The sequence below is a fragment of the Carassius auratus genome, linkage group LG30F (genome assembly GCF_003368295.1).
Source record: "Carassius auratus strain Wakin linkage group LG30F, ASM336829v1, whole genome shotgun sequence".
In the NCBI taxonomy this organism is placed as follows: domain Eukaryota; kingdom Metazoa; phylum Chordata; class Actinopteri; order Cypriniformes; family Cyprinidae; genus Carassius; species Carassius auratus.
The window spans coordinates 3,571,319-3,859,676 of NC_039294.1; the positions used below are offsets into that span (position 1 = coordinate 3,571,319).

The 288,358-nt window shown below is 36.6% G+C and overlaps 2 protein-coding genes and 1 long non-coding RNA gene across 4 annotated transcripts; 1 reads left to right on the forward strand and 2 right to left on the reverse strand.

The window, feature by feature from the left end:
• Positions 1-24,344: 24,344 nt before the first annotated feature.
• On the reverse strand, positions 24,345-27,461 carry LOC113068061 (uncharacterized). Its single transcript, XR_003279476.1, has 5 exons — positions 26,968-27,461; positions 26,492-26,625; positions 26,035-26,190; positions 25,638-25,917; positions 24,345-24,955 (listed from the first exon to the last, which is right to left on the reverse strand). It is a non-coding gene; the product is annotated as an uncharacterized LOC113068061 (long non-coding RNA).
• A 7,015-nt stretch (positions 27,462-34,476) lies between these two features.
• Positions 34,477-207,884, reverse strand: brinp1 (bone morphogenetic protein/retinoic acid inducible neural-specific 1). The gene is made up of 8 exons (XM_026240636.1): positions 207,545-207,884; positions 166,074-166,341; positions 120,578-120,768; positions 104,748-104,917; positions 89,112-89,217; positions 62,077-62,313; positions 54,792-55,014; positions 34,477-35,668 (listed from the first exon to the last, which is right to left on the reverse strand). The coding sequence occupies exons 2-8, from the start codon at positions 166,289-166,291 to the stop codon at positions 34,528-34,530; spliced, it is 2,286 nt and encodes a 761-aa protein (XP_026096421.1). The 5' UTR covers positions 166,292-166,341; positions 207,545-207,884; the 3' UTR covers positions 34,477-34,527.
• A 68,093-nt stretch (positions 207,885-275,977) lies between these two features.
• LOC113067935 (uncharacterized) lies at positions 275,978-277,013 on the forward strand. Of its 2 annotated transcripts, none has more exons than XM_026240420.1 (2): positions 275,978-276,831; positions 276,867-277,013. In XM_026240420.1, exons 1-2 carry the CDS (start codon positions 276,141-276,143, stop codon positions 276,905-276,907), a joined length of 732 nt encoding a protein of 243 aa, XP_026096205.1. In that variant the 5' UTR covers positions 275,978-276,140; the 3' UTR covers positions 276,908-277,013. The 2 variants fall into 2 exon arrangements, with proteins under 2 accessions (XP_026096205.1, XP_026096204.1); XM_026240419.1 differs by having other exon boundaries at positions 275,978-276,826; positions 276,862-277,013.
• Positions 277,014-288,358: the final 11,345 nt, after the last annotated feature.

The window sequence follows — 288,358 nt, forward strand, 5'->3', positions numbered from 1 at the left end:
GCATGTTACCATATTCTAATTTGTTGAGAATTGGTGGGTTTTTGTTAAATGTGACCAGAAATCATCACAATTAAAAGAACCAAAGACTACTAAAATGTATTTAATACACTAGTTTTACAATTTGAGTTGAATTACTGAAATAAATTAACTTTTACACGACATTCTAATTTATTGAAATGCACCTGTAGTTTAATTTGTCCCCAACAATGCATGAGTCGATCATCTTTTTCTGCTCCCTCTGAAGTAAAACACCAAAAATAGATTCCTGAAAGCAATCAACCAAAGCCAGAGACATGGTTTAATTCCCAATAAGAAGCACGGACTGACAAAATGTGTTTGAATGCAATGTAAGTTGCTTTGAATAAAAGCTGTTGTCAAATGTGTAAATCATTCTCTTAACCAATCTAATAGTCTACTGAATGGTTCACTCCTCCTCACTGGATAGGCCTTTTTGGTAAATCAGCATCTAGCAATTCCCAGAAGGAGGAGGGGTACTAACAACCCGATATTCATGGCTGTTGAGAGATTGACTGACCTTGTGTCCCTGTTGGCACATTTCTAAAGGTTGGTTAAATAGGTGTTTGTCAGCCACTGACGCAAACCTATTCAATCACTCTTCTTGACTCTCCTGCATGTGGTAGTCCTTTACGAGGTCAAGGAGGGTCCTCTCTCCTAGTTCTCTGGCATAAGCATCAGTGGGAACAAGAAACTGTAGTATTCTGCAACTTTAAGTGACTGTTGTCCATAAAGGAGCCAATTTTAGGCAACCACATCTACTGTGTTGCTTGAATCTTTAGGGCAATGGGGGAAGTCATGGCCTAATGGTTAGAGAGTTGGACTTGCAATCGAAGGGTTGTGAGTTCGAGTCTCAGGCTGGCAGGAATTGTGGGTGGGGGGTGTGCTCTCTCAACCCTCAATACCACGGCTTAGGTGCCCTTGAGCAAGGCACTGAACCCCCAACTGCTCCCCGGGTGCCGCAGCATAAATGGCTGCCCACTGCTCCGGGTGTGTGTTCACAGCGTGTGTTCACTGTTCTGTGTGTGTGCACTTTGGATGGGTTAAATGTGGAGCACAAATTCTGAGTATGGGTCACCATACTTGGCTGAATGCCACGTCACTTTCACTTATCTGCAGAGGTGATCAACAGAAAATTTCAGCGGCACTTACCTGACCTTGTGGTTTGAGTGATTTTGCCCCTTAGCCAGTTGCTCAGTTGCTTAAGGTGTTGAGTCATTTAGCGAATAAGTCAGGATTTTCCATGAGGAATATGTCTCAAAAGAAATGAAAACTGAAATAGGACACATACATTGAACCACCTATTTCTGTGAGGAATGTTAAAGTACTGTATTGGTTACAATTATATTTTTGGGCATTGGGTGTATGTCTGATGAATCAATGTCTTCATGCCTCTATAATGATCTAATGTTAAGTGTGGACCTGTCTGACACATAAGATACAAATAGAAAAAAAAGGTGAAGTTCAGAGACTGATGCTGGGAGACTGACCATAAATGTCTCAAAACCAAAAACTGCATTTAAAAAAAAAAAAAAAAAACTTGTTGTTAAATAGTCCTTTAGGTAGAATATAAAGCCCAGTTTTACTAAAGAGGGCAAATTAGCACAAGAGTGCAATTTCAAAACAGCACTGATGGGCATGGACATTTCTGCAGGTGATTTACTAATAATGTGCAAATTTAAAGAACACAGATGCAACATCTAATTTCAAATCGACCAATACAACATAAAAAGCCCAGCACAAATTAGCATAGTCGCAAATAAAGAATAAAGAATAAAGAAACAAAGAAGCCACAGTATGTTGAAAAGAACTGAAGGGTTGCAAGAAGATTTGATAGACCTGGTTATTGCGTGATTCCTAGTTGAGGGTTACAAGTTGTCTTTTATTTCCTGAAGCAAATACAAAATAACATGGATTGGCAAACCATATATTCAGATAATGTGTTCTTCTGGCATTCCAAATAAATTAATATGTGGGAAAAATCCTCTCCCTTCTGCCACTTTTCTTTATGGTGCCTCCTCTTAGCAACAACAAATGCAGCCGTTTCAAACAAGCAAATAGTTTAAGACATGCTTTCTTTAAGCATTAAATAAATGCCACAAATACCAGCAATTTGACGAGTGCAAACGTTATTAAAACACGTTTTGTGATTCATTTGAACATCCTACTCTCCTCCAAAAAATTTCAGTCGTTATTCCTTTTGCTGTGTACTAGTACATTTTGTAATTTTAGTGAAGATTGCTGAACAAAAGTCCACCCATGAACGTTTGACCTTCTTTATATTTGTGTGATATAAAGTGCCTTACATTACACATTAAAAGGCAGCTCACACTGAGCACACATCAAAGTTGTTTGTTAGTGTCCTTGGCTTCAGCCTAAACCTTGATTTCATCCTGAAAACCAATTTGCTAAGAGTAACTGGCAAGGTTGGCTATCTATCTATTTATCTATCTATCTATCTATCTATCTATCTATCTATCTATCTATCTATCTATCTATCTATCTATCTATCTATAGGGTTACGGTCTGACTTATATGAACTTTCTTTTACTAATTAATCAACTACAGTATTTTAGCATAATTTTTGTATAATTTTATGAATGAAAATTATATTTTTATATGTTTTTGGTGCATGAAGCCAAAATAAGGTTAATCCAACTCACAATAAGAGAATAAGAAAACATTAAAGGAATAGGTCACCCCAAAATAAAACTTATCACCCTCATGCCATGCCGGGAAAACTGTGAACTGTGATCAAAACTTTGATGCTCCAAGAAGCACGCACGTATACACACACACACACACACACACACACATACACACACACACACACACACATATAAGCACAAAATACATTTTGGGTGAGAAGAGACCAAAGCAACTGCTTTTTCACTGAACATCTTACAGCTGCAGTCTCTAGGTATGGTTATGATTTTGTGCGTGATTTTGCACACTTCATATGACTTGATGCATGCACACAGTGCTAGAAGGTTGAAAGCACTGCCAAAGGGACTGCTGATGTCATGATACATAGTGGCAGCCATGTTATAATGTACTCAAACAATAAATAAATAAAAATAAACCTTGCACATAAAATCCAGATTATTTAATTTGGTTCATCATCAGCAATCCAAAATTAAATAGAAAAGATATGAGTCTTGCATAATCACTCATGAGGCAGAACTGTTTTTTTTTTAAATAAATTACATTGACATAAAAATATACAACTTTAATATTTGCTCTAATTTAGTGCTGTTTAGTTAAATCAGTTCATTGTGTGTGTAAATGTATGCAGTTCATAAATCAATAAGAATCATCTGACAACAAAATATTGACAACAAATACAATAATAATAAAATAAAAAAATCATCATAAAAAAACAAAAAAAAAAAAAAAAAAAAAAAAAAAACAGAATATCTATGGATCAGTAAAGACCTGTTCAAACCAAACCTGAAAACTAGTGATATAGCATTTATTTATTTTTATTTTATTTTATTTTTAGGAACTTTTTTTTTTTTTTTTTTTTTTTTTTTTTTTTAGTTTAGTTTAGTTTAGTTTAGATTAGTTAAAAGTTTAAAAGTTGTGGCATAGATTAGATTTTGTTATTTCCCACACTAATTGCAGTGATATGTGTTATGTTAGTTTCTCAAAATGTAGGTTAAATATTTAGGCACTGCAAGAGGAGGTAATATTCTGATTAAAACCTATAAAGATCTGTCAAATAAAAAAATTATAAATAAACACTGACATTTAATGAACAACCATGATCATACTATTTTGACTTGTTATTTTACAAATTCTGATTAGAGTTAACATCATAAGTAAGGTGCAGTAGTATGTCACTTGTTCATGAATCTGGGATTAAGTTACGTGTTATAATTGTGAAAGATATTCCAGGCAATCAGGGTTAATTAGGTTCTCCCCTCAAGAGACTCACTGAAGAACCTTTAGTATGAAAACACGTACACTTTCCTGTCTCTAACTAGTTCACCGGCCCCATCGTTCAAAGCACATCTGATTTGTCATTGTGCAATGCCTGACCTCAGAAATGATCAGCTGACAGAAAAGGACGATGGTGGAACATCACACCAATCCACCAGCACCGCTGCACACAAGAAGTCTGCTGGTGTCGGTGGGTTAAAAACGCTGGAGGAGAGGCAGTTACTATGTGGTGGATTTGGTGAGGAGGTTGTAATGAGAGAAACAAAAGACGTGTGGGATGGAAAGCCTCGTTACCTTGGCAGAGATGGATGGAGTGAGAGATAGCACTTTACCGAAGCAAACACCTGCAGAGGGGAACAGCGAGATGGCCTGAGATCGAGGACTTCAGTCAGAGCCATCAATCACAGACTCCATCACACAACATCAGCAGACAGTTAAAGGGGTCATATTACGTTATATTATTATTTATCCCCTATGCCCGGCTTTCTGAAACAAGTACATTTTTACAAAGCTAATCGTTCTGAAAAGCAAAGTGTATGCTGATTGACCATCTATCCAGTGCATTTTGATTGGCCGAATCCCTGAAGCGTGTGATGGAAATGCTACGCCCATTACCATGCTGTGTCCCAACATGACGAGACAAAATGTTTTTTGTCTCCAGTTTACATACGTAACCGTGGTTCCCCGAAGGGAACAAGATGCTGCATCCGAAGACACTAAGGGAACACCCTCAGTGTGACCACGCTCTGCATGTGTAATCAGTCCAATGGAAGGACAAGACTTCATAGGCGGGTGACGTAGCAACCAGGAAGCTTTAAAAGCATGTAAGGTGGAACCGGCATTAGCTTCTAGGAATTAAGCAAGTGCTTGCAGGGATGGCAGAAGTATGGCTCTGAGATGCAGCGTCTTGTTCCCTTCGTAACCTGGACTTATTCCTCTTCAGGAACTCCAGCTGCGTCCGAAGATACTAAGGGAACGATGATTCCCACGCCGCCAGACTTGCAAATCCATGTCTAGTGTGAAAAAAGTACAGCTAAAACAAGAGAACAGAAGATCCAGGATTGGCTTGCATATTAAGGCCATAGAAACTGATGAAAGTGAGTAGTGGATCATCCTGCTGCATTGCAGATGTCCTGCATAGACACACCTGCTAAGATGCCTTGGAGGCTACCATACCTGGGTTGAATGAGTTTTGACCCCCATAAGCGAGAGGAGATCAGAGGACTCATAGGCAATAGTAATGGCATCAACTATCCACCGACTGAGGTTCTGCTTAGTAGCAGGAAGACCCCTCTTAGGGGAACCATAGCAAACAAGTAGTTGGTCTGCCTTTCTTCACTGGGTAGCTTTGTATATGCTTGTATCCAGTGCTCGCCATGTAAACCTTCAGGGTGGATTGGGTCAACCCAGCAGAGAGACAGGCCTGCAGGAACTCCACCACTGCACCAACTGGCTAGTTAACTGAGTAAAACTGGCTCTTCTCGTTGTGCAGCGTTTTTTTTGCCACACTTTTTCCTTCCCACAGACTTCCCACTGAGGTGCCTTGATACAGCACTCTGGGAACAGCCTATTCGTTCAGAAATTTCTTTCTGTGTCTTACCCTCTCGCTTGAGGGTGTCAATGATGGCCTTCTGGTCGGCAGTCTTACCCATGATTGTGGTTTTGAGTAATGAACCAGGCTGGGAGTTTTTAAAAGCCTCAGGAATCTTTTGCAGGTGTTTAGAGTTAAAGGGGGGGTGAAATGCTCGTTTTCACTCAATATCCTGTTAATCTTGAGTACCTATAGAGTAGTACTGCATCCTTCATAACTCCAAAAAGTCTTTATTTGTATTATATTTATAAGAGAAAGATAGTCTGTACCGATTTTTCCCGGAAAAACACGAGCGCCTAGAGGCGTGACGTGTGGGCGGAGCTAAAGAATCACGAGCGCGAGTAGGCTTTTGCGTTGAGAGCGTCTGGAAGCTGTGACACAGATCCAGAGGCTGAAATTTAACAAGAGCAGCATCAGCAAAGGTGTCTCTATGTGGTATGTACTGAAACTGTATATATTTGCTTAGCGGTTTTGGAAAATGACTAAGTTCCACTATATGTCGTCTTTTTTTTTTTTTTTTTTTTTTTTAAGCTGTACATGTGGAAAGTGCAGTTTGATGACAACATCGCATGTTGTTTACTTGATGTGCTTACGCGCTGATAGCTAAGTTAACAACACAGAGATATTTGAAGCAGTTTTACTCACCGAATGCGGTTCCAACACACGATCGTGACCCTTTTTCGTTGGGACTGCATTATCCTTAAGAAATAAACGATGTGCAATCCGAAATGCAGGGAACAAACAAAAACACTTGCACAACTCCGTTGATGCTCTGTAAAAATAAACTCCATCCACTGGTCCCTTAATGCTGTTTCTCTTTTGGTAATCTGTGCAGGGTTGTCTTGCCCTGGAAACCAAAAACACACTTCTTTTGTGACTTTTCGCGACGCTCTCGCTCTGATCAGGCTGTGCTCAGCCTCTCAGTGCTCTGCTATACGGGAGCGCGCGCTCTTCCGGCAGAAGTGCCTTAGGACCCATATAAGGAAATTCCGCTCCATCTAACGTCACACAGAGCCATACTCGAAAAAAAAACTTTCCGAAACTTGTGACAAACCGGAAGAGGTTTTTTTGGAACAAAAATACTCCTTCAAACGTACAACTTATTTTTTGAAACTTTGTCCATGTTTAGCATGGGAATCCAACTCTTTAACAGTGTAAAAAACTCAGTATGCATGAAATAGCATTTCACCCCCCCCCCCCCCCCCTCCCCCTTAATTAGTTGATTCAGATGATTAGGTTAATAGCTCGTTTAGAGAACCTTTTCATGATATGCTAATTTTTTTAGATAGGAATTTTGGGTTTTCATGAGCTCTATGCCAAAATCATCAGTATTAAAACAATAAAAGACCTGAAATATTTCAGTTGGTGTGCAATGAATCTAAAATATATGAAAGTTTAATTTTTATCATTACATTATGGAAAATAATGAACTTTTATCACAATATGCAAATTTTTTGAGAAAAAAAAAAGTCAGTGTTAATGTGCAAACTGAGAATATGAAACCGAGAGGTTAATGTGAATGTTTAGATAGATAGATAGATAGATAGATAGATAGATAGATAGATAGATAGATAGATAGATAGATAGATAGATAGATAGATCTCAAGATCTCACATCTCACATCTCAAGAGTGCACATGACAGAAGAGTTGGCTATGATGTGGGATGTCTCAGACATACACATGAAAATGTGATGTGCTTCAGTCTAGTGTTTGCTTGGCCTCAGGATTTTTTTTTTTTTTTTTTTACATTTTGTTCACTTGAAAGAGACAATTTCAGATGACTAGATTTTTTTTAAGGGGCCCAACTGACTAATTACAGAAGAATAATTAATTAATTAATATTTATGAGCTAAACCACCTTCCATGTTTAGAACACAGACAGTGAGCTGCTGAAAATTTGCAGTCTACCTGAGGGAAGTCTAATGTTGTTAAAAAGATGTAAAATATTTGACCCTCGCTAAATTATATATATTTTTTTTATCTGACATCCCATTATTGCTCCCAGACTTCATCTAATCCACATACAGAGCAAATGGACCAGGCAATGCCTTCATGAGTCGACTTTTTGTCATATTTTCAGGTTTGGAATGCAGATATATAGCAAGGTACATTGGAGACCATAGCAAATATGATTATCATTTGCAGTCCATTTCCAACAGCAAAATAAAATATAAACCACAACTGCATTTCCAAAACTTACAGTTTACAGTCACTCCCACAGCACCTTTTTTAGAATCCACATTGAAGCAGCATATGTCCTCGTATATGACCTCATAGACAGGCTTCAGACTTTAGGTTTTAAAAAGACAACATTGCTTTTTAAGATGTATATAAAATGTTTAGTTTATGTATGTACAATTTATAGTTTATGTGAAGACATTTTAAGTTCACTTAAATTTATAATTTGTTATATTTTGCAAAGCCTATTAAATGTTAAAAGTAATGGCTTTAAATTATACGGTAAGTTTGAATTTCTATATTTAAAATTGTGATTATGCATTTTTTTTAATAAAAAAAATGTATCTTGTTAAAGACGATGTTTTATTAAAGGTATAGTTGGCCCCAAAATGAAATCTGCAGAAAATTTCTTCACCCTAAGGCCATCCAATATAAAAATGAGTTTGTTTCTTCATCAGATTTGGAGAAATGTTATTTTACATAATACTCTGCATTGAATGGGTGCCGTCAGAATGAGAGTCCAAACAGCTCATTGAAAACATCGCAATAATCCAAACCAGTTCAGTTGTATTTTAGCTGGAAGCAGCCGTTTGAAGTTGAAAATGTCTTGACGGATTAATTTTTTTGTTTTGTTTTTACAAACATGCATTTTTTTTACTTCACAAGATGTTAATTGATGGACTAAAATTGAGTGGGGAATGCATTTAATAGAGACAACACTAGCAGTATTTCTACTTGCCTTCATTGATAATAGACTATTTAATAATAAGAAGACATAGAAACTTGAAAATATATACCACCTTTATATATACAACCTCATCATTACTCAAAAATGTCAAATTATCTAATATTTACGGGAGGGTTACTAACTTTGTTACTGCATTAAAGGTGTCCTCTGGAGTTTTCTGTGTGATGCCATATGCTGTCACATGGTTTTCTTAAAGGGACATTGCATAAAATTGCATTTTTATGCCAGTCGCTCTCCCTGACATTAGTAGAAGTAAATTGTCCGGACAAAAGTTTTTTAAGTAATAGAATAGTTTTGAAATAGCACCGATACCCTAGTTTATAAGGAATTTAACATAAAATTATGCCAACATATTTGATTAAGAATTTAATTGAGAAAATTAAAATTTATATTTCAGTTTTGTTCTCTGCTTGTATGTTCGGATGGTCGCACCACCTGACATTTTTGGTCTTTTAAACACCAAAACTCAAAAAATCTATTGAATTTTTAATAAAATGAAAAGGGTTTCTTATAAAGACATATTGTAGATCCATTTGATATATTACATGTATTTATTCAAAAAAAAATTTGGAAAATAATGAATTTGGACACAAAAACATGTCATGTCATTGACCCATTAATATTTGTTTAATTACAATTAATTGCATTATTATTTTATTTTTAAATAATTGACCTTTCATAAAAAGCTTGATTGACAGGCGATCTAACCAATCAGAATGCAGATAATATGTGCCGCCACTGCTATACGCCATATACAGCTACAGCTGGTCTCCAGAAATCCATGTTAAAACGGGGTAAAAAAAAAAAAAAATCCTGATTTGACACTTTTGCAATATAATTAAATATAAATATGTGCAGAGGGTTAAGCTGTGCTGAGGTTGGCTTCCACAGTAATGGCAATAAGCTATAAATTCCTTTTAAAGTACTTGTTTTGCATACCAGAAACCTGTTATGTCCAGCTTGCATGACCATGGCTTGCATCGCATAAGTTAAAATACTGAGTGTTAAATAATAAAATAATATGTTAAAATGTGTGATCTTATCCTTCTGTGGACAAAATCCTGTAAACTTCATCCCGATCGGGACCTGTATACGCACATGTGCGCTCATCTGTTTTCAGTGCAGCTAACCTCGTGTTGCTTCATGTCATCTTCTCACTTATTAAACTATGACAGGTCCTTTACTGCAAAAAGACGGTCACTGCAACACTCTAAAGTGATGAAACTACTGAAAAAAACACTTTCTTGTATGGTTGGCTCTGAAAATATGTAAATGTAAATGTCCTTCCAGCTTCAGGTCCCCTGGAGTAGTGCTAGGAATCAATTCCAAAAAGAATAGATTCCAAGGCGTTGGGAATTGACTCTGATTCCAAAGGTTGAAATTGATTCCTATCAAGGGGTATCGACTCCTTATTCATTTTTTTAATGATATTTATTTAGATTTTTACTTTGTTCATACTTGCATCTCATATTTAATCTCAAGCGTATTTTTCTCATTGGTCCCTTACAAAAAAAAAAAAAAAAAAAAAAAAAAGAAAGATCATCAGGATCAGGGACAAGGCTAAACCAATAAAATCAATTTGGAGCAAACATTAATATAGGCATAGCAGATGTTTTCAAGACAGTTTTAAAATGACCTTCCAAAGAAAGAAAGAAAGAAAGAAATTTAGAGATATAGAGAGATATAGAGTCTGTTTGCAGTATGTTTGAAAAATATGGATTTACGGGTCATGAGAACGTTGAATATTACTATTACATACAGCTCTCTCTCTCTCTCTCTTGCTACGTTTCATCCGTGTCTCCAGCTGCTGAGTGGCCTATTTGAGTTTGGCAGGGGTACATTGTTAGCGTGCCCAGGTCCATGTTTTTGCAAGAAGGAAAGGTTGTACGCTGGTCATTGCTATGTAAATATGTTCTATTCTGTCAATCACAAAGCATAAATTGGGGCTGCAAATATGTCAGTGCTGTAGCCTGGTGCTAGACTTTTAATGCAATATTGGCTTCAAACAACAAAACATAATTTTAAAGGACTTTTTTTTATATCATAAACTGGGTCATTTAAAATGTTTTCAGGATTTAGGCTTGACATTGTTCTAGTTTTAATGTAAAGGTGATAGATCATTTCAGAGCATCTCTTAGTTGCTTCCAGTTTTCAAACTTTTATTTGTGCACAAATTTATTCTGTCCAAGTTCATGATAATGTGGAAAGACAGAGGGATGGGTTGGTTTTTCCAGCTGCCGCCTTTTCTGAGAGCCATTAATGCACTAGTACATGGTGAACTTGTAGGGTGCTGCTTCTGTCCCATGAAGAAGTACTGAAAAAAATAGAAGTGTGTTCAGGAGCTGTGCATGTCAGCCAGAGTCAGTCTCTCAGCACATGATTGATGAAACTGTTTTTGTGGTGAAAGGACATTTTAGGCAGGACTGTTTGCTCGTAAATGCAAAGATACTAATGAATGTTTGGCCAAAACTAAAGCCATTGACTTTCCCAGCAGGAGAGCTTAAGTGAATTTGGGAACATTCAGATGCAATGATTCCTGTTGTTTTTTTGTTTAGTTTTTTTCTCTCTGATTGAGCAAAGTAGCATGTTTAAAAATACTTAAGGAGTTGTTTCAGAAAAGTGTAAGCTTATGCTGTCACTAATTCTGATAAAATACATAAATATTTAAGCATACAGTAAGTTGGGAAATTTCATTTCTAAAATGTTTTCATTGGGAACTATTTTAATTTATGTCTAGAGATTCAGGGAGAGTTGCTTTAATGCATCAGATATGTCAGTTAGCATAGTTAGCATAGCGTAGAATGAGAAAAAAAAGCTTATTCACATTGTCCATTGCATTCTCATTATATGATGTTCTCACCCAGTAAATCCTTCAATCTTGTAATGCACATGAGCATGTTAAACCAAGGATAAAAAAAAAGCAAAAAAAAAAAAAAAAAAACCACAACAACAACAAAAAAAAAGCAAAATAAATAACAATAGAATACATATATTATGTACATATGTATATAGATTAGATTATATTAAACTTTATTGTCATTATGCAGAGTACAAGTACAGAGCTAATGAAATGCAGTTAGCATCTTACTAGAAGTGCAAGAATACTGTCTAGTGTTTTATATACATAGAACTGCAGAGTAAGTGACGATATGACATACAGAATGTACAGTGGAGTTGCTATATACAGAATATAAACAGGAATGCAATGTAATGACTGTATGTACATTATGAAAAGAGCAATGTAGGATTATGTACACATTATGAACAGCAACAACGTGAGAACAGCGGTAATAAATACAGCTGGATGAGTGTGCAAAAGTATTGTTAAACAATGCATTATATGCAAAATAACAGTAGTGCAATGATATTTTTTTAGAAATAGTTTACAGTGCATTGTACAGTAAAAACTTTATATACACAAACATTCGAGAGGCCGGATAACGTGGTTTTTGTTAGTAAGTAGTGAATGTTTGTTTTAGTATGCATGTGTTTGCCTTCTTATCAGCAACTGGTTTTCCGGTTGTTGTCTTATTTTTTTTTTTTTTTCTCAGAAGTGTTCATCTGAGAAGTGCTTCTCTATGAGTACACTTGTTTCCCTCTTCATATTGCAGTATTTTCTCAGAAGACTTTTATCAAGGTCAGATCATCAGATATTCGGTAAGTGCCCAATTTGATGCTGGCTAAACGGAAACAGGAAGAGGACAATGAGGAGAACAGGATTACTGGGGGTTGTAGTTCCTCAGTGAAATGCTTTCCCAGTAATCCTATTATACCGGCTCAGCCCATTGTGCTCAATTCTGCTGGGCCACAGGGGCCGCTGCCAGCCTTTCTGATGTCATCAGCTGATTAAGGACAGACAAAGAGATCTGGAAAAAAATATTTTTCATGCCTTTTCTTTTTTTTATTTTTTTATTTTTTTTATTTATTTATTTATTTTTTTTTATTGATGTTATTAAACTGCCCAATCCTTTAAGCTCAGTGACCCATGATCTTCACTTTGACCACACAAGTGGAACTTCATGCACTTTTAGCCCTCTGAGTCACAGATAATTTCTTACTATGTCAGAAGGTTTAGTGAGAGGTTTTATATTGGTATTCTAGGAAACAATAAGATAATATTGGTAGAAACCATTTAACAAACTAAAAGGTAAAAAATAAAAGTTTTGCGTATGTAATGGTTTAGACATGTCTAGGTGGCGCTGTAACCAACCTTGTTTCAGGTGTTACTGCATTTGTATTTTAAATATCAAAACAAATCAAATCAGTGGTGAGATACAATTGCTCGCATGGAAATAACTATTTTATTTTATTTTATTTTTATTTATTTTTTGTTTTATTTTTTCCAAAACTTGGTCTCCAGAATACTTTGCTGTGAAACATTATTATTATTATTATTATTATTATTATTATTATTATTATTATTATTATTATTATTATTATTATTATTATTAGCACTGTGGGTAAGTTTCCTAAGAAAACAGTCAGAATTTTGAATAAGTATCACGTTTTTGTTGAAGACTATGTCTGGATGGGATTTAGAGTGATGATCAAAACACAGATGAGTCAGTCATTTCCATCAACACCCTCAAAGCTTCACAGTCCTAAACCACTTCCTGGCTCAGTGTAACTTTCTGTAATGTTAGGCATTTTCAATTTATATGCTGTAAATGTTTGATAAATGTGTTATATTACATATGCATCTGCTTAGTATGATCATAGTTTTCGCTGCTTCTTAGCTGTGTTCATCATCATCTTGAATTAATCAGCTACAAATGAAAATCCATCCAAAAACATCTGCAATGATTGGCCTGAAGATTCAGAAGCCTCTTCACATGGACAAAAATTGTAGAAGACAAAAAAAAAATAAAAAAAAAAAAAATTATAAATCCAATCCAGTTCAATCTAGTAGGTGGAGAGACAAATCAGTGAATTCACTCAATACTCCATGAGCTTAGAAATCAGAAGAAAACACAAAATGTTCCCAGAAAAAAAGGTTTAAAAGCAGAAGAAAAAGTCAAAACTGGGGATTCAGTTAAAAGGCTCTCAGACCCATCCCAGTTAATGCGTCGAATTTCATTATTTTGTTCACAGTATGGTTTTAGGGCTGCTGCAGGCTGGCAGACCAAATAAACAGCATAGCAAGAACACCAACAGATGCACATTCGATTCATGGACCTAGATAATAACATTCTTATCTTGTGTCCAAATCTGACATAAAACCCTACAGGGTTGGAGGTTTAAAGGTACAATCGATCTTTCCCATGTCAGTCCAGCCGTCTGATGCTGGCGCACCAGGGATACTCATGACATATTGTTGAAGTTTAGTGTTATTCCTCTCAATGAACAAAGCTCAAATCTCTCTCTGCTCCTCTGTGACTGAAGATGCTGATTGAGATGACAAATCTTTGTCCTTATTTCTTTCTTCTGTCTCACGGCACATTTTCTCAGAGCTAAAGCTGAGAATGAAGATTCATGGTGTTTCAAGACTGTTGTGTTTTCTGCAAATTAGGAGACAGTTTTTATATAGTTGCCACACCATATTTACAAATGCATGCATCTTAAAAAAAAAAAAAAACATGCTTTTAGGTGGCAAAAATTAAGAATTTATTCTAATCGCCAGACTTTCTTTTGCCAGCAACAATTTGTTGAGATGTCTCATACAGAACCTGATACAAAGCCACCATGTCTGCATCAAACATCACTGCTTTGTTGTTTTTCAAAGCAAAATGTATTCGAAGTAAAATGATGGCATAGTGATTCTTCTGGGACTGTTTAAAAAAGATCAGCACAATTCATACTTCACATGCTTGAAAACTTCCCCAATGTAAAATTTATTTGATTCGCAGTGAAAAGTCTCCTGGACTTTCGAGTACTTATAGATAGAAAAGCAAGGAACATTTTTCAAGATCCTCATTTAAATCACACCCAGTCGTTTTTGCTGCAACAAAAGGGTAAAACCTTGAATTGATGCAGCCCTATACCTGGGCCATTTCCATTGAATGTTCTCAGAAACCCAAGGCTACAGTAGATGTACAATAACCTGAAGGCAGGCAATTATTAGTGGCTTTACATTCATGCAGTGTTTTCATACTCTATCATAGGTTTTCAGCTGCATTGCTATGGGATAGCATGCTGGTCTATCAATTAATCTGTTGTCATTACCTTGACCTGTGTAAATTCATTTCCACCGAAATGGTCTGGACACAGTTTGTGGCACATACACGAAAGAAGCCATGTGCATTTTTGCAATATTTAAATATTCAAAAGAGTATTGCTTTGTGAAAAGGTTTTTTTTTTTTAATCCACGGGCCCACATATATAAAAAAAGATGGTTAAAATTAGTACCCATATATATATATATATATATATATATATATATATATATATATATATATATATATATATATATATATATATATATATATAAGGGGTGTAACGATACGCGTATTAGTATTGAACCGTTCGTTGGACTAATTAATTATATATATATATATAAAAAAAAAAGTGAAATATGATGATATGCGTTCATCAAAGTAGCCCAATAACCCAAACGACGTAACAGGCAACGCCCCTGACACAACCGAAGAAGAAAAAAACACCAACTTATAGTTATATGTTTATGTTAGGCTACTCAGTCAGGCGCTCGCTCACTCAGTACGCGCTGAGTGAGCGAGCAGTTCATGCACGGTACGCGGTGGCCAATGCGTTTAACAGACCAGAAATAGAAGATCCTCCAATAACCCACAGGTCTGGTGTTTGGGTGCACTTTGGATTCCCTGTAAGCTATAATGGTGATGGCAAGAGAGTGGTAGATAAAAAAAAAAACAACGGTATGTTGCATCTGCTACACCAGCGGGAATACAAAAAAAAAAAAAAAAAAAAAAACACCAGCAGGAATACTTGAAACATGTCAACTCATTTACGCCGACATCAAAGATGAAAAAAAGGAGAAACATACACGCAACTATCCCCGCAGCATTTATTAGACAGACATTTCCAACTGACTCAAACAGGGAAAAACACATCACCGCGGCGATTGGTAGGCTACATTTACGTTACATTTACATTATAGCCGCGGATATGAGACCTTACTATTTACCATTCATTCTATTATCACCATTATAGCTTACAGGGAATCCAAAGTGCACCCAAACACCAGACCTGTTGGTTATTGGAGGATCTTCTATTTCTGGTCTGTTAAATGCATTAGACATTTTGCAACGAGCCTTCAGCGCGCGCTGAGTGAGCGAGCGCCTTAGGGGCCGTTGTAGCAGTCGACTCTGTTCCCCTCGGAATGTCTGTTTCCCCTCGGGTTGCCAGGTCCGTGTAATAAACCCAACCAAATAGTTAATCAAACATTTTACAAAAGTAGCCAAAATTCCGCGGATTTGGCAACATTCCCACATGCAAATACACCAAACATACCTGGATGTAAGGAAAGCAAAAAGGGACAAATTTCTTGCTACACTGCAGCATAGTGAATTGATTCTCACACTCCCGTTTATGTTCTTTTTTTATTATTATTCATCTTGCAGTTGTTCCATTATTTTTGTCTTATGTTTTTACATTTCAAGTTGAAAACCTGTCGTCTTAAATTTATTTTCAAACGTAAGATTTAGGACGGTATTTTTACTATTTGACTTGCCGTACATCCAGTCACGCTTCTTGCGCACGCTAGTTCTGATCGTACGTATAGTAACTCGGCAACTACGCAAGAATTGTAGTATGTTTGCGTAAAGGGGAACAGACATTCCGAGGGGAACAGAATTGACTGCTACACCGTTCACATATCGCGCCTAAAACATGTGGAAAACGCTAGGCGTGTCTTTCTCCTCCTTTCCAAAGCGCTCGGGCAGAAGCGCCCCTGAGGCGTCTGCCTTTGCTAAGCAACAATGACGTGCTCTCTCCATGAAGACGCGGAAATTTCATCAAAGGATAAATGGATTTGCAGCTCTAAAAATCGCTTGCAGTAGGCTAGCTCTGCTACTAAATTTATTTCAAAATTGCAATTCATAAACAACTATGATCAGCTGTTCCTTCATCTTGGCTGAGCTTTCAACGTTGTTACGGGAAAGGATGAAGCTGATTGGTTAGTTCTTGTCACATGACCCGCGGTGCCCTTGCGGCATTCTGAAAAGTTGAGATGTTTTTACATTTTGCTGTATCTAAAATGTACCGAACCGTACCGAACCGAACCGAGACATCAGTGTATCGTATCGAACCGAACCATGAATTTTGTGAACCGTTAGACCCCTAATATATATATATATATATATATATATATATATATATATATATATATATATATTAGAGGTGGGCATAGATTAATTTTTTTAATCTAGATTAATATCACTGTGATCATAGATTTATTTAGATTAATCTAGATTAGAATTGCTCATTCAAATTCTGCTGAGGTCATTCAGAATATGTGTGTTACCCAAATAAAATTGACAAACAGTAAGTCTTTGAGAAGGGGTTTATCAAGCTAGATGGTGCATTAGAAAAAGGGGCTCATCTCCTGTTTCCAAAATGTATCACAAAGTGCTTGAAAAAGCTGTAAACTAATTCCACATTGCACAAGGTACAAACAACCGTTTCACACCAATGTTTAAGTTTTTTTTTTTTTTTTTTTTTTCAAGTTTGTAGGTGTCAAGGTACAGAAACCAAATAATAACACTGGATAGTCTTCAATGTAAAAATGAAATATACAATCAAACCTACATTTATTCAGACACCTTCAACATTTCTCAGATTATTACAGTTTTGCTATATATATCAAAAATTATATCTGGTTTCTGAATAATTTTTGGTTTGACTGTTAAAACTACAAAGAAATTCAGTCAAGAGCAGTGAGTGATTTTCATTTTCATTTTCTTGGATTAACATTACAGCAGTCAGCAGCTGAATTAGGCGCGGTCACTTTAAGAGACCATGAACGCATCCAGTATAATACACATCCCATTTTTTTCCTCAACTGTTTACTTTCACTTAAGAAATAACTGTTTTTTTCGAGCATAATTTCCAAGGTGGATATTTTGACATATTTTGTATGTTTTTGGCGGCACAAGAGCAAAAATAAGCAAATTCGATGTTCTAGTGTTTTGAGACGCCTTTCTTTACGTGAGCCCTGAACAACAGAACACCACGAGTACTGAATTGGGCTCTTTCACATCTTTTTGTTTGTTCAAACTGTGATTTGCATTTGTTCGTTCAGGTGCAGGAGGAACTTCGAGGTGAACTTCGCAGAAGAGAGCTCGGTTCAGTGTCGCTGTCTGTGATACGCGGCTTTCTCTCTCTCTCTCATGCGTATGGCAAGCCAAAAGGGTCAGAATTACGCCTAGATTAAACGCGTTTGCATACAAAACGCCGTTTTTTACGGCGTTTAAAACGGTATTAGCGCCGTCAAATACGCCGTCCTTATAGCAGACGCCGTAAAAAACGCGCGTAAACCGTAAAAAACGCCGCAAAAAACGGCGTTTTAGTGTTTGTAAAAAGCGCCGCTTTTAACGCCGTCGGCTTGCCACAGGACGCCGTAAAAAACGCCGTTCTGAATGCACAAAAGCGCGCGTTATTTACGGCGTTTTCCTTGTAGTATAATGAGCCACGCCCGCTGATTTCCACAGCCAGTAATAATGAACTGTTCTCACCCAATCAAAGACGAACAGAACCAGACCAGACTAATTTACCACAGATCGTTTAAGCGGAAGAAGTGCCTGTGAACTGATAGGAATATTAAGTAACTTTTTATATATTTTAATCGCTACAAACATTGAACATAGGCCGATTACACATCTTTATCCTACTTGAATGTAACTGTTAATTATTTAACAATTACAAACCCTAGTTTATATATCATTTACTACCCAAATACCTTTTATGTATATACATAAGTGCTGGTTCGAAATATTCAATTAGCTTTGAGTCATTTAATTTCCAATACAAGAAATCATACATGATAACGGAAGTCGACCAGAGAGTGTGTAAAAGCTGTGCAGCTACAGAAGTTGGAGGCAATGGTCCTAGTCTTTTTGACCACTATACACCGCTACAACCGCTGGTTCGAGCCCCGCTCCAAACTGATTCTGGTATACAGGGGAGTTTATTTGCTGTTTAACAAACAAATATACGTTGAGGCATTGCTTCCACACATATCATTTTTTTCCGCTCTCATGATAATAATGAGTTGTTTAGTTAAAACGGCATATTTTCTCGTAATAACGAGACGTTACGTCCTTAAAACGACACATTTCTTTCTCAACAACATTTCATAAAAAACAGTATGATTTCCCAGTTATAGATTACATAATGTGAGCAAGCGAAGCGATTGTCCGAGCTGCTGTCGCCGTGGTCCTGACATAAAAGAGCATCTGCACGCTACTGAAATTCGAAGAATACACTGTTTTAAATGTATAGTAATATTTTTACTGTAACGTCATGCTTATTTGGATTAATCTCCAATCTTACTACAATATTCTATCCAATAACTGCATTCAGACCAAGAGGATATGACATGATCAAATCAAACCAGTTACAAAAAGAAAAAAAGTGTGACAGTTTGATTCTATTATTATTACATCGCTATTATTAATATTTCGTTCTGTCTGAAAAACGGAAAAACGAAAATGAAGCTATATTTTTCGTATTTTTTTGTTTGTGGATAAAAATGATCTTATGCATTTGTGCGTGAGCGGCCCTGAAACGCCACTTTTCAACTCAGCCTGTCTTCACTGTCTGTCCTAAAGCAGTATAAGAGTTCATCTGATACAGCTCTGCAATTTAGTCACATCGTTTCTTCATATTGTTTGGCTGTTGCGACTATATTTCTTGCAAATATAGATCTCATATAAAGAGCAACACTGCACTTCTAGGGTCGGTGGCGTCTGGGCTTCTTATCTGCATTGTCCTCGCCTCACACCCACGCTCAGCGCAGCCTATTCCTTAAAGCCTGGAATATACCCCATGCCCAAAGATTCGATGCGACGCACGGCTCGATTCAGGTAAAGATAGCAATGTATAGTCAATAATATATAATAATCGGACTAAAAATGGGCCTAACGCCGCCCACGCATGTGAAAGAAATATTAAAGAATAGTTTATTTGCTTATTTGTTTTTACCCACGAAAAAAACATCTAGCTTAATTTAATTTTTCCGTTTCTCAAACAAAACGAAATAACAACAACAATAATAATAGTCTAATAATTATAAAATCAAACCGTTTGTCACTCAAATAAATAAAATATAGAAAAAAACATTTTTTTTAACAGCAGAGAGAAGTGCATGTGGGTGACATAAAACAATTGCATGTGCATGTCAGTGCTGCTATATTGTTAGCTAAAACTTTTTAAAGGCTCAAATGAAATAAAATAAAAATTTAAATAAAAATAAAACAAATCTATTAGATTAAAAACTTAAACTGAAAATAAAGATGCTGCCTCCACAACAAAATAAATTAAATAACTAAATTAAGTAAGTTCTAAACAACAACAAAAAATAAATAAATATTCTATCAAATACAGAGTTTTAAACAGTATCTGCGCCGCAAAATACGTCGTTGTGATAACAAACGCCGTAAAAAACGTGCGAAAATACGCCAGTGACGCCGTATTTGACGGCGTTTTAGTGTGTATGAAAACACCGTTTTTTACGCCGTTCATGTTGCCATATGACGGCGTAAAAAACGTCGTTTGGGTTGCACAGAGAACGCGTTACGGCGTTTTGCTAATAGTATAATGAGCCACGCCCACTGATTCCTACAGCCAGTACGTATGAACGGTTTTCCAATCGGCCAATTGTAATGCTGCTCATTAAAACTGCTCGGTCGGTGCCACATTATTTTATATTTGCCCGTTACATTTTTATTTTGAGCAAATCTGAGTCGTGATACTCTGTTCGTGTTTTCTGGATAATCGCAAATGTCAGTACAATTTAAATGAATTAAAGATTGTTTAAAGCAGTGGTTCTCAAAGTGTGGTGCGAGTAGCACTAGTGGTACTCAGGCTCCCTCTAGTGCTACGAAGAGGAATCACTAAATGAAACATTAATGAACGTTAATAAATTTTAATTTGATCTTTATTTGAGTAAAGTTGTTTTTTTTGGTTGTGTTGTTGTTGTTTTACATCTAAGTACAGTACAGTTTTTATTTCACTTTTGGTACAACACATTTTAATTCAATCATTTTTTTTAATTTACCGGTATGTAAGCACAGTACAGTGTTAATGCTCAAACTGTGTATTTACAATGTTGAAGTGGCTGACAACAATAAATAAAACTGCCTCGTGTAAAACTGTGCAGAGCTGTAGCTGAATAGTTAGGCCTACGCTGCTGAAATGTAATGTTGCTCATTATGGTGCTGCTTGGAGAGCCAAATATTTTCTGAAGTGGTTGGTATAAAAAGTTTGAGAACCACTGGTTTAAAGAAATGGTATAAAATGAATTCATGCTTTTTAAGAACTTCTCAGTAAAACATTTATTCTTTCCCCTTGTAGAGTCATCAAGGATCCAACTTATTATGCAATAAATTATGCAAAAAATATTTGGCAGAAGAGCTGGGCCAACAGATGAAACTGGTTCACTTTCATTAAATGGACAAAACATAGACCTAACCTTTTCAAGTTTGTTTAGAGTATGTCCCGTTATACATTATTACTTTCATGTTTTTATTTCTTGACTCCAAAAAAAAAAAAAAAACTGTCCCCAAAACATACACATTTTTTTTTGGGAAAGTTGGTCATGTTTTTACATTTTTATAGACCCAAATAAGTGCTGCTTGTGGCAATGACTTTAATAGTCATTATTTTAATATGTAAATATGTTAAGATGTTGTAGTAGTCATTTTAATTTTAGGTCATGTGAATCAATGTCTGTGTTTAGGTCTTCTGGAATGTTGGTGAAATAAAAGTGCCAAGTTTCCACACCAAATTTGTTTTCTGATTTATTATTTAACAGTCAAATACATTCAGATCTTGCCCCACAATTTTTAACAGAGCTGAAAGGAAACAAAAAAAAAAGAAAAAAAAAAGGTGACGCTTATACCTTCCCAAATCCGAGAGATCCTTTTATTGCAAGGAGCATTAATTCCCTGAATTCCTCTTCTTCTGACACACCTCTTGGCAGGTAGAGAGTCAGGGCACAGGTTGAAGCATATGGAATCCTTCAGGTAGGCTCCTCTTGGTCATAACATTCCACTTGGCACTTTTGCTAAAAAGCAAATTATTAACCACCACCTCCCACAACTGGCCACAGGAGTTCAGCCCAGAAGTGAACTGCTGGATCATACTAGCCACTCAAAAAACAGTATCTAGATTACTCCAGTGAGTAATCACAAGGGTAATATACTAATATGAAATAAATGCTTCGTTAGTACAAAGAAGTACACAAGAGAAGTAAAAAGCATTATTTACATAATAAATAGGTATATAGTTTATCAACCAAATGTTACACTATGTCACGATTAACTCATGGAAATGAGTGGAGAAAGTTCAGATTTTAGTTTTGCTTTAAATAAGTTATAGGCTTAGCATTTAAAATAAATGTTGTTCGTAAATAATTGCAATATAATTTATTTTATGACATACAGTTAATTAAAACACGAGGAAGAGGGTTTTTCCTAATAGCAGGACCTTTGCAAATGTTTATTGAACTGAATCAATATAACAAGTACGGTATTTTGAGTGAGTTTACTATTAATAGTAACTAAAATTGTATCTATTTTCTCATTTTGCTCTATTTTGACAAAAAGAGTCCAAACAAAGCCACAGCAGAACAATGTCCTCTTCAAGCAACAGCAGCCTTTGGTATTAAATGATTCACTTTATTCCTCATTGAATGAATCAGCCATTTGAATTAATGATTTAATGTCTTACTCTAACCTCTCTTCTTTGAAAATTTACATTTGTGATTATAAAATTTGGCAAGGTAGTAGTAGCCTTAATTAAGAAGAAATTTAAAATGAGAAGAGTCTAACTTCAAATAGTCGCTAAAGAACATTTTTTGACTTACACAGAACTTTAAGGATAGATACATTTTAACAAAGACTGAAGTCAATCCAGAATAGTAGCTATGTAATATACACAAATTTAAACTAATTTAAACTGCCTAACTAAATTAAAATCCTTGCCCTAAAAGGATCTCTTGGCTTTGGGAAGGTGTAGGCTAAGTGTTCTAAAACTTAATTAACATTTTAAAGTCACTAAGCCAGGGCTGTCCAATCCTGCTCCTGGAGGGACACTGTCCTGAGAGTTTAGCTCCAACCCCAATTAAACACACCTGATCCAACTAATCAAGGTTTTTAGACCTACAGGAAATTTCCAGGCAGTTGTGTTGTGGTAAGTTGGAGGTAAACTCTGCAGAACAGTGGCTATCCAGGACAGAGTTTGGACACCCCTGCACTAATTTTGTCATATTCAATAATCCTGAATGATTAAAGGGATGGTTCACCCAAAAATGAAAAATTCTGACATCATTTATTCTAAACCCTTCTATACAGGTTTTTATAGACCTGTATAAATTCCTTTGTTCTGCTCAACACAAGACATTTGAAATAATGTCATTTAACAAACAGATCTCATCCCCCTTTGACTGCCATAGTAGGAAACATAAGTACTATGGAGGAATAAGATCTGTTTAGTTTGGTTTCTGACATTTTCAAATGTGTTGTGTTCAGCAGAACAAAGGAATTTTATGAGGGTTGAGAGTAAATGAGAGAATTTTCATTTTTGGACAAACTATACCTTTAAGTAAAATGTTACTGTTCATATCTTTGTAAACAAATCACTGAGTATTTAATGTGATTGACAGATGAAATAGAGGCGTTTAAACCCACCTGCCCAGCCCCTGCACCAAGGAATGCAAGAACTACAGAAGATGAGAGGAATGTTGGCTTTAATAACTCAAGTATACCTTTAGTATTTTATATAAAATGGATGTTCTTATGAAATATAAAAAATAATTTTTAATAATCCAAAAAAGTATTTTTACATTTTTAAATGACAATTCCGGTAAATATTTTCTGGTGATGTACAAGTAAATCAGAGGACACTTAATGTGGGAAATAGAAACTTTTATTTTCAAGTTTCAAATGGTGAACATGCTATTGGTGATGTTTCTTTAAAATTTCACGCCATCCTAAATGGTTAGTTCACCCAAAAATGAAATTTCTGTCATTAATTACTCACCCTCATAATGTGCCAAACCTGTAAGACTTTCGTTAGTCCTCAGAACACAAATGATAGATATTTTAGATGAAATATGAGATTAATTCTAAACAAGATTCATAAAGAATTGAAGCTTCGTGAATTATTGTTCGGAGATCGTCCTTCACTAGATAGTTGAAAAAGTTGTTTTGTTTTTGCGCACCAAAACTATTCACGTCACTTTATAATATTAATGTTGAAACACTATCAATGGCTTTTAATACCCTTCTGGACCTCAAAAGATGCAGTACCGTTGCTGCTTATGTGGATCATCCTTGGATTTTACCAGAAATGTCTTAATTTGTGTTCTGAGGACAAACAAAGGTCTTACAGGTTTGGGGCAACATGAGGGTGAGTAATTAATGACAAATTTCATTTTTGGGTGAGCTAACCCTTTAACCATACTTAAATATTGTAACAGCTACTCAAAATATAACTTCAAGTGGATCTATCCACACCCACGACAAACCTCAGTGGTTGGCTCACCAAAAATTCAGTGTCCATATAATTAGTCAGTGGTGACCATAATCTGTGATTACAGAAATAACCATTTATTTTTCTTTAATGTTGGGGATTCAGAGACATCAAAAGAGATAAAATGTTTTGAAGGACATCCACTCAGAGTTGTCCCCTTGAACCACCAAGTGGATTAATTTGTGCAACAAGTTGCTCTCCAATGTGAAGTCACTTTGAGGAACAGCTACTCCCTCTGGCCAGTCAAACACTGGTGCCTCCTGCAAGCTTGATTCTGCTGCCGGTGCCTGAAGAACAGGTTCATCTGCTGGTCCAGCTGTTCTGCCAAAGATCTCTTTCATTGCAGTGGTTCGCTGTCCTTGTTGTTCCAGGCAGCCTCGAACAAATATCTGCATGGGTGTCTGGTGTTGTTCTGTTCTCAGCCCATGGTTGTTCCACTGTTGAGTAAAGGCTGATAAACACCTGTTGATCCTCGGCACATAGAAAAAGTGAAGAGCCCCATATGTGCATTTCTTTGTCTATGTCAGAGATACCTTCAGCCTCCAGGAAGTGAAAGAGATTGTAATATACGTTAGTCAATCCCCGCCACATGTCACCCCAGAGCCTCTCAATTCTTTAGTTGTGAACGCTCCTGCCTCTTCTCTCTGAGCCCCTGAAAATGTTCAACATCACACAGACATCATGGTTTTCTCCTCCATGGTCTGTTCTGACCCTAGAAGGCATTACAGTGCTGCTGTGGATGATGTTTGAGGCATGCAAAAAGACTATGAGATGACTGTAGCCATCTATAACACCATGAATGACAATTCTCCATCTAAAACATAAGAGAAAAATGTATTTTAAGTAAATAAATAAATATAAAAGAGACATTAAAAGACAAGTCAACTTTCAAAGTTCATAGTATTTATACTATGGAAGTCAATGGCTACCAGCATTCTTTTTAGTGTATTCTTTTGTGATCAAGGGAAGAAACTCATACAAGTGTTGAACAAATTAAGGGTGAGTAAATGTGACGAATTTCATTTGAGTGAACAATCCCTTTAACATTTGATTGTCATTTGCTGCAAAAACAGCCAAATCCAAACATTTTTTTTCCAGAAACTCTTTAGTTTATGCAGTACTCACAAAACCCTGTCATTGCCACTGCAATGCTTTTCCTTAGCCTTAGAAGGGGCAGAATCATGAGGTTAATGTATCCCTTTTGCCAGTGACAATCTATGACGGGTTCATCCGTTCAATCATACACAATTTTATTTAGTTAAAAATCTCTTTGAAAGGATAAAAACTAGGGGTGTGCAATACTGACAAAATTACATCAATACTTTCTGAGGTTTTATTGTTAATGATAATTAGAGGATATCTTGCTGTGCGTGTTATTGTGCTGGTACCTTAACAAATAATATTTTCCATTTTCTTAAATTTAATTTGATTCAATTAGTCATAATAGGGTTGTTACCACGTGAATTAAAAAAAAAAAAAAAAAATCTGATATCTACCTTATCAATTTGTGGTTGCCATCTAGGTGCCACAGGGAGTTTGGACCAGCAACACTGTACAACCTTCTGTGTGGTCTTTGTGACATGTCCCGTAGTGCTGCTGCAATTGGGTTAATTTGAACCAAGCCCCTGCGTACTCTGTGTCTTTGTACACGATTTCCACCTGCCCGTAACTGTGCCCTGACAGCCTCCGATCCCAGCTGGTCATTTCCATCCACAATGTCTGTGATCTACATCGGTTATTTCAGATTAAGTCAGAGAGCGATTCAAATGGAATCTCCTGGAACAAACATGTAAACATAAGTATTATTGCTTAAACTAATTTTGAACAATTAATTCTAAATGCTCTTTTCATGCATGACAAGTCATAAAAAGCTAATTCTAAAACCAAACTTACTTCCATGCGGCGTTTGACGGTAGCCAGAGACACTTGCAGAATCTCTGCTATTGAAGGAAGACTAAAACCACATGTCCTCAGAAAGGAAAGTTGCTCTCTGGTGATGCTGTAATGGGGTGCACCTCGATCAGAGTGGAGCCTGATAACTGGAACTGGCTGCAACAATAAATTATTGTAAATCTATGATCTGCTTTAGGCCACAATAGTTTATACAATATTAGGCCAAAAGAAAAAAAAAGGATTTTAAAATGTACTAAGATTTTTAAAGTGATGAGACAATCTCATCAGAGATAATCTATTCAGAATGGCTAATGTAATAAATTCAGTTCACCATTTCAATTAATCTCCACTAAAAGTTAATATTGGATCTTTTATACTTAGAACCTGCTAGACAGACAATTTGAAAGCTATAGCTAGAAGGTTTAAAGAGAAGACAAATAGTTTAGAAATTACTTACCTTGTTGTCCATGCTGCCTATGCTTTTGTACCTCTGCTATATATTCATTGAGATCTTGGAGTAACTCGTCTGCTTCTGGTGCAGTGATCAGCCTTCCTCTCGCCCATTCAATGCTTCTCTACATTGTTTCTAGCCTTAAAAAAAAAAGAAAGCCACTTATAAGTACTGAATTTTCAGGATGCAAAATGTTCAGCAATATAATAAAAGAGATAATTAAGAATAGAATAAGAACATTCAACTTAGTGCTAAAGACAGCACACAAATCCAAGGTTCAGAAACAGGGGTGTCTTAACTCAGTCGTAGAAGATCACTGTCCTGCAGAGTTTAGCTCAACTTGCAATACACCGGACTAGAAGTTTCCAGTATGCTGTTGAGGGCTTGATTAGCTGAATCAGGTGTGTTTAATTGCGGTTGGAGAAAAATGGTTGCAGGACAGCGCCCATGTTTTATATAATCTGAAACAAAGCAATCCTTACCTCACTAAAGTTGATTGTAGTACACCAGAATCTTCTGTCAGCTGTCGAGTGCAATTGTTCAGCTTCTGCTGACAACGCAAAATAAAGATTCTCCTGGCCATCTTCATATCAACCAACCAACCAATCGAGTGATTAAAATAACAATCGAACTCGGATGTAAACTAGTCTGGTCTGAGTCAGGTCATCATTGATTGGGTGAGAACAGTTCATTATTACTGGCTGTGGAAATCAGCGGGCGTGGCTCATTATACTACAAGGAAAACGCTGTAAATAACGCGCGCTTTTGTGCATTCAGAACGGCGTTTTTTACGGCGTCCTGTGGCAAGCCGACGGCGTTAAAAGCGGCGCTTTTTACAAACACTAAAACGCCGTTTTTTGCGGCGTTTTTTACGGTTTACGCGCGTTTTTTACGGCGTCTGCTATAAGGACGGCGTATTTGACGGCGCTAATACCGTTTTAAACGCCGTAAAAAACGGCGTTTTGTATGCAAACGCGTTTAAGCTAGGCGTAATTCTGACCCTTTTGGCTTGCCATACATGCGCACCTAACGGCACGCGCTACTCTGTTCAGCTTTTCCGCGTCTAGTTTTTGGATGTTTGAATCGACATGCGGTACGGCTAAACAACACGTGAGAAAGATAAGCTTTCGTGAAGATGCGCAGCAGTGGCCTGTCAACTGTCCTGAGCATCTGTTTAGGCTGGCCTCAGCGAGTCAGTTATATAAAATATCAAGGTGAAAGTCATCATAGCTTGCTTAGTATAGACCCAGCTCTCAACCCAACTTTGAGAATAGATTAACGGTGATATTTTTTTTATCGCCCGATAAGAGTCTCGCATTAACGCAGCACGTTAACGGCGATAACGGCCCACCACTAATATATATATATATGTGTGTGTGTGTGTATGTATATATATATATATATATATATATATATATATGTATATATATATATATATATATATATAAAGTTGGATTTGAATATAAAAAAATAACAATTATATGCAATTCACAATAATACCTGTGAATTAAATTATATTATTATAGTCAGATGGAGAAACAAAAATGTCTGAGTAGCTATTCGATGTATTAAAAACAGAAACAGGTCATCTGTCATTGGAGTGGGTGCTTGCAACATAGACATCTTTTTTTTTTTTTTTATAGAATCAACCAAGATGCCCCTTCAGAATCTCGAGCTGCATCGAGACACTTTGGGGATGACTTCAGCGTGACCATGCTCTGAATCACATGTGTAATCAGTCCAATTAATGGGAGAGACGTCACAGACGGGGTGACGTAGCAATCAGGAAGCTATAAAAGTATGTGCAGTGGAAGCAGCGACAGCTTCTGTCCTTCAGCAAAACGTTTTGTGTGTATGTCTTATTTACCATTGTCTGTCACTATCTCCAACAATTTAAGCATGCCAAAGTCCAAGCAGAAATCTAATAAAGGGAATGATAAAAGTAAAAATCAGTTTTGACTTTGCGTTTTTTGCTTTGGAGTGAAGCATGCTGAGTCAGCTCTCAAGGGGGCTGACCATCCGCACTGCAAACACCTCTCGCTGTGGAAACTTTGCTCCTGGAAGGCTCTCTTCGAGGTCTCTTCCAGACCACCAGAAACTTAACTGTATGTGTCCAGTGCGAGCGCTGGAGACATATGTCCACAGAGCTGCCATGTGGAGGAAGTCTACATATGTCCACAGAGCTGCCATGTGAAGGAAGTCTGACCAATTGTTTGTTTTTTATAGTCCTTCCAAGAGGGGTCTGCTTGCCACTAATTAGACCCTCAGCCATTGGATTGTTGAGGCCATCTCTGTCTCCTAAGAATCTCCTTGTCTCCCCTCACACCTGGGGGTCAAGGCTCACTCCACCTGAAGTGCGGCGGCCTCTAAGTCCTTCCTGTTGTGTGTGACTATGCAGGATATATGTAACACTGCGGGTTGGTCTATGCCCCTGACCTTATTCAGGTTCTACGACATCAACATTTGTAACACTCCTGGTTCATTTGTCCTTTTGCCTTAGTTGTGCTGAGTACATACACACTAGGCAGGGACTTGAATGTCTGGCAGGGTGGGCATTCTCGTTCCCAATGCGTCTTGACGCAGCTTGAGTTCCTGAAGGGGATCGCTTCAAGGTTACATATGTAACCCTATTTCCCTGAAGGAACAATATGCTGCGTCTCCTGCCATACTTACGGAATTCTTGCAAGCTTTTCCCTCTTTCTGCCAGAAAAGGCCGCTGTTTTCACTGTGTGTGCTTTTATAGCTTCCTGGACACTACGTCACCCTGTCCGTGACGTCTCGCCCATTCATTAGACTGATTACAAACTTGATTCAGAGCATGGTCATGCTGAAGGCATTTCCAAAGTGTCTCCACACAGCGTCTCCTTCCTTCTGGGAACTAGGGTTACATTCATAAGCTTGATGTGTTTTATCATGCCATGTCACTCACTTCCAATGCAGACACTGTGTCTCTGTCGTCATGATAATCAGAACTGTGAGGAATTATTCCCAGTCCGTTTGAAGTCAGTAATTTGGTCAGAATGACCTTGACCATGAACTTTGGTCTAGACCACCATTAAACCACAAACACAAGATACCTTATTATATATATTATGTTTAACCACTAAAGAGACATCAGAGCCTGTGGCAAATTTCAGAAGTACTAACTGAGTTGAAAATCGGGAAACATGAGCACTGAGCGCTTGCTGATCACGTAGAGCTCACATCTCAGAAAGTTCAGAGAAAGGCGAGAAAGTTCAGCACCAAAGTCCCACCCATGAAAATTCCTGACCTTTGAAAAATAACTACCTTAAAAGAAGGGACTTTCTGAGGGGCAATTTTTTACCTGGAACTTTATTTAGATCCTGGTTCCTGTAGTGGAAACACACAGAGTACTGGCCCAAATTCCTGGGGAAAGTTCCTGCGGTGGAAACAGGGCTTAAATTACCAATAAGGACCCCGTAGGTACAAAGTTTCCACCCCAGTGACAGCTTTCGTACCATTATTTCTGAGAGTGCACCATCCTGAACAAAATATGCTGTCTTTCTCATTTTTAAGGTTTTAAGGGGGTGAGATTTCCTAAATTCTTGAGAAGTATAAAACTGCAGCATAAGTCATTGTAGTTAATTTACTATGTACACATAAAAGTGGTATTAAATAGGACAGTTACCATAGCTTGAAGTTCTCGTACCCTTTGAACAAGTCAATTGGCGTTGACGGTCGGTGGATCTCCATATCAATTGATCACGCAATCTTAGCAATGGGCTTACGATACATTAAGCACAAAGCATGGTGATTTATTAGGACATTGTAATTATATCCTGGCAGAGTATTCGTGGTTTGGGTGGGGGTGTAGCAGTGGGCTAGCTCACACACAAAGACTCATTCGCCTCATTAGCTGCTGCATGCTACAGCATTAATCAGCATTTCACGTAATGGGATGCCACTGGAAGGACAATAACGCAATGTCTGCAGTTTACCGACCACACATCGATACTGGTCTTGGCAGGGAAAGAGGGTGGTTTACTTGACCTTGTGGTTTGAGAGGCTTATTTCTGTAATGTGGGTAAAATGTTACTGATGGTGACATGTTTTGAGTGCTTTGTGTGCAACTATTTCTTTGTGTCCTATTAGTTCATTGTGCAATACTTAAAGGATTCTTGACAAGTTGAGGAGCACCTTCTAATTAGTGGTGGTTACTAAGGTAACCACCATTACTATTGCTCTTAGTGATTCATTTTAATTCAATTGAAAAGCTTTATTGTGTACTATCTAAAGTCCTTACTCAAAGTATTAAAACATGGTATAGCTGGTCCCTCAACAACTGTGAATGGATTAGGTGTCTTGTTCAGTAGAGGTGTGCTGTATTAAATAAAATGGGTGATAAACTCTAAAAGATTTAAGAGTGGGCCTACCCAATCTCACAGGAAAACAGAACAATTTTACTAAGTGGAGATTTTGCATACATGAGTATTATGTGAATCACTCAATAACATGATTTTTTTTTTTGGAAAAAATTAATAAATAAAAGTAGCCATTAACGTCCAATGCTAATAATAACCGTGACAATTTTAAAATCAAAATGACAACTGTAAGCTATCCAACAGTATCAGTAACATTAATATCAGCTTCTTTCTGTTAAGTGTAATCCAAACAAGCCTCATTAGAAAAACATACTGGTTTGATATTTTATGTTGCTTTTTACGCAACTCTTCCAAAGTGAAATTCCCAGTGAGTGGTACGACTGATGTTTGCATTTGAAAACAGTGTACCCCTAAACCCCATCCTAAATCCTATACTATAGTGCTAACAAGAACAAGTGTGAGATATTAACACATTTACTGAAGTATCCATGCCATTTTACCTTGTTTCTACAAGTCATTGAATGTGTTTTATATTTCATGGGACTCAATTCACATTACAAGTGCTGTGTTGTACTGGGTGCACTACTGAGAAAGTCTGCTATACTAGAAAATCCATACATATGGAGCTGGTTAGGTGATGCAAACATCAAAATACATTAGTTTACATAAAAAGTGTTTTAAGATCACAACATTGTATTGTGCAAGAAACTGCATTAACATAAGTCTTTATTAACGGATACTCTGACCCAGTATTAATAATTTGTGAAAATTAATAGAAGTTATTAATGTTTTTCATGTCTCTAGTTTCCATTTCAACTGGAAACTTGTATGAATTATATGTTTAGATACTTCGTTGACTTTTTATAAAAATGTAGTAGAGGCACATTTTCCCAGTTAGCCGAGGTTGATGTAATCATGTCCAAACCACAACACTACTGAAAAGTTGTTTTTTTCTTCTTCTTTTTAATACACCAGTTTGATAAAAACATGTAAGACCATCCAAATGATGCTAATTAACACACTAAGGCTCAGCAGTTATTTCATCCATCTCTTCAAATGTTAGTAATTTGCCTTTTCTAAAATAACTAATTTCTGTGATTTGATTTTCTAATGATATATCATCTTGATAGGAAGTAAGGGGAAACAAGATTAGATTTGCCCTTTTGTGTGAAAAAGGGGCAGAAGCTCTTTGTCTCACCAGAGTTCTTCAGCAGTATCTAGGGGTATTGTGTTAGAGTTTTGACTCTAGAAATGTTACTTTTATCCATGAAGTCTGTAAACACAAATACCTTTGTGAACCAGTATGACCTTGAGCTAGACACTTAACCCATGTTCCCTCAGGTGCAACCGCAGCATGTTTCTACTGCATCCTTACCTGTTAGTCTCGAAAATGGGAGACTGCTCAGCGGCCACTCTTTCACCAAACAGGCTGAGATTAGAAAATACTGGGACTGAACTGGTGTGAAACAATAAACCCCTCGTTTGCTGTGTGATTGCTGCTGACTTGTGCGTTACAAACAAGCATTGGTCTTCTTATTAAATATAGCATTTTAATGAGAAATAGATTATTATTTGAAACATTCATTTTGAAGAAAGCCAATATAGTTATTTCAACAGAACAGCAGAAATTACATAAAGTACTTGAAAGCAGTTTTTCAACCCACTGAATGCTCTATCGGATAGTGTCTTACATGGTTTCAACAGAAGTGTATGGAAGGCTGTAAGCATGTGCTCGTGTAGACCATTAACAGATTTAGCTCGGACAAGATCCATTTCAGCTGGTGATGTTTCTCCAGATGAGGGCAAATGTTTTTTTTTGTTTGTTTTTTTTTTGTGGGGGACCTGCAATATTTACAGAACTTGTGCTCGAGGGGGGTTTGTGTTGTGTTTAATGGGCTGTGGTTTATATGCTGTAATCTAAGAGAAGCTTTTGATTGCATGGCTATATCAAGACAAAATAGGTATTTACACTTATAATACACATTTAACTCTAATTCGTTAACCAAGTTCCAAGTCTCCTCTCAAAAGGTTATTCATGCAGAGTAGAGCAAGAAAGCTTTTGGCCCTGTTCCCATGAGTCAAGTGGCATGTGTTTAGATTAAGATGGTATCTTTCTGTTAAACAAACAAACAAAAAAAAAAGAATAATAAAAAAAAAGAAAAGAAAAGAACAAAAAACATTAAAGGGATAGATAACAGGCACTTAATAAGTTTGATTAATAATAATGACAATAAAATAAGTAATGCTAATAGTAATTGCATTTTCTCTATTCTAGAAATGACTCTAGTTTTCTAAGGTTCTTTTGCTCTCACACACACAAAATAAAATAAAAAATAAATTAAATTAAATTTAAATAAATAAGTAAAATAAATAAATAAATAAAAATCCCCCATCCCAAGATTTTAGAGTAGAGAGATTAAGCAGTCGACATGTCAAAAAGTTAAACCTGAATTTCATCAAGGAATACAAACCCCAAATTAAATCTTATAAAAGTAAAGTGTACATTTTGTATACAAGCAGATTTTGAGATTAAAACCATCATAGATATTTGAAGCTTTAATATACTGTTCTTGTGGATTCACTCTTGTTAATGAAAATGCAATGGCTTTACAATGTCATAATCCCGTGGTACATGTATATCATTTTCTTTCTTTCTTTCTTTCTTTTTTTTAGACCACTGTGCTATATTTCATTAGAAAAAGACTGAAAAATAAAAATACAAAAGCAATTTATAGGACATTTTTCACAAAATGTGCCCAGCTTCTCTCTCTCTCTCTCTCTCTCTCTCTCTTTTCACCCCTCTGAGAAATGTATGGCTTTATGCTGACCCTTAAAGAAAAGCTAAATGATCCAAATTTGTTCACGGTGCTGCAAAAAAGCTTGACACATCAGCGCACATTATGCAAAGCAGTACAGAATAGCATGAATTGATTATGTTCAACCATAGATACTGCACTCGGGCACCGAAGCGACTCGACTTCGCTGAAGAACAAGAGCGCAAATCTGAAAATACGACAGAGGGAGCCCACGCAGGATTCAGTTCACCTGGCGAGCGACAATAAACGCCAATCAAGAAAAACTGGACGTCCAGCAAGAAACAGTGGCCGTCTGTACTGAACTCACTGCCAAGCTCTCTTAGAGGGTGTTGTATGAAAGGACAAGACACAGTACAGTCAATGAATCCTCATGCTGTATAAACCTCATCTAAAAGATGCATGATAACAACATGGTAGTGCCTCAAATTAATTACTGCATTATGGTTCTGCCCTTATGTAGTTGTCTTTACATCTCTAAAAATGTGTTATCCGGTAAAGAATGGCAGTTTAAGATGTACCTTTGTTCCCTCAAAGTAAAATCAAGGCCTCTGTGTCACTGGATGTTGAATTTAATAGTAATAGTGATCTTTTCTCTTATTCTTCTTTTTTTAGGAAATGACAGACATGCTTAGACAAATATGATACAGTATATATTTTTTTTTGTTGTTGTTTGTTTCGTTTTGTTTTCCTTTAGTGACCTAAAATTATTTATCTCTGTATTTTTAGCTTCCATTTAACAATTACACTTACAAAGTTGTTAATAATACATCAAAAAAGCAAACCAAAAGGTTCCAAATCAAACGGAGAAATAAAATAAAAAGGATTATCGCTCTTTTTTTTTTTCTTTGTCCTCAGTACAACATTTTACTTTCTAATTGTGTTTTCAGCAAAGTTTGGTAGTCAGGTGGTCTGATTGTTTCAAGATTTCTGTGTTGTACATGTCCAAGGCATGATTCACACGGATCATCTCACTGTTGTTGAGCTTGAGCCGATGTTTCAGCATACAGGAGAACAGGTCCAGCTGGGGCTTCCCAGGGGCCACCGGAGGGGCCAGACGGTTAATTCTCTCCCGTATGTCCAGCAGCAGGAGCATGATGGACGAGGACGAGTAGAACTGGGTCCCCTGTGTGTACGACTGATTGACCTGCTGCACGGCGCTCCTCAGCAGGTCGGCGTTGAATCGCAGGCTGTAGCCAAACACTTGTATGTCGGAGATCTTGATGTAGATCTGCCGCTTGTTGGGGTCAGATAAGTCCACCGGGCCGTGGCCCGTGTCGTTCCGTAGGACAGTGGGCACCTTAGCGCGGCTTCGCAGGTAGATGTGCACCGTCTCGAAGAAGGTCTTCCAGCGGTTTCCCAACAGCAGGGTCCAGTTAAAGCACTGCGAGTTCTGCAGTCGCACCTTCTCCCAGCGCGGGTATCCATGCTCACCGAACGGCATGCTCCAACCCTCCGAGTGGCTTCCGCTGAATGGGTTGACATAAACGAAGAACATTGGGTCCACGCTGCTGTTCCGCATCTGGCAAATCTTCATGGACAGGCCTACGATCATGTGCAGGTAGTCCATGCGGTTCTTGTTGCTCTTGAGCGTCAGTGACATGCGCTTGCGCCACCGCGGGTCGAAGAAGGTTTCCAGGCGCACCTCGTTACTGATGAAGGTCGTGTGGATGTGCAGCCGTGAGTCCATCTTCTGAAGCAGGTACTTGAGCTCCAGGTCCTGGAAGTCCAGATCTGTCTCAAAGCTGATGAACTGCTCGCTGCGCTCCGAGTCCACGTTCTGCGGCTCGCAGCGCCCGCGATACAGCTTGTAGCCCTTGTTGCAGGAGCCACATTGCGAGATGTTGGCCAGGCTGCACATGGCACAGCTGTTGTTGCCGCCGATCACACAAGGGATGGGGCGCTGGCAAAGGGTAGCCCCCGTGTGGCACACGCACGTGCGCTGGCTCTCCAGGAAGGTTCCCCAGAAGCCGTTCTCATTGCAGTAGAGGAATGACTGCACGCGGTTCAGCCACTGTAGCACCGATCTGAAAGCAGACAGATAACAATGTAGTCAAGGCAGGTGGGTTGAAGGATCCATTAATAATGCAGCACTGAGTCCAAAGGCACAAAGCCTACGCCTCAGCCTCCTGACGTTTGTTACAGTCTAATCAGTAAAATGGATAATGTATTCTGTCAAATTTTCCCAATGCACACCTCATCTTTTCTCTAGCCGCAGGCATTTTGCCTTGTCATTCTGAAAGCCTTTGGAGCTTTTCTGCTGAAAGAGGAGAGAACTGAAGGCCTGAATTTTGATTTCTGGGAGACAAAGTGCTAAAGGTTATGATGACATGCTAATGAACCCAGTCTAAGAGAGTCGAATGTGGAATATTCTTACTAGATATCACTGTCTTCTATTTTACGTTAGAGACTCAGAAAGGGAATGCTACATTTAGCTGTGCAGTTATTTGACTGCCGACAAGGAATTCTCCTTGCAACCAATTTTGGGAGGACAAACATTTTAGTGCCTTCATTTGTTTGGCCTGTGTGTGATTTGTAAACAGGATCATTTGCCTTTTATCATGCAATATATGAAAATTGATTTATGGATATATATTATTTGCATAGAAGCAGTGGTGTAATGTAACAAATTAAAAATACTTTGTTACGGTACTTAAGTATTTTTTGGGAGTATCTGTACTTTTACTTGATTTTTTTATATTTCAGCAAACTTTTACTTTTAATCCACTACATTTCCTCTAAGTATATTCGTTACTTACTACAAAATAGTCAGAAGAACACAGATTGCAGGATAGCAGGTTTGATGAATCAGTGGTCTGGTATTTGCAAGTTAAACTCATTAAAACACCTTTGCTCATGTGCAAACAAGTGCGTGTAATGATGTACAATATGATGTAATCAAGTAGGCTATATCACCAAATCACACACAGAGTGCAAGCACATTGATTTATTAGTCAATTAAAACTCAAAATTCCAGGCATTCTAAATTGTAGATGGCAAACATACTTCTGTATTCTTTTTATATTTATATAATTTAATGCATGCCTATTTAACTTAATCTATATCACACAAAGAGTACCGGTTTTCTGCAGATGCATGAACACATTTAATAAAAAAAAAAAAAAAATTTCAAGTTCAGTAAAGCAATAAGTGACTTACATTTTAGACATAATATTCCTCGTTTCTGCTTAATGTTGCTAACGAAAATAGTTCCAAACAAAGATCGCAGCACTGTTTTGAGTCTCTGAGCAATGGATGATGTTTACATATTGAATGAGTCAGCTGTTTGCATAAATGATTCAGTGATTCACTCATTAACACAGTGAAATGATTTGTTTCTGAATGAATCAGCCATTTGAATGAATCAGTTGAATCTCAGTGACTCACTCATTAACATTCACTTGCTCTAAAAACAACTTGCGGTTTTAATGTCAAAATTAGATTTAATTTTTTTTTTTTTTCATGTTTTCAATTATTTCACGTGTCAGTACTCAACGTTTTATGTTAATAAACGTTATTAACTAAACATTAAGCCTATTTATGCATATTTAACTGCAGGTTAAATTCATCCATGTCCCCACTGAAATACATTCAACTATAGGTTAAATGCTATTTCAGATGCAGATTCCAGAAATGTTTTCTTATGTTGGAATGAAAGACGCTAAGTACCGGATGAAGTGCTCCTTATTCTTACCCAAAAATACAAAATGGAAGAAATAGATAAAACTAAACACAATCTTGCTACTCAAGCTGTGTTTGAAAATTATATATATATATATATATATATATATATATATATATGTGTGTGTGTGTGTGTGTGTGTGTGTGTGTGTGTGTGGGCATGTTTTTGTGACATATCAGGACACAACTCTGTATAATGACATGGGTATGACACAGGTATTACAAGGAGAGGGTGACTTATGAGGACATAACCCATGTCCCCATTTTTCAAAACGCTTATAAATCATACAGAATGAGGTTTTTTTGAGAAAGTAAAAATGCACAAAGTTTCCTGTGAGGGTTAGGGTTAGGTGTAGGGTTGGTGAAGGGCGATAGAATATACAGTTTCTACATTATAAAAACCATTACGCCTATGGGATGTCCCCACTTTTCACAAAAACAAACACGTGTGTGTGTGTTTTCTTACATAAGTACAATAAATAGCACATTCTTTAAGACTTGTATTTAAGTAATTTTCTTTATGGTGACGTCAACTTCAACCAGAGTCTTTTTCTGGAAAGATATCTTTACTTTTACTTGAGTGTGACCTTCAGCTACTTAATACACCACTGCATAGAAGAGTTAGGTTAGATACTCTCAAGTTCCATTTACAAGAAGAAGAAGAAGAAGAAGAAGAAGAAATAGTGTTAGTGCTTAAAATCAATCATACAATTAATTTACATTTCAGCAACTCTAAATATGACAATAGTGTCATTATTCGGCTCAAGACAGTTTTGTGGGTTCATTTCAATTTGTAGCATGTTTCCATCCACATACTTTTATTTATTTTTAATAATTTATTGATATTTTTTGGATATCACATAAACAAATGCTGGATGAAAATGTCAGGATAGGTCCTAGACTGTTGCTCCAATTGTCACAAAATGTAACCAGATTATATTCAGACCATGCTGGCAAAAAGTTATGGAATTCAAGTTGATTTGTCCAACTGTTCTTGAATACCACGCAAAAGAATTCTACGACAAGCATGTAAAAATGCATGTGAGGATATACCTCCACAATAGTTAGATATATTATAAAATAATATATAAAATGCTAATAACCTTTGCTTACATTAACATATTGTAAAAGGACTGATGTTGATAGATCATGTCGAGAACATTGATATCAATTTTTGCCATAATTGATTAAACTTCCTGTCCACCATTTTGATTTCTGTTGAAAACATCCATTTTCAAACTCTTCCTAGACTGTCAGTCCGATTTTCAATAAATTTGATTCGGATCATCTTCAGATCATGATGACAAAAAGTTATGGATTTTGTGTCGATATATGAAATGGTTCTCATTTAGCACATCATGAAATTTGTTGGAACGATGCCAAACTGCATCTGAGGGCTGTATCTCTGCAACGCTTTGACATACTTACATCAAACTATATATGTGCCATTGTCACCTCAAACTGATAATGCCACATCAATTTGGTAACAGTGCCACCTAAAACATACTTTTTTCTAACTCCTCCTTGACCATTGGTCCAATTCTCACCAAAATCAAGTCAAGATGATTTTCTGACTTTAGTGTCAAAATGTTATGTATTTTGTGTTGATAAGCATAACCGTTTTCGTATAGCGCTGCTACAAATTTTAGGCACATTGCCAAACTGCATCTGAGGCTGTATCTACATCTGAGGCTGTATGTAATTTTTACATATTGTTACCAAACTTTGTATGTGCCATTATCACCTCACCCTGACCATGCCACATTAATTTGATATTTGACCGTAGATATTACTTGATGAATATAATATGATAATGAAGCACTGAACTGAGAATTGCATGAGATGGAAGTTTGATTTTAAGTGCTGTTCTATTGTACTTTTTCAAGTAGGATGCTGAAAAATAACATTTTTAAATGTTGAATTGAACTCAAACTGTGATCAGCAAAGAATCTCTCAGACTGAGCCTAAATACGTTCAGTCCACCATATTTGAATTTAACCATATTAGCCAGGCAATGTAAATGATGTATCCCTACACAAACCACTAGACCTGTGCAACCCAATGTAAGTGTGATTAATCACACTCTAACTAATCATATCAAAGGTTTCCTATTTGAAATAGAAACGAGATGAAATGAGATGTGCAAATGGAAACTGAAATCAACAAATACGAGCATTCCTTCATTATTCAGTTATCGTGAACTCTGTAATTTACAAGACTATCAATATTGAAATAAAAAATGTAAACTTATAAGCATCTCTCATAATAGAATTGCACATGGCATTCAATATATATATATATATATATATATATATATATATATATATATATATATATATATATATATATATATATATATGAATAAAGCAATATTCCTAGTGAAATGTTATTTGATTTTCACTTTACTCCAGATTACCTGACTAATAAAAAGTTTAAGATTAGTCCTTTGGATTTGAAGCCATGCACAGTCGTCTCACTTGTGGCATTTAATATTGTATTTTTCATATTTATTTGCAATAAGCAAGCTTTATGCGGTCTGACTCCCATGTGTTATATTCTCTAACTGCTTTCCCCAATATGGATTTCAGAGTGGTTTGATGGTTTTATTTTGCACAATTATTTGTTTTGCTGAAACAAGTGGCTAACTTGAGTTTGCCGTGGGGGATGAGATGGAAAAGAAGAGGAAGAATGCTGTGTGTTTTCACATCCGCATGTTTGTAATGGCGTAAAGTGCTCTGCTGCACAGACTGTGTGATGTACATCACCGCAGTTTCTCTCATAATGGATAATAGATGAGAGGAGAGAGAGCAGACTATAGATGCGAGCCATATAGTGTGAGTAGGAGGCCTGTATGTAGTTTTTTTTATTATTATTTTTAAATTAAGATGCTCCAAAGTGATACTGTAACCTGTCATATAACACCAAAACACAGTATGTGTTAGCTGTCTCCGTATCGGCACTAGACTCCATAGACAAGGTTGGGGGGTGGGGGGGGTCAACCATGCTCTGCACATTTTAGTCAGACAGAGAACATGGAACATCTCTGTAACACGCAGGGTTATTATAATAAACCTTAACTAAGCCATAAAAAGTTATAATAAATAAAGTCCATCAATAATAAATATGATAAACATGTAAAATAAAATATTTTACTTCATCGAGTTGCCAAAGAAACGTTTTTACTTGATGTACTAAACTAAATAAACTTAAAACTGAAATTAAAATTAATACAAAATTATAAAGACATTCAGAAATATAAATAAGTATGCCTATAAGACAATAAAGAGACAATTAAGTCTCCTAATGCCTAAAAGACATTAAAAGTACATATATACATATGCACATATATTATACTTAATAATTAAACACTTTAATAAATATGCTAACTATTTAAAATAAAAATATATACATAAAAAATATTATTTTATTTCAGGGACCCACTTTATATTAAGTGGCCTTAACTACTATGTACTTACATTTTAATTCATAATTTAGTACAATGTACTTATTGTATACATACATGTTTTTACATTGTACTTATATTTAAAAAAACCGACATGTAATTACATCTGTATTTAATTTCTGTAATTACATTTATAATTAAAGCTGCAAGCAGCGATGAACGGGCCCTCGCACCGGGCTCACCGCAATCGTGTGGCTTTAGTAAAAAGGTGAAGGTGAGAAATATGCATTTCAAATCGTTAATATAAGTGGAAAATGTCAAAGTCATTTATGTGTGCCAATTTTCCTGTTGCCAATAGGTGGCGCTATCATTATAATGGAATATTGGCCTTCAGATGTGTTCAGGCTAGGAGTCTTATCGAACATGTGAAGTTTGGGGAATATCGAACATTTCAAGCCTGAGTTACAACAACTTCTCTTGCTGTGGCGAGACATCAAATTTTGTCATGGCGCCATGGACACGCCCTTTAACAAAATCTAAAGATCTCCACAATTTAACATTGCAAAGACCTTTAGATTAGACTGACCAAAATAAAATGTTGATGTCATAAAATTTCTTGGAGTAGTTCTTTGCAGTGTGAAACATGACACTTCCTGTTGCCAGCAGGTGGCGCTATGACTATGACTGAATATGGGCATGTAGATCTGTTAAGGGCAGAAGTCTTATCTAACATGTGAAGTTTGAGGCAGATTGGACATTGTAAGTCTGAGTAACAGCAACTTCCTTTTTCATGGTGAAACATCGAATTTTGTCAGGCCGCCATGGACACGCCCTTTAACGAAACCTCAAAATCTTCGCAATTTAACATCGCAAACGCCTTTAGATTTAACTGACCAAGTTTAGTGTTGATCTGAATAAATGTCTAGGAGTAGTTTGTTAAAGTACAACCCTTGAAAATGGCAAAAACAACACCAATTTTGCAGATAAAATTCTAAATAACCGACTTCCTGATGGGATTCGGATTTCGTAACATTGGACTTTTTTGTAGGTATTGGTGTGTTACATGTGTGTACCGATTTTTGTACATGTACGTGAAAAATAGCTCGAGGCACACTCCATTGAATGTGCATATGCACTCCGTTGAAAGTTTATAGGTGGCGCTATTGAGCCATTTTGCCACACCCAATGGAATATTGGCCTTCAGATCTGTTCAGGCCATGACCCTTATCACACATGTGAAGTTTGGGCAAGATCGGACACTTTATGCCTGAGTTATAACATCTTTTATTCCCATGACGAGACATCGAACTTCGTCACGGCGCCATGGACACGCCTTTTAACAAAAACTCAAGATCTTCACAACTAAACATCACACAGGTCTTTAGATTAGACTGACCACAAAAAAAGACATTGATGTCATAAAATTTCTAGAAATAGTCTGTCACAGTGTAAAATATGTCACTTCCTGTTGCCAATAGGTTGCGCTATGACTATAACTGAATATGGGCATGTAGATCTGTTCAGGTCAAGAGTCTTATCCAACATGTGAAGTTTGGGGCAGATTGGACATTGTATGTCTGAGTTACAGCAACTTCCTTTTTCATGGCGAAACATCGAAATTTGTCAGGCCGCCATGGACACGCCCTTTAACGAAACCTCAAGTCCTTCGCAATTTAACATCGCAAATGGCTTTAGATTACACTGACCAAGTTTGGTGTTGATCTGAATAAATCTCTAGGAGGAGTTCGTTAAAGTACAACCCCTGAAAATGGCAAAAACAACACCAATTTTGCAGGGAAAATTCAAAATAACCGACTTCCTGTTGGGATTCGGATTTCGTACCAAGAGACTTTTTTGTAGATATTGGTGAGTTACATGTGTGTACCAATTTTTGTACATGTACGTGAAACATAGCTCGAGGCACACTCCGTTGAAAGTGTATAGGTGGCGCTATCGAGCCATTCTGCCACACCCGGTGGAATATTGGCCTGCAGATCTGTTCAGGTCAGGACTCTTATCACACATGTGAAGTTTGGGGAAGATCGGACATTTTATGCCTGAGTTATAACATCTTTTATTCACATGGCGAGACATCGAACTTCGCCATGGTGCCGTGGACACGCCTTTTAACGAAAACTCAAGATCTTCACAACTGAACATCGCACAGGCCTTTAGATTAGACTGACCACAAAAAAGACATTGATGTCAAAAAATTTCTAGGAGTAGTTCGTCACAGCGTAAAATATGACACTTCCTGTTGCCAATAGGTGGCGCTATGACTATAACTGAATATGGGCATGTCAATCTGTTCAGGTTCAGAGTTTCATCAAACATGTGAAGTTTGGGGCAGATTGGACATTGTATGTGTGAGTTATAGCAACTTCATTTTTCATGGCGAATCATCGAAATTCGCCAGGCCGCCACTGACACGCCCTTCAATGAAAACTCAAGATCTTCGCAATTTCATGTCGCAAAGGCCTTTAGATTAGGCATACCAAATTTGGTGTTGATTTGAAGAAATCTCTAGGAGGAGTTCGTTAAAATACAACACATGGAAATGACCAAAATTACTCAAAATTTGCTCATAATATTAAAAATAACCGACTTCCTGTTGGGTTTAGAATTTTGGTCCAAGAGTCTTTTTTGTAGGTATTGGTGTGTTACATATGTGTGCCAATTTTCGTGCATGTACGTGAAACATAGCTGGAAGGCTGTTGATTTTCTTAGTATAGGTGGCGCTGTCGAGCCATTTTGCCACACCCTCTTCTGAATCCTATATCAGACGAAAATTTTCACCAGGTTTGACGCGTGTGCAAAGTTTCATGACTTTTTGAGCATGTTAAAGCCCTCAAAAATGCGATTCATTCGGGAGAAGAAGAAGAAGAAGAATAATAATAATAATAATAATAATTAAAGCTGCAAGCAGCGATGAACGGGCCCTCGCACACGGGCTCACCGGCAGCGAGTGGCTTTAGTAAATAGGTGAACGGTGAGAAACATGCATTTAAACTCATAAATATAAGTGGAATATATCAAAGTTTACTCCATATTTGTGCCAATCTTTGTGTTGCCAGTAGGTGGTGCTCTCATTATAATGGACTATTGGCCTTCAGATGTGTTCAGGGCAGGACTCTTATCGAACATGTGAAGTTTGGGGAAGATCGAACAAATTATGCCTGAGTTACAACAACTTCTCTTGCTGTGGCGAGACATCAAAAGTTGTCATGACGCCATGGACATGCCCTTTAACAAAAACTCAAGATCTCCACAAGTTAACATTGCACAGGCCTTTAGATTAGACTGACTACAAAAAATACATTAATCTCAAAAAAATTCTAGGAGTAGTTTGTCACAGCATACAACATGTCACTTCCTGTTGCCAGCAGGTGGCGCTATGACTATAACTGAATATGGGCATGTAGATCTGTTAAGGGCAGAAGTCTTATCTAACATGTGAAGTTTGGGGCAGATTGGACATTGTAAGTCTGAGTAACAGCAACTTCCTTTTTCATGGCGAAACATCGAATTTTGTCAGGCCGCCATGGACACGCCCTTTAACGAAACCTCAAAATCTTCGCAATTTAACATCGCAAACGCCTTTAGATTTAACTGACCAAGTTTGGTGTTGATCTGAATATATCTCTAGGAGTAGTTTGTTAAAGTACAAACCCTGAAAATGGCAAAAACAATGCCAATTTTGCAGAGAAAATTCTAAATAACCGACTTCCTGATGGGATTCGGATTTCGTAACATGGGACTTTTTTGTAGGTATTGGTGTGTTACATGTGTGTACCGATTTTTGTACATGTACGTGAAAAATAGCTCGAGGCGCACTGCATTGAATGTGCATATGCACTCCGTTGAAAGTTTATAGGTGGCGCTATCGAGCCATTTTGCCACACCCAATGTAATATTGGCATTCAGATCTGTTCAGGCCATGACCCTTATCACACATGTGAAGTTTGGGCAAGATCGGACACTTTATGCCTGAGTTATAACATCTTTTATTCCCATGACGAGACATCGAACTTCGTCACGGCGCCATGGACACGCCTTTTAACAAAAACTCAAGATCTTCACAACTAAACATCACACAGGTCTTTAGATTAGACTGACCACAAAAAAGACATTGATGTCATAAAAGTTCTAGAAATAGTCTGTCACAGTGTAAAATATGTCACTTCCTGTTGCCAATAGGTGGCGCTATGACTATAACTGAATATGGGCATGTAGATCTGTTCAGGTCAAGAGTCTTATCCAACATGTGAAGTTTGGGGCAGATTGGACATTGTATGTCTGAGTTACAGCAACTTCCTTTTTCATGGCGAAACATCGAAATTTGTCAGGCTGCCATGGACACGCCCTTTAACGAAACCTCAAGTCCTTCGCAATTTAACATCGCAAATGGCTTTAGATTACACTGACCAAGTTTGGTGTTGATCTGAATAAATCTCTAGGAGGAGTTTGTTAAAGTATAACCCCTGAAAATGGCAAAAACAACACCAATTTTGCAGGGAAAATTCAAAATAACCGACTTCCTGTTGGGATTCGGATTTCGTACCAATAGACTTTTTTGTAGATATTGGTGAGTTACATGTGTGTACCAATTTTTGTACATGTACGTGAAACATAGCTCGAGGCACACTCCGTTGAAAGTGTATAGGTGGCGCTATCGAGCCATTCTGCCACACCCGGTGGAATATTGGCCTTCAGATCTGTTCAGGTCAGGACTCTTATCACACATGTGAAGTTTGGGGAAGATCGGACATTTTATGCCTGAGTTATAACATCTTTTATTCACATGGCGAGACATCGAACTTCGCCATGGTGCCGTGGACACGCCTTTTAACGAAAACTCAAGATCTTCACAACTGAACATCGCACGGGCCTTTAGATTAGACTGACCACAAAAAAGACATTGATGTCAAAAAATTTCTAGGAGTAGTTCGTCACAGCGTAAAATATGACACTTCCTGTTGCCAATAGGTGGCGCTATGACTATAACTGAATATGGGCATGTAAATCTGTTCAGGTTCAGAGTTTCATCAAACATGTGAAGTTTGGGGCAGATTGGACATTGTATCTGTGAGTTATAGCAACTTCATTTTTCATGGCGAATCATCGAAATTCGCCAGGCCGCCACGGACACGCCCTTCAACGAAAACTCAAGATCTTCGCAATTTTATGTCGCATAGGCCTTTAGATTAGGCATACCAAATTTGGTGTTGATTTGAAGAAATCTCTAGGAGGAGTTCGTTAAAATACAACACATGGAAATGACCAAAATTGCACAAAATTTGCTCATAATATTAAAAATAACCGACTTCCTGTTGGGTTTAGAATTTTGGTCCAAGAGTCTTTTTTGTAGGTATTGGTGTGTTACATATGTGTGCCAATTTTCGTGCATGTACGTGAAACATAGCTGGAAGGCTGTTGATTTTCTTAGTATAGGTGGCGCTGTCGAGCCATTTTGCCACACCCTCTTCTGAATCCTATATCAGACGAAAATTTTCACCAGGTTTGACGCGTGTGCAAAGTTTCATGACTTTTTGAGCATGTTAAAGCCCTCAAAAATGCGATTCATTCGGGAGAAGAAGAAGAAGAATAATAATAATAATAATAAACAAAGCAGATACAAGAGGGTCCTCACACCATCGGTGCTCGGGCCCTAATAAACAAAGCAGATACAAGAGGGTCCTCACACCATCGGTGCTCGGGCCCTAATTACACTGTTGACCCATGCTTTACACCTTAACCCACCTTTAAACTTACCCATACCTCCAACCCTCTCCCTAACCTTACCCCTATCCCATCTCAATAGCAGTAAAAGTGTTTTACAATACAATATGAACACAATAATTACATTGTACTTATTTTTTGATGTAAGTACATAGTAGTTAAGGCCGCCTAATATAAAGTGGGACCGTATTAATAAATAAATAAATATATATATATATATATATATATATATATATATATATATATATATATATATATATATATATATATATATATAAGCATCAATAATAATAATTATATTTATTTATATATATATATATATATATATATATATATATATATATATATATATATATATATATATATATATAATTATTATCATTGATGCTTATGAGGTTGTTATTATTATTATTAGTATTATTATTATTATTATTATTACACATGATTTGAGGGGGAAAAAGTCTAGTATTGCAGTGGTTTGCGCAGCAAACATATTAGAGAATGTAAAAGTCTGCTAATTTCTTCAATTTCTTTGCAACGCACACACACACACACACACACACACACACACACACACACACACACACACACACACACATATATATATATATATATATATATATATATATATATATATATATATATATACACATACACACACACACACACACACAATGCCAGTTAGGTAAAAATCAGTGACAGAAGCCCTCCTTCACAGCTTGACATGTACAATATTTCAGTTTATACAATGTGTATATGTACAGTACATACACAACTGTTAAAAGCACCTAATTAACTATTGTGTGGGGTAAATATGGGTCTTTCTCTATCCTCAAAATGCGCATCATCACAGCCACGGTTTATCAGGTAGAGCTCAGGGAGCAAACAAAAAAACTAATTAATTACAAGCAGCCAGCACTGTAATGTTGGGGTTTTGCATAACTGAAATGACCAGCATGGTGTGCTTACTCGTTCAATTGCATCGTTTGATTTGATTAAATATCACACTGACTTTTGCGATGCATCCAGTAGTCAAATGGCAGAGAAATCCCTGAGGCGTGGATCTATCTGTCACTGCAGCGGTGGCTGTGCTTTTGCTCTGGTCAGAGCAATTTATCAGGCTTGGCATCAAAGGGTGTTTACATCTACATAAATACAGAATGGGATAAAGAGGTGGATCTATCGGGGTGTCCACCACCCCACCTGCCACTCCAGAATTATCATAGAAGTCTTGTTTAAAAAAAATGTAAATAGTTTTGTTACTGCTAGACGCTCTAGGTTTATGTTAAGTGTTACTAGAATATTCTGGGTGGTTGCTAGGATCTTGCTATGCAGTTACTGGGGTGCTGATGTGTATATGGTTGATAGTGTGATCTGGGTGATTACAGACATTCCCACCTCTGTTCATAACAGAAAGTCAAACACTGATTTCACTGTTTCAGTGTTCAGCTATTACTGTATTCCTTTCTAATGTTAGGAAAATCAAAAGTCTGGGTTGCTCTTAAACTTTCCTACAGTGTGTTTTATACCATCCAAGTAGCCTATGTACTGTAATATTAATAGAACCACTTGTATTCTTTAGTGATAAAAGATCAGAAACATTTACTGTTGAAGTTTTAATTTTCTTATTTAGTTTTAATATTTATTGTGTACTGACTTTAAATTAGATTATGTTATTTATTTTTCATTTTAAAACTGTACTTTTTATTTATTTATTTTTTATTTTTTTTCGTGTGTGTGTTACAGGAATAGAACCAGAAACAAAATCAAATCGTATAGCTCTGAACAGAATAGTACATTTTTGAGGGTAATTAACCGGTTAATAACGTTTCCATTTAATATTAAAAATTTGCTATCAACCAATAACGAATTCCAGTAGTATGGCCTGTGCAAATGTGAGCTAATGCATCCAGCGAGTGAAATGCCTGTCCACACTCAACTGTGAACTCATCATAGGGAAGTCCCAATGGCATTAGAGTTAATCCGAGGATAGTGTATGATCAATTCAACAGATCACACACACCTGCAGCACTCTTTTTAACGGAGAAATCTGAATAAAACTAAAGGCTTACAAAAAAAAAAAGGAATATGTAGGCATTTGCAAAAAATAAATGTACTTTTAATCACTGACAGATTAACAAAACTAAAGAAAAAACGTGTGAGTTACGGTTTATTGTGATGCGTTCCAAAGTTCTCGGAAAGGAAACGGAGATGGCAGTAGTTTGCTTTGTTTTGCAAAAGCTTTTTGAATGATGTCTTGCTTTTATCTGTATAACCAACAAGCGTTGGTATGACCATATCACACCAGCGCCTCACGCACACCCAGACAAAACATATTTTGAGACATTACAGCCTGTTTATTATTGAAATAAAATGAAGTAAAAGAAACAAAAAGTTGCACTGCTCCGTTGGACAATCTGTTTGCATTCAGTGTGACCACCACTTCACTGTACAGATTTAACGGATGTAAAGGATAATGTATTATGACAATGAAAGTACAAAGCCTTGCCTGTAATAAATAATATTTTAGCATCCAGATACATCATGAATATGCAAACATTTGGATTTGTGCGAAATGAGAGAGGTAGGGATAAGTTTCACCTTAAATTAATTTGTTTTCGGATTGACGTTTTTATAGCCTTAACGCTAAGCCTTAACTTTAGGTTATCTTTTATTTTTTATTGTTAACAACTAACTTACTAATTATTAATAAGCAGAAAATTAGGAATTTAATGGGGCAACAATGTTAGTTAAAAGCGAGAATTGGACCTTAAACTAAGGTGTGACCAAAATTTGAGATTTTTTTTATTGTGCTCCTATAGTTCTTTATGTGCTCCTAAACATTTGAGATTAAGCACAAATGTGCTGCTTTTTTATAGTATATTGCTTATAGCTGCTTGTCTCAAAATAAATTGCCTTCAAAGCACGGCTCATGTATTTATTTATTTATTTATTTTTTGCCTTATGTGACACATCCTAAAGACAAGTGCTGTTCTATGAATGTAGAGATCTGGAAGTAAATCGAAAAGGACAAACAGTTTAATAACAGAGAGAAAATGGCTTCATCCCTTCAGAGTTATTACGGTGGTAAACAGCTGATGCTAGCACTGACATCAATGATGATTTCAGACCTCAAGAGACATATGGGAGCACGAGGAGGCTGAATATCGAACAAGCAATCGAACAAAGTGTGGAAACAGCCTTAAAAGATCTCTTATTAGGAATTTTAGCCAACGGGACATTTTTAAGGTTACCTGATCTTGGACTCTACTCAGGGAGAAGAAACAACAAAGGCAACATATTCATGTAAAACTTGCATCAGCTTTTTCTCAGCCAGGAATAAACAGCAGCTGACTTTGAGACGCTTCCCTAAAAGTAGAAACTGCACGATTTGCAAAAGGCAAATAATTGAGCAAAGACGAGGTTAAAGCTGAGCTCTGGTTCCTCTGCCCGAGTCTAAAGACAGACCTTGTGCGTCGGCACTATTGCATCAAGAATGGACGCGAGGGAATATCTCGATAAATCACAGTATATATACAAAGGATCTGCCCTTAATAAAGAAACAGCAGCATAATCTACTTATCATAGAGGAGAAACGTGCTGCTCTTAAACCATGTCAGCGTGACCATGAGTAGGAAAATCTGCATTTTATTTGAACACTTTTTCTGTTTTGTCGATGCAAGAGTAACAAAAATGTGTGCAGTATAGTGTCAGTTATTATCTATTGTTGATTAACAATAAAAAGCATTGAAAACTACAAGTGATATTGCTAACAAGAAAATACTCTAGTGTAAGGTGACAAGCTTGCATGACAAAACTACTTTAGTGCTTAAAACTATCTCCAAACTTTCTTCATGGTTGCATGACAATGAATAACCAGATCAAATTTAAACATAGCCGCATCATCTGCTTTTCATTTTTATGCAGCAGCGTAAAAAAAAGGAAAAAAAAGAAGAAGAAGCAAAAAACGAGAGAAACCGGCCCCTTAAATGCACATTAAGTCTCACAATTATGGCTTTCAGACTCCTCAGTAAGAACTTCCCAAGAAGACTTGGCAGTAATCATAAGTAACCAAAGTTTGGAGCCAAATGAAGTTTTCTTCCTCTAGATAATTGGTGTGCCATCAAACTGGAAGCAGCGTGTCTGCAGAATGGAGTTAGTTAGCTTCTATCTCTGGAGTCTATGGGGTGGATGGAGGCAGTTTGCTGCTAATAATGAGCAACGGGAAGCCGCTCGGTGTCAGCAGGAAACTCTTCCTCAAGTGAGCAGCCATCTTTCTTTATCAGGGCCTTCGGGCCGAAGAGCAGGTCAGTGGAGACAGAACGGACATCCTGAGTGACAGCACAGCTAGCACAACAACATCACTGATATATTCGGTTATTTGCAGCTGATCTGAGCTCAGATGCTTCTAATACAAATACTTTCAGCTATGACTAGATGAGTAAAGTACATCAGGCAAGTTCAATATCAATACAGCAAGCTATGTTAATTAACTTGATAGAAGAGCTGTACATTATAGTTATACTTTTTTGGGTGTATATGAGCATTCAAATGGCTCTAATTATTGATACCTGTAGTGTATCAGTATTGACTTCTTCAGAATTTGTCACAGGTATTTTGAATGCTTATGTTTCTTGGGGTGTCAAATAGCCATGTTGAATATAATGACGTGTCTTTCAGAAAACCGATGGCTGGCAGCAAATAACAGTAGCAACCTTCCCAACAAGTTTTCAGCCTATGGTTACAGATCAGATTATACTTGAGCTGAAAGTTTGCAATGATCACTGCTAGAGAAGTTTGCATAATTTGGACAATAGGAACTTTAATATATATATATATATATATATATATATATATATATATATATATATATATATATATATATATATATATATACTACTCAATTATGTGGTATCATTTTTTTATTTTTAATAAACCGTTGTTAAATTGTAGGCTATTGGTTTCATGATTTCAATTAAAATTTTTGATTACTAAAATTTAATAATAATAATAATAATAATAATAATAATAATAATAATAATAATAATAATAATAATAATAATAATAATAATAATAATAACAACAATCTAGAAAACAAACAAATAGCATCTGCTTTATTGTAGCAGACATTTTCAAGTAAACTTGAGTACTGATATTTGATACTACAACAGTATAAATTGCAAAAGTATGTTTGTATCCAAAGCATTAATTGAAGTTGCGTTCTATAAGCACATGGACTGTGTTCAAACTCTATGCTTTCCCCCAGAGATTGTTTACCATGACGAATCGTTACCCCTGCTGCTTAGTTTATTCAAATGGGATGCTAATTTGGTGCACTGTTATCAGTTAGCTAAACTAGCCGCTCTGACTTTGAAGTATGAATCTAGTATGTTGCATATAAACAGAAATAGACTCTCTCACCCTCAGCAAAACAACACTCTACTTTGAAGTCCAGTGTTTAACGAATTAGCCCCTACAATCACAGGAAACTTTTCTATTTGCCGCACGCTGAACCGATAACATTCCCGTGCTTACCTGGAATTAAAGTAGTCTATTGCGTTCTGTATTCCTCTCTCTCTCTCTCTCTCTCTCTCTCTCTCTGTGTGTGCTATTGCCATCAAACGTCCTTGATGTGAGCCCCAAAGAGCTCTGTCTCTGCTCTGTTCGGCTTTGATAACGCTTCAGCACAGACCTTGTCAAAGCTGCCATTGGAGCGTGGGTGAGCCACTTCCACATTAGTGACAGTTGATGCTCTCCAACTCCGTAACCGTATAAACATTTTTTTTTTGTCATTTATTTTAGAGTTTGATTTATTTGCATTTCCTGAGTGTGCATATTATTCTCTGTTTGATAAGTCAAGTTTCCTAGTGGACAGATAATTGCATTTGTCTGTTTCAGGCGGTGATTTTGACACTTTTTTTTTTTTATAGATCACTGCACTTTTTAATTTCACTACAGTCAGAAGGATTGCTCTTCTATTTATCAATATCAACAGAACGCTTCATTAGCAATCACATATAAACCTTGAAAGGCTCATCTCATGGCTTTTGAGTATCAAGTCGTATGCGTTATACAACACATATTGTTTCAAGACAACTTCTCATTCATTAACAGGGAAATAGCGTGTTGTAAAATTAATCAATTATAAATTAACTTTAGCTGTAAAGGACAGGGTACATTGAGCTGTATTTTTGTTTTTCTTCTTCTCTTAGAGCAAGGGTGTCAAACTCATTTAAGGCTGAGGGCCGGATTGGAGAAAATGTTATGTTATTATAAAATGTTGTTAAACCCTAGCCTGCTCACAATATCATACATTTTAACCATACAAACTACAATAATAATAATAATAATAATAATAATAACAATAATAATAATAATAAGAAGAAGAAGAAGAAGAAGAATAAATAAATAAAATAATCTATGAAAAGTTTTTTTTTTTTGAAGATGACGCTAAGTTATTTTAGGGGTCTGTCAATATTGACGCTAATCGCTGCCAGTAGGTGGCAGTAAGTCTCTGTATTTATGAGTGATCCACTGACTCATTGACTCAAATGATTTGTTCAAAAACAAAGATTCATTCAGTAACAAAATACTCAGTGCTGCTCGGAGATGCACAATTGGTCTTACTTTGGCTTTGTTAAAAACTTGTTTCTTGTCGAAACAGAGATAGACAGCATTGTGACTAATATAACACACTTAATACTTTATCTTTTTTGTTGAGCTATTGTATAAAATTAATTAATTTGCGATCACACCGACTTTCAGGAAAGCAACACTCTTCTTAAAGTTAGATGTTGCTTAACTATCATGACATAAATATTAAAAACTAAATTTCTTGCAGGGCATTTTTGCCTCATATCTTCAATTATATCGTAATCTGATGGCCTTCATCCGGCACTGAAAATCTCTCATGATGTTTTTTTGCAAAGTTACAAAATGTCAGTTTCATCATTAAAACAACAGTTAGGATATTAGTATATGCTAAATATTGCACACTCCTTGCTCATTTGCTTTCTTCATGCGAAGTTGTCCAGTGCGTCACAGTGTCATTTAATATCAGCCAGAAATTGAGATTAAACTACCTGTTGGCGTTGAGATTACAAAAACCTTTTTTCCATTTCTCTTTAAATAGCCTGTCTGCCATTCCAGGTCAAATCTCTTATTTTGGACATGTTTAAAATCACCAGAAAATTGCCACAAAAGCATCAGTTATAATAGCAATGTGTTCTGCTTAAATTCAAAATAAAATATTGTAGCGAATACACTTTATTTAATTTTTCAAAATGATGTTTTATTTATTGTTTTATATTATTATTTAAATCATCCTGTGGGCCAGATTGGACACCTCTGTGGGCCGTATACAGCGTATGCGGGCCATATATTTGACACCCATGTCTTAGAGTGAAGATACAGAAAATAACAGTGTCATTATTTAGCTAAATTATGATTCAGTTCAGCTCCATAACAATGCCAAAGTAAAAAAATTTTTTATTTATTAAATTTTTGTCAGTACAGTTAAATCTTTTAAATACCAATTTGTCAGCATGAAATCTGATTTATGTTTCTCTCATTCTGTATCTCATTTAGGCCAAAATCCACTAATTTAAATGGGAAGAAACTAACTGGCAGTCACTACAACTAGCAGTACAGATTCTCTCTCTCTCTCTCTCTCACTCTCTCTTTCCCAGCAGGGATTTCCAAAATTGTTAAACAATAACATTTTACTCTGGAAAAAAATATATTTATAACTTATTTTAATAAAAGTAATTAATAGTCAAATTCTCACTGAAGTATCACACTATGTGCAGTCATGAAGAAACATCAACCAATTAGAGAAACCACTGACATCATGAACATGGCAGCTTTTCACAGACTAGCGGAGCCTTTTGTTTGTGTATTGTTTACAATTTTAAATAGGCTGAAGCAAATGACAATTTGTCACAACCTAGTAAATTACAAGTTATTTTAGTTAGTAAACGAATGTTAAGGTTCTGTAATTCACTAAAATAAATATTTTGACAACCTTTGTTAGATAATGCTAGCTCATTGGTTAGTTTTGGGGTGTTTTAGTGTACAGTCAATACAAACACAGTAGAAGTGTTTTTGATAAGATCTAACTCTTTAATAAATAAGTAAATAAAAGATCCACAAAAGGTGATTTATAGTGTAAAATGGTTTGTTAGATAATTAAAATATTATTCACACTTAAAAAATGAAGATTCTTTTAAGAACTGCTCACCGCTAAAAAAATAAAATAAATAAAAAACATATAAAATATAATACTATTTTCTTGCTGTATTATTCTGTAAGGGAACATCAGCTCTCACCTCTCTCTGGGCATCTGGTGGTTGGGGTTGTGGTGGCAGCGAATGCTCAGACCGAAGAGTTTCCGGGCTGTTCGCTGGATCTTCAGTCTTTGGGCCTCCAGTGAACTCTGCATGATCCGGTAGCGGTTCTGAAGGTCCCAGTCGCTGCCCCACAGCAGGTGAACGCTGCTCACCGGAAGGAAGTGTGTCGCAGGCAGACGTTTCAGAAACGACTTAAACTCGTCTAAGGTAAAAGAGAGAGAAAGACGGTAAATGGCAAAAGCATATCCACATAAACCACATATTGATACTTGGAATCCATGATGGGAAAAACCTGTTAAACATGATGGAGAAAAGTATTGACTCTTACAGAGAAGGATTGATTGTAACCACAAACACTGTGTCAATACTATTACATAGAGAGCCTTCAGAGTTCAATGTACAGAGTTAAAATGATTTCCATCTCATATCTTTCACCATTCAATATTTCAATGTCGCTTACAGTCAACAGGCAAAACCATATGCAATACAATTTACTTACATAATGTCAAATTTCCAAGAGCTATATAAGATGAGTTATCTATTAGCTATAGGATGTTTTACCAAAACAGTAGCCTAAAACAGTGATTAAATAACAGATTAACTGCTAGTTAACATTAACTGCATTAATCATTAGCCTGTGTACCAAGCCAAAAAAAAAAATATATAATTTCCCTTTTAGGAACCTTGTTTGTTTGTTTGTTTGTTTGTTTGTTTACTGTAGTTTTAAAGTGTGACAACATAGCTTTTTTATAAATAAATATTTGTATTAAATGATGATAAATGAATATTAATGGGGTTATAAATATGAATATTAAAAATATAAAATTTTAATTAGATCAATAGCATATGGTATAAATACAAGATCTAATATATATATATATATATATATATATAATTATTATTATTATTATTATTTTTATTTTTATTTTTTATTTTTTCACATATCATGAATTACTCATTATTCAGCGCATTACATCATGTTTTTCAGCAACCGTTTTTTTTTTTTTTTTTTTTTTTTTTTTTTTTTAGACACCAAAAACAGGTTGGAGGTCTTTATTTTGAAAGAGAACCAAGGCCAAGGCCCATCCTCTGCAATCTCACAAAATCCTGTGGATAACACTGAATCATGATTAATCAGAATAGACTCTTTTTCATGTTTACTTTAAACCATGTTTTGGTAGAGTTTAGCTTCAATCCTACAGGATCGAACACCACTGGTTTAAACAAAATATATGTCACATTTTATATGGGAATCTAATGACACAGTCATTTCAGACAGCAGTCAGATGAGCATTAACTATGAACGTGCCTGTAGCCTGTGGCACATACTAGACATGTGTCTGTTTGAGTGCAGTCAAGGTTGGTTGAAGGTCCATTTAAATATTTGCAGCATGGTCATATTAGTAATGCCAGTATAATGGTCTAAACATGCACTCACGGTGTTTAACTACTCAACCTGCTTGTTTCCTTTCATGTGCTTGATATGCTATTAAAATGACACTGTGGCATCTGAATCCAGAAAGCGCCACAGGCACAGATGCAATGACACATGACTGTCTGCAGAGTGCCTGTGTTTACTGGTGTGTTACTTGATGAAAATTATGTGTCAAAAAGAAAAAGGAACCGAGAACATGCGCACACTCATACACATGCACAGTAGAGCTGTAATGATACAAACACTGTCATCTTTTCCCAAGAATACTGGCAATGCATTTATCACTGCCTGTACACATAAGGTTTACTTCCTTTTTTTTTCTTTTTTTTTATTAGTTTTTATTAAAATGCCATGAATTAATCGATTTAAAACAATAATTATCGAACACATCACATTCGTATTTAGTGTTCCTGTTTACAAATACATTAAGGACACACACACACACACACACACACACACACACACACACACACACACACAGGCATATGTTTCTTTGTTTACAAGGACTCTCCGTTGACAGAATAATTTTTATACCGTGCAAACTGATTATTCTATCCCATAAACCTAACCCTAACAGAAAATTGGTTTAACATACACATGCAAAGTAGAGCTGTAATGATACAAACACTATCATCTTTTCCCAAGAATACTGGCAATGCATTTATCACTGCCTGTACACGGTTTATTTCCTTTTTTTTTTTTTTTTTTGCATGTGTAAAAAAAAGGAAGATTGCTATCTTCATATGTCATCTCGGGTAATTCTTCATAATAAGTAACAATCAATAAGTTACTCACAAATAATTAACAAACTATTAATTCATAGTTTATAATTAATTAATATTTTATAAACTGTAGTTTAAAAAAAATTATACACTGTACAAACAGTGAGTTCCTTATTCATTATCACTTTAATTAACACAATTATTAGTTTTTATTAAAATGGCATGAATTAATTGATTTAAAACAATAATTATCGAACACATCACATTCGTATTTAGTGTTCCTGTTTACAAATACATTAAGGACACACACACACACACACACACAGGCATATGTTTCTTTGTTTACAAGGACTCTCCGTTGACAGAATAATTTTTATACCGTGCAAACTGATTATTCTATCCCCTAAACCTAACCCTAACAGAAAAGTATATTATTTGTTATTTAATGTTTATTATAAAATTAAATAACATTTAAATAACATATAACATGTATTTCTTAATTTATCATGACCTAATCTAAACTGGGAACTATTTAGGGTTAATTTGTTAAACAATAATAATTTGGTTAATTACAGTGACAATGAATAGAACTCATAAGTATATTAATGTATTAACCACAGTTAACACAGTTAATAAGTCTATTAATGTATTAACCACAGTTTAAGGGAAGTCGTGGCCTAATGGTTAGAGAGTCGGACTCCCAATTGAAAGGTTGTGAGTTTGAGGCCCGGGCCAGCAGGAATTGTGGGTGGGGGGAGTTCATGTACAGTTCTCTCTACACCTTCAATACCACGACTTAGGTGCCCTTGAGCAAGGCATCAAACCCCCAACTGCTCCCCGGGCGCCGCAGCATAAATGGCTGCCCACTGCTCCGGGTGTGTGTTCACAGTGTGTGTGTGTTCACTGCTCTGTGTGTGTGCACTTCGGATGGGTTAAATGCAGAGCACAAATTCTGAGTATGGGTCATCATACTTGGCTGAATGTCACATCACTTTTTAACTTTCACTTTTAACAATAAACTGACAGTTTTCAAAAAAAAAAAGAAAAAAAAGATTTGAAAAAATTCTGTTAGTGTATACTTATTATAAAGTATCACCCAATCATTTATAAATCTCCTGACTACTAGTATTTCAAAATGATGTTCAGTTTTTACAGGTGATGACAGGAGCCCCTGGGTCTTTGGCTGTGCAACTACTCTCAACAATTGGGAAACTAAATGTTTGCACTAAAAATCCCAGAGGCTTCCTAATTTTTCAGCCTATTATGACTGGAATTATCCAGACAGTTTATATCGGACAAAACGGTGACAATCATTTTCAGTCACGCTTCTAAATGATGGGTTAAGTGATGATTTAAGAACTTACTGGCATTAAATTAAGACTTTATTAACACATTCAAACAATTATTACTTCCCTAATTGATCAACGTGACATTTCAGAAGATTCATCTGTTCATGCTGGAGCGTTTTCTCCTTGGGCCTTTCCAAAGGAATATTGCGGTGACCTTGAGGTTCACAGACTCAATTTGAGTGCCCTCTGCTCTATATAAATATATTGCAGTGTCTGGTTTTATTTGGACCTTTTATTACTGGTTAATAATATATAAGCTAGCATGCTCATAAGGTGGATATTGAGCAATCACCTTGGGGAGTAACCTATTTCTGTTTTATGTTTTTTGTTTAGAAATATTTGATAAGCGAGGTGAAAAATGTCTGTCGGCTTGTGAGCTGATTTAAATGTGATCTAAGCAGCACAGCCCTTTAACGTCGATGTCATTCAGCTAACCCTTCCACAACCATTCTGCAATGTTACACAATACTGTTAATCAGATGAATGCTGTTAACCGAATTTTCATGACTGAAAGTTTTAAACCAGGGTTAAGCGAAAATTTTGAAATAAAAATAAATAAATAAAATAATGTACATGTATTTATCCATATATTTATAACCTGTGATACTCAATGATCCTAAATTGCATTCATACTAAAGTAATATTTAAGTTTTTCTACTTCAAAAATATGTTTAATTCATTGTGTTAGTTGCTTTCCTTATGTAATGAAATTTGGAATTTATTATTGGTGTCTGAGTGGGGGAAAAGTTTCTTCAACTTTTTATTTTTTTATAACTACCTGAAGGTCATTATCGAGGTGATGTTCTACATCAAGGACCAATGGTTTTACAATCATCATTTTTGGTTTAACTGTACGTAGTTACAGAGTTATTAATGCATGAACAGACCTTCTGAGTTGCTCATATCCAGCATACTTTTCATTACTCATTTAATGGACTAATGATGCCTGAGATTGTGTTCCTTCAGCAATGCAATTTACTATTGCTAGATCAGAAAGGTGCTATAGAAGTGACATTAACAGACCAGAAACATGACAAGCTGCCTGTAATGGTCAGACATTATTTAAATATATTAATATATAAGTTTTTTATTGATGCATGGTTTGTTAGGATAGGACAATATTTGGCCTAGGATAGGATAGGCCAGCTATTTAAAAGTCTGGAATCTGAGGGTGCAAAGAAATCGAAATATTTAGAAAAACGCCTTTATTGTTGTCCAAATGTAGTTCTTAGCAAAAACATATTACTATAATCATAAATTAAGATTTTATATATATTTACTTTTACAAAATATCTTCATGGAACATGATCTTTTCTTAATTGCTTAAAAGAAAAATCACTAATTTTGACCCATAAAATGCATTTTTGCCTGAGACTAGATGTGTGGTCAAGGGTCACATATAAGGACGTAAAGCAATCAAGACAATATATATATAAATATTTCAACAATTTTAAAGTCAGTTGTTTTCTATAGCACTTTTCAGAATAGAAATTGTTTCAAAGCAGCTTTAAAGAAAATTATGTTAATGTTGCTAATATCTTAATATCTTCCTGCCTTGTAGCCGCATTTAGCAGATTAGGGTTGGACAATGATGTAGTTATATTTTGCGACAATATTAACAATCATGCAGCTGATATTTGCTATACAGCATTGCTTCAGCATTGCGTTGTGTTTGAGTATGTTGTAAGTGTACTGTATGTATATATACTTCAATAGCCAACATGTGTCAGTGATGATCTGGTTACACATGTAAAAAATATACAAATCAATCAATAAATAAATAAATCTCGAACCATACACTGGTGATAGAAGCACATTTAGGTTTGCTGGTGTTTAGTTTTCAAGTGTGTTCGTTCTCTTAAACCGACAGACAAAATCTAAATGGGATACACATACTGACATGTTTGCTATGCAATGCAGCTCTAATATCAGAAAAGTAGTTGGTGGGTATAGAAGATTCATTCATAAACCTGCACAGCTTTTCTGTGAATCCATCTTTTGGGAGCGGGAATGGAGCAGAGCTTTCGCCCGTGGCGTGCGATTTCAGTTCAGGCAGTGGGGTGAAATTGACTGTTACAATAAACCGCAAGAAGTGCCTCTTCTCCCAGAGAAAGCATTGTGGGGCGCTGAATTATTCATGCTTGCTTTATTGCAGATTGGCTCACAGAGAGGAGTTAGCATGCAAGTCCTATGCAGAGTTTTCAGTACAAGGCAGCTCACAGAAATCAACAACAGACTCAGCATATAAGCAAATGATTAATAACATTTAAAGCTTACGGTTGACCGGACAAGGACAGCCTAGATTCAGTAAGTTTGCTTAAATATGCAGTCATTTGTTATCCATTTGCATTACATACATTTTTAATTAGTATGTTCATTTGATTGCTGGTCAAGCATTTGGCGTCAGTAAGACTTTATTCATCGAGAATGCTTTAAATTGATCAAAAGTGAGAGTAAAGACATTTAAAATGGTAAAAAAAAGAACTTTCTATTCATCAAATTCAGCAGCACAACTGTTTTCAACATTGATGATAATCAGATATTTTTTGAACAGCGAATCAGCATATTAGAATAACTTCTGATAGATCATGTGACACTAAAGCCAAGATTAATGCTGCTGAAAATGCAGCTTTGATCACAACAATAAATTTAATTTTACTATATATTCACATAGTAAGCAGCTATTCTAAATTGTAATACTTTTTCACTATATTACTATTTCATAATGCATTTTTGATCAAATAAAAGCAGCTGTGGCATGCAACTTTTAGTATACCCCCTGTTATACATTGTATTAAAAGTACTGTACAATGTATAACAGGGGGTATATACATATATATATATATATATATATATATATATATATATATATATATATATATATATATATATGCATTATTTGTCAGCATGGAGTCAACTTCCTTATATTTTCTTTATATGTTCTCTCAGCAAAAATTAGTGAAAAGGCAAGTATAATGCCTGTAAAGACGACTGCCGTATAATGAGCACTGAGTGTATGCCTAGAGAGGAGCCGAGAGCAGCTCCTCTATTGAATGAGCAAACAGAAGTCTTCTGTTTAATTCAAGCAAAATCAATGAAGATGACTTCAAACGTCACTTAGCCCAATTAGCGCTGCCGTGGTAGTGTGTGGTGGTGAGAGCGTTGTCGAAATCGATCCGCGAGTGGGATTACAACACCTGACTCCAATGCTCGCTGTCGCCACGTCTACTTATTAGTCATGATTTGTGGCGTGGTGAAACTGTCAAATTTGACAATGGATTATAAAATTGGCTCTAGACCAGACTTGCTGACAGACATGACAAGCTAACTTGCCGGATAATGCTGTCAGATCATCGTGTTGCCATTCTGTGAGCAGACTCAATTTACCACTAGGGTTTTGAAATGATGTTTCCACTGAAAAAGTATAGATAGTAATTAATGTATTTTGGTTTTGGTGTTGAGTGGCCATCTATCTAGTTTAGACAGCTGGGTTTTAAAATATCACTTCTTATTCTAATTACATTTATTGAATTTACATGAAATATGACACATACTGTATATTTAATCAACTTGACCAGTTTGCCAAAAATGTCCCCAATAATCATGTCATTTTAAGTGGGGAAATATCATCCCTTGATGATATTCTTTATTTATTTTTCAGCTTTTTTTTTTTTTCAGTTTTCTTTTTAGCCTGGAATTCAGAGTCCTGAAAAGTGTCTAGCTTTTTGGTGTTATTGAAATGGCTGCTCCAGTGTTACCTGAGTTCTCAAAGTCATTGTAAGACGCTTCCCAAGTCTCTGCCATGCCGATGAGCGTGTTCTCCATAATCTGGAGGTCAGTGGTGGGACAGTTGCATTGTGGGTACTCGTCGGCGCACTGACAGATGCACTGGCTGTTCTGGCAGATGTATTCTCCCTCCCCATTACACATGATGTAGCTGAGAGCTGACTGGACGAACTTCTCCTGAAGGTACTCGGGGAAAATGACCTGCAAACCTGAAAACGGGAAAGAGAATCAATGTTAAAGTCATTACAGGGATCCAAAGACATTATTGATTTCACATCAGCGAGCAACAGGTAGAAAGCGCTGCAGATAGCCGATGACAGAACTTTCTTGATTTCACATTAAGCAGCGCATCAGCCCGTTCTGGATACGAGCACCTAATACGGACCCACGTACAGCACGGAAACTACGACACATGTTTACAGTTCAGCCCCAGTAAATGTGCTCAGAATATTCTGCCGACAGTGACAGTGAATCATGCTGTCGGAGAGCAGCAAGTTTGTTGTGAAAGTTTTGCCAGAGGTCCACTTGACTTTGAACTGTCCCCTTGGAGTGGGAGGACTTTACATAATGGAATAAAACGGAGGAGTGATTGATGTATTCTGTCGTGAACGGCTTGGGCTTATTTACCAGGGCTGTCATAATATCCTTCGCTCTGTATGTGTGTATGTGCACGTGAATGCATGCTTGTGTTAAATGCAATAGCAATACACAACATAGTAACTTCTTGAATCTTGAAATAAATTTAGTAGCAGAGCTACTGCAAGTGATTTTTAGAGCTGCAAATCCATTTATCCTTTGCTGAAATTTCCGCTTCTCATGGAGAGAGCCCGTCATTGTAGCTTAGCAAAGGCAGATGCCTCAGGGGCGCTTCTGCCCGAGCGATTTGGAAAGGAGGAAAAAGACGCGCCTAGCGTTTTCCACGCGTTTTTAGGCGCGATATGTGAACAGCCCCTAAGGCGCTCGCTCACTCAGCACGCGCTGAAGGCTCGTTGCAAAATGTCTAATGCATTTAACAGACCAGAAATAGAAGATCCTCCAATAACCAACAGGTCTGGTGTTTGGGTGCACTTTGGATTCCCTGTAAGCTATAATGGTGATGACAGAATGAATGGTAAATAGTAAGGTCTCATAGCCGCAGCTATAATGTAAATGTACTAATCGCCGCGGTGATGTCTTTTGTCTTGTTTGAGTCAGTTGGAAATGTCTGTCTAATAAATGCTGCGGGGATAGTTTGTTGCATGTATGTTTCTCCTCTTTTTCGTCTTTTCCCAGATACTGACAAACTAAGGTGATGTTGGCGTAAATGAGTTGACATGTTTCAAGTATTCCCACTGGTGTTTTTTTTTTTTTTTGTATTCCCGCTGGTGTACCCTATTGTCATGTAGCAGATGCGACATACCGTTGTTGTTTTTTTATCCACCACTCTCTTGCCATCACCATTATAGCATACAGGGAATCCAAAGTGCACCCAAACACCAGACCTGTTGGTTATTGGAGGATCTTCTATTTCTGGTCTGTTAAACGCATTGGCCACCGCGTACCTTGCATGAACTGCTCGCTCACTCAGTGCGTACTGAGTGAGCGAGCGCCTGACTGAGTAGCCTAACATAAACATATAAGTTGGTGTTTTTTTCTTCTTCGGGAGTGTCAGGGGCGTTGCCTTTTACGTTGTTTGTGTTATTGGGCTACCTTATTGAACGCATATAATTATATTTCCCTTTTTTTTTTTTTTTTTTTTTATATAATTAATTAGTTCAACGAACCGTTCGGTACATAATGCGTACTGCGTACCGAACCGAGAGCCTCGTATTGAATGGTTCAATACGAATACGCGTATCGTTACACCCCTAATATATATATATATATATATATATATATATATATATATATATATAAATTCAGTTGTAGTTATGTGATAGTGCAGTCTGCTCTGTGTAAAATGCAGTGTAAAGATGCATTGCCGCATCTAAATGCCAGACTATTCCAGCTCTAACCCATATCAGCCCTTGGATCAATAACTGATGTGTAAATGAATTTAGGCCACCTCTGAGCAGCTTTTAACAGTCTGTGTAAAGACACCCAAATGCCGCTTCAGAAACACTTTTGCAGTGTAAATTTGGCATAATACAAAAGCTCATACAGTGTTTTCTGTAAACATCAGTGAGGGAATGCATTAGATATTCCTGAAGGACAAAACCTTTTTTTTTTTTTTTTTTTTTTATGATTTATGCAACATTACTATAGCACATCAGGAGACTCAATGTATCCCACATGATTCAAAAATAAAAAAAAAAAAGGAATATTCACAGAGCTATTAGGTTACATGGACTCTTTCGTGTCAGAGAATGTACTGTATCATTCTCTTAAATAAATAATAAATCATACCTCAAGCATTGACATAAAACATGTTAATGGAAGCTAGTCCTGATATAATACAGCATATCAATTTCTAATGGAAGGAAATGTGCAGTGGGCATACAGATAATTGCTTCAAAGTAATTACACATTCTCTCTGTAAAGGACTGTGTTAGAGGTTATGTTGACTTTATTTACCTTTACACACACAAGAAATATATATATATATATATATATATATATATATATATATATATATATATATATATATATATATATATATATATATATATATATATATATATATATATATATATATATATATATTTATATATATATATATATAATATGCTTTTGTTTCACAAATAACAGGTCTCACATTAACCAATCCTGAATTACATTTAAAAGGCCATTTTCAAATGGCACATGAATTAATCTGCTACATCAGACAGCAACCTTCATAATACACTTACTGATGTTTATTAATGTTCATACTGATGGATTTAAACAAACTTCTATCCCTGTGGTATCTATTAAACATTACAGTGCTCTGTTTATGCTACTTATGACACGAATGATGTGTCAAATTGTCTTGTTGAAGAGAGGTGGGCTGTAACCTGTGATCACCCTTGTGAAAAAGAAGTGCACTTGATTACAATAAATGTGCACTTATAGTGTACTTTAAATGTTACAAGAATTTTTTTTGAAAACCTGTATAATATATATATATATATATATATATATATATATATATATATATATATATATATATATAATATATATATATATATATATATATATATATATATATATATATATATATATATATATATATAAATTATTTTAAAGAAATGTTTGATTCATATTTTTGCTGTGCTTTAGAACAGTCAATGTGACAGACATGAGCTGCCATCAGAGTGCAGGACTGATCATCACCGCGACACGTCGGTCTGTCTCTCCATCAGACTGACTGTGGAGCCCTGAGCCAGTATTCATTTAGCTTGATGTATTCCTGCGACTGCAACTTTAATGTGATTTGTGGGAGAATCCAGATGGTGGGTTCATGGATGGGTGCAGCTCGACGACACTGGCGATGCCAACAGCCCTGGGTTCACAATAACAGCCCAGACGAAACACACACAATCCCCATCTTCATTACTGGAACATTGCAGCATCAAGAGAGGGATTCCAGCGCCTTTCTCTCTCTTCTATTATCATTTTATCAAACAACTCTGTCTGAAGTTAGTTTCATTCAAGCTTAAATTTACAGTTTGTTTCATTGAGCCTATCTGAATAATTCTGTGTATGTGAATAGGTGAATACATTAAGCCAGTTTTCCTCCAAAAATTACCTTCAGGCACAATAAATTCCCAGACTATTTCAAGATATATATACAGTATAAGGGATAACCAGAGCCTGTGCTAGCTATAGGCAGAGGAGATGATCATCTAGGGCCTGGGGCTTTTAGGAGTGGCCTCCATAACCATAACATCCCCTATATGCTAGTCCAGCAGTCAAGATTCTAGCCTAATTATTTTTTGGATATAGTTGAATTGTCACTCATCTGCAATTAAACCAATTAATGTTGAAGTTTCAGTGTCTTCATAATGAATACATCCATCAGGTGCTGTGAACTGTGTGATGCAAATGGCTAAATAAGGCACGTAAAGAAGTACATCTTTTTTTTTTTTTTTTTTTGTACTAAATATGTTTTACTCAAGTTTCATGTTTCATTAATGAGCTTCACTTGTTTATAGAATTCACCTCTACCACTAAATTTTCCCACTTTTTTCTTGTATACACTGCAGGATGATTGCAAAAAAAAAAAAACACTCCTCGTACCACACAGATATAGTGTGTGAAGAGCAATCAGGTGTAAAAATTACTAATGAGAGCCTGCGGATGCTGAGAGAAGCAGGTTTCATCAGACCGTCACACATATTCTCAGACTGTGTCCACAACCAAAGTCATCAAACATGGATGATGGCAGACAGTGACGGAGTTTAATGGGCTAAAGCTGAAGTTAAAACAGGGCACAATTTATCAGTTCAGTCTTGCATTTCACCCCGTCAAAAATCAGCCGTTCTCTCTGTAGCTGAGCACCTAAATTTCAGGTCTAGTTTATTTAATTGCATCCCATACATCATTCAACAGTAAGAAGATGTTGGGTGCATGTTATTAAAGTCTGTCTGCCCTGGATTTCATCATAAACTTAGCATCCATTTAAACTAATCTTTGTTGTAATTGTACATTCTGTACCATTGCATTTCTATTTGCAGGTAATATCTCTGTTTTACTTTGATCCCTTTCAGTCCAGGGCTGGTCTCGACTCCAACTCTGCAGAGAGGACGGATACCTCCTAAATACCAACCAATAAATGCATTTCCTCTTAAGGTCTGAACTATTGATCAGCTCTTGCATGTGCCCTTTATTCAGGTGAGAAGTATGTTATCTAAATGTTAAACTTCGTCCATGGGACTTGGCCTTGACTGCGCTGACAGGCTCTTGGCAACAGTGCGGATTGTGATGCCACAGACCGCCTCATAAGCAAGGGTTTCATCAAAGATTAATTGAGCATTGTATCCCCAAGAATTCACAAAATAATCATTACCTAATGCGCTGATGGAGTGAAAGGCATTTCTTGAATAAGGTGTTAAATTATGGCTCATTTCCTGTTAAAAATCAAATAAAAAAAATGAAGACCTTACAAACCACCCTTCCCTCGACAGTGTAATCACACTGAGTGGATGCTATGACCAGCTCATTTAAAGGGTCATAGCTTTATAACAGTGCACTGCACTTTGTAAAGAAATGCACCCCGCTCTTTTAATGCCGTAAAATAAAATATGCCACATATGACTTTGGCTCCAGTGACAGTTAACGTTAGTCTGAAAATCAGTAATGCATATCAGATCAGGGACAATGTTTCCTTATCCTCCCCTGAAATCACACAATAAAATAAATGATTTTTTAACCAGTGCCATCAACCTCAGGTGAATGCTTTTACGTCTTTTATTTTTTATAATAATTTTGCGCCACTGGTTCCTTGAGGATTCATTCCTCAGTAACTTGTTGGTGCTGCTGAAATGTCAATGAGAGCCACTCTAGAACCACATAGTAAAACTTTGATAGGAAACATAAACCAGATTCTCAACACATTAACTTCCAACCTAAGCTCATTAGAAAACCACCAGCACATCAAAAACTTGCATATAGACACAATTCACAATTCCCACACAACACTACTGGCAGTAAAACAGCAACATTATTATTATTATTAATTTTCACTTTTACTCAAAACACTTTTACCATGCATTATTTGTGAACTAATACATTTTGATGTTTGTATCACATAACCAGCTCTGTAAGTATAGCTGACAGTAAACTTGCTCGGTCGCGCACCCGGTACAGCATTGCACACCACTCTGGTGAAACATGAGTCACAATAAAATAAAATAAAAACATAAATGAAACAATATAAAATAACATAGCTGGTTTTGTAATTGTTTTTTTTTTTTTTTCTCAGTAATGGCGAGTCCCTGCTCGTGGTGCCGACATTATTTTGCAGGCGCACTTTTTTCACACTTTAATTTGGGTGGTTGTTAAATATAGGTATGGTGTTAGATTAAGGGATAGGAAATATGGTGCCATCATGCATCAGTATTTGCTTTATAAGTACTAACAAACAGCCAGTATGTTAGTAATATGCATACAGTACCGAAACGTCAAAATAGGAAATCAATTAAAAAAATACATTCCTCTAGCCTCTTCAAGCTGCTATTAGCACATATTAATAAAATACTACTCATTTTGCATAAACTCCAGCAAAGAATGACATGAGAATATTGCACAAGGTTAAAAAATGACTAATACAACAAATGTCAATACAGCATCATTCTACAGAGGATGGCAGAAAGTCAAAAAAGAGTAGGTAAGAAACATAAAGACAGAAAATTACATACAGAGATTGCCTCGCTAATGAGGAAGACTGCTGTCCAAAGGGTGAAACAGAAATTGCACTATGCACCAAATTGCTGGCTGACGCATGAGAGTGAGCTGCTGAAACACTGAGGACTTACACACAGAAATACATGCTGATCTCTGGTCAGCTCTAACCACAGAATACATATTTATCTGTCAGGATAAAAGCATCAAGTTGTATGTATGTATGTATGTATGTACTTTGCAGCATGCTGAAATAGGTACGTTCCGTGAAGCCTGTGACAGACACCACTCAAAATTGAATTGCATTAGTGCCCATCCATTTGTTAAGCAACTTTGGTTCCATTATTATTATTATGAAATTATAAAAATAATTAATAATTATAATAATATTAATGATAATAATAACAATAAAAGCCACATCTAAGTTACAATATCACGCTTTCATCAGCAAATGAGCAATTCACGATCACGATCAGGTAGGTTTAGGGTTGGGTTTGTTATTTTTCCCGGACACTGGAATTCTGAATGCTGCAGTATGTACAGTACAGTACATAGCAAAGTAGTAATGTCATAGTAATGCATATCTGTAGTAATGTAATACGAAGCACAGCAATACGTGCCTGTACCAACATAATAAAAATGTGTCATGGACACATATTGAATGCAAGTTTAAGTGCTACTCACTGGACATTTCACTTTGAAACTGCTGCGAAAAACATGCAGTAAGGATATCGGCGTTGCAGAAACATCACCACAAGCACATATTTCCAGTGTAAAAGGGGTTGCAAAAAAATTGTGTGTATATATATATATATATATATATATATATATATATATATATATATATATATATATTGGTGAGATTTTCTTGTTTTGATACTCTGGTTGTTAGCAATTTCTCTTTTTTTATAAGCAAATGGAACTTATTTCTGGAAGTTGAATATTGTACGTTATATAGTCTAAATGGATGGTATAAGTGTACTATTCATTTATTTATTAAATAGTAAAGCAGCGCAATCATATAGGCAACATTTTTTAAAAGTTAAAAATCCATTTTCGCTCTAGGATTTGAACAGAGCTTTGTGTTTATACAGACTTGGGACATTATTCTAAAAACCTCTCATAAAATTGACATATTTTGGACTTTCTACATACCATACGCAGTATTTAAGATGCTTAAATGTCAGAGCGAGCTGAAATTCATCATGAGATCTGCTAACGATATCCAGATGCAAGATTGCATTATTGTTGCGGTCATTACACAGCCATTATGAAGTCAAATAATTTATTTGAGAACTACTTTTCGAAACCTGGAACAGTTTGGTTCTGGAGCGCAAATCAATATACCTTTACATCAGCTCAGAAGACTGTTAGAGTTGCATTGTTAATAAACGTAGAGTTAAAATTACGGTAATATCCAGCTGTCGCAAGCATTAGAAATCTAAAACTGAATCAATATAAAAACAGAACGTCTTGAAATTGCTTTGGAGGATGAGGGCTAAGAAAATAAATTTACTGTCAGAGCCAGTCTCAAGGAGGAGGGAAGTGGCTGATTTATCTGCCCCACTAGTCCAAATAGAAACTCACTCTTGATTGACCACCCCAGATTGAGAGCTGACCTCAGGGTCAGCCAGGAAGGATTTCATCAGTCCGCTGGATGCCTGGCAACCCAGAGAGCTGAATATAAAGATAGTGGCATCAATCTTTTAAATGATGTACCATTACAGAAGAGCTATGCCCAGCGCCTGTGCGTTTATAAGGGGAATGATCTTCAGCGACTGTGCCACATCAGTCTGATGCTCTCGCCACCGCAGTTAAACATGATTGGATTGTCCGTCATACTGCGCTGATTGTGTTTCGATCTGTAGGGCTTAACAAACCGAACAACAGAACCTCTGATTATTGTGCAGTGTGAAGCTCCTCCATCCTTTCCGTTTGCATCTACGGTGCTCATGCGCATTTAAGAGGAATCTCTGCATCTCTCGATCTTCTGGAACAAAACCGTTTATTCAAATACAACTGCAAAAGAGCTCCTTCTGAAATCCTTGAAAATCAGCACATGACAACATTTCCATTTGTGAGAAAAAAAGAAGCCTCTTCACCAAGGCTGAGTTTATTAGAATCCATTAAAAACAGTACTAATGTGAAATAAAATAATTAAAATAATTATTTGTGTACGATGCAATTTTTTCCCCACCTGTGATTGAGCTTTTTTTTTTTTTTTTTTATCATTACACAAAATTCTTCAAAAATCATTCAAATTTGCTGATTTGCTGCTCAGTTATTATTGCTGCTCAAGTATCTATCTATCTATCTATCTATCTAGCTGAAAATCAGCATATTAGGATGACTTTTGAATGATAATTTCACACTGTAGACAGGAGTAATGATGCAGAAAATTCTGATTTGATCATAGCAATAAATTACGTTTTTACAGTGTAGTCACATAGAAAACAATTATTTTGAATTATAATATGATTTCACAATTTTTACTATATTTTCAATCAAACAAATGCAGTTTTTAGACTTAAAAAAAGATAAAACAAATCTTACATATTTTAAACTTCTGACTGATTGCATAAGAGGATTATCAATCAATAATGATACAAAATGCTACTATAAAATAAGACACAAGGAATGTTTCCCAGAATTAATGGCCATGTCATTTCCGTCAGCCTTTTTTTCCAAGAAAGACAGAAACATTGATCTGGTCACCTCGAAAGACAAATCATTTTTCATCACGTTGTCTCTTCAAACCCAGACATATTTTCCATCCACAATTCATCACTGACAGACTTCATTGCACATATGTCCTAATTGAGTTGTTTCGTGTTTATTCATTTGTTTGCCAAATGTTTGCCAATCTTCTGAAGAAAGCAAGAGCGGCAGAGTGAGAGAAGAGAGAGAGTATGAAGATGAGTATGTAATCCATCAAGCAGCAGATGAATTGCCTGTGGGGCTATTTAATTTATTTTCACTCCACTTCTTTGAAAACTGTTGGCTCAGGCTATTCTAACGTATTCATAAATCTTCCAGGATGGGCTTATGGTTCCGGCAAGAACACAACGGGTGTGTATGAAAGGGAGAAACAAAACAAGCAGCAATAAAAAGCAACTTTCTTTCCTCTCTCTGTTCGTGGATTCATTACAATGTGCTGTCAAAAGCCTCTCAAGAGCCTTATGTCTATCAGAGAGAAATTACGGTGTGAATTAACCAATAAAACGGCTCGCTTTAACTTCAGCTGCTTAGAAATGAATGTCTCCTTGTTTTTTTATTGGTCCCAAATGGTGTGTCTTTATTCAAATCGATATCCTAAAGTTACTGATGTTACCAGTTGAGAACACCCAGAGAATAATAAGTAAAGTTCATTTCAACTTCAATTTCATTTAAATAATAATAATAAAAAATGAATAAAAAAAACCTGCATAAAGTAATTGAAACCTGTTTTAAGGACAATTATGATCAAATTGTCATTTAATTTACACTTGAGTTCTGGTTATTGTTTTCATAATTCTCATTATTCTTAATCACGAGTCTCATTATTTTAATATAATTAACTTTTCTATTTATTTAAATCAGCATGAATTAAAAGCAGTACCAGTTGTTATGGATGTCATGATGAACATGCAGAAACATTAATGGTCCTAAAAATAGGCTTCAGTTTCTTTGTGTAAAATGTCGTACGCTTCACCCACAGAGACTGGAAACAAAGTGCAACTTTTTCCAACTTTTAATTAGTAATACTGGCAAACGCATGCAAACACAACCATCTGTTGCGGGTTATACAACAAATCAGTTGCGAGTTGAGTCTCACATGTGCCATTTGTGTGACGCACGTGTCTCTGGCGATGTACCTCATTGCAAATCACATCCATATCAGTTAAATTACGCCTTAGTTGGGAGCTGCATATGTAGATTGTATGGCTGATTTTACTCATGTTCACAAATAGGAATATTTATTTTGCTCATGGTTTGTTTGTTTATTTATTTCTTTTCCAGAGAACGATCACACTGTGCTGTGAAATGTGTTTAACTGCTGCTGTCATGAATAAATAAAATACATGCATTACAATCTTGCTAGATTATCTACTGCTTTTGAAAAGCGTCATTTGAGCTGTGCTTAATACAAAAAAATGAATTAATTAACAGGCTTGGTGTTGCTTTGATAGTTGATTTCCCTTCATTTATTTAGTCTAAATCAAGTGAGGAAACCATATCACACTGTGCAGATTGATGCATTAACCATTAGCCTTCTCATAACATTATTTTCCTTATGAATCTATTTATTCCAATACAGAAAGACATCTACAGGGATATTGTCCCTCAGTTGATGATTTCATGTTGTTCAGGTAATGTCACTTTGCTTATATATTTTTATTTATTTCAGTGTTTTTGCACACATCACCATTATCCTCATCTGGATCTCGATCACAGGAAGAAGAGATAAACTTGTTTGAAGGTAAAGTGGAGGTTGCACCTTTTAGTATGATTAAGTGCCTTACTGAACTGCATCTCTAGTTTTTAGGTATAAACTTTTTTTGAATTTTGCTGAAAACAGTGATTCTCTGTAAAGGACAGTATGATATTGAAATATCAAATGTTATGTATGGAAAGCCAAGTGGACCAGAAAACGCGTGCTTTTCAACGCCGTATTAATTTTAAAACGCCGTTTTCATAACGCCGCCAGGTGTCAAATAAGCGCCGTTACGCGATAAGTAAACGCCAGACGCCACCACGCGTTAAAATAACGCCACACGCCGACAGACGTTAAGTTAACGCAACACGCCACTTAAGATGCAGATTTATTTACTCATCTACATGGACACACCTCTCATGGCTACAAGGACTCTGGCAAGTCAGAGCATCCAGTTTGCAAGAGCGCGAAGATGGCAAGGATAGCCCTTACAATTATACATATAGCTTTTGTCTCATAAAGTTAAAACACGAATAAGTGCAAATTTGGAAAATATTTTATTCAACAGTTAAATTAATACGAAAGTAATATTATTATTTTATTATTATATTATATTTTGAGTAGGCTATCATTTCAATTTAATAAATAGTTGGTGATAGTTTCACAAAAATAGAAATTCTGTTTATTTACATTTACTCAACCCAATGATTCAGATGCAGTTTCTGTAACAAAAGTATAGCATGTGTAATTCTAAATTAAATATTAATATTTAAAGCTACATTTTGTTTGCTTTTTCAGATTTAACTCAATTAGGCTCTAATATATCTTCTGAGGGTACTTTTTCTTCCTTTTTAAAAACATAATAACATATGATAAACTGAAATCATACTCAAAAGTAGTTACCTGATTTATTTTACAATAAAGCAATTACAAATATGGATATAGGGAATATAGTTATCGAATGACACAAATAAGTCCAAATTTGGAAATTATTACAATGGTTAAATAAATGAGAAAATGTATGGCAATTAGTTTTTTAAAAGGTAACGTTACAGTATCAAGGCCTCTATGCTTTTCTTTTTTTGATATTTCTTTGTTTTGATTTTATTTTATTTATTTTTTTAGCTTTTTGATCCCATTTTCCATCTAATTTTTATTAAATTAGTAAAATACAATCCAGAAGAATAAGTTACCAGTCAAATGAAATCAGCATCAACATTTCAGCTTTGCAAGACACAGAACTCTGCTGTTGCATTAAGGATTATGCAGACTTTTTGAGAAGACTTGGAGGTGGCGTTAATGTATTTCATAAGAACGATGTAATGAAATTAATGTTTAAAATATAAAGTTTTGAAAATGGAAATATTAAACGATTTAAATGACTCATTTATACTTTCAAATGAAACTGAAACCGACAGTAGGTGGCAGCATGTCACTGCCTTATCAATGAATCACAAAGCAAATGACTCTCTTTATGAATGGGTGATGGGTAAATCATTGACTCGCTAGATTTGTTCTAAAATGCAGATTCATTCATAAACGTTGTTCAGAAACAGCTGTGTGTTTGTTTGGAGATACACCGCGATCAGCTGTGACTTTGTTTGAATTTGTTTTTAAGAAATAGAGCAAATTAAGTGTTCCTGAAATTTAAGTCCATATGTTCAGGGGCGCCTGCAGGATTTCTTCCGAGGGAGTCATCTCTACACTGTTTGTTATGATGAATGACAATACTGCAGCCTGCTTTCACGATCTGAGGTGAACCAATAAACATTTACTGCCTTCATTCCATCCCCATACTCCGTCTGTTTAATCTTATTTACTATCCTAATTGCATTATTATTATTATTATTATTATTATTATTATTATTCAGATTTGCCTTTGTTGTTGATGCTAATACAAAATATCAGGGGGGACTCCCATAAGTCTATTTTTAGTGGGGGTCAGCTCTGCAGTTCTGCTTAATTCAGCTATGATTATCATTTCAGCTTATGTTTATATATATATATATATATATATATATATATATATATATATATATATATATATATATAAGAAAAATGATATTTAATTTAGAATTACATATGCTCTACTTTTGTTTCAGAAGCTGCATCAGAATCGTAATATTTTTACAGACTAAAACAGTTTGGTTATCAGCATTCTTCAAAATATCTTCCTCAAACGCAATACAGGCATAAGGTTTGAAACAACATTAGGTTGAGTAAATGTAAATGTAAATAAACAGATTTTCTATTTTTGTGAAACTATCGCCAACTATTTATTAAATTGAAATGATAGCCTACTCAAAATATAATATAATAATACAATAATAATATTACTTTCTTATTAATTTAACTGTTGAATAAAATCTTTTCCAAATTTGCACTTATTCATGCCTGGGGTGATAACTTTATGAGACAAAAGCTATATGTAGAATTGTAAGGGCTAGCCATCTTCGCGCTCTTGCAAACTGGATGCTCTGACTTGCCGTAGAGTCCTTGTAGCCATGAGAGGTGTGTCCATGTAGATGAGTAAATAAATCTGCATCTTAAGTGGCGTGTCGCGTTAACTTAACGTCTATCGGCGTGTGGCGTTATTTTAACGCGTGGTGGCGTCTGGCGTTAACTTAACGCGTAACGGCGCTTATTTAACGCCTGGCGGCGTTATGAAAACGGCGTTTTAAAATTAATACGGCGTTGAAAAGCACGCGTATTCTGACCCATTTGGCTTTCCATAGTTATGCAACAGGACAAAACAAAATCCTACATATACCCTCCACCATAATATCCTACAAATAACTTTTATGGAACAAAGTCATAAAGCTTCCATTCATCTTGAAACTTTTACAGGAGAAAAAGAGGAAATATCTATATATCGATGCTTTAAAAATAATGCATTTTAAAGGCTCTGCAGTGAGGTATTTCTCTTTTAGTTGCATCTGTGGCCACTGCAGCAGGTGTAGGAGAATCAGCTTCTGCTTTCACTGCCAAATCACATTTATCAGCAAAATATCCTGAAGTGCAGATTCAATATGCATTAACAGTGTTAATGGGAAATCACAATAATCCACACATAATCCAGTCCATCAATTAATGTCTTGCAATGCCAGAAGCTGTGTGTCCATCTTTAAGATGTTTCTTTTTTTTTCTGGTCGGGTCTGAATCAGGAGACACATATTCATAGATCAAGCACTTCTTATAAGTCAAAACAATCCAAGAAGGCTCAAAACAAAATTATGTGGGTTGATTTTGATGTGAGAGACAACAGGATATGGACTTTTTCACTGGAAGAAGCATAATTATGGATTGCGTACTTGAATTATAGCAACTGTTTGAAGTTAAAAACGTTTTGATGGATTTGTTTCTCACAAACATGACACAAGACATTAACTGATGGACTGGAGAGATGTGCATTATTGTGATGTTTTTTATAAGCTCATTCAGTGCAGAGTATCCACTGCTAAGCAAGTGATGGAATGCTACATTTCTCCAAATAAACAAACTCAGGATGGCCTGAGTTTAAGTACATTTTCAGAAAATATTAGCAAAGAGCTCAATGCCATGACATACCGAGCTTCTCTGGGTCACACATCTTCATAAAATACAAATTTGCAGGTCAAAGTTGCAGAGAAATGTGAAACTTCTTCACATGATCCTGTATTTCTGGTCTCCAGAGTTTTTAAATAAATAAAATAATAAAATAATTTGTCAAACAAAAAGTCTACCTTAAATCCCACACCAAAATCTCATGTATATATCAGCTAATTAGCATCCTGCGGTTCTTGTTTGTTTAGCTCATGACTGAGACGAAATGCTCAAGCAAACTAGTCTAATGACATCAGACTGGAAAATATTTTCCTCTTCATACTGAAATACATCCAAAGCTCATGAAAGCATGAGTTCCTTCTGTTTTAAATATTTCTCATTAAAACACACTGTGCACCAATAAATTTCCCATTCACAACCAAAACAACTTCACATTTGTGTTGCATTTCCAGCCAGTGGCGTAGCCACGGGTCTGCCAGGGTGTGCCTGTGCGACCCACAGTGGCAGCTGGCACACCTAAAAATAGATGCAATAGATGAATTATTTTTTATAGTCTCAATAAAAAAATGTTTACTAAACTTGGGCTATTGTTGTTTACTTAGAAAATATATGTATTTTTAAATCAACCCTTTCACGTGTAAATTACAAATATTTTAACTGACCCCTTGTTTCCATGGCGACGCGTCATGATTGTCACGTGACACACCGCAGCCACTAACAGATGTATCGGCATTCGTTTTATTTAGTTTTTCATTTTTTATTAAAATATAAACACAAACTTGCTTACCATGTCAACTATCTGATATTCTGATTCTTCGTTTAAAAACCTTTATAAATTATCTTGATCTATAACGAGATGAGCGCTGCAGTTCAGAGACCTGTCAGCCGGATTTAACATACAGCACTTGAATTCCCCAGTTTCTCCCGAAATACATGAAAGTAAGTGGCTGTTGAACTGGACGAAGAATAGAGTAAACTTTATTGTTCTGCTATGTGTGTCTGATATATGAATAAAACACGTCTGCAAATTACATTTGATTAGATAGTTTTTGCTGCTTCCATAGACATCAGTGTGTATTTTACAAACTACCAATGTATTGTTTTACTAGTGATTATGTATATTTAAATGTATGAAACCTAAAATAAACATTATGTGGTTGAAAACAATGCATATTAATTGTGATTATGACAAGCGCTGAGCGCGTCCGTCTGTGGCTCAGTGCCAGGCAACGCGCGAAAGCTGTTTGAACTCTTACATAGTCAACGCGAGCGACGAGAGCAAGCAACGCGAGCGACGTGCTCCCTTTCATAGTCTAAACAGTGGACGCAAGTGTCACGGGCGATGCGTGTATGCAATACACCGCTCACGCAACAGGGGTAAGTAGAGTCGGGTGATATTAGTAGAGTCACGGGTCGCGTGATAGTCAGATCACAGTGGCAACTGAAGAGGAGTGTATTCTGTTGCTGATGAACTATCGTATAAATGTTGATGAATACGTATAAGTGCGCATAATTTTTCATCTTCGCCCGCCATTGTATTCAAACCTTCTTCTTCTGTAAACACTACTTGAATTAATGTACAATACTTGCAATGTCGCCCCCACCGACAATGCTTAGTATTGCGTGCATCGGCGCGTCACGTATCAAAAACTAGGACGACACATTTGGCTACGCACCGACGCATAATGGCGGCCGAAGCGTAACGATGCGTAACCTCGGGGACGCGTATGTGTACAGATACGTTGACTATGAAACGGCCCTTTGAGTTCTGTGACGCCACTGAACATTCTAAATCATACTCTCAGGGCCAGGGGCACAGAAATAAGAATCCAATATATGGTGCAATAATGATAAAAATTTTAAAATGTAATTTACATTTTAAATTATTTTTGTTAAAATATATCTGCCAACATTTGGACTGCCAACCAATCAGCAAACAGCAGCTGACTGTGACCCCAGCAGTCTATGATATAAACAGATAATTTTTGATTGCACATTGCTAGCTAGCAATATGTCGCAGAGCTCCTTTCTTAATATTTTTTTAGCAAAAAACCTTGGCTTGATGAACAGCCGGACACAAGGCCTTAACGTTACACCTGCTGAGGATGTTTCTCCCTCCCCGGGCCCAACATCAACAGACAGTGTTGCCAGATTGGAAATGTCCAAGTATCGTACCAGAAGTTCAAAATTATCGTATTTGGAAGAAAATTATTACATTTAACAATTAACTACATGTTGACACGACCTGCAAATTACCACTAGGAGTATGGTTGGACGGAAGCAGTGCGACAAAAATACTATCCCATAATTTTGCACAGTAATCTGACAATAAATGTGGCACACCCAGATTTCCATATGCACACCCAGAGTCTCTTTTCTGGCTGCGCTACTGTTTCCAGCATCTCTATATCAACAGCTGTTCTCTGTTGCTCTCTCGAAATCAAACCCCATCCCGTGACCTCAGACCAGGCCTGAGCAGCGATGTGTCTCCAGGCCTGGAAACCCCGACTGGTCTGGACCGGGTCTCCAATGCTGGTACTCTGCGCCGGTCTGCATATGGCTGTCTTCGGGGCAGGAATGATCTCTCTGACCAGCCATTTTCCCCTCTGGCCTCTCTATTCACCGTACGCCTATATTTACATTTTACATTTTACATTTACATTTACTATACATTTACATTTACTATACATTTACATTTACTATACATATACATTTACTATATGAATTGCCTGTTCCCCAGGCCACACTGTTATCACTGACTGAAGCATGCTGGGATAGAACTAACACCAGCCACATAATGTCAGATGAATAGAAAGTGTGCAAGAACAAATATGGGCAGGCTGGCATGATGTGAAAGTGTGGAATGTTGAATCAATACGTCATGCTTCTCTAGTGGAACATTAGCATTCTCAGCCAGACCGCAGTAAACATGCCTGCGATATTCAATCAGTCCAGGTCACAGTGCACTCTATTTCTACAATACATGTTTTCTTCATTCACAGCAGTCATATAGACAATACTAGCAAAGATCACTCACTGATTTTATAACATTTACACCTTGAAAATGAATTGTGAATAATACAGATTTTTTTTTTTTTTTCATATGATCAAATCATTATGCATTCATTAATTCTGAATAACATACAAAGCCTTTGTATTTTTTGCTATTCAGTTGAAATGACATTGATATATTAGAGATGTACAAATTGACATGATTTTATAATCACCTAGGGGTCATCTGAATGACCGGTTAATTAGGTCACAGGCTTGTTTAGGATCGTGCTCAGCAGAAACTAATCTGAAGCATTTCTAAGGGATGCATGGATGTGGCCTTTAATGGGATAACTAATGGGATTTACGTTACTTTAATCGTTTAAATATAACCTTTTTGTACAACACCATCTTAGGCCACAAATGCATTGAATATTGACAATAATACATTTTGAGATTTCTCTGTCATTACACAATGTCATAGATGTTACATTTTCAGTTATATGTGCTGTACTGTCTGTTTGTCTAATAATAATAATAAAATAGCAATTATGATGAAAATAATTCAAACTATCTCTATATTTTCTGAAATATTAAAGCAAAAAAAAAAATGTAATAATAAAATAACACCAGTAGTATCTAGGAGGGATTGAAAAGGTTTTTTTTTTTTTTTTTTTTTTTTTTTTTTTAATGAGGCTGCATTTATTTGATTAAAAACACAGTAAAATAATGAAATATTATTACAATTTAAAATATCTGTATTCTGTGCAAACATTAAAATATAAGTTATTGCCGTGATTAAAGCAGAATTTTAAGCAACATTACTCCAGTCTTCAATGTCACATGATCCTTAAGAAATCATTCTAAATGCTGATTTGCTGCTCAATAAATGATTATCAATGTTGAAAACAGTTGTGCTGCCGAATATATTTGTGGAAACCAATTTAAATAAATAAATAAATATTCACTAATTCTTAACTATATACTTATATATTCATGTTGCTTGAAAAATGTATTCTATGACAATGCAAGAAAAATCCTGCTTTTGAATGACTGTTATTTCACTTTTTTGCCCCCATTATTATTTACAATATCTCACTGATCATCCACTAGTCAACTATCTGGTTTTTGGACTGTCTAGCTGACCAAACGGTCATCATATCGTTACATCTCAAACCTGACTTTGTCTGCAGTAAACTGGGTAATTAAAAGTGTGAATGTTTTGTCATTTCATTCTCAGCTGTAGTTTGTGCCATCAGTGGCTCCTCCGTTCAACCGTCACACTAGTGAAACTCGGGCTTTAGTAATGAACCGAAGACTCGCCGGTGGCATTGTGAGCTGAAGGTCAGTGTGTTCTGACTCGGTTCCAGGGCACAATTACAGTCTAATCTGGTGGAGACGACACACGATTGGCAAACTGTGGCCACGGAGGCACGCAGTGATTTCCTCACACACTGCAGCACAGAAATCTAACAGTTATTTCCAAATCAGAAAATCAAAGATCCTGCAGGAGCAGATGAGAGCGGCTGATTAGTGCCCGTCTGTGATGTCGACATGATGGCAAAGTTGATTTTATTGCGTTTGGAAATGTAACAGCATGTCATTATCACGCTCCGTCAGATATCCCGAGGCAAAGTCACTTGACTCGTGTCTTTCTCTGAATGAGAACAAGATGGAAAGGAACAAAAAACTACAAGAAATACTGCCGGTTCCGTAAAGCATTTGAAAGCTGTGTAAATATTCAAGCAATATCGCATACACAGTCCTGCTGTTATGATGAATATCAGCACAATTGTGATCAGGCTTCTTCTTCTTATAATTCATTCATACATAAAAATGATCAACAGTGATATTAAAGACATGTTACAATAGATTTATTTTTCAAATAAATGCTACTTTTCTGAACTTCCTATTCATCAAAGAATACAGAAAAAAGTAACTTGAGTAACTCTCAAGTTATGTCTCAGTAAATATGTTAATAGATTTGAACTATACTTAGTATGATATAAATGTATTTGAAATATATTCAATTTTACTAGGCGAGGCACACTAAACTAGACAAATGTGGATCAAACTGTGAAAGAGAAGTGTGTTATAATTTTGACGTGCCACAGTGTTGGATTGTGGCATGTATTGTGATTAGGGAGTTGCTGAAAGCCAGGCCTAATACTGAGTAAGTTACATTTCAGACACGATATGGCCAGATATTGAGGATTTTTGCTGCAACAGAAATAGTTCCAAAACAGCAGTGAACACAGACCGCAAACTGTGAAACGCTCCAGTGCTGATCGCTGCTTATCCAATCCAATTAGTGTAGCAGTGGCATAAATCTACTCGAAAAACAGAGAAACATGTTTGAGCAAATACATTAACAACAGCAACGGATTAAAACTACAAAATCATGTGCTTTTCAATCACTGGCAAAGATCTCAGATAGGTTTTGTCAAAACTATTCCAAGCTCAACCCTTTTAGATGCAGTTCCTGAAATACTGTAATGCTGAACTTTGAAAATAGCCACCAGCTCATTATTCTGAAACAGGAAGTACAGAGAGAGACAGAGAGTCCTCTAAACTCCACTGACCTGTAAAGACCTTCATCTTCAGACCTTCAATAACATCTCTTTAAAAGTGTCCGTTCAGCCAAATGTGAAACATCTGTCAACTTTTAATGACCCTGTCATTCCATGCTCTTTATGACTTACTTTTTTGTGGAGCACAAAAGCAGATGTATAGCAAAATGTTCACGCTGCTCTTTTATGTGAGTGGGAAAAGCGTTATTCATAGCCCTTGCCACACAATAATAGCAATAAGCTTTGTGTTATTGATTTCACTATTCATTTCAGTTTTTGTTTTGTTTTTTATTATTATGAATTAAATGTGTCCTTTTAATATTGCTTGGACAAAATGCTGCAAGTTTCTTTGTGAAAATAAAATAGAACTATTATAATATAGAACCTATTGCATTTATTGCTCTTTTGTTGGTTTTTATTGCTTCTTTTGTCCTCATTTGTAAGTTGCTTTTGATAAAAGTATCTGCTAAATAACCAAATTTAAATATAATGTAAATGTAAATAACAAAACTAAATTGACATTTTAAAACAAACCCCAAATCAAATAAATAGCACAAAATAAATATCTTCAAATAAACAAAATATGGCTTTGTGTGCTTTTATGTTGCATTTAACATTAGAGGCAACCACTGAATTGTAATCATGATCCAAACAAATATGCTGAGATACATGAGAAGTTTTTAATCTAAATTAGGTTGTACTGTATAATTTCGAAATATGAAGCAAAAACAGAATGGTTTGACTTCAGTTTTGTGAAACGATACATAAAAGAAAAAAAAAAGAAAAAGTCTGAACGAAACAGAAATAGTAGACGAGCTGAATGAAACGAAGATTCACTCTCTGCCAGCAGGTGGCGCTTAAAGCATTTCCTTGGTTTCCGCTGTAAACAAAACAGCCTGCACTTATGGACTTTAATATGCATTATACAGAGGCAAGATGAAAAGAAAAAATAAAAATAAAAAACAATCTAAACTTTTCTAAACAGAGTAAGTTCACCTCAGACATACATTCATATAAACTCCTACCCCTAATTGAACCGCGATCTGTTTTGCATCTCAACTGAATTGAATCTTCACATTTTTTATGGATTTTCCACCGGCTCGTAGTTAATCATTATATCCCTTAATTATAATACATTGTAACACCTTTAGAAATTATAATGCATTAAAGCCCATGACAAACAAATCGTCAGACATGATAATGCATTTTTAAGCCTAGTTACAATTATTTATTTTTTTTAAAGATGAAATGCATTACATTACAAATGCTGTATCTTTATAATGCATTATATATAAAGGTTTTAAGGAAAGTGAAAAATAACTACATAGACGAATATTTTCTCACTACAATGCATTTTCATTATATTTTTACTTAACTAGTGTCTTTATTATTTAATGTTTGATCAAATTATGTAATTAAATAAAATTAAATATTTAAGATTCAATCATTTAAATAAAAGTGAGTTTTAATTGAGCATTGATTACAGTATTTATATTTTTTTTATATTATTTTTATATCACAGAAAAAATAAATTAAAAAATCCACAGGCGAAGTCATGCAGATCATTAACTGCTGGCCTATGTGGTAATCATCAAATATGACTTATCATCTGAAATATGTAAGTAATAGCAAATGTACATGGACGCTCAATCTAATTTTAACCTAGAGAAAGTTTTCAAAGTGTGCTGTTTCAGTGATCAGTTACTCAGGTCAGTTGGAAGTGATTGTGTACAAGAGGTAAAAACAATATAAATACTGTTCGTTTTCTTACACAAACTGCTCGTTTCGTGTCTTAGGTCATCAATGTGTACTTACGATGGGGTATTGTTTAATTTGGACTCCTCTGTACATGCTCTTTGAGGTGGTGACCATAGACCTCTATTATATGAGTCACAGACAAGTACAGTTTGACCTAAAAATATCAAAATGGGAAATACTGCGGAAACAAAGAAACCTACATCTTGGATGCCCTTGAGGTAAGCTAAACCTTACCAAAATTTAATTTCAAAGTGAACCGTCCCTTTAAATGAATAAAATCTTATTTAATATTAATTTACCTAGTATCACTATTATTGCTCTTGAAATAAAACCCTGAAAGATATAATGAACTCTTTTTGCAAATATGACTAATCTTATACATCATATGCAGTCTGTGTGATTCAGCTTGTCCCCACGGTGGTACATTAAGGTAAGTATAGAACTTCTCATTTTAGGTGCTTTATGAAATGAAGTCATTAAGGCAATTGACCAGTCGATTCTTCATCTCCACCTTGTTTACAGATTTCTTTAAACAGCTGATCCTCCCCTCCTTCCATATTCCAATCAGGAAGATTACTTGCAATCGACTGCAGTCAGGGGATCACAAGGCAATTTTATTAATGGCAACAACAAATCCTTCAAAGTGACCTTTCCTAATTCATTAAGAGATGCACACACAGGAGACGACTCTAATGGTGGACGACAGACGCCATGGCCATCCCGTGATCATGGCCATCTCTCTCTCATGTAAGTGTGTTAAATCTCAGTCCGTGACAATCACATGCCATATCTTCACTCAGCGCTTCAGCCGACGTACTGTAGAGAGAGATATACAACTACAGTAGACGAGATGTCAAGAGTCTGTTTTAGTGACCGCAGTGTTTGTTTTTTGCTTTTTGGTTTTTTGTGTGTCATTATAAATAAATAAATACTGTTGTTTTATTTTACAGTAAAAAATTTAAATCATACATTTACATTTGCTTGCAAAACAAAACTGCCTAAGATAGAAGAAAAGACTTGTTTATTTAACTCTAACCCTTATCTACCCCTATCAGCATAAAACTTGCTTAGTTACACAAGATGTTTTGCTTAAAACAAAACAAAAATTAATTAATTAATTATAAAAGAGGAACTACAGCTGGGTAAGAAAAAATAAACAGCATAAATACTTGAAATAAATTTAACATCAACATTTTATTTATTTTATTTTTTTATTTTTTCATTTTTTAATCTGCTTGGTGGAAAGCAACACAAAGATACTAAATGTGAAAATGGTGTAGTGATCCACTTATGCTTTCTGCAGCAAATAGTATGTTTTTTGTGAAAAGTATAAATAATGACCTGTTATAGCATATAACAAAGAACACTTCACAAAATAATATATCCCACAATGCAACTTGACCTTCCATTTCCAGTGTGAAAATGTGTATAAATATACAGTTCTGAATACAGACAAAGTGTCAGTCCGCAGAGGGTCGTGGTGAAATGCATAGTGCTGAAACACACACGCGTTGCACTTTCGAGAAACGAAAAGTTTGCAGAACGAAATATATTTTGAGTGTCCTCAGAAAACGCTTCATAATCAGTTTCTACAGCTGTTCTCTCGGAGTCTCCGGTGAAAAAAAAAAAAAAAAGAAGTGTAAACAACTTGCAGTTTCTTTCTGACCTTCTAAAAATGTGTAGAGCAGGTAATTTATATTTAAACCTGCATTACACCACAGTAACTAAAATCAATAATAGGCATGATGATTTTGAGAGTGTTTCATAGGAAGAACCTGGATGGTTTTACATTCTTCTGCAGTGCTGGTCTGTCTATATCATCATTCAGATGTTTAAGGCCGATGTGTTATGTGTTGCTGTTTTATCGTGTATTGCACCAAAATCTAATTAAAATGATGCTATGCAATAAAATAAAAACATAAAACAATGTGTTCTGTTCCTTCCATATCATCCAGCAGTTTTGTTATGGATGGAAATATAAAGTGTATATAATATAAATATAAAGTAAGATAAATTATTTCCATTGATTTATTCTGTGTTCTGACAGAGTTGTAATTCACATAAAAAGGTTGAAACTATGGCAGAAAAAGTGTGTGTGTGTGTGTGTGTGTATATGTACTGTATATACAGTACACATATATAAAATCCATATAACAATGATTAACTATAAAATGCATACAATTAAAAGTCAAATCTGACCAGAAGTAATAATTAAGAGATAAAAAGTAAAAAATATGTGCTTATACCTCATAATTATAAGTAACAATAAATAACAATAAATACATAAAATAATAAGTATCATGAAACAAAAAGTTGAAATGATGAGATAAAAAAGCCATAATTATGAGAAAAATATGTCACAGTAATTATAAAAAATCATAATCATGACATAATATTGTGCATTTTTTAAACTCATAACTATAACGGTCATAATTTCAACTAATCATTTATAATGACAATTTTAATACTAATAATTTTTAATTTCATAGTTTACAATTTTATTTAATAATTATGACTAAGTGTATCATATTTCCAGCTTTGTGTGTCATAATTTTTGTATCCCAGTTCTGACAATTTTATTTAATAATTATGACTAAGTGTATCATATTTCCAGCTTTGTGTGTCATAATTTTTGTATCCCAGTTCTGACATTTTATCTCATAGTTGTGACTTAGTATTCGACATTTCAGATGATGTGTATGTCATCATTTTTATGTCACAAAGTTTTTACGTTATCTTATAATTGTGACTTGATATCTCATTTTTTTTTTTTTTTTTTTATTATATTATTATTACTTACAAAGGCATGACTTTTGTTTCTCTAATGTGGCATAAGTGGGCTTTTATATTTTCCTATTTAAACGAGTGGATATTGGTCAGAATAAGCTGCAGTGTGGACCAGACCTTATGACAACATTATGTGAGACTGTTTCATCAACAGATATTTGCTCATCTTTAGCTGCTCATCTCTGAGAAGATATTTCCATCAACAGCCATCAAATCCATTTTCTCCAAACATCTCAAGACAACAACCTGATAGCAGACCAACAGCGCAAGACTTTTATCCAGACCAAGATGGCATGGATGACTGCTCTCCGCCACGACATGACATACTGTCATCACGATTGGATGTTTTATGCAGCGTAAAGACGTGCAACATCAAAGCCTGTTACCTACTGAGAGCTTTCACAGAGAATATTCAAAATAAGACGGCCAGATAAAAGATGGATAAAGCTGAGCTGCTTGTAGCTCCGACAGATTCCTTTCATTACACACCCCAAATGTGTTAGCGATACTTCTAACAAGCGTTCATATTTCAGATTATGACAAAAAATTTAGTTAACCAAGAAAGAAAATACACAAGACAGCAGAGTGCTTCTGCTAACTAGACTTTTAGCAGAGCTAAAGCATGAATAACGACACATCCAATTTGATACAAACCCCACACTCATGTCTAATTGCATATCAAACTCTACATTAAAACCAACTCATTCAAAGCTGATCACATCCGCTTAAATATAAGCATGAGGGTGGTGAATGGAGGACATTTTTTGCATGTGAATTCATCAACCAATGCAGACCCAACTCGGTAATAAAACACAGTGTTTGTAGTGCTAATGTTGAATCTTCAGCATCACAGCAAATGTAATAATGTTTTATGTGTTGTGAGTTTGCAGCCTGAATTAAATTAAATAATTCTACTAAACAAATAAATACAATACAAGTTATTGCAGTGACTTTGCTGATCGCATGAAATAAATTGTATAATATGACAGTTGAACAAATTACTCTCATGGGCTAGCTTTAATTAATCATAGACAAACCCGTCTGTCTAAACCAAAAACCATTTACATTTTGGAAAGAAGAAAAAAATAATAATAAAAATAATAAAAAAAAAGGACTTGGCAGTTTTCTGCCAAGACATTTGCTGTTAATTTTACAAATTTCCAAAACTAAAACACACCACAATGTGGTTTGAAAATAATAAAGTATGAATTAAAATCATACTTCAAAATTGCTCAAAATGCTCAAAATTGTAAATATGGATGGAAATATACTTCACAGATTTTTACTCATTACCAATAATTGTTTCCAATGTGTATTTGAGAAAAACATTTATTTCATAATGAGATCCCCCCCCCCCCCCATTTTCAATTGTTTAAGTTAAAAGAAAATTTATATATATATATATATATATATATATATATATATATATATATATATATATATATATATATATATATATATATATATATATATATGTGATTTTTTTATTTATTTATTTATCTTACTTAAATATCAAAATGATTAACAATGCAGATTTATTTCCACAGCCTTCCGTGATCATATTTACCAAGGGTTCCATTAATTCTGATGACGACAAATATCTATCTATCTATCTATCTATCTATCTATCTATCTATCTATCTATCTAGATAGATAGATAGATAGATAGATAGATAGATGTTTAGTTTTTTACAAAAGTACAATGCAAAATAAACATTAGCATTCTAAGAAAATATTATGCATATTTTTTCATAATTGAAAATATTTTTAACAACACAATGCAATATATAATTCAAAAGAAAAATAACTAAAATACTTCTTAAAAGTAATACATCTTAAAAGTCATTACTGTAAATGTTACAGAACAGAATTGTTCATGTTTCTTTTCGTTTCATCCCTTCTTTCATCCCTGATGAGCACATCTTGTGTTATCTCTAGTATTATCAGCCAGACAGATTCATACACATTTATTTTCCCTGCAGGCGCATCTTACCGCAGCTGTGCAACTGTGTTTCTCTCTTCCAAAACATGTGTCAATACAGCAGATGTGCACACCATCAAATCCAAAAAAAAAAAGTGTTTTCTGATAGACAGGAATTATGAAGACATAATGTTTTTCATATGTAAATGCTTCATGGAAAACATTTCTGCACTTCTTTTGTCTGCTTTAAATGTGACACACAAGCAGCTGGATTGATGATGGATTTAAAAAGTCATTTATGCAAATCCTAGATGTTGCTAGACACGGTTTAAGGGGGTTTCAGTAGCCTGTCTTTCATCTCAGTCCCCCTAAAATTCTCTGTGATAAACTCAGCTGTCAGCACTCTTAAACGTCTGTGATTCTGTGAGCTCAGTTCACACATCCCACTTTTTGAGATGACATCTAAGCTTATTTCACTCTGAATCGTACCAGTCATTACAGCATGTTCTAGTTTGCTATTCTGAGCATTGTTCCTTCCTATCTGTCACTAGTATAGGTATACAATCAATTCTCATTTCTCATTTTCAAATCTTTTTTTTTTTTTCTAACTCAAATGAGTTTGTTGCAGAACAACAGTGCAGACAGTCAGGCAATACAAACTTGAATTGGGTGCAGTGTTAACACAACCAATTGAAACCACAGTGAAATGCATGAGTCACATACCTTGCAGATGGAGTTTGCTCTCTGGGCTCTGAAGAAGAACAGAACTGACAGAGTCCAGGTTATCATACGTGCTGCAGCCAAGTGGACCCGTCCGCGTCTCCGTCACCTGAAGACAGATACAGATAACATCAAACCAGCTGTGTAAAATACCGGAGTAATTGTTACCGGATTACATTACAGAAAAAAGTAATGAAATAGCAATTAAGGGACTGTGATTTTAAGATTGCAAAGCTTTGCATTTCACCCTCTGCATATGAAAATGACAGTATATATATATATATATATATATATATATATATATATATATATATATATATATATATATATATATATATATATATATCTCACTACATTATTTACAACCAATGCTGGTGTTGGGTATTACTTTATGCAGTATGTTGCTGCCTTCATGTGTCAAATCATAGAGTGTGCACACCACCTTAACTCCCGGAAAACTCAATCAATATGTTCTTGTAATGGCCCTGGGCAAAAATCTGAAGTTCTATTGCTTAGAAAAGTAATAGCACACCTCCCTTGCAAGGTGCATGTTTTAAATAATAATTCCCCAATCCTCAATCAATCTGTAGAACAAACTCTGTGAAACCACTTGTGTGCCTAAGATTTATAAATAAATAGTATTTATAGTAATAGTGACAGTAACCTGAGTAAACACTCTATGGGTCATCTGCAGTGAATGGGTGCCATCAGAATGTGGTGATATAAAAAAAAAAAAAAACACAAGGATTCAACAAGTAATCCATGCCACTCTATTCCATCAATGTCTTGTGAAGCAAAAAGCTGAGTGTCTATAAGAAACAAATCTATCATTAAGACAATTTTAAACTGCACTTGTATCCATCCAATATATTCATTTAGAGCTGATTTGGACTGTTTTGGCTTATAAACTTTGTTTTATCTGTTCATTTGACCAGATGTCTTTTTCACTGGAGGAAGCAATCAGAATTTTAGCCAGAATCAACAGTTTGAGGCTAAAAGATCTTAATGCTCGATTTGTTTCTCATAAACGTGCAGTTTTTGGCTTCTAGGGATGTTAAATGATGGACTGGAGTAATATGGAGTACTTTTGGATTATTGTGATGTTTTTATCAGCTGTTTTAACTGTCACCAATTCACTGCACATGATCTTGGATGTACTGAGGTGGAGCATATTTTAATTGTTTGGGTGGACTATTCCTTTAAATGTGCAGTTAGTTACTTTTCATGGTTTACTATATGAAAACTAAATGTTTCTGCTAGTAACCATATGAATTAATAAGGTGCAAAGTAAGTGCATTTTGTTAGATTGTCATTTTTAAGACACCTTTTTTGTCTTAAACAGTGAATCCCTGACTCAGAGGTTTGAGTTTCCCAGGTGCATTTGAGGCAGCATTGTTTTCTGATGTCTTCTTGATTTTTTTTCCAGGTGTTTTGTAGTTTGTACATTTACCTCCCTGTGCATTTATAAACCTTGTGTTCATCTAGTCTTGTATTCCTCATAAGCTGATGAGTTCTTGAATTATTATTATTATTTCTTTGTATTATTATTATTATTATTATTATTATTATTATTATTATTATTATTATTATTATTATTATTTTTATTTATTTATTTATTTATTTATTTATTTATTTATTTATTTATTTATTTATTTATTTATTTATTCAGTTTTCTGGATCTTTCTAATTTAAGCTTAATATGCACTGGGAAATAATTTGTGTGTGTGTGTGTGTTTTTCACTGATATTTTGTCAACTTATTGCAGCCTCCAGAGTATGATTTACAGCAGCCTTTGACCTAAATACAGTCTTTTGTTCTGCAGATAGTGTTACTTCTGCACACTCTCAGGGTCAATTGCAATGACACGGTAGCAGAACTGTAGCACGCGTCTGACCTTTAGTGCCTGTGGGCAGGTGATTGCAGGCGACATGTCAGAGCACATCACAATAACACACCTGTAACCTATGAGCTGTTTGCCTGTCCCTGTTAGGAAAACAACAGAGAACTAAGAACGAGGGAAAAATGAAATTCTTTCATTTAATTATCCTTGTGTCAGTCCTGTGCATATGATCATCTGTTTTCCTTGGAACACAGGAGCAGTATAGTTCGGAATGGTGTACAAATACAAATGTGCTTTTTGAACAGATAAAAAAAAAAAAAAAAAAAAAAAAAAAAAAAAATCCTTTACGAAAAAAGGTGCACTTAATTTTATTGATAATGCACTTGTAATGCCTTTTGAACCCCTAAAGTATATAAAAAACTGTACATCAGAATAAGTGTACTTTAGCAGGACAAAAGTTATATATATATATATATATATATATATATATATATATATATATATATATATATATATATATATATATATATATATATATATATATATATATATATATATATATAAACCTCAATAAAAAGTAAACTATAAATAAACCTAGTTATGAAATTGGACATAAAGCTGTACGCCAGTCTTTTAAGTAGGTCAAAAAAACGCTGATGTTTATATATTTGCTTTCAATGTACATTCAAACTTCTATATTACAATGGCATTTTATTGCAGTCAATATACAATTAAGTGTTTGCTAACATTACATACAGTTTGCAGAAGTATGCTATAGTGTATTTCTTTTCCACAAGGCTTTGAGAGCTACAATAAATGTTTTCAGCAAGTACTGAAATAAATATGGATCTGTTCCTCACAAGTTATTATATGACCTCAGCTAAATATAAACAGAGCATCATGAACATTCAGATAAATATCTGCTTTAGTGCTTTGTGAAAAAAAGACTAATAATTTAGACTAAATGACTGATATTTCATATTTCAGAAAACAATTTCTTTAAAAATCCCTTTATGAAGCTCTGTAGCACACGCCACTTGGCATGAAAAGAGAATAATCTCTGGAGTCTAAAAGCTTCAGGACTCTCTCTCTCACACACACACACAAATAATCAGCGGATTAAGACATAGATTGCCAGAGTATTAAACAAAACCAAAGCCCTCGTCTAATGAAGACAGAGATTTGTAGGATTATGCACAAACACTGAAAAGTCGCATGACTTGATGCTCATTCAAGCTCACCCAGATAAACACAATAACATGCATGTACAAACTTGACTTAGAAGCCTGCAAATCTGCGAGCTTTGATTCCACCTGCCGCACATGTTCTGCATTTAGGAAAGCGCTGTCTGTCCAGATGTGTTTGTGTTGATGTAGTTTCTGCTTTTATCATGTATTCATGTAAAGATCGTCAGGAAGATGGCGACAGTCCCATGCTCCTATCAAAGCTTGGACTGGTTTGTCTTATGGGGAGATTAGAAGCTCTTGTAGCATTAAAGAATAAACTGTATCCGGAGAAATCTGCGATGAAGCAGGGCATCATGGGACGACAACTGTGCCTGTTTCTTATTACATCTGTCACCTGTCAGCCCTATAATGAAGTTCTATTTTGAGCTTCTGATAGTGACGTGAACCTCAGCTACCTGAGAGGCCAATGGTATCTTCATTGTATTCAATCTTTTTATTTTAAGTTAACAAAGAGGGCAAACTAGATATATATGTCAGATTTTAGTTAAAAATGCTTGTCTATTCACTCTGAAATATAAGCAGTCAATGACAGCCTCCAGCTTCTCCAAATTTCTTTATTGCAATGTCCAAATGTGACACGACTGATGTTGTAAAGCAGCCAGTCATCAATGTCAATTGTGAATAAAATCCACAGTGTCTGACGTAAAAGAAAGCTGATGTCTCACAGCATGCTTTAGCTTTAGCTGAGATCTCTCATATCACACAGTCTGACAAGGACTGAAAAAAATAGCACACATGCAGTGCACTGGGCTTTACTGGAGTCATTCTCAGGATGTGATGCTGTTCATGTGCTGAGTATTTATCCATGACTTTCTGCTGAAATAACTCATATTATCTGACATATCCCACTATGTTTAGAGTGGAGTGCCTTATATATATTATTATCATTGTATTTAAATTAATTTAAATGATTTTCACTTTTGTTCAAAGGTTTGGGGTTGGTTCTCTTTTCTGCTCATCAAGGCTGCATTTATTTAACTGAAAATGCAGTAAACAATACAGTAATATCATGAAATATTATGACATAATAACATACCTGTTTTCTGTGTGAATATATGTTAAAATGTCATTTATAAGCTGAATTTTCAGCATCCTTACTTCAGTCTTAATTTCCAAATGATCCTTCAGAAATCAATCTAATATGCTGATTTGCTGCTCAAGAAACATTTAGGATTATTATTAATTTTGAAAACAGCTGTAATGTTGAATATTTTTATGGAATCAGCAATACTTTTTTTATTCTTATGAATAGCAACTAACAATAATAGATAGGCTTACTGTCTTCTCTACAGTTCAAGGTACATTTGGAGTCATGTGGTCTGAGTAAGAAAAGGATTGACCATAAATCTATGGATCTAATGTAGAGAGTTAGTTATGTTATCATTGTCATGTGACTTACAGTGACAGTCATGTTACTCTACTGCCTTTCATGAGCTTAACTCAGAGACCTAAGACTTTTGCTATGTATGCAAAAGGCCTATTTCTCTCAAATATTATTCACAGATCTGTCTAAATAATTGTTAGTGAGCACTTTTCCTTTGCCAAGATAATCCATCCACCTCACAGGTGTGGCATATCAAGATCAAGTTTTATTACACAGCACAATGCCACAGATGTTGTAAATTTTGAGGGAGCATGCAATTGGCATACTGACTGCAAGAATGTCCAGCTGTTGCCCGTGAATTGAACGTTCATTTCTCTACCATAAGCCATCTCCAAAGGCATTTCAGAAAATTTGGCAGTACATCCAAAGAGCCTCACAACCGCAGACCACTTATAAACACACCAGCCCAGGACCTCCACATCCAGCATCTTCACCTCCAAGATCGTCTGAGACCAGCCACCCGGACAGCTGCTGCAACAATCGTTTTGCATAACCAAAGGATTTCTGCACAAATTCTCAGAAACCATCTCAGAGAAACTCATATGCATGCTCCTTTTCCTCATCAGGGTCTCGACCTGACTGCAGTTCATCGTCGTAACCGACTTGAGTGGGCAAATGCTCACATTTAATGGCGTCTGGCACTTTGGAGAGGTGTTCTATTCATGGATGAATCCCGGATTTCCCTGTACAGGGCAGATGGCAGACATGCCCAGTCGAGTGGCCCATGGTGGTTATGGTATAGGCAGGCGTACGTTATGGACAACGAACACAGGTGCATTTTATTGATGGCATTTTGAATGCACAGAGATACCTTGATGAGATCCTGACCCATTGTTGTGCCATTTATCCATGACCATCACCTCATGTTGCAGCATGATAATGCACGGCCCAGTGTTGCAAGGATCTGTACACAATTCCTGAAAGCTGAAAACATCCCAGTTCTTGCATGGCCAGCATGGCTGCTCTGAATCGGCGTATATGACAAGGTGTTCCAGTTCCTGCCAATATCCAGCAACTTCGCACAACCATTGAAGAGGAGTGGACCAACATTCCACAGGCCACAGTCAACAACCTGATAAATTCTATGCAAGGAGATGTGTTGCAATGCGTGAAGCAAATGGTGGTCACACCAGATACTGACTGGTTTTCGGACCTCCCCAGACCCCTCAATACAGTACAACTGCACATTTTAGAGGCATTTAGGGGCATTTTATTGTGGCCAGCTTAAAGCACACCTGTGCACTTTTCCTTTGCTGAGATAATCCATCTAACTCACAAGTGTTGAATATCAAGATGCTGATTGGACAACATGATTATTTGCTGTTCAATCAGCATCTTGATATGCCACACTTATGAGTTGGATGGACAGATTTGTGAACAATATTTGAGATAAATAGTCCTTTTGTGTAGACAGAAAAAGTGTTAGGTCTTTGAGTTCAGCTCATGAAAAATGGGGCAAAAACAAAAGTATTGTGTTATAATTTAGTTCATTGTATAGTAACATCTTAGGCATTGTTTTCCCTGCTCTGTTACAGCAGCATATCAGAGCGATGTTGTACCGCACACATATGAGTGATGTCAACCAGCTCTTCTGCATAATCACACAGCTGATGGTCTTTGTGCAGAAAAAAAAAGCCTCCATTTTAACAGCACCTGTTTTGGGAACTTGTTGCTGGATACCGGCCAACCAATACATTTTTAAATAGATGTCCTCTGAAACGTCGCTACATCATCATACATTTGCATATGGAGTTTAAAACTAAATCAGCTGAAAGGATTTGAGAGAGGAAGACATGACCTTGAGGGGCCACCATCACACAGCTCTCTCTCTTACAGCATCAATCTAGGCTTTGTCACCCAATCATAAAAGTGCACCTTTTATTAATCTGTTAGACGAGATCTTAATTGTATTCTTAAACAGTTCCCAAAAGGGAAAAAACAAGAAACATTTGTTAGGATGAATCTGCTTCTCTGTGGGATATGAAGCTGATTGCAAACAGGACTCCATCTGATTCACTTCATTTCTCATTCTATGTGTACATGAATATGCTACATGTTTAGTGACAATAAAGAATAATTGCATAAAACATAAAAAATGCGCATTCATAAAATAAACAAAAGAACAAAAAATATGTAAATACAAGAAGCTGAGATTTGATTATTCTGCCTGTGATCTCTTTGGGTCATTGCATCTAATGAGCTCCATGTGTTGCCTGCTATGTTTCCTTTGTAGTCACTGCATTTCAGTGCTGTTATGCTTCTTTAATGAGTTTATTTTCTACTAGTAAAAATCCTACAGATCAAGAAAACCGTTACGTTCATGGACTTTCAGTTTCCTTATTTTGTCATGTTCCTTTTCCTGTTTGGTTGATTTGTTTAATCTCCACCTGTCTCCATTCCCCTGATTACTTCCCTTGTGCTTAAATACCCTGTCTGTTTAGTTCCTCCTTTTTCCATGATTATTGTATCGCATTGTATAGTTATGTTGGATGTGCCCTTATTCTCCCGCGATCATTAAAAGAACCCTTTTATAGATCTTCTTCCTCATGCGCCTTCATTAACACACCAGCAGCTGTAACAGAATCACGTACTTAAAAGTGTATTTAACGGCGTTTTTCTTTCTTTTTTATTTTGTTTTTCCCCTCTCCCGGAATGGCCTTACCTGCTGTCCAGCTCCTATGCCTGGAGCAGTTGGACCGTTCGCTGGGGGACCCCACCAGGGACTTTCTCGATCTGCCTTACCGACTTTCCAGACCAGTGTAAGGCACGCCTGCCAGCGAACGGTCCCAGAGAGGATTTAAGCCTCTTTTGTGGAGTGGGTGCTGGGGAAAAATGGATCTTCGTTCACCATGTGCACCGCTGAAGAGGATAGCTCTAAGCCCCACTCCCAAACCAGAGACCAGCCAGCCGTCATCCCACTGCATGGAGATAAAGCCAGAGCCCACCGCAGCCACAGAGCCCGAGCCTATCATTGTTGGGAAGCAAGGACTCGAGAGCGCGACTAACCAGGTGTATGGGCCGGCAACACCGTGCTTCATGGGATTACTGGTGGAGATTGAGGGCGTGGAGGAAAGCCCTGCCCACACTCATGCGACTGAGGGTGAGCTGCACTTGGTTTCTGTGAGTTATATGGAGGATTTAATGGACCTTATAGACTGGTTTGTGGAGGTAAATCCTGAATCTCCTATTTCTCCGCTGGTTCCACCCAGCCCTGAATCTCCTGTTTCTCTGCTGGTTCCATCCAGCCCTTATCCTCCTGTGTCCCCTCCCATCCTCCCTCTCCCGCCTCCTCCTAGACCAGTCAGTTCCTCTGCTCCATTTCCGCTGGTTCTGTCCAGCCCTGAATTTCCTGTTTCTCCGCTGGTTCCGCCCAGCCCTGAATCTCCCGTTTCTCCGGTGGTTCAGCCCAGCCCCAAATCCCCTGTTTCTCCGCTGGTTTAGTCCAACCCTGAATCTCCTGTTCTCTGCTGGTTCTGTCCAGCCCTGATGCTCCTATGTTTCCTCCTGGCCTCCCTCTCTCATCTCCTCCCAGACCAGCCAGTTCCTCGACCTCATCTCCACAGGTGCCATTCAGTCCCGCAGCTCACCCTCAGTCAGCACCATCTGGGCATGATGGTTCACCGCGGAGTCTACTAGTCTCCAGCTCCGCCTTGGCGTGTGGATTCCCTGTCTCCGCCTCCAGCCTCCAAGTCCTGGACTCCACCTCGGTCCTTCGACCCTGTGGCTCCACCTTGCCACCCTGCCCCTTCGTCTTTACTGTGGCCCGTCATCCCCTTCTCTCCAGCTCCACCTGCGTCCTCAGTCGCTCCGACTCCACAGCGGGCTTCCGGAGCCCCACCTCTGCCTCGGTCGCCGGTGCCTTCAGCACTGCCTTGGACCTCTGGACCCTCTGTGTCACCCTGACTCTGTGGCTGCTCTACTCCATCTTGGGCTCCTCACCCACAGGCGCAGTCTCCGTCAGTAGGCCCCCTGGTGTCGTCGGCTCCTCCTCCACCATGGCTCCTCCTGCCGTCGACTCCACCGTGGATCGTCATCCTGGCTGATCTGGCTCTTCCTGCTCCGGGCTCCTCCCTGGCTCCTCCCTTCACCCACTCCACCTGGGTTCCAAGCTCCTTGCTCCCTTTTTACCTGCCCCTTGCCTACCCTATGCCTGCCTCCTGAAGCCCCACCCTCCCTCCGCTGGACGGTCTCTTTCGGTGCGAGGATGCAATGTTCCAGGATGTGTCCAGCAGCTGTAACAGCAACAAACCTAGTTCAAATAAATTCAGGCAGTATTGCTTTCCAGCTCTAATATGCAATATATAATAAGAAAACTGGACTGACCTTAAGATCAGCTGTAAGGTTCCCATTTTATCTCTGGTTTTATATATAATTTTACAACTGAAAATCTCTAAAAACATCAATAATGACACATGAAAACTGAAGTGTAAAGCAATAGTTCTGACCACTATCATCAAAGGTGATTGCCAATTAGCATACATTTTGGATTGGTGGTATAATTTTGTCCTGGGAAAGAACTACATGCACATCCGTGCAGTCTAGGATGTATAAGAGCAGGGAGAGCATCAGTAACCCCAGTGTAACAGAATAGAACATACATGTAGACATAAATGTATTGCAGATGTATTTAGGTTCAGTAATTTAATGTAATATTTTGAAATGAGTCTGATTCAAGGAGAATCAGAAGACTGAATCCTGACTGACAAGAGGGAGAGTCAGGAATGGAGGTGGGTAATTAGCTATTGAGCAGCCTGAAGCTGTTGATAATACTGAAGGACCTTATATATTAGTGCTGTGATAGGTGTCACACCTACAGGGGTAGGTAGACATGGATCAGCTGAGAATCAGCTTGACTAACGTGACCTGCCAGAACTGACACTATACTATTATTTGCTGTAATTACATTGCTACTAGTAAGAATTTAATTAGAAAATATATATATTGTAATTATTACATGAACTGAATTAGAAATCTCTTTAATTGTAGTTATTACAAGAATTGAATAAAAAAACTCTCCAGCTGTAATTATTAGTTAGAGAAGAATTAGAAAGCTTTGTAATTAATACAAGAATTGAACAAGAAAACTCTATTTTTGTAAATATTACAAATAAGAATTATATATATATATATTTATTATTATTATTATTGTTAATAGCCGGAAGTGAATTAGAAAGCTCTCTGAATGCAATTCTTACAAAATTTCAAATACAAAGCTATCCAACTGTGGTTATTTCAAGTAATAATTCATTTTAAAAAGTTCTCTAATTGTAATTATTACAAGTAAGAATTGAATTAGACAGCTCTCTAGTTGTAATTATTACAAGAAAGAACTGAATTAGAATTATCTCCAATTGTAATCAAAACAAGAAATGCATTAGAAAGCTCTCTAATGGTTAATACAAATAAGAACTGACTTTGAATGCTCTTTAATGGTCATTACAAGTAAGAAATGAATTAGAAATATCTCTAACTGTAACTAATACAAGAAAGAATTTAATTAAAAAGTTAACTAATTGTATTTATTTTAATATAATATGGGAAAATACTAGTATGAAGTGAATTAAAAGGTGGTGTAATTGTTATTATTACAAGAACTGAAAAAAACAAAGCTTTCTAATTGTAACCATTACTAGTTATGTCTGATATAGAAATCCTTCTAATTGTAGTTGTAAACAGAAATAATTTAATTAGAAAGCTCTGCAATTGTAATTATTACAAGTAAAAACTGAATTATAAAGTTATCTCATTGTATTTATTTTGGTAACACTTAGGGTCTCTTAACTAGATGCTTATTAGCATGCATATTACTAGAATATTACTAATTTATTTGTATTAATAAAAACATAATAATAATAATTAGAGATCGACCGATATGGGTTTTTCTATAGCCGATGCCGATGCCGATGTTTAGAGTTCAGGGTCAGCCGATGGCCGATATGTGCTGCCGATTTTTAGGGCCGATATCTTGGAGTTTTCCTCTTGATTTGCATGCTAAAATGTCACATTAATAATAAGTGGATGCACAACCTTTCTAAACTTATCACCATTTATTGAGCACTGACTTGAACCATCTCTCGAATCTTAATTTAGTGCACTGCACGGTATTAAAATAAAAAAATTTATCCAAAGTTAACCAAACAAATCAATAAACTGACCAAGTATTAAATATATAAAACAGGTAATATATATATATATATATATATATATATATATATATATATATATATACATATATATATATATATGAGTCAATCATTTACATAAAAGTTTTAGAGCATTTACATTTATCAAGTAGAATTTTTAAAGTTTGTTGGAACATAAATGTAAACTTAAATATACATTTAAATAAATAAAATTTTAGAATTAAAAATCAATTAAACTGAAAAAAAAAAAAATATATATGTATATATATACAAAATAAATAACAGTAGTGCTGGAAACACACTAGCAACTAGCAACATTTGTGTTTGGTATAAAGGACACAGAACATCTAAAGTTCATTCTAATTTCAAACTTAAATCGCAGTCTGTTCATTATAAAAATAAAGTACAGTCAACCTAACATTTAAAAGGTTACACTGGTCAGTTTAAATACACCGTATACTGGTCCTCTCTGGTGTTATGCCAAGGACATTTTTGCTCATGTGAAGAGGATGATTTGTTCCATCTAGTTTACATACAAAAAATAATATATATATATATATATATATATATATATATATATATATATATATATATATATATATATATATATATATATATATATAGTTTAACATTCAGATACATTGCGAATATGGAAACATTTGGATGTGTGCAGAACGAGACGTGAGCAATAACCTCCAAATACATCTCGCCAAACCCGCGCTCGCTACTCCTCGTATGGATCATTTTTCGGATCAGCAAAAAAAAAAAAAAAAAAAAAAAAAGCCAAGACAAATAAACATACGTTTTGTCTTTTTTTATTAACATTAAATTATTAAATTAAAATATATGAAATCAACTTAGTGCACATGGCATAATATCTTCTTTTTAACATAATACCCTGACTTCTCATCTCCCAGTCTGCTGTGATGAAGTGAGCAGTTATCGTCACATAGCTCTCAATCCCCTGAATGCAACAGGGGAGGCTCGGGATAGTTCATCCACAACTTTTTTCTTCTCCTGTTCATGAAGATCTGGCACAATCTTTTCACTCTGACCTCTTTCCTTCATCATTATATCTGACAGGGAAGCGAAAATGCGCGGGGCGTTCAAGCTCCTCCGCTCTGCATTACCACTGAGTGTGGACTGAACATCGGCAACTTTTTTTTTGTTTTGTTTTTTTTTTTTTTGTTTTTTTTTTTTTTTTCATAATTCAATCCGCGGGTCACGTGTGTGCCGAACCAAAGATATTGATCCGAACGGATCACGGATCAATGATGATCCGTTGCACCACTACTATAGTGTCATTTGAAAACACTGCATTTTAAACCATTTAAAGAGGCGCATTCAGCGGTCTCCTTGACAGAAAACATTCAGCAAAGTAAAATGATCTCCAACGTATGGCGCGCTCTCTTCATTTTATCAAATGATCATAATCACATTTATTCATTTTACAGTCCTGCTAGTAGCATTTTATTCACACTAAAACCCCTTTAATTCATGCGAGAAAGCTTTTTTTTCCAAGTGGCTTTTGCACATAATAATAATAATAATACCGCTGCAGATGCATTTTGCAGAATTAAGGTTATCACTTGATCATTAATTTAAACGACGATCGATCATGGAAATTATCAAATGTTGAAATCTCTAAATACAAATGAGTTGAATGGAAAACTGGTTATTGTCTGCATCAAACCATGCTTCCGAACAAATGTTATTCACCATTTTGGGGCAGCTCCAGGACAGCTGTCTCTCCGTGCGCGGTGCTGTCTGTGAGCGGGGCGGAGTAACGGAGCCCTCAATCACGCTGCAGTGTTTGTAAGAGCTGACAACTTCTCCACCCCATTTACAGAGTGAAATTCTCTGACTACCTTTATCTCCCAGGTCTGTTGTTGAATCTTCCAAAAGTTTTGGCTTGGGGTGCTTCACATGCAGTGGCAGCAGCAGCACTTTCCACCGCGCCAATAATACGGGGCTGCCCGCCGACGTGCCTGACTTTAAATCGGCGCTACTAAACACGGATATCGGCCGATGCCGATATATTAAAAAATGACAAATATCGGCCCGATATATCGGCCGAGCGATATATCGGTCGACCTCTAATAATAATAATAATAAATAAACTAATTTTGATTATTGCTTGTAAGGAATGCATTGAATGCTCTCTTATAGATAATTGTCTGTAGTAAAAATGGAATGACAAGAGTAATGCTTGGGAGCATTTTAAGCTAATTCAGCTTGCCATACAATCTGATTATTCCATACAGTGAAAGCAGGTAGTGGCTGTCGAACTACAGAATGTGCCTGGTCACATTCTGCTTTCGTTATATGGAAAACAGCAACATGGACATTCTTGAAAATGTCTAATTTTGCATTCCAAAGATGAAAGACATATGGGTTTAAAACTTAAAGTGGGTAAGGTAATGACATAATGTCCAATTTTCCATGGACTATTTCTTTCAAAGTACATTCATCCAATGAGGTGATTTGACCCTGCAGAGAGAGTTAAAATATTACAGCACATCTGAAACACACAGTTACAGAGCGTCTTCTCTGCGATTTAAGTGTTGTAGATCTCTTCAGCAGTGCTCAGACAACAGAAGACACTGATAAATACAGCAGAGGAGATGCAGGGAGTCCATTTTCTACTCCTCTTCCTGTTCATTTGTCTGCTGCAAGCCCCCAAATAAATTCTGAAGTGTCTAGGGCACGTCCCCTCCTGGCAGGACGGGGTAAGAGAGAAGCTAGCTGACAGACGTCATGCATTTCATGCCTCCAGAGAGTGAAGCCTGACGCCATGCTGTCATAACGTGTGTGTTTGAAAAGCCGGAGAGGGTGTGAGTTTATTTAGCGGTATTCTGAGTGTTCTCAGAAGTGAATGAAACCAGCCTATGGGGGATGTTGTCAAAGATTAAAAATGATTTGTAAAGTAAATCACATTTAGTTAGTTAGTTAGTTAATGTAGGTATGTTCAGTCATTGGCATTAACTTAATGCAAACAAACAAACAAACAAACAAACAAACAAAAAAACAAACAAATAAATAAATTATGTAATGGTAAAATATAGTGATTAATAAATATTCAAAGAATTGACACATTTCTGCTTATTTGTTTATTTTGATTTGTTGCAATGCAAAAAGGGTCTAAAACAAGCTTAATTGTCTTTATGCATAATGTTATCTCAAGTGTATATAATACGTAAGTGTTGTAAAAAATATAAATATATTTAAATATAAAACAACAAGAAATTTGAATAGTTAACATTTATTTTACTTAAAATAACAGATTTTTTTTTTCAGTTTTAGTTTTAGTAAACTATAATTGAATAATAACCTGCCTTTATACTGTAATTTCATAATTACTTCTATTATAAGTTATGATAAACTGAAAAAAAAAAACCTGAAACAACCATTTAAATTTTTTTAAGATGTTACACGTGTTTGATGCACACACTAATTAGCATGTAGTGAAGTGTAGTACAGACACTCAGTTCCACATAAGACATATTTCTGTGTGCCAATAACACACTGAGCACTGTAGGATTCACAGGGAAGACATGCTGTCATTTCAACACTATCATTTTGTCTGTATGTACGTGAGCTTCCAGAGCTGTACTGCCATCCAAACTCAATCGATATTGTTAGCACAGGTCTTTCTAGCTAAGTGTGTGGTGTGTGTGTGTGTGTGTGTGTGTGTGTGTGTGTGTGCGTGCGTCATGCGTGTGTGTGTGTGTGTGTGTGTGTGTGTGTGTGTGCATCAGCCTCTGTCTCTTCCTGAATGCAGAAACAGTTTCCTGTCTGCAATATGACACACGCACACACACACACACACACACACGCGCGCACATGTATCTAAATGAGGACATATCACCTAATTCTATTGTTTTAGAAACAGCTACATATAGACACACATTCATAATAAATATATATTTCTTATATTGATGCATAATATTAATTGTTTTCTATAAATATATGTATTGTTCTTTGTGTTGTCCCTGGATTCCTCAGTATGCACATTCTTTTTAAAACTACACATAATTTAGCAGTAGCATCTCTTGAGAAAAAGGAGTACACTGTTTTATAGCTTTAAAAAGGAAATAATAAATATTATAACTATAATACTTTACACAAATTTATTTAAATGCAAACTGAATTTGAAGCTATACTAAATGAAAATGGAACATGTTTAAATGTATATTAAATGCAATTAGACAATTTGGACATTGTACTTAAGTACGCCTTTATATGTAATTTCTTAATTCTGTTATCCTTGAAATATGATTAAAGTGTAGGCTGACGAGAATTCATGATAAAATATACTTTAATCTCAGTTCTATTAAAATATTGTATGTAATGATTTTAAATATATTTCAAATTGCACATTTGTAATAACAAATTTCCCATTTAGCACATTTAAAATATATTAACTTTAAATGTAATATCAAATAACACACTATAGTTTAAATTATAATTAAGTACTTTCCATGTGGATTAGTATGTTTTGAGGTTTGAACACATCAAAATAAGTGCACTTTTTTTAAGAGTGCGACAAAAAATTGAACCGGATGACTTAGTGTACTAAGTGTACTTCTTAAAAGGATATTTAAGTGCACTACAAGTGCAGATTCAGTACAATTAAACATCTTTTTTTCACAAGGGATACCACTTTAATTGAGACACACAAACATAGACAAGGCCCGCTGATGAAACATTTTGAGCATAAATGCACATGGAGATTTGCACTAGTTTTTCAGGTCGGTCGTTCTTAGGCCCATGCCTGTATTTAAGTGCAACACAAGTGCTGCGTCTGCTGCTTGCTGTCGTCCTGACTCAGCAGCTATTGTCAATTCCGTTTAATTTTGTCATGCTTGACTTCCTGTTACCTCGAGCCCTGTCGACCAGGAGCTCTTCAGTGGCCTGTCAACTCCAACAAGAAAAAGCTCCACGGACAGATGGACGGTGGGCGGATAATGGAGGAGGTTTCTTTCTATCTGGGTTTATTCCTCTCCCTCGCTCTTTTTTGCTTACCTTGATGGCGTTGCTGGAGATCTGTATTTCGTGGAGTTTGCGCATGGTGCCATCGCGGTCAATGAAGTATGAGGAGGCGAGCTGGTGCAGTGCCTCCACTCCTTGGGTGGCGTTAACCATCTTCCTGTCCAGCTTGTTCTTGGCCATGTACATGGTGAGAGCTTCCTCACCTAAAGGCACATAGGGATATGGTCAGTAAAGGCAAGACTTAATTTCCCATCTTTTACATGCCAAGAGTTAAAATATCACACTCTCAAACATCCATTCACTTTATAGAATGATGCTTCTCATCATTTACTCGCTCCAGTGTCATTCCGTGACTCCCTTTCTTCTCATTCAACACAAATATGATATCAAAGACACTCGTCTCTTAATGAGTGCATCGTCACTGACGGCAAACCTGACAGACAATTTTTTAACAAATAACAGCTGTACTTTTTTTCATGCACCAGTCAGTTTACAGATTTTAGGCTGTTTGTCTTCCGTAGTATGTCTTGTATCAGACTAATGGACAGAAAACACCCCATGTACATTTATGTTTATTTTATATAACGTCTTGGTTAGGTACGGGAGTGCAGAAGACCCCATATGTTGTTCGACATAACTCGTAGTGATCGACTTTATATATTTGCATCTATAGATTTCAAATACAGTCTATAATAGTAAAGGTTTTTTTTTTATTATTATTATTATTTATTTATTTATTTCAGAAACACTATCTTACTCCCATCTTTATCCATTTGTGTCTGTAGATTTTAATTTCACAGTATTTTTTAAGCTGTGAGGTTTTTTGTCCACTTTAGCTCTTACATTCTTCATCAGCTCATAATTCGTTGTAATACATTATATATTTTGTTGTAAATAATTCAAACAAAAATTTGTAAAAAAATAGTGAAACAATTAATTAATAAGTGTATATATATATATATATATATATATATATATATATATATATGTATTATTATTATTATTTTTTTTTTTTTTTAACTGTGGTTATAATTATAAATGAGATTGTAAAATCTATTATAAGGTGCATTATAAGGCATATTTTTTCTGTAGTATAAATAAAGGCTTTAAAGCAAAGTGTTGCATTTTCTTGTGAAACATACTCCAAAATAGTTATTTTATTTATAAGTTTGTAAAAAAAAAAAATAATAATAATAATTGTACAGTGTACTGTCATGGTGCATTTTGGACAATGGGCAATGTATTGTCCTGTTGTCATTCGGGTCTGAATGACATGAGGATGACTAAATGATTTCCACCATTGCTTTAGAGGAAAACGATACTGAGATGCCACAGCAACAGCACATTTCAAGACTTGTTGTCATGCTGTATAAAGTCGTCCCATTGAGCTTGCCAGCATTCATACGGGCATCATTTTGAGTGCTGTTGTTCATGCAGCCAACATGTCATTATATCAACATGTTTCTTCAGCATGGACTTCCTAGTGTGTAAGAAGTGCCAAACACACTGACATGATGGAGACTCTGCGTGCATCGGTGACTCACTTCACACACTGTCACAGAGAAAATTTTGCTTATAGTGTCAAACTGACATGACCTGAGTCTCTCTCTCACTTTCAGTCACACCACTCGATGGCAAAGATTTCTTCTTCACTAGAGTTGAGTGAGAAAAGCAGCTATGATTGATTTTTGCAAAGCGCCACTGACCTTTTCCTAAATAACATACACAGGGAGCAAAACACTCTCTTTCTCTGTTTTACTCTCTATGCATCAACTCTTTCTCTCATTCTATCTTTAGTATTAACCACTTCAATGCTCTACTGGAGCTCTGCTCCAAACTCTAGTTTGCGCCTTTTGTCATAAAGCATTTATAACTGGTAGATAACATTACTATAATAAAACACTACACTCTTAAAAGAGCCACACAGATGGGAAATCAAAAATTACCTGTATTACAGTGTATGATGTAGCTGTCCATCAGTGTAAACAATTTGCAAAGTAATTAAACCAAAAAGTACACGATTTATAAAGTTATTGGCTTCTAAAGTAAGGAGTCGACTCTGAATCGCTGAAACGAGTCGTTATAGATTTCAAATCTTTTGCCCATCTCTATGTATGTCACTAGGAACACTTTGCATAATAATCTCCGCCTACCGTCTTGGGATAAACGGAACTCTGAACTTCCCCACCCCCCACGCACAGACGCTCTGGTTGGTGTGATAGCATCATGTCGAGGAGACAGTGTGTTCCTCTTCGGGAACTCGAGCTGCGTCGAACGCTTTTGGGGAACGCCTTTGGCAAGAACAACTCTGAATATCGTGTGCAATCAGTCCAATGGAAGAGCGTGGCGTCACGGCGGGGTGACGCAGCGACCAGGAAGCTATAAAGGCACCTGCCACACAGCTGACTTCAGCTTCGCGTCTTTCAGCAAGCGCTCTGTGTGTGCATGTCTAAAGTCTGTCTTGTGAGTCTTATTTATTGTTGTCTGTCCCAATAAACAACATAATGCCTAAGAGCAAAGCAAAGACACGACATTTGTAGGGCGATTCCAGATCGCGCTATGGATTGTTTGTTCCTCCCTGCCCACGTACATCACAGGTGGGGATACAAACAGTCTATGCGTGGTTTGCCTGGGATCGAAGCACGCTGAGTCGGCTCTCGAGGGAGCCGACTGCCTGGCCGTTGTGTACGCTTCGATCCCGGAGGGCTCTCTTCGAGGAGGGAGCCTTCGCCAGCGTTCCTCGCGATACCGGTCCCGTTTTCGCGGAGGCGGAACGGCGCCGGCATTCGTTGGGTTCGCAGATCGATCTGTTGGAGGGAATGGAGACGGGCACGTCCTTATCTCCTACCTTACCCATCAGATCTGCCTGATTCCGGGGTTTGGAAGCCCGAGCTTCGGTTCTTCCCCCCCGAGCATCGGGCTTGACGCTCCGCCTTTCTTTCTCCGAGGAGATTAATACGGAGGGCGTCGGCGAGCTTTTAGTTGCACAAACATAAAGTTGCATAAGCATATACAATAAACAGTGTTATGCCTAACATTATTCAAGCAGCTATTTAAGTCTCCAAGGGGATTAATATTGTTTGTGTGACTAATTATTTGCGCGCTGTCGAGGCAACGCGTGTATTACATCATTTTCAGTTTTGATGTGAATTTTCCATACCCGACCGCTTGTCTGGTTGTTTAAACTCCATTTAAAAAAGGAGGAGTTAGTTCTATCACTTTAATGTGTACTTTGTCACAATCTAGACCATGTTTACTTGTCTGATTGTTTTGATTTTATTAAATTCTAAGAAATTTAATAACTGAGAAGTTAATATATCACTTCAATGTGTATTGTATCACAATCCAGACCGTGTTTACTTGTCTGATTGCTGAATTTCATTCGATTCTGAGGAATCTAATGACCGTTATCTAACTTCAATATATCACTTCAATGTGAATTGTATCACAATTCAGACCGTGTTTACTTGTCTGATTGTTTGATTGCATTAAATTCTGAGGAATATAATGACAGTTATTGAAAATGTGAAGTTAGATGTACTGGAGGGACTGCTGGGCGGGAGCAGCCCCTCCATGTACAGACAGAGCAACGCTCTGGGCCGACGACTTCTCAGCCTAATCCCAATCTGATGTCAGGCTGGGAGGTCCACGGCCAAGAAGTCATGACGCATTTCAGTCACGACTACAGAGGGCGGCCCCTACTGGGGTAGAGCGGTGTCCACCTCATTATACGGTGCCCGTCTCACCTCAGTGCCCTCGGGAGGTGGGTCTGCCAACCCTGCCAGAGTTTCAGAGTGCAGCCGCTTCCAGCGAGCACTGCTCTCAGTTATTTCCGCCCGTGAGCGTAGCGGAGCTGAGACGCTCGCCGCCCCTTCGGGGGCCTCTTACACCAGAGGTCAGTCTCGAGGGACTGATTCCCTTAGTACATCAGTTAGAAGCGTGAAAACTACTGCCAAATGTATCTCAATGGGTCCTGCACACGGTAGAAAGAGGCTATCGCATTCAGTTCGGCCATCCACCACCGACATTCAATGGGGTTACACCGACAGTAGTCGGCCCCCAGCAGGCTCTGGTGATGGAACAAGAAGTGAATACCCTAATAAGGAAGGCGGCCATCGAGGTGGCCCCTCCTCTAGACAGGGAATCCGGGTTTTACAACCGGTATTTCATAGTTCCAAAGAAGGATGGGGGGGTTGCGTCGGATCTTAGACTTACGTCATCTAAACCTCTCAGTTATGTCACTGAAGTTCAAAATGCTCACTGTCAAACAGGACGTAGCTCAAATCAGATCCGAGGACTGGTTTGTCGCAATAGATCTCAAAGACGCATACTTCCACATATCCATCCTTCCACAACACAGGAAGTCTCTGAGGTTCGCTTTTGGGGGCAAAGCCTACCAATATTGAGTACTTCCCTTCGGCCTTGCACTCTCACCCCGCACGTTCACGTAATGTGTAGATGCGGCTCTGGTATCCCTCCGTATGCAGGGCATCCGCATTCTAAATTATATCGACGATTGGTTGATTCTAGCTCAATCAGAGCAGATGGCGGTTCGACATCGAGGTGTCGTTCTCGCCCATATGGGGGAGCTGGGTTTGAGACTGAATGCCAAGAAGAGTGTACTTTCTCCAGTTCAGAGAACCACCTATCTAGGCGTAGTATGGGATTCGACCACGATGCAGGCACGTATGTCTCCTGCTCGGATCGAGTCGATCCTCACATCAGTCAAGAGAGTCAAAGAAGGCCAGTCACTCACTGTGAAGCAGTTTCAGAGACTGTTAGGGCTCATGGCAGCTGCGTCCAACGTGATACCTTTTGGTCTCCTGCACATGAGGCCCCTTCAGTGGTGGCTCAAGACCAAGGGGTTTTCCCCGAGGGGAAATCCTTTCCGAACTATTCAGGTCACGCGGCGATGCCTTCGTGCCTTAGACATATGGAAGAAACCTTGGTTTTTGAATCAGGGCCCGGTGTTGGGAGCTCTTGGTCGCCGTGTAAGGCTAGCGACAGACTTGTCCCTCATCGGTTGGGGTGCGGTCATGAGTGGCCACCCTGCCCGCGGTCTGTGGAGCAGTAGCCATCTGACATGGCATACCAGTTGTCTAAAGATGTTAGCTGTGCATCGAGCATTGAAATATTTCCTCCCAGACCTGAGAGGTCACCATGTGTTGGTGCGCACCGACAACACATTGGCGATCTCTTATATCAGTCACCAGAGAGATCGGCATCCGTGCCCCTTGTACAAGCTGGCACACCAGATCCTTCTGTGGTCCCAGGACAAACTCCTCTCGTCCGGAGCAGTGTATATTCCTGGGAGATTGACTGTGGGAGCAGACATACTGTCGAGGCAGGGGCCAAGACCCGGGGGCCTCACCCCAAGGTGGTGAAGTAGATATGGAGAGTTTTTTGGACCTCTTTGCGACTCAAGAGATATCGCAATGTCCCCTCTGTTTCTCTCTAGTTCATCCAGCTCCTCTGGGACTGGACGCTATGGTACAGACCTGGCCGAGGCTTCGTCTGTACGCCTTTTCCCCCTATCGCTCTGCTCCCGGGAGTTCTGGCAAGAGTACGCCGGGACGGGGTCCGTCTTCTATTAGTAGCCCCGTTCTGGCCGGGCCCAGTATGGCTCGCAGATCTGATCTCTCTCCTCGACGGCTCTCCATGGGTGATTCCGATCAGGAAGATCTGCTCTCTCAGGCATAGGGCAAAATATTCACCCTCGCCCGGAGTTGTGGAAGTTGTCTGTGTAGCCCTTGAGGGGGCACAGCTCATAGCTTCCGGTCTCCCAACCGAGGTTGTTGAGACCCCCACACTCCAATCCAGAGCTCCCTTTACGAGGAAACTGTACGCCCTGAGGTTGAAACCCTTCTCCTCATGGTGCAGAGACCGCCAGCTTGACCCTGCTAACTGCCCAGTTGGTACAGTTCTGGAGGTTCTCCAAGCTAGGCTCTCTGCGGGGTTAACTCACTCCACCTTAAAGGTGTACGTGGCGGCCATAGCTGCTTACCACGTCCCTTTCAATGGTCAGTCAGTGGGTAGACACCCCCTAGTTACACGTTTCCTCCACGGTGCGCTGAGGCTGAGACCTCTAGTACGGTCCCGTGTTCCCCCCTGGGACTTGGTTGTGGTGTTAGAGGCTCTTTGTAAAGCTCCATTTGAGCCGATTCATGAATGTTACTGTCAGGCCCCCTCGGTGGCCCCTACCTACTTAGACTTTGCCCCTGCTATGGCCAAAGCATTTTTATACCCTCGAGCGGGTTACATTACTAAAGTTCCCTCTGTTACGCCACAACCCATAGTACTGCAGGCCTTCTGTCCTCCTCCCTTTCGGGAGCCAGACCAGGTGAAGCTAAATTGTATGTGTCCAGTTCGAGGACTGGACGCATACGTCCACAGAGCTGCTGTGGAGAAAACCTGACCAATTGCTTGTTTTCTACGGTCCTCCTAAAAAGGGTTCCCCTGCCTCTAAGCAGACCCTTATTCGTTGGATAGTCGAGGCTATCAACGAGTCCTATGAGTCCTCTGGTCTTCCCCTTTCTTTGGGAGCCAAGGCTCACTCTACACGGAGTATGGCTGCCTCTAAGGCCTTTCTAGCAGGTGTGTCCCTCTTGGACATCTGCAACGCTGCGGGGTGGTCCACGCCCTCTACATTCGCCAGATTTTACAATCTTGATATGCAAGCCGCTCCTGGCTCTTCTGTCCTCTCGCCTTAGCTGTGCTCTTCGAATACACACTAGGCAGGGGTTTGGTAGTCTGGCAGTGTTGGCACATCGTTCCCCAAAAGCGCTCGACGCAGCTCAAGTTCCCGAAGAGGAACGTCCCTAGGTTACGTATGTAACCCTAGTTCCTCGAGGGAACGAGACGCTGCGTCGCAGAGCCATACTCCCGGCACCCCTGCCTGCGCTTGCTTCCCTACTCGAAGCTGAAGTCAGCTGTGTGGCAGGTGCCTTTATAGCTTCCTGGTTGCTGCGTCACCCCGCCCGTGACGCCACGCTCTTCCATTGGACTGATTGCACACGATATTCAGAGTTGTTCTTGCCAAAGGCGTTCCCCAAAAGCGCTCGACGCAGCGTCTCGTTCCCTCGAGGAACTAGGGTTACATACGTAACCTAGGGACGTTTTTAATTGTAAAGGCAAGTTTGTTTTATTTCCACTGCCAAATAATGAAAATCAGAAGAACCAATGGCTAAAATTAATTTTTACCACAATACCAGAGCAGTACAACAAATCCCTTTTGTTCGGTTCACAACATTTCACTGATGACTGCTTTTCTAATCTCGGTGAGTACAGCGGGATTTTCAAAGCGTTTGGCCATTAAAGAGGGTTCATTACCAAATTTATTTAGAACAACGAGCATCTCCGAATCACAACGCAAAGTATGATTATGAAGTTATGTGTCTGTTTTCTCCGGAGCGTCTTTTCAGTATGTGTGCTGTCTGCAGCCTGTCTGCGCTGATGGTCATGTACAAACATGGCATTAAAATGAAGTGTAACTCCGTGAATACTCAACGAAGAGACATGAGAGAGATATCTATAGAAAGCTTGACATGTCTACTTTAAAACTAAACAAGTGCTGCCGAACAGATATTCTGTGATAAAGTAATCCATATGAAAACAATGCTATGTCTGTTTTTCATGTCTCCCTTCGTTATATGTGACCACGCCCCCGCGCTGAACGCGCTATTCAGATTCAAACTGAAGCGCGCGGTTTGAATACACCCACACAGAAGAAAAAGCAGCGAGACTGTTCAAGTTTTTTTATTTTACTGTTTGCTTCGGGATGAGAGGAATAAGACATAATTCACCCCAAACAGATGCTAATGCATAGTTTACCGTGGAGGTGTGTGCGGAACAACCAATCAAACCTGACCATGTTAGTTGACCAATCAGAACACAGTATGCTACCGAAAGGTGGGGTTTAAGGAAACTGTTCATCTGTTTTTGAAAGAACCTTATTTTTTTAGTGTTAAGAACATTTTCATTGTTAATTTAGTAGCATGAAACAATCATGAAATGCAACTCATTTACTGTACAGATACAAAAGGAAATAAAGAAAAAAAAAACTATATAAAAATATATGCAAATATACAGGCCTTCACACAAAGACACAATAACCTTTACATAATAAAAATGTGGTTGTTGATTCGTTCATGGTATAACTGGAGTTCAATCATTTATTCAGCCTACTCAGAGACAAAGTCACAGTGTTTTGAACGCTATCATTGACAGCTAAGTGTAAGTATTTTAAATATATTAACATCTTTAAATGTATATATATATATATATATATATATATATATATATATATATATATATATATATATATATATATATGACATTTAAACCAGAAAAAAAAGATATGTACCTACCTATTTGTAGTTTTTGTGTGTGTGTGTGTGTGTGTGTGTGTGTGTGTGTTTTTTGTTCTGTCACTGTCATTATGTTGCACTGCGGTGCTTCTGTCACGAAAACAATATCTGGCAATAAAGCTCATTCTGATATAAAACATACAAATGTTTACAAATAAACAAACAGTATATGCCTAACAGACTCCCCTCTAAGGCACAAATGGTTTGGTTGGCATCTATGTCAGCAGGTAAACACTTGCAAAAGTGATGGACCGTAGAACAACCACATTCGGTTTCTCAAAGAACCTTTCAGTGAACAGCTCTGAAAGAACCATTTAGTCTTAGTCTTTCAAAATTTTATTAATCTATAGAACCATTTTTCCACTATAAAGAAGCTTTTTTGGGATGGATGTTAAAGGGTCTTTATGGAACCATCAACAACAATAAAGAACCAGTGAATGCAAATTGAGATACCTCATTTTGTCCAAAAGGCAATGCACACAGCTATGAAATAGCATAATATCATGCAGTATCATGCAGTATAGTGTGTGTCTGCTGTGCATAGTATGCAAAAGAGTTTACATGAACTAGCTGAATGACCTACATCATCTTGCTATAAACCAGAGCAAATTGGGTCTGATACTGTATCCTACTAGACATACAATAGTGATTGACTTGACTTGAAAAATTAGCATTTCTGAGATGATACATGGACATAGTAATAAGATCATGTGATAAAAATGGCTAACACTTAATTTTACTGTGTCCTTGTTACATGTATTTAGTAGAATAATAACAGTAAATTATGTATAATTACAAGAAACAAACTCTAAACCCAACCCTATAGTAAGTACATCTCATTAATTAATATTATTCAGCGCTTAATTGTATAATTACACTGTTTCAAGGGCACCTTGAATAAAGTGTAGCCCAAAAATGTAGCATGCTACTTTTTGAAATGTGTTTCATGTTGAATAATGAATTCTGTTGAGATTGTAGCCAATTTACTTTGTTTGACAAAAAAAAAAAAAAACAGTAATTATAAGCATACATTGTAAAAAAAAAAAAAAATTACAATACCGTAAACATACAGTACAATATACAATATATCTTAATAATTTGAAGGAATTTCCGTATTTTCCTTTTACATGTGTTTTCAAATATTTTTTTATTACGCTATGCATTGTAGGAACAAGAATCTCAGTCGATAATCGGCGCGAAAACAGTGCGTGAGCAGGCGCCATTATTCACAGAGATAGTCTCGGTCAAAATTTAATTTTAAAGTTTGATTCTGGGTTTGGTGAACCATTCTTACACTTCCGTTGTAATTTATTTTTTGTTAAATGTAACAAACTGTAATGTTAACTTGTTGCTGCCTGGCTTGTTTGGCAAATTAATTTCGGAGCCGTCACATTCAACATTTTCAGCATACCATCACATCTTAACGTTACTCGACGTGGCGGTATGTGTCACAGTGCTAACTTTCAGTTTTATAAATAAAATTGTCATTGATGCGGTGTATTTTTTACTGAGTGTGTCATAAACCATCCGGCATATTAATGTTACTGAGGTGATGTTAAGCAGCTGTGATAATGTTAATCTAAAAAGTTCCTCCTCCCTCACCACCCTCAACAGTGGTGGAGCAAGGGGGTTTACAGGGGTCCCCCTGGAGGAGCGGTCGGTTGTGATGCAGTTGTGTCCTTATACTGCCTCCACTTGGCAGGGCGAACTGTGCCTCCCCTCCCTGATCTGTAAGTACTCGCCTGGCCTGTCCAGCGATGCTCCAGCTTGTGGAGAAGACCCAGACCATGACCCAGAATTTCTTAGAACTCTGTACCCCTACTGACCTCATGATACAAGCAATGAAGGTCACTTTGCGGTCTCTGCGTTGTGCGATGTCCACTATGATGGTCCTGGAGCACTTAACGTGGATGTGTCTGGTCATTATGAGGGACACTGACAAAGTTCGGTTTCTTAATGACACTGTGTCCCAGACTGGCCTCTTCGGCGATGCGGTCGAGTGTCTGGCCCAGCAGCTTTTTGCAGCATGATTCTTTAATTGTTTGTGTTGTGAATATTTGCAGTGCATTTCTGTTTTCGCAGTGTGTTTCTTTGTGTTGTGTGTATTTACTGCACGTTTCTTTATATGTTTGTGTTGTGCGTATTTGCAGTGCTTTTCTTTGTTTGTAGCGCGTTTTTTTTATTTGTTTGAGGTTTGCAAATTTGCAGTGCGTTTCTTATTTCTTTGTTTGTGTTGTGCGTATTTGCAGTGCTTTTCTTTGTTTGTGTTGTGCGTATTTGCAGCGCATTTCTTTTTTTGCAGAACACTTTGTTGTTTGTGTTGCGCGTATTAGAAGCACGTTTCGGTTTTTGCAGTGTGTTTCTTTATGTCTTTGAGTTGTGCATAGTTTCAACTCGTTTCTGTTTTTGCAGCATAATTATTTGTTTGTGCTGTGTGTATTTGCAAAGCGTTTCTGTTTTTCCAATGCATATCTTTGTTTGTGTTGTTTTATTATTTTATATTTGCAGCTTGTTTTCATTTTTTGTTTTTGCAGCACATTTCTTTATTTGTTTTAGTTGCTCGTATTTGCCGCATGTTTCTGTTTTTGTAGCACTTATCTTTATTTGATTGTGTTGTGAGTATTTGCAGTGCTTTTCTGAATTTGTTTGTGCTGTGCATATTTGCTGTTTGATTGTGTTTTTGCAGCGATTTTCTTTATTTGGTTGTGTTGTGAGCATTTGTAGTGCACGTGTTGTTAAAATAATGTTTTTTTGCTTTGTTTTTTATTTAAGCTCTTTCTGGCCACCGAATAAAGGGGACTACTAGATTGCATTTTCATGCTCTGCTTATTATTAATAACTTAACAACTTGTAAGTTCGTCTAAAGGTCACATATCATCTGTTAAAGGTCATAAATTGTTAAAGTGAAAACCAACTACTGCCTTAATATAAATGCATTTAATGGCATTCTAGATGCTTTACTTCTCAAGATACGTTGATTTCTGATATCAGTATGTATGAACATACTGCTTGTGTGCACATAACTGCACTTATCGACCATAATCTGAGGTTTTATGTTTCGCAACATGCCACATGAAGTTCAGAAGCCGCTGGGGCTGCATATGAAGACAGATCACCAGGTTTTGCAACAGATTTCATGTCACATATGTTCGGGAACCTTAAACCACAGTCACAGCTGATGTCTTCTGTCTATATCTTCTGTCTCTTCCTGCAGGCATGTTAATGTTATGTGCACATCTATGACTGTCGATTAACCTACTAGCATTAACCTATCGATCTTTGTGACCTTTATTTTTAGCTGTGTCTATACTGTTCAATCTCAGCAAAGAGAACATTGTGCTACAACAAGGGTGGACTGCAAACCCTGACGCTAATGTTAGTAACCTTTAAAGGCAGCATTAATAAATCAGATTTCCTGTTAATCAACCGATTAATCAATGTAAGGATGCCTACAGCGAACAAAGAACAATAAACTTTAATTTGACCTTGAGCTGCGGTATAATTACAAGCTCACCGTCTGTCCACAATAAAGCGGCTGCTTCCTCCGGCGCTGATATCTGAACACCAGCGTCTCATACCATTTGTAATCACAGATATTATGAGGCACGCTTAGGTATTAGCCTCACATTTCTCTGGATTATACAGCGGTTTGTGATTTATTGTGGTACTCTGGACTGGAACAGGCATATTGCTTCTATCGATTTTCCATTGGGTTTTATGGTCATATCGTGTAGGTGACAGAGGGTAAGGGCTTTCGTGTCCATGGATTCCCTCGAACACTGCGTCCGAGATTTAATGAAATTCGAGTTGCCATTTCATATTTCTTCACTTTGCAATAAACTCTATAGGGTTATAACAACCAATTAATGCTGCTATGACCAACAGCACAGCTGCTGACCTGCTTAACACTTAAAGATGATACATTTGTAATTCCAAATATTATTATACATCATTCATCTTAAAAAATAAATAAAAAAAGAATGAATTAATAAATAGCTTGTTTAATGTTAAATTAAATATTAACTGTTACATTTTTAATCATCTGTTAATACAAGCAATAGTTTTGCATATAGCAATACACTGCAACACAAATAGAAAATATTCATGGTATATTAATTTTTTTTATTTGTTTGTTTTGTTATTTGTCTGTATAGTTTTTGTTAGGTTTAAGTTCATTTTGTTTTAGCTATTTAAGTTAAGTATATATATATATATATATATATATATATATATATATATATATATATATATATACTTAATAGTCAGTGTAACTTTCTGTTAGTGATAAGATTAAATAAATAGCACATATCTATATTGCCATATTTCTGGATTGCCAGAGCATTCCGAGACTTTTACAAGAGCCTTCAGATGCTTGACACAGACTGGCTTTAATGTGGATCAGACTGCATCATCCTCTCGGCAGTGTGTGTGCGTGTGTGTGTGTGTGTGTGCTTATTTGTGTGCGCCTGCTCTACGCTCATGTTTATCTGCCAACATAATGACACACTGTAAAACACGCAACTGACACTTAGAGCGCTGACCTCAGTTCTCTTATCGTGTCTTATGACCCCTAGAGCAAATGCAGCCTACTGACACACTGAGACATGATGATCATGATGAGAGACAGAGAAACCATGAATGAAGCTGTGTGGGTCATTCTCACAAAACTGTGTATTAAAATCTCCCTCAGGACCAAAGGACGCCGTAAACAGATAGAGATACTGGGTTTAAGGTCAGTGCAAAAAGAGATTTATATAGCAAATATCATTGCATCGCACCACATTATTTATTAGTTCATATTACTGTGCTTTGCTCCGAGCACTATTATTTCATTTTTTTTTTTCTGTGAAAAATAAACTGATTTTAACAAAGTTGAGTAATCGAGCTTAGCAAGAGTCAGGAAACATGTTAAAATAATACAATACTGAGAAAAAGTAAGTATGACATTTTATTTTAATATCATTTGATCAATATGAAATAATACTAATACTAATACTAATACTAATAATAATAATAATAATAATAATAATAATTTTAAAGGGCAAAAGTCACAGCAAAACAGAGTTTTAAACTTTTTAGAGAGAAAATAAATAGTGGAAGCATGACATTTTTATAAAAAAGCAATACAAAGAAAATGTATTAGTTAAATGTAAATAAGTGATGCCATAAAATTATGATAGGGTAAAACCACTGTTAGTTGATTATACTTTATTAACTATAACAACAACAACAACAACAATGATAATAATAGTCTTAATAACTTTGTTACTAGAAATTAAATACACTTTAACTTAAATAAAGTATAAACATTAACTATATACTAAACACTATAGTAACTAAATACGAAATACTTAAATAACTTAAAAAATAACTAGCCTATGTTAGATATGAACACATAACAATGAAAGACTAAACACCTCCCTGGGCTGCTCTGCATTTGGTTTTATGCTGTTCTTACAATCCAGCATCATATTCCCTCTTCCTATCCGATTTCTTTATTCCATAATTAGAGCATCAGGTTTAACCACTAAGCCAGAACTGATATAATATTCCAACCCCTGAATACCAACTCCCCATGAAAGCCAAATGACAGCATATCAGACCAATTACCCTTGACAGCTGCAAATCTATATGAAACTGAGACCTTAAAGGACAAAAATGGTATCGGGGTCAGTTCAGTTCTGCACAAACACAGGATTATGAATTGGCATTAGAGACACGATCCATTAACAGAATGATTTGTTCTTCAATGTTCCACAGCAGGGAATCTCACAAACCAAAGGCAAGACAAATTGTTTGTCCATGCACTGCTCAATTTTAGGAATTTAGAAGACATTTTTGTTTCCATAACCTGACTTCTTTCAGACTAGTGGAAAGAAAATACAGAAAATACACATTTAAGTGTTTATTATTTTTTTTTTAATCTTTATCTATTTGCCTCTATAGAATTAAATTACAATACATAACTTAATACATTGTTTTCCTCAGCTATTTATATATATATATATATTAGGGGTGTAACGATACGCGTATTCGTATTGAACCGTTCGGTACGACGCTTTCGGTTCGGTACGCGGTACGCATTATGTATACCGAACGGTTCGTTGGACTAATTAATTATATTTGAAAAAAAAAAAGAGAAATATAATGATATGCGTTCAACAAGGTAGCCCAATAACCCAAACGACGTAACAGGCAACGCCCCTGACACTCCCGAAGAAGAAAAAAACACCAACTTATATGTTTATGTTATGTTATGACTCAGTGAGGCGCTCGCTCACTCAGTACGCGCTGAAGGCTCGTTGCAAAATGGCCAATGCGTTTAACAGACTAGAAAAAGAAGATGACTCTCAAACATATTGTTTGAGATGCATGATTCCATCTATGAGCTGCTCGATCAGAGTGACATGAGAGCCCCTCCTTAGAACATTATTTGTAAATCCATGTTATGGTAAGTGTGCACGTGAAGTCTTTGCACACTTTCTGAAATCCACACTGTGGTAAGTTTGCACACTACACTAGTGCTCTGCATTCTTTCTAAAATCCTATATAGTGAGGGCTTCGCGCGGTTGCTTCATTGCTTAAAAAAAAAAAAAAAAAAAACACCAGCGGGAATACTTGAAACATGTCAACTCATTTACGCCGACATCACCTTATTGTGTCAGTATCTGGGAAAAGACGAAAAAAAGGAGAAACATGCACGCAACAAACTATGCCTGCAGCATTTAGACACCAGTATTATAGCTTACAGGGAATCCAAAGTGCACCCAAACACCGGACCTGTTGGTTATTTTAGGATCTTATATTTCTGGTCTGTTAAATGCATTAGACATTTTGCAATGAGCCTTCAGCGCGTGCTGAGTGAGCGAGCGCCTTAGGGGCCGTTCACATATCGCTCCTAAAAACGCGTGGAAAACGCTAAGCACGTCTTTCTCCTCCTTTCCAAAGCGCTCGGGCAGAAGCGCTCATGAGGCGTCTGTCTTTGCTAAGCAACAATGACGTGCTCTCTCCATGAGACGCGGAAATTTCAGCGAAGGATAAATGGATTTGCAGCTCTAAAAATCGCTTGCAGTAGCTCTGCTACTAAATTTATTTCAAAATTGCAATCCATATACAACTATGATCAGCTGTTCCTTCATCTTGGCTGAGTTTTCAACGTTGTTATGGGAAAGGATGAAGCTGATTGGTTAGTTCTTGTCACATGACCCGCGGTGCGCTTGCGGCATTCTGAAAAGTTGAGATGTTTTTACATTTTGCTGTATCTAAAACGTACCGAACCGAACCGAACCGTGACATCAGTGTATCGTATCGAACCGAACCGTGAATTTTGTGAACCGTTACACCCCTAATATATATATATATATATATATATATATATATATATATATATATATATATATATATATATATATATATATATATATATATATTCCTGCTATGTCAAGTCAATGTATTGTCAATGTTCCTGCATATGCATATGTCAGTGTTGGCGCTCACCTCCCAGCGTGGCTGAGATCAAGATGTGCGTCCCATATTTCTTGATGATGGTGTCAATGAACTGTTGCGTTGATGGCCGTCGTCCGAGCATCCGCATGCTGCGCTGAAACTCCGGCATCAAGGGCAGAGGATTCCGGATCAGATCCCGCCTCTCGATGGCCGTGTTCCTCACCTTCCAACGTGCAAACTCCCTACAGAGAGCAGAGCAGACCGTGAGGGTTGCTTATTTATCCTTGCATATGCAAATGCATTTCTACAGTGCTTTCAAACACATTTACAGTAAACACAAAAGTTCATTTAAACAGCAGACATTGTGTGTTTTTATTCTCATGCCGGTAAACACACACATAAACTGCTTTCACTAGAGGAGGTAACTATAGCAACAGAGGCTGTTCGAGTACTTTTTATTAGCTTCATTATTGGATGGAACATTGACAAAACATAAACACTGTCATTATCAATTTATTACCATATCACAAATATATAATTACAGAACATTAGTGTTTTATTATACAGTAATCTTTCATTTAATTGATGCTTGGCTTTTTGTGCTTAGATGTGCATGATCACCTAAGCAGATTCACTAAAGTTCTCTATCTATCTATCTATCTATATATCTATCGCTCTATCTAAGTAAGTTCACAGAAGAAAAACATACTTGAATAACATGAGGTTAGGTAAATAAAAATTTAGCTTTTTGAGTGAACAGTTGCTTTACTGTTATTCAGTCTTGTCATGTATGACTATGATTTAATCTGGCAAAATACATTTTCAAATGCACTGGCAACTGCAAAAGCTCAACAAGCACCAGTAATCACTTATGTCCAGTGTGATAGAGGGAAAAACAAAAACAAAAACATTTTGATAATGAATACAAATCAAGGCTTTCACAATGTTATCTAATCAGCACGACTGCCACCTGTGGATCTTTACTGCTGTCATTGGATTGAAGCCGTGAGTATCAGTCCTGATTTGCCATTGGCCAAATTTGGTCTCACTAATCTCACAATTGGTTCGATTGGGATCTCATTTGGCAGCGAATCGCATGCATCTAGTTCCTGTAATGAAGTGAAAATTGAAAATCCTTGAGACATGAAATGCATTCACTCAACGATTTGTTAATAATCAGATGAAATACGCTTCAATTAGGATGAGGCTCAACAGTTGAAACTGTTTTTAAAGAAGCATCTATTTTCATAAATGCTGAGTTCAGAGTTGGACACTGGAAATGTCCATTCAGCACCTGTCTAAAGTCTAAATGTGTTAACATTGGAAAAGTGCCACAGCAGCAATCACTGCTGAACTTCTGCTAACACCTGCCACTCTGTCTGAAGGAGCCTGGACGTTCAGATCAGGAGCTGGAGGAACCTTCTGTCAGGAGATCGCCCTGACGTTCACATTTGCTTCATATATTGTTGTGCAGTGTCCACATTCACTGTGGTGTTTTAGTAAAATGCAAAACAGGGACCCTCTTTATATTAGATGGCCTTAATATCTACTTAACATGTACTTACATAAAAAAAATAAGTAAAATTTACTTTTTATGTTTATAATGGGATTAACTTCATTATGACATTCCGTATAAGTAATGTTGCACCTACAAATCTATTAACTCTCATTAAAGTATTACCAGTGTTGGGCGCAATGGCATTTAAGTATAACGGCATTACTAACGGAGTTTATTGTTCATTAACGGAGTAATCTAATTAATTACTTTTCCCATTGTTGCAACGCTGTTATCTTTACTGAGAATGTAAAGTTTCGCGTTACTACAATCTGGTTGAATAAAGCACGAGGTGTCATTCTTTGGCTACACATCAGCTGCCAGGAGAGAGCAGGGGTGGGGATGATGATTGGTTGGGTGGGCGGTGCCCTGCTGACTAATACTAAATACAAGACAGCGCCAGCGACAATGGTGACGAGTCGGGTAAATTCAAAGGTAGCGTTCTTGAACTGGAAGTACTACTTCTCGTTAATTGAAATTAAAGGCAAGAATGTTTCTGTAACATGCACGCTATGCCCAATATTTAAAAGTTGGATAGTGTTCTGTTTATTGTGCAGTAGGCCTAATATACAGTTACAGAGATTTTCACTAATGGCCAGGTTTTACTTTGTTTCTTTTTACCCAAGTTTTCATTTTTGTATCTTAATTTTAAATAAAATAAATACCAAATGTTCTAAAATACTGTGTATAGTGGTTTTTTTTTTTTTCAATCAGTTAATATCTTTGATATTAAATATGTTATAGAACGTAAAAACGTTATAGAACATTAAAATAAATATATTATATATAAATAAATAAATACATCTCAGTTACTTTGCTGAGTAACTAATTAATTTTACAATGTGGTAACTGAGTTACTGACTCAGTTACTTTTTGGGAGAAGTAATTTATAACTGTAACTAATTACTTTTTTTAAGGTAAGATGACAGACACTGAGTATTAGTAGCATTGTCGGGTTAAGTTTACAATAATTTAACATGTACTTGCAAAGTTACTTATGGTCAATAGAATGTCTGTTAGGAGACCATCACAATAAAGAGTTGAGAACAGATATTGAGAAGCAGCAGTTCACTAAGATTCTAGTGAGAGTCAATTGTCAGTTGGGTTGTTTTATTTAAGTCATCTATTATTTACAAATTATTATATAGCTGGCTTAAAATTGTCTCAGAAGACACCAACCCTGAAACAACATACAAAACTTCCCAAACTTGCTATAAGTTTGACTGCAACCTATAATCAGTGCTGTAACTTGTGTTCACCATTTGTTTTATTACATGTTATTAACTAACAGTATGATTATTACTGTACATTTCTGCCATATGGACATCACCTTGACATAGTCACCACTGATAAGCTACTCCTAAATATAATGTAGAAACTTACATTTTCTGTGAAGCTGCTATGCAGTGATTTGTCTCATGAAAAGCGCTATGCAAATAATATAAGTTTATAATATTTCAGAATTTAGCTGAGGTTTGTTTCATGAACACAGAAGATGTTTACAGTGTTTTCATATTTGGTTTAATTGTTAGGGCCGAAGCAGATTTTGATTCCTCTCCTGTATCCACAGCTATCTTTTCACAATGAGTCTAAACCACGGTACGTTTACATAACACAGTAGGAGAAATGAATTATTCTTTAATAAGATATTGGGCAGATGTCAACAAATTCTGCATCACCAATAGCTATTTAGTTCTGCAGTTCTGATGTAGGATGCTAGCATTGGTTTTAGGTGTGACTCAGCTGCTTTGACACCAAGCAAACGTGTGTCTCTAAAAAGAGCTCTAGTGTGAGAGCTCTCCAAATATCCAAATGTCAGAAATGAGTCAGTGGTGGGAAGTCTTTGTGCTACTGATTGTTTTCTCAGCTACTGTCTGGTGAAAGCAGTGCTAGTGAATTGACTCCATTCGAACAACAGCCTGAAAGCTGGGCGACTTCACTGACCTTACAGGTTGTGTGATAAGGAGGCCGCGAAAATGCTTAATAGACTATACCTGTGAAGATATTGATCCACCTTTCCAACGTTTGTTAATGAAAAGTCAATTAACACAGTTATACAGGCTTATCTGCAAGTGTTCTTGCACTTTATAAATTCCAGAAACTCTGGATGCCGTGACATGTTAATTGTGGTTCATTATCCAAAGCAGGTTTTTTTTTTCAAGTCTGGGATATGGAATAACTGAGATAAAATCAAAATCAAGACATCAAAATAATGATACAGAACTTATAAACTAAATAAAAATGTATTAAAACAAAAAATAATAAATAAATAAATATTTATTTATTATTTTATTCATTTATTGAGTAAATGATAACATATATGTATGTTCGTTTTATATTTGTAACAAAGTTCGTAGTTCGGAGAAGAAGTCGGGAACCTGTGAACCTCACTGATGATTGCCGCACACAAATAGAACCATAACAACATACATAATCCTGGCCTGGTTGTCACTCCTGGTATATATATATATATATATATATGTATATTATATTATTATTATTTTTTTTATTATTATTATTTTTTTTTTTTGGTGATGTGTTCTTGGTGATGTGTCTTGTTTGTCCTAAATAGTAAAACTGCCTGCTGGTCTTCAGAAGAAAACATAAATAAATAAATAATAATAATCCTTCAGTTTGTGCAGGTTCATTGGTTTCCAGCATCTTTTGCATATTTGAACACATGTTGTACATGCATTATGTGAGAATCAAAGCAAAACATAAATAAATGGTATAATAACATTTGAATTAAATTATAATTAAATAGTGTTGAAAGGGGTCAGTGGGCTGACATTTGCAGATGAGCTGTAGTCTAGTTTGAGCACCTTTGGTCTACAGCTGCTCCTCACCTTTTCTAGAAATTTTACCAAGACAAATTGTAAATAGAGCGTAACTGATTGTGTTCTACAAATGTTGGCGGTTTGGAGGGCTTTCGGGGTCGGTACTGTAATAAAAATAACACCAGGCGGCTGAGAGCTCTGGGCAAGTGCGTACAATTAAGTCTACCTGCGTGAAGCCGACCCTCGCTGCGCCGCGGGTGCCATAACAATTCTGGATTGACACCCTCTTATTCAGACACCTCACAAACTGCAATCAGCAGGTCTGTCTTGAGAATAAAAATATAAGGAGACCTCTGCAAAACATGACAATAATTCACTTATACGGTGGGTTTGGGCAGCCCCCCTTTCTTCGAGGAAAGTTGAACCGTTACGCCTTTGGAAATCATTCTAAGAGCTTCGTAATTACTGCTCTTCAAGGGAACGGGAACAAATATATGCAAATTGCATTGTGTCTGCTTTTGCATCAACAAATCTCAAGGTAAAGTAGTGCAGATAATGAGGCATATTAAGACTCCACATGAAATCACTCAGGAGGAGGATATAAGGTGTGTCGGCTGCACACACGTGTTCAGATGCTTGAGTAGATGGGAAGAAAATGAGACGAGGAAGCTGAGGAATAGGAAGCAATGACAGAAGGAGGAAGAGAGGCAGGAGAGTGAAGAATGAAGATGAGAACACAACTAGAGACTGGAATACTGATGAGTTCAATGCCAGACCAGACTACACCATAAACACTGCACTCAACTTGAAATTTTGATAGCATGAGTAGCATCTGAGGGTAAATGTACATCTCTGTAATATGTAAACAAATACTTTAAAAGTTAAACTGAGATGCATTTTACAGTAAAATACAATTTCAATTTCAAATTATTTTTTACTCCAAAATGTCACATATTACTATAATTGTTTTGTCAATGCTTGATATAGTATTGTATTGTTATTTTTCATGCTTTCATTTCAGAAACGAGAAGCGACAACAATTGAGAGGCTGTACACATGTTGAAAACAACAGCTCTGGATATTCTGACGTTTTTCCTTCGACTCGTTGAATCGCAAGTGTGTTCCAGTGATTTTGCTGTGAAAGGCTCCGTGGGCCCTCAAATTGACCTATTACTTAACTCCAATTCTCTCTGAGCCGATCAGCGCGTTTCAATCTCCAGCTGCATGGCTTCAGCGCGCCTCTGTTCTCCTGTGCTTGTTCGCAGGCTATTAGGGTCAGAGCACTTTCTTTCCCTCTCTCGTCTCTGGACTGTGTCCAAATTCACAGATATCAACGGTAAAGTCATCCACTGGCGGCGAATTTTACAAGAATTTCTTGTGCATTCCACTCAAGAGAAAGTTTAAGGTAATATATCTTCTGACTGTGTGTTTGCGTCCATGTGAGTAAACATGCTTAACTTTGTGCTGAAGTAAATCCGTTTAAGTATGTGTTTTATGGCCTTATGCAAGTGATTTAAAGATTTTCGTAATGCACATAAACATTGCTTTCTCAAAAACACAATCATACATACGTGATGCTCACATATCATTGTAGCCCACTTTGTGCTGATTACATTGTTATTAGTTTAGCTATTAATATGTTTTTAAGATACTGAAAACAACATAATCGTCAGGGCATGTCAAAAATTCTCCAGGGGCCCAAAACACCCTCAGACCCCAAAAGGTTAAAAAAGTAGTCAGTACATAAGCTACCAATAAAACGATTTGGGGGAGAGTAATATCAAAACGTGTCAATTAGTGTGGCAGTAGGCATATAATAATGAGCTGAACATTTTTCACATAACCAGTCTTACATTTGTACACACTGTACATGCAGTCATTACATCTCTCTGCTGTAATATTGTACAGAATGAAGCAGAGTTCTGGACACAACCACAGCCAATGAGCATAGCCAGAGATTATCAGTTCAGCATCAAGTGTAAAATCTCAAATCACACGTCAGTTAAACTCCTCTCGGCTTTGGCCATTGCCGAGGAGCCATATGTGAGAGCCATATGTACTTAGGCCCATACGCTCAGATTAGCAAAAGCTGTTGGATGGGAGTTGAGATATGATTCACTGCATTATTTCTCAGCTCAACGGCAGATTTAATGACCTCTCTGAGGAACTCCTGTGATAACAAATAGCCCACGCCAGCAGAGGCTGAACATGCAGGACAGGAGTGATTATCACGCCACAAAGCCATTAGAAAGAGCCGCTGTGAGTTCGTCACTCAAGACTGAGAAAACCTGTGTTTGGAGGCTTGGTTAATAGCGTTAATCAGTTGAGATATCACTTAAATGACTTGTCTGCCTAACACAGAAATCGCCTCAGAAATAGACCTGTACTTTTTCTGAATACAATGCGAGTGCTTGTCCACAAAACCCAGTGCTGTGATACTAAGGCAGTGGATCTCAAGCTTTTTGACTGCAAGACCCCCACTGTTCACAACAATATTTAAATGCCTGACACTCAAAGCTTCTTTAAATTAAATCGCAGGATTAAAGAAGTATAACCAATCAGCCAAACCATTTACATAACTTTTTGAGTTTTTAAGAATAATTTTAATTAGGGTTGAGGGACAAATTATGTCATGCCGAGTCCGGCATAAAACTGATGTTGATAATGATGATAAACTCAATATATGAGATGAACGTGAGCTTTCAGTTTCATTTAAGAAAAACTACCATCAAATACAGACTCAAAGATCTTCCCTGCAAACCATAAAATTTAGGTTAAACCTGAAGAAATTATGGTAGAAATGGTATCACTATGACATAGTGAAATGTATTTATCAAATAATAATAATAATAATAATAATAATTAGTAGTAGTAGTAGTATTAGCAGTAGTAGTATGCTAAAAGTAACAATGAGGAATATCATATAGTCAAGATATTTTTACTCCATATTTTAATTTATACCGTTCTGTTTTGCAGTACCATACATTAAAAAATTAAATACATATACAAATTGTATTTTATTTTTATTTATTTTTTAAAGGTACACGGTAAAAAAAAAAATACTGTAAATTTAACAGTAAAATACTGGCAGCAGGGATGCCAGCAAGTTACTGTAAATGTTATCAATCAATCAATTCTTGATTACAGTAGAGTTCTGTAAATTAAATTACAGTAAAAAATACAGTATTTACAGTATTTTTAAATAAATATTAAATTTTACTTAAATTTAATTGGGTTGTCCACAATTAACCTCCACAGAGTAACCTTAAAAAAAAAAAAAAAAAAATATATATATATATATATATATATATATATATATACATATTATTATTATATTATTTTTTTTAAGGTTACTCTGTGGAGGTTAATTGTGGACAACCCAATTATGTTTACATTCATTCTCAAGATCTACCAAACATGTGGAAAGCATTTCCTTCCCTAATATTTGTGAATTATTATTGTTATACTGTAAATATTGATATATGGGAGAAGTGATACTACTTTTTAGCCTTTCTTAGCCTTTTTTAATAATCTTAATCTAAATTATTTTGAATCATTCTATGTAATCTTGAGGCCTACTTGGAAGTTTGTTCTGTCTCTCAGACCTGCTAATGCTGCTATGTATTGTTAACCTGACTATAGCCAGTGTAAAAACAAACATTGCAGGCATTTGTGAAGGCATTTCAATGTTTTCATTTCATTTCATTTAAATCGAGCACTGGTAGCTCTCATGTAAACTGCCCATGCTGTCTTCTGTCCTTGGAGAGATTTTGAATTTGAAGCCACTTGACTCACTGAATCTCACGCATGTGGATCTCTTTCTTGCATGCACGGTTTATATATTTAGAAATACAGCAATGTAGAGCAACGAGACAGTGTCAGCATTCCTCTGCCATCCGTTCATCTATTAGAGACCAGCAGGTTTTTAGCGCTGGGTGAGAATTCAGACTAAGTCGGATATTATACATATATAAAGTCTAAATCTGAGCATGCCTTGCCTTAGAAAACTAGGACAAAAACTACATTTGTATAAAATATGACAACTGAACAATATTCCGACACCTATATGTGCCCTCGGCATGCATCGGTTTGTTCCTCAGACACACAACAAAACAACAGATCACAGAAAAAAAAAAAAGAAAAAAAAACTCTTTCAGTACAGACACCAAAAACACAACACATATTTGTTTGTTTCTGTGTAAATATATCCTGCACAAATCACACTGAACTCGCGGCGGCCTGTCACAAGCTAATTCCCCTGTGCACTCTTCTGAGGGAACAGCTCTGAACATTTATAGCAGGACCCCGTCTGTTTTTCCCCATCAGACAGACAGCAGTGTAATCAAAGACAATCGCTCATCTGAGTAGAGGACAAATCCCACCAGGCTCTGCTTCGCCTAATGATCGCATCTGATGCTTGGCTAGCAATCCGGTTGTATTTTATGACCCAAACACAGCATTCAGATACAATGGAGAGACACTTTTCACAATCCAATTAATTCCTAACGGATTTATGTTTCTCATGCCAAATATCCCTTCTCACTCATAAATACAGTACTGTATGTCATGTTATTGTAAAAGTATAATTAGTTACCAACGCCATTCCATGCGTTCTTGTTACTTTGGAAAACCTGCTTTTGAGAGTGAGAGCGTTTCCTAAATTTTTTATGTTTTTGCATATTTCTATCAAACATATTTTCAGATATCTATGTGTTATTATTGAGGTAGCTGTCAATGGTCTAAGCATCCCTTCAAACCATCGCTCTGGAATGACAGTAGTTTATCTGAAAGACAAAGAGAGGTGACAAAGTATTTTGATGTATGTTTCAGGCTGAAGGCTTTTGTTATATGTTGGGTTTTGTGCACGTTCTGCATGTCCATAATCTACATCTCTAATCCTTCCCAATGCCTAAACTAACTGACTTACTATTAATAAGCAGCAAATTAGGAGTTTGTTGATGCAAAGTCAAAGTTAATGCTTAATATAATGTGTGACAGAGTTTTCCTTTGGCATTAGAACTACTGCATAAAATAATCTCTGTGACCAACAGAAGTTTACGATTCTTACACATTTTGTTTATGAACATAACCATCATAAATGGACATAATGTTTATGAATTCTGAAGCCTAAGCAACCGTCAGAAGTTAAACGTATGCAGTTAACAATTAAACCAACTTAAGCTTCAAACAGCTTGGTCTTTATTTAAAAGCATTTTCCTTGAAAGTTTGAATTAGACAGGTTTACACATGTGCAATTATAAACACCACAAAGCTGTGAAAGTGACTAGTGAGTAGATGAGTTTACCTGTTTGGTGTGACAATGAATTTTGCCAACAACCTTTGTAATCCAATTCAGCTACTTATTAGCAACTGTCCTTTTCAAGATTAAGAAAATAGAGAAAATATTACTGATGTATTTTGTCATAGAATATAACATCACAATATCTTGAGCTTTGGTTCACCAGAGAACTTGTTTCAAGCATTTGAATAAAACCCCTTTCAAAAAACCCATTGACTTCAGGACCATAAATCTGGCAAAAATGCTCACTCGTTTCAGTGTTTTAAAACACATTCCTGCAAAACTCTGTTCACTTTGGCAGGAAAGTGTCTGCTGAGCACATATAGATGTACCACATTTAGCAGTTCACATAAACTGATTTAACCATTAAAGGCATTTATCCACTTTTTTTTGAAAGCCAGAGATTAAATATGTGACATAATGTACTGGGTGCAATCAGTGGCTGGATCATTCCCATAATGCAGTACTATTTGAACTACTATTTGAGCAGAGTGCGAGGAAGAGGTTTTCTTTTATAATGTACCATGGTGTACCGAAGTGGCTGATCTCAAGGACTGCTGAAAGAACGAGTGAAGGAGAGATATTTTGAGAGATGCATTTGAAGAATTTCATGACAAACTAGAATTTACATGAGTTTCACCCACATCATGAATTCTAAGGCAGGTTAATTGAGTTTGGCATTGTAGATTAATTGCACATTTAAGCTTGTGTGCAGACAAAACAACAGTACGTAATGTAGGAATGTCTGCTACTAATAGTCTTCACTGAGATCAGAAAATATTTTAAAAGAACTGGGAAAGTGAATGGATTCCTTTTTTTTTTTTTTTTTTTTTTTTTTTTTGGTAAAAGCTATTTTATTGACAGCACTTTAATCTGCTAAATGAAATAATATAGAAGGTAAAAATAATTAATAAACATCCACATTGTGATTTTCTCTAAAGCTGCTTTGAACACATTGCGACAGGATTTTTCATATCTATAGCTCACATATACTGCAAATTAAAATCAAAGACAGGTCAAATAATGATTAAAAATACCAAAATTAAGAAACACTGAGAGCAGATTTTTTTTTACAGATTCCTTAAATAACAGGACACACATTTTAACATTTAAACTGTTAAACATTCTTAATAATTGATTATTTACAGAACTAGATGAAATTAATATCAGGCGTTGCTCAGTCAGACACTGACCGTTAGCTTACAGTCAGTTGAAAGTTTTCATGTTTTGAAATCAAAATTATTTTTATGATTTGATCAAACAGGAATGTTTCAGAGTCATGTAAAGCAACTAAAACCACAACACATCACAGACATATTTTTTATTCAAAATGATGTAACTTCCTGGATGACGATGTCATTTAGCTTTCGACTTTTGCCTGGCATTTGTTAGTTAAAAGTGTTTAACAAAAGACTAACAGCATTAATACTTATTATAAAGTAAATCAATATTCCAAAACAAACAACAATTTAAATACAGAAAAAAAAAAACTTTCCTAATATATTGATAAAAAAAAGAGAATCCACTGAAACTATTGAGAGAATTCTAATATGACCTCCATCTTTAAAATGTGTGGATATAATATTCAAACCAATACATTAATGCATGTATGATATGGATATTAAAACACAGCTACTGGAAATTGGCAGAATGATCTAGAGCTATTAGTTGGTGTTCCATGGGAATTCAGCTGGTTGATTCTACTAACAGTGGCATAAACTGATCATGTCTAATTAGATCAAGGAAAGACCTTGTTCTCGAAATTCTGAGCATATTTGTCACATTGGTGCTTATTTTATGCTAATGAGCTATAATAAATTAGATGGATATTTTTAAGAAGCCGTGAATGATGGTAGGCATGCAAAATAATAATATCATGGATTCAGAAACGCTGATACCTTTTGTAGGTTAGTTGGGAAAAAGCCACTCTTGACCTTTCTGCAGATCACAAAGGATCAGCCATATAGTCGTTTACAGAGACTCCTGCCCCATCTAATCACAAACTGCCAGTTGATAAAGTGCACAAATTCACAAACACACACGTGCTGTATATACTCCACGCCATCCATGAAGCAATTTCACAGGGAAATTAATTTTTGCTCTAAAAATTGGTGACATTAAAAGAAGGAACGTGCGGATAATCCAACATGTGGAATAGTTTCTCTGAACGGAAGCTCCTGACAGCACCATCTTTCAGTCCGTAAAATACACGAGGGAGCTATTTTTCCTGAGCTTTCTTAAATGAATGGCCGCTAATAGTGCCTGAAAACAACATTTCTGTCAATGGAAGTTTGGTTAAACATGCATGTGAATCCATGCAGAGTTCCTCTCCTTATATCCATTGTTTAAAATGTAAGAAATTGTGTCCAGCGGCAGACTGATTCACACTAACAGAACATAAAATATATGAACTGTTTGCTAATAAAGAAAGGCACAGAAGCCAGTTGATAAGTGTTCTCCCTCCTTCCTCCCAGGTTTCAGCACCAATGTAACAAAGTTCATAGATCTGGAAGGAGACGGGAACCATCGAACATTCAGACACAAAAATCTAATAAATAAACAAAAGTAATTCCCACCTGTCCACGTCGACCTATAGGGATGCGACACCTATCTCAGAACTCGTAGGTCCTTCAGTATTATCACTAGCTTTGCGTTGCTCTATAGCTAATTACCCACATTCATCCTGGACTCCACCTCTTGTCAGTCAGGATTCAGCCTTCTGATTCTCCTTGAATCAGACCAATTTCTAAAATGTTACAGTACTTTAAATTATTGAACCTTAATGATATCTGCAATAAATGTATGATGGTTCTGTTCCGTTTACACTGGGGGGTTATCGATGCTTTCATTGCTCTTATTCATGCTAGACTACATGCGCAGAGAGTTCTTGCCCAGAACAGAACCATATCTCCAATCCAAACTGTATGCTGATTGTCAGTCACCTTTGACAATAGTGGTCCTGACAGAAATTATGTTTTTTTATAAAATCAGAAGAAATGCTTTATTTTGAGAGTCACTTTTGAATATTCTGTTGATAATAAGTAACGTTATACCTGCATGTCTACTAATTCTCGTTAGAGTATGAGTAGACTTAATATCTGCTCTTTATTGTGATGGTCTCCCAACAGTCTACTGAGTAACTAAAGTAGCTTTGCAAGTACATGTCAACTTATTGTAACCCTAACCCTACCAGTCTACTAATACTTTACTAACACTCTATTGAGAGTTAGTACTCGTGTAGGTGTAAAGGGACCATCAAAATAACGTCAAACCAAATCACATTGCCAGCTTCTGGTCCGGCATGCATAATGTAGTTTAGACAAGACTGACTCTAATAAACCAGCCTGTCAAATTTGTTTTGTGCATGCTGTTTACAAATTATGTCACAATTCCAGGAACTAGTTATTTCTCCTAAACAGTTAAAATATAAACAAGACCCATCTTGAGGCAGATTCTTTGACATTTTTTGTGTGCAATATGCATCAGATGGTCAGTGTTACCAATTATGATCACCCGTATTTACAGATCAGTACCTTTTTAGGCACCTGTTGGGGTATTGGTACTCATTTAACTCATTACTCGTTTTCACATTAAAAGACTTTAACCAGTTGATAAATTACATAAACAGTGAAGTTACAGATGCAAAAATAGCCATGTTCATGAAAAGAAACAGAAAAAAAAAACATCTTGAAAGGGCCTGTGAAAACATAGCCCAATGTTTTAAATAATTTTACTAATCAAACATTTTGTGACTGATGAGCAATTAACAGCAGAAGAAACCCTGATGTGCAGTTCTGTCTCAATCACTTGCTCTCTTCCCGTCTCACACTTCTCCTGTTCTTTCACAGGTACCTTGTCAGTGTCTCTTCTCTTAGTTCCCAATAAAACTTCCTCTTAAAGTGGAAACTGGAAGAGCTGCACATTGCGGATTTTCATAATCATCGGCCCAGTCAAACCAAACCCATAAATCACAGCAGCACAAATACAACCAGACTATACAATCCACCTCCCTTAAATATACAGGCCCTGTGAAAGTAGGTTTGAAAATCAATGCATTTCATTTCCATTGCATGTTCCTTATGCCACCTGGCCTTATTTTCATTCTCTTCACAATGGTTAAATGCAGCCTGAAACCTGGAAAAGTTTGAAAAGGAGAGTCAAAGTGTGTGGGGTTTGTTTTATTGTGGCTTAAAGGAAATGAAACCACACCGGCCTCTTTTACAATCCATATAAACTATTTCAGGCACAACATAAGAAATGTGAACGTGTGATAGAAAGGCAATAAAATGTCTTTACATTCAGTGCAGTTCATAGACAAAAGGTCTATGGGTAGGGTGAGACTTGATTTTATGCATGAGTTGTTGATTGGCTGTTTATATGTGGGCGTGGCAGTGAAAAGTGTATGCAAATGAGAGTGATCTTGCAGGGGTGGGGCTTAATCTGACTAATATTTGGATAAATAATAATTTCATAAGAGATAATTGAATCAGGTTATGACATTTTGAATAACCCTGTGCTGTGCTAAAAGTCCTTTATTTAAATAACATAAAAAAAGAAAGAAACATGCATGGATTTCATAGATCTATAACTTGCATTTAGAAAATGGGTCAATTTTCATTTCATGCCAACTTTAAAGACAATGCACGATGTGTTCCTTCATTCTAAAATGTCTTCCATTAAGTCAATATCCAAGAGTTAAGAGAGCATAAAGAAGAACACAAAGAGAAGAATAACCTCTGCTTTGATGTTGTCATTTCCTGATATATATTTAATATTTTCAGCACACACTGCAACATTGTACAGGCTCATTTGCAATCAAACACATCTAATGATGGTCACTATGGAGACCAGCACAATACTCTGTTTGCTGTAGAAACTCAATGTTCTCAACTGGATCACTGTTAATTTGTACTTTAGCACATTTGGGCTGGTAAGTGCTCATTAGTAGTACTTGGAGTCACTCTTTTAGGGTTATTGATATGAGCATACACTTAAATTTCATTGTGTGACTCATCCCACACAGATATGAATGATTCCTGGAATCATATGTGTGTGAAAGGACAGATCTTAGTAACAACCTAGGTCACCAAAAACTTAGAATAGTAACCGATTGCAATGTTCTAAAAGCAATAACAACCATACAGAACATGACATGCTAAAAATAAAGCCAAACACCTCAGCACATTTGTATAGCCAGAATCAATTAAGAGTGAAATATTGTATGTATTTTATTGACTGAATCAGTGATATTTTGAGAATCATAAATAAATAAATAAATGTTGGCTCATTTATAAATTTATAACCAAAACAATCCAAGGTTTTTATTTAGCACAGTGGCTAAGTTAACAAATTACCAGACGCCACCTGATTCAAATATTCCACCAACATTAAATAGTAATGACTTTATGAATTTCTTCACTGATAAAATAGATAACATTAGAAATACAATAGCGAATGTAGATTCTACAGCATCTAACACTTCAGTTTCATCCATCGCACCCAAAGATAAAATGCAGTGCTTTACAACTATAGGACAGGAAGAGCTAAATAAACTTATCAACATGTTTATTAGATCCTGTACCCACTAAATTACTGAAAGAGCTGTTACCTGTAGCCGAAGAACCGCTTCTCAATATCATTAACTCTTCGTTATCTTTAGGTCACGTCCCAAAACCATTCAAGCTGGCGGTTATCAAGCCTCTTATTAAGAAACCAAAACTAGATCCTAGTGTACTGGCAAATTATAGGCCTATTTCAAATCTTCCATTTATGTCTAAAATTTTAGAAAAAGTTGTGTCTGCTCAATTGAGCACCTTCCTGCATAAAAATGATCTGTATGAAGAATTTCAGTCAGGTTTTAGGCCCCACCATAGCACAGAAACTGCACTTGTTAAAATTACAAATGACCTGCTTCTTGCGTCAGATCAAGGCTGCATCTCATTTCTAGTCTTACTTGATCTTAGTGCTGCGTTCGACACCATAGATCATGACATACTCATAGATCGATTACAAAACTATACAGGTATTCAAGGGCAGGCTCTAAGATGGTTTAGATCCTACATGTCCGATCGCTACCATTTTGTTTACTTAAATGGGGAGTCATCTCATTTATCATCAGTAAAATATGGAGTGCCACAAGGATCCGTCCTAGGTCCCCTTCTATTTTCAATATACATGTTGCCCCTTGGTAATATTATTAGAAAATACGGAATTAGCTTCCACTGTTATGCTGATGATACTCAGCTATATATCTCAACGAGACCAAATGAAACTTCCCAATTATCTAAGCTAACAGAGTTTATTAAAAATGTAAAAGATTGGATGACAAATAATTTTCTCCAATGAAATACGGATAAGACAGAGATACTAATTATTGGAGCAAAAAACACTACACAGAATCTTGTGGATTACAATCTGCAACTAGACGGATGTACTGTTACTTCCTCTACAGTCAGAAATCTGGGTGTTATATTAGACAGCAATTTGTCTTTTGAAAATCATATTTCCAATGTTACAAAAACTGCATTCTTCCATCTTAGAAACATTGCCAAGCTACGAAACATGTTATCTGTTTCTGATGCAGAAAAGCTAGTTCATGCATTCATGACCTCTAGACTGGACTATTGTAACGCACTTCTAGGTGGTTGTCCTGCTTCGTCAATAAACAAGCTACAGGTAGTCCAAAATGCAGCAGCTAGAGTCCTTACGAGGTCAAGAAAATATGATCATATTACCCCAATTTTACAGTCTCTGCACTGGCTACCTATTAAGTTCCGTATCAGTTACAAATTATCATTACTTACCTATAAGGCCCTAAATGGTTTAGCTCCTGCATACCTAACTAGCCTTCTACCACGTTACAACCCATCACGCACCCTAAGGTCACAAAACGCTGGACTTTTGGTAGTTCCTAGGATAGCAAAGTCCACAAAAGGAGGTAGAGCTTTCTCACATTTGGCTCCCAAACTCTGGAATAGCCTTCCTGATAATGTTCGGGGTTCAGACACACTCTCTCTGTTTAAATCTAGATTAAAAACACATCTCTTTCGCCAAGCATTCGAATAATGTATCTTTTATTTGTGAGTGTAGTTGCATCTGATCAAAGGTGCATTTTTATTCATTAGCTTGGGTTAAACTAATTTTACTTTGTTGGATCAGCAGCTATGCTAATGATGTCTCTATTTTGTTTCTATGTTTCGCCTAACTAGGATTTACACAAGCTCCAGTCTGGATCCAGAACACCTGAGAAGAGATGATGCTGACCATCAGAGGATCTCAGATGATGCTAACCCTGAATCAACAAACAGAACTAACAATTATTGCTAAATGTGTGACTGAATCATATAATAACTTAATTAATAATATTGATAGTTCATCGTCTAGCTGACTACGTCTTGTATTATTATTATTATTTATATTTTTTCTAAAATCCTGTCAAATGTGCACACACTACTAGCTACTACTAAATATTGTAGAAACATAATTTTCTGTAAAGTTGCTTTGTAACGATTTGTTTTGTAAAAAGCGCTATACAAATAAACTTGAATTGAATTGAATTGAATAAATGCTTTATATATAAAAAAAAAAATAAAATAAAAAAAAATCTTTAAGTGAAAAAGAATTACGCTTAAAAGCACAATATGGGAAAGTTTGTTATTAAAATATCCAAAAACCACTAGAACATTGTTATATATATTTCTGACTTGTGTACTTACAGTATCCCAAATGTTTTGAAGAATGTTTAAATCCAGAGAAATAAGCAATTTATCTTATCTTGGTAATTTAATATGTTGTGCATTTTAATAGACCGGTGCCGACCACACAGAGTAGCATTATAACAGAACTTTCAAATGTATCTAGCATGAAAAAAAACTGTGCTGTTTCCCCCACATAATCACAACCGGAAGGAGCGGAAGCAGTCGACTGTGGCATAATAAAAGCTCTGCTGCTTTCGAGCCTTTGAGTCACGCTCTTTCAGCAGCCTTGTTTCGCTTCGACAGCTTTCAGCCATCGAAAATAGTTTTTGTTTTCTTGTGTGTGTGTGTGTTTGTGTACATAATACAGTACGTTAATATATATATATATATATATATATATATATATATATATATATATATGAATATGAATATAAATACTAGGGGTGTAACAGTACATGTATTCGTCCCAAACTACCACGTAATGGACATCACCGTCGTAATCGGAACTGGTTTTTAGTTTTATTTTGGCTGTTCACTATTCCAGAACTGCACACAAACTTCATTGCAATCATTTCCCAAAATGTAATTTGTGTGGAATTTTTATGAGGCCTGAACAGAGAAGAAAATATTGAATCAGGCAGATCAAGCTCACTTTTTGTGATGCTCAAAATATAGGAAGACAAATATGTGTGGGGTTATATGAAAGTATGTAGCTCTCTAAGAGGAACTGACTGTCTTCAGAAATGTTTCAGTGGCATTTTCTTTTCATCTTACTGCCATATAATGCATATTAAAGTAATGTCTATAAGCACAGCTGCTTTGTTTACATCGGAAACCGAGGAAAAGCTGTATCGCTGCTGTTCCATAAACGCCACCTGCTGTCTGAGAATAAATCTGCATTTTCATTCAGTCCATCTGCTGTTTTTGTTTTGTACAGGTGTCTTATGTAACATAAATTCACAAATCTAAAGTCAGTCCATTCTGTTTTTGCTTTAAATCTTGAAATTATACAATCTAATTCAAAAACATGTATGAAGCACTACTGTCATTTAAAAAAAATGGTAAACCAACAACAACAAAAAAAAAAAAAAACATTTTCTGTAGTATCAAACTCATATCAAACTGTGACCCCAAAACCAAGTTACAAACCGAACCATGATTACTTTGTACCATTATACCCCTATTAACTACAAACATGTAAATACATGTAAATATTTTCAAAATATGTACTGTATTTGTGTGTCTTTATATATTGTATATATAGTAAATATACACAGTACACACACACACACACACATATATTACATAAACAAAAAAAATAATTTTTGATGCAATTAATCATGAACAATCATTGCCCAGCACTAATTAAAATAGATTTTAGCATTTTATTATATTTTAACTATATTTGAGTTGGTTAAGTTGGTTAAAAAAACACTAAAGTTCAACTGAATGCATTTAATATAAATGTAATTGCAAAATGATACGCATATGATGTACTGCATGTCTGTTCACCAAACTCTCTCTGCATTTTGATCTGCAGAATCAGGCCTTCCAATATTAATAGTTACTTTCCTCACACGTATGTGTCATTCACAGCCCAACACGCGCCAATATGTGACAGCAGACGGTGGGTGAACGTCCCGCAGCATCCGTCTGTCCACAGAGAGCCTGCCATTCACACAATGACAGACCCAAAAGAAAATCCTACATTTCCATTGCAAAGGGGATGTCATGTTCCTGGCTAAGGTTTGCTTTATGGAGTGACATTTGCTGTCACCTGCATGGCCCTAATTTGGAACGACAGGAGAAGGAATAAAACAGACCTGACAGCTTTTCACAGGAAACAGCTACTTGTCGGACTCCGATTTGAACATTCACAAAATGCTCCACTTTTCTGCACCGAATGACATGCCTAGCGGTGGCTGCAATGATTAGTCAAGTCATCTGTGAAGTCTGACATAAATACAGATGTGACGTTTATGGAAAAGTTTTCTGCTGTTGTAAAAACCCTGGTAAAACGGGAGTTGAGATGCAATTATATCCACACCAGCCCTTTGTTATTGTGTTAAGTTAGAGATGAACTCAACACTTTTCCTCAGGTAAACTTTATCAGCTATTTCTCATGATTCTCCTCTCTTTTGCGTTCTTGTAGACAAACTTTTCTGCTGTCTTTTTCTGGACCTCAGGAGTGTGTTGAAAGTAAAAACTCAAGCAAAGAGTGAAAATGTCTGCGATGAGAATTTGAGGGGTATTATATGCCTTTTTACAGGATGAGAGATGAACTGCATGAAATAGTAGATGTTTAACACTGATGTGAACTAACGCAGTTTTGAATAAGATGCCTAAAGTACTCAGTCTGAAAGAAAAACATCTCTGGTTTTTAGTTTTGTTTTCAATTCCATTTAAAAGCATTCAACTCATACTGTCAGCAAAACTATACAGATTATAGTGCAGTTTGATAATAAACGTATAAATCTGTTTCAGGTTTGCTTTACTATGTAGAATGTTTTCACATCTATCTCATTTGGAGTGTTTGTTTATTATTTTTATTATTATTATTATTAATTCGTTTTTTCAGCATATATGCACACCTGAACAAGCTTGAAACCCAACTCTGAAGTGGCTCGCTGCTGGTTAGAAAACAGTCTGACCCAAAGGACCAGCAAACCGTTCTGTATCATAAATAAGGGAGAAATTATTACAATTTATAAAGAAATAATTATAATAATAATAATTCAGCAGTGTCTGATTCTCAATGAAACATTCTCATTTCTTTCAGTCAACATATTTGGTCACACTTTATTTTAAGGTTCAATTCTTGCTGTTAACAAACAGTTAACTACAACTTTTGCCTAAACAAACTCTTAATTTGCTGCTTAGTAATAGTTAGTTAAGTTAAGTTTAGGTAATGAGTAGGGTTGGAGATGTAGAATACAGTCATACAGAATATGTGCTTTATTATTACTAATAAATAGCAATATGCTTAAGTGTTACCCTACATTTTATCATTCCAAGTTATTTGCTCCCCTGATACTTAAGCATCATTTTGATATTAAAAAAGGAAACATATGTTTTTCCTCATGGCGAATTGGTCAGCTATATTATGTAAAAAAGCTGCATGGGTTGATAGGTAACATAATTGATAATTTCACAATTTCCACTCAAAAATTCAATAGCAGACCTAGTCTTGTTCTTGACTAGGTTAAAATATAATTCAATATGTACTTTTAAATAATAGAATAAACTTCTAGATAAATAAAAAAAAAAGTAACCGAGAAAATATGAGTTTGACTGTTTTAATATAGTAATACTAATTGATAAATGTAAATAGGTTTATCCTGATGCCCCCTATGAGCCCCAGGCCCCATGGTTATGAAGAAATGCTCTACAAGCACTATAACAAAGCGGGAGATTTTTGTGATGGACATATATAGATAAGCCACAGTGCTAATACTCCATTAATAAACTGCATATGAGCTGCTGTTATAAGGCCTCTAATAAAGCCACTTATATCATGATGGTGAGCTGATCTGCCTTTGTGAGAGCTGTTTGTGTTAATGGTTAGCTGTCACACACACACACACACACACACACACACCTACAGAAATAAAGCAGATGCATGTCGGGAAAATAATATAATTACAGTACAACTCAAATATATTAATATAAGTATCCATATGCAATTTGAAAAGGTTTCAAGTTTAACCAAAGGGTTTTACTCTCTGATTTCATGGCAGAATCTATCTGCATACTGCTGCTAAAAAAAAAAAAAAAAAAAAAAAAAAAAACACATTAAGGAGGAAAGCTTTCTTAAAATTATAAAATATTCAAAATGAATAGATCAGAATGTATCTTACTTTTATGCATTATTGAGTATTGATGCCATTCCAGATTTGTTTTTTCATCGATTTGTCAACTAGACTAAGGATGTTTCTCCTAAAACTCCTTAGAAGAAAACTAATGATGGACTTGGTTTTGGTGCCGGCCCACTTCAAGCACTATGACAACAATACCTACGCTCTTGGAAACACATAATTTCCATCCAAACACAATGTTTAAATAAATATGCATACTCTAATTACCATAAAATGCCTGAGCGTAAATGAACTAGTTTATGGAAGGTGCTTCACAGACCCACATCAATTTTAGCATAGCCGATTTATGATTCTGTCTTTTAATACAGATATAATGTGTCAGCACTGTCAGTTTCAAGACAATAAAAAAAGGTGTTAATTTTCTCTAGAAAAATCTGAATGGGCTGGGTTTTGAGTGAAAATCTACAGGATTTGTGCTTGCTTTAATCATCCACCATGGGAATATTCTGCATCACAAACGGTGCACAAAAGACAAGCTTTACCACACATTATTTCTAGAGACATACCTGTGTTACTGGTTACACTTTATTTTAAGGTGTCCTTGTTACAGTGCCTTCTTTTGCCTTCTTTTAAGTTTCTTGTTAGGTTGCTTGCATGCAACACTCTATTATGTTTTACATTAAATCATCAAAATTAGTTGAGCAATTTATATTTTTTTCTTCTTCTTCTTCTTCTTCTTCTTCTTCTTCTTCTTATTATTATTATTATTATTATTATTATTAATAATACATTAATCTATTTTCATTTATTTTATTTTATTTTTGTTAAAGGGTTAGTTCATATTTTTCACCATTAGAATCATGTGAGGTATGTTTTAATATGGATGGATGCACTTTATTTGACTACTTTTGGACTGTTGAAACAAAAACAAATGCACATGCCATTATGAAGGTTGGAAGAGCCAGGGCAAATGTTTTATATGACTTTTATATGACGGTTGGATTTGTCTGAAAGAAGAGAGTCATATTCACCTACGATGCTTTGAGGGCAGGTAAAACAAACTAATTTTCATTTTTAATTAACGATAATAACACTGATATACACGGGGTGGGCTGCTTTACCTCACAGGACCATGGTTCAGTCACAAGAGACATGAAGTTAGACATGAAAGTCCATGCAGGGAAGTGGGCCAGTGCAAAAGATATTAAAGTCAATACACAAGAAAGACATTCAGGGGTTTGTTCAGTTCTCTAAAAGTGATGCTCGACTTAACAAACAACACTAACAGTAGTAATGAAAGTATCGTGGGAGTAGTATCTTCAATGCTATCTTTTCTCCCTTTACATCCTGTGTTAATTCTGAAGACCCTACATTCCACATTCAATGGTTTCAAACAAACATGGCCGGCACCCTTGCATCTGAGCACATTTTCTTTCCTGCAGTGATGTGAATAAACTCCCAGGAGATTTTCTATCAGCCCACTCGATGGTTTAGGCAGTGCTTAACCCTGACATGTCTTCCAGCTCCATTTCTCTGCTAATTGCCAGCTCTTCCTAATGGTAATTAACTAATCCCATCGTGGCGGATGATTATCTGGGGTTTGAGAGCAATGCGACAGCATCCTCCCCAATTCAGATGTTGTTGATTTTCACAGAGAGACAGCGGTTACGGCTGTGTGAAACCGGCTACGCAAAGCATTTGGTAGCATTTTACTCATTAATGTTAATCATTTTATCAGCTGCGTGAGAGCTAGAGACAGAGCAAAGGTCCAGGTCGGAGCAAACATATCAAATTACATTCCACTTAATGAAAATGAAGCCTATTTTTAGGAGGATTTTTTAAAATAATGGGTTTTATATCATTTTAATTATTAGTGATGTGAAGAAAAAGCCACTCGGTATTTATAGGACTGAAAAATACATTATCAACATATTGGCAGCATATCCAATGTTGTTTGATTTGAAGAATTCTAAATATATTATTTTACGTTCTTTAGAAGAAAGAATGTCTTACATTTTTCTGGAGTGACATGATGGTGAGTAATTGATGACATAATTTACATTTTTGGCTGAAGTATCCCATTAGGCAGTTGATTGTTTTGTCTCTCATCCCAATGCTCTCTGATCCAGTGATATTTACAATCCATATATCTACTGACAAACAGATGCTATTTCAGTTGCTCATTTGAAGAAGTGTTCCATCAAACAGGAATCAAACTCGTCTCAGAAAATTATGGCAAGGCAAACTTCATAAGTCAAAGCAGCTCATACTGAATATATGACAGTTTTCTTTTTATTTTATTATTTTTTTTGCTTACACACATTTTCAAAACTTTGCCTATTTTTTTCACAACTTTACACACAAATCCAAGAGTAGCGCACACAAATTGCAAAATGCATCACATCTCTTGCAAATCAAGCACTGCTTTCAAAATATCTCAAACACATCTTAAAAGCAAACATTTGTAAATTATATATATATATATATATATATATATATATATATATATATATATATATATATATATATTAATTTATTAAAAATTAAATAATATAAAATTATTTTGCCTGCATTATTTTACAGTTATTGTAGTTTTACAATTATTGTACTTAATTGTAGGGAAACTAAAGCTAAAATTGCCACAGGGAAAAATTTCTATTCAGTTAAACTGCATTGTATTGCATAATTTATGCATTTTTAATTACATTAAACATCACATTAAATATAACAATATATTGTCTATTTTTTCTTGCACAAAAAAAATAAACACAATTAGATTTTTTTTTTTTTTGTATTATTGTAAACTTTAAACACTGTATGTGGATTGAAGGCTCTGTATAACATCAATAAATATAAGGCTTTATTTACTGTATCTATTAATTTGTAGCAACACACTACAAAATGCACCAATAAATAAATAAATAAATAAATAAAATGCCAAAAATGTAAAAAAAAAAAAAAAAAAAAAAGGTGTGCACATGCCACAAACCCAAAGAGGGCTCAAGTGCAGTACTAAAAGGACAAACTCAAGCAAAATACAAAAGTAATGTGCACGCACTGATATAACTACTCCATACATAATTGTATTGCAACGTTTCAAACATCAGGTCTTCAGTCAGGGACAAAAAAAATCACAATGCACCAAACATGACATGTTCTTGACAGGTTCCATAAGAAAACCAAAAGGTCGCAAGGTAGACTGGTAATAGGCAACACACTGATTAGGGCACTTGTCATGCTTTCTGTGTATTAGATGGACAGCAAGTGTCTCTGATTATTTCTCACCTTGAATGTGACCTTTTAGTCTCTCTCTCTCTTCCTGTTAACTCCAGCTCACCCCTTTCGTCTGAAAATGTGTCCATGCATTACACATTCCCCTCACTTCCAGCGTATCTGCGGCCTGCATCTAAATCAGCCACCTCTGCTCAATCTAATTACTGCAGGATCAAGCAAACTCATTCAACCAGGCTGACTTGGACAAAGGATTTGTCTCTGGCTTAAAACAAAAGGCTGAGATAGCGGGCCGCCCTCCACCGTGGCATTCACACACTCTCTGAATATATGAGGCTGCTTGGCCTGTCAAGCCGAGGCATTGTGTCCTGCGCAAGATCGATATCTGGATGTTTTCATTTAGTCCTGCAGAATATTGGGTTTCAAAAGAGCACGACACGGGACTGTGTAAAAGATGAGGGCCAACTTGTCTATTTAAAGGGAAGGTTCACCCAAAACTGAAAATGCTTTCATCATTTGCTATCATGCCAGCAACTTTTTCTTTATTTCTGTGTAACACAGAAGCAGAATATAAATAAATGAAGAATGTTTCTGGGATTAAAAATTTTCATAAATGCAATGTGCACAATAATGCCTTTAATACAACACTGTTGGATGAAAACTTTTTATGTCCCAAACCTGTTAAAAAAATCCTTACCCTAACCTTACACACACACACACACACACACACACACACATATCTATATATATATATATACATGTAGTTTCGACTCAATGCGTTAAGACCCTCAAATACATATATTGTTAGTAGTAGTAGTAGTAGTATTTTAATAATAGTAATAATAATCAGTCCCTCCAGAAAAACGTGATTATGCAATCACCTGATTTAATGCATAATCAGCCAAGGGGGTAAATATTTATGCGGGGGTCACATTTTTTCAAACACGCCGCACTTTCGCCGCATAAATTGCCGATTTCAGGAAGCAAAATATGCGGAGGTAGCATGATTTCTTAATAATAATAATTTTCATTGCAAAAAAGTCACATATATCTTAGCAGAAAGGGCGTTTGCGTTTACTTCACACAAGTAAATCGCCATTATTTCCCAATGGGAACCTTATGAAGTGACGTAATTGCGCGACGTGAACATCATCTGTGAAGCCCACGGTAAAACCAGGGTAAAGGATGCAAATCATTCTCATCTGCCAACAAAAAGAAGCGCAAAAGACCGCGCGAAGCAGTTACCCGGTGTGTTACATGACAGTGGGGGCAAATTATTTTGAGAGAGGGATGAGGATGACGATGGCGAATGATAGGCCAGTGTTAAAGGCTACACAGTTTTCATTTTCACAGTGGACTGTTGTAGTTTCATTCAGAAGTTGATGCACCTCTACAGTTGTAAGATTGTATTTTTTTGTTACAGAATAGTACCAAAACCTTACAGTTGTAAGTATATTAGTAGTATGTAAAATAATTTATGTTGCAGTAAGAGATTGCACTTTGCAATTCCTGTAAAACAGCATTTGTATATTTGTGTGTATTTTTTATTTGTATTCATTTTTACAGAAGTTGTTGAATATTCCTTTTGTAAAGCTAGAGAACTTGTTTGACTCAATGTTTTGTAAGTTTGAGGCATGTGTTAATTAAGGTCTGAAATAAAACAGAATGAGAACTTAAATATGGGATTTAGTATGCTTGCTTATCATAGGAAGTCATAAGAAATGACTCTTTACAGTAAGGTAGTAGCCTAGTGAGAACAGGGTGTTGGGGGGGGTCACCTTTTTTTTTTCTATTTTTCATCAAACCGCAGTTTTTGCAAGTTCCCGCAATTTCATCGCATAAGATTGTAAAAATATCCCGCATACTCCATCGCATTTTTTTAAGAAAACCTGCCGCAAAATCAAGGATTTTTGCCCGCAACAATCACAAAAATAATCCGTGTTCTTCTGGAGGGACTGAATAATATACAAAAACTGGGTACCATTAGATGTGAAAATAAAAATTGGTGGTTCAAAAAGGTTCAGTCACAAGCTATTTTTAATTCTTTCCATTGGTTAAATATATGTAAAACCAACAGACATACATAAAGAGTGACCAATTGCGTTGAAATGTGGGGAAAAAAATAGCAGTGAAATGTGAAAATATGGAAACAAGATAAATAACATGCAGCCCAAGCACTAATGTGAACTTTTTAGAACAAAGACTTTGATAAATCATTGTAAATTGCACTTGCAGATGGTGATCATAAGTGAGCCACTTCATGTCAGCGAGTTGTGCATGAAAAACTTGCCATGACCATGATAATTAGTTAACATGCTATTATATGCTGCTCTGGTGAAGCAAGTCAAGTGGCAGCTTGACAGGAGGAAATTAGCACTCTTGCACCTCTAACCAGGGTGCATTTGGTTCGCGTTTATTTTTGGAAGCAGTCATTTCATCAGTAAAGTAAGGCGAAGCAGCATCTGAACATCTTATACTGATCCATGCCACTTCCTCTCAGAGGGCAAATGGGGACGTGGGTAACATGAGATCTATCTCATTCATAAAGACCCATTTCAATTATTAACTAACTCCTCTTTCCCATTGCTGTTGATACTGTAGATAACCTGCAATTAATTCTCAGCACTGGATTTCTCAGTATGTCTATCCAGCGTACTAATTAATGTTATCAAGTTCAACCATAAGTTGCCTTGATAATTGTACAGCTGTACTGTCCTTTACTTTGTAAAAAAAAAAAAAAAAAATATATATATATATATATATATATATATATATATATATATATATATATATATATATATATATATATATATATATATTATAGATGTGTGTGTGTGTGTCTGTGTGTGTCTAATGTAAACTCAAATTTCTGCGTTGATCTAATTTATTTAAAAAAATTAAGTTGTAGTAGCGTAATAAAATTGTCTTAACTGTGGGTTTCTAGTTACCAGCAATCTTTGCATAGGGTGATATAAAGAAAGTAAATATTGAAACTAAGTGTTATTTATTTAATTATCTTTGACATTCTCGTTCAATATTTTTTTGAGAATGGAAAATGGAATAACGCACGCTCAAAAAATTTTGTCTTGGTAGTAAAAACCGCATGTTTTTGTAGCATACAGTGTCACAAACAGAATGAGACGATCCACAAAAAAAAAAAAAATTCAAAGATAGGTGGAAGACCTGCCTCTCTCATGGCGGCTTGTGACTCGCGCTCTGACGGACCTGCCATTTGATGGAGGCGTAACTTAGCGATCGGCTTTTGCACCAAGTTATTCTATATATATATATATATTTGTTTCATATATGTGTGAGTGTGTTTGACTCTGCATCTGCTTGAGTGTAAATCAGCATGCTATTACTGTGTAATCACAGCTACTGTATAAATGTGAACGCTGTCTATAGAGTGTGCTTATTGATTTTATGGCGCATCTGTATAATTACCATCTCTATAACTGGCAATCAGCACGTCAGCAGTGTTAATTGACTATATGAGCAGAAATCATTGTAAATGCTGCATTTCTAGCAATTTCAGGATGCACTGTAATTGGCATACATAGTTTATAAACTTATTTGTTTTTATTACTTAAATTATTCTTACTGCATTTTTCTAGCGCTCAAATAAATCACTTATATGATGTATAAGTTTCAGTCTATTGTTTTATAATTGAAAAACTATGCAGTGGTATGTTTAATGACTAAAATAGTTTGTTTAAAGACAACATAATTATGTGTGTAACACAATGAAGTAAGGAACTGTTGCAATTTTAAGTTAGGAATGAGAGTTGGTAAGAAACAAAACAACACTGCTGTGTGTTCATCAATGTAAATTCTGATGTAGCTTCATCGGGATCTATTTAAATATTTATTTCTGTAATTATTTATTTAAATCGGCACAGTGAGTTCAAATGTGATGTTTCGGGTAAGTAATGGTGGCTTGGACGCATGTTAATTAGCAATTGCATGTATCCAAAAGGCCAGAAACTCAGAATTACTTTTCTATTTAAATGTAATGCAATCTGACAATAGTGAAACAATTTAGCTTCTTTTGCTCAAATGGCATGTTAAAAATGTTAAATGAATTGGAATTCTTCAGTTAATTAACTTTTGGGCTAATATATTGACCTCACCGTTTGTGCCATTAATTTCTCTATGAATGCAGCATGCGCTCCAGTGATTGTATATATAGGGCTCAGCTGGGGCTGACAGATGGAAATTTCATTTGAAGAAGAGCTCCTTTATTGCTCCGTAAAGTAAATACATCTGTGTGCTTTTGATTTGTGAGAACTGTAAGACTGAAGATTCGCCGCCTAAAATAGGACGCTTCTGCTGAAATGTGCTGATCTTCAAGAGCAAAGTTGTCGAGGTAGGTACAAGGACTTCTGCAAAATTGGCACTTGTGGAAATACTGCTTGACATCTGTTATGTGTTGAGGTTAAGAAAAAAAAAAAAAGAGAGAAATCTGCAATTTTTACCCTAAGTTTAGCAGTCATGTTGCAGCACAAGCAAAACTGCAGATTGTTCTGGACATTTCTGCAAAATGATATTTTTTTTCATAACACAAATCAGATGAGTAGCTTTCCTCATATACCAAAATCACAACTAAAAAACAGAAAACACTGGATGATCACCTCTTTTTCATGCACCTTGCTATTAAACTCCATTGAATTCTGAGTCAATGTCTACAACAGTCCAACAAAGCCTCTTTCACACCTTTTCAATGCTACACAATGACCTGATCAACATGCCACTTTCATAAATATGATAATTTCAAATAAAAATGGTCATTTTTTGCTTTAATTACATTAGACGCTCGCAGACTTTAAAGTGCATTAATAGAGACATTTGCATTTATATTGGATTTGCCATCAACACAAGCTGCAGTCCAAGAACAATGAAGACCAATCAGGGCGATCGCACAAACCCTGGACTATCTGAAAACCTGGAACCAGTGATTTTAAGAACAAGCAATCCCATTAAGTGAATGCATATTGAAACCCCATGTTTAAGTTAGCTTAGAATTGCCTTTCTGTCCTTTAAATTAAAGTTTTTGCAGTGTCTGTGTTTAATTGGCTGGGTCTCAAGTTTAACATTTTGAATTTAAGTTAATTTAAAGATCTAGGCAAGTGGTGCTGGGGAAGGTTGAGGGTTAGCAAAATCCCAAGGTGCGCTGCAATTAACTGATTTGATAAAAGTTGGGAATAAATAGGTTACGTAGATAGAAGCAAACACATGATTGGTTAAAGCAACCATCTTTAAGTAAATCAATCAGCTGCTCAGAAGAGTTTTATGACTGAACTATACATTTAATTCAAGGTTTATAAACTGTAAGATAATACACGAATAGACTCTATACAAATGTTGTATACAATATCCATTGTCGTTATAATTAACATATTTAAAGAGTTAGACAATGCTTTGCCAACATCTTATTACCCTTAAATAATTCCCACGTCAGATTAGGTCACAGAAAATAAGAAAATGTCATTAATTAAGCGCTATAAACCAATCTTTAATTTTACATGTTTACAGTTCCACATCCTTAAATTGCTTTAGTATTAAGTGTTTATTTTATTTGCAAGGCGGGATTTACTTAATCAAAGCCGTCATATTGGGCATTCCACTTTCTCCCATTGAATGTAATACCATTGGCCCATCACAGCTATATCCACATGTAGGATACAATTCCCTGAATTTCAAAACGATTACACTCTCAACACAAGCCTGAAAGGCTAATGGGCTTTTGCTTATTAGCAGCACACCATGTCATTTGATTTTATTGTTGTGCAATCTGACAGCTATTATGGTGCTGCAGAAAGGATACTGCAGTCTCTCTTACTCTAAAAATTAAACCATAAAATAAATCAGACTATAACAGTTAGTTTGTCCATTAGTTTATGGCATTTGATAGCCAGTAGCACAGTTTTAATATTGCTTGTACAGAACCGCTACATTGGTATTGAAGTTTTTGGACTTCCTAGAGTAGTTGCATCAAGATGAATGGCCATGTTTAAGTTCTGGCTAAAGTTAAGTTCACTGTCAATAATATAACTAAACACAAACACATTTACAGCAATGCAATTACACCCTTAATGCGTGGTTCAAGGTTAGATATAATTTGCACACACAATGTCGTTAAATAAATCTCTGCTATTATGTTCATACTGACATATGAGTGTAATGAGTGAATATTTGACTTCCACTTTAAGAGATACATGTTTTTAGTTTTGTTTAAGGGATAAGTCCAAATGATTTTTTTGTGGTGACTCACAGCATGTTGCAGAGCTCAATAGAGCTTAACTTTTTTTTTTTTTTTTTTTTTTTTTTTTTAAACCAAGAATATTCCTTTTTAGTTTTACTATGTTCAAAAAAAAAAAAAGAAATCTAATATAAAGTGTTCTGGTAAATCCAGCTCATGCAATGTTACTTTGAGAGTGATTCCTGGAAATGGAAGATTAAAAGTGACAGAATCACAGTTGGTTGATTGAAATCCTGCCTTGCAGCTGAACACTGAAAAACAGTTACAGTGGGGTCCAGGAGTCTGAGACCATGCTTGTATTTATTTATTTATTTGAGTTTAAATCAAATTATATTATCAGTATAACTATATAAGTGACAGGAACATCTCAGTATTCAGTGCATCTCTCAGTAGGACTGCACTGTAAAAGATTTTGGAGGTCAAAACTTAGTTTGTTTTGACTTGCTGCATTGAAAATATTCATTTGGCTCAATTAAATTATGCAAACTGAATTGTCTTTTAAAGTTGGTTCTTTAATTGAACCAAATTAAAAATTTCAGTACAACAATCAACATTAAAAAAAGACGTAAAAATTTAAAAAATGTACTCAATATTTTCTTTATTTATTAAAAAAAATAATAAAAAAATAAAAAATAAAACTGTTTTATTCCAGCTTCATGCATTATTATTTTTATCAACATTTGAATGTGGGAAAGTTTCATGAAAAAGGCAACATTCTGAACAGCATGCTGAGAAATTGTGTTTATGTCAAAGACTTGAATGGGATTCAGATCGATGATCAAAATATAGATGGAGCTGATTGTTTCCATCAACACCCCCAAAGCTTCCCAGTCCTAAACCAATTTCTGGCTCTATATTTAATTTAGTAATGTTGTGCAGTTTTGATTTATATGCTATTTCATGTTTGATGATTGTGATATTTTGCATGTGCATCCGCTTACATACACAATCGCTTGTTCCTGATTCTTCTTGACGTGTTTTGATCTAGAAATTCAGTGATCTTTCATAGGACGTGGAATAGCACCCCCTAGCATATAACAGTGACCAAAAAAACATGGAAAGCTAGAAAAAAAAGTCTCATAAATGATGGAAAATTATGTCAATGGTGAGGAAAGAGTTAAATACCCGGTTAGTTACAGACTAATTAATATATAATCTGAACTTCACATCATAAGGTATGATGGATAGTTTTGCTGCAACTCTAAACTCTATTTTGCTCATTGCTGCCCATCATGTAAACACTTCTGCTCCTCACGGGACGAGTTTAGCACAAGTGAGCAGTCAACAGTGAAGTGTCACAACAGATTACTGATCGAAAAGCCATTTAATTATTCTCTAGTAACGCCTTTGGCCCAGTAATCGTTGACTGGCGATTCGTCATCTTCCTCAAAGTGATTGTGACCTTTCCGGCTGAGCAGAGCACTGGAGCAGCAGCATGTGAAATTGCAGCGTTTGGCCTGCAGACTAAAATGGTACGTCCAGGTCATTAGAGGAGTGGAGATTTGCTTGTTGCTGATCGGGCTGCCATTGTCCAGCATTAAGCTGTCGTTTAATCTGGCTTTATAAAGACGCGCCCAGGGAGAAGTTCACTCGGAGAGCAATCTGATTCTGAACACAGCACGCGCTACAGAGCTCCAGGGACACGTCTATTGTTAATATGTTCTGCTCGCTACTAACCATCGTATTTGAGCTGCGCGTGTTCCCAGGCAACAAGCAAAACAACTATTAAGAAAAGGGCTGTTGAATAATCAAGGCTACAGGGCATCTGTGCTTGGCCAGGAGCATTTTTCTCCATGGATTCGAGGCATCTGGTGCCTCCTCGAAAACTCTGAATGTAAAATATTTAACAGTATAAAAAATTAATAATAATAATGATATATGACACGGGTCTCCAAACGAACAACTGCTAGTAGTAACAACAAAAGTGTTGATGTTACTTGGTTCCACAAACTAGTATAGACCCTATAATGTTTTCATTTTTAATTACATTCAGTGTTAGGTAATTTTATTGTTTGTATTTCATTTAAAATTAGATCCTTATTCTTTTTGTGCCAGTTAATTGTAACTCTGGTTATAATATAATATAATATAATATAATATATATTATATTATATTATCAGCTACAATGCATTAGTAACATGTAGTTCAGTCTACTTTTAAAAGAGTGGCTTGACTATAACTATTTAGTTTCACTAAATTCTACCTTTAACCCATAGAGTGTGGAACATGCGACGTGAATTCACAATAAATCTTTATTCGAAATGAGTGAGTGATGTGACATACAGCTAAGTATGGTGACCGATACTCAGAATTTGTGCTCTGCATTTAACCCATCCAAAGTGCACATACACAGCAGTGACCACACACACACACACCCGGAGCAGTGGGCAGCCATTTATGCTGCAGCACCCGGGAAGCAGGGGTTCGGTGCCTTGCTCAAGGGCACCTCAGTCATGGAATCGCCAGCCCTAGACTCAAACCCACAACCTTAGAGTTATGAGTCAAACCCTCTAACCACTAAGCCACGACTTCCCAATAATCCAAATCCAAATCCACAACCTCTGTGTTTGGGTAGTGACTGCTGTACAGTGGCCTTTACACAACATTAAATCACACCATCTGGCCAAATGAAAATGAATGCACCAGTGAAATTTATCTATTTCTATTCAATTTTCTCACCAGGTACAGTTCAATTACCAGCTATAATGAATGCATGAATAATTTATTAATTTCTTTCCAAGTCTCTCAGTATTTGAACACAATTTCTGTGGAATTAGCCAAGAGCTGATGTGAATCTAATATTCAGAACTCATTAGTGAATCAGATGAATGAAGATTCATGCGTAAGATAATTGGTTCAGTGAAGCTAAAATACTTGGCATGATCTGTAAATTGCATACAGAAGGAAACTTTTCTGACTGTGAGGTCGAATTGTTGAATGGTTGAATGTGAATATCTCCCATATATGGGAGACGTTCACATTCTGATTGACTGTGAATCTTTTATTGCTTTAGGTCTAAATACATTATACTAACAAATGTCTGGCCACAAATTTAAAGTATATTCTTAAAAGTTCAAGACTCAGTTGAGGCAACTTACAACTACAACATATTGATATTGAGGGGAAGTGATTATATAAGTGGTGCACAAGTGGTGCACATTGCCTTATTTTGTACTTTTGGTTTATTCCGAGTGTTATTTTATTTTTTTTTATTTTTTTTTCGCTTTGTTGTTTTTTTAACACTGTTTTTGAATCATTCAAAATGAACAATACACAAACACAACTAAATTTTGTTTTATAATGTGGCATATAATTCATTAAGTGCGCATCATCTCATTTGCTATATTTAAATGGCTTTTAGCCATCAGTCACATCAGTCTAGTCATCATCATCAACCACTGAATGCCCATCTGGGTTAGCCCCTGTTACATACTTCACCAGTCAGAGCAAGAAGCTTGTTTGGGAAATCAACACTAGGTGAAGCCGAACATAAGGAGATGGGCCTTCGGGGCTGCTTCTGATTGTTGTATAATCTGAGCAGCTAGATCCAATCAGAGCTCACCGTATTGTGGGACAAAACATGACTAGACAGCATTTATTTGGCATTATGTAACTTCTGCTGGCTAGAAGTGAGACCAGAATTAGATGCGATGACCCAATTCACCACATAAGAGAAAACGGCAGCCTGAGCGACTCAAAGCCCTGAAGACAACACATCATCGGCTCAGGCGTTTGCTCCAGAAACGGAGAAACAAACTTTTGTTCAGATTACGGACGTTTGATGGATGAGCCTTCCCAGTTCATGTGACAGCAGTGCAGATGTCAGACAGATGTGATTGCAGATTTTTTGATTAAATTTTTAATGAGAAGCGCACTGAATTCCACTCAGTATTGATGCACGATTTAATTGTCTTGTCACAAGCAAGCCGATATCCTGCATTGACGGCTGAATTTGATGCTTCCTTCTGTTGGAGGAGACAGGGGAACACAGGGAGACACGATCCCTCCATGCCGCCACCGTGTCGCCATGCCAGAGGCCATGTCCCTGCCAAATGCAGAATGTATTTCCGTTTTCCGCACTTTATGAGTCAAGCGTGCACCTGAAGCATATCCCTAGCTGAAACCTTGGTGAATAAGGCTACTGCTTGCAAACACTAATGGTATTCCTGTGGCAACAAAGGGAAATCCATCACAGCTGTCAAACTTCATACTCAAGTGAAAATTATTCATTTCAATTATTTTAATTTAAATCTTGTAACCAAATTTGAACTTTAAACAAAATTATTATTATTAAAATGTATCTATTTTTTTCTTGCATAATAACAGCTGCGATTGTTTAGAGTCTGTTGCAACATTAATTTTTTAGCATTTCTAATCTTCTTTTGCATTTTTTTTTTTTTTCATATATTGTAAAACGGTCATCCTTAGCTTCACGGGTGATTTTAAATCTACATAATTTCACAAAAACAAAGACATGAAATGAAACGTCATCTTTCGTATTTTCTAAATGTATTGATCATAATATCTATAAAGTCTATCAATTTATTTGTTTATTTTGGTGCATTCAAATTGCTGGAAAGTCTGAATTTACATGTTGGGGTTACGTAAATACTTAATCGGTTGCAGAAAGATGGCCATGCACCTTTTCAACATTAAATTGAAACATTATTTCTGAAAATAATTTCATAAATTCAAACACAAAATGATGAGTAAAGGATGTGCATTGGCTGTGTTTTTGCTTTATGCTTTTATCTAATTTACAAAGATGCTGTAATACTCAGTATGAAGTGTACTCAGTTGCAACCTATATGTATACACATATATTATATACAATATGTACTGTAGATAAAATTGGTAGGTTTAGGTTTGGGCTTAGGTTAAGAAGTCTAAAAATCTAAATTGCTTATTGATAAAATGATAAAAATGATTTTTTTACAAGATATGAGTGCACCTTTATTATTAATTTTGTGCATTTTATATTAATTTTATCAAAAGTGCAGATTTTGCTATAAACTGAATCGTTATTCAACATTGCAGTATAAGTCCATAATGATTTAATTCATTTTATCATTCCCACTCATGGTGACTTTGTGATGATGTTCATGTGCATTCAACTTGTAAATTATATTTCTGACAAGGCTTGAATGCATCATTTTTTTTTATTTTTTTTTTTATTTTCTGATAATCCGTTTTTCTCTAAACGTAAAATCATAGTTTGAGGAGTTGAAAACACAAGCACACATAAATAGGTCACACAGGAGAAACCAAACAACTCAAATACAGTACAGTCAGTCAAGCCCTCTGACAAAAGATGACATGTTCAGTATGTGATATACAAAATAAATAAATAAATAAATAAAAACTTTTCACACTCCCAGCCCTTAGGTTCCCCGAAAAGAGTAAGCCTCAGTGGAAATACAGAGAGAGAGATGTTGAGGGTGAACTACATCTGACATGAGAGGAAAGAGATACAGTGAAGAGAAAACATAGAGACAGGGTGAAGGAAAGATAAAAGAAGAGTGGAGTCAAAAACAGAATGGGATGAGACGAGACGGGAAGGACGGAGGGGAAAAGAGACGAGAGAAAGCAAACACAGACAACAGCAGAGACGTGGAAATGAAAGCAAAGACAGAGCGAAGGAAAACGGCCTAAATCTTCCATTAGAATATCAAACACGCGACCCAGATGAAGTCTATCGCACAATTCTCCGCTCACAGGAAACAGAGGGATCAAAGCGTGCTCTTGTGAAAGCTGAGACCGCAACTTCTGCGTCTTTATTTGCAGTAGCATGTCAGTCAAATATGTGGAGCTTTACTATACAAAGAGACTGGAGGATATAGGAGTAATATTAGGAACTGGGTTCTGTTAGATCACATCTCAGCTGTCTGTCTCCTCTAGGACGCTCATTCTGAGCCGTTCCAGACACGTTAAAGCCACTGGATGACAGTGTCGGGAATGGGAAAATGCAAAACGTAGACTTCTTGACATTAATCATAAAATAGGACAGCAAGTGCAGACATATGGAAGTGAGGCGGCACCAGCATCTCTCTTCAAAGTTTGCTTGGAATGGCAACTGATGGGTTGGGAATTGAGAGGAAAATTATTTTATAAGGAGGTCATGCATGAACATTGCTTGTGTCTGTTTGAGAGCCAATTACTTTGAAGCAGCTGCAACAACAATACAAGTGTTGTACCCCGTTTTAAGAAATTCAATGTCAGTAAAGCATCATTTTACTTTAATTTTGATGACACTTCTGACAATAAAAGCTTTGAATCCTATTAGTACAATTTCCCACCAGTACAAGTGCCACAGACCAAATATCATACATACAGGGCCTAAAATTAACTTCTTGCCACACCTGCCAATGGCCGGTAACATGATGAAATTTACCGGCCCCCACTTTTTTTTTTTTTTATAAGCTATGAAATTCTTTTTGCAAAAACAGGCAGTTATTACTACTACGATAACTGAACATTTTTACAATGTTTTTTTTTTTTTTTTTTTTTTTTTGTCCTGCTGGTGCATTTTCCCTCAATTTTCGCAATTCATCATAGTATAATTGAAATCCATTATTTTTTTTACATTTAATAAGCTCTGAAATGTATTACAACTTTTAATTTAAGTGATTTTAAAGCAATCATCACATAAACTGTGTTATATATGCATAAACTATACATATTAATCTTTATATAAGCTAAAAAAAAAAGTAATCAGTGACTAGAACAGTCCAAGGATTTTTCTTTTTATTCTGTTTTTGATATTTTTTTTGTTTACATCAGTGACAGACTTCAGCAGGTTTTACTTTTAAAGCAGCACTGTCTCTTTAAAATCTGATGCACATGATGGATCTGACACATATCCTATTTTCTCGCAACTCTTAGAAGGTAATTTAAGACTTTATAACTCATTTAAGACTACGTTTACAAGGTAACTCACCAAAACCGTGTATTTTGTCATAATTGTGTGTTTTCATGCATTACTCGTGAGCTGTCTGAAGTGGCTCAGAATACAGCCAAATGCACAGCCTTTCAAACTATACTTCAATGCACCGTTTCTGCTGCGTAACCCTAGGCATGTGTCTCCACATTCTCGGGTTATGAAGAGAAAAGATGGGAAAAGATAATCTTCTGAAATGAGGCAGCAAAATATTCTCAGGTAAAAGTTATTAGAACCATGTCTAGGGACAAGCTGGGCATCACTGCTCTGACCTTTTCAGTCAGTTTTTTATCCTATTACACTTATTAGCTCTTGTCGCTAAGAACAGCTAATCACTATGATAATGTATAAATAATTAAATAGTTTTCAATTAAATTATACTTTAAATGTGAAACTCAATCAGTGTTTTAATGTTTTAAATCAGAGCCATTCATTGCTGTTTCAACAAGGTATTGTTTAGTCACTATAGTCACTATTACATAGAGTATAAAAACTAGATTTTAACAAGTAGAAAATGTACTTTTCAAGTGTTCCTCACCTCTACAACACTGTATTGGTGTTCATTGAGCTTCTGAGAAGTAAAATCCTCTTGCAAACGTAATACATTCAGAGTGTGGGGTGATTTATGTAAGTGTCACTGCTACTGACAGGTACGTTTTCATGGCATCGGAAGGATATTATATCAGCAAAGAATAAATGTCAATGCCAGTATTTTGCTCTCGCTGTATCCAAGCTCAAAAAAGGCTATAAACTGCAGAGTGTTTCATTTTCACTTCCATAGCCTCCCGCTTACCTACACTGACTGTTTTCCCTTTTACAGTACATTTAAAGGGTCATAACATGAAAAAGAAAAAAGTAGCTTTTGTGCTAAGTTGATTGTACTTTAAATACATCCTGTATCTTTGTATTACTGTACCAAAAACCCTTTGGTGATCCCTCCAAATTTACACATTTTGGCCCATTAACATATTTTTGTTTACTTAGCTCTAAATATGCTTACAGTATTAAGGGCTCATTACAGCACTGTCATGGCTTGTTTGTAATATCTCTTGATGACAAACACTGCAGGACATTTTTCACACTGTGTATAACAGAATCCTTTAATTACATCCCTGCAATAATGATTAGAATGTGTCATTTTAATATATAACATCTTAAATTGTAAAACAACTGCATTTCAGGGCATAGCGAGCGAGTGGAAGGCTAAACAATGACAAAGTCTGAGCTAAAGCGGTGCATCAAGGTGAAGACACAACCATCTCTCGCGCTCCAGTGCAGATTTTAGGACCATTAGAGCAACCGCATGCCCTAACCTGGCTTTATTCTTTAATGCACTGAAGAAATAGAGACCTATTGTATGTGTCCTCTGCAGTGACTTTTTATGTTATCATCTTGAAAGCTTATTTTAAAAGTCACTGCACGGCAAGTAGAAAGCATTCTTGAGAAAAGAACAGCAGTTGTGTTGTGAGAGCTTGTAGAAATACATGCAATGTCTATTAGTATCTCAACCATATAGATCCAATTGATACTTTAATTACTTCTCAGTAGGGCTTATTTTAACACATTCGCAGGGATGCATACTAGATGCACTGATAAATGAAGCTTTGAAACATTTAAAATTTTTGTTGTTGTTGCTTTAAAACAGTGGTTTGGATATTGTATTAAATTTGCAAGTCACATGATATAAAAAACAAGGTTTCATATGGTTTTTATGGTGGCCGAGAGAGATACAGCCAAATGTATTGTTTTTATTTGTGCGAGTGACATGAAAAACAACCCAGGAGTAATCTACAGTGAATGCCGCGATGAGCATATTCGCGTCGTGTCTGGTGTGAACACACCTTTAGAAACATTGAATCATTTTACGGAGCAACTGATTCAATTGATTCAGAGTTTTAAAAAGCTTTGCACGTCTTTTCACTCACCGTGATTTTGCCAAGTAAGACATATCGTCCCCTTGGAATTATAAGGTTCTATCTGCGTTCTGAGTAGTTTTGAGATATTGAGCTTTAAAGTTTTTGTGTTCCATAGACTTCTGTAGATAGAACCTTTTTGTTTTTTCAATAAAAAATCCCAAAATGTACACAACTTAAAATAAAACATCACATAATGTAAATAAATTGTCACAGAATAAGAATATGTGAATAGCTCAATTTTGACAAAAATGTCAGATAGAACCTTATAATTCCAAGGGGACGATATTCCTAGGTCATTTTTTTTTTTTTTTTTTTTATTAATTTATTTTTTTGGTATGATTCACTGAAGAATACTTTGAGTAATGAATTTTTAGAGTATTTCATGGAGAAGGGGATATATAATTATTTCAAGTGACTTAATAATAAATCAAAAGGAAGGTTACTTCATAGAGTGATATAATAATGATGTGGTAAAGATGTGGGGAGTTCTGCTGAATAAAAACATGATTAAACTCTCCTGGAGGGTGCACGTCAATATTTTAATGACTCCATGCTCAAACAATGTTATGATACAAGTGCTACTAATTCCTGCTCTCTTGAAGCTGATAACTGCCCAATAATGAAGCTTTTAATGAAGCTGAGATCCTTCACCTAAAAAGAAAAAAAGAAAAAAGAAAGAAATATCTTCTTACTTATCAGATGTTTCTCCTGTCATAGACAACATCCCGAAAATGTCCCAAACTACATTTGCTATGATAGCAGAATCAGAGCTCAGACATTTTTTTTTGTGCAACAGCTGTGGACTCAATTGTGGCTTATTGTTTTTATTTCTCCTTTAGACCTTTCATCATCTCCATTTAATCTCCTAAACGATGAAAGAGCAACCTCGCAGCATTAACATTTAGGTAACACTTTACATTTCAATTTGTTAATATCAGGTATCATGGACTAACATGATAATGACACCTACAGCATTAACAAACTTTATCCTCCATCAAACGTCTCTATTGGTAACACTTTACAATAAGGTTTCAATTTTGGACATTAGTTAACTGCATTCGTTAACATGGATAAAAGTTCTACAGCATTTATTAAAGGGGTCGTATGGTGCTTTTTTAAAGCATCATTTGGTGTATTTGCTGTAACAGAATATGTTGACATGCTTTAATGTTCAAAAAACACATTATTTTTAAAATACTGTACATTATTGTAGGTCCTCTATGCCCCACCTACGCCCCAAAGTTATTGGCTTCTAAAGTAAGGAGTCGACTCTGAATCGCTGAAACGAGTCGTTATAAATTTCAAATCTTTTGCCCATTTCTATGTACGTCACTAGGAGCACTTTGCATAATAATCTCCGCCTACCGTGTTGGGAGAAACAGAACTCTGACCTGCCCCACCCCCACACACAGACACTCTGTTTGGTGTGAGAGCATCATGTCGAGGAGACCATTTGTTTTATTTTCACTGCCAAAGAATGAAGATCAGAAGAACCAATGGCTAAAATTCATTTTCACCACAATACCAGAGCAGTACAACAAATCCCTTTTGTTGTGTTCACAACATTTCACTGATGACTGCTTTTCTAATCTCGGTGAGTACAGCGGGATTTTCAAAGCGTTTGGCCATAAAAGAGGGTTCATTACCAACTTTATTAAGAAACAACGAGCATCTCCGAATCACAACGCGAAGTATGATTATGAAGTTATGTGTCTGTTTTCTTCCGAGCGTCTTATCAGTATGTGTGCTGTCTGCAGCCTTTGTTTGTGCTGATCGTCATGTACAAACACGTCATTAAAATGAAGTGTAACTCCGTGAATACTCAACGAAGAGACATGAGAGAGATATATATAGAAAGCTTGACATGTCTACTTTAAAACTAAACAAGTGCTGCTAACAGATATTCTGTGATAAAGTAATCCATATGAAAACAAAGCGATGTCTGTTTTTCATGTCTCCCTTCGTTATATCCAATTTGACCACGCCCCCGCGCTGAACGCGCTATTCAAATTCAAACTGAAGCGCGCGGCTTGAATACACCCACACAGAAGAAAAAGCAGCAAGGCTGTTCAAGTTTTTTATTTTACTGTTTGCTTCGCGATGAGAGGAATAAGACATAATTCACCCCAAACAGATGCTAACGCATAGTTTACCGTGGAGGTGTGTGCCGAACAACCAATCCAAACTGGTTATGTTAGTTGACCAATCAGAACACAGTATGCTACCGAAAGGTGGGGTTTAAGGAAACTGAATCTTTTGAACAGGTTCGCGTGAACCGTTTGGGGATCTCTGAGAATTGAGGTAATTTTAAAATGATATTTTTACAAAATGACAATGTTTTTTAACCTTGGATGGATTTAAACTTAATGTACAGGACTTATAAACAGTGATAGGAAGCTTAAAATTTTCATCTTACTTTAAACATTCAATACCAAATACTTAAACTGATAGCAAAACATGATTCAGAAGTGCCAGATTGTCGTAGCAAAGTCAAAATAGCCTCCTCCTTTCAGAAGGCCAAATAAAGTGCTTTTGCTTTTGCCTAGATACACAGCATCTCCCTGACATGGCTGCTTCAACTCTAACTGCGGTTACTGAAACCACTTCTTCTTTGCATGAACATTTTGGCGGCATTAAGCAAATATTTCCACATAGTGACATAGACATGTGGTGTCCTGTTTGAATGAGCCATTTTAGAGGGCTTGGGAGAGCCTTAACTTTGATAAAGAATATCTTAAGACTTTCGTCTTTGCAACTTTAAAGATCTTATTTATGCACCAAGAGCTTGTAACACTCCAAAGAGATCAGATGTCCCCTTTAATTGCAATGCTATCCTCAGCATTTACTAATAAATTTTCAGATCAAAAACTGTATATTTTAACATTAGTTATACTACAGGGCCATTGAATGCTTGAATATGATTGGCTGACGATCATTCTAAGGTGTGCAGTTATTTTCAGGGAAACACACGGCAAACATGGTTCCAGGCAGGTCTTGACTGCATTACGTCTGCATCACTTCACCAAATTATTTGAGTTATATCAAAGGTCCTTACTAAGCTAAAACAGCATATAACTCTTTTATATAACTTAGTTATTAAATGTATGAACTGCATTAGTTTGCTGTCAATGGCTCAAGCCTCCGTTACTAGGTTTATAATGACATTTAGGAATTAGCAATGGAGGTGTTGTGTGAGATGCAGAAGAAATAATCATCACAATAGCGATTCAAGTAGAAAACTGGAAAAATGCCTTGAAATATATCATTTGATCGATGTCTTGAGGTGTGGTTACTGTAGTATAATCAGAAAAATTGACATTGGGCCATTGTAACGACCTCAGGTGTGCATTATTTTCTAAGAATTCAATGGACCGTCATCAATTAGGCTATTCCTTACTTAATGCACTGTGAACTTGAACATGAAAAACTGCTTGAACATGTTTTATTATCTGACATTTACAGAGGTTAACAAGTGTTGTACAAATGTATAGATCATTGTTAGGTTAAGATAGTGTATGCATTAACTAATGTCAACAAATAAGAACAGATTTAATGTCAAGTGGTACCTCTTTTTAAAGTATTTTCAGAGCATCTAACAACAGAAATCAGTGCTTCACAAGAACAACAGCCGACTTAATTGTGCACACAATGCAGGTTGTCAAGCCTCCTGACCAATGAATTTCAACTAATTATTTATTTTTTCTTTCATTGTTCACTTACTTGATTTTCAAAAATCAGTTTACTGAGATTTCACTCACTCTCAAAGAGCAATTTCCTGCCGATGCAATACTTCAGAACTAGAAAAGAATGGTCACACTTTAGTTTGGGGACCATTTCTCACTGTTAACTAAAACTTTTGCTTCAGTAAACTTCTAGTTTGCTACTTATTTATTAATATAGTTAGTTACTTATTAATAGTTAGTAAGGTAACTGTTAAGTTTAGGTATGTAGAGTTTAAAGGAACACTCCGACTGTTTGGGACTTTAGCTTATTCACAGTATCCCCCAGAGTAAGATAAGTCCATACATACCTTTTTCATTTCTGTGCGTTCTGTAAGTGTTATTTGAGGCACCCACCGCTAGCCTAGCTTAGCACAAAGACTGGATGTAAATGGATACTGTTAGCATAGTAATCCAAATAAGTGACAAAATAATGCAAACATTTTCCTATTTACATGTTGTGATCTGTATAGTCACAGCGTGTAAAAATAACAAGGCTATATGAGACAGAGACCATTTTTAATCGTATAAATGCTGGGAACTATATTCTCACTAGGCGTAGGAGCACAGCTAACGTTACTTGAGCGGAGTGGCTACTTGGGCGGAGTGATTAGCGCAGCACCTGAGACGCGCAGTGGTGAGGAGCAGAGTGTTCGCTCAGAGTTGGAGTAATAGAGTCAGCAATTACTAGATAGTACATTTATAGTGTACAATCATGGGTGTTTGCTGTATTGTAAAGAGCTGCGACAATAAACAGGGGAGACCAGGTAATACTATGATGTTTCATAGAATTCCAACCCAAAACGCTGACCTGATGAATCGATGGCTACTTGTTCCAAAAACACCTGTAAACACCATCACGAAGTATTTCGTTTGTTCTGAACATTTTACTGTGGACGACTATTTTGAAAAAAATGCAAGTTGCCACACGGACCATGAAACGTGTGCTAAAGGATACAGCCATCCCATCGATAATAAAGACAGGACAAATTGGATCACCTGTTGCTGCGGTAAGTGTTCCGTTATGTTTTGAGATGACTAACATTAGCCATACAGTAACAGTGCCATGCTAATGTAATATAACCTTAGTAGTGACACTATTACATGAATAGGGGCTCCGTGTATCCCCTTTATTGTTATTATTGTGTTGTCATGAACACACTGCTCGTGATCATTAATTACAACAAAGGCACTCGGTTCTGTCGGCATAGGTTGGCATGTTCCACATTTACAGCACCAGTCTGTGTTCGTTCTGATTCTCCCTTCGACATCTTGTCTTACAGCTTCCAAAGTTTGTAACTCCTCGTCTGTGTATTCTGGCTCAAAACTATATGGTTCTGGATCTTGGTTTGATACACAGTAAAATTCCTCTGAGTCTGACAATTCTTCAAAGTCAACCATGATCACGAGTCACGTCTAGCTAGTCACTTGTTTTGTTTACGGAACCATCAACAGCACGTCTCGTGTGCTGCGCTAATCACTCCGCCCAAGTAACATTAGCTGTGCTCCTACGCCTAGTGAGAATATAGTTCCCAGTATTTATACGATTAAAAATGGCCTCTGTCTCATATAGCCTTGTTATTTGTACACGCTGTGACTATACAGATCACAACATGTAAATAGGAAAATGTTTGCATTATTTTGTCACTTATTGGGATTACTATGCTAACAGTATCCATTTACATCCAGTCTTTGTGCTAAGCTAGGTTAGCGGTGGGTGCGTCAAATAACACTTACAGAACGCACAGAAATGAAAAGGGTATGTATGGACTTATCTTACTCTGGAGGATACTGTGAATAAGCTAAAGTCCCAAAAAGTCGGAGTGTTCCTTTAAGGATTAAGGGATTTAAAATATATTCATGCACAATAAGGTATTTATAAGTACTTTATATGTACTAAAAAACAACATGTATGCTGGTAATATGCATGTTACTAACAACTAGTTAATAGTGAAAATTGGTCCTTAAAATAAAATGTTACCACAATTTCTTGCAGATGTATTATTTCAGTGCTTAAAAAAAAAAAAAAAAAAAAAAAAAAAAGAACTGCTAATGATTTCTTCCAAGCCTGGAAAGCAGTATTTTAAAGAGCTCAGCTTTTTCATGAGCGTGGGAACCCTGAAAGCACAATAACGTGGCGCTGATCCGATCGCATGCATATTCTCTCTAAATGGCTGGGAACTAATGCTCGGGACGCTTTGAACTTCTATAAGATGATAAAACAGGTTCACACTGAGGACAGTTCTTCTTAACTAGCCCATTTTAAGAGAACTCAGGAGAAACTCATATATGATCGTGAACAAAGACCATACACACTGCATAGCATGGTGTTGATTACTCACCTATAAATTTTATACCGGGTCGTGAATCCTTGGCGAAATCTTTCCATGAAGGAGAGGTACCCCTTCGAGTGGTGGAAAGGGCCACGGTCAGAGATGAGCCAGTCAAACTGCTTGGTAACATGTTGCTCGTTGGCCGAGGGCTCTTGGCGGGAAGACTGAACTGTTATATGGTTCCATATAAACAGGAAGTAAGTGACTTCAATGAGCCTCCAGTTCATGCTTCACTCTCGACCGCACTCTGCTCATTCTTGCTCCATTCTGTGGAGACCTGAAGGATACAAGAAACACAAGACAACATCTGAACATAAGTCATCAAACCCTGACACCACTGAATGTGCAAAGAAATTGAATACTGTTGTCATAACCCCCGATATTTATTTTTTATTTTTTATTAGCAGTTGGTTTGCAGAGCACCACACTAACACGACTCACTGCTCACTCGTGTATCCTTTCACCAATGAGAATGAATTACAAACAGGAAGTACAGCCTTCACTTTATTCAGACTAATTGGTGGCATGATAATTTCAGACAGGGTGAGTGTCAGCTTTATGATATGCTGTGACATGGGGTCGGTTCATGGAGGAGGATGGCGGCGCATCTCCACTGGCTAATTAACGGCATGGATTTATTGCATTAGCCTCATTTATTCAATTAAGTAGTACATGCTGATATCCTGTGTGAAAGTGAGATAGACAAGAGTACATACAGTCTTGTCTAGAGGTGTCTGTAAAGTTATGTTAATCTTAAAATAAAAAAACAGACCTTTATATAACAGTGTAATGATTCTGAGTCCAGAAAAAAAAGTATCTGTCCACCTTTTTTGTCAAGCCACACTGAGGATAAAGCTTTTAAAAAAAACATATTTCACCTCAAAATCAAAGAAAAAAATGGAGCTTCACTGTTAAAAATCATTCATTCATTCATTCATTCATTCATTCGTTCATTTTTACCAGCCATGGAACTGCATGTGCACACTTATATAAAAAATAAATTAAACAAATACATAAAAATGTAAAACATGCAAACACATCTGATTGCAATTATAAATTATAAATATAAAATACCAAAATACATAAATAAATACATACATGAGAAGTGTCTTGAAATAAAATAAATGCCAGCTGAAAATAAATACAATTTAACTTGATGCACTAAAATAAATTAAACTGAAAAAAAAAAAACTGCATTAAAGAACTTAAAATTAATTAAAGAGTAGCATTTACTGTGAACCGTTAAAAATGATCACAGTGCTGAAACACAGCACATCAGATTACATGTTATATAATTAAAATGCAGTCTTTCTGATTTAATAACTGTGCCGAATCATTTTGATTTTCAAGCATTGTTAGGATTAATAAGACATGTTACAGGCCAACTGATGAGTGACACTGTTTTATGAACTCATAAATGATTATATTTACTCTCATTTGGTGCTCAGTTAATTTTAGCCCCTATCATGGTACCGTATGTGTTGTTTTATTTTGCTGAATTTAATTTCTGGATGATTTTCGTGACATTCATGAAAATTTATTTTTGTCATTTTTGTTTATTTCCTCATTTTGGAGAAAGTAATGCAAAACTGTTTTGGTTCAAAAAACAGGTCTCAATGTCTTTTGCAAAATCTTAAAGAAGAAGATATGTGAGCTTTCCACGACCAGTCTGTATGTTATTAAAATGAGCTGCATTTCCACATCACAGCATATGTCAGCAGCACTCTTTATGACAGTCTATCCGACAGCATGTTTTTATGTTGTGATAAGAGGCATTTTAAATTGTAATGATCCTCCAGATCTTCCCTTCCAGGATTACAGCTAGAGCTGTAGTCAAGTCCAGCTTTGTCGAGTCCAAGTCAAGTCCAAGTCCAGGACTAGTCGAGACCGAGTCAAGACCGAGTCCAAAGAGGTTCGAGTCCAAGTCAATTCCAAGTCCAAAAGTTTCGAGTCCAAGTCAAGACCGAGTCCAAATGAGAGAAAAAAGGGTCCTCTTCAAGACCACATACTTAACTACTGATAATGTATGTGATGCGAGAGACAGCATTTCTCCTATTCTAAGAAAATAATTTTACATTATTATTTGTAATGATCAAAAAGCATGTTCAAAGTAACAGCTCTGTATATCAGGGGTCTCCAAACTAGATCCTGGATGGCCAATGTCCTGAAAAGTTTAGCTCTAACTGGCCTTAACACATCTGGAAGATTAGTGTGTCTAGTAAGAGCTTGATTAGCTGGTTCAAGTGTGTATAATTAGGTTTAAATCTAACAGGGGTGTTACACAAGATCCCAGGCCCTATGCATAGGCAGTCCTGATGGGCCCCCATGCCCCCCACCCATGAAAATATCCAGGTAAAATAAAATATATTTCAGATTCATACTTTTCAAGGGCCCTCTCTTCCTTTGGGGCCCTGGTAATGAGTACTGGTTTTACCCCCAGTCCGACCTCGGGAGCTAAACTATAAAGGACACTGGCCCTCTAGAACAGAGTTTGGAGCTGTAAGGTCAAATTATTTTTATGTACTTTATTTTCATTTTATTTACTTAATAATGCTGCTTTTGCTGACATTATGTCTGTGGTCAAAATGTATATGACTGATGCCTTGGCACAGTGCACATACACACGCAAAGCTCGGGATATGACAAATGGCGCGCAGCAAGGCTAGAATACGTTTGGCTCTACTGGGCATGCGCACATAAATACAGCGAAATTTTTGTCATACTGTACGAGTGCTTGCATAGACTAGTCGAGTGCTGTCGGAAACAATCAACTACTCCAGCATGCATTAACCATAATGCATACAAAGTGTTTGCAAGTACGACGTGAATTTTAGAATTACAATATTGCGTGGAGCTGTTACTATATGACCTTAGCTATGTTGCATGTAAAAATAAAATATGTAATGTAATAATTAGGGTTGTGACTGAAGCCGAATACCTTATTCGGAATGGCAAGGATAATGGCTTAAAAAACGAATAACGGACAAGGAATAATTCTGCCTGAATATTCGCTGAAGCTGACACAGTCTGGTGTTTGCTAGACAACAGGTGAGCCAGGGGATCAGCGCCAGAAGTGAATGAATGTAAACTTTATGAGTGAAAAGAGCGCAAATCAAACACCGCATTGTTGTCGCCTCTCTGTGCATCTCTCAGAAATCAGAGCGTTGCAAGAGTAATTTTACCTATAATAATACATCATACATCATACACGTTGTAGTATTTGTATATATTTAAAAGGCAATGATTTAAAGCTTAGGCTACGATATGATACGAATGAATGGATTAAGCACAGCGCGCTCACCAATCAAACAGCAGCGTTGCGCGTCTGTCTCTCAAAAACCAAAACAGTTCTCTCTCAAGAGTAGACTAATAATCATCTTAGATACAGATACATTGTCTACTTGTCCTACATGTTTGCATGTTTACCTTTTGCTGGTTTGCGCAAGCATACACACATCTGTTTAGTGAAGTTAATTAACATTAAGACTCGCTCAGTGTTCTGCGTAATGAAAATGTGCGCACTGAATGGATTCAACCGTGTTCAAATTTAATAAAATAAATATTATTTTAGAAATTAATAATTATTTTAGTTTAACTCGACAAACTTGTTCAGTGATAACTACGAAAAAAATATAAAAAGTCATAACGGGCTTATCAAGTAACTGTAGCCTACGATGTTGAATCCGAATGCAGATACGAAAAATTTTGTGATTGTAACAGATACAAATACTGGCTGTTACATGAACATTTAAATATGAAATGTCATAATTATAAAGTTTTAAAAAATTAAATATGTAATTGTTGCATAAGGCTATACATTAATAAGCATTGGTTGATTAAAAGAAACTATTTAATGTGTTTTCATTTACAATAGCATGAACCACGAGTAGTCTAGTAACTCAAGCAATTTTTTTATAAAAAAATCGACTGGTAGAAATCATTAGTCTTGCAACCCCTATACTGTACAACAATAATTAGTATTTTATTATTGTAAAGGGTACGTTTAAGGCTATCTAGGTGTAGACGTAAATAAAACACAATAAGAAACATCTAAACTTTTCAGGTCGCATGTGCACCGCTGGTCATGCACATCCTTTCCCGGAACAACACTGAAAGCTAAGAAGATGGAGAAACAGATGATCATAGCTGTACAAGGATAGCCATTTTGTAAATGAATCTATTAGTAGAGCTACTGCAAGGGATGTTTAGTGCTGGAAATCCATTTATTCTTTGCTGAAACTTCATCGTCTTCATGGAGAGCGGGTCATGGATGCCCAGCAACAGCAGACGCCACTGGAGCGCGAGCGCAGATTACAGAGTGCTTTGGAAATAAGGAGAGCGGCGTGCCTAGCGTTTTCCACACCTTTTCAGTCGCGACTTCATGCAAATGTGGTTTTGTTTTGAAGGAGAAATTTTTATTTTTTTGCTGGACTCGGTCGAGACCAACTAGAAGACTTGGCGAGTCCAATGGCTAAGTCCGAGACAAGTCCGAGTGCAAATGCAACGAGTCCAAGACCGGACTCGAGTACTACAGCCATAATTACAGCCCAAATTCTGAGCTATAAAAAGACAACATGCACCCTCTTCATGAAGCATCAGACAACATGCGATGTGACTCAGCACTTGTGAGTGACTTATACTTCATAACTTCATAACTTCCTCAGCAGTTTGACAGAAGCTGAACTGTTTTCATTGATTGATTTTGCTGTAATATAGTACTTTTTTTCCCAATTAGTATTGTGTAGCATCACTTTTTTTTTTTCAATCACATTGTATTGTGCATTAATTTGTATAGCCAAGGGAAAACCTTTGTTTGTCTGTTTGTTTGTGTGAGATACTTCTTGAAAATATTGTATCATTTATTTAGATGTTGTCCTCATATATAGCTTCAATTTATCTACCTTTTTTTAACATATGCTGTCGACATTTTAATCGTGAGTGTAAATTAGGAGAATTACATTATAACATGTATGTGTTTTCAATGTGACCTTACCCACCTTTAATTAAAAAAGGGGTTATGAATCATTAATGAGTAATATCATGCACACATCATGTATGCATACATCCATAATTGACATTCTGCAAGCAAAAGATTGCATTAAAAATATGCATGACAATGCAAAAACTGGCCATGGTCCATGTAAATTTATGGATATTACCTTACAAATATCCTGCTCATCTTCAAGGTGTCTTTACACAGTTCATACATAATTAAGAGATGTATATGCTATGAGCTCCAGGCAGCTGAATGCATATTAATATTCTCTCATTTTATGCAATGATCTAATTGTCAATGAAATAATTTCTTCCCTCTTCCTGTATGGCTGTTTACAGTCTTTAATGAATGAAGATCTTGCAGTCGCACAGGCTTCTGCTGCCGGCGTCACCTGCAGTGACAAATATGCAGCTGAGCATCTAATGATGGCTCCTTTAACTAATTAGTTCAGACTAATTTGAGGTTGCCTGTCAGAACATAACACTGCATCATTTCACTTAAACAAGAGACAAGTTAACCCTTTAAAATCTTCACACCAGAGGGAAATATTTAGTAACCTTTACCTGGACGGATTTTCCGAAGGTCACTGAGAGACAACAGACAAAATAATTAATAGTAAATGTATTTAAAAAGTCAAGGTGAGCGGGCAATGTTAATGTAATTCATAACACAAAGGGGGGTAAATTGGCTTTAGCTTTTTCATATAATTTTTGTATTATAGATGACTAAAATAATATGTTTACAGAGGGTTTTAAATATGCATATGAATAACATTAATACAATTTTGGTTTTAGGCAAATTTTTGTTTCAGACACATTTTTGAATGATTTTCATAAAAGATGTTGATTTCTATACGTTGTAAATTATGTACACATTAATAAGTGTCAGGATTATTATAGTTAACTAATAATGTTATTTGAAATTAAATTACTGTAAATTCAGCTGAAATAAAATACAATATAATAATTTGAACTGATTTTATTTTAGATAGTCACCAGTTTCTCATTTGTGTTTAGATTGATGTACTAAAATAACTAAATCTGAATAATAATAATAATAATAATAATTTTATATTTTAGTATATTTTGGGTATGGGTCAAAATTATTGATTTTTCTTTTATGCCAACAATCATAAGGATATTAAGTAAAGATAATTTTCCATCAAGATATTTTGTAAATTTCCTACCATATCAAAACCCATTTTTAGATTAGTAATATGCATTGCTAAGAACTTGATTTGGACAACTTTCTCAGATTCCATATTTTCAATTAGTATTAACTCGGCCAAATATTGTCCTGTCCTAATAAAACATACATCAAAGGGAAAGCATCTGTGTGAATTTGTGTGTGTGTGTGTGTGTGTGTGTCTGTGTGTTTTGCATATCTGAAAAGTACATCGCTTTAGGGAATACTAGAGTATTTTCTATTACACCAAATGGCCATCTTTGACTGATTTGCTCCTGTAACCAGTTTCTATCACCTCTGAATTACATGGCTCCTCTAGAGGAAGCTCAGCCGTAACAACTAGATGTCATTTGACCAATGGCAGCTGAGGGTTAATCTAATGACACTCAGATTCTCCATACAATCCCTCGGCTCTCCAAAACTCTCTCTCTCTGCTAGCTCTCTGACACATGGACATCATGGGCTTCGGGTGTCTATTAGAGCTGGAGTTGTTGAGGAACACGGTTGACTTGAACAGATTGATGTATGGGGTACTGGTTACCTTTTGAGAAAGTACTGCCCCAGTGACAGCTTGTGTAGCTTTTTTCTGAGACGGTTAAGCTCATCAATGGTTTTTGTATGTTTGCTGGGTAGCTGAACTTGATGTAATGTAATCTGCCTAGGGTAAAAATGTCACCTGTCTAAAGGGATAGTTCACCCTAAAATAAAAATTCTGTCATCATTTATTCTCTCTACAGCTGCTTGTTCTATTGACTCCCGTAGTATTTATTTTCACATTATTGTCAATGCCTACCAGCAAATTATTAGTTACCATTATCCTAAATAAACACATAAATTGCTAAACAGAAGAAGGAAACTTATTTATGTTTGGAACTACTTGAGGTAAGTAAATGATATATTATCTTTAAATGCTTAAAATGATTGATTAGCACTAACTGCATCCACATGTCCACTTCTTAATGTGTCCTTTATTGATTATTGAGTTGCATTATGCCTAATTTGCACTTTAAGGCAATCAATTTGTGAAACATTAGTGTGCTTAATTGTGTATAACGTCTACTTGTAGTCTGCAAAGTATATATATATATATATATATATATATATATATATATATTTACACAGTATAGCGGGCAAATTAAATGTTAAAATTCCCTACTTATGATAATTCACAAACTAAAAAACGGTGATTGGCCAATCAGAATTCGTACTGTAACAAGCTAAAATAAGTAGAAGCAAGTTTCCGTCATTTTTACTGCACAACGTTTCAAGCACAACTTTTTTCGTTTTTTTTAAAAGAAGACAACAAATGGTATGATTTTTCCTTGATTAGAATTTTAAGACAATTATGACAATGATTCAATAAATCGTTTAATAAAACAGGGATTTGCTGCCACTTACTGGTGGTTTTATTGTCTTTATTTATCCATGACCGACCTAAACCCGCCAAGGTGCCAGCACAAAAACACATTCTGCAATTAGAAGTATTAAACCAAAATCCATTCTCCATTTCAGGCCCCAGAAGGAAAATAAAACTTAAAAGTAATAGTTATTTTATTAAATAAAAACCTTTTTAGACTAATTTTGAAATAATTGTGTAAAAGAAATTGACCACACTATACCCCCTGATTTTTTAAGTCGACCACTGGTAATATTACATTTATAGGTATTACTTAAAATATACTAAAACCTCACTACAAATATATTATACAGACTTCAAAACAAATGACAAAGTTTATTTTAGAAATGTTTATATTCTATATACTTTAATCAGATTCCATTAAATTTAAATTGTATTTTTTAACTGTAAATAATATGCAGTTTAGTGTCTGAAAACAATATATTTAGTTCACACTTAGGTCTTTGTCATGTAATTTGTTTTCTTTTCATAAATATGCTAAAGTGTACAGACATATGGGGCTGCATAGAGTTTGTTGTTGTTGTTGCTGTTTAAGGTATAAGAATTTATGCAAATCGGCTTTTAACTGAAGAGAAGCACATGCATCAAGAGGAAAGCGATGCCGGAATCTGAAGGACTGACCATGATGAATGCTGTATGATATTGATATTTCTTGCGGTGCTCAGAAAGCGGTCGAGGCATGGAGCCAAACCCACCACAGGCTTACGGAAAAGCAAAAACATATAATAATTAATCTGTGCACATTTATTCTGCACTGAGTGCAATACTGTGACTTTCACTGACAGCACGAGCAGGGGAACTGTTTAGATGTCTTGCAAAATAATGCAATTTGCACCATGATTTATATTTATTGCACACAAAGAGCCACATTGTCTGTTGGGGCAACAGGGTCATCATTTATTCATCCTCTCACTTCAAGTAATGCACCTCTTCCTGTCTAATCGGGAAAATTGCATGTGCATTACGGAAAACATTGCAGAGGCAGCAGGGCAGCAGAATACTTACAATGCCATGGTTTATTGTGCTGTTTAAAATGAACACAATCACCTTGCCAGAACTGGTTAAGGTCCGCATAAAACTAAAAGTGACCCTTTGCTTTATTTGCTTTCTAGATAAATGTCCTTGGTCGTGCTGTGCATGATTCATCAGTGCAGGTTATTCCCAAAGAAAAAAAGTTCAAAATGTAATAACTTGTTCTGCCTCTTTACTAGATCTGTCACAATACATTTTCTTAATCTTTCTGTTTATATGAACCGTAAATGTTGCATATTTATTCAGATGAGCGTAACATGCCTTACAGACAAAACTTCAGAAAATGAGTAGTGCTACTCGAATAATGCCACCGGAACTTCTTTAAATATAATTGCCATTTTTGTCTTGATGACAGCAGACACTTATGGCAGAAGAGCTTTTTTCAGACCAAACAAAAGAGCATATGACTCAATGTGAAAATTACAATATTTGTAGTGTTTTACATGCATCCATTTGTCCATGTCCGGTCCGCCAGGACATTCCAGTCATGTTACCTGACTTTTCAGTGAAATCAAGCTAAATATGTAGGGTCATCAGATTGGTCATCAAAGCTTTGTCTAAAAAATGTAAAAATAACTTCAAAGAAAAATAAAAAAAAATAAAAAAATTGTTTTACTCAGAAATAAAACACAGTCAGGCCATGTTAGACTAGTTAGTTCAGACTGATACTTGCTTGTTTTAACATGTTCCTAACATTGCAAGTTGCTACCATGTTTCTAATGTCTCAACATGTTTATAGCATGTTTCCAGTATTTTTAGCATGCTTAGCACAGTGCTAGCATCTTACTAACATCAAAGACTATAGAATACCCAAGACATGTCCCTCGTATAGTTTTGCAAATGCAACGCTCAATATGGCCGCTCAATTGCAGGAAGCACCACCTTCTGAATGAAAGAGTCAATCGCAAAGTCAGCACGTCACTGCAGCTGCCGTTAGAAGTCCTGGTAGGTATAGTAACAGTCAACTCTCTGAGACGTGCTCTTAGGACTGCACATGCGCTTTTTATAACGCTATTTGCACTATTTGAGCAAAAGTAACAACATTTAAGACACAGTTTTTGTCAGATTTCTTTGGTGATTTCAAATATGAAATTTAATCCTAAACTTAGTGAACAGTTTTGGAGAATTATGATGTTTCCCCATTCAAAGAGATAGGAGCTGCACTTGGATGGCCAAGAGGCATTTTAAAGATGACTGCTGAGTGACATGACTTGTCTCAAAGAGACTTTGCTAACATGTATGATGCTAGCGTGATTTAGCACAGCATGTTGCTTTGTATGTATTTATATGTATGTTTACATGTTTTAGCATTTTGCTGTCATGTTTTTATTTTCTGAACGTGTTAGAAAATAAATTTAACTAATGTGATTTGCATGTTGATAGCATGTTTAATCACATTTCTAGCATATTAACATATTGTCCATGTATTATAAGGTTGATAGGATCATGCTGTTGGCATGCTAATCATGTTGCCAACATGCTTTGATAACATTATTGCAACTGCATGTTGCTAGCATATTTCTAGCTTTATTACATGCTGCTAATGTTTTAGCACAGTGCTAGCATCTTTCTAACATGTTTTAGCCTAATGATAGCTTGCATTATCATGTTGCTAAAGGATGTTATTGATGTGTTTTATACATGTTGCTAACATGTTTCTAGTATATATTGTTTTAGCATGTTGACAGCACAATTTAGCATTTTGCTTTCATGCATTATGGTGAGCATGATTTCACCAAGTACAACATGTTCCTGGATCAACATCCTTGTTGATCCTGGAACAACATTCCGATCAACCAATCAGAATTGAGATGTAACTTTTCAGGAAATATCTGTTTTAGGCATCAGGGTTAGGTGCTTCTACACCCTAGTTAATCAGCTATCATTTCCCTCTGATTTAAGGAATAAATTATGGGTATGGTTAGGTTTAGGGGTAGGGACTGGATTAAGTCTATAATTTTGGACAATGATGTTGATCCAGGATCATCAAAAGATGTTGACCCAGAAACATGTCTTACTTGGCAAAATCACGGTGACCCATGCATTACGTATTGCTAACATATTAACACATTCCTAACATGATTTAATAGGTTTCTAACCAAATAGCAAGCAGAAATTGATTTATCATCCATTTTTGTTTATTATGGTCTATATGTATTTTGCTGAAATGTTTTAGTATTATTAATATATATTTTTTTTATTATTATTCCTTTTATTTTGTTCTATGTATTACACCTTTAAATGATTTAACATGTTTCTACCCCGACAGCAAACAAACATTGGTTTAACATCTATGGTTATAAAGGTCAGTATCAGTCATCAATCGAGCCAGTCAGTTTGTAAGGCATGAGACACAAATAAACATATGCATATTAGTATGACATTTGTAAACATATACCTCACAGCACTGTGCATGGTATTGAAAAATCCAACTGAATAAATTATTTTATACAAGGGTTTACATGTGTTTTTTTTTTTTTTTTTTTCTGTTGATCAGATAATGTCAGGTCTTCATACCTTCTAAATAGCTCACTTGAACCAAACTAGTAAAGTGTAGCTACTATATATCAAAACCCATCCTAAAACACCTTCTGTGGCTGACATCATGTATAGGCTGTGTGGGTAAATCAGTCAAACAGCTTTTTTAAGCATTGCAAGCTCACACTATATCTGATTCTATTCTAGTAAGAAACTCCCACGTTGCTCCATCCAATAAATTCCCCATGGATAACATCAAGTTGCAGCCCATACTGTACATGTTTTGTCTTGTTCAATATCCTGTTTCACATTATTAAGGATGCAAAATGAATGCAAAGCACCACCCAGGGTGTTTGTCCCTATACTGCTCAGAATAAAATGTGTCTGCTAAATAACTTAAGTGGGTAAATGCACTTGATTTTCACATCAATTTATTATAATTAGTATTTTGCACTAGAAAATCAATGAACCCCAGTGAGCCTTCTGAAGTCTTCAGAAGAAGGTCTCACAGATGAATATTCCCCTGCTGATACACTGTATGACAAGATATTTCATATTAAACACTCATATTATTATCCACTCTTGTGCTTTAGTCGTCTCCCTCTGAGAAAGACACATGCTGTTTACAAATCTCGATCGCCTGAAGGACCTTGGGTTTTGTCAGTGTGGATTCATTTATCGACGGATGTTTTGAGACCAAACAAATCCGCTTATGACTCAATGTGTCAAATTATAATATCTTCAGTGTTTTACATGCATCCATTTGTCGGGTCAGCCAGGACTCTGACACTTTTCCAGTTATGTTTTCTGATGTCCTTTCATCATCTCTGTAAATTAAGCTGATATATGACATAGTATTAAAAATAAATAAATAAATTCAAAGTGTACATTTGCTCAAGGAAAATGAATCACTATCTGCCCTTTTTCTCTCAAAAAACTATGGCCGATAAAAAAGTATTTTTTACTCATAGAGTTGTGTGTATCTTTTAAACTCCTCACAAAATTACTCATCAACATGGACATTGTTTGTTTTTGCAGGCTTCAGTAATTTATTGTTCCGTCTATTCCGGTCTGGGCCAGTGTTGCTACCTTGTGGACAAAGTAATTGGTGCAAAAAGAATCAAAGTGCATATGCGCACATAAAAACTGAAGCATAATTTGGCCTTCATATGTTTATATTTAGCTTGTTGCTACCATTTTTTGACAAGTTGATAGAACGGTTCTAGCATGTAACATATTTTTAACATCTCTAACTTGTTGCCAACAAGATTTGATGTATTGCTAGCATATTGCTAATGTTTACCATGTTGCTACCATGCTTTACCATATTACTAGCATGTTTTAACATTTTGATAACAATATTTAGTATGTCTCTATTATGTTAAAACATTTCTTACATTAGTTAGCCTGCTGTTAGCATGTTTAATCACATTGTTAACTTATTTTTAGCATATTATCACCCACGTTTTATCTTGTTAATAACATTATTTAGCATTTTGCCAACATGTTTCTAGCACTGTTTAGCATGCTTCCAGCTTTTTTTTTAGCATGGCATGTTTTAGCATTTTATGCTAACATCTTTCTAACATGTTCAAACCTGTTGACAGCTGGTATTAAAAATTTACTAATGGGATTTAGCATGCTATGTCTAATATTTTTTGTAGCATATTTTGTTTAAAATTGTTTAAAGCATGATTTAGCATTTTGCTATTGTGTGTTAAAAATAAACAAGAGGAGTGGCTGGCCGCACACTGATCCACTCAAGACTGGAAGTCTACAAAAATGATTTTATTTTTCAAATTGCATCGTGCAAAAAAGTGCAAAGTGCATATGGGTTGCTATTGTGTGTTAACACATTGCTAACATGATTTTGCCTGTATGTTTTAACACAGGTATAGCCTAATTTAACGTTGTTAGCATGTTTAGATCATGGCATGTGTAATGCTGGCACATGCATGTTTTAGCATGTTTCATTTTTCAACATTTCAACATTTTGATACCATATATTACACATTGCTAGCATGTTAACACATCGATAACATGACTATATAAGTGTTTGCATGTTTTAACATGTTTCTAACATGTTTAAGCACAATAATACCATTTAGTGAATTGCCAGTATGATTTGCACATTGCTGGCATGTTTTTACAATGCTAGTACATTTCTAGCTTGTTTCTAGCATTTTTATCACATCACTATTTTTTTTAACATCATGTCGCCTATTGTTAGCTTGGGTTAGCATGTTTGCTAACATCTTTTTACATGATAAACATGTTTAAGCACTTTAATAACATGAATGAGTTACTGTTTAAAATTGTTTGTTAGAGGAATTGGAAGAATAATATGCTTTAATAAAATCGAAAATTGCAATATTAGGAATAAGAATATTTCAAAAACTGGTCTTGTGCTGAATTGTTGTTGTTGTTTAAATGCTCTTGCAGTCTTGTGGGCTAATCCTTGTCTCCCCACCCCTTTTTTGTTTTAAATGGTCTCATTCACTCTGAGAGCTTCCTGTCTTCAGGGCTTTATTCAGAAATCTCATTTCTAATGCAAGTCTTGCGTGGACTCAATCAATTGCTGTTTTCCTTCATAGGGGCTGAGCTCCGCTTTGTTCCTGACAGTTCACAGGGATGGAGGCTTGTCCCCTATTTGTATTCCGGGTCCCAGGAGCTGCTGGATTGAACCGATAGAGATTCTGCTTTGTGCGGACGTATCGAACAGTTTCCGTGTACAAAATCCTCTGAGAGGAAGTGGAGGGTTTGGGTTTGTTTTCGAGTCCCCATCCACTTGATGTAGACCACATACTGCCTCTGCCAATGCTGCGCTGGATGTTTGCTGCCAGAGTGTTTTCAAAACCCCAGTGCCAAGACCTCTAAACCTGATGTACATAGCTAACATCCATCTGAACCTGAGTCATCTGAATCAATGTTTTCTATTCAAAGACCAGTCCTTTTTTCAAAAAGCAGCTATACAGTTTAATCCAGAAATTTTAGTTCCAGTCTTATACTATGTTAAAATATGTGACATAATGGCAGCTATGAAGTGAAACAGCTTTTACACCATACATGGTTCATCAGAAAATGTTATAGAAGAGTTTTATACGATGGATGTCTTAAACAGTAGTAGATTTCTATGCGTTCTGTCAAATTTTCCATTATTCTGCAGGTTCATAATATAAAAGTGGACCATGTTATGGCACTTGTCAAGATAAAAGGTTAGTAAGATAAGTAATAAGAAAGAGACGTATATGAAACATATAATTAATCTAATGTAGGAAAATTACTATTTGTATGGTAATATAAAATGTGCTAAATTCAGAATATCTTCCTACCATATTAAAATGCTAATTACTAAAATTAGTGCTGTCAAAATTAGTGCGTTAACGCAGGTATTTTTTTTTTTTTTTTTTTGGTTTAGCATTAAAAAAAAATACGCAATTAATGAGGGTGGAGCTGGGGTTGGCCACCCCAATCGTAGCTGCTGTTTCTGTCATTTTTTTCACTGGCAAAAAGTGCATTTATTCAGTCGAAGAACATCTTTAAGAGCACAGCAAATTGTATACGTTTCAGACATGCTCCTCTTCACTTCAGTGTCAGGCAGGAGGGAAACAAGCAGAAATAGTACTGTGTTCGCAGTGCATGATCTTAGGCCAGAGCACACATACATCGGAATTTTTTTTTTCCTTCTTCCAATAAATAAGTAAATTTAAAAAAAATGTCCGCATGAAAACGCAAAAGCATACTATGAAGCACTGTCAAGAGCATGCCAAACCAACAGGATGCAATATAATATCAACCGTAAAGCCAAGTTGGCCAATCAGACACCTGAAAAAGTTTCGGTAACACTTGCTATGAAGCGCGTATTTATAATACATTATAAGGTTATTCTAGTGAATGCAAAATGCATTATCCAAAAACATATAATATGTTATGTCAACTCATGAATAATCATAACGACAATTATAATACATCATAATGCTTACGTATTTGTGGTTATAAGTTTAAGAGGATGTTTATTTATAACACACAATGAACACCATATTTCCTTTACTTCATTTACAGGATGATGGACTGTATCATATCTTGACATTGTTTATTTAAGATCTGCATAGTATCTTACTACAGCTTGTGAGTGGTTAGATGTTGAGTGTTATTTGAGTGTTTCCTGTGAGGCTTATGTTGATTAATTGATGTGAGCTTAATACTCCAACTGAAAAAAAATGCAATGTATTATATGGTTACATTATATTTTGATGGTACCCTTAATCAATCGAATATGATCTGATATCTGATCTTATGGCTGTTTGAGAGAGAGAAAAAAAAATACTATTATTATTACTACTTATAAGTGGTCTTTGACTGCTTCAAGTAAAGTAGCATCAGAGACTTATAATACATTATAACTATGAGAACTATAATCCATTGTAAAAGTGGATGCAACGTGCTCATTGTATTATAAATCATCATACTTTTAAAAGCTATAACCACACATAAGTAAATATTAGTATATATTAAAACTGTTCTTATGAACATTCATGAAATGATACAACATTTAATACGTTTTTATATGTGTTTTCTATATATGTTACCAAGTTTCCAGGAGGCAGAGATGACAGCACATTTCTCCAGCCTCGCAAGCCATAATCTCTGGCTTCGCTGTCTACACGATAACACTGCAACTGGAGTGTTTTTTTTTTTTTTTTTTTTTTTTTTTTTTTATCTTCACATTAGCAGGAGTTTTCAAAAATGTTCAGTTTCAGTAAACTGGTGCTGCAGATGCGTGTGAACGAATGGCCAAACCGCATAGAAAAAGCTGTGGTTTTGAAAATACCCACATCCGTGTGGACTGGGCTTTAAATTGCACGCACAAAGGCGGGCTGTAGCCTGTTTCATTTCATATCAAAGCAAAATAAAGTACATGCTCTAAAATGGCTCTGAAACGTCTCTGAAATGGTTTTCAAAACTTCCTCATCTAAACACACCCGATTCATCTCATCAGTTCATTAGTAGTGACTTTAATTAAGACCTGAAGTGGGTCAAAAAAGGTAAAGAGAGCTGAGAGAAAATACAGTGTGTGCCAGATCCACATCATGTTCAGCAGCAGCAGCTCTTAAAGAAAAAAACAGCCAAAACAAACAACCTAATGTCTGCTCTGATGTCTGTTAATCAAACAAAGAGAAAAAAGAAAAATAATAGGTGGAAATCAATTACTTTTATAGCTTTAAGGATTCATCTATATTTAATTTAGAATTTAGTGTATGATAACATCTTACTATATTTCTGCTGAAGGGCACAGGTAAATATGACATTTATTATAATGGCTTTATGTGAAGATTGTTTTAGATTTAATTATTTTAATTTTTTTTAGTCTGATAAATGTTGATAGCTCTCAATTATACTGTAATGTTGAATGGCTATAGTCAATTGTTAAAGAATGGGGGGGGGGGTTCAATTTCATAGGGATATCAGTATTGGTATCGGTGATACTGGCCTTCAGTCATAAAAAAAAGAAAACGGCATTTGACAAATATTTAAAAAATACTGTATGTTGTTTGTACATCAGTTTGAAAATTTAATGTGAAATTATTGCAATATACAAGTATATTTTAACTTTAATGTTAGGTTGGATTAATTGTGATTAATTTCAGAAAAAAAGTGTGATTAGTAACTAACTGTTATTTTATTTTTTTATCGATTGACAACTAAAATAACACAAATGTGATTATTATTTGATTATTGATTATTATTTCTGATCACATAATATATACTGCACAGTGCAAGATATGGACTATACACATTCATACTGTAAAAAAAAAAAACACATTATGAACAGGTATTATGAACAGTACAACATACTGTATATTAATGTTTATATTAAAATACCAATTTCCACTGGGAGGCTACAAATATATTTTAACATAAAAAATAAACATTAAATAATTGATTGTATATATTTTGTTGCATATTTTAGATAAGTTAGTTGCATTGTGAATTTACATAAACTATGGACTGAATTTCAATTAAAAAACAGGTTTCGTAACATAAAAATATGAAGAAATATATTATTTTACAGCATGTGGTTATTATTAATTTAATGAGTGTATATCATGTTTCTATTTTATATTGCATTCATTACATAAAATAACAATGGAGTATTAAAAAAACATAATTAGGTTTCAAAATGTGAAAATTATAAAGCATTTTTTCTTTTATTTTTACCACATGTAGTTATTGTTAATTTATTAATATAATATTATTCATTATTAGACATGTATATTAAGCCTATATTTCTTGCAAAATTAAAGTATAAACTATTAGCATAATATACACTTAACATAAATATACTGTACATTTTCTTGTAAATGCTAGACATTAGTGGAATTATGCATGTGCTGCTATCACATTGATAAAGTTGCATGTGGCAACTATGTAGTATGTTTGTACGTATAATTTGTAGAAAAGTTCAGCAAACATTTTGAATCCAGAATTCACCATTATGAAGACTGAAATCGTGATTCTCTGGCATATCTGAACAAACATTAGACTAGAAAATGATTTTGTTGCACGGCAGCGCTGCCAGACGGTGGGCGATCTGCCACTGAAAGTCAATCCCTCGAGGAGCCACCGGGCGACCAGCAGGACTCTGACCGCGCTCTTGTTTTATATGATTTTATATTACATTTTGTATTCATGTCACATGCTGCTCTGGAGGGGAGAGCTAATCAGGGGAGGGTAAAGCGAGTGAAGTGCAATTTGTCGCGTTAAGATTACGAGGCTTCACAATTATGAAAGCTCTCCAGGCTGTGGACACCTCTGCAGACGGCCACACAAATGCGTTGCCAATTACAGCTGTCGGCCACCGAACGAATGGAAGCATGCATGCAAACAGCCCTCACAGTGCATTCACGCGGCTCTCGCAGAAGCCTGACCTTCAGGAGTCTGAGCTCAGCATTCTCCGCAGGATAATTAAATGCCCACGCCTGCCTCAACCCAATCAGCGGAGCCCAGATCAATGCACGATTTTCAAAACAAACTAATTCACTAATGGTCTGACTTATTGTTCCAATTTACCTGGCCACTGAATTATGGGACCCCGATCGGTGAGGGGAGGGGACCAGTGCGATCAATGGAGAGACGGAAGTGCCTGTGAGTGGAACCAATGCCGTGGACGGGTCATTTGGCCCGGTGCTTCTAAACGGGACGGCTTCTGTCTTAAAGCCAAGTAATTAACTCGCTCAGACCGACAGCTTGGCTGGTCAAGGTGTTGGGGAGATTGTTCCAGATAAATTAGCCATGCTAGGCTTGTTACAAATTCAATTAAACCAAAGATAATTCAATTGTAATCACCCTTCAGATTTTCATAAGTTATTTGTTTTAAGGCTTGTGATTAATTGATTATTATTGAATTATTATTAGTTTTATTATTACTGTGGTGTCAACAATTTCAGATAAACCCACCTTTGTTAGATATTAACTGAATTATAAAGTTACTTAAACTAACAGTGGAAAAAAAACTTTTGGTAACACTTTAGTTTAGGCACAAGTTCTCACTATAAACTAGCTGCTTATTAGCATGCATATTACTAGCATATTAGCTGTTAATTAGTAGATCTGCTCATAAAGCACATATCAATGCCTTATTCTGCATGACCATATTTAATATCCCTTAATCTTACCTCATACCTAAACTTAACAACTACCTCACTAACTATTAATAAGAAGCAAATTAGAAGTTTATTGAGGCAAAAATCATAGATTTAAAATATGGTACAATATCAAATTTTACAGCATTTGGTTACAATATTTTACAGCGTATTGTTCAATTATAAATGTATTATGATTCACTTTTGTACATCATATTTATATGTATTGCACAACTCAGACATAAAAATAATATTTTTCTATATGTACTAATATATTTTTAACATTAAAATATATATTATATATTTTGTTGTTTATGTTAGACATTAGCTGCATTATGAAGTGTGAATAATTAATATTTTTGCAGTGATAAGTTTATTCTTATTTATATTTATTTATTGTAATTTTGTTTATTAAAAAAAAAAAAAAAAACATCTGTCTCTTTACAGGTCACTAAGAGGTTAATAACATTCCAAGTCATGTCGGAAAGATCATATTTACAATTTGAACACACATTAATTTCTTTAAACCCTGACTTACAAGAACCTGACTTACAGATGTGCCCCCAGTCTGCAAGAAAACATATATTACTTGCAGTGAAATGCTTAATATAAGAAAAACAAACAAATAAATAAATATATAAAATAAATAAAACACAGAAAAAAAGTAAAAAATTCAGAATAGAAATATGTCTTTATAAAACAATGTAAAGATAATATATATATATATATATATATATATATATATATATATATATATATATATATATATTAGAAATGCAACAGTACTGTATGTAGATAGATAGATAGATAGATAGATAGATAGATAGATAGATAGATAGATAGATAGATAGATAGAGAATTCAGTAAACATTCCAGCATGTCTTGAACGCACTATGAACCGGCGATGGAGTGGAGCAGACTGTGGTGTCAGTCAAAGGGCTGGTTATGTGAAAGCGTTCCGGCTAAATGTGACAGTAAATGATGCTGTGTTTTATGGATGGCTGAACCTGCGTTTCTGCAATTGCTTTGTTTTCCTCTCGGTTTTCATCAAGAAAATGGAAGTTTCATGGAAACAAATGGCTGATGGAAGAAGGACAAGGATTTTCTCCATCCTTCCCGATGGTGAACACCATGTGTCTCTCTTGTCAGCATGTTTAAACAGATATGCTAATCGCTCGACTCCCGCGGTCATTTGTAAGCTCATACTGGGACGAGGCACTTAAAATTCCACCCACTCGCCCAGTGGAGGAGAAACACGCGCTTCTCAAAACGCATCGCACAGGCTGTTTACCGCATCAAAGGACACGTGACCAACATTACATGAGCTTCCTTCAGTTTGACCAAAAACCTCACAACTCTGACTCAAACCCACGACTGTCACATCACAAACAGAATTTGTGTAGAGTCAGACTGTTCTAGGTTGAACTAGACTGCTTTAGAACTTCAATTATTAATAAGGCTTATCAGTTATTAAAAATCCTGAATATATGTGTGTGTGTGTGTGTGTTCACGCACATACATACATACATATACATACTGTACATTAGATAGATAGATAGATAGATGGATAGATTTGTTGTGTTATTTTCCATGTTGTTCAGTGTTGATCCAGAAGAGTGGTGGGTTTTTCTGCAGTGCGTTTGTGAGACGTGATGTGTGCTGAAAGGCTGCAGCAAGGAACACACTAACCTGCTGAGCGTCATGTGTGATCCTCACCCGACGGACTCAGAACAACATCATGAGATTACCGAGGACAGAAATAACGCAGCTCTGATGAGGCCATTCACGTGTGAATGCCAGAAGACGCTTGCAGATCCTCTGACTGGATGAGAGATGTGGAGATGTCGAGGTTAAAATCAGCATGAACATCTGACATGTTTGGACATGAGGTCGGCTTATATTAAACATAAATATTGACACTGGTGTTGTTGTGCATGTAAAAGCCAACCTGTCCTCCAACCAATACGCTTGTATAGGTCGTTTGTCCAAATCCCTGAAATACGACCCATCAGAGCATATACTACAATTGCGCCCCTATCGGCAAAAGGTCGTTTTCATATTAATGTTTTGTACTCTTTTATTTGCACTCTGATTTGCATTTCGTATAGCTCAGTTAGTAGATTATTGCGTTATACCTTGATATGTAATCATGCTATCATGGGTTTGATCCCAGGGAACGGACGTGCATGAAAATGTATATGCTCAATAAATCATAATTTAGCATGATTTCTGTGAGGGTTAGGTTTAGGGGTGGGGTTAGGTGTGGTCATTCGAACAAATAAGCCACCTAGTAAAATAAGAAGGAAATACTGTGAGATCGGTGTAAAAAGCCCACACATTCCATTTAAATAAACGTGCGTTTTGATTGGTAATGACGTTATACGTGACGACAGACGCAATGCGATACTGTCATTATTTTTATGCCCGCTAGAGGGCGCTAAACTTTAAAAGGTAAATATAGGTCGTAACAAGGTGCTTGCACAAATGATCTATGTGGTAGTTTTTGTTGTTGTTGTTGTTGTTGGACAGGCTCGTAAAAGCACGTCTTTTAAAAAAGTGATCGAGAGTTTAGAGAATTCCACTATTAAAAACAAGCTGTCAGCATTACACACCTTAAGAACTTTAAAAACGTTTTAAGTTTGATTCCTTTCAGTCTGAAATAGTTTGAATTTTAAAGTTTTAAAAGCTTAAAGTTTGTATGTTTTGAAGACAATACAGTCTTTCAGAGATAGACAGATAGATACACACTGATCACACTGCATGAGAGTTTATAAATATAATGTTCACACCATTTTAGATATGAATAAAACTTAATGCATAGACTATCTAGTATCTTTGCATTTAAATATTTATGTATCCACACTAGTATCCGAAGTGCACACACACAGAGCAGTGAACACACACACACACTGTGAACACACACCCGGAGCAGTGGGCAGCCATTTATGCTGCGGCGCCCGGGGAGCAGTTGGGGGTTCGATGCCTTGCTCAAGGGCACCTAAGTCGTGGTATTAAGTCATTTCCTTAAGCAAAGGGGAAATCATGCCTTAAGTCTCACACTTAAGGGAAAAACTTAAGGTGCTTTATGCAACCAAGCACTGGGCTAAGTTTTGAGTTTGTAGAGTTAAAGCTGTAGGAGGACTTATAGTCAATGTTTTAAGTAAGAAGAATAATAACAAGTTTAAATAGCTTTCTCAAGCCAACTTAATGACATTAAATTATATTTTAATTTATCATAAATGCTTGTCGGTACATTAATAGAAGTCATTATTAAATTAGATATGAAGATGTATTTAAGTCCTGCTTAAGTGGGGCAGAATGCACTATAAAATTCAACTAACTGCATTTAATATTAACTTCAACTGCAATACCTTTTCATACAAATCTGCCCTTTGGCCTTTGACCATCATGGCCTCTTAACAATCCCCATACACTGACTCCTTTCATCACTCTTTCTCCTCTCCACCAATAAGCTGGTGTGTGGTTGGCGTTCTGACACAATATGGCTGTCGTCGCATCATCCAGGGGGATGCTGTACACTGGTGGTGGTTGAGGAGATAAACCTTTCTATGCAAAGCGCTATGAGTGCAAAGAAAAGGGATACATAAATGTAAGGAATTATTATTATTATTTAAATGCGACTGACATTAAATAAAGTGTCTGAAAACATTACATTCAGTTTACACGTAAGTATATTCTTTTAAATTGGATTATTTCTGAAATAATTGTACTTCAAATAATAAAGTGTAGCTACTACTTTCTCACACGGGACTGTTTGTGCTACAGACATGAGTGAGTGACTGAAGCAGACTATTTTTACTGCAAACAGGAAGCAACCACTCACAACACCCTAGCAATCCATTGCAATTCACTAAATCATCCAGAACACCTTAGCAACCACATAGTAGCATTACAGTAATGCAGTCAAAGAGCAAACACAAACAGTCCTCAGACCAGTTTTGCACAGGCTTGATCTCGATTTATTTGGGTGTCACAGAAATTGCAGTACTTCACCTTGTAACCTTTAAACAGGAACCCAGGATACAAAAAAAAAGAAGAAAAAGACTATTTAACAGTGCAATTTCAAATCAAATTAGTTTAGAATCTCCTGCGATGGCACATTATGCCTTGCACTACTGTCTGCAGGGTCACGTTATCCCTGCTGGACTAGTTAGTGTAACCGTGTCATAAATTGAACCAGCAGGGCATAGTTTATCACTGCAAATATTGGCTGGAAATTGCCCTGCTTATCAGAGTCTGAGATGGATGAGTCGTTTACTCCTGCCCTATAAAACTCCGCTTTCAAGCCAGAAAGAGCAGCGCTGTCATCTCCACTCGCCATGTAATACGCTGGAATTTCACAAGCTGACATTTGTTTCGTAGACCGTCCTGCTCTGCCGTGTATCACGATGATGGCCTAAAAATACGACTGGAGAAAATGTTTGGCCAGCACTTTTTACTCGCTGACTTTCTTCGAAGCGACGCCGCACGGCCTCGACCTTCCACGACCGAAGCTTCCACCGTCTGTAAGCGTGTTTGTTATTAGTGGCGGGCAGTGAACAGATGTAGATCTCTCTCGGGACGGGGCCTCTGGTGCATCATGAAGAGGAGCTTCGATCCGGCTGCTACTTTATTTTCAGCCCGAATATTCTGACCTAATTTCCACATGGCATGCTGTTTATCCTTCATTTCGCTTCCCTCCCAAGCTCAGACGGCCTGCCATGTGGCTCAATCCCTCCCGCTTAAACCGGACCTTTAATACACGCTCAGTCGACCCATTGTTCTTATTTAAGCATGATTTTGAGGGAAACGAGCGGATGAAAGCGAAACGGCGCGCTCCATAAATCAGAGCTCCTCTGGGACACCAGGCAGATGGTAGCATAAGCTCAGGCCGCTCACCGTAGATCTACACCTTTAGGTGAAATATGCCACACTTACGAGCTGGCAGATTTCATGAATATACATGAAGTAAGCCAGTGGTTTGATTTAATTTAGCTTGCACTTCCAAATCTGCATGAAAATGAAAAAAAAAAATAAAAAAGCATATGTTGGAGTTATATAAGCATTAACAGCTCATTTTGAAGACTACAGTCAGCCTTAATCTGTAAGATTTAATGTGTTCCTGACATCTTGATGAGTCTAGCATGACAGCTGTTTGTTTCTAATTTATTAACCAAGGTGGGACCCACTTTATATTAAGTATTTTTAACTGCCACGTGCTTGCATTTGAATGAGTCATTTAATATAATGCACTAACTGTGTACATGCATTTTTTTTTTTTCTGTAAGTAATTTCTTTAGTTACAACCCTTTCATTTCACCGTTGACTCCATCTCTACTCCTTAATGCAAAACCGCACCATTCCACCAAACCTGTACCTAAACCTATAATACCCATTTCCAGCCTCAATAGCAGCAAATGTGATATACAGTATTGTTCAAAATAATAGCAGTACAATGTGACTAACCAGAATAATCAAGGTTTTTAGTATATTTTGTATTGCTACGTGGCAAACAAGTTACCAGTAGGTTCAGTAGATTGTCAGAAAACAAACAAGACCCAGCATTCATGATATGCACGCTCTTAAGGCTGTGCAATTGGGCAATTAGTTGAAAGGGGTGTGTTCAAAAAAATAGCAGTGTCTACCTTTGACTGTACAAACTCAAAACTATTTTGTACAAACATTTTTTTTTTCTGGGATTTAGCAATCCTGTGAATCACTAAACTAATATTTAGTTGTATGACCACAGTTTTTTTAAACTGCTTGACATCTGTGTGGCATGGAGTCAACCAACTTGTGGCACCTCTCAGCTGTTATTCCACTCCATGATTCTTTAACAACATTCCACAATTCATTCACATTTCTTGGTTTTGCTTCAGAAACAGCATTTTTGATATCACCCCACAAGTTCTCAATTGGATTAAGGTCTGGAGATTGGGCTGGCCACTCCATAACATTAATTTTGTTGGTTTGGAACCAAGACTTTGCCCGTTTACTAGTGTGTTTTGGGTCATTGTCTTGTTGAAACAACCATTTCAAGGGCATGTCCTCTTCAGCATAGGGCAACATGACCTCTTCAAGTATTTTAACATATGCAAACTGACCCATGATCCCTGGTATGCGATAAATAGGCCCAACACCATAGTAGGAGAAACATGCCCATATCATGATGCTTGCACCTCCATGCTTCAGTGTCTTCACTGTGTACTGTGGCTTGAATTCAGAGTTTGGGGGTCGTCTCACAAACTGCCTGTGGCCCTTGGACCCAAAAAGAACAATTTTACTCTCATCAGTCCACAAAATGTTCCTCCATTTCTCTTTAGGCCAGTTGATGTGTTCTTTGGCAAATTGTAACCTCTTCTGCACATGCCTTTTTTTTAACAGAGGGACTTTGCGGGGGATTCTTGAAAATAGATTAGCTTCACATAGACGTCTTCTAACTGTCACAGTACTTACAGGTAACTCCAGACTGTCTTTGATCATCCTGGAGGTGATCATTGGCTGAGCCTTTGCCATTCTGGTTATTCTTCTATCCATTTTGATGGTTGTCTTCCGTTTTCTTCCACGTCTCTCTGGTTTTGCTCTCCATTTTAAGGCATTGGAGATCATTTTAGCTGAACAGCCTATCATTTTTTGCACCTCTTTATAGGTTTTCCCCTCTCTAATCAACGTTTTAATCAAAGTACGCTGTTCTTCTGAACAATGTCTTGAACGACCCATTTTCCTCAGCTTTCAAATGCATGTTCAACAAGTGTTGGCTTCATCCTTAAATAGGGGCCACCTGATTCACACCTGTTTCTTCACAAAATTGATGACCTCAGTGATTGAATGCCACACTGCTATTTTTTTGAACACACACCTTTCAACTAATTCAACTAATTGCCCAATTGCACAGCCTTAAGAGCGTGCATATCATGAATGCTGGGTCTCATTTGTTTTCTGAGAATCTACTGAACCTACTGGTAACTTGTTTGCCACGTAGCAATAAAAAATATACTAAAAACCTTGATTATTCTGGTTAGTCACATTGTACTACTATTATTTTGAACAAGACTGTATAATTCAATATGAGCACAATAAATACACTGTACCAAACAATTCATTATATTTGACTTAAGTACATAGTAGCTAAAGACACCTTATATAAAGTAGGACCGTAAAGAAAAAATCATCACTACACTAGTTCATTTTAAATGACCAAGTGGTTTGAACAGTACATTTTTAAGAATAGTCCCTCAGATAGAATAAGTTTGTAATGAACAGCATTTATAATTCTTTTATTATTATTATTCCAATTTTTATTATTATTATTAAATAAAAGAACATGGAAGAATTGGTTCCCAATGTGTTACAGTGCAACAAAATATTAACATTTAGAAAAACATTAAAGCAAAATAATGCCATCTGATGCAATTATGTGCACTAATTAGTATGCATTATTGAATTATGTAATTAGTCAACACTAATATGTACTTTAAAAAAAAAATGCACACCTTAATTTCCTAAAGAACACACTTTATTGACAACATTTGAACACATTTTTACTTATTCTTTATGTGCTTAAAATTTTTTTAAGAATAAACCCTGGACAGTCACACCTGAGGACAAAAATTTGTAATTCAATAATCAAAATACTGTATGAGTACAATTGATTTTAACTAGTGTTATATATATATATATATATATATATATATATATATATATATATATATATATATATATATACTCATTTGTGATTTATATAATTGATTGTAACTAAGAACAACACATTTACCGTCAATATCCAGTCTGTCAACGTTCATGACCATGTTATAACCATGTAATACATGTCATTTACAAGAAATATTCAAGGAAAGCTGAAAAGGATTGTTTAGATGGATTGAAATTCACCCACATGAACTACATCAACGATGAATAACCCAAATTCACTCTTCTAGAACTTAAAGGCAATTTAGGAACTTTAAAGTTCAAATGTTGAATGAGTTTTAATTCAAGTGCTTTAACATCATTAAACTTAAACTCTTGCCCATAGACTTCAGCTGTAGCCATTTCAGAATTGTTTTCCCTGATAGTTAACCTTTTTACCATAAATGCTGTCAATAGATCTGAACTTTGAATCTTAAACATTGCAACATAATATTCTGTCACTTTGCGGGTCTCCAGTAGCTATAAGTTAATTGGATTTATCAGTTATTGATTATGTTGTTTGTTCAGGTTCATCATAATTAAAGTCCTTACAGTAATTCCTGCAGTTTTTCACTCTTCCGGAGCATCTGGAAGCGTTTCCGAGTGCTGGAAGCAGTTCAGCGCAGCAATTACCCTGGTGTCAAGAGCTCCCAGGGTAATAATAATCATCTCTTCTTCAAATAAGGACAAATATGATTATGAAGACAGCTCAGTTTGACTTCATGGCAGATGTAAACACTAACCGCCAATAAAAGGAACAGAAACGCCAAGAGTCCTCTCAGCTTTGACAAGGTCAATAGCAGAGTGATAAAGGTTGACTCCGCTAGACTCGGCAGAAGAAGCAGATTTACCAAATGAAGCAAGTATTTCATGCTCCACCGGCCCACTCTTACACTACTAGATCACACGTGCTGATTGCTCAACTGTAAATATATCAAACCTGCATCTTCCATATCAGGTGTCATGTGGCCATGTGTAATGTATGCAGCATGTGAGCGGCATCCAATCTAGATCATTTCACAGGAGGTTTAAGTCAATTACAAGGAAGATGTAAAGGGTCATGTAAATATCTGTTCTCTGGTTCAAAAATCAAATGCGTGTCTAGTCAACCCTTTAGACACACTACTAAATTTATGTCATCATTTCTAAGACTTTTTGCTCGGATTCCTGAACCTAGTTCTGTAGGCCGGACAGGAATGCAAGGGTTAACAAGTTTTTAAATAAAAACATACATAAATGAATGAATGAATGAATGAATGAATGAATGAATGAATGAATGAAGGTGAAAACTACACACACACAAATATGACACATAAAAAAAAAAAATTATATATATATATATATATATATATATATATATATATATATATATATATATATATATATATATATATATATTAACCCCCGACACACATACTTAGTTATAAATTAAATTATGTTTACTTAAATATAGATAAGATAGTGTTAATTAATATTACTCAGTACTTGATTGTATAATTACACCATAATAGGGATACCTTAAAAATTGTATTCATAAATGATATGAATGTATGTATTAAATAATCAATAACATTTTGGGTCGGTATTGATTGATTGATTGATTGACTGATTGATTGATTGATCAAGAACACATTTGAAGTAACAAAAGATTTATATTTCTAATATATTATAATATATAATCTAATATATATATATATATATATATATATATATATATATATATATATATATATATATATATATATATATATATATATATATATATATATATATATTCTTATATTTCTTTTTTTATTGATCAATAAAATCTTGAAAAAGTTTTTTTTTTTTTTTTTTTTTTTTTTTTTTTATAATAACCAGAAATGTTTACTGAGCAGCAAATCAGCATATTAGAATTATTTCTGAAGGACCATGTGACACTGAAGACTGGAGTAATGATTCATTATTATTGCATAAAATATGACATTATATAAATCTTTACATCAACACCTAATCTACATTTGGTATAGCTGAGAGCTGCTATTATTGCAGCTTTGATTTTTCTAGCATTGATTCAAAATAGATGGATTCAAAGCGCACCACTCACATTGACATACTTTAAAGTTTCGCTCCATTACATCCTAAAATAGAGGCGCATGACCCCTGCACCGTTGAACGCTGAGTCTCCACACACTCCCCGGAGCCTAATCAACTTCATAAAGCCCTGAAGAGAGAATCAAAGACACACATTAATTTAAAGATATATTGCAGTCAGTCCTCATGACTACTGACAAGATATCAGTAATGCCGCTCATCTCAGGACACATTTAATGCCTGGAGGTTTACCCATGATGTTTTATAGATACTGAAAGGGAAAAGCACTGCATTATTAAAGCCCAGCAGGAGAGGATATTGTAAACTCAATGCAAATGCAACGAGAGCCACATTTAATATGTAAGTATTTAGTAGATATAAAAAAATTCTCATGCATTGATCCCTAAACCCCATGGGTTGCTATCCAACAGCTTTACTTAAATTAACACACTTCTGGTGTGAAACTAAAAGCTGAAATCTTAAATATTACTAATCAGAAAAGGCACAGATTATCCAATTTGAGGCCAAAGGCAGTAACGAGTTTCTGACATAATGCTAAGCGTCTCAGAATTAAACTGTTTGCACTAAAAGGCCATATCCAGATTTGCACAACATTTGCATTTTCAGGCAATTTACAGTTAAAGTATTCAGTGTTCTTGTGCACTTTGCATGTAAAATAAATAAATAACTAATAAAATAAAATAAAAATATGTAAGGTTGACAATTCAAGCTGAATAACAGGTTTCGTTTAGGTATGTGGTCGTGTGTGTGTGTGTGTGTGTGTGTGTGTCTGTGCATACCTACTTAACCATATTTTGGGGACAAATCTGTAAAAAGTGAGCTTAACCTGAAAAAAAAAAATGCCCCTTGTGGACGTGCTCATTTGTAAAACTGGTATAAAAATAAGGACAAATATATATATATATATATATATATATATATATATATATATATATATATATATGTTTATATTATTATTATTATTATTATTATTATTATTATTATTATTATTATTGTTGTTGTTGTAAAAGACTTTAGAAAGTCTCCTGTAAGTGGTAGGGTTAGGTCTAGGGTTGGTGTCAGGAAATAGAATATACAGTTTGTACAGTATAAAATCCTTTACACCTATGGAATGTCCCTATTTAAAAAGCTAAGTAAACTGTGTGTGTGTGTGTGTGTGTGTGCAGCTGAATCAGCAGGCTTGTGCTTGTCAAACACGGCACAGAAACACGCCTGTCTTGAATGTCAGATCATGTGAAGTATGTGAACCAAACACTGCTGTTTGCCAACAGTGGGCCAAAGCACAAACAGCTCAAACCTCTTGCCCAGACACACTGTCACCACCAAAGCCACCCAATTCACACTTCCAACCCTAAAGCAAGTACACTAACCCAGTTTTAAAAATATAAATTGAATTAAAACTTTGTAATGACTTCATAATTCAGTATTAGAGATGATGAAAGGGAATGTTTTGCTCATTTTAATGGCAAACTCAAGTAATTTGTTGATAACTGCGTTCTTTGTTGAATCTCAAAGGAATGAGATTTCTCTCCAAAATCAAAGCAAAAATTACATTTTGCCTAAAGAATGAATGAAGCCTGTTTTAGGACCACTGCAGAATTGTCATGACAAATGTCCCGTTCTCATTTTGTCAAAACTCCTTCACTACCTCAACTACTTCCACAATGAATGTTTACAACTATCTGTCACAAGTTTAAATATTAATTCTGTTCTACTGATTTATAGTATATAACATAATAATAATGTATTTTGACATGTACTCTACATTCACTGCGCAAAAAAAAAAAAAAAAAAAAAAAAAAAATTATATATATATATATATATATATATATATATATATATATATATATATATATATATATATATATATATATATATATATATATATATAAAGCATATCAACAATATGGCAGCATTGCCAATATGGCAGCATTGCATTTATCTTGTTTCTGGTAATGTTGTGAACTATTCATATTCATGTATCTATGTGTTTGTGTCTGTGTGTATATTAATATACTGCCTCCATTTCAGTATATGAGGCACTTGCTTTTTACAATACAATAAGCAACCAAATGAATTAAATCAAGCCATAATCTGTGTTTTTAATTCTGAATTACATCACAATATGGTAGTAAAGTCAGCTGCAACATCCCGCTTCATGTTGCCTTTAAGATGACCATAATAAAGCTAGCACAGTGTCTCTATAAAGCTGCTGTTGGCTCACTAGTTAATACTCAGCTTGTAAAGCACTGAAGACTTGGCACAGTGACTTTGGCTCAACAACATTTATAAAGTGTCAAGTGAGCTTATATGTCTACAGTATAAGTCCCATATTATCTCATAAACTATCCCTCACACTTTTGCCTAATATAAAAGCCCTCATGTTTTGAGGTACACTCTACATTCAATGCAATATATATATATATATATATATATATATATATATATATATATATATATATATATGAGTGAATGAATGAATGAATGAATGAATGAAATTGATGTAGACTCTATAGCCACTGCTTAATACATAAATAAATGTATTTTGACATTTTTATTAAGGCCAGTAACCAGTATTTTGCATTCTGTTCCAGTAAATCGAAGATAAATGCATTTGAGAAGTATATGGATTGCATTTTTTAAGCATAAGTCTTATGAAATGTAATATATAACATTAAATAAATCAATAGAAATTGCCAGAAGGGAAAGGGAAAAAATATTCTCTAACAAGTCTTTTTATCTTGCAAAGTTGGATTTCTAAAGTAGAAGCATCATGTTTTAAGGATGTTCAGATTAAAAACAAAAAATCATGCAGAAAAGGCTGTTTTGTCTGTGCGGTTCACTCCTTCCTCTCACCATGTTGTCTCTACTTTTCTCCAAATACGCATTCGGATGATGGCAGCGTATAGCACCACTCGGGGCGTTCTGCACCGTCAGAGTCTCTCCACGCTTTTAGTCCAGCACTCCTCTCCCATGACCCTCTCTTTCTTCATTTCTCAAACCATCCGGAAGGGCCAAAGGGAGAGCCCTGTGCAATTTCCTTCCTCTAATAGCTACTTCCAAAGCCCACTTCCATAGTCGTGAGAAGTGACAAGATTAAAGAATAGCTGCTCCATTCGACAGAAGCAGGGGCAGAAACAGAGGGCAAAAATACTCTGGGTAATTATGGGGAAATCAAGCACACTGCTGCATTCGCAGCTCAGCTGGGCTCTCACGTCACCGCTTTGGTCCCAGCGGATCTAATCGAAAGCTTTTTACTTCTCTCTCTGCCTCTGTTCTCTCTTTCCGAGCTGATATTGCACTTTAGTTTAGAAAAACAGACTAACAACATTCTCTGAAGCTTCGGCCTCCTCCACTTTGAAGCTTGTCTATGAACAGCTTAAAAGCGGCAGAACTACAATGGAGCGATATCGAGGGCTCATCCAAAGGCCAGATGAAGAGAGAATATTAACTAGCCCAAGGCCAAGGCAATATATTATATGAGGAAACTCTTCAAAACCGTCCATTTTTGTGACCCTTTATTATTTCAAAATATGTCTTGCAGGCATGTCAAAGAATAGATCACCTAATGTGCATTGCGTCAATTACAAACTCTACGCTTCTGTTTTCCATTTCAGGGTCAGTAAATCATAATTCCAGTATGTCAGTATAATCAGTAATCAGTATGTTATAAGACATGGCAGTATTCTGTAATATGGTATGTTGCAGAAATGACCATGCACGGTATTTCCAATTATTGATAACTTATAATGCAAATTATTCAGTTTTTTAGAATGCATGTTAGCTTCTATTCCATCAACTAGGCTGAATGAATATGCAAAGTCAATCTCTAACAGTAGGTATGGTCAAAGCAGTGCTATGCAACTTTTAATCCTGAACTCATGAGAAATTATGTGCGGAGCTGGTAATTTTGTATGAATTTGTACAGAAATATGATTAAAAAAAGAATAACATATGCATGGAACTGTACAAATGCATATGAATTAGCCACCAGTTTTCCAAATGTAAAATAGTTGCAAATTGCAAAGAGACATTTGTTATAGGATGCATTGAATCTGACAGTGTGTTGAACTTCCCGTTTCTGACACCCGTTTGCCATGGAAAAGAAAATTAAAACAATTTTCAAATTTTTAAATAGCCAATCAGAGATTTTTGCACTGCAATGGTGTTGACCATATATTATGTTGCTTTTTGCACATTTTGTGACACTTTAAAAGTGAAACGTCCAGTGAGTGGGACTAAAATAGTGTTCAGTTTTATTTGAAACAGATGAACTGGCAATGTTTTATTACCTTGGTTGTTATATGTAACACAGCAGTTCAGAAATGAAATGTCTGGTTAGTGGCTCTAAAAGTGTGTTTGAAAATAATGTACCGCCTATAGAAAACCAAACAATAAATTTAACCAAGAGTGTTAACAAAAGCAAATGCGAAATATTATATATATATATATATATATATATATATATATATATATATATATATATATATATATATATATTTTTTTTTTTTTTTTTTTTTTTTTTTTTTTTTCTTCAACATGTCTTTGATCTCTTTTATCTTGATTCTTGTTTCACGTGGCTCGTACCTAAACACTTCACATCACAACTGCATTGCTGTACCGGGTGCACTACAGAGCAAGTTTACTACATCAGAAAAGTCATACATATAGAGCTGATGCAAACCTTAAACTGTATTAGTTTACAAGTCATGGACTATGGAAAAGAGTTTTGAACTCATAACATAGCATTGTGCAAGAAACCGCTATAAAATAAGTCTTTATTGTTTGTTTTGTTTTGCAAAAGAATTTGGAAGAGGAGCATATTTCCAAGGAGCCTATGTTGGAATACGTACTTTTGTTTTATGGATAACAGAAGCTCGGACACTCTGCTAAATATCCCCTTTTGTCTTTCACAGAGAAAATTAAATGGTGACAGAATTGTCATTTTTGAGTGAACTAATAAATTTAATACAGACCAACTGTGGCAAAGATTATCTGGCATTGTTCCTTCTTATGGGTGAGTATCTCAGAAGCATCTCTCTATAAAGAAATTGAAGGAAACGGGAGGACCGCTGGCACAGGTGCAGGCCAAAAAAAAAAAAAAAAACCCTCAATGAGTCCTTTATTGCTTTTATCTGTTCTCCTGTCTTGAGTGGTTTCTGATAACAGTTCGCCTCTCAGTGACCTCTGATCTAGGAACAGCTACTCTTAAGACTCAATTATAAGTCTTGCTCGCTTTAAAGCAAAATGTAAATCTCGGTCGAAGGTGCTGTCAGTCAAAGAGTAATTGTAGGTCGCAAGCTGATCTGGGACTTTTTGTAGAGAGGATACTTGACGCTGCTTTATTATGCTGAGTCACGACTGTTCTCACTGGTACATTAAACCGTCTCCAACTGGCTCGGCAGAGAAATAATAGAGCAGAGAGGAAACGATTACCATTTAGATGTAGAGATTTCTGATTTGCTTGTTATCCAAGTGGTATTGAGTTAAACTTTTGAGTCCTAGTCACCTGAGTATTTGACAACCGACAGTTATTTCACATTGTTTCCAAAATGGAAAGAATGCAATAAGGCAATTTAAGACAAAAACTTGTATGTGTAGGTGTGTTTAAGTACACTTATTTTGAGGTGTCGACTAACATACTAAAGCTGAAGTAAAGTGATTGATTAGAATTGTAACTGTAGTGAGTTATTCAATATTAGGCCTACATTTAAAGTTAATATATTTGAAATGTACTAAACTGTGAAATCATTACAACTGTGTAATTACACATAATTTAAATGCATGGCAAACAAGTTTGAACAAGACAATAGAAGTGATTATGAAATTACATATAAAGATGTCCTTCTCAACAAAAATAAATTAATATAAACAAAAAAATCATATAATCATTTCCATTTTTATTATCTATTCTCATGTCTAAACTGGTTATTAGATCATGTGTGCAACCAATATCCAGTCCCTGCCTATTTTGCCTATACCATATATCATTTGCATATATAATTTTAGCACGGGTGATCAAATCTCACTCTTTCTCCAGAAAGCTGTATCGTTCACTTATTCTAAATCTTTAGATGAGACACAAGGATGAGGAACTTCATCTTGTCAAAGATGGAGGGAAGGCTTAAACTACTATAGTGAAAACACATGTGTGCGATGTCTCCTCATGCCCTTTCGTTTTCCAGCTCACTTGCAGCCGTTCGCCACTCCAGTTGGGGAAATGCACTGACGCTGAGGTGAAGTCAAGCCAGCTGGCAAACAACATCTACCTCTTCTCCCCCTACAGGTTGCCATTGTTTATTAATAATCCCAGTGGTCTCTGTTGGCAGCGACGAGGTTGAAGCAGCTGGTGGGCCTCAGTTGAGCTCGAGCACCGAGGTTTTCTCTGTCACGAGTGTTTCCCCCACTGCCTAAGCAGTCGGGGGCCACGGCACAGCCTTTCATTCAGCCCTTTCATTACATAATTGTATGAATTAAGGAGGTTAATCACCGCAAATGACCATGGATTTTAATAATTTATGAAGATCAGGCAAAAACAGTCGCGGGGCTGCCAGTCGGCCATAAAGGGCCAATCGCTTCCCTTCTCAGAACCATGTAATCAGCATTTAAAGGGGTCTTGACTTGGATTCTTTTTTAATATCTTCCTTGAGGATTGCTTGTAATGTTATTAAACAGTCATATAGCTGCACAAATGGTTATTTTCAACCCTCATTCTGACACTCTATCTCAAATGATTTGTTTTTTAAGAAATTACTCATTTAACGCTTGTAAGTAATCAGCACTGTTTGGCTAATGTCATTGCATGAGAAAAAGTATCAACACTCCAATTTTTTCCATGCGAGTAAGTGTTTTGAAATATAATCTATATAAGACAATCTTTTACAGATGAAGCATTATGACATTTTTGATACCACATTTCTTGAAGACTTTATGAATTATAATAGTATTTTGAATGCTCTAAATAATGCACCTTATGATTTGATGAATAAGCATAACGACAGTTATAATACATTATAATACTCATCTTTTCATTTTTGCACCTTCAGAAAGTATAATGCATAAAAGCAAATATTGTAATGCATTTTAAATTACAGTTAGTAAAGAAAATTCACATAATGCATTACAACCTGAATCATGAATATCCATATTATTCATTAAAGTGTTACCAAATTGTTTACTCATGCTTGGCGATGTACTGTAGATGCTGTCAGATTCAATGCATCCTTTAACAAATGTCTCTTTACAAACTCTTTGCCTCAATCTGCACAGTCAAATGCTCCAAACAAACATTTCTCATCTCTCATTTTCTTTTTAATAATAACTTAAGCTCACACTGAGTTACACTGAAAAAAACCTGGTGTCACTTATGCACTTATATGAGTCTAAAATGTTGAAATGCCACATGCACTTACAAGTATCACAATAATACAAATATGGGTTTGGTCTTTGCTAATATTCATTAGAACAAGATAATTTTATACAGTAGTTCAAAAAAAAAAAAAACTGACAAATTACATTTCAGATATGATGTACCCAGCTATTTGGTTGATATTTGAGCTGGCAACGAAAAGAGTTCCACAAGAAGCCAAAACCTGGATCAGTATAGCATACATACTGAAATAATGAATAGTTCATTTAAAATTATAGTGTTGTCGCATTATTATCCAACTTTCTTTAATTTAATTCAAATCAATTTGGTTTTCAACTTCTTTTTTGACATCTCAGTGTCATCTTCCATAATGTATTTGCACAACCATTCAAAACTTTTGGTTCTAAAAGATTTTTTAATGTAAAAAAAAAAAAAAAGTTTCTTCTGCTCAATTTATTTGATCAAAATACATTAAAAATTATGAAATATTAAAACAATTTAAAATATCTGTTTTCTATGTGAATACATGTGATCAAACAACATTTTCTCCAGTCTTCATTGTCACATGATCCTCTTTCCAAGCGTTTTGGTTGACTTTCCTACCTTCCTGTCAACTTGTGTATTTGCATATCTCTGCACCGGTTCACACAGACAGGATACATCATCAGCGCGTTCACGTACACTATTTTAGACGGAACAATAATGACACGCAAACTGTTTTTGTAGTAATGTTGTCTCTGATTGTCTGATCTGCATGCATATTTTCAGGTATGGTGGGATGTTCACATTCATTTCTATCAGGCTAAAGTTAACATTTTTTCATGATCTCCTACTGCACCTTTAACAGCAGCTTTGTCCTCACTTTCTTTTCATAACACTGGCCTCTAGTTTTCAGTCTATAGTCTATATTTTAGTCTATAGTATCATTTGACTCATAATTGCACAAATCAGATCACCTCTTCAAAGAACGGCACACATATTACTGATAGACCTATTTTAGAGACATTATTAAATGATATGAAACAGAAGACAGAGGATGTGCCACAGTGAGATTGGGCACTTTCATAACAGCTAATATACTTAATAGCCTAATCAAAAACTCCCTATGCCCAGAACAATCTAGTTTAAGTTCTCACAGCCGGCTGAAATATAAACGGATACATTTTAGATCAAATTATTCTTCACAATGCCACAGGAACATTTTACAGCGAATATAATCAGCCAGTGCAACATCAGTGAAAATGCACTCGTGCTGTCTAAGAAATAATGAGGGACATAATTTCATATATAAAAATGGAGACGCAAGGTTTAAAAAAAAAAACTATAAAACTAAATATAAGAATTGTTGTTAACTGAAAAGTCACTAGAATTGTAAAAGCAAACATAACTAAAACATGAATGCAAAACAACTTGATGTAAAATTATAACCAGGACCTATTTAAGGTATGAAAAATTGACTTTAAAATCTGACAGTTGCATGGAAATCACTCTGAACAGAATAAAACAGTAATGCAAATTATGTTAATGCTATAAATAAATGATTGTTTTTGTTCAAATTAATACATTTACCAGCACTGCTCAAACATAAGTGATGTTCATAGCCCAACACAGATTCAAACTAACAACACCAATGCAAAAACACTAAAGATAATAAAAAAGTTAAAAAGTTGAAAAGTAAAAAAAGAATAATAATAATAATAAAAAAACGACTATGTTTGTTTTTTTACTTACTTAAATGGGAGTTTTACTCGCATTACTGACTGCGCTCCCAAGATAGCCACCAAATGAAATGTGTTTGTGCAGCTCACATCGTTGCTCTCTATGTAGAGCATCTTTAGTTCCCTATGAAGCCATTAGACAGTAAGGCAGTGCACTGGATTTCTGAATAGAACTCTACAGTACAGATTAAGTCAATCAATTTTACATGCATTTATGCTGAGCTTCTATCATATGACATTAAAGGCTTAAGTACTGTAACTCCAGTACAGCAATAACCATTCAAAACTTCAATGATGAAACATACAGTGGAGTCCCTCTACAAAGATGTGCAAATCCTGCCAAGACGACTGATAATGACACCGGTTCACGTCACTGGAGAATCTCTCAGTAATATTTGACCCATAAATGTTTGATTTGGGTGTCTATATTAACGCTACGAGGCTGAGATGAATTCTGCAAGCTGGATCAATTGATCCACCGATATTCATTTCCTCATGCCGATTTCATATTAGCATAGAAGGGTTATTATCAGCGGGCTAATTTTAGCAGCTAGCTAATTTCTGTTAACACAAGGTGTTCTGAGATTTCTCAAATCACTGAAACCCAGAGAACGACTTTTTGCATGCTTCGCAATTACCATATCCCGGAGAGAGAAGTGCTGGTATTATCTGCTTAAGGTCTTGAATTAATCAGAACACCAGGGACGTTCTCGCCTCTGTGATGCTGTAATGACATGTGCCGCGCTAGGCAGAAGTCAGGACATCTCTTGGCAATAAAAGAAGATGACTTTGGGTAATAACGACAAAGCTAATGTACATATTCACATCTTATAATCATCTTGCAGTGTTATATTTAGTATTTAGTCATGTTTTGTGTTCCATAAATGATTATTTTGATTTAAAATAGTCTTATTAAAGGAATAATTCAAACAAAAATGCTAATTTTTGTGTCGTTCCAAACCTCTCACTTTCTTTTTCTGTGGAACATAATCAAAGATGTTTAGAGAAAAAAGTCAACGTGCACAAGATCCATTCGGTTCCCAATGTTCTTTAATAATCTTGTAAATGATGATACAGTTTTTTTTTTTTTTGGTGAATTATACCTTAATGCCAGGTTCCCATTGTAACAGCTGGTCATATGGTATGACAACATGCCCCACGATCAGAGTCAAAGTATGTAAAATTTGTTTTTCCTGGACAATAAGTGTAATTTCAGTGCAATCTGAAATTCTTATATGATATTTAATTTGTGTGATCTATTAGATATCTATGAGCAACTGAATTTATTCTGAATAAATAAAAAAGTGTGAGAGATGTAGTGGCTCCTGGCATTTCTATGAAGAATCACTTTTAAAGTCTTGGAGTTTTGATGCCAGAAAATAGATTTTATTATCAGAGATAATGTAGTCGAGAGACTCTGCAGAGAATCTCCAGAAACTTTCTCTGGATCCTCTGTTATTAAGTTTTTCCTCTAGGCTTGTTCAATAAATTTCATACATATTTTTTTTTTAAAGTTGACCTTTTTTTGGCTGTGTCGAGGACTTAATTTTCCATTATATTTTGTCTAATGTCAAAACAGGGCCGCGGCTTCTCCATATGTCTGCCCCATTCTCATACAGACATCTATACACGCAGGTAAATACACATGATTACAATAGTAGAATGATGTGATACATAGAAGGCTATATTCACATTGATTATACTTGATTTTTTGATTGATAAGATTATTCTATACAACTATCTATGTATATATCTTCTATATTATCCTAAAACCCCAGTAACGGTTAACCATTGATTGGATAATAAGTCGATATTTGGTATGAATGCGAAAATGTAAACATCAGCATTTAAATCTCATCATCACCTTAGCTTTTAAAAATTTCATAGATACAAAATAATAGCCAGCATTCCAAAGCATCGTAGCATCCCACTTCCTGGGAGTCATACTGTTACATTTGTAACATTATCTCAATGTTACATTTTTGTGAAATTTTAATTATTCTTAATGATATATATATATTTTAGATAAGAACATCCAGTGAAAAAAAAAAAAAAGAAAATCCAAGGTATGTACACTGACATGCACTGATTTCAGAAATAAATATTCACTGATGTAAAAAGTGTTTTTTGACAACAAGCCCTTAAGTTTGTTACGAATAATAAAATCTTAATTTCCAACATTTATGTCTCATTCCAGGATTTTAAATATAAACATAAATACTAGACAGCAGTTGAATTTGTTAGATGCATCTCAGCCTTGTCATCTTTATGACACTACAGACCAGCACAATAAACAAGCAGGCGTTCAGTAGCACATGATTCTTCCTGAGAACCAGGACGCCAAGACCCCCAGCTGCAACCTTTCACATGGCAGCCAGTGCGACTCCTGCCAGCATGAGACAGTGCTCATTATTCCCTCTGCCAAAGCAGCCTCGTCATTGATATTCTTGCATTGGCCTGCCTTAGTCCAGTTCTGTGGTCTGAGACGGACTGAGAGAGGCTCTGAATGCAGACCGTCTTTTATTTGCCTTGGTGAATGATGATCAGGAGAGCTACAGAGCGACAGGTGCGGCGAACGTCAGGCTGCGACGCGCACCTGGGCCGGTTTGCACTGGGTGAGTGACACTGAGTCTCCCGGAGCTTCTGCTAACATTAACAACCGGTAACAAGTGATGGTTGTTTGTGCAATTAGACATACAATTAGATAGGTTAGCGTGAATTCATTGCATGAGTGAGTGAATACAATTGCATTGCTCAGATAATGCAAACTGGTTATTTTAGGGGAAGAAAAAGAAAGAAGAAAAAAACACTTTCTACAGTCTAAACGTGGCCACTAAAAGCATGCTGTGGACTGAAAATTACAATTGACGGATGTCATAATTTTGCATAATATGAGCAGATGAAAAGTGCATATCGACCAGGTTTGATTCACTGCACCAGTAATGGGATGCATCCCGGAAAAACTCTTTAGGGCTCTCGTCTGCGCCTTTGTGTCCATCATAATCACTCAATTACCAAAAGCTTCAAAGTCAAATTTGACATCAAGCGCGAAAGTGCGAGAGCTCCCCCAACAGTTAAGCGTCAGAAACACATTCACACAAGTTCACCTCCAGCTTTGAGCCTCTCCGTGCCCTCAACACGCCGTTTGTGGCTGCGCTGTGAAGATTTGGCCTCTTTTCTCCAGCAAAACGAGCTCCTCGCCACCACACATCCGAGATTAATGCGAGTGTGAACACTTCATATCCTTTTGCATGAGGATTGAGATTGATATGCTTTCTACTGCAGTGTGCATGTTTATTGACTTTGCAGATGCAGTAGGAAACATACAAAGGGGAGAAAAACTGTATTTTTGCTATCATGTTTGTCCTGAATGTGCAGTTGCTGAGTTCTGACTGCAAAGCGGAATGATTCATTCAGCCTCTCTGAAGACATATGGTGTCATTATTTAATAGTGATGAGACTTCATTTATGCTTTGTGCACTAATGGGCATTTAGGCTGTGAGTTGACTCAGCAGATATATAAAAACAGCACAAACCCCACACGCATACACACACACAACCCAAATCTCGATGAATCCGCATCCAAACTTACAAAAATGAGCGATGCGCGGACTGAAAACAGAACACACACGCGCGCGTGGTTTACTCAAATTGTCAAGCATCTGCAGATCAGACCCAGTCCGGTTCAAAACCATACAGAAGACCCTCTCATCCCCTCAGGATCCATCATGTACTGGCCGCGCACAAGCTCCGTGAAATGCTGCATGTAAAAATCCCTACAACATCCAGTTTCACAAGCACCCTGAGCGCCATCGCTCACACACTCAGCGTCCAGCTCAATAAAAGCTCCTTAATGACTCACCTGAAACTGCTTCTCCCGTGTGTCGGGAATGTGACGCTCCGCTCTGATTTAAAGTTCTGCTCTGGGTCCGGCGGTGCGGCTCATGCTGCTGGCTCTGCTTCTGCTGTGCGTATGGGTCATCGGTCCCTCTCATACTCAAGAGGGAGAAATCCGGCGGTTCGATTCGCTGAGCAGCATCTGAGAAACGGTCGAGTGTAAAAGCAGAGCTGAGGAGGAAATATCCGACAGCAGTGCAGCTCCGGATGGAGAGATGAAGAGTCCGACTGCTGCTGAGAAACACGGAGAGAAACGAGTAGGAGGCGCCGAGCATCACTTTACTGGATTGTAGAGGAGGGTGATGGCAGACAGAAAGGGGAGGGACTGAAGCACATCAAAAGCTTTGAGGAGAGAGAAAGAGAGAGAGAGAGCGCGCGTACCTATTATTTGATTAGTGATAATATTAGTTTTATTATAAGACTTTTTTAATGGCATTCCATCGTGTTATGTGTGTGAATGTGTACGTATGTCAGGATTGGGTCAGATTTGAGAAAAACCAACATCCCGAGTCTTGGCGTTTTTTTTTTTTTTTTTTTTTTTTTTTTTTTTTGATGCGGAATTTAATCGTGTAGGATCTCTTTATAAAATTCGCCAAGTGCGTTACAAACAAAGACATATGTAGTTATAAAGTCCGCACATAACGGATAAACAAAGACGGAATCACTCGCCTCTTAATCGCGGAGCTGTCAGTCAAACTGAGCTCGAGCGCTGTCCGTGGTGCTGAAATAATCGCAGTTAGTGGATTGTTACGGGTTAAAGACATGCAGCATCTTCATGTCACATATGGAGAGAAAATAATTTACATCCGCCACTCAGTTGGCAAAACAAACAAAAATCGTGTTTCAAGTAATGCGAATCTGTTGGGTATTAAAGCAGAAAATGCAAAACTGTTTATTATTATTATTATTATTATTATTATTATTATTAAAGCAAAAATATGTGTTTTTGATGATAATCTGGATATATGTTTATTCCCTGTTGTCCTCTCACAGCAAGATCCACCAATATATTTCTTTAGAGCTCTTTTGGCTTGTAAACGGTGCTTGAGCTGTGCATATTTCTTCTCCTGATTCATACTATACTGATTTTTATTCTTTTTTTTTTTTTTTTTTTTTTTTTTTTTTTTACAAAAACACAGCTTTTGGCTTCTCAGTATCTTAACTGATGGAATTGAGTGGTGTGGATTACTCGTGGATTGTGTGTTTATCAACTGTTTGGATTCACAGAGGCAGAAGATCCATTGCATGGAGAGCAAGTGATGGAATGCTACATTCCTCCAAACCTGATGAAGATACTTCTGCGAACTATTCCATTAAAAACATTTAATATGTGAAGTTACCATTGTAATCGTCTTTATATGAGATTGTTAGACAGGGTTAGAAGGGGTTATTTTATCCCCTTAAGTGTTGCAACAGTTAATTTCATGGAGATGGTTTTGCCACATATATTTTCATCTCTGTACATACTATTTGTCAGCCTATTTAAAAAAGAGCCAAAGAAAGTCTGTGGTCATCAACAACATGCCACAGATGCCTTCCACAGAAATAAAAGAGCTTCTACTGAACATTCATCTAACATTATCCACCACATATAGGTTAAATTCATGAGAAGCTTTGAATCACAGATTAAATCTTGTGTAGCATTTATAGACAAAAGAGAGTTATAGTTTATTATAGTTTAGTTATGGTCCAGCCAGCCTTGAAAACAGTTGGCAAACATAGGCATTTATACTAAATCAGAGTCAGAAGCCAGACCAATATAATAAGACCTGGACCTTAGACCAGGACCCTGCACCTTTCACTCCGAGGATCATTTGAAGTAAGTGAAATATAGAAATTGATGAATCCAGTGTAGCATTCAGTGTTTCAGATGAAATGAGATTTCAAAAATGGTGATGATACAGTGCTGATCTGTGGTTGAGGTTAAGGGAGAACAATGGAAATGGACTGAAATCTTGTCTGAGATGATGGAATGAAACCCAGACCAAGCTTGGTTGATGAGCTCTTAAGACAAGGCCACCAAATCAAGACTCCAGGTCAATGTTGTTTTAGAGTCACCCATATACTATTAGAAATTTTGTTAAGATTTTCAAACAAATGTTATTTTTTTTATATATATATTCTGTTTTCAAGTTTTCTTAATTTTGTTATGTTATATGTTAAAGCAAAAGCAGATATATATATATAGATGTTTTTCTGTGCTTAAGAAGCAATGCTGTATTTTGTCTAGTAAATATTGAATAAAGCTGTTTGATCACATAAACCATCTAAAATAATTTATTCAGTGGAACAGCACTTACAATTATGATTTATATATCTTATTTTCATTTTGTTTTCACAGCTAATTTCCACCTGTCTTTATTCTTCCTGATACTTATTAGTGATAATGTCACAGTTATAACTGAATGTGTCTGTGTGTTTTGATCACATATTTTTAAAGGCACTTCAGGCAATACTGAAGTCAAGCATTTATAAGCCAGCAGTCTGACACACATGGCTCACAGCAGTGTAAATGTGTGCTTGATGTGTTAAAAACACTGACAATCCACTAATGACAGTTCGCTGTAGGTTTGGCTTGCAGATCGTTTTCAATCCTTCATCGTTTCTAATTACCACAAACTCTCATGCCATTTTTATCTCAGAGGTTGAGCACAGATAAGTGTGTGGACAGATCTATTTTCAGAATACACTGTTATCTCGAAAAAAAGTTCAGTATTATGCTGTAAAGATATTTGATTTTCATGAACATAACATAAAGAAATTCCTCTATTCTTTTTTGCTCCTGAGCAGTTTAATACAGCAATTCTTTCAAATAGTCGATTTCTCTGGCATGAATGGATCGCAGACCATCAAACTAAAATCCACATTGGTTCATGTTATGCAGGCAGGGCTCCAGGGCTTTGAACGCACTGTACATTTATTTTGATTCTCATCATATATTCAGTAGAAGGAGAATAGAAAGAGACTGAAGAGCTTTCATCGAACACAGCCTGCCAATTTTGCCATGTGCTTTGGTATTTCCTATACTCAAAAAAATGGCATGTTGGACCATTTGTATCCATCAAATGAATTAGTTCTTCTTATGATTAACCTAAAATTTTGTATTAAAATGACTGACTGACTGACTGACTGAATGAATGAATGAATTAATTAATTAATTAATCAATCAATCGATCAATCAATCAATAAATCAATCAATGAATCGATGACCAAACCAAATACATACATAAATACGTTTGACAAAGAAAATGTTATTTAATGTAGGTCAATATAATCCTTTCTTTTAGCTTTTTACAGCGTAATTTCACCAAAATAAAAACTACATAGAATTTACACTTAATATAGGACTAAAAAATGGGGACTGTTGGCACTATAAAAATGAATTTTCAGTAAATTACTTGGATTGTGTGTGTGTGTGTGTGTGTGTGTGTGTGTGTGTGTGTGTGTGTGTGTGTGTACAAAACCACCTCATTTCATAGTGTAGTGGTTTCTTTGGAAAACGTTTTTTTCTTCCCTATTCTGAATAATTATAATATTTATACTTAAAGCACTTAAACATACAAACTTAGTTCAGATATTAAACAGTTTTAGAAGCTCTGACAGTACCTGAATCTTCAGTAAAATGAGAGTTAAGAAAAGAGAAGATGGCACCTGAACAGATTAATCCGGTGTAGGAACCTCTGAAGCAAAGCATTGCATGTTTACTAATGCCAGTCAGTTGAGGTCACAGAATGAGATTTGAGAAGACGATTCTCCATCCATGTTATTTCCTTCGATGCATTTTTTCCCCCCTGCAACATCACAGCTGATTTTCAAGCACACAGACAGATGATTGACTGCCAGCAGGAGCATCCATCATGAATCGTGATGAGAGTTGGAGAATGAATATGAGTGTGGAAAGTAATATCGGTGTCATCGCAGACCGGCCATCCACGTGCTCTAATGAAAGGCAATATAATCTGCAAAGGTTACCCGGCATGTCGTGGTATCCATCACCTTTACAGCGCAATAGCAGCTCATCAGAGCCGCACCACATTTGACTGCGATTAGTGCTGTGTGTGGCCATTTGTATGGTAAACTGTTTAGATTAAAGTGCTGAGGGATGACATTAAAATGTCTTCATGAATTGCAGTTGTTCACCAAACATGGCAGATGTCTTCATCCCTGAGATCTGTGAGAGAAACAAATAAAAGATCCATTATTGAAGCTAAAGACTTTATAGAAAATGGCATCAATTACATGCACTATATATATATATATTTCTAAGACAAATGTACATTTCTAAGACAAATTTATTTGTTCAAAAATACAGTACAAATTGTGGAATATGATTACAATTTAAAATAACTGTTTTCTGTCAGTATATTGTAATTATTTTTTTCTGCGATAAAAGCTACATTTTCAGCATCATTAGTCCAGTCCTTGGTGTTACATGATCCTTCAGAAATCAATTTAATATGCTGATTTGCTGCTCAAGAAACATTTTTGATTATTATCAATGTTCAAAACAGTTGTGCTGTTGAATATTGTTGTTGAAATCCTGATACATTTATATCACATCAAATGTGATACAGTTTATTTTTTTTAATTATTTGATTAATAGAAAGTTCATAATGACAGCATTTATTTGAAATAGTCAATCAGTCAGTAGGTAAATAACTTACTAGCAAAGTAAATCATCTCAAAATTTGAACAGTAGAACTGTATAATGAAATTCTCATGTATGGCAATCACACACACACACACACACACACACACACACACACACACACACACACACATATATATATATATATATATATATATATATATATATATATATATATATATATATATATATATATACTATACGTAATTAGACACATAGTACACATGAAGTGCATGTGTCAGCTTTTTTCTTTCTTTCTTTCTTTCTTTCTTTCTTTCTTACTTTTAAAGGTATTTCACTCAAACCCTTGAAATACAACCCATCAGCCGTAGGGTTCAGGTTTATGGGAATAAACTCCTTCAAAGAACAATAAATCATTGACACCAGTTGAGTGTCACCAGCAGGAATGGTTTGGATCAGCCTAAATGAATCCAGCAGTGTGACGGGCATCTCCTACTGATGATTGATGGCTGTTCATGACAGCTTTACTGTACTGATGGATGACTTTTGTAATAGAACAGGAGCAGTGCTTGTGCTTAGACGAGTGGAGGGCAGCAATCACTGCGTATGAGACCTTCTGGAACTTGATTTGAGCTGCTGATCATTGTGTTTGTGCAGGGCGATGGCCCATTCTGTGTGATCTGCTGCCCTGTGATACGATCGCTACAGTAAGGACGCTCCACAGAGGCAGCTTAACTGTACTGATTGATGACCCTGGTAATGCTGTTTGTTGAAGAGTCATATTGACTGATTTTAGTGAATGTTACTGCATCCACCTACATCATGAAATGTGCTGCTGGTGGAGATGTGCAATCTAAAGTGTACTTTCATTATTTTTTTTATTTAAAAAAATAATAATAATAATTAAATGATTCCAATGCATAAGTATTCAAACATTTATCTGGGACAGTTGAAATTTAACTCAGAAGCATTAATTTTGCTTGTAGATGTTACTACACTTCAAGTGAAGTTAACCTGTGACAAATTCATTTGAATTGGTATGATTTGGAATGGCACACACATCTTAATAAAATTCTAAAAGTTGAAATTGCATATCAGAGCAAAAACCAGGCCCTGGGGTCAAAAGAACTGCCTGTAGAGCTCAGAAACAGGTTTGCGTGAAGCCCCACATCAGGGGAAGAGTTCAGGGGGGGGGGGGGATCATGTAGCCTTCATTATCCATAATTGAAGATGTTTGAAGCAACTAGAACTGAGCAACTGATGTAGAAGGGCCTTGTGTAGACTGGTGACCAAGATGCTGATGGTCACTCTAGGTGAGCTCCATGATCATATTGGAGTCATATAAGCGTTTGCTTCGTCCACCTCCTTTTCAAACCATGCATTTGTATAATTTGTCTGTTATGTCGCCTGTTATGTTGATTTGTGGGAAAATTAGAATGCAGGTTTGAAATAAACATAATCTATTCTATATATGCAGCTGGGAGAAACCTACAGAAGGACAAACATCACTACAACACTCCACTGATCTGGGCTTTATGTACAGTGTGGCAAGACTCAAACTTCTCCAAGGTGAAGACACACAAAAAAAAACAATTGGAATTTGGAAAACTGGACAATGAAACTAAGCAAGAGTGGCTTATAGACAACTCTGTGAATGTCCTTGAGTGGCCCAGTCACAGCCTGGCCTTGAACCCAATCAAATATTTCTGGAGAAACCTTTTTTTATTTGTAATATTTGAAAAGTTGTGAGTTGTGAGTGTAAATTGATGTGGAGGGGGAAAAAGTAATTTAACGCACTTTAACATGTATATATATATATATATATATATATATATATATATATATATATATATATATATATATATATATATATATATATATATATATATATATTCCATTGTACTGTATCATTCTGCAAACACCGTGGGAATGTACCATTTGAATGCTGTCTGACAATTCTGAAATCAAGAGTAAAAAAAAAAATCCTCTAATGAATACCCAACTAAAACATTTCATTTTAACACAAAAAAAGGTGTTCTTGCTTGCATTCAACATTCATTCAGTTAATGGGTCTCATTCATGAAACATAAGTAAAACGGATTTGTGCGTAAATCATTTCAGCAACCATTCTTACGTAAATTGAAGAATTCCATTTCATTTACATAATAAAGGTTACACACATGATTAACACAGAAATTTCTTCTGCTGGTTTTCGTGAATGAGGTCCATTGTGACTTTGCTGATAGTTCTTGTGTATTCTCCTCATTCTGTGCTGTATAGTTACCACCTAATATGCCTCTTCAATTTTGAATTTCCTAACCCTTTGTTTCCATTTGACAACAACCAGATGTACAGTAGTGATTCAAGGTGTAGGCCACGAGGAGAACACTTAACCTCCAACCTCCACTTACATCAGGGTAAAAATTATCATGTGAGGCAGTACACTGGTTGTGTGGCAATTGATAAAGAGCATGCTCTAACATTTTTAATATAAAGGTATCACATGATTCCTCTATTTCTGCACTATGCACAGCATGGCTTATGCTCATGTTGTTCTTCATTTTGTTTGCTTACCGGTCCCTGTTGAAATCTCTGCTTGTGTTAATGAACTCTCATACAATATTCTAATCACCCCTCAGAGGGACACGAGCGAGTGTCTGAGATCATGCACTGTGTACATTCATCATCACATGAGTGAGAGTTTGATTATTGGACACACGCTGCTTCAGCTGCAGCACTCTTAAAAGTCATACTTGTGTTCTAATTTAAAGGAGGTTTGTCTATAAAAGTTTCTTTCAAACTTCTTGGCTAACAGAGAACCATCTCAGAACTTTAGTTAGGAAAATATTATTTTAGTAAGATTAATAGAATATTCATTCGAAGTTATCTGGTTTTTAATGTTCTCAAAAAGTTAGCACAAAAGCATCTTCATGCATCATTCATGGAATGTGTTTTCCCTGCCAAACTGCTACATTTAGATGATCATAATGCTTTCTAATTGCTACTACTTGTTTCAGAACATTTAGAAAACAATGGAAAGCAACATTCCCATAATGTTTGCAAAATTACAAAATGACACGGAATGCAGTGGTGTAAATTGTTTAAGTGTAATAGTTACTGTATCTTGGCTGCTTTGTAGTTTTACTAAGGATATTATCACATATCAAGTGTCTGCTTGACTACATTTTTGAGTAAGCATATGTACTCTTTACTCAAATCCATTTGTAATGAGCAATGCAATAACTCTTTATATTTTGCATGCAACCAAATGTTGGGAAACCATCACAATAAAGAGTTAGCATTTATCAGACTATGAATAATCTAATGAGAGTTAGTTGACACATAGATTGATAATGTACAAAACTGTGTCTGTAGCTCTAGCCAATTGTGCTCTTCTTCGGTAAGTACTCCTTTATATACCTGCATTACTTTTTACATTTTTTGCGAACATGACTCATATTCCTTTCAAAAGGAGAATTCTCAATTGAAAGCAGCTACTTCCTTACTTGATCCCATACCCACTAGTTTGTTTCAGACAATGTTTTGGATCTTTGTGTCCTGTTGTCTTGAATTGCCTATTATAAATGATTAGTTGTGTACTGGTGTTGTGCCAGCAGCCTTTAAAATAGCTGCTGTTACACCTGTACCAAAAAAAGACAAACATTGATTATGAAAACCTAAAAAGAAATCATCCCATTTCCAATCTCTCATTAACTCAGTTAATTTCTCATTTAACTATTTGAGCCTTTGTAGTCTGGCTTCCGTAAATTACACAGTGTTGAAACAGCATTGGTTAAGGTCACAAATTATCTGCTAATTGCCTCAGATTCGGGTCCTTCTTGATCTCAGTGCCGCTTTTGACACTGTAGATCAATCTCTTTTCATTCCTCATTTATAAACTGTTTTTGGGGTCTCTGATACTGTACTTAAGTGGTTTAGATCCTACCTCACAGACCATAAGCATTTTGTTTTACGAAGGGTGGATTTAGGTCAGAGGTTGATGTTGTGAAATATGGAGTCCCTCAAGGATCAATTTTGGGCCCCCTACTTTTTAATATCTACCTTTTCCCACTTGGTCAACTTTTAAAATCTCTTAGTCTAAAATTTCATTTCAATATAGATGACAATCAAATCTATATACACTCAAAACCTGATGATACTGTACCTGTGGATTTTCTTTCTCCATGTATTTCTAAGATTAAGGAATGGATGTAAAAAAAAAAAATTTTTTTCTCTACAGTGAAAAGACTAAGATTTTGCTCATTTGGTTCACCCCACCAGTTGCACGAATTTAACATTAAAACCACATGCTCTGAATACTGTTAGAACATCTTTTTTTCATCTTAGAAATATTGCCATATTATGTCCAATGCTGTCTAATGTGGTTTATACTGTATGTTTTTTGCTCATTTCCATAATTTTTTATATATCTACAAAACACATGATTTATGAACATATTCTCAAACAAAAATATTCAACAATATATTTAACATTCCAAAAACATATACTGTAACCAGTCAATGAGTAAAATTCATTGGTTACACTTTATTTTAAGATGTCCTTGTTACGGGGTAGTTATACATTTAAGTATTGAGTAATATTAATTAACTACATGTACTTCCTATATGGTTAGGGTTAGGGTTAGGGTTTGGTTTAGGGTTACTTGCTTGTAATTACTGTAATTATGATAGTAAGTACATGTAATACGTGTAATAAGGACACCTTAAAATAAAGTGTTACAAAATTATCAGTTTATTAATTATTGTCTGATATTCCAAACAACTAATAGAACATGTTGTGTTGATATTAAATACGATTAAATCAATAGCGTGATATTCAGAAATCAGAATGCTGATGAAAATTAACTCTACAACATATTAATATTGTGACTATAACCCAGGCAACAACAAAAAGGTTAACAAAAAAACTGTATAAGAGGAGTATTTAAAATGTTTACTAACCATATGTAAAAACTTTTTTTTTTCTATCTGCTTTTAAACGTCAACTATAAAAAATCAGTGAATGTCAATTTATTTAATAAATTTGAGCATGAATGTTGCCCATTTTGCCTGAATCCCACTGGCCTGCTTTGTCCAACACATTCAGGCAAAATAATATTTGTTTAAAATGTGTTGAATCACTATATAAGTTGAAATGAAAATCTTATGTCAAAGGATTTTCTTCCTTTCTCCATGAAACAGTCCTCCTTTGAGGTATGGCTGTACCTGTCATTTCCTAACTACAGTTGTCTAGTAGTGCGCATAGGACTAATTTTGTTGTGCTGTGCTAATGTTGCTGTGTGTTGGCTTGTTTCCATTGTGTTGTGACTTGTTTAAATTGTGTAAGGTCGAGCAAACATTTTTCTGAAAACCCACTTTGTCTGAAATGGCCCACTTTACCCACTTTATTGCAATTTTGAGTTGTTCAGTTTACTTTTTACTTTAGAAAATAAACGTGACCACTCTTCTCACAAATCAACCATTTCTTGTTGCCACGTACAGTATATATTTTATGTCACTAAATTCAAATTTAAATTATTATTCTGCACCCATTTTGCCACATGAATTAGATTCAGAGTTAGGAACTGAAATGGTGAAAAGCACTGTGATTTTTAGGTGTGCATGGTGCACAAATCTAAATAAAGCATAGAGCTCACCTGAGCTTGAGAGTGGAAATCTGTCTGGAGAGACTGCAACTCTTCTGTAATAGACCGATAAACTGCTCGATTATGGAGATACTGTTTTAGTTGTATGCATGAAAAAGGTGATTTGCATTATGTTTGGGATGAATGTATTCTGTGCAGTAAATACAAAGTCTGCCATTCTGAAGTGACACAAGCACAGTCCCATGCACAGCATGCATGAAGAAGATCAGAATAGTAAGGTGTGGCTGATGACTATGTGTTTTTAATGCATATATTTGCATTGCATCTCACTGAGCAAAACAGCGGTCTTTTGGTGAGTTGCTGAATTCACATCTGAAGCTGTACTTCCTAATGAAGTGCTGGAGTAAGTGCTATTCAACTGAAGTTTAACTGCGCCAAACTTATAAAAAATGTATCAAGCAATACTAAGATTGAGCTCTCAATACAAGAGGCATTTTGCGGTTCTAGTGTTCTATTTTCAATCTTCCATTGCTGATTTCTATTTACCGCAAGGGTATTACTGCAGTTACACAAGGGCCGCTCTCCAGATCTAGGGTGCAATTTTCTTTTAAATAACCTGCGTTAAAAGATAGATGACTCTCATTCAGTGAGGCGTAATGCAACGTTGTTACATCACAGACTCTGTCACTCCAATCCTCCGCCGTCTAAAGAGCTGAGAGATGAGCACGCCGCCGCATCGCAGCGTATCAATTATTTCTTGGCAGCGCTTTCACCCTCGCCGCTTAATACAGTCGCTGCTTCCTGTGGCAGAACGATCTACACATCAGCACTGAGACGTGACATGTCTCTGACACCTCCAGCCCTCAGAAGTTCAGCTACAAAAAGCTCTTTGTGTCAACAGAAGACGTTGAGTCATGTAGGGGAAAGCCTACAGTAAAAGTCTCTCTTTGAGAGAATCGGGGAACGTCTCAGCCCACTGACAGCCCCAAAAGACCCGACTGTGAGAAGCTTTTAATCGAGTCAGTCTGATGGAGAAGATGGGCGACTGATGCCTCACGATATTCACACCTACAGTAAGATTCACACAACATATGTCTGCTTGAGTCAGAGCACTCAGAATAGAGTGAAGGTGTATGTGGGCGGTGTGTCATTTGAGTTTGTAACCAGAAGGTTGATGGTTCGATTCCAGCATCGAGTGTGCCGTGAGCTCTTAGGAGAGTCACTTAACCTCGGGTTACTTCAGGAGGTCTGAACCTGTGAGGGTCTTCAAATGGAAACGACTGCTAAGTGACTACCTGGCTGTTTATTACAACGCAGGCTCAGGCAGCGTGAAGCACAAACAGTTTTTTTTTTTTTTTTTTTCACACCAGCGAGAGCAGAACATAAAAAAGAGTGATGGGTTTCCAAAGGTTTGAAAAGACTCTCCATGACGAACATAAACCACATTTACCAGACCTAATGCATTAGATGTGTACTGTTATTAAACATGAATACTGATTAGAACATGAGCCCAGACTGTTCAGTTGCATATTCATTGTGTTTAACTAGTGGCATACTGAACAGTAACGTAACAGTAAACATATTTACATTTTTCTGGTTATCAAATGAAGGCATAAAACATTCATTTCATTAATCATTTATCTTTTAATAATTGAAAACTAAGCAAACTTTATTTTATGGTAAACAAAGGGGATTTGCTATTCATATTAAAACATGGAAGAAATGTGTGATAAAACCTTAAAAAAATGTTTCATTGTAGCAGAAGTAGTAGGCTATGTACAGTCTGCAAAACAAAAACAAAAACAAAAAAAACTTTCAAAAACTTTTATTTTGACAGGTTGCCACTATTACCTTTACAGTTCTGTGTATGTGATATGACGCTCATAAAGAGATTCTCAGAGCAGTTTTGGAGATGTTGTTCATGATTTTGCTGTCCTCTTTTAGTGAGACAGCAGATGCTGAAATCACCGTGAGCGTCAGGCATGCTTCTGTGTATGAAATGCGAGTCTGTGCCATTCATTAACAGAGACACGCAGAACATGCAGGATTCATTCTAAATCGACTTTTGTGGCTTAATATTTACACATAAGGTATATATCGTGATTTAATTTAAATGTAATGACCTACTTTTGATTGATTAAATTCTGTGACATTCTGCGTTAAACTGTGAATTCTGTCTTTATGACTCGATAAAGACTGTTACAATGCATAGTTTGCCCGCTTATCATGGGTCTGCTTGCCTGATGTGAACATAAAATATCTTATATACCACCACTGTTGAAAGGACAAGTGTAATGCAAATATATTTGAAAGGTCTGTTCAAGGTTGTCATGACACTCTCATGAGACACACCAGATCTTGTCACACCCCTAATATATATATATATATATATATATATATATATATATATATATATATATATATATATATATATATGTTATAAGTTTATATGCTCCCTGCTGAGCTCTTGGGATGATTTGCTTGCTGTGACTCTCTGATTGGTGAAATTTACTGCACAGCATCATGGGGAATGTAGTTTTTACACCAAAAAATCAGCAGTTATAATAGTCTAATATTTTAAAAAATAAGTTGAAATAATGCAAATTGGTGGCTAAAAACAAAAGCATATACCATCAGTTATCAACCTTAAAGCTTGCAGTAGGTCTATTTTTAACAGTCTGTAAGTTATTGTTAAAAATATATTTCCGTGTAGAGGAAATGAATGGAGATTTTACTTTTGGAACCCACTTTTAACTCTATTACCATGGTAACTGGAGTCACAATCACTCTAAAAGCCTTACAAATGAAGGTAATCGAATCAGTCTCTCATTCAGTTTTGCAGCGGAGTGTTCTCAACTAACTATATAGAAAGATGGTTTTCTATGTATTAAAAAATTAAGTATGAACTCAAATTCCCCCAGAGGATTAATAGCGTCTATCATTTTTGTATTGCTGAACTCTGACAATGCAAAATATAAAAACAACATAAATATCAAACAGTCACAATACAAATCAAACAAATGCAAACAATTCAACATTTAAAGGGGTGATTGATTGCGATTTCACTTTTTTAATGTTAGTGTGTAATGTTACTGTTTGATCATAAACAATATCTGCAAGCTAAAAGTTCAATGCAAACAGAGATGTTGTCTTTTCAAATTCTGGAATTGTAATGCCTACAAAAATGGCCGGTAGGGACTACAACAAGTTACTTCCTGGATTCATGACGTCAAAAAAAAATAAAAAAATAAAAAAATAAAAAAAAAAACACAAAAAAACAATTAAACCCAGCCCTCAGGGAAAGGCAGCAAAGGGGGTGAGGCCATGCTGCGCTGCTTTAGAGAAGAGGAAGAGAAGACTAGAGGTGCACGTACAAATATATTCATATATGAATTGTGATTTTGTCTTCTAATGATTCACAAGTTTCAAAATCAATGTTCTAAAGCAGCAGTTCTTATTACTATTCCTCGCATTCCCATGCTCTGCACACACTTTGCATCTCTCTCTCTCTTTCTCATTCAGCTCAGCTCCACAATGAACTGTTCCAATTATACACTTATTTTCACATAGCTTTGAGAAGTGTTAACATGGACAAGCAGTACTGTTGCCGTACTGTATTAAAGCTTTAATCAGGATAAAACCGTATATTAAAAGCTAACATTAGCAGTATCAATTAACAATAACAGCGTATATAAAAGTATGAGACAACAAAATACAAAAAAAACATAGGCCTACCATGAAAAGCCGTACTTGCACAGGTTCTGCACCATCCTCATCAAAACCAATATCATCTGCTTCTCAATCGGGCTCAAACTGATAACTGATATTAAAGACAGCATTATTTACAATACAACCGGAGCACATGCTGCTGAGGTGAGGGGCAGGACGTTTAGACGTGCACTAGAGGTGGTCTAGCCAATCACAACACACTGGGCTAGCTAACCTATTTCTGAGGGAGTGGCTTCAGAAAAGCAGAAATTGATCAGCGCTTTTCTCAGAATATAGACAGAGCGGTGTGGAATAAAGGTCAACTTTGTGAAAAATAATGTTATTCTTTTTTTTTTTTAAACAAAGCATTAATACATGCTAGACTGCACCCCAAAAACACAATTAAGCCTAGAAAAAAAAAAAAAAAAAAAATTGAACTACACCCCTTAACTGTCAATCATTTTTGAACATAGACTTTATAGTGCATGATCCAAACTTATTTTTTCATAATTCATGAATGAAAATATTTTGTAACATGATATTGATGTACCATTTACATGGTAATGCAATGACTGATTTTAAAATTTGGTTTTAAAGGATTAATTTTGAGATTTTTTTCTTTTAGTTGATATATAATTTCTGATGATTTCTAAAATGTGATAGAGAAAAAGGCAACGAAGAAGTCTTTTTTTTTTAAACAAAGGTCAGAACTCCTGTTATAATGTAATTTTTGAGGGTGCACTTTTGTCATAAATTAATCTATTACTTTTCCTACATAATCTTTAACAAAATAAAAATTGTAAATATATATATTTGGGAGTCTTAGACCTTTACAACGATATATAGTTTGTCAAGATTAGATTAAATTTAATTGTAATATAGTGAAGTAAATGTAGGTGTCCGGGTGTTATGTGGAGGGTAAAGGAGGAACTCAAGTGCTGACAGGATGTACTAAACACAGGATTTATTAACACAAAAAGGGGAAAACAAAACCCACGAGGGGGAAAACAATGACTATGGCAGATAAAAAATAACTTAACAGGACTGAGTTGACAAGATAAACAAAGACTCAAAACAGGAGAACACTAACTACAAATAAACACTCACGGTTATACAAAGACTTCTTAAAGGGGTTACAAGGATACAATATCTCATGAGGCTGACATGTAGAAACACATATGAGGAACAATGAACCGACAGAAGACAGAGCACACTAGGGGATCTAAATAGGAGAACTAATTAAGACACAACAGGTGGCACAGATAAGGCAATCACGACGAGACTAGGATAACAAGGGGGCGGGGCAAGGGGACGAGACAACACAAGCACATGGCCCAAAGACAAGGCCATGTACTTGTACACAAAACACGGGTCTGTCATGATCCTGCCTCAAGACTAGAGAAAAGTCAGGACATGAAGGCAGAATCATGACACCGGGACGGGGTGAGAGTTAAAGGGTTAAGTTTGTTAATAATAGCTGGCCATACAAATGCATAATATACAAAAAATTTAACTTAATCTTGAGTGTTTTATCATCAGTTTACACTCATGGATAAACTGTAAACTTGAACATATAGTCAGTGGCAAAAAGTAAAAAGTTAAATTATGTATTGTTTACACAGGTTTGGCTCGATATTGCCGTTGTTTTCAGAGAGAATTTTCCTCAAAAACACTGTATTATAAAACAATTCTCAGAAAAAGGAAACCACAGGAAAATAACAAAACACTTTCAAAATAAGAACACACAAGAAAACAAGAAGATCGAGAAAAGCTAACTACCTCATTTGGCTGCTCTGAGTGTGTGGGGTTTGTTCATTTTGGTACATGATCACAAAACTGCCAAACAGAAACTTCGTCCCATGGCAGCACACACCGCTTCTCATCAGTAACACAGAGGATCTACAGCATTACCAACCAGAGTTCACAACTTATGGTCTAGCTTTTGAGACCTCTGAAAACCACATTAACGTGGCCTCAGTCTGGGTCTCGATTATTGCTGTTCAAAGTGTAAAGGTCTCAAACTGTAAAGGATTTGACTTATGATCTTGAGTGTATATAGTGTGCTGTCTGTTCAAGACACAACACAAGCCAAGACGTCTGTATGAGATTCTTGCATGATGTTTTTTGACAGTTGAAGATTGTTTTCTTCAGGATTTAAGCCTGTAAAGCCTAACATATGAAATAATAGTCCGCATTTTATTTTTATTTATTTATTTATTTTCTCACAATTCTGAATTTGCTGATATTTACATGATGCAGTTTTGATGATTGTGATGTACATCACCTTCTATCATTCTATCTATTTAAATGTCAGTAGAATACTGTAAGAAGAGCATTTACTGTTGGTTATAACAACTAAATGTTGAGCACATTTAGCACAGAACGTGGATCTTCTAGCTTATGACTGACACCTTGTTAAACTGGTATACCTGAACATGGCAGCACTCTCACAGGCAGACACACACACAGCTGTTGAGTGATGGAGCATTTAAGATGTAATTACTCTGATAAATCTTGATTAAACACCACAGATGTGCCATGTGTCCTCGTGTGATCATACTGTCAAATCAGCTTATCTTCATAAGTAACAGGAGAGAGTTTTTGAATTCTAAGCAGAAATGCGGTGCTACTTGACAGACCTTAAAAAAAAATACTATAAAATGAAATGTAACAATTTCATGTCAATCATAGCACTTGTGGTCTAAGATCTTTGGCTTCAGCGGAAAGAGTTTGTTAGACATTTTGTTGTCATACAGCGCATAAACATTGTGATGGCCTCATTTCATTTATTGCACTGCAATAATTTTTAGTTTTGTCTCTATTGTTAACTAATGCAAAATCCACAGAAGGCTGTTATTCAAAAGGTCACTGTGCATTTCTATTTGCATACTGAAATAGAGGACAGAGTGGAAGCTCGCTGAGAGAAAACAACATTATAATAAAGACGGAACAATTGGCTATTATCAAGCCCTTATCCTTTTGAATAATTCAGAGAACTCACTTGTTGACAAATCTGTGAGGAGATTCACAGTACACTGTTTCAAAGAGTAAAATGTAATATTTTCACCACTGAACTGTGGAAATTGACGTCTGCCAGAACTGGAAATTGACATCTGTTTGGTCTGGAGTGAACATCTAGTCAGGTCTTGATCTGTGATTCTGATCTTGAAGTGAACATTCTGTTTTTGTCTGTTCTGAAGTGAACATTCTGTTTAGTTCTGCTCTGTTCTGGTCTGAACATTCTGTTCTGGTCAGCTCTGATCTGTCATGAAGTGAACATCATGCTTTGGTCTGTTTTCTCTGTTTTTGTTTGTTTTGGTCTGAAGTGAACCTTCTGTTCTGGTCAAGTCTGGTCTGTTTTGAAGTGAATTTTCTGTTTTTGTCTGGTCTGGCCTGTTTGTTCTGCTCTGGAGTGAACATCTGGTCAGGTCAGCTCTGTATCGGTGTGTTTCTCAAGTGAAAATTGTTCTCGCCTGTTCTGGATTCGCTTGTTCTGAAGATATAATTCTGTTTTGGTCTGATCTAAACTGTTCTGTTATTGCCCTTCAGAAGCTACAGACAATACTTACATGTTTCACAGAAGACAAAATAAGTAAAAATTTACCCTGACCTTCAAACTGAAAAAGTTTTCACCCCCAGCTCTTAATGTGTTGAATTTCCTTCTGGAGCATCAATGAGCATTTGAACCTGAGTCCCTCAGTTGTCTTCAGTGTGAAAAGATAGATCTTAAACTCAAACAGTCATCGTTGTAAAGAGTTCAAATACACAAAAATGCTGAAAAACTAAAGAATTTGTGGATTTTTTTTTTTTTTTTTTGAAATTCAACTATTATTTTCTCTTGTGGACTATATGTAAATGTATTTTATATGAAATATCTTATTCAGGTCAGTTAGTACTAAATAAAAAATAACAAGCATTTTGTATGATGTATGTTGTATGTAAACATTTGACCTCAATTGTATGTAGCCTATGCAGTGTTTTGTATCAATGCCAAAATACATACAGGAGCATCTCAGTAAACTAGAATTTCGTGGAAAAGTTCATTTATTTCAGTAATCCAACTCAAATTGTTAAACTTGTGTATTCAATAATTACAATGCAAACAGACTGAAGTAGTTTAAGTCTTTGGTTCTTTTAATTGTGATAATTTTTGCTCGCATTTAACAAAAACCCACGAATTCAATATCTCAATAAATTAGAATATTTCATAAGAATAAAAAAAGAAAATAGTAATTTGTCGGCCTTCTGGAAAGTATGTTCATTTACTGTACATGTACTCAATACTTGGTAGGGGCCCCTTTTGCATTAATTATTCCCTTTAATTTGGCGTGGCATGGAGGTGATCAGTTTGTGGCACTGCTGAGGTGGTATGGAAGCCCAGGTTTCTTTGACAGTGGGCTTCAGCTCATCTGCATTTTTTTGGTCTCTTGTTTCTCATTTTCCTCTTGACAATACCCTATAGATTCTCTATGGGGTTCAGGTCTGGTGAGTTTGCTGGCCAGTCAAGAACGCCAACACAATGGTCATTTTACCAACTTTTGGTGATTTTGGCAGTGTGGGCAGATGCCATCCTGCTGGGAAATGAAATCAGCATCTTCAAAAAGTTGTTCATCAGAAGGAAGCATGGAGTGCTCCAAATTTCTTGGTAAATGGGTGCAGTGACTTTGGTTTTCAAAAAACACATTGGGCCAACACCAGCAGATGATATTGCACCCCAATTCATCACAGACTGTGGCAACTTAACACTGGACTTCAAGCAACTTGGGCCATGAGCTTCTCCACCCTTCCTCCAGACTCTAAGACCTTGGTTTCCAAATGAAATACAAAACTTGCTCTTATCTGAAAAGAGGACTTTGGACCACTGGGCAACAGTCCAGTTTTTCTACCACTTAGCCCATGTAAGATGCCTCTGACATTATCTGTGGTTCAGGAGTGGTTTAAAAAGAGGAATACGACAACTGCAGCCAAATTCCTTGACACATATATATGCCTTGACCCCAGCCTAAGTTCATTCCTTGTGAAGTTCACTCAAATTGTTGAATTGATTTTGCTTGACAAACCTCAAAAGCTGCTGTTCTCTCGGTTAGTTGTGCATCTTTTTCTTCCACACTTTTTAATTCTACTCAACTTTCTGTTAACATGCTTAGATACAGCGCTCTGTGAACAGCCAGCTTCTTTGGCAATGAATGTTTGTGGGTTATCCTCCTTGTTAAGGTTGTCAATGATTGTCTTCTGTCAGATCAGCAGTCTTCCCCATGATTGTGTAGCCTAGTAAACAAAACTGAGAGACCATTTTGAAGGCTCAGGAAACCTTTGCAGGTGTTTTGAGTTGATTATTCAATTAAATTTACAATACAAATCATTACAAAGCAACTTTACAGAAAATTATGTTTCTACAATATTTAGTGGTGACTGTCAGTTTGTGTGCATATGACAGGATTTTTCAGAAAAAATAATACAAGACGTAGTCAGCCAGATGATGAACATTATTAACAGCAAGTATTATATGATGCAATCACACTTGTAGCAATATTTGTTAGTTCTGTTTGTTGATTCAGGGTTAGCATCATCTGGCGTCCTCTGAGGGGTCAGCATCATCTCTACTCAGGTGTTCTGGATCCAGACTGGAGCTTGTGTAAATCCTAGTTACAAAACATAAAAGCAAATAGAGACATCATTAGCATAGCTACTGTTCCAACAAAGTAAAATAAATTAGTTTTACCCAAGCTAAAGAATAAGAATGTGCATTTGATCAGATACAACTGCAGTCACAATTTAAGAGAAACATTATTTGAATGCTTGGCGAAAGAGATGCATTTTGATTCTAGATTTAAACAGAGAGAGTGTGTCTGAACTCTGAACATTATCAGGAAGGCTATTCCAGAGTTTGGGAGCCAAATGTGAAAAGGCTCTACCTCCTTTAGTGGACTTTGCTATCCTAGGAACTACCAAAAGTCCAGCGTGTTGTGACCTTAGGGAGTGTGATGGATTGTAACGTGGTATAAGGATAGTTAGGTACGCAGGAGCTAAACCTCCTTTAGGGCCTAATAGGTAAATAATGATAATTTGTAACTGATACGGAACTTAATAGGTAGCCAGTGCAGAGACTGTAAAATTGGGGTAATATGATCATATTTTCTTGACCTGGTAAGGACTCTAGCTGCTGCATTTTGACTATCTGTAGCTTGTTTTTTGAAGATGCAGGACAACCACCTAGAAGTGCATTACAATAGTCCAGTCTAGAGGTCATGAATGCATGAACTAGCTTTTCTGCATCAGAAACAGGTACTGTAACATGTTTCATAGCTTGGCAATGTTTCTAAGATGGAAGAATGCAGTTTTTGTAACATGGGAAATATGATTTTCAAAAGACAAGTTGCTGTCTAATATAACACCCAGACTTTTGACTGTAGAGGAAGTAACATTACATCCGTCTAGTTGCAAATTGTAATCTACACGATTTTGTGCACTGTTTTTTGGTCCAATAATTAATATCTCTGTCTTATCCAAATTTAATAAGAGAAAATTATTGGTCATCCAATCTTTTACATTTTTAAGACCCTCGGTTAGCTTAGATAATTTAGAAGTTTAATCTGGTCTCGTTGAGATATATAGCTGAGTATCATCAGCATAACAGTATTTTCTCTTTTTCATTTACCGTATTTTCTAATAATATTACCAAGGGGCAACATGTATATTGAAAATAGAAGGGGACCTAGGACAGATCCTTGTGGCACTCCATATTTTACTGGTGATAAATGAGATGACTCCCCATTTAAATAAACAAAATGGTAGCGATCGGACAGGTAGGATCTAAACCATCTTAGAGCCTGCCCTTGAATACCTGTATAGGTTTGTAATCGATCTATGAGTATGTCATGATCTATGGTGTTGAACGCAGCACTAAGATCAAGTAAAACTAGCAATGAGATGCAGCCTTGATCTGACGCAAGAAACAGGTCATTTGTAATTTTAACAAGTGCAGTTTCTGTGCTATGGTGGGGCCTGGAACCTGAAAATCTTCATACAGATAATAATTTTTTTTGCAGGAAGTAGCTCAATTGAGCAGACACAACTTTTCAAATATTTTAGGCATAAATGGAAGATTTGAAATAGGCCTATAATTTGCCAGTTCACTAGGATATAGTTTTGGTTTCTTAATAAGAGGCTTAATAACTGCCAGCTTAAATGGTTTTGAGACGTGACCTAAAGTTAACGACAAATTAATAATATTGAGAATCGGTTCTTTGGCTACAGGTAACAACTCTTTCAGTAATGTAGTGGGTACAGGATTTAATAAACATGTTGTTGGTTTAGATAGAGTGATACGTTTATTTAGCTTTCCCTGTCCTACAGTTGTAAAGCACTGCAGTTTATCTTTGGGTGCAATGGATGAAACTGAAGTGTTAAATGCCGTAGAATTTACCAGTGGTGGACGAAGTACACAAATCAAGTACTTGAGTAAAAGTACAGATACGTATAGCAAAATATTACTCCAGTAAAAGTAAAAGTACTCCTTTTTCAATTTTACTCAAGTGAAAGTACAAAAGTACTCATTTTTTTATGTACTTAAGTACAAAAGTACTGAAAGATAAGTGTTTGCAATTTTATATAGGCTACTTAATTTAATTTTATATTAGCACATATTTTTTTATAATCCTACTGCTCAAAATACCTGGGATTTTTTTCCCAAAATAACCACTATATGGAGTCAAAATATATTTTTGTTGTTGATATGGACTACGTTGACGAGAGTAATGTTCACTGTGAAGCTTACACTGTGATTTACCCGAGAGAAAACAGAGATGACCATCTGATTTTCACCAGTAAGAAGAAAATATTTTAACGTTTGTTGTTTTGCAGAACATCACAGTTATATATGACATGATAATAAGGCCTGAAGTTAGGAAGAACATTTTAAGGAAAATATAATTTTATAATGATTTTTTCCTTCTCAAATCTTGTCTGGGGTGTAAAAACACCCCTGGCCAAACGGGGTGCATCTCTTCCCCTCTTTGATAATTACTGTAGTTAACGTTCTAAACAGCACATCCTTACTTTTGTCCCTAGATGTACAGTGGGACTCGAAAGTTTGGGCACCCCTTGCAGAATCTGTGAAAATATGAGTAATTTTCAAAAAATAAGAGAGATCATACTACTGTAAATGCATGTTATTTTTTATTTAGTACTGTCCTGAGTAAGATATTGTACATAAAAGATATTAACATTTAGTCCACAAGACAAAAAAATTGCTGAAAATATTAAAATAACCCCCTCAAAAGTTTGGGAACCCTTGGTTCTTAATACTGTGTTCTGTTACCTGATGATCCTCGACTGTCTTTCTGTTTTGTGATGGTTGTGCATGAGTCCCTTGTTTGTTCTGAACAGTTAAACTGAGCAGCGTTCTTCAGAAAAATCTTTAAGCTCCTGCATATTCTTCAGTTTTCCAGCATCTTTGCATTCTTGAACCCTTTCCAGCAGTGACTTTATGATTTTGAGATACATCTTATCACACTGAGGACATTTGAGGGAATCAAACACAACTATTTAAAAAGATTCAAACATTCACTGATGCTCCAGAAGGAAACAAGATGCATTAAGAGCTGGGGGTGAAGGAGAAGTGTCCACAATCACAGCACATTACCAGTAATCTAGTGCAAAGACTTTAAAGTATTAACATGTCAACCAATAGCACAGGATCAATTAGCATATTCATGATTCAGTAGCGATTATGGTTTGGGTGACACTCCCAACCCATGTGGGCCAAATCTAATTTAAATCTACTTTCATGCCAGCGGAGGAACGCGACACACAGCTGTGAACACTGGCATATGTGCAAACCCGTTTGATAAGGACATTTGCTTAATCGACTCGCCTGTCAAAGCAAATATTCCTCCTCACTACCTGCGGCCACTCTCTCTCTTTCTCTCTCTCTCTCCTCTATTTCTCTTTCTGTGCGCTGAAATTTTCTCCCCTCAAAGCCAATTTGCAGACTTGGGTTAAGTAAACACCTGTTTCCTGCAAAACTCCCTGGAGGCCCTGCCAGACAATTTGCACCACTAACAAAGTAAAGGAATACACCAGAGAACCAGAGAGGAGTTGCTTTCCATTTATTTTTGCTTCAGAGGGATGAGCACTGCCCGATCGACCAATTAATGTGTGAGGAAGTGAGGAAAGGATCTAGTGGTCAGTATAGCTCATGAAGGTTTCTTTAAGGTGTACGAGGTTGGAGTGGGGCCTAGACCCAGACCTCTGACAGCAAAAGACTGACATCCACACAACCAGACAGAGCAAATGTAAATCTGAGATAAAACAGGGCCTGGATGTGTACCGGTGAAATAGACAAAAAACTGGGAAATGTTTTTTGTTCCTCCTCAGCACTAACAATGCATTCACAATATCGCAGCTTTAAAATTGCATACAAGTCTACATTGTTGTCATTGTTTGGAATTGGGATTCTCCAGACCTATCAATTATTGATGCATTTGGGAAATAAAAACTTAGAAGACACACTTTTAACTATATAATATACTGCAACTCAATAAAAATGTTCGTAATCACAGGAAGAAGGAGGCGGGAACCGGCGAACATTCAAATGAAACTTTAATAATTAAATCAAGAAAACAACGCAACAGTCCCTCATGGATGACTGCTGCGCACAAAAAAAAAAAAAAAAAAAACACAAATTAAAATCCAGGCCTGGTCCTCTCTTGTCCTTCACTGTTGTTATTCCTCCCTTTATCATTCCGAATCTCCTCTGTGGCACTCGAGACCGGTGAGTGGTGTAGGTGTCGCTCATTTCCATTCACTCCACCGGCCTCGCTCCATTCCCATGGCTCTCAGCCCCGCCACACTTGCACATACCCCCATAGGCCCTCGTTGGCTGGGGGTACTAACGAGACTGCTCTCTATATATATATATATTGTTCCGGTTCCCTGACACACTGCCGCTCGGCCCTCTCACCAGCTGAGTGAACTCTTCAGCGGGGCCAATGGATCCTCCGGTTTCGGGCAGCCGGCAGGAGTCCCCCATTCCCTGCTCCTCCCCATCATGGGGGATGGCAGCAGGCTCCAGCCCCAGGCAGATGGTGGCGATTCCTCCGCTCCCTCAAGAATGGCAGCCGTCCCTCCACATCATAGGTGGCCGACAGCGAGCTCGTCTGTCCCCCCGGCAACTCACTCCTGACCACCGCCTCGAGAGTCCATGGCAGATGACTACTTCGCCCTGCTCGATGGCACCACAGATTCACATTGACAGTTGAGAGGGAACTTCGGCAGCAAGTCCCTCCTTCCTCTGGGTTACCAATGTAACACAGTAAAAACCTTTATTGTTACGGGACGAAGGAGGCGGGAACTGGCGAACATTTAAATGAAACTTTAATAATCAAATAAACACAAAACAGTGCGACAGCTCCTCACGGATGACTGCCGAGCACAAACAAAACCAAAACACAAAATAAATCCCAGGCCTGGTTCTCTCTCGTCCTTCACTATCGTAACTCCTCATTTATCCTTCCGGATCTCCTCCATGGGACTCGAGACTGGTGAGTGGTGCAGGTGTCGCTCATTTCCAAAGCACTCCACCGGCCCCACTCATCACATATACTCATATAAGTTAAATTGTTATTTTTTTAAAAAAATGGGCGCATATGTGACTCTCATCCAGATTTGCAAGATGTTAAAGTAACAAATGCAATGATGTTACCACTTTAGAGTAAATATATAAAAAAATAAACTTCCCAAGTGAACAAAATTCAGCTAGAGCTTTAAACCTTGTGCAAGTATGTTCCAACTGATCCAATTTTAAATGGAACTAAAGAGCCAAAGATTTATGGTTACATTGTGAACAAAGATCTTATTGGTTTAAATAAACTGTAATGAACGTTTACAGTTTGTCGTATACTACAGAATTATTCACCTTGTAAAAAAGAAGTGTGGTTGTATTAAATGTGCACTTGTAGAGTATATTTAATATACTAAAAAAACTGTACTTGCAGATAACATTAATTAAAACATTAATTAGAGACGTTCAAGTGTTTAACACTTAAAAAAAGTACACTTTGTAATAACATGGAATTTAATGTTTTGCTTTAAAGTACATTTTAAAACATACCTTTAATAACCTTTTGAACATAATAAAGAACATGTAAAGTACTTGATAAAGTACTGCATCTTCATCATCGCAAATGATTACAGTGTAATTACAAATACATTTACAGTAAAGACATGTCATGCCATTTTCATTAGAAATGGCATTAAAGTATAGTATAGTTTATTATAATAAATGCTTCCTAGGACATTCAGCAGAAACCATATTTCAAAAACTATATATTCTGGCTGGCTGACAATCATTAAATCACTCATGTGTCTGTGAATGTTTCTTTTTTTTTTTTTTTTTTTTTTACGTTATGCTGAATTAAAATGTCCATTAATTAGTTGGTTTGAGATATTAATTTACACCATGTTAAAAAGAAAAACAAGACTGGGTCTTGACTTAGGCAGCTTGTATATTTAATATTTTGTAACGGCTGCTGTTTTGCTGTTGATATGAGACTTCATCTGTCAAGCTCAGTGATGAATGTGCTCTCCAAAAGAGCTGCATTTAAACTACGCAAATGATAAAGCTTTATGATAAGCAAATGCACACCAGCACAAGAGCAAACACTAGCAAAACAAAGTCTCACGGATAGCAAAATAACTTTTTCATTGAACATTGTAGTGTCTGATACCAAATGCATTTAACATAACTCAAACAATATTATGCCCATTCAAACAGTGACAACATATAGGTGTCACATAAATAGCCTTTGCTGATTGTGTAATCACATTAATAATTTGTTAGTTAACTTTATTTAAACAATGCAAAAAAGGGGTGTTAATGATTGAATCCAGCTTAATCTATCTCTGTGCAAAACACACCTTACCTTCCTCGTCTTATGAAATTGCAAAATGCCCCAATGATGTTTTTTTTATTACAATAAAGTGTTTTATTTGATACACTGTAGTACTGAATGAGATACAAATATTTTGTACTATAATCAATATTTCTCTTCACCTATTAACTATCTTAGGATTTATTTATTTATTTATTTATGTGATTGCTTGTCACAATGCATTCTGGGATCTGTTCACTGCAAAGAATATATGAAGTATTGCCTTAATTTGGCCAAAGCAAGGTTTATTAGATTTACATTTATTCATTTAGAAGATGCTTTTATCCAAAGCACCTTGCAGTCGAGGAGCATTACAAATAATTTATCATAAGAGCAAGCAATATTCAATGCCAAGTTCAAAGTATAAATAGATGAGAATACAAGCTAGAACAGAGGTAACTGTTTTTCCTCTCTCCCTCCTTCTGTTTATGAAAAAAATAAATAAATAAATAAATAATTAAAATGCTTGTAAATTTCACAAATTGCAAGAAACACTGCTGAATCAAACATGAAAAAAAAATTAAATAGTATTTCTTGTAAAACATACTGCAATAATCTTTTTACAACTGTATTTGATTCTGTCAGAGATCAAGTGGACAAATATGTTTTAATTCAGTTAATGTGTGCAAAAACAGCATATGTAGCTATGCGAAAATGCTGAATAATAGAGCAGTTCAGACATGGTGCACACTTTCCTCTTTCACACACACACACACACACACACACATATCTGAGAGACAGTGGAAAATATGTGATGACTGTGAAAAAAAACACTGTATTCCAAGCATGTTTATAAAAAGCAAAACCTTGGACGGCGTGATTTCTTAAAGGGGGAATCTGTCGTGATAATGTACCTTATATTCTCTCATCTTTATCGCACAACCAATTACACATGGCCACGTGACCGTTGGATACTCCATGAATGACAATATTGAGGGCATCAGTCACATTGGTGCAAGCAGTCGCAGGGTTACACATCAGTTTTAGGTAACATATTGACTCCAAGCCATGCATCGCATCCAATAAGGCAAGTCACCTTGGGCTTCATCTCGGATCTCCAGCTCCTGATGGGAGAACGGTGCTTTATCAGGCGTCAGAAAGAGACAGAGAGAGAAAATCAGAAAATGCCATTACCAATATCAGAAGATGCTGTGGGTGTATTTGCAGTAAACATAGAGTATACATTTTAACCTGCACAAGAGTAACATTTAAACTCTGTTTCAAAACCTTGTTAAAATGCCAAAAAGTAAAGGCAGAATATAGTTCACTTCCATTTTTTCAAAGGCAGTATTGCATGTTTCTATGAATGACTAGACAATACTAGAATACACTGTAAAAAAAAAAATTTTCCAAGATGGTTGGTGTTTTTCATTACATTCATGCATTCAAAATGTGGCTGACATTCATTGCAGTCAATGTGTACAGTTTATCACTTCACCTCTTGTGAAAAAGAAGTCAACTTTATTATACTATTTTCAAATGCTTACTGGAAATAATAAACTTTAAATTTATATACTGTACTTAAATGTGAACAGAATGCAATGTTTTCAGACACTTAATTGCATTTGAAATACGCAATTAAATGAAATGAATTATACTTTAAATTTGTTGAATGCAATAAGCTGAATTTTATAGAAATGTTTTGACCAACTTAAGTGGGACTTAAGTACATTCTTAATTACTTATATTGTCTTTCAAAATATTGTATGTATTATAAAGTAATGCTGAATGTAATAACAAGAATATATGATAAGCTTAAATTCAATGTAATTTATGTTAAATCTTGCATTAAAATATAAAGTACATTTAAAGTTTATTTTTACTTTAAATGATAAAATTACAACAAAGTATTTTACATCAAAATAATGTTTTAAAATGTATTTAAAATTTTAATTTGACATTATTATAAACAGTATTTTTAGTTGTAATATGGCTGGCAGAGAAGGCAGGCAGAAATGTAGTTCCAAGTGCAGGAGTTTTAATAAAAGAAACAAAACAGCAAACACAAACAGGGGGCATGAGGAACAGAAACATGACATGAATGATTGACAGGATACAAGAGAAACACAAGGGTTATATAAGCAGAGTAGAACCAATGAACTGAATAGAACCATGTACTGTAAACTGACAAAGAGAAGGGTGTGGTCCAATCAATGAATTGCCAATTAACTTTTTTTTTTTCTTTTTTTTTAAGTGTACTTAAAAAAGATTATATTGTTAGCTAGCTGTAATATGTAATATTAATTACTAAATAATAATGATAAACTATGTGTTTTATTTTTTTTATGAATGCCACTAATTGTCATGATTATGTTTTTGCTCCTTTGATCCAGTTTCTGTATCCCGTGTTTTTTTTTTTTTTTTTTATTCCAGGTGTATCTAGTTTCTTTCCCATGTGTTTCATGTCTAGTTTAATTTAGTCATTTCATACACCTGTGTTTTCCCCATTATCCTGCCTTTAACCTGTTAGCCAGCACCCCCCATTATGGGTTTCACAGCTGAAAGTGCCCTACCTAACTTAAAATTGTAAAATTGTAACAGTTCCTTACTTATGTTTGTTACACACATAATTTTGGTGTCTTTGGAAAGAAGACCCTTTGGGCTTTTGATAATGCTCAAAAATATTAAAAGTTATAGACACTGAAGTGCTTTTACATATATATATATATATATATATATATATATATATATATATATATATATATATATATATATATAAATACATGAAATCGGTCCTGGAGCAATCTAGAAAATTAATGGGTTGAAAGTCACATGTCTCATGAGTTTCTATTTCAACTCTGAAGAAGATATAATGAAAAATTAGATTCCTGCAAATAATTTTCTGAGACTATGTCTACCCCCCACCCACCAAATATACAAAAAAAATATTTACCAACTGTATTGAAGACTTCTACTAACTATTTTTGTCATTAAGCATACCATACCATCCTGAGATTACTAGAAATGCAGCATTGCACAGTGTGCGTCATGAGCCGTCGCAAGAGAGTGCCAGAATTCAAATAAATAATCTTTCGCCTATCTTTCACCTTTTTTTGTGGATCGTCTCATTCTGTTTGAGACACTGTATGCTACAAAACCATGCCATTTTCTTTTTACCAGCAAGACGCAGTTTTTTAGCGTGAGTTATTCCATAGCGGACACAAACAGTTCTGTCCCTGAAGAACTGAAACGTAAACAAAGGAAATATCATCCATATTACATGTTTCATCAGCTTTTTCTTTCCGTTGTGTTCTTTGACAGCAACCAATCTGGCTTCAGAAGTGGACATTCAACTGAGACTGCCTTGCTCTCAGTTGTTGAAGCCCTAGGACTCGCAAGAGCAGAATCCAAATCTTCAATACTAATCTTGCATGATCTGTCCGCTGCTTTTGACACGGTTAACCACCAGATCCTCCTGTCAACCCTACTGACAAAGGGGCATTTCAGGAACCGCACTCCAGTGGTTTGTGTCTTACCTATCAAATAGGTCCTTTAAAGTTTCTTGGAGAGGTGAGGTGTCCAAGTCGCAACATCTAACTACTGGGGTACCTCAGGGCTCAGTTCTTGGACCACTTCTCTACTCTGTCTACATGGCATCATTAGGTTCTGTCATTCAGAAACATGGCTTTTCATACCACTGCTATGCTGATGACACTCAACTCTACCTCTCCTTCCATTCTGATGATCCGACGGTAGCTGCTTACATTTCAGGTTGCCTATCAGACATTTCTTGCTGAATGAAGGACCATCACCTTCAACTCAACCTTACAAAGACAGAACTGCTTGTGGTTCCAGCTAACCCATCGTTTCATCACAATTTCACCATCAAGTAAGGCACATCAACCATAACTCCCTAAAAAAATTAATAATTTTTAATGAGCAAAAGAGAATACACGTCACACCTCTGTTTATAAATTTGCACTGGCTACCAATAGCTGCTCGCATAAAATTCAAGACATTGATGTTTGCCTACAAAACCAGCACTGGCTCTGCACCCCTTTACCTAAATTCATTACTTCAGAGTTATGTGTCCTCTAGAAGCTTGTGTTCTGCAAGTGAACATCGCTTGATTCTGCCATCCCAAAGAAGCACAAATTCAATGTTACGGACTTTTAAATTAAGTGTTCCCTCCTGGTGGAATGACCTGCACAACTCAATCCGAGCAGCCTAGATCTTAGCCATCTTCAAGAATCTCTTCCATCTTTATTTGACCCTCTAACTTTAGCAGTCACTGTTATAATTATATTCTTAAAATAAATAAATAAAATCTAACTAGCTTTCATTGATGCGCATGTCGATCCAAAATGAGCGGGTGCCTTCGGTTACGAGTCATCCAAAAATATTTTTTTATGATATTCGGGTCGCCGTCGGTCGGGTCATTTGAAATAAAAATGGCAATTAAACCTTTGTAATTTATATAGTACTAGACACATTTTTGAAATACATAGGTCTATACTATATTGGCTGAATAACTGGCACGAAGATGACGCACAAGCTCAGTCTGCAGGTAGAGATGGAGGCGGCAAGAGAAATGACTGGGGAGCAACGGCGCTGTTTTTGGTAAAACATGATTTTGACGACTTCATTAAGTTTTGTTTTAATCCCACCTACTGGGATGACACGCTTTGCTTGTTCTTTGAAGTTAACCTCAACCATGCATACAGAGCGCCATTGTCCAAAGATGGCCCTCGAGTGGATTTCACTGCCTTCGTGGAGTGGATTCTGGTGAGAAACAGATTGCCATTCACCATCGGCCCAGAGGAGGATCACGCCAAATCCACTCCAGCCCCACTGCCCAACCCACCATCTCCCCACAGTGCAGAGCACCAGCCCGAGCCCACCGATGATGGAGAGCCAATTACTGCCACGATCAATGAGCCAGCACAATGCCAAGCGACTGAGTGGAGGATTGCCCCGGATATAGAGCCCAACCTGTCAGACCAGGCGTGAGAGCGGCTACAGTGCCTACCGCAAGGGAGACAGCCGCAGACAGAGTAGAGCGAGTCGAGTATGTAGTATAATTGGAGGCAAAATAGTGAGGGGGATCTTATTGACTGGGAATCGGAAGTGGAAATTTAAATGCCCCCTCTCCTCTCTCCATCTCTGATGATCCCGTCCAGTCCTTCTTCGTCCCTGGTTTCCTCGTCAAGTCCAGAGGGAGCTTCTGATCCCACTCCTAGAAAGTGTCCTCCAGTCCCTGTTCATAGAAAGTGTCCTGCTGCATCTGCTCCTCGAAAATGCCCGCGTCCTACCTGCTCTTGCCTCCTCCACTGCTGTCATCTGGCAGCCCCTCTGCTTGCCCTCAGCCCACCATCTATGCAGTGCGAGCACTGCATGACTGCCATTCTCCAGCATCGCCGTGGTCGGAGTCTCCCTCACTTCCACCTCCAGCCTCCAAGGCCAAAATTCTGCCTCAGCCCTTCCAGGGGTTTGTCCTCCACCGGAGCCTCCTCCCAAGCTCCCACCTATGTCTCCTCCTGTTGTTGCCTATGGCAGGATGCAACTTACAGGAGGGGGGACAAAATGTCAGGATTATGGACCTGTCGGTGTGTTTTTGCCCCTGTGACCCAGTTTCTGTCTCCCATGGTTTGTTAATTTGTTTCCAGGTGTCTATTTTCTTTTCCATGTGTTCCATGTTCCCATTAATTTAGTCATTCCATACACCTGTGTTTTCCCCATTATCCTGCCTTTAAAAACCCTAGTCCTTTCAGTAAATTTTTGTCAGGTCTATCAGTCAAGTACACATGTCTTCCTCCTGTTCTCTATGTTGGATTTACCCCTGTGTTGGATGAATAAAGACTCTTTAGATTATTCTCAGATCCGTGTTCCTTCCGGCGGCATAATTTGACACTAATATTAGTTAAGCAACATGTTTATTTAGAGTCTCATATTTCAATTTGGACTGATTCTGGTTTAATTATATCAGGAAATGATGTGGACAGTTCAGCATTCTGCCTATAAAAACACTCTTTCTGTCTTGGAAAACAAGACCACAGGAAAAATTGTCGATGACATTCGATGGATGAAGTACTGAACCTCCCATTGATGGCCCACACCATCTTTATTCTGTGAGAGGCAGAGATTTATGTCATTAACTGACTATATAAATCAGCATCACCTTCACATAGACCTCAAGGACAGACTCCATCCATTTACAGTCATTTGATCTTATTTTTCACTTTTTAATGAATGGCACAGTTTCATTAACAACTGACCACGGGGAAACAAGGCCTATTGATCTGTTTACAAGGTAGAGCTTTGACTTGAATATCGAGCTTCACAAGACTAAAGCAAATGGCCTTTATTTGATGTATTTCACAAATGGATTCACTGAACATTAACCAAGCTTGTGGGGGTTTGCATCACTCTCAATGAGAGATCTGAACATCCTCTAAAGCAGCAGCTAAAAGTAGAAAGCGGTGAGCAGGTGTTTGTGCGCCACATAGCTTAAAACATTTTCACATTCAGCACTTTCATGCAGTTCGGAAAGTTCAACGGCATATGCTGAAAAATCATGTTTTTTATCCTCCACAGCTTTGTTGCAAAATGTCTGCCTACCTTGGCAACATTTAAAGCATCATGAGCGCAGCAGAGGCCATTCCAAAAGGCAGTTGGTGAAATCATGCTGCTTTCTAAAATTCTGAATGATTTTTAATGCTCATTAGAAGCTTATGTAGTCCAATTGTGACCTTGTCTGTGAAATCCAGGCTAAAGTCTCAACATTTTATTATGAGATAACAAGCATCAAATTTTCATTTCAACCATTAATTTCATTGCGAATTCAATCTTTGACATGGCCTTACTCAGTCAACATTAAATATATATAAAGGTTTTATTTTCACAGAATCTTTATGAAGGATGATTTTATGTAGAAACCAGTAAATCACACACTCACACACACACACACACACATGTTTGTTTTTGTGAAAAGTGGGGACATCCCATAGGCGTAATGTTTTTTTATACTGTACAAACTGTATATTCTATCGCCCTTAATCAACCCTATCCCTAAACCTAACCCTTACAGGAAACTTTGTGCATTTTTTTTCTCAAAAATATTTATAAGCTTTTTGAAAAATGGGTTATGTCCTCATAAGTCACCCTTTCCTTGTAATACCTGTGTGATACCCATGTCATTATACAGAGTTATGTCCTGATATGTCACAAAAACAAGAGCACACACACACACACACACACAAATATTTTAGCTGGGTTTTCACAGGCAGGGTCGCAATTGTACAACTTCCTTTCAGTTCCACAGAGATCCACACAAGGCTGCACGCAAAGAAGAAGAAAATTAAAAAAGTTATTTGTAGATAGATAGATAGATAGATAGATAGATATATTTTTCCCTGCTTGTTTAAAGCATAACTGAAGGATTAATTTTGATGCTTTTTTATTATTACTTTCTCTCTCAGGTAAGTACCTCATACACCGTAGATGGATTTGTTATGTGTTCACTTATCACTTATTTCAAGTTTGTTATTTTTTATAAAAAATAAATCAAGTATTAGAAAACTAGTATTTTCACCATCTAAAATGGTTTTAACTCAATTATTTATATATTTTGCTGTAGTTTGTCAGAAGGATATACCAGTTTACATTTCCAAATGTTCATTTTGCTATTCATTTTAATAATCCAGTGAGATTTATGTTTGCACAAGGAGTCTGACAGCAGCCAGTGCTCCACACAGAGATCTGATCTCATCATCATCAGTCTGTCTGGAATGACATGAAGAAACAAAAAAAAAACAAAAAACATCTCTAAGAGGCTTCAAGAAACCTACAGCAAAAGATAAAAATAACTCACTGAAATATTTTTTTAGCTTGGCCACCATATATATATATATATATGGTGGCCAAGCTATATATATACACAATCAACTTAACATTTGAAAGAGTTTAATGTAGAAATGTGGTCGCTCATTTTTCAAGATCAATTTTAATTATGTAACTGTTTATAGATTTGTACAAAGAAATAAAGTGTAACAACGCACAGGCTATTGTATGTTTATTGCAAATACAAAAATAAGTAAAGAAAACGCAGTACTTATTAAAATAATCATCCTTTACTTCAATAATATTATAATAATATTATATGAACACAGATAAGCTTTGTTAACAGGTTAATATAACATTTCCCATTCTATGACTAGTAAAATAATGGCAACTGATGCTGATAAACACGGCTCTACTTGGAGCAGCTGTGAGCTGCTCTTCTTCTTGTGTGACATGTGTTAGTGTTAAGGCACAATACTGCCACCTAGGAGCTCAAACAGGTACTGGAGGTGGAGTATTTACATGTGGTGTTATTATAAGAGAACTGTTCATTTTAAATATTTCGGTTATTGCTAATATTGGTATATCGTCACACACTAAGTTAACATGATATCGATAATTGTTGCTTTGAATATCACGGTTATCAAATACCAGTGTATCAAGACACCCCTAATATATATATATATATATATGTGTGTGTGTGTGTGTGTGATTGTAATAATTGTAATTACTTTTTAGTGCAGTCTGACACACGTTTTTCTATTTTTACACATGCATGGTCTCTTTTTTGTATCTTTAAACTCACTCAGAGTCTCTTGTAATATGAGAGGAGGTGAGGACATGTCAGATCCTTTCATTAAGATGTTCTCACCTCTCCAGTCTCTCTCTCTCTCTTATCCAGACCACACAGGGGAGCTGCTGAGGGTCTCTGGGGTTCAGAGTTCAATGTCCAAATCAGCAGCAGGGTGCCGGACGGCAGCTCCTCTTCAGCTCAGCCTGTGATTTATGGCTACTGCCCCGATACATGGCATTAATGCTTTTCGAGTGCTCCACAGACCGTGGGGAAAGATGAAATAAATCAAAACCCTATAAGATCTCTCTCACACACACACCCACACACACATGATATCAGCCACAGACCAGCAGCAAGCATGCAGTCAGGAGTCTGCTGCAGTGAATTGGCCTATTGAGTCTATTGAAAAGGGCTGTGTGTAAATGCACTGTTATAGATTTGAAGGTGTTTGTTGTGTGCAGATGCACCGTGGCGGAAACACAACATTCATCACGTTTTTTTTTTTTTTGCAAGGCTGCTTTGAATAATGTAGCATACTATTGCATCTGTTCTGTGCATTCTGGACCACCGTCTGCAGCTGTAGGGATTTCTGCTGCCCGTGCATCTGAATTAATAACTTCTCCATAGACCGGATCTGTTTAAAGCTAAACCCACATGTAAATTACTTCCTGGAGCTCCTTGAAATGCTGATAATTATTATGTATTGTAACAACTAGATGCTAACATTGTCTGAAGGAAATGTGAGTAGCCACGATGCTAGAGGGTTACAGGGTGATGCAAAGGCGTTATGTGTGGTTTCTTAAGCAAATCTCTATGATACTCTGGGTTGCCTCAGCAGTTTATTAGGCTTATGTTAGTAAGTGACGAATAGTTTTTATAATAATATCTAGTTGCATAATATATATATATATATAATTATGACAAATCATAAATAGTCAAAAAGAAGTAGCTGAAAAGATTATTTTTTTTTTAATTCAATAATATTTAGACACAATTAATTGCCATTTTGCATTAATCTAAGCCCATTTCTCTTTAGGAGAAACATTTGAGATATTAAATCGAGATCTCATTTGTGTTTTTGTCTTCCTTCTGTGTTTATCATGTATGTCTAAAAGATGTGAGTCTGTCACATAAAACATCATCAACCTCCTATTTGGAGGCTTTCGTACATAGTTTGGCTGTTTCAGCTAAGATTGCTCAAGCGTTGGTGGTTATTTTTGTCACAAATAGGCAAAGTTTATGCAATTGCACAAGAGCTGATACAGTTTTCAGAGTCGGTCAGCTATAACCATGATGTTATGTTCTTGTTTAAAATTGTAGAATTCCCTAGTGAAAAAAATAAATAAATCAATAACACAAAAAGTATACCAAGTATACTTGCAGCCAGACTAATTGTCAGCATACTTCAAGTTTGTTAATGATTAGTTAACTTGAAGTGTGCCATTTTGGAACAACTATTTTTGTAAGTGTAAGTGTATTTTAGTTGTAATTAAATTATACTACAATATAACTTTAATTGTAGTGTACTTATTTGTGCTAAATTGGAACAACTTCAAGTATACTTAGTAAACTTTAAGCATATACCTATTTACAAGCTTGGTTATTATTATTATTAGTAGTAGTAGTAGTAGAAGTAGTAAAATATATATATTTTTTGTATTATGAGTACATTACAAATTAATTATGACTGTCTTTGAAACACACAAACAATATACTAAATGTATTATTTTTTAATAAAAATATGCAAATCTTTCCCCAATGTTTCATCCACTTTTCAAGGTCATTACAATAAATACATAACTTCAATGACAGGCAGAGACAAATTATTAACAGTTCAAACAGTGTTAATGTAACCCTCAAATGGTTTTATCATTGCAAAACATAAAATGCACCAACCATGTGCTTAAATTTAAAAAGAAAGAACACTGAAATAAACAAACATAAAATAAAAACATTTTGTAACAGCAGGAACACGCAAACCTCCCTTATTTGCTGAACTTGCTTTTGATATATATATATATATATATATATATATATATATATATATATATATATATACTTTTTTTGTTTGTTTGGTTTTTATGTAGAATAAATACAATATAATACAATAACAACAACAACAAAAGTACAATACAACACAATAAAATTTGTAAAAAAAAATTAAATTATACATGTCCAAAAAATATTGCAGTTCTAAAAATAATTGGCTCCACTCACATCAGATGTACTTTTGTTTGGAAACTAGGGTTGTAACGATATATCAAGTAATTAATTTATGCATTCAGCAGAAAAAAGCTAATTACAGTGCATTCAGGCTACAAATTTTAAACTTTAAAAAGTATTTTAAGGTTGCATAAGTGCCGTGTTTGTTTGCAAAATTATGTTTTTTTGTGCCACCGCAAAGTAACTCCTGGCCCCTGCCTGGTCACTCATATGAAGAATTCCTGGCTCCGCCACTGTTTAGTATAGCATTGTAATACCATTCATATTTTTATAATTTAAAGAGGAAACCAATCTGATGCATATTTGATACTTGAGGCTTAATACTATAGAAAATCACAAAAAGTTTGTCAGTGTTTTCAGTTAGTTTATTTTTTATGAATAAAATATGGCATGCAGTTGCATCAAACAATGGTATAAACATCATTCAATGTAAATTGTGATAATTTTAATTAATACACACAATTTACAATTTACAAATTACAATTTCAAGGGAATAATCAATGATTAAGAAATTAGTCATCGTGCATACCTATAATAAAGGATTTTTTCACTGAAATAACTTGTTCTTTTAGGAGTCATTGTTACTGATAAGAATTATTGTTTAATATATACCATGATAACCATAAAACTATGATATTTTCGGAGACGATTATCATATCGTGAAAATCTCATACCATTTACAACCCTAGTGGAAACCCCACGAAAACAGCATTTGTTAACAAAGTAAGAGGTAAGGTAAGAAAGAGGGCATGTTAATACAACTTTTCTTACTTCAGACTGTAAACAGGGTTTCTGCAGGATTTTAAAGCTCAAATTTAAGACCAGGGGCCTGTTCTTCGTACGTCGCTAACTCAGTTAGCTGGATTTGAATGTTGACGATTTGGCGTGATCTTGGATCATTTGGTTCTTCGAAGCTCATCCCGGAGCTGCTGCCATAGCAACAGGCCCGTAAGCTTAAACCTGCTCCGGAGCAGGCTTATTTCATGTAAACAGGATTAGATCGCTTCTTTTCAACCAGGGGCCCGTTTTTCGTACGTCGCTTATTACATCCGAGATCAAATAACATATCCAAGATGATATCGTGCTAATCATGATCCGGCTAATTGGGTTCTTCGAACATACCTGTTGTGTATGATTAGTATCGCTGGATTGAGTTATCTGAGATAATTGCGCGTTCATGTGTTGGTTTAAAAGGGGATATGTATCGATACTCGAAACCATGATCAGCAGTGCAGCGATTGGCTGGTGGCAAGATGGCAATGTAATGACGTCATATAATTTAAAACGACACCTGACGAAAAAATTGAGTGGATTGCAGGAGATGCAGATAACATGATGTTGACCATCAATAAACTTTCATTAATGCTGTCACGTAACAAATCTGTCAGCAGCCAATCGCTGCACTGCTGATCATGGTTTCGAGTATCCATACATTGGCCACCAGCCAATCGCTGCACTGCTGATCATGGTTTCGAGTATCCATACATATCCCCTTTTAACCGAACACATGAACGCGCAATTATCTCAGATAACTCAATCCAGCGATACTAATCATACACAACAGGTGTGTTCGAAGAACCCAATTAGCCGGATCATGATTAGCACGATGATATCATCTTGGATGTGTCATTTGATCTCGGATGTATTAAGCGACGTATGAAGAACGGGTCCCTGCACAAATAAAATTAATAACATATGAGCGGAGTTGGGTAATGTCTATAGTACCACAATAAACTGCTAAATGCATAATTTACAGTTAGATACAAGTTTTCACAAAAACAAAATGTTTTATAAAATGGACTACTTTGATGATGTTTTTATTACCTTTCTGGACATGGACAGTATATGTACATATATTTTCAATGTTGGGACTGAAAGCTCTCGGACTAAATCTAAATTATCTTAAAGTGTGTTCCGAAGATGAACGGAGGTCTTACAGGTTTGGAAAGACACGAGTCATTAATGACAATTTTAATATTTGGGTGAACTAACCCTTTGATATCAGGTTTTATTGTATGTGAATGATGTGTAGGCATGCTTTATGTTCTCTGACAGTGCAATCTCTGAATGAGATGTGTGATTTTAATCAGATCATGATTTCATTGTGTTTTATTCATCTAAAATTAAAGGGATAGTTCAACCAAAAAGGAAAATTCTGCCATGAATTACTCAACCTCATGTCATTCTAAACTTGTAAGCGATGTTCCCTCTATTTCTTGCTTAGCAAAACTTTCCTCCATCGAGTGGCCATTTCTGTCACCTGAGCAAAGATGTTCATCTTTAAACCCTGTACAGAAAAAAAGTGTGCAACTTTTAACTTTAATGTGCTATATTTGATTTGACCCTTGATATAAGTAAGTTATGTAATAATCATAACTAAATTATGCAATAATCATTTTAGGTTACCTGAGAAACCCTTTTCTTTTTCTTTTGCAGTATAATACACTACTTTTCAAAAGTTTAGGTTTTTGCTGATTTATAATCAATGTTGGAAACAGTTGTACTGCTTAATATTTTTTTGGAACCTGTTACTAATGCGGTCAAATCTCTATTCAAAGAGTAGTTCAAAGAAAAGCCATTCATTACAATAAACAGGGAGCCAATCAACAGACTCCCTGGAGTCTCCGCTCTCACTCCCAAGGCTTCAAAACACCAAACACACTTTAAAGTGAAAAAGTAAATTTATTAAACAGAGGTAGATAAGGAGCAACATAAGCTTCAGAAAGGGGAAAAGCCAAAACAAATAACAAAACAGAGCCAACTCATTTTAAAGATACTAACCTAGAATTAAAATAAAAAGTACAAAAGCTTCCCTCCCTAATTATCATAACCTGGAGAAAACAAATAAGTAAAAAAGGCACCCACTTCCCTACCATGCTCCATTTAGATAAGGATTTAACAAAAATAATCATAACTTAGCAAAAGACAGTGGTTTACATCAAATGTCTCCTAGCAGTCATTTAACAAACTCTATGGGCACCATGCTACATAAACAACACATCTGTCTTTAAATCAAGGAAGCCAATCAGCACCAATCAGGTCACTCATTAGCAGCTCGACCACCTGTGAGTCATTACAGTGATAGTAGCACAAAGAGAAAGAAAGAAAAACACACCAGGGAAAACTGGACCACAAATACACATTCCCCATGAACCACACAGAATTCTACACTCCCACGTATTAGACCTGTGACCTTTTTGACAAATAGTTAAAAAGTTAAAAACAAACAGTGTTCATTCAAAATATGGATTTTGTGTTACTGTATATTATACACTATTCAAAAGCTTGGGGTTTTAATTGCATTTAATTTTTTCTTTCTTTAAAAAAGAAAAATGTAAAAAAAAAATCAAAGAAAGTTAAATAAACTTTATTCAACAAGGATGTGTTAAATGGACAAAATTTATAGTAAAGACATATATTGTTAAAAAAAGTTTTCTATTTTGAATAAATTGGTTGCAAAAAAATATGAAGGAGCAAAACTGTTAAAACACTGATAATAAATCAGCATATTTGAATGATTTCTGAAGATCATGTGACACTGAAGACTGTGGTAATGATGCTGAAAATTCAGCTTTGCTTCACAGGAATACATTAAATTTTTAACTATAGGTACTGAAATAGGAAACCAGTATTAGTATTCACTTATATATTATTATCACTTGATACAGGCTGATATCTGTTAAAAAAAAAAAAAAAAAAAAAAAAAAACGTTAATTCTTCTATGTCTAAACATCACTACGAAGTAGACTGCACAATACACCTGTGTGTGACTGTAGATGAATGTCTCGGAATTTCATTAACGTTCTGTGCCCATCCTCTGCTATACCCAGCACTTAAACAAGCCACTCTTCTTTAATACATGATGGCACATTATTGCATTTGCATTTTCTCTTATGTTTAGCGCACCGCAAACATTGAAGTATTCAGTTTCTACAGTGACTAATTTGGTGCACATCATTCTCTTTCTATGAAACCTGTAAAGCGCATTCACCAGTTCTAACTCTATAGCGATGTCAACTCTATAGTGGTTTGCCCGAGCATTGCGATTCTTTTGCTTTTATTAGAATTCAATCAAATGGCTTTCCCAACTTTTTATTTTTATTTATTTATATATTTGCATGTGCGCGGCACATTATTTCATATATTCAGAGGGAACATTGCCTGTAAGACTTTCATTCATCTCCAGAACACAAATTAAGATGTTTGTAATAAAATCTGAGAGGTTTCTGTCCCTCTATTGACAGCCTAGTCAACTACAACTATCAAGGCCAAAGGTAGTAAAGATATCATTGAATTAGTCCATGTGGTTCAACCATAATTTACTGAATTCATGTAAGAAAAAAAAAAAAAAAAAAACTTCGTAGAAACATTGATAAAAATAAGTAATGGTGGGTGAATAGGTTTACATTCAAGAATATTGTGAAGTGAAAGCTGTTTTCTTCTCCTGCCCTATAATTTCAGCCACCTACTGAAGGTCTTTGTCATCTCAAAAAAGCCAGATGGCTTTAATGCATTCGGACCATTTTCTCAGAAGAAAAAGACATTTATGATATTTTTGTCCACTTTTTGGAATACAGCATGACTGCAAAGCTAATAGATGCCACCAAACTCAAATACTGATAATCTCTTTAATCATTGTTCCTCAGTCACCAATGAACATAGTAGCTTGTGGGTAGTGTTGGGGGTAACGAGTTACAAAGTAACGGATTACAGTAACGATATTACTTTTTTGGGTAACGAAGTAAAGTAACGCATTACACTACTAATATTGGTAACTACACTACTATACTAGACTATAGGAACGCGCTTTCCTGTGTTACACATGCCGTGTTTGCCTGTGTGTAAAGTTCTGGGCTGGGTTTCCCGATAACGATTTATCTTAGCGCTTAGCGGCGCCATAGTGTACGTGATTACGTCCTCACATTTTGACAACAGTGATTCGTCAGAAGAAACCAATGCTTTCGTTCCTCTGAGCCAAACAGAAATGATTGGTTATGCTTAGTCCCACCCCCGTGCACAGATAACACAGGAAAGCGCGTTCCTATAGTCTAGTATAGTAGTGTAGTTACCAATATTAGTAGTGTAATGCGTTACTTTACTTCTGACACAGATTACAGCCATTTACAGATTATTTATATTATGCATACTATGTAAATCTTTATATAATTATACAGTTCATAAAGATAGTTGCACTATTTTTTTTCTGTTGCACTCTGAATATTTCTCACTCATTTTGTATGTAGTTTGTAACATTTGCACTGTTTTTGCACTGTATTGTTAAAGACAATTTGTGCAATTGTTTTTTCTATATGCTGCATAGTTTGTGTTTGTTGTTCATACTCAGATTGAAAATATATTTCTTAGAAGAAGAAAAAAGAAATGCAATTAAATACAATTAAATGTAACCATTAAAAAGAAGGTGAGAAAAATTAAAACAGATTTTATAGGGCCCTAAACATGTAATTTTTGTTTAACTTTTAATAAATTGCTGTGAAAATGTATAAGTGTTATGAATACAATTAAATGTAACCATTAAAAAGAAGTTGAGAAAAATTGAAACGGATTTTATAGGGCCCTAAAAAAAAGTAAAGTAATAAGTAGTGAAGTTACTTTTCAAATGCAGTAACTAGTAAGGTAATCTCATTACAATTTACAGAAGTAACTAGTAACTAGTAACTAATTAAATTTTTTGAGTAACTACCCCAACACTGCTTGTGGGAAACATAAAGTGAGCTCAATTATCAATATAGGATTCACATTGCAGCTGCTCTTGAAGGTTTAACATAGAAATGAAACATAAATGTCATCGTAATATCTCTACTGCAATGAGATTGAGTTGAGAGCACGTTATTTCTTTAAAATTTCCCCAGGTGGAGCAAAACTCGACACAAATTAGAGATAAAACATGAAAGTGCAGTCTCTGAGCAATAACATTTTCCTCTGGGTTTTGTTTCTTGAGTCTTGAACCCTGGATTTGTGTTGTCTTGAAGGCCGGCGGGACCAAAGCTATCAAAATCTTACTTTATTCTCTCCGAGGACTGTTTAAGACTAATTTTCATATACCTGTTCCTCTATTGTGATCTTCTGTTCATCTGTGTGTCTTTGTCGAGCACAAAAGAAAACCAGTGCATTATTTGCACAAGGCGTATTTATCGCTGCTGAGTGACAGTCCAATCATGATGCAGTTTCAAGGAAAAAACAAATAATAATACATAAATGTGATAATTCCTCATAATTTAGTTTCCTTTCAAGGTTTTTTTTTTTTTTTTGTGTTTGGTTGTTTTTGTTTTTTTGTTGTTTTTTTGTGGTGCACACAGGACTCTGTTATCATGTAAATATTGCTCGAAAGAAATACTTTTCTTTCAGAGGTTGTGACTCAAGGCTGTGACGCTTGTTAAGGGGAATAAAAGAGGAGATTCATGTGCTGGCAATGATATTCAGTCATTATCCGTGACATTTTTGTGCAATGATGATGAAATCAAACGTCAGAAAAGAGCTCACTTATATTTCATATCTGCAACCATATTACGTCAATATACTGTAAATGACCTCTCTGCCAGGTGCTTTAAAGCTTATAATGTTATAAAAATAACACTGATCTAAATAAAATAAAAAAATGTAAACGTAATGTAGCACATTATCTCAAAATGGAAATGTATATGAATAATTACAATTAATTATGATTAATTACAATTATTTATATCAGCTGCAAGTAGTAACTGTGACATAATTAAATTGCCATCAGTTAATCTTTCGTCCAGCAAACATTCAGTTTAAGTTCATATAAACTCCAGGAAATTATATTTTCGTGGCAACAGAAAATATCTTTCCTATAGTATTAATGCATTAGAGCATGTAGCTGGATCAGAAACTCATTTCATTTGTGCACAAAAGTTTTATAAACTAAATGCTCCCACGCATAACTAATGTAAACAAACAAACATACAATCACATACACTTTGGGAAAGGGAAAATGAGACTTGATGGATGAAACCATCAGGAAAACCAGAGAATGAAGCTATGAAAAGAGTCAGTTAATCACCCGAGTAAAACCATCAGCACCGGTTTACAATGGGGTCTATAGCTTATACTAAACTTCTGTTTCATTTAGTTAAATGTACGATAGTTGCATTGCCTTGGTTGTTAGCAAGTGTTCTGATGCAGTCCAGAATGAAAGTCTTGATGGTTTCAAGGTTTGGACTTGCGATCACATTCTTCCGGGTTTGAAGAGTGGTGAACTGCAGTAAAAGTTCTAACTTGGTGGTGATTGGGAGTTTCTTTCCAGGTGGAAATTGAAAAAAGAATAGCGCGGAGCTCGAGAGACATCAGCTAAAATCCTAGGTAAATTTATAGACGAGGCCACAGCCTGGCATCAAATGTAGGGGGTCCAGAAGAGTTCTAGCTCCGTATCCCCATCCTCTTAGGATCTAAAAGAACCACAGATTGAGCTGTGTTGAGGCCTACCAGGTACAGCAGCGCTGGCTCTGGGACTTAGCAAGCAGAAGATGGGAGGGTGATTGAACAACGAGAGCCAGGAGGGTTACTGAAGTGAGGTCTTTTAAGTTCTGTGGAGGTCACACCTCTTGGGGATAAAAGAGTCAGTGGTGATGTGGCAGGGGGGGCGTGGTTTAGCGACGTCTGCAGCGGGAGAGAGAATCAGGAGACGAGCGGTAAGTGAGTGGTTTGGGCAAAAATTATCATCACCTGTTTCTTGTTCTAGTAATTGGCGTGGAGAGAGTATAAAACGCCAGGAGAGACAGAAGCAAGCGAGAGAGAGACGGACTGCTGACTCGAGCCGGAAACCGAAACCGAAACCGGAAAGAGTAAAACGGAAGCCGTGTTGAAGTGGCAGAATAAAAGTCACCGTTTAGGTGTTTGCAATCTTTTTAGTTCTTTTTGTTTAAATAAACCTGTCAGCAGTCCCGCCGACCCCTTTGTCCTCTTCCTTCCACCCCACGAACTTTGTTACACTGGTGCCGAAACCCGGGAGGAAGTAGGACCGTCACCGCCGCCATGCAAAGTCCGGCCGCCACGCCGCTTGCGGATATTATCGCCTCCCTCGCGGGCCTTCACCGCGAACAACACCAGGCCCTGCTGGACCTGAGGACGGATCAGGAGAGGCGTTTCCAGGCCATTGTCCAGGCCCAGCAGGAGGACCGCGAGAGGTTCCGGAGCTGGATCGACCGGGAGGTTCGTGCCGAGGCCGCCGGGCCGCCCGCGGCGCCCATGCATCTACCGCTGCACAAGATGGGGCCCCAGGACGATCCGGAGGCCTTCCTGGAGCTTTTTGAGAAGTCGGCGGAGGCCTGCGGGTGGCCCCGAGAGCAGTGGCCGGTGCGCCTCATTCCCCTGCTCTCCGGAGAAGCCCAGGTGGCCGCCCAACAACTTCCGGTGGCGAACCTCCTGGTCTTCGATGACCTAAAGAGGGCCGTCATCCAGCGGGTCGGCCGGTCGCCCGAACAACACCGCCAGCGGTTCCGGTCCCTGGACTTGGGCGAAGCCGGTCGACCCTTCGCGATGGCCCAGCAGCTCCGGGACTCCTGCCGCAAGTGGCTACTAGCCGAGGGAAGCGACGTGGAGCATGTCGTCGACCTGGTGGTGCTGGAGCAGTTCATCGCTCGGCTTCCCAAAAAGACGGCCGAGTGGGTCCAGTGCCACCGCCCCACGTCGCTGGACTCGGCCATCCACCTGGCGGAGGACCACATGGTGGCGTGCCCAGGGGTCGGCGCACCCCCACCTACTAACTCTCTCTCTCCTTCTCTCTCTTCCCCCTCTCTCTCTCGCCCTGTCCCTCTCCCTAGGTCCCGTCCACCCGGCCCTCCTCGTGTCCCGCCCCGGGGGCGGGGCGGGTCTGACCAAGGCCATTTCGCGAGTCCCAGGGCCCCGCCCAGGGGGGCGGGGTTTGTGGCTGCCGGAGGGGACAGTGCTTTCGTTTCTCCACTCTCTCTGCGCCAATTCTCCAATCCACTCCCTGCCACTGGGGCGGCGGGTAGGTCTGGGCTGGCCTGTTGGCGTTGCGGGGACCCGGAGCATTTCGTGGACAGGTGTCCAATGATGGAGGTGGGGACGTTGATCCGGGTCCCGGACGTCCCACAGGTCACCCCCGGTCAGGCTGGCGAGTACCAAATACCAGTGAGTATCAAGGGGGGTACATATCCGGCCTTGGTGGATTCAGGGTGTAACCAAACCTCAATCCATCAAAGCCTGATTCAACCGGGGGCATTGGATACAAGCCGCATGGTTAAGGTGCGGTGCGTACACGGGGAGGTGGTGGAGTATCCGGTTGTCCCAATTAGCATTCAATTCCGGGGACAAAAGCATAGTGTAGAGGTGGCGGTTAGTCCCCACCTCCGGCATCCAATAATCTTGGGAACGAATTGGCCCGCATTTACGGTGTTATTGGGGTCGTTATGTGCGGATGCCTCTTGGGGAAATAAGGCACGGAAGGAGACCGCGAGGGTACAGGTGGGAGAAACTGAGTCAGGGCCGCTGGGGTCTGCTTCAGGGGAACCGAGCGAAATCGGGAGACTAATTCTCTCGGAGCGTGATGACTTTCCTCTGGAGCAGTCTCAGGATGAGACACTGAAACATGCGTTTCAACAGGTCCGCGCCATCGATGGCCAGTCTCTCCAACCTGCCCTCCCGCTCTCCTATCCGTATTTTGCCATTTTAAAAGACCGGTTGTATAGAGTGACCCAAGACGCTCGGACAAAATTAAATACAACCCAGTTGTTAATTCCAAAGGGCCGCAGGGAAATGCTTTTCCAGGCGGCTCATTCTAATCCTATGGCGGGCCATTTGGGACAGGCCGCAACACTAAATCGCCTCATGGCCCGTTTCTTTTGGCCGGGCATTCATGACAACGTGCGCAGGTGGTGCGCGTCTTGTCCGGAATGTCAGTTGGTAAACCCACCGGCCGCCCCAAAAGCGCCTTTGCGCCCTCTTCCCTTAATGCAGGTCCCCTTCGAAAGAATTGGTATGGACCTCATCGGGCCATTAGAGCGATCGGCACGAGGACATCGCTTTGCATTAGTCATAGTTGATTATGCAACGCGATATCCTGAAGCGGTGGCCCTCCGCAACATTTCCGCTAAAAGTGTTGCGGACGCCCTGTTTCGTCTTATCTCCCGGGTGGGGGTTCCAAAAGAAATCCTCACCGATCAGGGCACGGCGTTTATGTCACGTACGTTACGCGAACTGTACGGATTGTTGGGCATTAAATCGATTCGAACTAGCGTCTATCACCCACAAACCGACGGCCTGGTCGAACGATTTAATCGCACACTTAAATCCATGATCCGTAAGTTTGTTCACGAAGATGCCAAAAATTGGGATAGGTGGCTAGAGCCCTTGTTATTCGCTGTGCGAGAGGTCCCGCAAGCCTCCACGGGGTTTTCCCCCTTCGAGCTTCTCTATGGACGCCAGCCCCGGGGGGTGCTCGACGTACTGAGAGAAACTTGGGAGGAGGGACCATCTCAGGGCAAAAACGAAATTCAGTATGTGCTGGACTTGAGAACAAAACTCCACACATTGGGGCGGCTATCAATGGAGAATTTGTTACAAGCCCAGGACCGCCAGAGCCAGCTTTATAACAGGGGAACTAGGTTACGCAAATTTGCACCGGGAGAGAAAGTACTTGTATTACTCCCAACGTCGAGCTCCAAATTAATGGCTAAGTGGCAGGGACCGTTTGAGGTTGCACGACAGGTCGGGGATCTCGATTATGAGGTAATACGGTCCGATAGGAACGGTTCCCGTCAGATCTACCACCTCAATCTCCTAAAAAAATGGAATGAGGTGGAATCAGTGATGTTGGCAACGGTGATTGGCGGAGAGGATGATCTCGGGCCAGAGGCGAATATCAAACCACAATCCTTCGCCCTGGCTCCAGGTGGAGATCACCTCTCGCCGTCCCAACTCACTGATCTAACAAAATTGCAGGCGGAGTTCGCCGACGTCTTCTCGCCCCTACCGGGCCGTACTAACCTGATTCAGCACCATATCGAGACCGAGCCGGGCGTGGTAGTTCGCAGCCGGCCGTATCGTTTACCTGAGCACAGGAGAAAAGTGGTTCAGGCTGAATTAGGCGCTATGCTTGACATGGGGGTAATAGAAGAATCTAATAGTAACTGGGCGAGCCCGATAGTTTTAGTTCCGAAAACGGACGGCTCAGTCCGATTCTGTGTAGATTACCGCAAGGTGAATGCTGTGTCGAAATTCGACGCGTATCCAATGCCGCGGGTTGACGAGTTGCTTGATCGGCTAGGCACGGCTCATTTTTATTCGACATTGGACTTAACAAAGGGCTATTGGCAGATCCCCTTGTCTCCATTGTCCAGAGAAAAGACAGCTTTCACAACGCCGTTTGGATTACACCAATTTGTTACCCTTCCGTTTGGCTTGTTCGGGGCCCCAGCTACCTTTCAGCGCCTCATGGATAGGATTCTGCGGCCCCATGCTGCGTATGCGGCTGCCTACCTAGATGATATAGTTATATTTAGTAATGATTGGCAGCGGCATATGCAGCATCTGAGGGCTGTCCTGCGGTCGCTGAGGGGAGCGGGGCTCACGGCCAACCCAAAGAAGTGTGCGATTGGGCGTGTGGAAGTAAGGTATCTGGGCTTCCACTTGGGGCATGGGCAGGTGCGTCCCCAAATTGATAAGACAGCCGCTATTGCGACCTGTCCACGTCCCAAGACCAAAAAGGAGGTAAGGCAGTTCTTGGGGCTGGCGGGATATTATAGACGGTTTATTCCTAATTATTCGGACCTCACCAGCCCTTTGACTGACCTTACTAAAAAGGAGGTGCCAGATACGGTCCAGTGGACGGAGCCGTGTCAGCAGGCCTTTACTCAGGTCAAGGCTGCTCTGTGTGGCGGGCCGTTGTTACACTCTCCTGATTTTTCTCTCCCTTTTCTGTTGCAGACAGACGCATCGGACAGGGGGCTGGGGGCAGTCCTGTCCCAGGAGATAGAGGGGGAGGAACGGCCGGTGCTGTACATTAGCCGGAAGCTCTCGAAGAGAGAGGCTAAGTACAGCACCATCGAGAAAGAGTGCCTTGCCATCAGATGGGCCGTCCTCACCCTCCGCTATTATCTCCTGGGACGGGAGTTCACCCTCTGTTCGGACCACGCTCCGCTGCAGTGGCTCCACCGCATGAAGGATACCAACGCGCGGATCACTCGTTGGTATCTAGCTCTTCAGCCTTTTAAGTTCAAGGTGATCCACAGGCCGGGTGTTCAGATGGCGGTGGCCGACTTCCTCTCCAGAAATGGGGGGGGGGCTGCAGGCCGGATGGCTCCCCGGCCTGAGTCGGGCGGTGGGGGTATGTGGCAGGGGGGGCGTGGTTTAGCGACGTCTGCAGCGGGAGAGAGAATCAGGAGACGAGCGGTAAGTGAGTGGTTTGGGCAAAAATTATCATCACCTGTTTCTTGTTCTAGTAATTGGCGTGGAGAGAGTATAAAACGCCAGGAGAGACAGAAGCAAGCGAGAGAGAGACGGACTGCTGACTCGAGCCGGAAACCGAAACCGAAACCGGAAAGAGTAAAACGGAAGCCGTGTTGAAGTGGCAGAATAAAAGTCACCGTTTAGGTGTTTGCAATCTTTTTAGTTCTTTTTGTTTAAATAAACCTGTCAGCAGTCCCGCCGACCCCTTTGTCCTCTTCCTTCCACCCCACGAACTTTGTTACAGGTGACTTGCACTTCTGGAGGGAATATTTACAGCATAATTACATAAATAATTTGCATTTTTGACTAGATTGGATGTTGATGCAAAGACTACTAACGATTCTTAGAACACTAATATGTTGCATAGGTCTAACATATAATATAAAGTCATAGAGACGAAACATGGTATAGGTAAGGTTACGTCAAAGTGAAGTGACATACAGCCAAGTATGGTGACCCATACTCAGAATTCATGCTCTGCATTTAACTCATCCAAAGTGCACACACACAGCAGTGAACACACACACACACACTGCAGTGAACACACCTACAGCAGTGGGCAGCCATTTATGCTACGGTGCCCGGGAGCAGTTGGGGGTTCAGTGCCTTGCTCAAGGGCACCTCAGTCGTTGTATTGCCGGCCCATGACCCGAACCCACAACCTTAAGGTTAGGAGACAAACTCTGTAAACATTAGGCCACGACTCCCCCAATGAGTGGTTCTATCACAAGCATGCATAAAACAGTATACGATACAAGAGACAGTATACAAGAACAGTAATAATATACACAATGACCTGGAGATATGTGACAGGAAGGTCAAAGGCAGGTTTGTCTTTGAATAAGAGTCCATTTATATGGCATTGTATAGGTAAATTAATTGAGAGTTGTTCTCCCCGCATTCCTTTGGGCAATAAAAAATAGAAAAAAATTAAAACACGGTGTTATTAGTATTGGTTGCCATGGAACCGAAGGCCTGTTAGCCGCATTTTAGGGAAAGGATGCATAAACCCTCATAGTTGGCTTGTTGATTGACGGGTGTTATGTTGTTATGTTATTCCTTAAATATAATCTCATCTCATCGTGGCCTTCAAGGTGGAAAAAATTGTTCATGAAGGATTTGATTTGAACTCATCACAACCCACAGCATGTTGAACTGGAATTTGAATTACAAGCAACATTTCTAATAGCATTACACATTTTGAGTAATTAAGCCCATTTAATTTCTGATATGCAGGATATTGTCAATACAAGCAGCAGCCATCACAATGATATGCAGCTCCACGCAATATATATCATGAGACATTAAATATAATGGGTTACAGCTGTATTAGTTAATACTTTAGTTAATATGAACTAACAATGAATAATACCATTAGTTGATTTATTAATGTAAATTAATGGCAAAATGAATAGCTTAATTGTTAGTGATTGATCATTCATTAGTTACCATATAAACCAATAATGAACAGCACTTAATGTTGCTTAAACAGCAAAATGGCATTTCTGTGAAGCATAATCTAAATTGTAACTTATTACAATATTATAATGAATAATTACTAAATAATGTTATAAAGAAAGTTTCACTATGTTCCTCACATGAAGAATTTACTCATTTATTTATTTAAATAAATGCTTGTGACTGTACTTTTATCTGCTCGTTCCATATTTTATATTGTTGAGATGTGGTTAGTTTTAGAGTAGGGGTGTGCTTATATGCTCAAAATGATATGTGAAAATATAAATATACATATAAAAAACATTTCAGCTTTTACAAATGCATGCAAATAATTAAATTTGCTATCAATTTTTTTAAGATTTTTTTTTTTCAATTTTTTTTTTTTTTTGGCAGTGTTTTCCAATGCAAATTTACTTCCATAATACTTCCATAAGACAGTCATAACATATTTTCATAGTAAATATGTTCACAGAAGTAAATATTCACATTTTTGTTTACAGTAATGTCCAGTAATAACCCTTGATAAAAGCTATTTTACTGTTGTATAAAAGTCATAAGGAGCCCATTTGTAGTAGGTCACAATAATCTTTCAATAAGATTCACCAATTTGCATAATACATACCTTATTCATTCATTCATACATTCATTCATTTATTCATTCATTCATTCATCCATTCATTCAAAATTTAACAACCTGTCCTCCAACCAATACGCTCCTATAGGTCGTTTGTCCAAATCCCTGAAATACGACCCATCAGAGCATATACTACAATTGTGCCCCTATCGGCAAAAGGTCGTTTTCATATTAATGTTTTGTACTCTTTTATTTGCACTCTGATTTGCGTTTTGTATAGCTCAGTTGGTAGATTATTGCGTTATACCTTGATATGTAATCATGCTATCATAGGTTTGATCCCAGGGAACGGACGTACACGAAAATATATATGCTCAATAAATCATAATTTAGCATGATTTCTGTGAGGGTTAGGGTTAGGGGTGGGGTTAGGTGTGGTAATTTGAACGAATAAGCCACCTAGTAAAATATGTAGGAAATACTGTGAGATCGGTTTAAAAAGCCCACACATTGCATTTAAATAAATGTGCGTTTTGATTGGTAATGACAGATGCAACGCGATACTGTCATTATTTTTACACCCGCTAGAGGGCGCTTAACTTTAAAACATAAATATAGGTTGTAATAAGGTGCTAGGACCTATAAGACCTATATGGTCGTTTTTTGTTGGAGGACAGGTTCAAATTTAACTAATGCTATACCACTGTGCAACATTAGGCCTATAATAAAGTGCATACAATACATGCATATGCAATACATGTGCAACAGTTTAAACTTTTTAGTATTTTGCTGTTGGCTTCCAATTGCAGTTTCTCAGAAAATGAATTTAAAAAAATAAATAAATAATAACATGCATACAGCAAGTAACACATTGAATTAAACTTTTAAGTACTTTTTGAAGTACAAATACTAGAATAGAATTTCTAGTAAAACATAATTCAATAAATGTTTTATTCACAACTTTTTTATGTATTTATTTAACAGTGTATACTAAAAAAATTCAGCCCTTCAACTATCAACAAAAATTAACCAGTGCTGTATTGTTCACTGTAAGTTTGTGTTAACTACTAAAACAAAAGTCCTTACTTTACAAAGAAACATAGATTCAGTCTATCGGGTATTCCATACTTTAATGAGATATATATTTTTTTTATTTTAAATACTTAAAACTATTAGTGCATTGTATTCTGTTACTTCTACATATGAAGATGTGGGAAAGAGGACACTGCTGGTGTTTACATGTTGCTGAGGTGTAATTGCCTGTTCAATGCTAATTACATCACTTAAGTTGTCTTAAAGAGACATCACCACACTGTGTCGGCTTTAATTAAAAGGCCCAGCCAGTGCCAGCCAAATTCTAATCAATCGCATGATCGATGCAAGGTTTGATTTATTTGCGATGCAGTTTGTTGGATGGCTTTCTCTCTACCTACCATGTGCTGCGGTGAAGCAGCCATCAAATGAACCACCCATAAATATCTGCACCTCACTTGATTTAAAGAGCACCGTCTAGGGCCTACTCTGTTAGTTTTATTCTTGCTTTCTTCAAGGGAAAGCATACATTGGCTTTTACTTTTTTAAAATCCTTTTCCCCTGCTTATTGTTCTTTTTCCACAGTTCAGTGCTTTCCTTGTTCTTGTTTGCGCTTGCTGCAACATCTCATTTAGAGACCGGATGAATTGTTTATTCTCAGCAGCAAATGCAAATCTAGCATCACTTGCTCTCATCTGCCAAATATTTGCAATCTTAAGTCTGTATTTATTGCCTGGGAAAAATATTAATGTTTTGTTTGTTTGACAGATTCTCTGTGCATAGAAATCTAGTTTAAATCAAGAAACCCCTCAAAAACATTCTTGATGCTTTTTCTGTTCGAAAACCACTTCAGAATCTCATTTCAATTTCCCACGGGGCCAGTGACTCAGACGTACAGTCTAGAGTACTCACAGTCTTTCCACAGACACAAACGCTGAGGGTAAAATATTGATCTTATTAAACAAAATGCCATTTACAGGCAGAATCATATTAAATTCATCCTTAAGACTGGCCTAATCAGGAGCAAACATGTAAATTGAACTGTAAAATCTGTGCAAATATCCTAGTTGGTCAAAGTCAAGGCTATTTTAGTTCAGTAGAAATTCATGTTCGATTTACTGTTTACACAGTTTCCAGATTAAAGTCAAGCATCATTTAGCCCTGATTTACTCTTTCACCAAACAATTAATACTAAATTTATGACATAATTACATTCACCTCCTATATATTAAGCTTGGGCTTATTATAACGAGTTTGCACTTAGTAGTTTTTACTGTGCATAGTTTTTACTTTAAATCTTAAAATTCTCTCTCTCTCTCTCTCTCTCTCTCTCTCTCTATATATATATATATATATATATATATATATATGTATGTGTAAAATCAATATCACACTCATATACATGAGATATGGCTGTATATCAGCATGGTTGTGATTCAGTAGGTAATCACAGCACGCCAATATACAGGCATATCTCATGTCTACGAATGTTATATTGCATTTATACAACAGTTTGACAGCATGCATGTGTAAATACATAAAAAATAACAATGGATCATCTTTAAAAGCCCTCTTTTGTGCATACAGTAACTAAACATCTAAAGTTGACCATTTAAAAACTGAGCCCAAGCCTCCATTACTAATTCCGAAATATAACTTTAGAACTAGTAACAAAGGAATGTAGTTGCTTCATTAAAAGTTTATAGTATTACTGTACTAAAAGTGGTGCATTGTGTACAGTAACATATTATGAGAGAGAGATTGTCTCAACGATGGTGATTACCTGCATCTGATCAAGCATCCATTCTTTGAAACAATCTCATATTCACATTAAAACATTAGTTCATACTCATACCCATACTGTTCTTTTATATGTTAAGGGTGATTCCTGATGACAGCATTGGGCGGTGCTTTTGTTGGCTGTGTACAGGCTTTTTGAAAGAGAAAACAACTTCCTCATTCAAAACTGCGCTTTTAGTATTTTTCCATTTAAAAGTCTTTCTGCTGACTCTTAAAACAGTCTCTTGTTTCCAACTAATGTAACTAAAATCACCATCACGAACACACAAACACACACACACACACACACATACACATATATACAAAGAAAATATAGCTCATGTTTCACCACTATGAGATCAAAGCCAGCAGTAAATTCCAGAAGGTGAGGTGCTCTCATCGGGTTTATGAGCTGTGAACAGATGCTGATGTCCTGGAGCTCACATCTCCAAAAATGTTAAAGCAAATTTTCAAATAGACATTATATTTATTAACAAACCACATATTTGAAGTCCAAACAAGTAGGCTACATTCTCGCCTAAAAAGCTCTTAAAACTACATTCTGTGACACAAAAACCTTTTTATTTTCTTAAATTAAAGTGGATTTAAACATCGAGAAATACAGCAAGTGGAGTGATACATGATACAAACAGTGAAGCGGTTGGAGTAACTCATTTATCACTCTAAAATCCCACTCTTGTCAGCCAATCAGATTTCAGGAACAGAAAGAATATTAAAAACTACAACAACTGTAAACCACTTAATTTAAACATTTTCATGACTGTTTCTAAACACGGTTAAGTGCAATTTGCAATAATGTTTAAAAAGCTTAAAGTACATAAAAAATAAAAACTTTTGTCTTCCTTTAAAGTACGCTTATTTTGATGTGTTGCCTAGCATACTTAAGTACACGTTTATAATTGTAGTGTGTTCTTCAACATTACATTTAAAGATATTATATTTTAAATGTACAAACATGCAGGGTAACACTTTATTTTAAAGATGTTTTATTTTAAAGACTTTTAAGGTGGCTTTGTTAATCATTACACATGCATACCTAATTATAATAACAATAACTTATGCATAATTACATGCAACCCTAAGACCTAGTCTAATCCTAGCCCTAACCATTTAGTAAGTACATGTAGTTAATTATTATTACTCAGTTCTTAAATACTTACACTATAACAAGGACACCTTGAAACAAAGTGTAACCAAATGCAGCTATATCTTTACAAATGTGTAATTACAAATAAATTTTAACATATAACCATGTATACTTCCTATATTATTGTCACAGCTATTGTGGGATACACGCATGGAAAAGGCGAAGATAGATGCAAATAGTCTTTAATATTCCACAATAGGGCAAACACAGGACATGCAGGCAGGATGAACATGAAACTCCGCTTTAAGGACTGCTGCTCCTCAGGGATGTGTGCAGAGTCTGACTGCACTTCCAAAGACGACATTACAGTCATCTTTCTCATTCATGACACTGATGGATTTGTACTGTATACAGAAGGGAGGAGGAACAGCTGGCTGTCTGGTGCAATCATAACAACCCAGAGCTGAACACGCGCGAAAACAGCGGAGATCTGAGCAGCACCGAACTGAACTGGGACACAAACATAATGTATAGACTCCATTGTGGAAAAGTCACCTCTGAGCAGCAATTTCCCCTCAGGCCGTCTACCTCATGAACAATTAAAACAGCCTTACAGCTCTCCCCATAGTGCACTTATTTTCATTGTGAACACAACCAAAGGTGCAAAATGTAAATTTGACTCGCATTCATTCAGCTATACCCGAAGACACTCTTATCTTGCTTGCACATTAAAACTACCCTAGTTTTTTTTACTCACTTAATAGTTGGACTTCAGTGCATCTTTATATTTAATTTCATGATTACTGTCTGCAACTACTTTAAGGTAATTTCTATTAAAACTTGTATGTCTTATATTTAAGTATATTTGTAATTTCACTTTGGTAATGAAGTTGCAATTTTGTATATTTAAATTAAAATAGCACAGTACAGATAAAACAATACTTTAATTATAAAAGTATTTTATATGTGCTTTTGCGTGTCAATCAACATTCAAAAAATGCATTCCAAAATCTGATCTGATTATTATCTTTTTGTGGTGTACTTAAGAAAGTCATGAAAGTTTATTTTATTGATCTTTTTCATGAATGTATTATTGTAACAAACGCACTCAGTACAGAGGATTAGTGGAACCCAGCGGTTTATTGAAATAGGTAATTCAAGTGACTGTGGGAGAGATGCAGGTGAGTGGATCCTTTAGTGAGAGTATATGGTGATAGATGCGAGAGAATGACACCGGTATTCTTCTTACAGAGCAGGGGCATGATCAGGGTTGCTGAATGGTTGCAGACACCTCAGTATTTACATAGGAGAAGGAGACTTGAAGGATGAGTTCAGTGGAGTAACGCTGAAGTCGCTAGGAGGATAGGAGAATCTTGTATTGTGGACGGAGTTGGAGTCTGTAGGTGATGGGATTGATCTGTTCCTGGATGTTGAAGGGGCCAACAAATCTGGGATTAAGTTTCCTGCAGAGAAGGTGCAGCCTGATGTTATGGGTGGACAGCCAGACTTTCTGGTTGGTAGGTGTAGATTTTTGGCAAAGGTCGGCTGCCATCTTCTGTCTGCGCACTGCACGTTGGAGGTGATGGTGAGCCTCATCCGAGACTCTCTCACTCTCTCCGAACCAGTAGTTGAGGGGTCTCCTGACCGGGGAAGAGAGGGGGCTGGTAACCGAGTACACACTGGAATGGTGTAAGGCACATGGATGGTTGGCGGAGAGAGTTCTGGGCGTACTCTGCCCAGCCCAGGAACTGGTTCCAGGAGTCCTGGTGACCATGGCAGAAGTTCCTGAGGAAGCAACCTACTTCCTGTATCTCCCGCTCAATTCGACCATTGGATTGCGGGTGGTAACTTGAGGAGAGGCTTATGGGCACACCTAGGAGCGAGAAAAAGGACTTCTTGGGATATTAACTGGGGTCCACGCTCTGACACGATGTCCTCAGGGAGGCCAAATTGGTGAAAGACCCAGTTAAACAACAGCTCTGTGGTCTCTAGGGCGGTGGGTAGACCCTGTAGGGGAATGAGGAGGCAGAATTTTGAGAATCTATCAACAATGACAAGGATACAGGTGTTACCATCCGAGGGAGGCAGGTCTATAATAAAGTCCACTCCTATGTGTGACCAGGGACAGTTTGGAATGGGTAGTGGGTATACTTGCCGACTGGAAGATGACAGGGACTCTTAGAAATGGCACATCCAGTGCAACCCCGGATAAATATCCTGATGTCTCCGGCCATATTGGGCCACCAGAAGTGGTCTTTCAGCAGCGAGAGAGTTGCGTCAGCCCCAGGGTGGCCAGTGCCTAGGGAGGTATGGGTGGTATGAATAAGGGGAGTCCATTTTGTCCATGGGACATACCAAAGTCCGGGGAGACAGCCCAGCGGAGCAGCTGGAAGAACTTCGGTGACTGGTGGGGAGGATCGGACTGGAAATTAGTTGAGTAGATATTATGGTTTCTGGCTCATCCACACTTTCCTCTGTAGTATGGATTCGGGATAATGCATCAACCTTGACGTTTTGAGGACCGGGTCTATAGGAGATGCTGAAAGGGAACCTTGTAAAGAATAAAGCTCATCTAGCTTGGCCGGGGTGGTTGGGTCTGATTAGGCATTTTGCTTCTCTGAGATATTGCAAGTTTTTGTGATCTGTTAAAACTGTAAATGGATGAGCCGCTTCCTCGACCCAGGTTTCGCCATTCCTCCAATGCCAGTTTAAATATCGATAGCAGCTCCCGGTTGATGTGAGCCTAAACGACTTGTGATAATTATCTGCACGTACAATTTTTTATTATTATTTGTTTTATGTGTGTGTGTGTGTGTGTGTGTGTGTGTGTGTAATTGTGTGTGTGAGAGAGAAAGAGAGAGAGAGCGAGAGAGAGAGAGAAATAGAGAGCAATAGACAGACAGATAGATAGATGGACAGACGGATGGACAGACGGACGGATGGATGGACGGACAGATAGACAACCGGCGCAGCACTGCTTCAAGTTGAACACATCTTTTGTTTTACTTGCTAGTCATTTACTTATTTATTTTGCTTGTCATTCAGAAATAATACACACTAGAGGGACTCTGTTGATATTGATACATTTTTTTTTCGAAGATAAGTGGAATACACACTTGAAACCATTAATATTTTAAGTGCACATTCAGTACAATTGCGCACACTTCTATTTCTCAAGGGTTCTCCCTTGCAATATGCAGCATGTCCTATTGAGTGTTTTATATTTAATTTCTGCTACAGTTTTATTTTGTGGGTCATTGTGTGTCACTGCATTAAAGTGTGCTCTAGTGTATCTGAAAGACAAATTTGTTGTGTGTGTGCACACTAGGCAATAAAACAGAGTGGTGCAAAAACAGCTCCACAAAAAAAAAGAATAATAATTATTATTATTATTAGGGGTTCAAGCACGCAGTGCTGAAACCCTCTTGTAATTGTTAGGATTTTTATTATTATTATTATTCTTCCGCCCTAGAACTGAACGTGCAGCCCAAACCGTAAGACCTAGAGAGCTGAAATTTGGACAGATCGTAGAGCTCATTTTGGGGAGAACTTATCAAAGTCTCAGCCCAATCGGCCAAACGGGGGCGCCACAGCGCAAAAAACAAAAATTTTGGACATTTTTGGCCGTAAATCGTAAACCGTTAGCCGTAGACTCAAAAACATGGCATTGTTGCAATCCTTGGGTTAGACCGAACAAAAGTGTACGGCGCCTTTTTGGGGTCTACGACGCACCGTTTTCTCGCAAAATCGAGCTTTATCCGAAACCTACTTTTCGAACTAGTCCTAGGATTTTCAACCAATCAGAACCAAACCACTTCAGAAACATTCCCTGGACACTCAATATCAATAATTATCAAAAAAAAGTTGAAATTTCAATTTTTACGCGAAACAGTATGCCAAAAAGCGTCTATAGTAACGTTAGCCAAATGCTATTTTAACTATAACTCTTGAAAGGAATGAGATATCTTCACCAAACTTGGTACACATATGTATGAGCTCAATCTTTGGTCAAATAAAAAAAATTGCTCATCTCTGCCACTTGGGGGCGCAATAAGATAGAAAAAACACATAAATTGCTATAACTAGGCAACCGTTGGCTCGATCGACTTGAAAATTGGTATGCAGTGTCTTGGTCTGAAGGGGCACAAGTACCTATGAGGACATTTGCATATCTCAAAAAACATGGCCGCCATTGGCCAAACAATTTTAAGCACCTATTTGAAAGGGTTAACGGATGTTGATCGGAACGAAACTCGCTGGGTACGTTCGACTCATGAACCTTAAGGTCTGTAAGAATTTTGAATGAAATCGGCCACTAGTTGGCGCTAACGAGTTTTATGGCTCTGTAATCACGTGGTGTTTCACATATCAACACAATATGCATATCATTTGATAGATCTCCTCATAATGCACAACTTTGCCTCAAGAACCATTGCTGTCAATCAAATCGTTCAATTGTTATTCACAAATATGATAAAAACTTACTTTTGCGAACTAGTCCTAGGTTTTTTGTCCGATCGTAACCAAACCACTGCAGTAATAATCTGTGGACTCTCTAGATCAATAATTATCAAAAAAATGATGAATTTTGTCCTTTGGTTAGCGTTAAAAGGGTAATTAAGAAAAGGGGTGTGGCCAAACATACCCCAAAGCCTATAAAACCTAAACGAAAACTCAAAACTTTATGAAACGTGGTGAGAACATGTAACAGGTGACTCTTAACAAGCATGCAAAGTTTCATGGAGATCGGACCATAGGTGGCGCTATAACAGTAGAAAAGGTCTCAAAACACAAGATTTAAATGGTAAATGGCCTCAAATTGTTTGAAAATGCTCATATATTCACTCAAAAACACTAGATCTTCATATCATATGATAGATCTCCTCATTCTGAACAACTTTGCCTCTGGGACCAATGTTGTCAATAAACCTGTTAATTAAATATTCAAGATTATTTCAAAAAGTTACTTTGGCAAACTAGTGATATGGTATAAGCTGAAAATCAATAAAACCACTGAAGTACAATTCTCTAGACTCAGAAGGTCAATAATTATCAAAAACATGTTGAACAGTTGCATTTGGACAACTATAAACCAGTAATTTTATAATATGTTATTGCATAGTGTACACTAAGGCCTATTAATACAAACAGAAAGCCCACAAATTATCAAAACTGTGTAAAATAATGCATAATTTCATTCTAAACAAGCATGCAAAATTTAAGAGAGATTGGTCAAAAAAAATAATAACACTATAACAGTTATATTTAAAAACACAGTGTTGCTTGAGAAAATGCAATTTATAACCACTAGATGGCAGCGGGAGACCACTAATGGGCTCATTCAGCTAAGTTGAACAGTATTGATGAAAGGATTCATGAATTCATGCCAAAACATGAAAAAATTAACTGTTATAACATTTTAAATCTCATTGAGTCAATGTTTTCCATTTTGTTCATACAGATATATCAGTTTTTACAATTTTGCCACATTGTGATTACAGTTTAACCTGAAAATGACATCTAAACTGTTAAAAACTAGTTTAATCATTTAATTTCAGTGTTTGTGTCTGTCTGCCAGCCTATTCTTCATTTTGGATGTCTTTAACTGTCATCCATGCATCCAGGTTAGCCGAGACCACCTCAGAGGCCTTAAATGCTTGAACCCCGTAAAATGCTGCTTGCAGCTTTAATTATTATTATTATTATTATTATTAAATAATTAAATACATACATGCATGCATACATACATAAAGCATTAAAAATAGGACAAAACACGGGCACACATCCCTTCAATTCTACATTTTCCCTTCAATTTAATTCTACAACAATTTGATTATTACATTATTGCATTATATCATTATTGTAAAACCACAGCAGAATATACGATACTGCTTACACTATATATATATATATATATATATATATATATATATATATATATATATGTGTGTGTGTGTGTGTGTGTGTGTGTGTGCTTACATATTATATGAGCCTCACTCAATTAAGAATTAAGAATTCATTCCCACAATTCATTAAGTAGTTCCTTTGTTTTAGATAAATCATGGCCAAATTATACTAACTTGTTTTCCAATGTATTATTTAGTTTCCTTCCTTAGTTAAATATAAAAACATTTTAAATAGAGAACATAGAAATAAATGAAGAGCAGTGAATAATTTTCTCTTTTTCTAATTAGTATTGTTGTGTGACTGATGTTAATGAGCAGTGGGTCTGTTAGGCTGCATTTTTCTTAGCCCTACTGATAGTAAAATGTATAACTGCTATTGATATTTTATTATCAAATGAAAATTTATTATCAAAGTATTTTTCATAAGACTAGACCCACACACAGGGTAGATCACATTTCTGAAGTGATCAATAATCACATATAGCCTGTTAGGTTCAGGCCGGAGTGGATCAGGACCAGGGCTAAAAGAGGTCGTGGATTGATTAGACAGGTTAATTAGTTAGCACTGCCCTGGGCCTCTAATCACTTAAAACTAGCTGTCTCCATCTGACAGATGGCTGGTAGACATGGAGTTGTAAAATTCTACCAATCAGAGGCTGTGCTGAGCGGAAAGACTGCATCCAGCACCAAATCTGAGGGAATCCTTTGTATTGTAACTTCAAGGGTGTCATGTCACACTATGGTTGCGAAAAAAATGTGATATTTAGCAACAGATTTTATCCTCTTGACAGTTCCTGATTCTGTTGACAGATGCTACTTGTCATTCATATTCAAAGGTCTTGCACATTGTCTTCTACAATTATCTCTTACAATTCAATACAGCCACCAGCGGCGCCAGGGGGGGTCCTGGGGGGTTCATTTGACCCCCTACCCTCTTCCTGATTATTTATATATATATATATATATATATATATATATATATATATATATATATATATATATATATATATATATATATATATATATATATATATATTAGGGGTGTAACGATACGCGTATTCGTATTGAACCGTTCGGTACGACGCTTTCGGTTCGGTACGCGGTACGCATTATGTATACCGAACGGTTCGTTGGAGTAATTAATTATATTTGAAAAAAAAAAAAAAGAGAGAGAGAGAAATATAATGATATGCGTTCAACAAGGTAGCCCAATAACCCAAACAACTGTAACAGGCAACGCCCCTGACACTCCCGAAGAAGAAAAAAACACCAACTTATATGTTTATGTTAGGCTACTCAGCAGGCGCTCGCTCACTCAGTACGCGCTGAAGGCTCGTTGCAAAATAGCCAATGCGTTTAACAGACTAGAAATGAGAAGATCCTCCAATAACCAACAGGTCTGGTGTTTGGGTGCACTTTGGATTCCCTTTAAGCTATAATGGTGATGGCAAGAGAGTGGTGGATGAAAAAACAACGGTATGTCGCATCTGCAACATGACAGGGTACACCAGCGGGAATACAAAAAAAAAAAAAAAAAAAAAAAAACACCAGCGGGAATATCTGGGATATATGCGTCAGTACTATCTGGGAAAAGACGAAAAAAAGGAGAAACATGCACGCAGCAAACTATCCCTGCAGCATTTAGACACTATAGTTTACAGGGAATCCAACCCAAACACCAGACCTGTTGGTTATTTTAGGATCTTATATTTCTGGTCTGTTAAATGCATTAGACATTTTGCAACGAGCCTTCAGCGCGTGCTGAGTGAGCGAGCGCCTTAGGGGCCGTTCACATATCCCGCCTAAAAACGCATGGAAAACGCTAAGCGCGTCTTTCTCCTCCTTTCCAAAGCGCTCGGGCAGAAGCGCTCATGAGGCGTCTGTCTTTGCTAAGCAACAATGACGTGCTCTCTCCATGAGACGCGGAAATTTCAGCGAAGGATAAATGGATTTGCAGCTCTAAAAATCGCTTGCAGTAGCTCTGCTACTAAATCTATTTCAAAATTGCAATCCATATACAACTATGATCAGCTGATCCTTCATCTTGGCTGAGCTCTCAACGTTGTTACGGGAAAGGATGAAGCTGATTGGTTGGTTCTTGTCACATGACCCGCGGTGCGCTTGCGGCATTCTGAAAAGTTGAGATGTTTTTACATTTTGCTGTATCTAAAACGTATCGAACCGAACCGAACCGAACCGTGACATCAGTGTATCGTATCGAACCGAACCGTGAATTTTGTGAACCGTTACACCCCTAATATATATATATATATATATATATATATATATCCGGGATAAATATAAAAAAAATTCTCTTCAAACTACGCAGAACAATAATAAATTATTATTTAGACATTTATTCATACACTGAACGAGAACCGTTTCTGTCTGACGCGTCTGATTCGAGAACCGAGGAGCTTATGATACTGCGCATGTGTGATTCAGCGTGAAGCAGACTGACACACAGTGCGTCTGAACCAAACTGGTTCTTTTGATGATTGATTCTGAACTGATTCTGTGTTAATGTTATAAGCGCGGGTAAACCAAAGGCTTGAATGAAGGGCAGTCATCGGCAATGACATTATATCGAGCGCAAAAGAACCGTTGAACCGTTTTTTTCTTTTTTCAACTGGTCTTATTTGATCGAACTGTCCGAAAGAACCGGTTCACTTGAGCACCTGCTCCTTTGCCCCTTAAGTGCCCTTTTGTCAAAACAAAATTTCCTCTAATTTTTTTTTTAATAACATTCCCTTTTGTGAATGCCTGCCCACGCCCAATCATAAAATTTGTACAATTTATTAATAATAATTTATCCGTAAATAAAATGACTGACATGATGACCTTTCACCTTACGACGATGACCTCATCCGACCGGGACGATTCGTCACGCCGCACGCACAATTTTTAATTGCTAGAGGATATTTTGAACACCGCGGCAGCTGGTAAGTGGTGTTTCATTCTCAGCGAAGTGATTTTGATGTTTATTTACTTATTATTATTTTACAAGAACGATGTGATGTGAGAACATTCAGATATGTTGTTTATATTGCTGTGTGTAGCTTATAGTGCAGAAGTAATGCTAGCGTGCTGTTTGAGGGAGAAAAGTTTCACAGGCATCGAAGGGTCTGGTCTTTTTTATGTTATTTGACTAAACTATTATTATATTACAGTACTTATTTATCTTTTTTAATATGAAATTAAAAAAATTAAGAGTGCCTTAAAATAATTATCACAACACTGGTAAAGCTAATTCAGATTTTCCCATTCTCTGAATTATCATTATAAAAATAAAAACAATTCAGAAATGAATTAAAATATAATTATATTTTAAATGTGAAGCATTTTTTTTTTTTCTACAATAGCAACAGTGTTTACAACAGCAATACCACTTTAGCCTGTAAACTCAATAATATCTCTCTGGAAATAAATGTAAAAATATCAATGTCAATAATAAAATGCTTAATATACCTGACATCAAGGTGCAGTGTGAATGATATGAATAACAAATGTAGCCTGTCATTTGTTTACATTGCAAAGGTATTCAATTTTAGACAACAACAACTACAACAGTAATAATAATATTAATCACTATATTCCAGTGTATCAGTTTTTTTTATGTTTTGTATCAAAATTTAAGGTGGACATATTGATTAGGTGCAAGAGTAGTAGTGATGGTTAAAATAATAGATTCATGCTGAAATAGTAAATTGAGCCTTGTTCCTAGATGGACAGAGAGTGGAAAGTAATAGATGAGGAGATGGAGATAGAGGAAGAAAAAGAGGGAAATGTAGAGGCACAAGTGACAGAAAGAGAGCAGGTAACAGCAAGCCAGGAGACAAAGGCTGGGTGAGAAAGAGGAAAATGGAGAGGCATAAGTGTTTTCTATAGTTTTTACTATAACCGCTGTTCTTAATTATTCTGTAGAACAGAGAAGAAAAAGCCATCAGGTTGGGACAATTGAATGTGTATTGGTGACACAAACCATTTAAGAGCCAACCTTTTAAAGTTTGAGCATATTGTTTGCAAACTGCAATTGATTAATTAATTAAAAACAAAGTAGTTGATATGCTGTGTTGTTTTTGTTGTTTAGTAGCAGTGATATGCAGTTATTAGCCGTGTCCACTGTATTTTTGTTGGTTTTCATGAGACCCCCCTTGAAATGACCAGGACCTCCCATTGCCTCATCTCACCAGGTTTGATGTCAGTGATGACTGGTATTGTAGTTTTCACGTACTACACTTTCATATGGCATCTTATGGACTGCTGCTATGAGATTCACTGATGATTTCTTTATTTTAAATGGCCTTAACTACTATGTACTTAATACAATAAGGCATAACAGGCATAACATTATAACTGCCTTCCTAATATTGTGTTGATCTCCCATTTGCTGCCAACAGCCCTGACCCGTCGAGGCGTGGACTCCACTAGACTCCTGGTGGGCTTTGTTATCTGGCACCAAGATGTTAACAGCAGATCCTTTAAGTCAGTGGTTTTAAAACCTCTCCATAAAGTTACCCTAGCACTGCACATATTGTATGTCCCGTATATATCTGACACACCCACTTCAGGTCTTGCAGTCTCCACTAATGAGCTGACGAGCTCAATCAGGTGTGATAGATGAGGGAGACATTCAAAATGTGCAGAGCTGGGGGTACTCCTGGGGCCCGTTCTTCGTACGTCGCTAACTCAGTTAGCTGGATTTGATTATTTACGATTTGGCGTGATCTTGGATCGTTTGGTTCTTTGAAGCTCATTCCGGAGCTGCTATCATAGCAACAGGTCCGTAAGCTTAAACCTGCTCGGGAGCAGGCTTATTTCATGTAAACAGGATTAGATCGCTTCTTTTCAACCAGAACTGATACTCAAAATATGTCTGCTACTTTATTACAAGAGTATCGTACTGATCCAGGGACAATAATTTAAAGTAATAATCGTTTAAAAATATATTTAAAAATAATATAAAAATGCTGTGTAGTCCATAGTCCTACTATAGACACAGCCAGTTTTACTCGCTGAAATATTTATTTGTCATAAAAGTATTACTTCATAATTGCACACATGCTATACAGATAATAGAGTTGTGCATTATTTTGAGTGATGACTGCTATTATAAGAGTGGCTTGATGGAGCGCAGGAGATGCAGATAACATGATATTGACCCTTAAGAAACTTTCATTAATGCTGTCACGTAACAAATCTGTCCAAGTATAAAATGAAATGAATAGATAATTTCTACATTGAAATAAAAATGTAAAGACTGCACAACTATTATAAATTGCGAATCTAAATAATTGGGAATCATGAAAAAAATTCTAATAAAATAAAAACATGTATCTATTATCTGTTTCATGTATCTATTATAACATTTATGTAGTTTTGTTTGCTTGGCTGTTTCCTTATAAAAGTCCAGAAATTCGTCAAGTTTTCGTCAGGTGTCGTTTTAAATCATATGACGTCATTACATTGCCGTCTTGCCACCAGCCAATCGCTGCACTGCTGATCATGGTTTCGAGTATCGATACATATCCCCTTTTAAACCAACACATGAACGCGCAAACTCTGAAATTTCTGATCTATTACAAGGGAAATATTTAAATGTTAAAAGTGTTTACAGTTGTGCATTTGTGTTGATTCTCCTTGCTAATATTTTGAGTGCTTACATTTTAGAGGTCTGATGGAAATTGTATCACTTATAGCTTAAGTTGCCCAGTTTAAAGAAGTAAACAACATTAAAGAGGCCATGGAAAACCCACCTGAAAAGGAAGTTGAACCAGTTGAGGAGATACCACTTCCAGCTGAAGAAATAAGTAACCCACCAGTGCAACAGCTCAGAGCAAGCTCACGTGAAAGAAGCTTAACAGAGAAAGGTCGAGAGATGCATGAGCTCGAAGCAAAGAAACAGGAAAAGTCCTTCCATAAGACATATGAGTCCTGGAAGCAGGCTGCAAGAGAGGCTAGATCAAATTTGAAAACATTCTGTACACGTGAAGACCTGGATCAAATACAGCAGGACATTCAAGGCAGACATGATTCAGTCTATCAGCGTTATGAAGCAATTCTGCGTAACCACACTACTACTCCAGACATTGTTAAACGTATGGATGCCTGCGCTGCACTAACTGCAGAGATCACTGATCTTGTCAGTAAACGACTGGAAACATTTAATGAAAGTTACAACGAAGAACTTGTGAAGGAAAGAGTAAGGCAGGTGCTGAATAAGGATGAATATGGATCCGTCTTTGGATGTACAGTAACAAACACCGTCGTTTCAGAGTCATCACTGGGATCCGATAGCCAATCCAAGACTTCTAAAGTCTCAAGTAAGCGTGCTGATGTACAGGCAGAATTTGCAGCGAAACTGGAACAAGCTAAAGCTTTACAAGAAATTCACAATCAACAAGCTAAGCTTGATAAGATGGAGCATGACTGGAAGCTTTGTGAATCGAGAATGTTAGCGGAGATAAAGCAGAAGGAGGCTGAAATGCAGTTAAGGCTAGTTGAGGAAAAGAAACGGCTACAACAGCTACAAGTTGACAAAGAAGTTAAAGTAGCAGCAGCTCGTGTCAAAGTTTATAACGATTTGGAAGGCAACCTTCATCGCTGTGAAGATGACGAAGGCCCTAGCATTCACACTGGCTGCCAAAGGACAGAGCTTACATCTCAACAGAACCCAGAAGCACAGTCGTTCCTACCTCAGCAAGCATCATGTGAAGGATATGGAGTTACATCACCTCAGGAAACTGCAAATCTAGCTCAAGCAATAGCAAACTCACTAAGCACACATCGGCTGCCAGTTCCAGAACCCACTGTCTTTGTTGGTGACCCTTTAAAATTCATAGATTGGAATATGTCATTCATGGCCCTCATCGATCGAAAACCTCTTCCTTCTGGTGAAAAAAATGTTCTATCTGAAGAATTACCTTGCTGGGGAAGCTCGCAAAGCGGTGGAGGGATATTTCTACAGAAATTCTGAGGATGCGTATCAAGGTGCCTGGAAAGTGTTACAGGAAAGGTACGGGAACTCGTTCGTCATCCAAAGAGCGTTTCGAGACAAGCTGATGAGATGGCCCAAAATTGGAGCAAATGACCCACTGGCATTACGAGACTTCACAGATTTCCTACAAGGTTGTGTCGAGGCAATTCCTCACGTAAAAGGATTAGCCATCCTAAATGATTCTGAAGAAAACCACAAGCTGTTAAAGAAACTCCCCGAATGGATCGTGAGAAAGTGGAACCGAATCGTGGTGGAAGAGCTAGACACATCAGGTGACTATCCAAGTTTCAAATGCTTCACAGAATTTCTGCAAAAGGAAGCAAAAATAGCTTGTAACCCTATAACCTCTGCGCTATTTGTGAATCAAAAGAACACAGATGAAAGGTTCCCCAAGCATGTGAAGGCTCTCAGTACAAAGGTTCAGGTGAAGGACTTAAGTTCAAAAAGACCAGAGACGTACAGCTCTAAGCCAAAGACATCGTGCCTTTTCTGCAAAGATGAAAAACATCACATTGCTCAATGCTCTACATTTGCTGGAAAGACTATTGAAGAAAAGAAAGCCTTCATTCACGAAACCCACCTCTGTTTCGGATGTCTCAGAAAGGGACACATGAGTAAAGACTGTAGAAGAAGACATACATGTGGTACGTGTGGTCGAAGTCATCCTACCTGCTTACATGAAGAAAGGGATAAAGCTCCTTCAAAGGACCCTAAAGGGGCATCTACGAATGTTCAAGCAAGTGAGGAAGTTCATAAAGTCATGACCCACGCACTCACTCAATGTTCTCCTGCTACTTCCAGCATTGTGCCAGTTTTCATCTCTACAGTGGACGAACCCCAAAGAGAAGTACTAACTTATGCTCTACTCGACACCCAGAGCGACTCAAGTTTCATCTTGGAAGATCTTCTTGAAAGTTTGAATGTTGTCTCACAACCTGTGCAATTGAGGCTCAGCACCATGACAGCTGCTGACACGATCACTGCCAGTAAGAGAGTCTGTGGACTTAAAGTAAGAGGACTACAATCTGCAAGTTCTATACCACTACAGCAAGCATTCACAAGAGACTTCATTCCAGTGGACAAGTCGTATATTCCCACCAAGCACACAGCGCTTCAGTGGAGTCACCTCAGACACTTAGCAAGTCAGCTGTCACCACTTTTGAACTGTGAAGTCGGACTTTTAATTGGATTTGACTGCCCATCTGCTCTAGCTCCCTTGGAAGCCATTATAGGTGGTGAAAATGAGCCTTTTGCGCAAAAAACTGTGCTTGGGTGGAGTATTATAGGCCTGTCTAATCCACACCTTGACCGACAAGGAAATCAGAGTTTTGTCCACCGTGTTGCAGTAAAGGAAATACCTGTCCCATCGCCCAATGATATCCTGAAAATTCTTGAGTCAGATTTCAATGAAAAAGCTTATGAGGATAAATGTGTGTCACAAGAGGATGTTCGTTTCATACAGCACCTCAGTGCCAATATTCATCAGAAGGAAAATGCACATTACGAGCTTCCTCTCCCATTTAAGTGCAGCAGCTGACCCTCACTACCCAACAACAAAGGGCTAGCAACTGCTCGACTACAACACCTAAAGAAACGGCTCAAGTCCAATAAACAGTATTATGATCACTATAAGGCTTTCATGGAAGAGATGATTATCAAAGGTGATGCAGAACAAGCTCCAGCTATACTAAGTGGAGAGACCATGGGGTGTACCACCCTCAGAAACCAAACAAGCTGAGGGTGGTATTCGATTGTTCAGCGAAGTTTCGGGGTATATCCTTAAATGACACACTTCTGAATGGGCCTGATCTAACCAATTCCTTGGTGGGAGTGCTGTGCCGTTTCAGAAAGGAGCCAGTTGCAGTTACCTGTGACATAGAGAAGATGTTTCACCAGTTTCTCATCCCACCTGATGAACGCAATTATCTGAGATTCTTATGGTGGGAGGGTGGAGACTTGGAGAAAGAGCCTCAAGAATATCCCATGGCAGTCCACCTCTTTGGTGCCACGTCTTCACCTGGGTGTGCTAATTTCGGCCTAAAGTACCTGGCACAGCAGCACAAGGTTAACTATCCTTCAGCCTCAGCATTCATTGAGAAGAACTTTTATGTGGATGATGGGTTAACCAGTGTTCCCTCAACCAGTGAAGCTAAAGAACTAATAATGCAAGCTCAAAGAGTGTGTAAACATGGAGGTTTACAGCTTCACAAATTTAACTCAAATAAGGAAGACGTTCTGAGTTGTTTAAACCCATCAGAAAAGGCAACAAAATCAAAGCCTCTTGACTTTAATCTTGAAGCAACACCAGCTGGACGTGTACTCAGCATTCAATGGTCAACAAAGGATGACACATTCAGTTTCAGCATCGACCTTAAGGATCAACCATTGACTCGCCATGGTATTCTGTCTGTTATAGCCTCTCTATATGACCCTCTTGGGTTTGTCACCCCATTTATTCTACAGGGAAAGTGTATCCTACAAGAACTGTGTCGTAGAGGTACTGAATGGGACAACGAACCTCCTGATGACTTGCGTCCTCAATGGGTGGATTGGAAAAACGATCTTCTGAAACTCAAGGAAGTATTGATACCAAGATGTTATCACCCACATACCTTCAGTGACATAGTCAGAACAGAGTTACACCACTTCTCTGATGCGAGTAATGTAGGATATGGTGCTTGTTCCTACCTCCGCTTCAAAAGTGACAAGAGTGAAGTCCACTGCAGTCTGGTGATGGCTAAAGCCAGGGTCTCACCTACAAAGGTCATAAGCATTCCCAGGTTAGAACTCTCAGCCGCTGTCATATCTGCCAGAATGAGTGTCATGCTGAAAAATGAGCTGGAAATGAAGATTGACCAAGAGTTCTTCTGGACAGACTCGCAGGTCGTTTTAGCATACATTAACAACGAAGCCCGTAGGTTTCATGTTTTTGTCGCAAATCGAGTGCAGCTGATACGAGATGACACAGATCCTAGTCAGTGGTGTTATGTAAATACAACAGATAACCCTGCTGATTATGCATCTAGAGGGCTTAATGCGTCTGCCATCTCTACATCAATGTGGTTATCAGGACCCAAATTCCTGTGGGAACAGGAAGTAAATGCAACACCATACACACCTGTGAACCTGCTTGTCTGTGATCCTGAAGTTAAATTAGTCCAAACCTTTGTGACCTCAGTCAGAGACGGAGCAGACATCCTCAGTCGCTTAAGTCGATTCTCTTCTTGGTCTATGCTTCTAAGGGTGGTTGCAAGAATAAACAGATTGGGCCACAAACAGATGTACAACGGTGATCATGTGACAGTTGAAGAACGTGAGAGAGCTGCTAAGGTGGTCATCAAGCTTGTACAGCAGCAAGCATTCTCAAAGGAAATGCAAATAATTGAAATAGGAGAAGCTCTACCAAATTCAAGCGCACTGTACCCTCTGGATCCTATTTTGGACAATGGCATCCTCCGTGTTGGTGGGAGGCTAAAACACTCATCTCTCAGTCAAGATCTAAAACATCCTGTAATACTTCCAAAAGGTAACCACATCACTAAACTAATTCTGTCACATTACCACACCAAAGTTCGTCAACAGGGAAGAAGCCAAACTCAAATGGAGTTAAGAATGAATGGATTCTGGATCATTGGAGGCAGTAAGTCCGTCGCCAAATTCATACACAAGTGTGTGCAATGTCGGAAACTCAGGCGACCAGCTGAAGAACAGCGTATGGCAGAGCTTCCCAGAGAACGTGTTGAGGTTTCCGCTCCATTCACGTACTGTGGTACGGACTGTTTCGGGCCATTTATTGTGAAGAGAGCTCGTAAGGAGCTTAAGAGATATGGCCTATTATTCACATGTCTATCATCTCGTGCAGTCCATATTGAAATGATTGAGGACCTATCTACAGACTCCTTTATCAATGCCCTAAGGTGCTTTATCAGCCTCAGAGGAGCAGTTCGCAAACTTCAGTGTGACCACGGCACTAACTTTGTTGGAGCTAAAAATGAATTCGCAAAATCACTGGAAGAGATTGACACCAACGCCTTAGAGATCTTTCTTACAGAAAGGCAATGCGAGTTTGTCTTTAATGCTCCTTCTGCAAGCCATGCTGGAGGTGTCTGGGAGCGCCAGATACGTACTGTGCGAAATGTACTCAATGCCACACTTGCTTTATGCCCAGGCAGGCTTGATGATGCATCACTCAGAACGCTGTTCTATGAAGCAATGGCCATTGTAAACAGCCGCCCTCTAACGGTAGATGGGATTAATGATCCAAATTCACTCGAACCATTGAGCCCAAACCATCTGATAATGATGAAATCTGATGTTGCTCTTCCACCTCCAGGAAAGTTTGTAAAACAAGATGTGTATGCCACTAAAAGATGGAGCAGAGTTCAATACCTAATCGAACAATTTTGGAGTCGTTGGAAGAAGGAATACCTTCTCAACATTGCAGCACGTCAGAAATGGCATATTCCTCGCCGTAACCTTCAAGTGAATGATGTTGTAATCATCAAAGACGATATGCTTCCCAGAGGTCAGTGGCAATTAGGCCGAGTGGTGGAAACCAGTGAAGGAAGTGATGGTCTTGTAAGGCGAGTCCAGTTGCAGTTAGGGGAGCGAAAACAAAATCAACGCTCCAAGCCCACAGTCATTGAAAGGCCCATCCAAAAATTGGTGGTACTTATTGAAAATGAGTAATCAGCGACTGCTTTGTGATATCATTGCATCAGACCATGTAATTAAGTTCTATAAAACCTAACATTTTAGATTTCACATGCATAAAAACTGTGAAGGCGGTCATATTGATGTTCAGAAATCATGTTCTGATTCATTCACAGTTTGTTCTGTTCTTTCATCATCTCATAATTGGTGGGAGTGTAAATGACCGCAAAAATATGTATGTGTGTGTCACTTTAAATGTGTTGTGTGTGCGCACGCACGCTCTCTACGTAACGTAAGCTGTAACACAGATAGAAGAAAGAGGTGCGGACGAGGAGCACATTGTGGTTCTCACATGGCGTTTACAAAAGTTTTAAATATATATTGTAAAAGGTGGATGCACTTTACGTTTTGGTTCATCTAGTACCCTTTGGCAAGCGGAGCGAGGTATGTGTCTTTATTTTGTGTTTTGCATGTTGTATTTTAAAGTAATATATAATTTTGTATGGCACGTGTTATTTGTCGAGCTCTTTTAGTTAATTTCTCATGTATGTAATAATTTATTAGCCTTTTGGGTATCTGTAAATGTGTATTTGTTTAAGTAATCTGTCATTTGTACATACGTTTTTTATTTATGAGTATATTGTTTCTTTATGTAGTTTCACGGTGCTACAACACAACGTTTCTCGAAGTCACGGTTAATGGCGCTCAAAGCGAGCGAAATAAAGAAGATTAAGCACCCGTCGAAACTCTCTGTCTCGTTTGTCGACGCCAAGGGGCTGCTACAATACTTTTACTATGGTAAGATAAATATTGAAAAGATATCTTTTGATATCTTCAAAAGATTTTTTTAATTTTGGTGCACTTTTTTCTCTATATAGTGTTGATATGGCAACTAGTTAATGCCTTCAATTTGGTTATGCTAGCATGTGTGAAAGTATTTTAGCCATTGTTATTATAACAAACCCCTTTGTTCGTTTGTGCCTCACACTCCCCTAGGTGACTTTCTTCAGTAGAACAGTAAAGAAGATTTTTAGCTGCAAACGTGGTCTTTGATTATTCCTCTAATGCAAGTCAGTGGATACCCATTTTGAAGAAAAACAAAAGAAAATCAAAAGTGTTACCAGTGGCTCCTGACGATATATTGAGGTATTATAAAGCAAAATGATCGGTCTTTACGAGAAACTAGTCTTCAGCATCTTTCCTTTTTTACATAATGGGAAATCATAAAAACATTAATTTCTTCCCTGGGTTCATGCATCCGCATATCAGCAAGCTCATCTGTCTTCAGTCCGAGTTGAGTTCAGTGAGTGCTGGAGGAACTGGAGCGCTGAATAAGTTCATTCATCATAGGATCAGATAGGCCGCTATTGTGGCTCTTTTCCAGTCGGAATGACTGTCAGGCATCTGAAAGTGAATTTTGATTGAGTAACTTGTAAGTCTGTGCTGCTTGAGTCGCAAACTGTTTTAGACGGTTCAGTCCAATTTGAAGAATTGTTTTAACTAGCTCACAAAAAAAAAATGAACCGGTACCAGACATCACTCTGGACTGTTTGTCTAAGGCTCTGGATTACAGATAATAATGTTATAAATAACGTTCAGTTTCTTGCACAGTCATTTAGCTTCATAAGACACAATATAATGTCAGAGCCATGGGTATTCATTTTGTGCTCCTAGATATGATTTTGCTTACTGTCAAAGTCAATCATCAAGGAACTCGGTTTCAGCTAAAAAATATTATTCACTGTTCTACTGAAGAAAAAGTCACCTGCACCTTGGATGGCCTGAGGGTGAGTAAATTAACCGAAGCAACCGAAGCTCTTCATCACCCAAGTGCAACACTGTATCGCTTAAGTCATCAAACAAACCTACTGAACTGGAAAACTCATGCATATGAAGCTGCATATGTGACTTTAACCTTTAAATGCATCAGTTTTCAAATCTCGCAGAATGTTAAAAATAGTTTATAATTCATGACATAATATTCCTCAAGTAGTTTTGCAAAAGTTGGGCTTTATTAATCGAAACTGTGGACCTGCAAATCATACTTTGTGTGAAAAAGAATTTAAGTTGTGGTCTATTGTTCATTTCAGCTGGAAGCGATTCATATATATACTTTTTTTTTTTTTTTTTTTTTTTTTTTTTTTTTACTTTTGCTGAAATGTGAGTAGAGGCACATATTCCCAATGAACCTATTGAAGATGCCTGTATTAAATTATTGACTTTATATTTTGACTGTATACAGGTAGCTAGAGGAGAACAAGCTTCCTGGTGCTGCCTTATTCTCCCTAGGATTTTTTTCACTCCATTGTCCAATCATCACATAGAGTTGTTCTGCGCTTGCCACATTTACCTTTGGTTTGCACACTGGTGGACTAAAGATATTATGTATTCTGTACAGTGTGTTATGTATTTTATGCCACATCTACTTTCAATTAAGTCCTCCGTTAAACTCCGTTAAACTGCTCAAGGGTGATTGATGTGATTCAAATTTTATGTCAGTGACATACATCCCAAAATAGTAATTAGACTTGTCACCAGTGGCGCTCCAACCAAATAAGCTCCAAATGCTCCGCATACCCAGGCCATCTGAGAGAATGAGTTCACGGGCTAATTAATATAAACATGATTACAAGTTGATCCCTTGTTCTTTGAGATGCAACTTAAAGCTTAATAAGAGTCAGGAAAAGTACAGAATAATATTTACTTGACAAACAATGGTAATGTTCTATAAATCTGTCAGTTGTGGAAACTTTAGGGCGAGTGCATTCACAGCAGCTTTGGTGTCTCTGCTCTATTTGACTAGTCTATCAAAGTCATCAGCTGGTGTGCCCTAGATTGCCACCAGATGACACTGGCTATGTTTACATGCACAGTTTTTGGAAAAAAACATATAAACTGCTGGGCCAAGCTGCTCATATTTATCACACAAAAAAAGCCCCTCCTCGCACTTAAAACAGGTTGCCTGTGGATGAGTATCCAAAACAAGGTTATCCTGCTTCACTTTACACTTGCTGAGTGAAAGGAGAGTTTTATAATGACAGGACATGCATTTATACAACACTTTATTCAAAAAGAAGAGCAGCTCATTCCACGCGTCATTGCACATGTGCAGTCCTTTCAGTTTCATAGTTTAATCCAATCTAATGTTTACATTAACTCTCAATTGTATTAGAAGAGGAATAAATGACCCCCTTCAATATGATCGAAATTTCATTCCGATCGAGCTCAATCGGATCGATTAAGGTGTTTATTTGAAGGCTTTTCAGTCCAATTACAAACGGAAAATTTGGTTGCATGTAAATGTAGCCACTGTATCTTTGTTTGAGCACTTAGCTTGTTATGTGTCTGTGCCATGTGCTATCCTGTCCAGTGTCTTGACCCCACCCTTCTTGTTATCTCATTACTGGTTTAGCTAGCACACGTCTCCCTCGTTACCCTCCTTGTTTGCTCCTTATTTATTCTCCTTGTGTGTTCAGTCCTGTGCTGGTTCCCTGTCGTATATATTGTAGATCTCGATTGTTGAAAATTTAATTAATATTGAAGTAATTTCAATAAGTAAAATGAAAAAAAAAAAATGTAACTATGTATTTTCATGCTTTCGCAAGCAAAAAAAAAATTTGAAACTGGGGGGGGGGGGGGGGGGTTATAACACATAATTACACAATAATAATTATTATTAATAAAAATAAAAAGACTGATAATAACGTGACTTATGTTGCCCTTCTGTGCCTTGGCTGCGCAAATGTGCCATTGTGATTTATTATGCTGAGACATGTCATTTTTCCTCTTTGCAAAAGTGTGGCCGTTATTTACATGGCTTCAAGACAATAAATTAAATTATTCTATCCCGCTGTTGTTAAATTAACACTATATATATATATATATATATATATATATATATATGTATATACATATTTTTTTTTTGTTTGTTTGTTTTTTTGTTTTTTTTGTTTTTTTCAAAGGACTCCCAGGAAAAACGGTAGTGTTAACACTTGTGCAGAAAACACATTTACACATAACATTTTTGGGCATAGACACAATTGAAGATACAGGTTATTGTCAGCGTGTCTCAATGGTAAATATATATAATTTCATATAATATCAAACATCAGGAAAAATAGGAAACAATAAAATCCTTGGAACATTTTTTTCATTCTGAAGATTTCATTTTTACCTTCGTAAATAAAGTTACTACATGTAAAAGTTATTTGGTGTGTTTTTTTTGTTGTTGTTGTTGTTGTTGTTGTTGTTTTCTAGAAAAGGAGCTATATGTTTTTCTAGCATTCAAATAACCTACCACTCATTGAGTGTGCCCTAAACTTGTTACTGAATCTTAACATTAACATTATGAAAATACTATTGAAAACCAGATAACTTTAAACAAACATCTTATTAACACTTCTGGAAGAACAGTGTGTTACAGTGTGTATTGTGTAAAGTGCTATACAAATCATTTTGACTTGACTTGCTGGAGAATGCAGGCACAATGCACATAATCCACCCCTCCATCAGTTAATATAACACAATATTCTCTACACCACTGCACGTATGATGCCTTTGGTCATGTTTAGAGCACAACAGTGAGCAGTTACATCTATTTATTTTTTATTATTTATTTATTTATTTATTTTTTGGAAAAGAGCCAGAAGGACATTTTGCCAAATATCTCTTTTTGTGTTGCAGAGAAGACTGATGGTTTTCACTAAATGGGTTTCAAACAACATGGCAGAACTTCACCTTCAATGCCTTTAAGGGTCCCAACATCACCTTTATCTCATCCACTGTCAACACCACAGCCAACACTATCCATCTTCTCTCATCCCTCCATCCAGCGATGTGAGAAACTCATCTATTACAGCTTCTGTGCAGTTACAGTGTGGCAATGAGGGGACAGAGATACGCATGTCAGGACTGGTTTCTCTAATGACGAAGACATGGAAACATACACACCCTGCAAGTCTTTGAAATGTAGCACAGATTTTGCTGCAGTAATTTAAGGTGCCTTCAAGGTAACAGTCTGGATATTTACCTGCCTCATGGTCATGCTAATAATTTTATGAGTATTGAACATGTTTCTTCATTCCTAGAATGAAGTATCGCTCTGCAATGTAAAGTATGCTCTTTTTACACTCAGCAAAAGAAGCTTTTCCCTTCTCATTTTTCAAGTGAAATTGAAGCTCAGAAATTTGTGGAGAGCAGTAATGTGAAATAATACAGGAGATGCCTCGCAGGGAATCTTTAAATGAAAACAGGACCGAGGAAGAGAGACTCATTTCCTTTAAGTGGAAACAGCACATCCATCACAATGAAAGTCCTGGACACCCTTCGGTGAGATGAATAACAACGCGTTTCACTTTAGTGACATATAACATGTGCACATGTGCACCAGACACACACGTACACTACATTTAGGCATTACTGCATGAACAGTGGAAATGTCCCTGTGGAAAGTGTTTTGACAAGCCTTCATGCTGAAGTTATTTATAATCTTACAAGTTCAGCTTTCCTTCTAAAGCTATCCATCTGAAATAATCTTGAACATCAAGTGAATATGAAACATGCATAAATCAGGAGCCTGTGCTTTCCAAGCAGTAGCGAAGCAATTAGTTTAACCACATTTCTCGGCAGCGAGGTGATAAAGTCACTATTTTTAAGCTACTTTAACGGTTCAGTAATTTTCAAGCATTTTTAGCATCGCCTGTTCAGTATTTTCTCTTAGTCATTCACCTGTTTTAAAATGAACTCCACATGCCTGATTCACAAATGAATTAATGAACTGATATTTTAATGTCTTCTGAGTTGACAAACAATGAGAGTACACAGGATAGCTACCTTAGAAATCAGCTAACAAAAAAAGTGCAGATGAAGTGGAATATATACCTGGATCAATTGAAACCAAATCAGTAGACCACAACAATAAAGTAGGTCTTTGTTCAGTTCAACTCCTGCAGTTTGTCAATTACTCTGTGCTGCAGGTATAAAGACATTTCAAAGCCCAAAGAGAAACAGGCTTTCTGGACATTATGAGAAACATATGCCAGTTCTGTTTCATAAGACATTTCTAAAACATGTTGTATTTGGTCCTACACAAAATAAGAAGTAGCCTAAATGCATTACGCTTCTTTTAGCTTGTAGTTTTTAGTTTCTCTAAAGGAAAGTGTTCAGCTCATCTTTCTGTAGAGTAGTTGGTGGTTATCAGTGAATCTTTTAGCTTAGACTTCTTGCAGTGTGCTGAACAGTATTTCTAAGCTGAACCAGAAATGTTACATTCTACCGGTTACGTTTTGATGGATTTCCCAAATCTGTCAGTGTTTAGATATGAGTTCTCTCAAAGCTTTCTCCAGCCTCCACACGCTGTCAATGGAGTGACACACGTCCTGAGGCTCATTTCATAAGACCGTTATTTTTGAAGAGATGCACAGGCAGCTGTATATCGACAGTGCTGGAGTCAAATGTACTGATGCTTTGCAGTGACAGATATCGACTTTCAGAAACTCTTCTCTTTTTTTCTGATTACATCTTATGTAAAGGATGTTCACTCAAAAACGATTCACCTTCAGGCCATCCAAGGTTTGTGGATTAAGTTTGCTTCTTCATCAGATTTGGGGAAATGTAGCATTTCATCACTTGCTCATCAATGGATCCTCCGCAGTGAATGGGTGCTATCAGAATGAGAGCCCAAACTGTCCAAAACTGCTCTAAACAAATATGTGGGTGCATTTGGATATGAGAGGACAACAGGAGATGGATTTTTACAATGCATAAAGCATTATTATGGAATATTGACTCATATTTTAGCAACGCTTTGAAGTTAAAAATGTCTTGATGGATTTGTTTTAAGAAATGGGCTTCTCAAGATGTTAGATGATGGACTGGAGTGGATTATTGTGATGTTTTTTATCAGCTATTTGGACGCTCATTCTGATGGCACCCATCCATTGCTGAGCAAGTGATATAATGCAATATTTCTCTAAATCTGATGAAGAAACAAACTCATCTACATCTTGTATTAACCTGAAAACTCTTTGATAACATGAAAGCTGACCACGCTGACCAGCTCTAATTTTATTTTACCTTAATGCAAATAGAATTACAATATGCTATTAAATGTATGTGAATGTAATTTTTTTTTTCTGCTGTGTGCGTTTTAATGAAAAACCAGCCCAATGAAATTTCATCATTATTAAAAGTTAGCTGATAAAGTAGCAGAAAGCACATTGAAATTGCACTAAAGCTCCCTTCAAAAAGCCCTCTAACCAAGCAAATATTACAAACATTATATGCATGAGGATTCTCTAAGCCGTAGCCATGACATAAAACCCAAAATGCCTCTCAGAATAACTCTCAGCTCCCTTTTCTCTCTCTTTGTTGATATAAAGATAAACCCATGGCCAGCGTCTCTGGGAGTCTGTGTACAAGGCGATGCTCTGTATTCCTATTCCTGTAAAGCATTAAAGCCCAGAAGTGCCATCAAAGCAAACAGTTGATCGGTGTTGAACGCTCATGGCTGTGTACTTTAAGTATTACCTCCAACTAGAAGAAATGAACAAGTGTGTTATGAGAGTGTACATCTGTACTAGACTACTTATGCGAAGCAAATTTGCATACTTCTGTGTTTAAATAACTTTGCTGCGGGGTTTGCTCTGTGTGTCCATTTCAGGCTTTATTGAACATCTGAACCATATAAAAGGTGCTAGTTACACAAATGTGATGCAATTTAGGAAACTGGTATGTTTTGGCCAAGAACTGAATGCATACACATGGCTAAGATCATTAACTATAGGCCAGATGGGTGAAATGTCATGAAATCCCAAACTCAGAAGACAAAAATTGGAGATTCTCCTTGCTTGAAGAAACACTAAAGTATTCTGAAATGGGATTCTTTCTTTCTTTCTTTATTGTAATAAAATTTGTGAAGTCAGTAAAGCTAGTCCTTGTGTGCTGTGCATGTCAACACTCTGGTTTCCAGCAAGTGTGAAGATTGTTATTTGCTTTTAGACAAACTAAACAAGGCCCGGTTTCCCAAAACGTTCTTATCGCTAAGTAGTTCTTAACCTATTCCTTAACCTCTTTCTTAACCTTATGGCACGATTCCCGACACGTTCGTACACTAAGTATATCTTCTGTAAGTCACACTTTCGTAAGGTTGGTCTGGAGCATTCGTAAGCTCTCGCT

What these genes read in the sequence shown, in the direction of transcription:
- brinp1 (XM_026240636.1), bottom strand. Translation starts at nt 166,291, where the DNA reads ATGAACTGGAGGCTCATTGAAGTCACTTACTTCCTGTTTATATGGAAC. An exon ending in GATCTCAGCCACGCTGGGAG is followed by an intron (nt 104,918 to 120,577) that starts GTGAGCGCCAAC and finishes ATGTGCCTTTAG; the next exon opens with GTGAGGAAGCTCTCACCATG. An exon ending in GAGCAAACTCCATCTGCAAG is followed by an intron (nt 62,314 to 89,111) that starts GTATGTGACTCA and finishes TCCCGTTTTCAG; the next exon opens with GTTTGCAGGTCATTTTCCCC.
- LOC113067935 (XM_026240420.1), top strand. Translation starts at nt 276,141, where the DNA reads ATGAGTAAAGACTGTAGAAGAAGACATACATGTGGTACGTGTGGTCGA. An exon ending in TATAGGCCTGTCTAATCCAC is followed by an intron (nt 276,832 to 276,866) that starts ACCTTGACCGAC and finishes AGTTTTGTCCAC; the next exon opens with CGTGTTGCAGTAAAGGAAAT.